Raw genomic sequence first — 284,468 nt, 5'->3', positions numbered from 1 at the left:
CTGGATTTCTGGGATCCTCCCCTGCCTGGAGCTCCCTTCCACACCAGACACACCCCTCACAAGGGAGGAGGGATGACAGGGGCCTCCATCAGTGAAAGCCACAGGAAACCATGCCCCCTCCCCCCAATCTAGGCAAGAGACACTCACTCTGAAAAATGGAAAACGCTAAAAACTGATTACGAAACTTCTGATAAATTAATCCGTTAGGCCTGCAGAGAAGTGGGGAAAAGCAAAGGTGAGGCATGCTGTGAAATCAGACATTCATCCTTGTCCCTCTCTGTTCCAACTAAGAGAGAAAAGCTTTTAAGATTAAACGGAGGTCCCTGATTTCTGCCCTTCTTCAGCACCAGTGTCTCTCAGGCTGGACCAGATTACTTCCATCATTGCTTTAAGCCCGTTCTACAACCTGGGGACACATATCATCATTCTGAAGCCTAAGTTCTTATTGATTCCCACTCCCTCCATCTGTCTCCTTTGGAGCCTCATCCGTGTGCTCTATCTGTCGCTCCCTGTTACCTCTGCCTCAGCCAGCAGGCCATTGGGACCTCCCCAGAAACCTCCCAGTGGGCCTGGGGGATCCCTGCGGCCTGGCTATAAGCTCATGCTTTCCTTCTTGGCCCAAAAGTCAGCCCAGGCCAGGAGCCCCAAAGGTGCCCCCTTGCCTACCGCCAGCTCCCCCCATTCATGGACCCCCATGAGACTCACCAGGTCAGCATCACTCCAGAGAGGAATGTGGACACGTAGTGGTGAGACACCCACCAGCCTTTAATTCTTGGAGAGAGGAGAAGGAAAAGGAGCTCAGGTGGGGAAGGAAACACAGGTGGCTCTTGTTCTGACTTTGGCGGGGGGGTGCTACTCTGCGGCCCAGAAACAGCCATGAAATAGACCCAAGCCATGACTCTGTGCTTTTCTCCTACAGAAATGCACAATCACACATAAACCACTCACAGATTGGCCATGAGACCCACAGAAGGACTCGGGCCCCCAGTGGCTTCCACTACCCTAAGAACACATCCCTAATCACACCCCAGCTTCAAGCCCTGTCTCCCTGTCCTCTCCTTGAACCTGCCAAGCCCATTGCTACCTCAGGTCCTGTTAGAGGCTGAATTGTGTCTCTCAAATTCCTATGTCGCAGCCCTAACCCCCAGTACCTTAGAATGTGACTGGTTTTGGAGACAGGAACTTTATTTATTTTAAGTAATCTCCATACCCAACATGGGGCTCAAATTCACGACCCAGGTATCAAGAGTCACACGCTCCACTGACTGAGCCAGCCAAGGACCCCTGGAAGTAGGAACTTTAAAGAGTTAATTAAGGTTTAAAAAAAGGTGATGGGGGAGTGCCTGGGTGGCACAGTCAGTTAAACACCCGATTCTTGGGGCACCTGGGTGGCTCAGTTGGTTAAGCGTCCGACTTCAGCTCGGGTCATGATCTCACAGTCTGTGAGTTCGAGCCTCGCGTCGGGCTCTGTGCTGACAGCTCGGAGCCTGGAGCCTACTTCAGATTCTGTGTCTCCCTCTCTCTCTGCCTCTCCTCTGCTCATGCTCTGTCTCAAAAATAAAAATATTTAAAAAAATTAAAAATCAAACAACACCCGATTCTTGATCTCAGGTCAGGTCGTGATCTCAATTTGTGGGTTTGAGCCCCACATCAGGTTCTGTGCTGATGACACAAAGCCTGCTTGGGATTCTGTCCCTCCTTTTCTCTGCCCCTCTCCCACTTGTGCATTCGGTCTTTCTCTCAAAATAAATAAATAAACTTAAAATAAAATTTTAAAAAAGGGCACCTGGGTGGCTCATTTGGTTAAGTGTCAGACTCTTGACCTCAGAGCTCAGAGTTCAAGCCCCCAAAGGCCACATGAAGCCATGGTGACCATCTGTAAGCCAGGGACAGGCCTTAGGGGAAACCAATCCTGCTGGCACCTCACCTTGATTTTGGACTTCGAGCCTCCAGAACTACAAGAAAATAGATTTCTGTTGTTTAAACCACCCAGCCTGTGGTATTTTGTCTAACAGGGACTTTGGGGGCGCCTGGGTGGCTAGTCGGTTAAGCGTCTGACTTCAGCTCAGGTCACGATCTCATGGTTCGTGAGTTCGAGCCCCGCGTCGGGCTCTGTGCTGATGGCTCGGAGCCTGGAGCCTGTTTCGGATTCTGCGTCTCCCTCTCTCTGCCCCTTCCCTGTTCACACTCTGTCTCTGTCTCTCCCAAAAATAAATAAACATTAAAAAAATTAAAAAAAAAAAATAACAGGGACTTTGTACTTGCTGTTCTCTCTGCTCCAAGAACTTGGCCTGCCTGGCTCCTGATCCAAATTCAAGTTTTGGACCAACTGTCACCTCCCCCAAAAGGCCTCCGGCTACCTTATCTAAAACAGCCAGGCAGCCCCACTTTACATGACATCACCCTGTTTCATTTTCTTCACGGTGCTTACCACTATCTGAAATTACTCATTTTTTCCCCTTGTTTGTTCTCTGAACCCTCTTCCCCAAATGTAAACATGAGAAAAGCAGCAATTTTGTCTGTCTTCTTCATGGATGTATCTGTGACACCTGGCTCAGAGCAGGTGCTCAGTGTGTTGAATAAACACAGCGCACGCACGCACACACACTTACAGAGAGCTGGAGCCACCTATGTTATCCCACGCAGACACAGAGAAATGACAGACTGTCCACACAGCATCTCACATCGTCCCAGACAGTTTCTCCCTGGGAGCCCATGCCCTGGGCTCATCTGCTCCTCCATCTACAGCAGGGCCTTGACCAGCCCTGGACTTCCTGTGTCCAGTCCAGAAGCTGTGGGAACCCTGTTTTCAGAACCCAGTGCTCCCCCAACTGAGGGCTCTCACTCCACAGGACGGGAGGGAGCCTGTCAATCCCTCCTCAGCGTCACTGTTCCAGCCTAGGATGAAAGCTGGACCCTCAAACCTTTTAACCTTCGAAGTCCTTGAGTCTTGTCTCTGGCCTCTGATCTTCTCCAGCCTCTAAGAGCTCAGTTACCTGAACACAATGTGGCAATGATTTGCTTTGCCAAATGCAGCCTGGGAGCAGCTGGGCTCCTTCCTCCCAAGGACTGGCCAGTAGAAATTTGGTTCCCCAAACCCTCACCAATGCTGGATTCCAAGTTTTAAAATTTCTTATTAGGTGAAAATTACTGTGTCATTGAGGTTTTAACTTGCATTGTCTTAGTAAGTGGGTTTGAGTTGTCTTAAAACCTTCTAATCAGATGCAGACATCCTACAAGCAGGGACTGGATCTTACTCATCTTTCCTCTTTGCAATCCCACAATAGACCTGGACATAAATTAGGGGCTCAGGCATGGCCTGTGGATGACTCAAGGGTTATGGTTAGGAACAAGGTCTTAGGTGACTCTTTATGCCTAGCACTAATAGCACCTGGTAAACAGTAGGCACTCAATAGATGCTGAAACGAATGAAGTGATGTCCAGGAGGTATGGCCGATGAAGCAGCAGCTGGTCTAGACGCCACCAGCATGCAGGTGCAGGACGAGACATCCACCCACTTCTTTGTGCCCAGACTCCCCCTCCCAATGTCCCTGTATTGCCTGTCAGAGTCTACAAGGACCCCTGGCTCTAATTTTCTGATAGAAAAGGCAGTTAGCCCCATCCGCAGACTTTCAGCTTGCAGAGCACCCAAGAAGCCTCTCCGGAACCACTTCTCCCCAAGTTCTCTGCAGAGCCACACACACAAGCCCTTGAGGCTTGGCAAACCCAGTGCCCCTTTGTCTTCCTCCCCAACCCACCCCCCCCCACCCCGAGAATGCCCCCTCCCGGTGTGGGAGCAGCCAGAGACGCAGGATGTATGCAGCAAGCCTGGCTGGGCAGCAGCTCTCAGTCCACAGCTCACAGTGCCCAAAGCCCAGCTCTGACAGGTGCCCCCAATAAGTAAGCACCGCTCAGATGCACTAGGAAAGGCTAGAAACTGCTTCTTCCCTGGCATGGCGTTCACGAGCCCCCTCATCTATCTGCACTCTCCAGGGTGCTGGGCTGGTTTTGTGCCCTGTGTGTGTGTGTGCAACTGCTTTATTGTGATTCAATTCAGATTATCATACACGTCATCCACTTAGTGGATCCACAAGTCAGTGGTTTTCAGGACATTCACACAGCTGCACAACCGTGGCTACAATCAGTTTTAGGACATTTTTATCACCCCAAAAGAAACCTGCACCCGTTACTCACTCTTTGGGCCTGTTTTGCCACAGAAATAAAGTTTGTAGGGGTTAATGGGCTTTTTTAATGTACAGACAGTAGATACCCAAAGAAGAGTGGTATACACATAGCCACAATGTAGGAATAGCGTGGCCCAGTGTCTGGGGATGGTGCCCGAGGAGACCACAGTCCTCTCTTTAGGACCACCTCAGCCATATTTACATGTGTGCACAATCTACAGGCACCAGCAATTATTCAATCACAGGCTGTTTCTGGCTTTGAGCTTGGGTCATGTGGCAGTCAGGGGAAATAGCTAGCTTCCACTCTGAGGATCCCTCCCTCCTGGCCACCTCTAGTCTTTATCCTAGGAAAGGCCCCTACAACAGCCAGTTGGAACCAAGCACCCATGGGCCGGCTGGCCAAGAAAGCTAACACGATCCCTGATTCATTACTTATTCTGGCCCAGAACTAACTATAGAGGACATCTGCTGTTTTGCCTCTCTGTCAATCACCACCTCCCAACCCCCTGCACACCCCCATCCTCCCTGCATGCTGGCTTCACGCCAGGCCCTTCCTTTGGTGAACCACCTCATCCCCACACTCCATCTGGGTGGTTGAAAGGGAGCTGAGGGATATAACTGGGCACATGACTCACAGCCAGGCAATCGGGGGCTCTACATCCCTTCAGCCACAGTGATTGGCTCAGGGATGAGCATATGACCTCAGCCCAGCCAATCAGAAATCAGTCTCAAAATTACAACTGGATCTTCCGAGGAAAGGATCTTCCAAGGAAAGAGCTCTTTCCTATGAGACTGTTGATTTGTTGTGATGCTGGCCAGTGCAGCAGCAGAACAGAATGGGGAGAAGGACTGTTAACACTGAGCCAGTTTTAACGCCTTGAACTATTAATACACAGGCATACTTCAGAGAGATTGTGGGTACACTTTCAGGCCACTGCAACAAAGCAAATGTCACAATAAAGCAAGTCAAGTGAAGTTTTTGGTTTCCCAGTACCTATAGAAGTTATGTTTACACTGTATTGTAGTCTAGTTAAGTGTGCAATAGCAGGTCTAAAAAAACAATGCACAGGGGCTCCCGGGTGGCTCAGACAGTTGGTCAAGCACCCAACTCTTGATTTCGCTCAGGTCACAATCTCAGGGTTGTTGAGATCGAGCCCTGTGTCAGGCTATGTGCTGCCTGTGAAGCTGCTTAAGATTCTCTGTCTCCCTCTGCCCCTCTCCCCTGCTCACACTCTAAAATTAAAAAAATTTTAAATAAAACCCCAAAAACAATGTATATACCCTCATTTAAAAATATATTGTGGGGCTCCTGGGTGGCTCAGTCGGTTAAACGTCCGGCTTCAGCTCAGGTCATGATCTCACAGCTTGAGTTTGAGCCTCACATTGGGCTCTGTGCTCACAGCTTGGAGCCTGGAGCTTGCTTCCGATTCTGTGTCTCCCTCTCTCTCTGCCCCTCCCCCGTTCATGCTTTGTCTCTCTCTGTCTCAAAAATAAATAAATGTTAAAAAAAAAAAAATTAAAAAAATAAAAAATAAAAATAAAAAAAAAAATTAGGGGCGCCTGGGTGGCTCAGTTAAGCATCTGGCTTCGGCTCAGGTCATGATCTCACAGTTCGTGGGTTCAAGCCCCATGTCGGGCTCTGTGCTGATAGCCCAGAGCCTGGAGCCTGCTTTGGATTCTGTGTCTCCCTCTCTCTCTGCCCCTCCCCTGCTCTCACTCTGTCCCTGTGTCTCTCAAAAATAAATAAACATTAAAAAAATTTTTTTTAATAAAAAATTAATTTAAAAAATATATATTGCTAAAAAAATACTAACCATCATCTGAGCTTTCAGCAAATTTTAATTACTGATCACAGATCACTATAACAAATATAATAATAATGAAAAAAGTTTTAAATACTGAAAGAATTAGCAAAATGTGACAGAGACACCAAATGAGCGAATGCTGTTGGAAAAATGATGCCGATAGACCTGCTCGGCACAAGGTTGTCACAAATCTTCAATTTATAAAAAACACTTTGTTTGCGAAGTGCAATTAGACAAGGTATGCTTATATATGTTCCCCCCTCAGGTTTACTCCTATCTGGTGGTTTTCCCTCATTTGCAGGATTTGCAAAGGAACTTGATTTGCTTATTGCACTAACTGAGCTAATGAACCACAGCTCCAAAGTCATTCCAGAAGATAAAGCACCAAACCCACCCCACCCATTCCAGATCCCAGCCCCCACCACATCCAAACCCCTGCCCCAGGCCACAGCAGAAGACAGGCCCAGAAGAACAGTCCCATTACAACTTGAGATACCTGCTGAAGTGTTAGGCGAATGAGGCTTGGCTTTGGAACCCCACTTGTACTCCCCTGTGTCCCCCTCCCCGCTTTCCTGGTGTGACCCACACTTGCAGGGACCTCCACTCAATCCTGTTCCTTTCTCTCTGGTAACGCCTCTCCCCCGCCCCATCCACAGCTTGTCACACTAGATAAAAAGGTGACCAGAGTAACTCTTACTAAAGTGTTAGTGACTGTTAGAGATGTAGCATGCCTCTGAAGACTCTTAGAGTCCATCAGAAGGATAAAACTGTAAGACTGACAGCAAGCCCATGACAACAGAAAGAGAATTCATGACCAAGAAGACTTTGCCACTTGCCCCGGCCCCCTTTCCCCACTATCTACCACCCTGGCTCCCCTCCAATGACACCCAAAAGCAGAAAGATACTATTCACTACAATTAAGGAAGACTATGAGTGTTATTTATTTGGTGAGATTTTTCACTTCAGTGTTTCCCAAAGCTTGGGGCGTGTATATCAAGTTTTAGATGACACCTGAGTGTCGCACTAGATGCTACTGAACTGTGTGGGGAAAGGGCATCTCTTTAGTTCTCTTTGTTCTCCTGAGTAAGTCTGGGAGAGTCTCTTTAATGCCTCTCAGGTCCAAAAATCTCCCTTTTCACACTCATGTACAAACACGAAGAGAGAGATGGCAGGCCTCAGGCTCAGAGCCTTCCGGAAGCAAAAATAATTGACTTCAATAACTTATACAAGGAAAACAAAAGGATATTTTTACACTACTTCCTCCTTCCTGCGACTGATGCTGGTTTTCCATGTATGGTGATGAAATAAAATTTCCTTCTAAAATAAACTAATATTTATTGAAGTTTAAAAAAAAAGGAGAGGTTGATTTAAAATGTGAACATTATCAACCAGATGATACATGGAAAAGGCAAAAATGGAGAGGGTGGGTAAAAAACAAGTGTAGTTTGAGAAACACTGATCTTTTTTTCTAAAGGGCTACATGCTGCAGGGCTGTATACCTAAAACTCGCTGTTCCCCTGCTCCTTACCTCTGGGCTCTACATGCAGGCTAAGGCCCGGCAGGGCAGGGATCTGCCGTAAGAGACCACTGGGCAGAAAGTGAAAAGGTGGCAAATTATTTAGGAGTTTGCAGACACCCCCCCCCCCCTCAATCTGAAATACACAGTTCATGACAGTTCCTTAGTAGTGTCCAGAGGGGAAGAAGCAGGGAGGGGTTGGGCGGTTGTTACTTCCTGTTTCAGGGGAAAATAGGGGCAAGCATGGCACACAGAGATGAAAACGGCCATCCCAAAAAGGAATCAGACCTGTGGAAAATGGGTCCTGCAGGTGGCAAGTCGTGGTCTCAGCTCAGAGACAGGTGGGGGTAGGAAGGAGAATGAGAAAATAGCAGGGCTCCTGGCATAGGAGGCCCTCAGTGATGGGGAGCCCCAAGTGTCTTGATTCACTCAGCAACCCTGAGACACACTCCCCCAGGGGGCTGTGAAATAGCCCAGAGAGTGGACATCAGTTGCCCAGGGTCACAGAGCTGCTCAGGAATAGCACTGGGACTAGAACTCTGGAACCCTCACTCCCAGCCTGACTGTCTTCCTCCTCAGCACCAGCTGGGTAACAAAGCAGGTTTGAACCAAGGCCGTTACCACATGTTCTCCATCCTCCCTATCTCCCTGTGGGGGGGGGGGGGGGAACCAGTCACTCCTGTCACCAGAATCCATTCATCCTCATGGTGACAGTATCCCAATTTTCCTCTGGGGAACCACTCCCCTCCTGACACTCAGCTCCTAAGCTGTAGGGGCAGGCATGAGGCTCAAGCCTGGCCAATCACAGCCATGCATTCTCTGGCCACAGTGATTGGTGCAGAGACAGGCACATGATTCAGCAAGTGCCAATGGGACCCAGTGAGGCTCTTGGAAAAAAAGTGATGTGCCCTATTTTTCTGAGAATGCTAGAAACAAAGACTTGAGCCTGGAGCTCCCAGGTGCTTCTACATGGAGACTGAGAATGAAGACATCATACTAGAAGGCAGAGGTGAAGGGTGGAGAGAAAGTGGGTCCTGATAACATTGTCTAAGTACCTGGATTAAGCCTGACCTGAAGTCAGTCCCAACAGACCTGTTCCTTGATACGAGAAAATAAACTTCTTGTTGTGTTAAACCCATTTGAGTTAGTTTTTTGTAAGCAAGAGACTGACCATGGCGAGTGACGCTGCACCAGCAGACATGTTTTCCCTCCTCCCTGGATCTGAACAGTCACGGACAACCCCCCGCCCCCTCTGAGGAGGAAGGGTATACAGGCTGGGGCTGACAGCCCTCCCCTGCATCCATTCCAGATCTCCCTTTGGCTCCCCCTACGCCCCCCCCCCCCACAAAGCCAGGTCCCCTGTTACCTCGAGCCATTGCTGATAAGAATGCTCTCCCGGATTGTCAGGGTGCAGTAATACCACACCAGCAGGAAGTTAAAAACTTCGTCAGTCACCCTGGTGGAAAGAAAACAACCCCGGAGAGGAGAGCAGGCATGAGAACCGGGCACAGATCTCCCACCCGTGCTGCAACAGAACAAGCACACCAGGATGAGCGCTGCCTACCAGGAAACTCGTGCCGATCCTGGGCAAGGCAGAGGAAGCCTGGCCTCCACCTGGAGTGCCTGTCTCCCTCACCTTTCTACCGAAATCCAACCCACCTTTAGGGCTCTAGCTGGTTTCCTCTCCCTCCCTGAGCACTCAGCCTAGGGCACCCTCTCTCCCTTCTAAATTCTCACTGTCTGATGTGAAATTTTTGGTGGAATGGCAACAGGACTCTAAGTAGAAAACCTAATAGTTTATTAAAAAAATTTTTTTTACATTTATTTATTTATTTTTGAGAGACAGAGCACAAGCGGGGGATGGGCAGAGAGAGGAGGAGACACAGAATCTGAAGCAGGCTCCAGGCTCTGAGCCGTCAGCACAGAGCCCGACGCGGGGCTCGAACTCACAAACCGTGAGATCATGACCTGAGTCGAAGTCGGACGCTCAACCGACTGAGCCACCCAGGCGCCCCTCTAATATTTTATTTTTAGACTGTCTACAGCCTCAAAATGTAAATTCCCTCTGTCCCCTTAAACCATCTTTAAACTTCGTTGCACTTACAAAACAGTTCTTACGGCCTGAATCTCGTCTGTAAGATGAACTTAAGAACTCCCCACCTCCTCTGTGGTACCAGAGCTGGGCGGAGCAAGTCTTCAAGGTGGACAGAACAGAGCGGCTGGAGCCGCTGCTGTGCCCTGGTCAGGGTGGAGAGCTTGCAGACATGCTGTGTGTGACCCTGTCAGAGACCTGCCCGGCCTCAGCTCTGCTGTCTGTAAAATGCAAAGGCCGACCCCCTACCCGAACATTCCTGGATGAAGGGTCCTGGGACAGAGCCGGCAACAGACAGCCCCTTGGAGGGCTCCCCTGCCCCTGATGCTAATGAAGGCTTTACCTTCCACCCCAAAGGGAAGCGCCTCGGTAGCTGCCAGTGCCCTCCACATCCATTCAGCGTGGGAACAGAAGTGACTGTACGGGGCGCCATCCATCTGCACATGGGAGGGAGAACACTTCCAATCTCCTCCATTCCTGTCTCTGACAACTATGGGGACAACTATGATAACCCCAGGAGGGAAATGGAAGAGTGTGACTCCAACAATAAGTAGAAGTTGGAAGGTGTCTTTCAAGCTATGTGACCCTGTTTTGTGGTCACAGATGACAGACTTTCCACCCCAAGCCCTCCTGAACCATCGTCTGCAGAGGCAGTCTCAGGAGGGCCAGGAGCACACTCTGGAAACTCAGGGCCTGAGTTCAAATCTCAGCTCTGCCTCTTTCCCGCTGTGGGACCAGGGGCACATTGGTAATCCCCCCCACCGTGCCATCACTGCCCCTCCTGGAGCGGGGAGAGTACCAGCAGCTCCCGTGTAGGCTGCTATGAGCATCGGCTGAGTTTCACACATGCAGGGTGTAGAACAGTGCCTGAGGCATAGGAAGGGCTACATACGTTCCCGGTTATAATTTTGGAAGTATCACAGAGTACCCAAAGGCTGAGAAATGAGTCTCAGATGCTTAACTCCGAGGAAATCAAAGGCTTACTCGAACAGGGTGTTGGGGTGGGGTCGGCCTCCCCAGTGCAGAGTCACTTAGATACTGACTTCTGAGCTCGCCTCCAAACAAGAGGCAGGCCCAGGAGTGAGTCCGGGCTACCAGGATATTTTCCATTGGTCCTTTCCTATATCTTGTCAGTAAAGAGAAGAATGGAGTAAAGTTTTATGGCCCCACCACGTTAGGGACATGCTTGAGGTGCTGGCCTCGGCCTGCTCTGACAAAATGTATGAGCTTCCTGTTGCTGCTGTAACAAATGACCACAAACCTAGTGGCTTAAAGCAACATACATTTATTTCCTTATAGTTCTGGAGGTCAGAAGTCTGCAATGGGTCAGCAGGGCTGGGCTCCTTCTGGAGGCTGTAGGGGAGGATCCATTTCCTTACTTTTTCCAGCTTCTTGAGGCACCTGCATTCCTTGTTTTGTGGCACTGCATCACTGACCTCCGCTTCTGACTCGGACCCTCCTATCTCCCTCTTCTAAGGACTCTTGTACTTACATTGGGGCCACTGAATAATCCAGGATAATCTCTTCTCAAGATCCTTAGCTTAACCTATATGCAAAGACGTTTTGCCATGTAAGGTAATATATTTGCAGATTCTGAGGATTAGAACGTGCACGCCTTCAGGCTGCCACACCAGGCCAGCACTAATTACTGGGAACTTGCAATGGGGCAGGCACTTGACATGGATGACCTGTCTGTGTCTTCGAACAGCCCTACGGGACTGCTTCTTGTGCAGGTGCATTTACTGCGTCTGTGCCCGTCTATAGAACTCCCAACAGCCAGAACCTGCAACTCCTGGCATGCCTGGGCTCAGAGCTCACTCTGCCGATGCGAGAGGCAGATCAGGAGGGAAGGGGACTTATTACCCTCTGGAAGCAGTCCTCAACTCCCCTGACCAAGAGCAGCAGGAAGAACAATACCCTTGCTCCTTCGCCCCTCAAGTGGGATAACTGAGGCATGTTCCATGCTGTCCCCAGTTCTCCAGCAGCACTGGAGTCCAGATGCCCACAGGTAGCCCCTCCTGTCTCACTTCCCATTCCCCTACCAATGTTTCCTGGGATCACCTCCCAAATAAACTGCTGGCACTCAAATGCTTGAGTGCTTGGGTTACTTCTGGGGGACCACAAACTAAAATGGTACAACTTCCCATTTTATAGATGAGGAAACTGAGATTGAGAGAGAGGAAATGAACTGCCCAGGAGTGAAATCCAAACCCAAGCCCAACCAACCCAAGCTTAATCCCAACCACCTCTTTCCTACCAGCTTCAAAACCCAATCCTGATAGAGGACAATTCTAACTAGACACAGCCTCTTGGCCTGAAGGCGGAAGAAGGAGACATCACACTCTCCAGCAGCCTCACCAAAGCCTCCCAAAGGCCCGGCAACATGGGCAGATATCCTCTGGTCATGGGGAAGACGAGGAAGCACACACAGAGAGATCAAGGGCTCTACTCAAGGTCACACGATCTGTGAGTGGCAGAGCTGGACCTAGAACCCATGGTTCTGAGGGACGTTAGCCATGCCCAGCTCCAGACTTAGAGGTACCACGGAAGGGCCTTTGGGTGGGGCACCCAGCAAGGAAACCACCTCAAGGGGGCAAGAGTAAGGAAAGAAAATCCTGCTCTTTGGGCACTGGATATTAAGCTGTGATCTCCTCCAGCACAAAAGATGGCAGCAATCACAACTGCTCACACTTAGGCAGCACTTATGTGCCAGGCACTAAACACTGCAGATATAACCTATCCAGTCCTCTCAACCATTCTACCATGTAGCTCTCACTATCTTCATTTTCTGTGTGGCGAGAGGTTAGGTCATTTGCCCAAGGTTAAACAGCAGGGCAAGCTTCCCTGAGGGCAAAAGAAGAGAGATAAGCTGCCTGCCCAGCCCCCCTCCCTGGTCCTATTTGTAACCCAAAGAAGGTATACTAGGTTGAATAGAGTTCCCTCAAAATTCACATCCACCCAGGACCTCAGAATATGACCTTATTTGGAAATAGGGGTCTTTGCAAATGTAATTAATTAAGATAAGGTCGGTCATACTGGGTTAGGGTGGACCCTGACTGCAGAGACGGGCGTCCTCATAAGAAGGCCATAAGAGAAACACAGGGACATACAGGGAAGGAGGCTACAGGACAAGGTTGAGGCACATGAAGCTGAGAATGGAAGGGAACAGCTTTCTTTAAGTCAGGAACGCCAAGGAAGCAGGCACCACCAGAAACTGGAAGAGTCAAGGCAGGATTCTCCCCTAGAGCCTTCAGAGTGAGCATGGTTCTGCCCACACCTTGATTTCAGACTTCTGGCCTCTAGAACTGTGAGAAAATAGATTTCTGTTGTTCTAAGCTATCCTGTTCGAGGCACTGTTACTACAGCCCCAGGAAATGCACACAGAAAGGGATGGGGAGAAGACTGAATTTTAGAACTTGACAACATACGACTGGTGTGCCCTTTTGAGGGCCCTAGATGTCCCAGTGCAAGGGAATCTGGTTGCACATCAAGTACTTGTATCCTTTCCAGAATGGCATGTGAGCAGGCAGTACTGATGTGTGCAGCCTCTACCCTCCGGGGAACCTGGCCAGCCCCGAGGCGGCAGGCAGGCACGGGCCCAGGACCTCAAAGGGCCTTTGTTTGGACATTCAAGTGGCCAGACCAGCAACCGGACTCCCAGCCAAGCGCTTGCCAGGAAATAAACCCCTGACACGGGGCCAAATGCCCAAGTTGTGCTTGGCTACCTCCCCTCGGGGCAGAAAAGCCAGGGCAGGGGAGGGGGGAATGAAACCCCATGAGGCAGTGCAGCCTGAGCCGCCAGGCCGCAGCCTCTCAGAGCAGCATGGCTTCCACCTGCTCCAAAAGCAGCAGCTGACACTCTCACCGGCATCGCTGGTGCCAGGCACTGGGCAGAGCCCTCCACACGCAGCTCGCACAGCCTGGTGTCCCTCCCCCCCCCCCCCATTTTACAGATGGGGAGACTGAGGCTCCCAGAGGGAACGTGCTCACGGTAACGGCCAGTTAGTCCCAAAGCCAGGATTCAAACCCAGGCAGTCTGTGATATTTTCCTTTTTCTTTCCTTTCTTCCCTTCTTTCCTGTTTTCTCCTTCTGTTCATAATTGATATATAATTCACATACCATAAAATTCACCCTTCCGAAGTATACAGTTCATTAGGTTTTAGTATATTCAGAGGGTTGCACATTCATGACTTCCATCTAATTCTGGAACCTTCTCATCACTCCAAGAGAAACCCTATACCCATCAACAGTACCCTCCCCCATTTCCCCTCCGCCCTGCTCCTGACCACTGATCTGCTTTCTGCCTCTCTAGATGTGCCTGTTCTAGACATTTCATATAAATGGAATCATACAATATGTCGCCTTTTCTAACTTCACTGAGCATAACGTTTTCAAGGGTCATCCATGTCGAAGCACGTGTCAGTACTTCATTCCTATTTATGGCCAAATAACATTCTACAATGTCAGTGTGCCACTGGGCTCTTTCCTATCTACTAGGTATAAGGCCTCTTCCAGTAGCTGTTCAGTAGATATTTGTTGAATGGATGTAGGGTGGACATGGCTGCCATTTCCCATGAGAAACAGCTCTTCTCTACCTACAATCTACCAAACGTTGCAGATGCAGGAGAGACGCCCCACCAACTCCATGCCTACACACACCACCACCTTCCCGTTACCTGTAGTGAAGGACAAATCGACACGCCACAGCACCTAGGAGCAGGATGATGGTCAGGTAGAGCTTGAACTTCTCGTACTCATCCTTGTAAGCAAATCTGCATTGATAGACACCCCCACAAAAGGTCACACAACTATTACTATAGTTATAGTAATATAACTGTATCCCATCTGGGGGCAGAATCCTCAGCCCCATCAGATCCTTCACCTACCACTACCCACAGCCCACAAGGACCTTCTGATCCCACCAAAGGAAAGCTCTGGTCTTGAATTAATAGTGATGATCAATTACAGAAAGGGGGCCAATGCGCAAAGCTCCCATGTTGCTAGACTCTCAGGTAGGTCTCTGGGCCTGTGATAGGGATGGGCAGGGGGTGGACACAGGTTCCTTCCCAACCAGCTTCCGCAAGAGAAACACCACGGCTGCACTGCCCCTGGGACTGACTGATTTCAGGTGACAGTACTGCCTGCTTCCCAGGAGAACTGTGTGTGATAAGGAGTGGAATGGGGCAGGGGCCATTTCTCATGGGGAAGTGGCACTTCTGTTCACCCAGTGTATTGACTGCGTGAAAAGAGGGAAAGAACCTTCCCAGGATGGTCCCCCAACGAGGAAGAGAGTGTCAGAAAGACCAAGAGCCAGAGCCCCAACTATTAATATTTCTTAATTTACGCAAAAATATTAATATTAATATCCCCCAACTATTAATATTTCTTTATTTACGCAAAAATTCTAGCTTCGTTCATTTCTCCTGAGTTGAAAGAACAAAATGCCTGGCTTCCCTAATGCCAGCTGGGAATCTGAGATACTTACTTAGCCTGGTTGCTGAGAAGGGTCACATTCACATTGCCAAGGACCAGGTTTAAGTAGAGCCTGGAAGGAAAATACCTGTGAGGGCCACTGTGTTCCTTAACAGCCCTGGGAGGGGGCCCCAACCAAAACCATTCAAACTCAATAAGCACACATGGAGCACTGGTGGTAGAAAACAGGGTGCTAAGCTCATTGGTAAAATTTTCACGTGGAATGGGAATGATGATCACCTAAAGAATGTGAAAACTGTGACACACAACAGTCATGACAAACTCATTGTCCCCCCATTTTAGCTGGCTGACAGACCACATTTCCCAGGCTCCCTTGCAGCCAATGTGAGCATATGACTAAGTTCCAGCCAATATGGTGAAGGCATGTATACAATCTCTAGGTCAATTTAAAAAGGGCTCTTTTTAAAACTGAGGTATAACCTTCAGTATATTTATGCCTGGTTTCTTTCCCTCCATATTATGTCTGTGAGATTCATCCATGTTGTCTATACATAGTATTCCAGTGACTGGAGATACCACAACTTATTTATTCATTCTGCTACTGACGAACACTCAGGTTGTTTTCAGTTTTTGGCTAATAGAAATACAGCTGCTCTGAACATTCTTTTTTTTTTTTTTTTAATTGAGATGTAATTCACATACCATAACATCACCCTTTTTTTGTTAAGGTTTTATGTATTTAAGTGATCTCTACCCCCTCCACGTGGGGCTCAAACTCACAACCCTGAGATCATAAGTCACAAGGTCTTCTGACTTAGCCAGGCAGGCACCCCCATTACATCACCCTTTTACAGTTTTTTTTTTTTTTAAAGTAATCTTTACACTTCACGTGGGGCTCGAACTCACAACCCCAGGATCAAGAGTCATATGCTCCTCTGACTGAGCCAGTCAGGCACCCCAATAACATCCTCCTTTTAAAGTACACAATTTAATGATTTACAGTATATTCCCAACATTGTACGACCATCACTATTACCTAATTCTAGAACATGTTCATCATCCCCAAAGAAAGCCCGGACCCATCAGCAGTCACTCCCTTTCCTCCCTCCCCTGCCAGCATGTGGCAACCACTAACCTACTTTACATCTATGGATTTGCCTGTTCTGGACATTTCATATAAAAAGACTCGTGTGGGGGCGCCTGGGTGGCTCAGTTGGTTAAGCGTTCAACTTCAGCTCAGGTCATGATCTCACCGTTCATGAATCCGAGCCCCACGTCGGGCTCTGTGCTCACAGCTCAGAGCCTGGAGCCTGCTTCAGATTCTCTCTCTCTCTCTCTCTCTCTCTCTCTCTCTGCCCCTCCCCTGATCGTGCTCTGTATCTCTGTCTCTCTCAAAAATAAATAAACACTAAAAAAAAAAAAAAGATTTCTAAAAAGACTTGTGTAATATGTAGCCTTTGTGTCTGGCATCTTTGTTGTCAACACTCTTATACGTGTCTTTTGGAGGACAGAAGTGCTCACTTCCATTGGCTATGCAGACAGGAGCGGAATTTCTGGGTTACTGAATATCTATGTTTTTGGCTCCACTGGGAAATGGCAAATATTGTTTGTTTTGTTTTGTTTTTTGTATAAAGTTATCTGCTTGCCCTCTACTCCCTGACTCTTCCCCACTTCCTGAGGATGTGATGGTGCGAGCCAGCTCTGCTCATGCAGATGAGGACAACTCTCTGAAGGGTGGTGAAGCAGTGAGTTGGTGCTGGAAAGACCCTGAGTCCCTAGATGACCCCACGAGCCCACCACTCTTGGCCCACTCACCTCTGGACTGTTATGTTTGAGACAGAAACCTCCAGCTTGTTTGAGCTCTTGTATCATTGGGCTTTTGTTACAAAATAGCCTGCACTCTAATGCACCAATAAAAGTGTAAATAAAAGGTTATGTATGAAATCTCATAAGGGTTAATTCCGCAGAGGGAGAGGGGGTTTTAGAAAGGCTTCACTGAGGTGATTAACATCTGAACTGGGCTTTGAAGGATGAGTAGAAGGCTGAGAGGAGAAAAGAGGAGTCTTCTTTCTAGCTATGAGTAAGTGCTAGGGGGCATTTCCAGTCTGGTGTAACTGAAGCAGAGATGTGAAAAGAACATCTGTTGTTTTTTGCCTAGCAATATAGTCCCTACTTCCTGAAAGAGAGTCTCTTTTCCTCCCAGACCCTAAGGTAAGGCACATGAGCCAGGCTTAGCCGATCAAAGCAGTGCATCCCCGATTGGGTCAATAATGGTCATGGGACACACTGGTCACAGGCCAATAAGACTCGGTCCTGGGATTTTTCCCAGAACTACTAAGAAACAAAGATGCTTTCTTTACTAGGATTGCTAAGCAGGCAGAATGCAAACCCAGAGCAACCCCGGCCAGCTAAACACACTGGCAGAGAGAGTAAAATGAAAGCTCACTGAGAGAGAGAGAGAGAGAGAGAGAGAGCCTAACAGTATCATTTGAGCAGCAGGATCTGGCCAGACCCACAGCAACATCTGGACCTTTTAGTTACATGAGCCAATAAACCCTCTATTTTTTCTTAAGCACTTTGAGTTGGGTTTTCGGACATTTGTAATCCAAAGATTGCCAACTGGTGTAAAATGCACGGAGGACTGAGGAGACTGGAGCTTGGAAAGACGATCTGAGCCACATTGTAAAAGAGGGTCATGCTGTTTAATTCTATGGAAAATTATCACCATCCAACTTAGGGAGATTTTCACCAAATTTGGCACCAAAAAAAGAAAAAAAAAAAAGCCAAGAAGAATGACTTCAAATGTGAAAGGGCTAGTAGTCTCCTCACAGGGGCTCTGACTTTGTGTTAGGCCAAATCAGGAAAAAGGGCAGAGGGAAGTGATGGGAGCACACTTGGGAGCCCGCATCAGGTTTTGATACAACGCTGTTCGATCTCGCTCGCTCTGGAACAGGTGGGAGTGATGTCACTTGAGGGAGGAGATGGGACTTCTCCGAAGGAGGAAGACAGAAAGAACACAAGCTCTGGAGTCAGGGTATTCACATCCAAACCTGGGCTGCGCCACCTGAGCAAAACACCCACTATGTCTCTGAACCTTGTAGAATTCAGATATCTGGGTCCGACTCACCAAGCTGTAGACAATTCAAGAGCCCCCAGCACAATGCCAGGCATACAGCAGGCACTCAATAAATGTTTGTTCTCAAAGGAAAAAAGAGAGAGAGAGAGAGAGAGAGAGAGAGAGAGAGAGAGAAACCAAGAAACAGACTCTTAACTACAGAGAAAAAAAACTAATGGTTACCAGAGGGGGGGTGGGGAATAGGTAAGGGGATTAAGGGCGCACTTGTGGTGATGAGCACTGGGTGATGTATGGAATTAAATCACTATACCGTATACCTGAAACGAATACAAGGCTGTCTGTTAACTATACTGAAATTTAAAATAAAAATAAATAAATAAATGTTTGTTTTTTGGGAGAAAACTTTCCTCTGGACCTTGGGTGGCCCCAGGCATGCGGCCAGTGCTAGAAACGAGATCTTACATCTAGTTCCTTGCCAAAGCCCTCCCAGGAAGTTCACTCTGACATCCCTGCCCGTTCCATGGAGGAACACATAAGGAAGCTTCCTTTTCTTTGTTGCCCTGCAGGGGTGGGATATGTTTCCAGTTCCTACCCATTCTTCTTGGGCAGGTAGGCCTCCATGTCGAAGAAGACATTCTGCCGCTCCTTGATGTTGGCACTCATCTGCTGGATGAGCTCTGCCTCCTCCCGACTCGCATGGTGCTTGTACCTGTTTGGTCAGAAGTGTGGGCATAGGAGAAGCAGCCGTGTTACTCAGACTGGAGGAAGAATCCGGGAGCTCTGGGCACTACCCTCCCATCTTTCTACCTCAATGCTTCTTGTAACCTCAATTCTCCCTCTGCACCCTGTGGGTTTGACACTGGGTCCCTGCTAGTCTTGTGACCTTGGGAAAGTTCTTTAACCTCCCTGCCTTATTTTCCATACCTGAAAATCAGGAGTAGCATCAGGCCTACCTCATGGACAATACTGTTGTGAGGATTAAGTGAGCACAAGCAAAGCAACACATTTAGAATGGCCCTTGATACTCAAGCATGAGCTCGATGCACCTCTACAGGCAATACCATACTTCTTACTATTCTAGAAGAATAGCCTGGTTATGAGAAGGGTAGACAGGAAAGTGCTTTAAATGTAAAAGCAGCTAAATGATCATTGTTATTCTTTGGTGATATTTAACTCATAAAACTAGAAAAACAAGTCAGTGGACACACTCTCAGAATAGTAGGCACCCTCATGGCTCAACCTTCTAACCCAATGGTTCTCATGGGTCCCATGGGTTCTCTAACCCAATGGAAACACTTGGCAATGTCTAGGAATATTTTGTTTGTCAAACAGGGAGAGAGGCCAGGGATGCTGCTAAACATCCCTTAATGCACAGGACAGACCCTGCAGCAGAACTGTCAACAGTGCCAAGGTTGAAAAATCCTAGCCTGATGAAGACTATTGAATCTTACCATCAGTAAGATGTGTTTTTCCAAGAGTGGTGATATCATTACATGGAACCATCCATACTCTACTCCATGACTAATGGGCCTCCATTTCCAAAATGGTCAGCCAAGGCTAGAGATATAACCAGCAACCTTTGCAAAAACTGTCCACAAGGGAAGGGAAAAATGGACCAGGAGTTACACACTATGATATGGAGTCCCAGCTAAGTATACTGGGATAAGCCACTCAGAGCCTCAGTCTCCCTGCCTGCCTGGGGATCACAGCATTCACTGGGCTCCTTCACCTATGAGGGATGAGAGCAATTTCCAAACCATGAGGACGTGAGGATCAATCGGAAAGTGGACATATGATCCTGGCCTCAAGAACTGAACTAAATCATGAGCTTAAGTATGTCCCCCCAGGGATACCAGATTTCCCACCACCTACACCAGAGACCTATAACAACTTTCCTCTAGGGAACTCTCTCTCATCCTCTTTCCCCTTCCATATAGTTCAAGTAAGGCTGTCCCATTCCCCAGGTCCATAAACTAAGCCTATGACCTAGTCTTGCCTAACCAGAGTCTCAGTGATTAGTTCACAAATGGGCACATGACCAATTCCAGCTAATGAGGATCACATCCAGAACTCTTGCTGGAAAAGCAAGTTATTCTGCTGGGGTAACCAAACCAATAGGAAGTATGGCTGGAAGACACAAGTCTGGCACTGCTGGTGGCCATCTCGGTGACCATAACGGGACAGTCGGCCTGAGAGTGAAGCCAATCTAGAGGAAGGCAGAATTCAGAGGGGGAAAAAATCCTAAAAACATCTTTTGACCCATGGATCCAGTGATGTCTGAAATTACTCCTGGAATTTTTCCACTAAAATTTCCATTCTCTGCTCAAGACAGCTGAGTTGGGTTTTTAGCCCTTAAAACCAGGGGCACTGCAGCCTCACCTACCTCTGGAGTGTGTGCTTCAAGTCCTTTAGTCGCGTCTTCTGCTTGTTGATAGAGCCACTACATAAAGTCTGAAGTGAAGTCAGCTCCTCCAGCTTCTGCCTGTAGATCCTGTGGGTTTCCTGAGGGATAGAGACCCCAAGCAGGGTGTATGGGAGAACAGGAATGGGACGTTTTTCATAGTTTGTATCATAGGACATGACTACGGAAGTCAGTTTGGCAGCTGAGATGATACAACTACCACTATCAGAGATGTGGATTACAAAACTGGGGCTGGTATTAGGAAAGGCAGCATGGCACAGCACTTGTGTAAGGAACCAATGTTTGTTTGTTTGTTTGTTTTTTCCCTAGACAGGTTCTATCCTTCCTAATGGTAAAGGCAACCAAATAATGCCTTTGAGAGGCCACCTCTTGTCAATTCTTGGTCCAGTTGGTTTGACTAGAGCTAAGAGTCTCCATGCCAGGAGCAGTCATGTGACCTAGGTCTGGCCAATCAGTATCCTCCAATCCCCTGGCCACTGACTGGCTCAGAGGCAGACACGTGGCTTATTTGGGCCAATGAGGTCAGTCTGGGGACTGTGGCTCTAAGTATTGGTTTAGAAATGCCCTCCTTCTGGGTTTGCTAATCTGGTAGAAAGTACACCTGGGGCTGCAGAGCAAATGAAGCCAAACACAAATATAATTGCAACAGGGTACAAGACAGCATTCTCACAGCATCATTTCAGCCCTTAGATTTAACCAGGTCTGAATGTAATGCTCTTCATTATATGAATTAATAAATTCCTTTTCACTTAGGCCAATCTGAGTTGGGTTTCTGATCCTAGCAATGAAGAGAGTTCTTGCTAAGTCAACTAAAAGGACATACCTCTTCCCGTAAAGCTAGCCCTCCCTACCCCAGGAACAGTCACTCCAATAAAGCCAGTATCTGGAAATAAACATTCAGGGCCATAAGGCCAGGGGAAATACAAGAGACTTCCCAGTGCAGGGAGAATGAACACAGTAACTTCTCCATCACTCTGCCACAGGGCACCTCCCCCAACATTACACCCCAACATATGCAGAGAAACAACTTTTTCCCTCTAGAGTTCTGATAATCTAAGACAAACACCAACAATTTGGAGGAAACTATTAGGGACAGGGGCCATGACACTAAAAAAACAATAACCCAATGAACATATTTAAAGCATCTGTTTTCTTGGGTGGTGGTGAAATGTATTTAGCAGAGGGAGAGAAAAAGGGGACAGTTAAAGGATGAGGCCAGAGCCCAAACTCTCACATCTGCCAAGTGGGGTCTCTAGACATGACAGTTAAGCCAGAAAATAAGGAAGAAGTGAAGGCAGTGAAGTGAACAAATAACAGTGAGGAACAGCTTCAAAGAACACTATGAGCAAGTCTCCCTTGGCCCTGAGATAAGAGGGTTTGTTCCCCCGAATTTACACAGTATCCTCAACCTCTCCTTCCTGGGCCCCCCAGGGAGGAAAATCATGCTGTTTATTTAACTTTTTATTTTATTTTAAACATTTTCTTGTTTTTAATTTATTTTTTTGAGAGAGAGAGAGCACTCAAGCAGGAGAAGGGTGAAGAAAGAGAGGATTCCAAGCAGGCTCCACACTGACAGTACAGAACCCGACATGGGGCCCGAATCCACAAACTATGAGATCATGACCTGAGCTGAAACCAAGAGTCGGGCACTCAACGACTGAGTCACCCAGGTGCCCCTAACTTTTTACTTTAAAATAATTCCAAACTTGCTAAAGAACTGTAAGAAGAATAAAAAGAACTCCCCTGTACCCTTCACCCAGATTTACGGTTAGCATTATGCCATACGTATTTGCTTTATCGTGTGTGTGTGCGTTCTTCTTCTATTTCAGGCATCAGTGAACTACAACCCACAGGCCGAATCCAGCCACCAGATTTTGTATGGGCAGTAAGCTAGAATGATTTTTGCCTGGCTGAAAAAACTCAAAAGAAGAATGCTTCATGACACGTGAAAAGTATATGAAATTGAAATTTCACTATCCATAAATAAACTTTATTGGAGCACAGCCACACCCGTTCATTTACATATTGTCGTGGCTACTCTGGCGCTACATCAGCAGAGCGAGTTGTTGTGACACAGACCATATGGCCCGCCACAGCCTAGAATCCTCATTACCTAGCCTTTCTGCCAAAAAAGTTTGCCTACTCCTTTCTAAACCGTTTGGGAGTTGACTGTAGACAACATGCTTCTTTACTATTAAATACTTCAGTGCATATTTCCTAAGAACACGACATTCTCTTACACATTCACAGTACAATGATCAAATCATTGTATCTCATTAGACTCCTTCAGTCTACAACAGCTCCTCAACTTTCCTTTGTCTTTCATGACATGGACATTTTAAAAGGGTTCAGTCCAGTTGTTTTGAAGAATGTCCCCCCATCTGAGCTTGTCAGGTATTTCCTCATGAATGGATTTTGGTTATGCATTTGGGACAGAAGTGCCATTAGAGTGACTCTGTGTCCTCAGTGTCTCCTATCAGGAGGGACACAGTGTCTGTGATGTTAACTTTGATTGCCTGGGAAAGTCTCTGTCCACTGCTTTCTCCACTTACAGTGACCAGCTTCCTATCTGTAATGAACAAGTAATCTGTACAGAAGGAGGCTGTAATTTATTCACTTTTGAATTCCTCAGTGCCCAAACAGCCCTCTATGTTCAACTAATCTGCTAGTAACAAAGGAAACCCTCTAGAACTGGACAGGAAGGATGGGGGCAGAAATACCCCAAATAGAGTACACAGACTTTGAGAATGTTGGGCCTCTGAACCAAAAGTCCCCTGAAACACCAGCTGAGTCTCCTGGGAGATTAAGGGCCATGCTACCTCCTGGCTCTCTTTGGTGCTGGGTCCCACTATGGAAAGATAAGACCAAGACTGCAACATCAGCAGCCAGATGCTCACCAGGCCCTCCTGGGCTTAAATTAATATTTAATTTCAAAGTAAACATGAAGACATTATCCTCGTTAAAAATTAAAACACTACAGCTACAGCTACAGTCAGCTATGACTATCCCCCATCCTGTCTTCTCCCCCTTCTCCAGAGGTAACTACTGTTACTAGTTTCTTCTAGACCTTTTTCTATGTATTCTTTCAGACTGCAGTCTATTTATCTATGTATTTCTGTATTCTACATAGGCCTATTTCTATACATATGCACACAAATATATATACATATTTATGAAAAATACACGCTGTTGCAAAAATTAATTGTTCCTAATACTCATTCTCCTTCACTTCCTTTAGTAACAGGACCACACTGAGTTGTAGCTGGGCACGTAGCTGCTCAGTAACAGACATTTCCCAGCCTCCCTTGTGGCTGTGTGTAGCAGCAGGACTAAGAGTTAGCCAAAGGGATGCAGGTAGAAGTGACGTATACAAGTTCTGAACCACCTTTTTATAAGGAGATGCTTGCCCTCCACTGTCCCTTTCCCTGGCTGGGATATGACGACAACAGGTGCAGTTACCTTGAAACCAGAAATGGAAGCCAAATGTCAATGGCAAAGTCCAATGTCCCTTCCCCAGCCAAACCAACCTTGGGTGACCTCATGTGACAGAGCTTCTCACCTGTGATGGTTTTAAAACAGAATGCCCACCCCTTGGCACTCCTCACATAAAGAGGTGGGATCTCTGTTCCCTCCTCTTAAATACAAACAGGCTTGTGGCTGGTTTGACCGATAAAATATGGCAGGGGCAACATGACAGTTTCTGAGAATACGTATGGAAGGCCATGTGGCTTCTGCCTTTTTTGCTGGAACATCTGCTTTTAGAGCAAACAGTTCAACTACTCTGAGGCCACCATGTTGTATGGAAATCCTAACCACATAGAGAAGTCGCATGTAGGCACTCTGAGCAATAGTCCCAATTAAGACAAAGGTTCTTGTCATTCCAGCTCAGGCATTTAGATGCACGGGTAAAGAAACCTCCAGATGATTCTAGCCACAGCCGTGTAAGTTACTCCCAGCCATTCAAGTCTTCCCAGCTAAAGCCTCTGACATCATAGAGCACAGTCAAGCCACTCCATGGCCCTGTCTAAACTCCTGAGCCACAGAATCCATAAGCAAAATGTAATCACTGCTGTTTCATATAGCAACACAAAACTGAACACCACTTACCCTGGACCACACTCCCTTTGGACTGTTAGGTGAGAAAGAAGCTACCTCATTTAAGCCTTTTTTTTTTTCTTCTTCTAAATTTGGGGATCTCTTTGTTACAGCAGCATAGCTTAGACCCTAACACACATACTTTTGATTTTTAAAAATATAATAAAAGTATCAGAATATAGATACAATTCCACAACTTTCTTTTCTCACTCCACAATATGTCTTGAAGCTCTACCAACATAAGAATATATGAATACACATACTTCATTCTTTTTAGTGCTATGCTATGGACATGCTACAGTTTATTGAGCCACTCTCCTATCGCTGGATATGTAGGTCATTTCTAGTCTCTGCCTATAACCAACAATGCAACACTGAATAACATCTTTGCGCTGCCTCCCTGGCCATACACACAAGCATCTCTCTAGGGCAGAGAAGAGGATTGCTGGATCAGAGTGTACAGCCTTGGTTTTAGTTTTAATAGATCTTGGCAAACTGCCCACAGAGTGGCTCTACCAATTTACACTCCCATCCACAGTGTATGACAGTTGTCCACACCTCAACAACACTCAATGACATCTACTTTTCTACAGGCACTTGTCTAAAGCTCTGCTGGTGATATTTTCTGCTCAGTGCTATGGCATCGGACTGGGTAGGGATAGAAAGTCGGCGAGCCTTCCCACAATTTTGTCCCCAGGCATATGGAGTCACTCCTGCTCCCCTCTGGTTCTCTCTCTCTCTCTGCCATCAGCTAGAACCACTTCCCAGGGGAGATCCTATACTGGAGACCATACATCTGGTCTACTCTTGTCTCCAGCTCCAGGCTCAGGATTTGCCAGCTACGAGGAGGACAACAGGGGGTGGGGGGAAGGGGAGGAGGGAGTCAGAAACAAGGCCCTTAGTGTGACATATGCTCCACTCCCAGGGCATTCCTCACCCATGCTCAGACTCTGCTGATTCTACCCTCATGCCAGTCCCACAAGCAGTAGGAACATTTACCAATTCATCTCTTGGATCCTAATTTTCCTCCAGAAACCTGCCTCTTTCTCTCTTTAACTGCGGTAGAATATATATAACATAAAATTTACCACTTTAACCATTAAGATTTTTAAAAATTTTTCTGATTTATATAAGACACATCTTAAAAATTACCCTCTTAATTATTTTAAGTGTAGGGGCGCCTGGGTGGTTCAGTCGGTTAAGCTTCGGACTTCAGCTCAGGTCCGAAGTCGGGCTCACATCTCACAGTTTGTGGGTTTAAGCCCCATGTCAGGTTTTGTACTGACAGCTCAGAGCCTGGAGCCTGCTTTGGATTCTGTGTCTCCCTCTCTCTCCCCTTTCCCCGCTCATGCTCTCTCCCAAAAATAAATAAAAATATTAAAATTTTTTTTTAATTAAAAAAAACTATTAATCATTTTAAGTGTACAATTTGGTGGCGTTAGATATGTTCACATCATTGGGCAGCCATCCCCACCATCCATCCCCAGAACTTTTTCATCATCCCCACTGAAACTCCAAACCCATAAAACAATAACTCCATTTTCTATTTCCCCAGACCCTGGCAACCACCATCCTACTTTCTCTATAAATCTGACTCCCCCAGGGGCACCTGGGTGGCTCAGTCGGTTGGGCGACCGACTTCGGCTCAGATCATGATCTCACAGTTCATGAGTTCGAGCCCCGCGTCGGGCTCTGTGCTGACAGCTCAGAGCCTGGAGCCCGTTTCAGATTCTATGTCTCCCTCTCTCTCTGCCCTTCCTCTGTTCATGCTCTGTCTCTCTCTGTCTCAAAAATAACTAAACGTTAAAAAAAATTTTTTTTTAATTAAAAAAAAATAAATTTTACTCTCCCAGATACCTTAGATAAGTAGAACCATATACTGTCCTTAAAAAACAAACAAACAAACAAACAAACAAACAAACAAACAAACAAACGGGCACCTGGATGGTTCAGTCAGTTGAGCGGCTGACTTCAGCTCAGGTCATGATCTCGCAGTTCGTGGGTTCAAGCCCCGCGTCAGGCTCTGTGCTGACGGCTCAGAGCCTGGAGCCTGCTTTGGATTCTGCGTCTACCTCTCGCTCTGCCCCTAACCCACTCGCATTTTGTCTCTGTCTCTCTCAAAAATAAATAAACATTAAAAAAAATTAAAAAAAAAAAAAAGAACCGGATGAGTTTAACTGAATCATACATGTGGACCCTTCTAGTTCTTCATAATTTAGGTCTGACGTCTCAGAAACACTTTGGGGGAAAAAATGCAGGGTTTTTTGGGGGATGGGGGAATACATGATTACATTTTTAAAAATTCCAGTTACTTAATATACAGTATTCTATTAGTTTCAGGTGTACAATATAGTGATCCAACAATTCCATACATCACCCAGTGCCATCACAAGCGCAGTACTTAATCCCCATCACCTATTTAACCCATCCCCCCCACTCCCTTCCCCTCTGGCAACCATCAGTTTGTTCTCTAATAATTAAGAGTTTGTTTCTTGATTTCTCTTTTTTTCCCTTTGCTCATTAGTTTTGTTTCTTAAATTCTACATGAGTGAAAGCATATGGTATATTTCTTTGACAGACCTATTTCACTTAGCATTATACTCTCTAGCTCCATCCACATTGGTGCAAATGGCAACATTTCATTCTTTTATGGCTGAGTAATATTCCATTGTGTGTGTGTGTGTGTGCGCGCGCGCACGTGAGAGAGAGAGAGAGAGAGAGGGAGGGAGAAGGTATATATATATATATATATTATATATATATAATGTTACTATGAACATGGGTATATAAGCATCTGTTTTGAGTCCCTGTTTTCAATTCTTTTGGGTATACACCCAGAAGTGGGTTTGCTAGACCAAATAGTAATTTATTTAATATATTTTTTAGGAATTACCATACCATTTTCCACAGCAGCTACACCATTTTCCACAGCAGCTACACCATTTCCTAACAGCTGTCTCTTGATGCATTGTCCACAGAGTGGTTCTGGGAGGTCAGATGGTGGGATGTAACTCTTGTCCTCCCTTGGAATCCCTGGCTGTCCTCTGCACCTGTCTCCAGAAGACCCTCGATTAAACCTGTGCTTTCAGATGTTTTTTCCAGGAGCAAGATGAACCACAATGCAGCAATCCAATCTCCAAACCTGCCTTTCATCCAGTCAACCCTGAACCTGTGGCCTCAAATAGAACTGGTCACCATATGGAAGCTTTCTGTTGTTTTTGCCAACTACGCAGCTATTCCCCTTCTGGTTAATGTCTCCACAGTTTCTTTGGAGATCTATCCCTCCCCCACACTCAGTTATTGAAATGTGACTAGGAATGAGGTTGAACCTGTCCCAGGTTTCAGGGCGTATGACCCAGGCTGGCCAATCAGAACATTAGCCTCCTGACCCAAGCAGGCTGATTCAGAGACAGGCATTCAAAACCAGCAAAACTCAGTTGGGGGGGGTGGGGAGGGGGGATTTCATCAGAACTGCTGAACAAGAGTTCTTCCTCCACTAGTTTGAAGGAAGAAGAGCTAATTTGAGCCCAGAGCGAATGGGGCCATCTTGCTTCAGCACGGATCCAACTGATGGGAAAACAGGGCAGAGAGGTAGAAGAAAGCTGAGCCCCAAGGGTTCATTTATTTGAGCCCCTAGATGGTCAGTTTACCTTTGACCTCCCAATTATATATGCAAACAAATGGTGTTTTAGTCTGTTTAGCTTTGCCAGTTTGAATTGAATGTCTTCATTTCAGAAGCAAATGTCAGAATCTAGATTAAAATGCCTAAGAACAGGGGCATCTGGGTGGTTCAGTCCGTTAAGTATACGACTCTTGATTTCGGCTCAGGTTGTGATCTCACAAGGTTTGGGAGTTCGAGCCGTGCACTGGGCTCTGTGCTGATGGCACAGAGCCTGCTTGGGATTCTCTCCTTTTCCCTCTCTCTCTGCCCCTCCCCTGCTCGTCTGCTCATGTTCTCTCTCTCTCAATCTCTCTCTCTCTCTCTCTCTCTCTCTCTCCCTCCCTCCCTCCCTCCCTCTCTCTCTCTCTCTCTCTCACACACACACACACACACACACACACACACACACACACACACTAAACAAACACTCTCTCACGCACACACACACAAAATAAGTAAACAAACAAAAATGCATAAGAACAGAGTTTTCCTTCTGGGCAAAGTTAACCATACAAGGTAAGAAGAGAAGCCACAAATTTCTGGACTCATGATTACCAGCCTCTTGCCCTGGGCACTATCATCATCCTAAAGATGCTAAAAACAAGACCTGGAGCCTCATTGAATGAATCCTTCATCAAGCCAGTAACTAAATGGGCACCTAAAAATGCAGATCTCTGAACAGTCAAATTGCGTGTTTTTCTACCAAACCAAGAATTTGGTAGAAATAGATAAACCATCCTTTTTTAACAACTTTACTGAAGTATGATTCACATATCATAAAACTCACTCATTTTACATGTACAATTCAGTGATTTTTATACATTTACCAAGTTATGCAACTATCATCACATCCAGCTTAAGGACATTTGCACCACCCAGTAAGATCCCTCATGTCTATGACAGCAGTCACTCCCCACTGGCAACCACTAACCCACCTTCTGTCCCTACAGATTTGTCTCTTCTGGATATTTCATATAAATGGAATCATACAATATGTGGTCTTGTGTCTGGCTTTTACTCAGCATCACGTTTTTGAGGTTTATTTACATTGTAGCACACACAAGTATCTCTGTCTCATTACGTTACTGCTTTTATGAAAGACCTCTGTTAGTAAAGTAATGGCTTTTTTTTTTTTTCTTCCATAAAAGTGAAATTCCTCCTCGGATTTCTTTTGGTTAGCGAAAACAGGTACTAATGGAGGTCTGTCATAAAAGCAAAGTGGTGTAACTCAAACTTTCAGAAAACAAGGGCTACTCTCTGCTTTATGCCAGTTTGGCTTATGAAAGGTTTCGCAGGATGGTTGTACTTATGGACAGTAGGCAGAAGCACGTATTACTTTGTTTCTATTGCTACTTAACAATAAAAATTTGGTACAGATGCACCACATTTTGTTTATCCATTCACCTGTCATTGGACATTTTGGTTATTTCCACTCTTTTGCCATTATAAATAATACTTCCATGAATATGTACAAATCTTTCTGCAAAGATAGATTTTCATTTCTCTTGGGTAGATACCCAGGAATGGAATTGCTGGTCATATGGTAAATGTATGTTTAACTTCTAAAGAAAATGACAAACTGCCAAATCACTATTTTTGTTTCTAAACTTGGCTGCAGTGGATTGGAACATGGGAAACACCAAACACTGTGAGTCCGCTCTCAGCATAGGGTGCAGGGAGTACCAGCTTATTAAATGTGATTGACTCCCACATCAAGTTGCAAACTCTAAAAATAACCCAGAATGCTGGGGGCACCAAAGCAGACAAGCAGCTGCAGAAGAAAGTACTCCATTTGGGAGTACAAAGCAAACCCCCACCCACTAACTGTCTAGTTCAAGGCCAAAGAAAAGAAACACATTTGACAGACTATCTAAGGATGGAGCTTTAAAGGAGAAAAAAGAGAATAATTATAAGCAAACATTGCCAGTAAAGAATCAAATGCTAACTATATAAATTTAATCAAAATATCTATTAGCAATAATCGCGCCTCGGATAAACCTCATTGGCTACGATACTGCCACTGCGCAAAGCTGAAATTTAATCAAAATATCTAAAAGAGAAAATACAAGCATAGTACAATAATCGATTCAGCAGGAAATAATATTTGCATGGTCATGATCATGTAAGTGACTGACAGTGAACCTATAGAGCTGTTTTTCCCTTTTTTTTTTTTTTTAAGTTTTATTTATTTAATCTCTACACCCAACGTGGGGCTTGAACTCACAGCCCTGATATCAAAAATTGTATGCTCTTCTGAATGAGTCAGTCAGCCACCCCAGAGCTGCTTTTCTTTATAAGCCTTTTGGTACTGTTGGGTTACTTTTTGGTCTCCTGCTTATTTACTATGAAATATTTCAGGCATACAAAAAAAGAAAGAAAATCATATAATTAGTAGAAAATAAACATGAACACCCATATTCTCACCCTCAGTTTAAGAAATAATAGTTGGGGGAGGGGCACCTGGGTGGCTCAGTTGGTTAAGCAGCCGACTTCACCTCAGGTCATGATTTCATGGTTTTTGGGTTCAAGCCCCACATTGGGCTCTGTGCTGACAGCTCTAAGCCTGCTTCAGATCCCATGTCTCTCACTCTCTCTCTTCCCTCCCCCCACTCACACACTCTTTCTGTCAAAAATAAATGAATAGGGGTGCCTGGGTGGCATAGTTAAGCATCTGACTTCGGCTCAGGTCATGATCTCATAGCCTGTGTGTGAGTCCAAGCCCCACATCGGGTTCTGTGCTGACAGCTCGGAGCCTGGAACCTGCTTCAGATTCTGTCTCCCTCTTAATCTGCCCCTCCCCTGCTCATGCTCGCTCGCTCTCTCTCTCTCTCTCTCTCTCTCAAAAATAAATAAACATTAAAAAAATTTTTAATAAATGAATAAACATTAAAAAGAAAAAAAAAGACAGAAATAATAGTTGGGGCACCCGGGTGACTCAGTTGGTTAAGCATCTGATTTTGGTTCAGATCATGATCTCACCATGGCTTGTGAGTTTGATTGCCTTGTCAGGCTCTCTGCTGTCAGATCCCCTGTCCCCCTCTCTCTGCCCCTCCCTCCCTCAAAAATAAACATTACCAAAAGGAAATAATAGTGCAAGAGAGTTAAAAGCACCTATGTATACTTTCTATATAGTATCCCTATCCTCTGCCCCCAAAGAGGGGGACCCCTCTGCTGGTTATTTCTGCCCCCATGCCCACCCCAGATCAATCCTGTCTTTCTCTGTGCCCTACGAGGCTGACCCCTGTGGACTGCATCTCCCAGACTCCCTTGCCCTGCCTCCTACTTGGGTTTAGCCAATGGATGCACAGTGGGAGGAGAGAGAAACTGGGGTATTTATTCCTTCTGCCTCCTTTCTGCTTTACTGCAGCCTTCAACCATCACAGCTCCTGTCCTGCAGCATCTCTTCCCCAGCAACAGACTTTGGCCAAGCTCTGGTGATGGTCCCCCCTTCCCTCTGCCCCTTTAGGAACAGGACTGGCCCCAGCTCTAGGGGCCTCACTCTTAAACCACCACACCTCTGTAAACAGCCCCTTCCTTAAACTTCTTTCAGTGACACCCTTCAGGGAGAGTCATTTGCTTCTCACCAGCCTCCCTCCCCCAATCTCCACCCTACTGAATCGGGCCCATATCACTCCCTTGTACTATATATATGTATCAGCAAGCAATACATGGTATTGTTCTGAATGCTTTTTAACTTTATCATACACGTCATACTATATGTACGTCTCTGCAACTTTCCATTCAATGTTGCTCTTCTTTTAAAAACATTTATCCCTGTTTATTCAGTCTGCTCATTGCACCTTACTCTATGGATATTCAGTGGAATAATCCATTCTGAAGAACATTTAGGTTTCCAGCGTTTAGCTGTTCTAAACAAGTTTTCTGAGAATTCTTGTACATCTCTATTTGAATGTTTAACTTGGTGGATATGTATTGCTTCTAAACATGTAGAATGGATTAAAAGAGAGAGAGAGAAGCACTAACATTGGCTCTATGAGCTGGAATGCCTATACCTTCTTTCCTACACAGTAATTACCATCCTTTTATACCACATATAGGAGACAAACAAGCGAGTTTCCATTGGAGGCGTAGGCAATCTGCTGCCTTTCCTGTTCTCTGAGGCCCCAAGCTCTGCCCCAGTGGGAAGATGAGGTTAATGACTCCAAGTCCCAGCATGGTTGTGAAACATCTGGAAATGCCTGATTAACACAGCGTGGCTGAATCGTAAGATCCAGAACTGGGAAGTCACAACCCAAGCCAGCATTTATTGCAAGAATTGCCAGCAATGGAACCTCATGGCATTTTCAGATAGAGCTCCGGCCCAGGAGCATTGTGAGTTGGTGGGCAACCCAGTACATTGCAACAGAGCCACGGCCACCACCAAAATGTGGTGCCTGATAGCTGTGCTTCTCTCTAGTGGTAAGCTTTTGAGAGATTACCTTCATATGGTTTTCTTTCCAAGGAATCCAGTTCAAATAAAGATTTCTGGATGCTGAGTATACCTACCTAAGACTCATCACCATGAAAACACTAAGGATGGCAAGATGACTTCACCTACACTGCATCAATTCTATACTGGAAAATATTCCAAGTCACATGCCAGGATGTCACATGCCAGGATTAATTAGTGATGTCTGATATAGGAGCAGTAAGTGAGAGTGTGTGTGTCAGACGTTTGGGAGTCCGGAGAGCCTAACTCTTCATATCCAGAGTCTGCCACTTCTTAGCTAAGTTATGTAATCTCTTTGTACCTCAGTTTCCTCAGCTGTGAAAGGGTTAGGAGATGAGATATATGTGGGGTGCCCAGGTGGCTCGGTCAGCTAAGTGTCCAACTTTGGCTCAGGTCATGATCTAATGGTTTGTGAGTTTGAGCCCCACATTGGGCTCTACAATAACAGTGCAGAGCCTACTTGGGATTCTCTCTCCCTCTCTCTTTGCCCCTCCCCCATTTGTGCTCTCTAAATAAATAAACTTTAAAAAAAAAAAAGCAGGTATATGTAACAGGCCATGTACTGTTTTTTTAAAATCAGTTTTATTGAGGTATAATTTACATATCACGTCATCAATTTTCAGTTATACAACTCAATGAATTCTGGCAAATATATACAATTGTGTAAACACCACCACAATCTGGACATAAATCAAAGGTTCACAAACTTTGCTGGTTCACCACACTCTTGATGTCTCAGTAAACTTTTCACAGTCCTCAGGCCAAATAATTGAAAAGTATTTATGCCCTAACAACTTAGTAGCCTTTTGGGGAAAAAAAAAGAATACTCAGAAACTGACAAATCTTTTTTATTTCATTCTGAAATAACCAAAATTATTTGCTAATGGAATGTGTGTGCCTATTGGGCTCTGCACAAATTCTCAACCTTTGGAATTGGATTGGACACTCTCACCCTCATTTTGTGTTCCACGTTGATTTTCACATAATACTTGATTTTAATCACAGACCGCTAAAAACCTAACTACACAAAGATATGACATCATTAATAAGAATGTAGCATGGGGCACCTGGGTGGCTCAGTCAGTTGAGCATCTGACTTCGGCTCATGACTTCATGATCTCACAGTTTGTGAGTTCAAGCCCCGTGTCGGGCTCTGGGCTGACAGCTCGGAGCCTAGAGCCTGCTTCAGATTCTGTGTCTCCCTCTCTCTCTGCCCCTCCCCAGCTTGCACTCTGTCTCTCTCTCTCTCTCTCTCAAAAATAAATAAACATTAAAAAAATTAAAAAATAAGAATGTAGTGTGATTTAACGTGCAGGTGTGAACTATCCCAAGTTAGTTTAAGCGGTATATGACAGATGTCACTGTGTTTCCCTTAAAGATTTAAATTATCTTGGGGGGACTGGGTGGCTCAGTCGATTAAACCTCTGACTTCGGCTCAGGGCATGATCGCACAGTTTGTGAGTTCAAGCCCCTCATTGGGCTCTATGCTGACAGCTCAGAGCCTGGAGCCTACTTTGGATTCTCTGTCTCCCTCTTTCTCTGCCCCTTCCCTGCTTATGCTCTCTCTCTCAAAAATAACAACAACAACAGTTAAAAAAAAAAAAAAAGAGTATAGACTCTGATATTCAGCAGCCTGGGTTTGAATCCTGACTCCAGTACTTATAAGACATGTGACTTTGGGTATATGATTTTCCCTCTGTAAAATGGGATAAAAGGATCTACTTCATAGGGCTTTGATAAAATAATACTGGCCTTTTTGCATCTATCCTGTCTCTCTCATGTCTATTCTATACACAGCAGCCAGAGGGATGCCCATTTCATTGGTAGAAAAAAAACAAAAATCTTTACAGTGGCCTACCAGGCCCCTGTATTTCTGTGAGGTCAGGTTTAGGGAGAGGCCTCTTCAGGCTACCTCCTTCCTGGACGGGGAAGGATGGGGTCAGGTTTCCAGTGATGCAAGGCAGGAAATGCTTATTAAATCACCTGCCATGGTGTCTGTAAGTGACCTTCTGTGGTCACACCACAGGCCACAGGGCCAAACGAGTTGGTCTCAGACCAATGCTCAATTCACCAGCACAGCTGAAACCCTAACGAGCCAAACCAAAAACAAAGTCCCCATAACCACTTGACCTTGCCCCTGAGTCTAGTGAGGCCCTGGCAGAGGCAAATCACAGTCAAAAGAAAACAGATCCTTTCCTCTAGAAAGTCCCAGAGATGATAACTTTTTTTTTTAGTGGGGGAGGGGGAATTCCAAAGACCTTTCAAATCCTCTGGGGTCTGACAATTAGGTTTCCTCTTTCCTGCCTTCATCTGAAAAAGGTAAGGAGAGGTGAAACACAGAAACTTTAGCTATGACCCCAAGAAAGACAGAATCAAAGAGACACAAACATGAAACCCCAAAATCCCAGATTCTAAGGCAAATATAGGAAAATTAAGATAGAAAGGAATTTTCTAGTAAAAAAAAAATCTATATATCCATATATCTCCTTCCTTTCTAGTTCCAATCTGTCCACCTGACTACCTGTTGTGACCTCCTTTTTCCCCAATAAATGTCTCATATCTGAGGGTCTGTCCAGCATATACACAATGACAATATACACCCTACTTACTTTTTTAAAAATGCGTTCTCCTTTATTATTTTTTTAATGTTTATTTATTTTTGAGAGAGAGAGAGAGAGAGAGAGCGCAAGCAGGGGCAGAGAGAGAGGCAGACACTGAATCCGAAGCAGGCTTCAGGTTCCAAGCTGTCAGCACAGAGCCCAACGCAGGGCTCGAAACCACGAACTGCGATAAAGTGACCTGAACCGAAGCTGGATGCCCAACCGACTGAGCCACCCAGGCGCCCCTATACCCTACTTACTATCCTCAAATCCCATTGACTTCCAGCTCAGGAGTTCAAAGCTCTTGCATTCATTATGAGGGATGTGGAGGTGAGGAGAGAGAGAGGGACTCCCAGCACACTGATAGACATCGGAACTAAGCATTTAAAGCACTAAGTTCTAGTGTCAGCTTTACCACTAAAAGAGCTGTGTGACCTCAGTTGAGTCCATTAGCATTCCCAAGCTTCAGCTTCCTCATCTATGAACTGAAGTTATAGACAGTGCTTTTGCTCTATGACCTTGACCCATGCTGCTGGGGACTCGGTGGCTTTCCATCCATCACTGACCTCTGACCCAGCAGTGGTCCACCAAAGCCTGAAGCCAGCAAGGTCCCTCTTCCCCAAAGGCTCCGTCGATTCCAATTCCTCCACTGCTGAAGAACTGAGTAGGTGACATCACAGCTTCCCCTTATACAACCCTTGCTGTGCACCACGGGACAAAATCCAGAATCCCCAACTCCTCTCTGTCTCTCACACAACTGAACCCCAACGATACCAAGTAAGAACACAACAACAAATCAAATGTCTCCTTTGCAAGCTCTGCCTGCCAAGACTAGTTATCTAATTGCTGTTGATTGCATTAATTGCATGGCTCTGAAGTGTTGAGACAACTCCGTGTAGTGTAAGGCAGGGCAAGGGAAAGGAATTCATGAACAAAACGGTACAGTAAAACTCTTCTCCTACTCCAGACCCTAACGCCCCTTCCATGGCTCCAAGGCTGAATGTGACTTGAGAGCCCAGTAGGACAAAGTATTAAGAAGCAGCTGAATCTTCTCGATGGGACAGGAGCTAGAAGGATCCACTGGGAACTGGGTGGGCCCCAAGCCCTGGACTTAAGGGGAGGGCACCACCCCACACATGATGCACAGGCCACGAACAGCATACTGGTTCTGGATACCGTATCCTCTGCTCATGCCTGAAACGGAGCCCCCCACCCCCACCCCTCACCTTCCTGCTCAGTCTCTTCAGGACCCTCCTCTTTAAACATTGGGGCCTACTGCCACATGTCTAGAAGACCCATCACAGACAATCTCCTCTTCCCTCCTCTAGACACTATAAGAGGCCAACCAACTGCAGACAAGAGCTACATGGACAGGGAAAATGTCATTGCTCCAGAATAGGAAGAAGTGGGGTGGGGCTGTGCAATGATTTCAGGCAAACAGAGCCCAACTCCAGAGAAGTAAGTACCTGGAGAGGAAAAAGCCCCATCTCCAAAAATGATCCAGGAGTCCCTCTCGGCCAACCCCAAGGTTTCAAAGGAGGTGTCTCTAGTCACCTCAGTAGGTAGCTGAGACCTCTCTGAACCTCCTTTGGATTAACTCCTCCGGCCAGGCTCCCACAGGGGAATACCATTCTCTCAAGAGGCCTTGCTTACATCTGCCCTCACCCCACCCCGGGTAAGGTTCTGGGCCAGATAGGGGAGGGCGGGGAGCAGCCTCTATCACCGAGGGAGGCAACCCAGCTGTCAGAACTGACAGATGTCATCCAGAACGCCAAACTCAGCCTGCAGCAGCGGCAGAGAGGAGGGCACAGACACCAGAGCCCCAAAGACGCAGAACAAGGGTCCCCAATCCCTGAGCAAAGCCTAAGGGTTCAAGGTGAACGGCTCCCAAGCACATCTCTTAAAATGTAGTTGCAGAAGAGAGGGCTGCCCCACCAGAATAGGAGTTGAGCTGCCGAGAGTGGGGTTAGGAGAGACCCCTGCGGAGGTGGGGGCTGGGCTGTTCTCTGAATCCCAGCACATATCTGTGCCCACAGGCTTCCCTTACATGACACACCTGGAACTTCCCCTCAGAGACCACAGACCAACTTTCTGCAGAGGAGGAGGTGCGCGGGAGCAAAGAGCCGGTGCGAAGGCGGGATAATGGGGGGCTACGACAGGGCGCCCCAAGTGGGTGAAGAATTGAAGTGCTGGAAGATAGGAGGATGCTGGCCCACGCGGACGACCAACTCCCAGGGCCTAGCCAGGGGCACCCCCCACCCCCACCCCGACCCTGACGGGCCCCACCGCCCCGGCTGGGGAAGCAGGAAGGGAAAGGCACTGCACCGCAGGTAGCAGAGCTGCCCAACCAGGTGGCCCGGCCCTACCTGCAGTTCCTGAAATTCTCCCTCCAGCTCATGCCACTCGCGCTCGCAACGCTCCAGCTGGCCGGACATGGTGCGGCGGTGCGAGGCGGCGGCGGCGGCTCCCGCAGCGTGGCGCGACTGGCCGCCAGCACCACAGCCCGTCCACTCGCCGGCCGCCTTCGGAGACACCAGCTGTTCCTGCGCAGCCGGAGCCACGCGCGCACCTGACGTCACAGCTCCCGCCCCGGCGGCCGCCCCACCCCCTCGCCGGGGAGGCAGGCCCCGCGCATGCGCACGCACTTCCCCCCGGCTCCGCCCCCGCGCGCCGGCTGGGGGACCGCTGTAGTTCTGCAGGTCTTGGCGGGTCTGTTGCTGCCCCCTTGAGAGTGCTTATGCTTTTCCAGAATCTCTCCTAGTTGGGCTAGGGGCTAGGGAACTTGTCCTAAAACTGCATTTGCCGAACTTATTTTACTTAGATTGTGTTTATTTGGGGTGTCTGAGTCGGGAGGGAGGAAGATTTTGAGGAGGTGAAAGCTCACCACCTCTTGGCATTGCCTGACCGGAGCCAAAGCCAACGGCCCAGAATGCAACATTGACCATCCAACAAGGTCGCCAGGCAAGGCCGAGGAGGGCCCCGTCGTCTCACGGTGTCGTTATTTACTGCAACTAATTCATCCTAGATTCCTGCCCTCTAAGACTCTAGGTGACTCTTTTGACAGCTGTTTCTGTCGCTCAAATGACACAATTGCATCCCCTCCCCTTCATGGTCCTACAAGATCTATCCCTGCCTAACTTCCCAGTCACATCTCCTATCTCACCTCCCTGGATCAGTACTTCCCAGCCAGTTTCTTCTCTTCCTGCCCTTGCATGGAACATTCCCTCTAAATCTTCACATGGTTGCCTTTTTCTCATCATTCAAGCCTTAATTCAATGACACCTGTATTAATTTCCTAGGGCTGCGGCAGCACGTGGCTGACTCAATCCATACAGCATGCAACTCTTGATCTCAGGGTTATGAGTTCAAGCCCCACATTGATCACCCAGCCTACTTAAATTACAAAAGAAAAAAGAAAAAAAAATTCAGGGCACCTGGGTAGCTTAGCCTGTTAAGCGTTGGACTCTGAATTTCAGCTCGGGTCATGATCTCATGGTTCATGGTATCTAGCCCGTAGACAGGCTCCCTGCTGTCAGTGCAGAGCCTGCTTGGGATTCTCTCTCCCTCCCTTTCTGCCCCTCCCCACTCGCCCTCACTCTCAAAATAAATAAACATTTTTTAAAAATTCCTAGGGCTGCCTTTTACCATAAATTGCACTGTTTAGATACCACAAACTGAGTGGCTTAAACAATAGAAATCTATTCTCTCACAGTTCTGGAGGCTAGAAGTATGAAATCAAGGTGTCAGCAAAGACATGCTCCAACCCTGTGTAAAATCTTTCCTTGCTTCTTCCTGGCTTGTGGTGGCACTCAGTCCTTAGCATTCCTTGCCTTGTAGTTCATCCCTCCATTCTCTGCCTCTGTCGTTACATGACCTTCCCTGCGTGTCCTCTCCTAAGGACACCATTTTTTAAAAATACGTATTTTTGAGAGACAGCATGCCAGTGGGGGAGGGACAGAGAGAGAGGGAGAGGGAGAATCCCAAGCTCTGCTGATAGCTCAGGGCCGGACACGGGGCTCAACCTCACAAATCGTGAGATCATGACCTGAACCCAAATCACGAGTCAGATGCTCAATGAACTGAGCTACCCAGGTGCCCCTCTAAAGGACACCAATCTTATTAGGTTCAAGGGTCCATCCCACTCCGGAATGACTTCATCTAAGCTTAACTAATTACATCTGCAAAGACCATTTCCAAATAAGATCACATTCTGAGGTAGTGGGTATTAGAACTTCAGCATATCTTTCTGGAGGATACAATTTAAACTGTAACAACACCTCTGAAAAAAAGACCTTTCCTGAATATCCAGAGCTTCATGCCTCCTCCCAGTGATTCATATGTCACCTGTCTTATATCCTTCATAAAAGTGTTTGTCTCCATGTTGGTTGTATGCATCCCTCCGTGGGTATATAATCTGCACGAGATCTCAGGGATCGTGTCTTTGTCTTGGTCATCATCGTATTCCCAGAGCTTGGCACATAGTAGGCCCTTAATAAATATCCGCTGAAGGAACAAACATGAAAGATGCAAAGCCTCTCAACTTTTGGGGCTCAGAGACCACTCTAAGAACTCCGAATGGGAAATATACACATAAACACATAGAGAAATATTTGGAATTCTTTTTTTTAATGTGTATTTATTTTTTAGAGAGACAGAATGCAAGCAGAAGAGGAGCAGAGAGAGGAGACACAGAATCCAAAGCAGGCTCCAGGCTCTGAGCTGTCAGCACAGAGCCCCACACGGGGCTCAAACTTACGAACCAGGAAATCGTGACCTGAGCCAAAGTCAGACGCTTAGCCCACTGAGCTACCCAGGTGCCTCCAAATGTTTGGAATTCTTAACTAAGGCCTGAAGAAGAGTGTGACTTAAGATTCCCAGATAATTAGTGATGGACTTTGAATTATATTCTCATCCTTGAGGGTTGGAACTTCAATATATCTTTGGGAGCCACAATTCAATTCATAACAACGCCTCTCAATAAAGGTGAAACAAGTCTTGTTCGTGTGCCTGGTTATTATTGATTGGACTGATTATGAATAAAACCACTATAAACATTTATGTAATTTTTTTAATTAAGAAAAAGATGATTTTACATTAAAATCAAAACTTTTAAATTTAATTTAATCTTTTAGAGTAATCTCTACACCCAACATGGGGCTCAAATTTACAACCCCAAGATCGAGAGTCGCAGACTCTACTGACTGAACCAGTCAAGCACCCCTAAAATCCTAACTTTTATTTTGAAAAATGGGAAAATCTGGCCATTCCAGATGGCTCACATTCCTGCATGGTAATGGGCTGGAACAGAATAAAGATATCCCCTTCACAATGGGCTGGCCAGTGGCCACAGTCCTCACCATGCTCAACTACATTGCCCCGACTACTTCACGTATTTTTGTAAACTGTAGTCCTCAGACATTTGAATTTGAGACTCCCGATATAATATGTCATGAGGATTGCAAAACCATATAAATCACTTAAATGGTGAAAAAAAAACGGAAAAAGGTTTATTTAATTGGGATTAGTGGAATCAAAAAGGAAACATAGGGCCTTGAAGGATGAGTAAAGTGTCACCAAGCAGAGAATTGGGGAAGATGCCCTTTCACTTCGGCTTGCAGTGACTCAATCCAAGCAGGTCCACCTGCCCCAGGCTGCCTGTGGCCAGGAGAGGCTGGCTCTGCCCGCCAGGGAATCTGGGCAGGTGCACCTTATCTGCAGGCTGGCCAGCGGTCAGGCTGCAAATCTAAGTGACTGTTTTCTCTGTGGGGTCAGGACTCAGAATGCATTATTCACGAGCCCTTTTGTAGATGGCAGGGACTGGCCACCCCAATCGGTGTAGCCAGTGGGTGCCAGAAGTATCAGATCTTACCCGACTGCCACTCTGTCCTGGTTCCTACCCAAAGTGCTTTCAGATTCACTTGTCAGCTCCTTGGAATTGGATCTGGCTCTACTTATGGACTTTGATATGAGGGGTGAGAAAGTGTATTATCCTCCTTATCCCTGCCCACGCCACCAAGGGGAAATCTCTATTTGTTCTCTTTAAGACACTCTACTTAGGAACCTGTCAGTCTGAGACGTTGGACAACCAGCTGGGAAGAGTCATAAAAGTAGCAAACACAGGGGCACCTGGGTGGCTCAGTCGGTTAAGCGTCTGACTATGGCTCGGGTCATGATCTCGCAGTTTGTGAGTTCGAGCCCCGCATCGGGCTCTGTGCTGACAGCTCGGAGCCTGGAGCCTGCTTTGGATTCTGTGCCTCCCCCTCTCTCTGCCCCTCCCCTGCTCATGCTCTGTCTCTCAATAATAAATAAATGTTAAAAAAAAAAAAAAAAGAAGAGGAAGTGTTTATTTTTTTTAAATTTTTAAAAATGTTTTATTTATTTTTGAGACAGAGAGAGACAGAGCATGAACAGGGGAGGGGCAGAGAGAAAGGGAGACACAGAATCCGAGGCAGGCTCCAGGCTCTGAGCCGTCAGCACAGAGCCCGATGAGGGGCTCGAACTCACGAACCGTGAGATCATGACCTGAGCCTAAGTCGGGCGCTTAACCGACTGAGCCACCCAGGCGCCCCGAAGAGGAAGTGTTTAAAAAAAAAAAGTAGCAAACGCATAGAAAGCACTATGTGTCTAGTGCTCTTGTATACATTTTATGTATATGCCTTAATGCATTAAGTCTTCACAACAGCTTGAGGAAGGACCTCTATTCTGTTTTACAGGTGAATATTCTAAGGCATAGTTTCTCCAACTTAAAAAAAAAAGTTATTTATTTTGAGAGAGAGAGAGAATTCATGAGTGGGGGAAGGAGAGAGAGAGAGAGAGAGAGAGAGAATCCCAAGCAGTCTCCATGCTGTCCGCATACAGCCAATTCAGGGCTTGATCTCAGAAACCATGAGATCATGACCTGAGCCGAAACCAAGAGTCAGATGTTTAACTGACTGAGACACACAGGCACCCCAGTTTCTTCAACTTTTGATATGACCCAGAACTACAGATTGCAGATTCTGATTCAGTAGGCTCTAGGAAGGGCCAGAGGTCCTGTAATTCTACGAGCTCCCAGCCAATATCACTGGTCCAAGGACATTTTAAATAGCAAGTGTCCAAGTTGCAGAGAGGTGAAGGAACTTACCCAAGATCATCCAGCTACTGGTAGCTGTGTTATGTACACATTACAAGACGCCAAGAGCTAATTCTAAAAAAAGTCCAAGGAGAACTGAAAATTCCAGGGACTTTTCCTTCATCTGCTTCCCATAAATGCCCTTGCTCAAAATAGTCCCAAAGATTTTAACAAGCAACTTGTGCAAAGATGTTTATAGCAGCACTTTTTAGATCAGCCACGCACTGGAAACATCCCAGATGCCCCACAACAGAGAAACGGTGAAGTAAGCTATAGTCTAGTTCATGCAATAATATATAGCTATTGAGATGATCGCTATGGGACTAAACGAATGCCTATAAACAAGTATATTAAATCGTGATAAGTAAAAATGTATATCCCAGGGGCGCCTGGGTGGCTCAGTCAGTTAAGTGTCCAACTTCGGCTCAGATCTCATGGTTTGTGAGTTTGAGACCCTCATCGGGCTCTGTGCTGACAGCTCAGAGCCTGGAGCCCACTTTGGATTCTGTGTCTCCCTCTCTCTCTCTGCCCCTCCCTAGCTTGTGCTCTCTCTCTCTCTCTCTCAAAAACAAACCTTAAAAAAAAAAAAAAAAGTAGAGCCCAAAATAATGTGTATATACTGATTAAAGGCACATGGTCATTTGTGCACCCTAAAAAAGACTGGGTGAATTTAGTGTAAGAGACAGTTGATCACATAAATTGATGGAATTTTTTTTTTCTGAAATGTTTTTCAGCTGTTTGATAAATTTTAAGCCCCTATCTTTCTGTTCACAGGTTTATAATGAAACAGCAAACATGAGTATTAAATTACATTTATTTAATATTTACTCTTCAGGTATCAAAATACCCTTTCTGTCCTTATTCAGTTATTTGCATTACTGGACCTACCTAGGGCTAAAAGTCCTGGGGCTTGATGGGGGTGTGATTTATTTGGCCCAGCCAGACAAACATGAGTTCAAATCCCAGCTCTCGCATTTGCCAGATGCATGACCCTGAGTCCATAATTCATTTTCTCTATGAACTGGGGGTTGCTCTCTTAGGACTGTTGTGAGGATTAATGCATTGACATAAATAAAGTGCCCAACACTATGTAAGTACCAGAAATTACTGACTATAGATTTGGGTTTTTTAAAAAATTAAACATTAAAAAATAAATAAAAAATAAATTTAAAAGTAAGCATTTTATTTTGGTATAATCTTAGATTTGCAAAGCTGCAAAGATAGTACAGAGTTCCTATGTACTCTTCACTCAGTTTTCCCTCTTGCTGACAATTTACATAACCATGGCAGCTTTATCAAAACCAAGAAATTAACACAGGCAATTATTATAAACTAAATCCCAGACTTTGTTCAGATTTTTCCAGTTTTTCCACTGATGTCCTTTTCCTGTTCCAGAATTCAACCTGACGTTGAATTTAGGCATCGTGTCTCCAGAGTCTCCTCTCCTCTGTGATAGTAACTCGGTGCTTCCTTGGTTTTCATGACCTTGACAGTTTTGAATAGTATATATTGTTGTTCTTGTTGTTTTTAAGTAATCTCTACACCCAGCGTGGGACTCAAATTCACAACCCCAAGATCAAGAGTCACATGCTCCACCAACTGAGCAAGCCAGGTGCCCCTATATATTGTTTTAACAATAGCTTTATTGAGATATTGTGATGGTTAATTTCATATGTCAACTTGACTAGGCCACACTTTAAAGTTTTTTTGAGAGAGAGGGAGACAGAGCGGGAGCGAGTACATGCAGGGGAGGGGCAGAGAGAGAGAGGGAGAGAGAGACTCCCAAGCACTGACAGCGTGGAGCCCGACTCAGGGCTGGAACTCATGAACCATGAGATCATGACCTGATCCGAAGTCAGATGCTTAACCGACAGAGCCACCCAGGCGCCCCATGTCTTGTCTTTTCTCTTGGTATCACCAAGGAGTGGAATTGCTGAGTCAGATGGTAACTGTTTTTAACATTTTGAAGCACTGCCAAACCTTTTTCCAAAGGTGCCCCACCATTTCACACCCTCACTGGCAATGCACAAAGACTCCAATTTCTCTAAATCCTTGTCAACACTTGTTATTGACTGTCATTTTAGTCATCCTTGCAGTTTTGTGTGAAGTGTATCTCACTGTGGCTTTGATTTTGTGTTTTCCTAATCACTAAAAGTGTTGAGTGTCTTTTCATGTGTTTGTGGACCACTAGTATATCTTCTTTTGGAGAAATGTCTGTTCTAATCTTTTGCTCATTTTAAATTTTTTTTTTTCAACGTTTATTTATTTTTGCGACAGAGAGAGACAGAGCATGAACGGGGGAGGGGCAGAGAGAGAGGGAGACACAGAATCAGAAACAGGCTCCAGGCTCTGAGCCATTAGCCCAGAGCCCGACGCGGGGCTCGAACTCACGGACCGCGAGATCGTGACCTGGCTGAAGTCGGACGCTTAACCGACTGCGCCACCCAGGCGCCCCTCTTTTGCTCATTTTAAAATGGGATTATTTCCCTTTTTATTGTTGACTTGTAAGGGTTCTTTATATATTCTGGATACAAGTCCCTTATATACACAATTGCAAATATTTTCTCCCTTTCTGTGAGTTGATTATACTTCTATATAAAAATGTTTTAACTTATTCAACAATCTCAAACTTAAAGAAAAGCTGCAAGTACAGTACAAAGAACTTTTTTTCCAGGCCCATTTTAGATTGATCTGCTTTGCTGCTTTGCTTTGCCCCATCACTCCTGAATACGTTAGTGAGCATTTCCCATAATCGAGAACATTCTCCTCAGGGCACCTGGGTGGCTCAGTCAGTTAAGTGTCCAACTTCAGCTCAGGTCATGATCTCGCAGTTTGTGAGTTCAAGCCCCACGTTGGGCTGTGCTGACAGCCCAGAGCCTGGAGCCTGCCCGGGATTCTGTGTCTCCCTCTCTCTGCCCCTCCCCTGCTCATGCTCTGTCTCTCTCTGTCTCAAAAATAAGTAAGTGTTAAAAAAAATTTTTTTAGGGGCGCCTGGGTGGCTCGGTTGGTTAAGCATCCGACTTCGGCTTAGGTCATGATCTCACGGTCCGTGAGTTCGAGCCCTGCGTCAGGCTCCGTGCTGTCCGCTCAGAGCCTGGAGCCTGTTTCAGATTCTGTGTCTCCCTCTCTCTCTGCCCCTCCCCTGTTCATGCTCTGTCTCAAAAATAAATAAATGTTAAAATTAAAAAAAAAAAATTTTTTTAATTTTAATGTTTACTTATTTTTGAGAGAGACAGAGTGTGAGCAGGGGGAGGGGCAGAGAGAGAGGGAGACACAGAATCTGAGGCAGGCTCCAGGCTCTGAGCTGTCAGCACAGAGCCCGATGCGGGGCTTGAACTCACAAACTGCAAGATCATGACCTGAGCTGAAGTCAGCCACTTAACCAACTGAGCCACCCAGGCGCCCTAAAAAATGTATCCTGATGAAAGGTTTGATGACCAAGGTGATCCCTTTTTTGGCTTAGTCTCCAGATTAAAATGTGTTTTTTCTCTTTATACTTTCTATTACTAATTTTCTAGTGAAATTTTCCCCAACCTCCAATGGCTGTTATCAACCAGAGATGAGTGGAAAGAAGTGCTTGATAAAGGTTTAGAAACTGAACACTTCCTAATTCACCTCGAAAGCCGAAAGCCACCTAAGAATATTTGAGGAATGTATTTATTACTATTATTTTTTGCAGACACAAAAGCCCTATATGAGTCCCAGCCGATCCTATTATTTTGAAGACCCTCAGTAGAAACAAAAGATAGAAATCACTCAGTGTCTATGTTGTTCTCTTTGTTCAAAGCATTTGAAGAATCAGGTCTGACAGTTCCCCAGTGAAATCGTAAGTATCAGATTCTTTTGTATGATGGCAGATACTGGAGGAAGATTGTAGATAGTAGGAAATTCACACACAAAAAAAATGTTTTCCAGTGACCAAGTGGAGTGTTGGCTGCTTTTCATGTTTTTGTTTTGGTTTGCTTTTTAGGCTGTAACTCTTGTTTCATTGCACCACCTGCTGGTGACTTCTCAGAATTTGTTTCTTCCAACAAAAGGCAAAAAGTTGGTTTAACCAAGATTTAACAGATATTCCTTTTCCTCCCACCTAAAAAACTATCATTCCCAAAGCTAACGTGGTAGAAATATTTCAGTGCTCTTCATCTTTAATAAAACAAAATACTTGACTCCAAATTTTCAACACTGAGAACATTTTTTTATTGTGACATATATTCAGAAAAGTACATATATATTTTTGTATATAGTTTAAATAATAATTATAAATATAATCTGTGCAACTAAGACCGACATCAAGAATAAGATTGCCATCACCTGGATAACCCCATGTTCCTCTTCCCTGATCATAACTTTCTCCCTCCCTCCCCACAAAGGTAACCACTATTTCGATAGTCATTTCAGCATTCAAGTACTAATTTTAAAAACCAGTGTAAAAATTTGATGCAGCTACTTAAACTGGAAATTTCCATGATTATCCCTGCATTTAACAAATATCTACTGAGTTCAACATTATTACAGTCATTATGAATAAAAGTCAAATGATGAGATACCATTTAACACCCACTAGGATGGCTAAAGTCAAAAAGACAGACAATACCAGGAGCTGGCTCAGTCAAGGGAGTGTGTGACTCAATCTCAGGTTTGTGAGTTTGAGCCCCACTTTGCATGTGGAGTTACCTGAAAAAAATTTTTTTAATTTTTAAAATTTATTTTAAACAAACAAATAAACAAGGGCACCTGGCTGGCTCAGTCAGCAAAGCATGCGACTCTTGATCTCAGGGACGAGAGTTCCAGCCCCATGTTGGGCGTGGAGCCTACTAAAAAAAAAAAAAATTAGTCACCATCTGTCCCTATACAACATTATTACAATATTATTGACTATTCATAATTCTTTGTTAAGCTATACATGTTTTTTGCATTTTCCTATATGCAGATTTCACAAGTAAAAACTTTCCCTCCTTCCTTTGTTCTCTCTTTTGAAATTTCCCAAAATAAAATAAAAAGCAGAAAAAAATCAAACATCTTTGTAACGTGATGCTTTCATCTTTTCCATTCTATACTCAAGGGCTCTCTTCCCTTGTTAGTTACCCTCACGGTACGGTGTAGGGGGCAGGCATCACCTTTACTTCCTTTCATTGAGAAAGGAGATTTGAAGCCTTGTTTCGTCACAACAACAATGCTACAAGGCAGAAAAACTGAGAAGTGTTGTGTTACGAATCAGGACTGCCCTCCCTTTGAAGATCTTCCAAGATCTTTTGTGTGATGCAGTATTTAACGTGACATACACTACATGTAAGTAGGAGCTCTGTCTAGCTTTGCTCATTTTTGCAATCCCAGCGCCAGGCACAGTGCTTGGCACACAGCAGGCAAAAACATGTATTATTTATAACAAGTTTTAAGATGTGAGTCACTTACCATAAAATTCACTCTTTAAAGTGCACAATTCAGGGGGCGCCTGGGTGGTTCAGTCAGTTGACTTTGGCTCAGGTCATGATCTCAAGGTTCTGGGTTCAAGCCCCGCATCGGGCTTGCTGCGGTCACAGCACAGAAATTGCTTTGGACCCACTGTCTCCCCTTCTCTCTCTGACCCTCCCCCACTCATGCTCGCTCTCTCCCAAAAATAAATACACATTTTTTAAAAACCAATGCACAATTCAGTGGTTTTTAGTATACTCAAAGACTCGTGCAGCCATCAGTACTAATTCCAGAACATTTTCATCACCCCAAAAAGAAACCTCACATCTTTAGCAGCCAGTCTTTTCCCCTTCATCCCCATTCTCTGACCATCACTTATGTACTTTTTGTTTCTATGGATTTGCCTATTCGGGACATTTTTAAAAATTTATTTATTACCTATTTTATTTTTTTGAGAGAGGAGGAGAGAGCGTGAGCCAGGGAAGAGGGGGAGAGGCGCCCCAATGGTAACTACATTTATCACGGTGAGCATTGAGTAATGAATAGAAGCACTGACTCGATATGTTGTACACCTGTAATATAACATGGTATGTCAATTGTACTTCAATACATTTTTTAACTAAAAAAAAAGAAAGAATATATTCGCCTAAGGCAAGGTTACTCATACTTTCAGTTTCACCAGATCATACCAAAGTGTCTTCCAAAGTGGTTCATACTCCCTAAGAGTTCAAACCTTCTGCCTTTTTGAAGTACCTTTGAAAAGTGTGTTGATGGTTTACAAAAAATCTAAGTGGGTTTTCATGAAAGCTGCTTTTGGGCTATTTGAAATGGGGAGATAGTGCCACCTGCCAGAAAAAGCACTTTAAAAAATTTACCAACTGCTCAGCACCTCCCAGCTGTCTACTTGGGTTGACGACAGGGCAAACATCCCCATGTATACATTTTCCAGCAGCGCCTGGCTGGCTCAGTCAGAAGACCGTGCAATTCTTGATCTCAGGGTCATCGGTTCGAGTCCCACTTTGGGTTGTAAGATTACTTAAAAAAATAAAACTTGGGGCGCCTGGGTGGCTCAGTCGGTCGAGCGTCCGACTTCGGCTCAGGTCGTGATCTTGCGGTCTGTAAGTTCAAGCCCCACGTCGGGCTCTGTGCTGACAGGTCAGAGCCTGGAGCCTGCTTCCAATTCTGTGTCTTCCTCTCTCTGTCGCTGCCCCCCCCCCCCGCCCTGCTCATGCTCTGTCTCTCTCTCTCTGTCAAAAATAAAAATTAAGAAAAAAATTAAAAAAAATAAAACTTAAAAAAATACATTTTCCACACACCTTCGATGTGGACAGGTGTTAACTGTTTACAATGCACTTTCACAAACATTTTCATTTAATCATCATAACAATCCTGAGAGGTAAATGTTTTTATTGTGTATTTTATGGATGAGGAAACTGAGATTCAGAGAGTGAAAGATGTCCAGGGGCGCCTGGGTGGCTCAGTTGGTTAAGCATCTGACTTCAGCTCAGGTCATGATCTCACAGTTCTTGAGTTTGAGCCCCATGTCGTCTGCACTGACAGCTTGGAGACTGGGGCCTGCTTCAGGTTCTGTATCTCCCTCTTTCTCTGCCCCTTTCTCGCTTGCTTGCATGCTCTCAATCTCTCTCTCTCTCTTGAAAATAAATAAAACAATGAGAAAAAAAAAAAAGGAAAGAAAGCTGTCCAGATTATCCAGTAAATTACAGTGCAGGGGCTTGTCCCAGGTTTCTTTTTGTTTTTGTTTTTCATCACACCATTGCTACGAATCTGACAAAGTAGCTTGTATAGAAAATTTTGTTGTAAAGGACTCATTGTAACCAGATCAACAGAGCACTCACTCCACACTCCCTAGGCAGAGTGTACTTCCTATACTTCATTTGAGATTTGGTCATGTAGCTTGTTTTGTCCGTTACCAAAGATTTAAAAAGCATTTGAACGAATAGGCTTGCTCTCTCACACTCCTGCCATTGCAGTTAAAGTATTTCTGAGCTGCCCATTGATCCCAGAGGGACAATGAGAGACACTTGGTGCAGAACTGCCTTAACCAAGGCCAGCCTGGACCAGCAAAACTGAATAAGCTACAGAAATGTTCTTTGCTGGATGCCACTGAGAAACAGGTTGCTGTTTGTTTTACCACAAAAACTAACAGATAACTATCTGGGATACAGGAATAGATTTGCAATACCGAACTCTTCCTTGGAAAGGTACCTAAGATCAGGAGATTTTCTTTTTGTATTTTAAATTTTTTTAAGTCTATTTATTTATTTTTGAGAGAGACAGAGACAGCATGAACAGGGGAGGGGCAGAGAGGGAGAGAGAAAGAGAATCCCAAGCAGGATCCACACGGTCAGCGCAGGCCTGAAGCGGGGCTTGAACCCACGAAACCATGAGACCATGACCTGAGCTGAAACTGAGTCGGATGCATCATCAACTGAGCCACCCAGGCACCCCATGAGATTTTCTTATTAATAATTTATATTTAGGGCCTGCTATGGCCTAAATGCTTGTGTCCCCCCAAATTCACATGTTGGAACTCCAATGCCCAATATGCTGGTATTAGGAAGTGGGGCCTTTGGGAGGTGATTAGGCCATGAGAGTGGAGCCTCACTAATGGGCTTAGTGTCCTTATAAAAGAGATCCCACAGAGCTCCCTAGCCCCTTCTACCATGTGAGGAAACAAGTCTGTAATCTGGAAGAGGGCATTTACCTGACCAGGCTGGACTTCCAGCCTCTAGACTGTGAGATATAAAATTCTGTTGTTTATAAGCCACTCAGCCTATGGTATTTTGTCACAGAAGCCTGAATGAACTAAAGCAGAGCCTAACGTTTTGAGTTTTGAATGAGGTCCATATCACTTATAACACAATCTCAATTTCATTCAACATTTTAGAAATATAGTTATATATTGTTGCCTTTAAACATCTGACCTTTAAAGCCAAAAAATATTTACTATCTTTACAGAAAAGACTTGCTCAATGATAATTTACCCCCTGGCTCTGGGAGGTGGGGGTCACCCTCCCTGAACAAGAGGGAAGCTCATACATTTGGAGATCTGCCATCAAGAAGGAAAGGGGATCAAATTTCAGTAGCAACCAATAGGGTCTACTGCAGGGAACCACAGCCACCCACTCTACCCGCCCATATTATCACAGTCCAGGACATGTGTGAGACACAGGACAAAGTCAGTATCAAACGCAGTGATTATAAAATGGGAGAAAATGAAGTAGGTTGTGGAAAGGACCAGTTTTTCAACCATTCACTGGAGTTAAAAGGATAGTGAGGTGCCTGGCTGGCTCAGTCAGTAGAGCACGAGACTCTTGATCTCAGGATCATGAATTTAAGCCCCACAATGGCCATGGAGACTGCTTTAAAAAAAAGAAAAAAAGGGGAGTTATTATCTTGATAGGTTTGTCATCTTTTAAAGAGCCAGAGACAATACAATTATACTTTATTCATCAATCCATTTATTCATCAAGTAGTTTTTTAAGGACCTATGGGAAACTATTCACTTCCTAGGGCTGTTGCAACACAGTTCCACAAACTAGGGGCCTTTAACAACAGAAATGTCTGGTCTCTGGGGCACCCAGATGGCTCAGTTGGTTGAGTGTCCAACTTCAGCTCAGGTCATGATCTCACAGTTCGTGGGTTCATGTCCCATGTCGGGCTTTGCGCTGACAGCAAGAAGCCTGCTTCGGATTCTCTCTCTCCCTCTCTCTCTCTCTCTCTGCTCCTCCCAGGCTCACTCATGCTCTCTCTCAAAATAAATAAAATAAATATTTAAAAATTTTTAAAAGAAATTAAGAATTTCAAAATGGTGACAGCAAAGCATTAAGCCAAACACAAAGCCCTTCTTAGCATGAGGCCTGTGTGAATCCTCTAAGGGGAAAATGGTACTAATGGGTATATTTTGAGTCAATTTAAGGTTTGTTTGCTTTTCCACTATTTTTCTGTGTTCCTTGCAAGGCATTTATGAAGCAGTTCATTCTTTCTACAGCAGGTGCATTCTTGGGTTAGGACCCTTCTTTTTTTTTTTTTTTTTAATGTTTTATTTATTTTTGAGAGAAAGAGAGAGACAAGAGAGAGCGTGCACGCGCGGGGGAGGGGCAGGGAGATTCAGAGACAATCTGAGGCAGGTTCCAGGCTCTGAGCTGTCAGCACAGAGCCCAACAAAGGGTTTGAACCCATGAGCCGAAGCCAGATGCTTAACCAACTGAGCCACCCAGGAGCCCTGACTTAGGACCCTTCTAAGATCCAATCTTTCAAGGAGGAGATAGTTTAAGGAGATGGTAGCTATCCAAAAGGGAAAATCTTTTCTCCCCAGCTCCATAGAATGTCTGAGTAACTTCATCAGAATACCCAAGAATCACTTTTCCTTTCCCTTCAGTTTTTGGGTCCTTGATTAGGATTTATAACTCTTGGCATGGAGGTTTCTCTGCTAACCAGCTTGAGACGTTCTTAGCGTTTTCCAGCTTCTCCCTGTTTAACCGGGTCACTGTGGTCCAAAAGTCACCTTCTGCCTCATCCCCTGTATCAAAGGAAGTTCAAGAAAACACACAGGTTCCTGACCACTGGCGTCTAATCTCCTCTCCCCCCAGGCTACCCCACTTTGTTCATAGGACACCATCTGCCATCTTGAGGTCAAGACAGTCTTCAGAGTCACTTTGCACTATCATACCCACTTTCAAGACCTTGCCCAGGGGGAGTCCTATCCCTGAGCCCCACAGTGTGAACTCTTCAAGGATAGAGGTTGAATTGTTATATACATCTTTGAAACTCTAGTATCCAGTAAGGTGCACACGTATGAAACATAATATGCTTTCCACAAATGGTTATGGAATAAAGTTGATGAACTGACACAAGGGACCTTCAAAACATTTACAATTTTAACGACACAAAATCACTTACCTTGATGCAGATTTCTTTCTTTTCCGGCTCTTAATGTATCTTCCTAATGGTTTCCTGACTAGGGACGAACGTTTCTGTGGTTGAAAACATACGCTGTTTTTTTGTTTTTGTTTTTAGCCAGAATACTTGTTCTCCAACTGGGCATATAGGCATTCAAATATCTCTTTGACTCCTGAAGTCTTCTAGAAATGTAAGAATTCGGGGGGGGGGGGGGGGGGGGGGGGAGGAAATTTAGGGGAAATCCTCCCTTTCCTTAAAATCTTCATTTAACACACATGTAAACAGAATAATCTTGTAAAACCTTTTTAAAATCGAAAAGTAAGTTCTCTCTGACCATATTCTGGTCTTTACATTTCTAGGCTCAGTAGTTCTGCAGCAGGGCACCTGAGACAGTGTCCGGATTCAGCGTTCCATTCAGCAACACAGATCTTTGCCGCGCTTTCTCCCTCCGCCCTTTAGGCTTTGGAACACGATCCGCCCACTTCCGGCAGGGAGGTCTATAGCGCAGGCGCAACTCCACAGCCTCGCAACAACCCATGGGTCTAGTACTGATGTACGCGCATGTGCAAAAGGGGGCGGGCTGGTTAATAGCGCGGGAGAATCCGGCTCACCGAACTCACGCGACTGTCTCCGCCCACCTAAGTAGGCGGGCGGAGCCGACACCCCCCGCCCCACACACCCAGGTTCAGGCAGCGCACGCGCACTTGAGTGAAGGAACGTGGCGAGGGAAGAAGAGTTTTAACGCATGCTCATTTAAATGTGGCATGAAGCTTTTTACGTCAGCTTCGTACACCTCCTCCTTTGCTGTCTTAACCCGCTTCTGACTTTTTAAAGGGCCAGAGCACTTTAAAAAAAAAATTTTTTTTTTCCTTAATGTTTTTATTTTTGAGACAGAGAGAGATAGAGCATGAGCAGGGAAGGAGCAGAGAGAGAGGGAGACACAGAATCGGAAGCAGGCTCCAGGCTCTGAGCCATCAGCACAGAGCCCGACGCGGAACTCGAACTCACAGACTGTGAGATCATGACCTGAGCCAAAGTCGGACGCTCAACCGACTGAGCCACCCAGGTGCCCCAGGGCCAGAGCGCTTTTTCACCCAATCGCTTTTTTTTAAAAAAATTAAGCATTTATGGAGAGCCTAGTATGTGCTGGGCCCAACTTACATTGTCTCCTGTATGCATTTTCCAGTTTTTCCTTTTGCAATAATTACATTAGTTAGTATTTACATGTTTGAGTAAATTTCTTCCTTTGTCCCAGTTGTGCTATTCCCTTGGAGGCAATTCTTCGAAATGAGAGGCAATGTGATGTTCTGGACAGGCCTTCCTAGGTCAAGAGGTCTGAGATTGAATCCTGGCTCAGCCACTTCCTTGGTCTTTTAACTCTGGATAGGTATCTAACTTGTGAACCTGAAGTTGACTTTTTTAAGTGAAGATAAGAATTCCTACCTGTCTTAGAGGATTGTTGTGAAACGTACTTTCTTTTTTTAAAGAATGTAACAAGTTCTATGCCTCACACCAGCTACCTGTTACATAAATAATGGTCATTAAGTGGAATCAGAAAATAGTTTTATAGTTTCTGTAAGATAATTCCAAATGGTTTTTCAAGAGCATTTACCTAATTGCCTGGATGGCTAGCAGTATGTAATGGTGCCTCTTTCCCCACAGTGCTGCCAATATCACAGTCTATCATTTTTACACATTTTTCCTAGTCTAGACAGTATGTAATGGTATGGCAGGATTATTTTAACTTTCATTTCTTTAATTGCTGGTGAGACTGTGCATTTTTCTCTGAGATGATTTATTAGCTGTGTTTGTTTGCTGAACAACTGTTTTCAAACCCTGTATTTTCCACTGGCTTACCCCTGCAGACATTATGTTAGGTTCTGACAGAGAATTTTGCTGATAGATTAAAAAGAAAAAAAAAAAAAAAAGGATTTGGCAGAGAGAGAGAAATGAAACTTTCCAAGGAAGGGTTAGAGGCAAGAGATGAGCTCATCCCAAAAGCAGCACTTTCCAGTAGAACTTTCTATGATAAAGGAAATGTTCTGTATCTTCAATGTCCCATATAGTAGCCAGTTGCCACACATGCCTACTAAATACTTGGAATATGACTAGTGGGACTGAGGAATTGTTATTTTTATTTAACTTAAATTTCCATATAAATAGCCACCTCGTTGATAGAGTGACCCTAGAGATTAGGAAAAAAGGAGAGAAAGGAGGGAGAAAGAGTCCCTACAGAGTCACTCCTCAGAAGTGGCCTCATGTTTATGGAGGGACTCAAATTTGGACTTTAGGCACTGTTCCCCAGAAGACAGTTCCAGAGACTGCCAGTCTGACAAGAAGGCTATGTTCAGTTTAAAAAACTGCTTGCTTGATAGCAAGCTATACATTGATGATATTTCCACTTTTCTATATATATTTTACACTTCAACAAAAAGTTAAACAACATGTGCTGCACTTTGTATTACCCTCTGTAGGCATTTCTCTCTCTGATTTTTTTAAAAAATTTTTTTTCAACGTTTTTATTTATTTTTGGGACAGAGAGAGACAGAGCATGAACGGGGGAGGGGCAGAGAGAGAGGGAGACAGAATCGGAAACAGGCTCCAGGCTCTGAGCCATCAGCCCAGAGCCCGACGCGGGGCTCGAACTCACGGACCGCGAGATCGTGACCTGGCTGAAGTCGGACGCTCAACCGACTGCGCCACCCAGGCGCCCCTCTCTCTCTGATTTTTAATTTAACAGAATTTAAACTGAAAAGTGGCCTGTGACTCACTCTGGTCATCTGAAAACCCCTAGAGGGCGCTCATCCTGCATCAGAGACTTTGTGAAAAAACTATTGAGAGAATTCAGGAATCCTACAACTCACCCATTTAAAGAGTACCATTCAATGGTTTTCGGTATGTTCACAGAGTTGTGCAGCCATCATCCCAGTCAGTTTTAGAATATTTTCATTACCCCTGAAAGAAAGCTCAAGCCCTTAACTATCACCTTCCTAACTTCTCATCTTCCCTTCTAAGTAACCACTAATTTACTTTCTGTCTCTGTAGATTTGCTTATTCTGACATTTCCATTCACATGACCTTTTGTGTCTGGCTTCTTTCACTTACCAAAATGTTTTCGAGGTTCATCCATGCTTCAGCATGTATCCGTGTTTCATTCCTTTTTATGGCCGAATAATATTCCATTAGATGGACAGATGACATTTTGTTTATCCATTCATATTTTAAAAAAATTTTTTTAAGTTTATCTATTTTGAGAGAGAGAACACAAGCGGGGGAGGAACAGAGATAAGGAGAGAGAATCCCAAACAGGCCCTGTATTAATGCAGCTCTCAAACTCATAAACCATGAGATCATGATGTGAGCCAAAATCAAGAATTGGAAGCTCAACCAACTGAGCCACCCAGGCACCCCTATCCATTCATCTTTTAATAGACATTTGAGTTCTCTCCATCTTTTGTCTATTATGTACACCAGAGAGTTTTGCTGGTCCTCACAGGTGGGTCCTTCCTGCCACTTCTGGGAAGCCTGAGACCCAAGTTACTCAGCATCAGAAGGCCCCTTCTCATTTTATGCAGATGGTTCTCTCAGGAGTGGATTTCAGTGTGAATGGACCCCCTAGGATTGACAACTCAGCAACTATTGGATGAAATCTGCAAGGATTTCTGGAGAGGACAGAGCCTCCAGGCTTTCAGCCAAAGCTTTGTGCTCAGGAAAGCATAAGTAGGAGCATGTCTCCTCAAGGGGATGTTTATCTGTGGGTGTATAGAGGAGCCCCTCTGACCCCAGACCACACAGGAGAGCTCTCTTCACCCCAGGCTTTACAAAAGATCCTTGGGAGGAGCCCAGCTAAATTCTAGCTCCTCAAGTCTGGCAAGTAATTATCAGAAGGGTCTTTGGAACGAAGCCCTCTTGGCACTTCAGTATTGGGAAGTGGCCAGTCCGTAGAGCCTACTTAGGAGTTTGAGAATAATGCTACCAGATTCTGACCCCATAGGAAGAATGATGTCATAGATTTGTAACCTGCCTGTCCAGCTGGCCTGTGGATGCAGGTAAACGTTAACCTGCTCCACATTCTTCTCCAGGGGACAGTTCTAGCTTCCCTGAGCCAGGACCTTTATTAGAGGCCATCAAAGGGCTCCTTGCAGTGGTGGGACTGTGACTCAGGCCTTGGGAGAGGGAGAGAGGAGATTCTAGACCATGAGGCACCACTCAGTGGGTGGCAGGGTGGTTCTGGATAAAGTCACAAGCCAAGGACAGTTTGTACTAGGGTAAAGCCTGCTGGACCTGTGGGCCAGGCATCTGAGGAGGAGAGGAGAATGTCGTGAGAAGAACCACAGCATTAGTAGTATGACTGGCCAGGGGCAGACTCCAGACCCTACCTGGGCCACTCATGAATTTGGGATTGGAATTCAAAAAGAGCCAATTCATTGTGAGTGGTTATATAACCAAGGTATATAAAAGGCAGCTCTTTTCCACCACAAGCATGAGAAAGCTGAGTGAAGGAGACACACAGAGAGATGGAGAGACCAAGTGAGACAAAGAGGATGGCTTTGCTGTTAACAGCTTTCCAACACTCTTGTATCATTAATAAATTTCCTTTATGAGGTAGTACGAGATGGTGTCTCTACTTGCAACCAAAGGGAACCTTGGATGAGGCAACAGAGCAGTTACCCTCTGCTGAGAGGCAGACACACACCCAACACATTAACTATAAGTGATGCAGTGAGTGTGGAAATCAGAGCAAAAGTCCCATTCCAAAATAAACCAAAAAACCAAAACCAAAGCAAACAAGCAAACAAAAAAGTTCCATTCCAATTGGAATGAAGAACAAAGCCATGAAGGAGAGTCTACTGATGATCAGAGAAAAGGCCATCAAAACAAGATTTTGGGGGGCACCTGGGTGGCCCAGTTGGTTAAGCATCTGACTTTGGCTCAGGTCATGATCTCACAGTTGGTGGGTTTGAGCTCCCCACCAGGCTTTCTGTTGTCAGCACAGAGCTCTCTTCAGATCCTCAGTTCCTCTCTTTCTCTGCCCCTTCCCTGCTTATGCACGTGCCCCCCCCCCCCCCGGCTCTGTCAAAAACAAAAACAAAAATACCTGAAGGAGAGGAAGGAATGATGAATGATCTAGGCTGATATCTGTAGGAACAGATATCCTGGCAGAAGGCACAGAAGAGGCAAAGCCCCTGAGGCAGGAACATGCCCAGCATTTTCCAGGAACAGCAGGGGAGCACGTGTGTGGCTGGAGCAGAGTGAGACTGGGTGCCAGAAGTAGGGGACAGGTTCAGAGAGGAAAGGGGAGGTGGGTGCGCAGATGACAGGGAACTTTGGAGGGACTGTGGCTTTTACTGAGTGACCAGGGAGCCACTTCAAGGATGTGAACTGAGGAGGGAGAAGTGACTGGGGCTGACTTGTGTCCGTGTAAAATACACACATATTCAAGGGGTGGAGGGTCTGTACAGCTTCCATCAGATTCTTTTTTTTTTTTTTTTAACGTTTATTTTTTGAGAGACAGAGCACCAGCAGGGAAGGGGCGGGGGGGGGGGGAGGGGGAGACACAGAATCTGAAGCAGGCCCCAAGCTCTGAGCTGTCAGCACAGAGCCCACGCGGGGCTCCAACCCAGGAACCCTGAGATCATGACCTGAGCGGAATTCAGAAGTCAGATGCTTAACCGACTGAGCCACCCAGGCGCCCCAGCTTCCCTCAGATTCTTCAAGGTGTCTAGTAGACCCCTGATGAGACTCAGAACAGGTGTGATGTTGGTTTTCCCTTCAAATTTTGCCTCTTTGTCTTCGAAACGTGGCACAAAAGGCTTTCATCTTTTTCTGTCTGCTTAGGGTTTTGTATTTGCCCGGAGGACCCCAGATGGGAGAGGGGCGCCGCATGGCAAGGGCAGTAGCCTCCCGGGACACACTGGGGCCCACGCTCCGCGGTTATCGGCTGTGGGGTCTTCGGGCTCGCCCACCAGCCTTTGGCCACCAGGCCTATGTACCAGCGGCCCTCGACCTCCACAGGCCCTAAAACATCCTTCCCCACGCCTGCGGATCTGCACCCTTCCGGCTGCTCAGCGAGCGCAGTCTCCGCAGGAAGGGGCGGGCACTGCCGGTGGCTTTGCTGGGGCCCCGCGTTGCCATAGCGACCCCAGCCGGGCCAGGGACTCCTAGGCGCGAGCTGCACTCGGCGACTGAAGCAGGAGGCTGAGACCCCACCGCTCTCGCCCCCGGGGCTGAGGATCCAGGTTCCGCCTCGCAGGTGAGCTGGCGCAGGTGAGTGGGGTGGGGGCTCGGGACGGACCCTCAGCCATCTGGGCCCCGCCCCTCCACCTTCCGTTGTGGTTTATTGCGATTTAGTATACAAACTACGGGGCAGAGTCCGCGCACCGCCTCAGAAGGCTTCCTTTCCCTGTCAGTGGCTCACATATTAAGACCGCAACCTCCTCTTGAGTTGAACCTGTGTTCCCGGGAAAGTGTGGGACAGAGGATGATTTTATACTACACTGATGAGGCATTAAGTAACACCCAGTGACATCGTAAAAAAGTTATTAGGTTCTAGGTTCTCTTACACTTCTGAGTAAGCCAAGGAGAAAGTGTCAGTTTGGGGGTAATATGACACTACCAACTTTCTGAACATTTGCTAAACTCAACTTCAGTAAGCCACAATATCTAGCTAAGACTTAAGTTGGTTTCTTTATAGTATTTCAATTTTTACAGTACCTTCCCCTTAGGGTATCTGACGCTCCTTTTCCATTTATAGTAATGACATGTGAAGTCTCTTTCTTCACATGATAAATATATTGATTTTTAAAAGTGAATTAATTTACATATAAAAATCCATCATCATACAGGTGGTACTAGGAAATGGGAGGGGAAAAACACATTAAATTTAAGGCCTGAGACTGTTTACTCCCTCCCAGCTTTTGCCCTTGCTGTTTTCTTTACCAGGAGGGACTTACCCTGTTCCTAGGCACGATTGTCAAAATAAATGCGAGCCTGTGTGCTTGGTCAGCCTGGTCAGACTCCTGGAGACCCTGCTGTAGCCCAACAGAAGGAACTTCTTGATGTGTGGGCCCAGCGCAAAATAGAAAAGGGGGCCCTCACCCACAAAATATTAAGAATTAAAAAACAGTGGGGCACCTGGGTGACTCAGTCGGTTGGGTAATCGACTTCGGCTCAGGTCATGATCTCACAGTTTGTGAGTTCGAGCCCCGCGTCAGGCTCTGTGCTGATGGCTCGGAGCCTGGAGCCTGCTTCAGATTCTATGTCTCCCCCTCTCTCTACCTCTCCCCTGCTCACACTCTGTGTCTCTCTGTATCTCAATAATAAATAAACGTTTAAAAAAATTTTTTTAATAGAATTAAAAAACAGTGACATCAAAGGAATAAACCAAGCACAGGCCCTTCTAAGGGTGGGCCCTGTTCGACTGCACAGGTTGCATACCCACAGGTTGCTGGCTCTGGGTGGTTGGATGCTTGAGATACCATGACCTCCTGAAACCTGCTCAGCCCAGAGGTCATTCTAATTGGTCAGTACCTATCAGGATATTGGTTAAATATTTCACTCTAGCCCCTTCTGCCAGCTCCACTGGCACGTGTGAGTATTGCCCAAACCCATGGAGCAGGATAGATAGTATTTGCTGAGGGGAAACAGATCCCCTGATTGGGAGGAGACCATCTTTATCACCTTGCACAAGCTGCGCCAAGACGCACAGATAGACATGAATGTCCTCACTGGAGATCTTGAGGACATGAAGAGCACAGGTGGTGGGGTCCCAGACTACAGAGAGACCTTAGACCACCCAAAGATTCCCTGCAACCCCATCAGGCGTGGCAGGAGGGAGAGCCCTGGTCTGATGGGAAAACCTAAGCAGGTAATAAGGCAGACAAGTAGAATATCCGGGCAGAGGGCAGAGGTCATAGATAAAAGGATGACCATCCATCCTGGTGTGCCTGGGATCAGCCCAGTTTTGGCACTGAAATCCAAATTCCTAGGAAACCCCGCAATCCTAGGCAAACCCGGACAGTTGGTCACCCGAGATGTAGTATCCTTAGTTGGTGGGCTTTCCTGACCACTTCAAAAGCCAGGCCCTGAGCCTTTCCAGTACCCGCTAACAGATAAGGCAGGACCAAAAGAACTACAGTATTGGGTGCTGGGTGCAGAGAAGGTGTCCCTGTGGGCTCTGCTACAGCAGCTGTCCGCCAGCCCAGAGTGGCCTGGCTAGCTCTTCTCCCCCCAACTCTCCCTGAGTGAATCCCACTGCTCACCACTGGGGGCTCCAGGCCAGGCTCTAGACTTAGGACCAGCATCCACTCTGACTGGTCATATTGGTTATTAAATATGTGACTTTCAACCATCGGTGGGGGACAGCTTTGTCATCACAAACCCCCCTGCTCTACTGGTTTCCCTGGGTTCCCAAGCAATTGTGCCATCAGACCCACCTCAGGGAGGCCCTAGAGATGCAAAGGAGATGACAGACACAGGCCAGTCTAGTGCAGAAGGATCCCCCCCAAATGGCTGCTCATCTGCCCGGGGACTCCAAACACACATGACTCACACCATTTGGGCTCAGACAAGTGCCTCCCCAGGAAGCCCCGGGATCCTGGCATTACTAGGGACACACTGAGCCCCTGATGTCCCTAACCCTTTGCCAGCACCTCTGGTACCGCAGAAGCAGCCAACATGCCTAACTCCAAGTGCCTGCAAAAGTCGGAGCCCCTGTGGAAGGAGTGGGACCAGAAGGCCCAAAAGAATGGGCTGAGGCACCAGGTGAACGCTGTCAATGGTAACTGCTATGTGGGCCAATGGAAGGACAACATGAAACATGGTGAGTGGGGGATCTTCAGGGGCTTGGGAGTATGGAGTCTGGGCCATGGTGGGTGATGGGGGCCAAGGAAGTAGCTGGCAGAGCTTGTCAGGGACGTACGATATCATAAGATAATGTCACCAAGGCTCCCCCAGGGGGTAAATGCTGCTGACCTGGACCAGCTGGGGGCCTCCACAGCCTGGGGCTCTGGAACCAAACTCAACCCTGACTTTAGATGACCAGGGACCAGCACGGGACAAAGTGGTCTTGAGATACCAACCATAACCACGGCCAGGGTTCTAAGGACTCCAGCATAGTCCTTACCCTCTGAGACCTGGGCTAAGTTGGGCCTGGTTAGCAGGAGGAAAAGGAGCCCCCCAAACCACTTGCAGTGGTGATTCAAAGAGCTCTGATGTGGGGGTCTGACCAGTAATGAGTGAGAGAGGACACACACACACAAGCACATACACACACAACTAGCTGGGGCTTCAAATTTAACTGTAGCTTTAACCAGCAAACAGCATGGGGGTCCTTGTGGTACAAAATCAGCCCTGAAGAAAATCAAGTGTTTTTAAGTTTTATTTATTTAGGGGCACCTAGATGGTTCAGTTGGTAGAGCATGTGACTCTTTTTTTTTTTTTTTAAGTTTATTTATTTATTTTGAGAGAGAGATAAAGCGAGCAGGGGAGGGGCAGAGAGAGAGGGAGAGAATCCCAAGCAGGCTCCATACTGTCAGTGTGAAGCCTGATGCGGGGCTTGAACTCACGAACCATGAGATCATGACCTGAGCTGAAACCAAGAGTTGGACACTTAACCGACTGACCCACCCAGGTGCCCCAAGCATGTGACTCTTGATCTTGGGGTCATGAGTTCAAACTCTTGTAATCTCTACACCCAACATGAAGTTCAAACTCATGGCCTCAAGGTCAAGAGTCACATGCTCTTCTGACAGAGCCAGCCAGGCACCCCCCAAAAAACAAATTTTTATTCTAAACAGATGGTATGGCTTCTCACTCAGGACTTGAAATCCAGATGCTGTGTTCTTAACCACTTTTCTGTCCTGCCTTCCTGAGCTAAGCACTTTGGAGTCCATAAAGCTGGGTCAGAATCTCAGCTTCACCAACTCTGGCCTTGAGGAACTAATTACGCCACTCTGGGCCTCAGTGTTCCAATCTGTAAAGTGGGAAAATACTTATCAGTAAAGATAAAAGATGACGTCTATCAAGTGTGTAGCCCAGGGTCTGTACAGAAGGGGAACTTCTTGAGTGTTCTTTGAGGGCTGAGCGTGGCAGGGATCACCACTCCTGAGAACTTTCCTTGTCCGGAAGCACTCCAAAGCTCACCCCACCCAATGTGCGACACAACACCACCACTCAGCACTGACTTAAAGGCCAGACTTTATGCAGCTACTCCGGGCTTTGTGTGCAGTTAAAGATGCCTGTTTGTGTGCTTTAGTCCCTGTGGGCAGCAGGTGAGGTGGACAAGGCCCTAAACTAGGAATCAGGATCCCGAAGTTCCGACCCTGGCTCTACCACTGAACAGCTGTGTGATTTCGGGTAAGCCATCTCCCATTCTCTGGATCTCAGCTGTCCCACCTGTGATATGAACTCATGGGTTGACAAGGGCCTCTGAGCCCTTCTTCTGTGTGAGTCCTGCCTCCCCTAGGACCCTGGAGGCATAGAGCTGATTGGGCTGGGGCTCCAGAAAATGGACCTGTCAGAGAATCCAGACCCAGCCTCCCCTCTCTTCAAGACGTGCCTTTGACCACGCTGACAGGGGATTGCTGTGGTGTAAGCAGCCTGGAAGCAGTCAGAAGTCATCATCATTCAGGGCAAGGATTGGAGTGGCTAGTGCTTCCCCAGCCTGTTCATTCGTTCACTCTGCTAACACCCATTGCACTCCTAGTCCATGCCAGGCCCTGTACTGGGCATCTGCTTAATGCCAGCCCCCAGGGAGCTCCAGACTCACAGAGAAGCCACACAGTAAGTAATATCCCATTTTAGAGAAGAGGAAATTGGGACTCGGAGAGAAGAAATTATTTACTGAGGGTCACATACCTATGTGCTAAATGACCTGGAGGCAGAAGCCAGCCTCCCAGAAAAAAAAAGGAAACATGCTGTCTCGAAAACTCAGTGACTATGTATGCTACATGGTGGAGAACCATGGGGATGACTATAAAGCTATGGCCTAAGATGAGGAGGATTACTGTCAAGATATCCCAAAACAGATTCAGAATAAGACCAATGTCTATAAGCATTTTTACCCAGCAGAGTGGCAATCCTTCCTCGATTCTTTGCAGAAGAATAAGATAGAAGTTGAGTGATTGAGGGGCGCCTGGGTGGCTCAGTTGGTTAACCATCTGATTCTTGATTTCAGCTCAGGTCATGATCTCATGGTTTGTGAGTTCAAGCTCCTCATTGGACTCTGTGCTGACAGCACAGAGCCTGCTTGGGATTCTCCCTCTCCTTCTCTCTTTGCCCCTGCCCTGCTCATGCTCTCTCTCTCTCAAAATAAATAAATAACTTAAAAAAAAAAAAAAGAAGTTGAGTGATTGGCTTATGCCTGCCCCAGGCTGAGACCTCCTCCTGGACCAGAGAAGCTGGAGCCAAAGTGTAAGATTTTAGGCAAGGAGAAGCATGTGGCTAGATCTCTCTCTCTCTCTCTCTCTCTCTCTCTCTCACACACACACACACACACATACACACACACACACACACACTCCTCTCTGGGGAAGGAACTGTCTCCCAGACGCTTCTGAGGGCCCTGGGAAAAGCCAGAACCAGAACCTACTGTTTTCAGAGTGGGTGATTTGTTTATATATAGTCTGTACATAATAAAACAAGGTTATTTTGCATCAAAAAAATAAAAATAAAAGTGTGGCATCAGGATGTGAAGAGTGCCAGGGAGGAGACACAGAGGCAGCCATGAGAACACAGAGAGGTGATGTTTGAACTGAGTGCAAAAGGATAAGGATTCACTTGGTAGAAGAGCATATCTTCTAGATGGTGGAATCAGAATGGAAGGCTTTGGGCTGTATTAAGTCTTGTTCAGTCTTGTTTTTGGAACTGACTGGAAGCCCATGTGCCCAGAGCAGAGAGAGCCAGGGGAAAGGGCAGGCAGGGCAAGGGTTCCAACCACAAAGGACCTTATTGGGGCACATGGGGGGCTCAGTTCATTGAGCATCTGCTCTTGGTTTCCGCTAGGGTCATGATCTCTCATGGTTTGTGGGTTTGAGCCCCGCCTAGGGCTCCACACTGCCAGTACAGAGCCTGCCTGGAATTCTCTCTCTCTCCCTCTCTCTCTGCCACTCCTGCACTCTCTCTCGCTCAAAATAAGTAAATAAACTAAAAAAAAAAAAAAAAAAGGACCTTTGAGGAGGTGGTAAATTTGCCGTCATCCCAGAGGCAAACAGTCTCATTAGACCAACTTGAATCACATGCCCTTCATTGAACCAATCACAGTGGCCTGGGCTGATTGGCTAGCCTTGCCAGGGGGAGGAGTCTGATCCATACAAACCTTAGGGATTGAGAGTTTGGGAGGTGCTGGTTCCCCAAAAGGAATAAAATTAGAAGGAGGACAGGTATAGACAACCCAGTGAGAGCTCTACCTCAAGGGCAAAAATAATTGGTAACATCTTTCCTATTTGCAGGCACTGTTCTAAGTGCTTTCCATACGGTAATGAATTTAGTGATAGAACAACCCCATGAGATTCTCTCATCTCCCTTTTACCGATGAGGAGCTTAATAACATTGAGGCACTTAATAACATTAAGTTATTTGTGCAAGATCAGAAAGCTCACAGGGACAATGTTGGATGTGTTCCTGAGCTACCAAGGACCAAGACATGAATTGGCCCATGTAGGTACTCCACAAATATTTTATTCATCCTTTTGTTCAACAAATGTTTTTGTTCAGCATGTATTTGTCTCCTGCAACTTGCCAGGCACTGTTCCTCAGTGCTGGGAATAGAGCGGTGAGCAGAACGGACCAAAGTCTGTGTCCTCAGAGAGTGCACATTCTCCTCATGGAGAGCTAGACAATAGACAATAAATGACAAGTGAGTGAATTGTCTGTTAGGTTAGGAGTTGATAAGGGATATGGAAAGAAACAGAGCAGGGTAAGAGAGGAAGATAGGCTTGTGATTTTACAGGGGTTGGTCAGGGTAAGCCTCGCTGAGAAAGATTTGAACAGAGACTTGCAGGAGGTAGGGAGTGAGTGAATATTTGGAGAAGAGCGTTCTAGGCCAAAGGATAAGCAGGTATAAAGGCCCTGAGGCAGAAGCATATCTGGCGGGATCCAGGAACAGCAGGGAGGCCATAGTGGTTGGAGAGCAGTCTGGAAGGCGGGAATGGAAGACACAGACGAAGCAGGAGTGGTAGGAGAGGGTCCCCATGTGTGTTCTGGAGAACTGAAGAAATATGCAGAATATTTTCTAGAAATTCTGGCCATCTGGCATAATCATTCAGTATTATTAAGAGATAAAGCTAGGGGCACCTGGGTGGCTCAGTCGGTTAAGTGTCTGACTTCGGTTCACGTCATGATTTCATGGTTCATGAGTTCGAGCCCCGAGTCGGGCTCTGTGCTGACAGCTCCGAAGCCTGGAGCCTGCTTCGGATTCTGTGTCTCCCTCTCTCTCTCTGCCCCTCCCCCGCTCACACTCTGTCTCTGTCTCTCTCAAAAATAAATCAACACTAAAAATATTAGAATAGAAAAAAGAGACAAAGCTTATTAAGAGAAAAAGAAGTGGCAGATTTCTACTTGGGATTTGTTAGAGCAATCTGGTTTCAGAGCAAAGGACTGGAGAACTGCTATTTGTAGAAATGGAACTTTCTTGGTGTTTTCCCTACTGGTGGGTGTCTAGGGGCACAGACCCTGGCCCAGCCCTTGAGAACACCAAGGCAGCCCCTGAGGCCAAGGCAGACACAGCATCTGCCCCTCCAGCCCCATGGCTGCCGTGTCTGCAATCTTGGCCCATCTCTGTGTCATCAGGAAAAGGAACACAGATCTGGAAGAAAAAAGGAGCCATCTATGAGGGAGACTGGAAGTTTGGGAAGCGAGATGGCTATGGCACCCTCAGCAATCCTGACCAAGAGAAGGGAAAGTATAGGAAAGTATACTCTGGCTGGTGGAAAGATGATAAAAAATCGGTGAGTGGTTCCCATCATGCTCTGGGGTGTGGGCCGGGCTGAAAGCAGGCTGTGTGTGTGTGTGTGTGTGTGTGTGTGTGTGTGTAGGGGGAGCAGTCAGAGAGGCCTGGGAGAAAAGGGGGGGAAGGGTTGAGGGAAGGAGGACACGGGCACTGTGTGCGTGGGAGAAGGAAGGGGTGGGGAATCATCAAGGGTTCTCAGAACAAAACCCAGGAAACAGGAAGCAAGAGGAGAGGGCCCAGGGAGGAGCCCATGAAACCCTGTGGCTACAAAAAGCCAGCCAGGCTGTGTGGGGGCCAAGTCTCCTCCCCCATCTCCCCCACTCATTTCCTGGCTTTCTTTTCCCTGGGCATTCCTTTCTAAGAATCCCCCTTCTGTTGGGCCTGAACAAGAAGGGGGTAGGAAAAGTGGGAGCAAGAAAGCAGAGGCCACACCCTTGGCCACAGAACAAGAAAGGAAGGTCCTGGAGGTAGAAGCCAGCCAGAGGCATATCCTCAACCCATAAGTGCCTGACCCCTCACCATAGGCCATAGAGACAGATAATAACAGTGCTATTGAACAACTGCTATTGCGATGCCAGAGTCACAGCATATGATGCTTCAGCTAACTCACAATATCGTCATCATCATCATCACTCATTTTATTCATAAGGAAACAAGCTCAGAGAGGTGAAGTGCCTTGCCTGGGGTCACACACTGCTGGCAAGTGGTAGAGCTCAGGATTTCATGATCTCTGCTCTGAAACTGTTTACTGACCAGTAGGGAGAGAGATCCCAAAATAAACAATTCACATTTAATATGGTGTTAGGATAGAGGTTTTCACAGGGAGCCCACAGGAATTGAGAATTCAGGGCAGGCTTCCTGCAGGAGGTGATGCCAAAAGGTACAAAGACTTAAACAGGGAGGGAAAAAAGGAGAAGAGGAAGTAGCAAAGTGGAAGGAGCAAAGAATGTGTCAAACAGCAAGGTGTGTGTGCCCACAGGTAGGAGTGAGGGGGGAGGGGTAGGTGGGGGCCTTGAAGGCTATGTGGAGAATCAGGATTTTGAGGGGTAGATGGGCTGCTTAACCCAACTTCCTTAGGTGTGATCTGCGGGGAGTAGATGATTCTCTGTAGTTGTGGTGTTCATTTTTCTGGGGAGAAAGTCCATAACTGATCGGATTCTCTCAGAAGCATCTGTGACTTTTAATAGGGTCAAATCAAAACTGAGGAGAGGGGGCAAACATGATCAGATGTGCGATGTAAAGATCCATCTAGCTGCTTACTGGGGGATGCATGAGGAGGGGAGAATGGGAGAGTTGGAGGAAGGGGACCCGTGGGGAGCAGAGACGAGATACTGGGCTGCATGAAGGTGACAGCATAGGGGTGGAGGGCAATGGGACAACCCGGGGAGCTTTTTCAATTCACGACCATGAGCTTGGGATGTAGGGCTGAGGGAGGAAACAGGGAAGTAGCCAGGGTGTGGCTTGGGTGCCAGGGAAGATGCGGGTGACTTTCCTGGTGTTGGGGACGCCATGAACAGGGACACCTTCATGCTTTCAGGGCTATGGGATTCAGTTTTTCGGACCCAAGGAGTATTACGAGGGTGAGTGGTGTGGCGACCAGCGCAGCGGGTGGGGCCGCATGTACTACAGTAACGGCGACATCTACGAGGGCCAGTGGTTGAAGGACAAGCCGAATGGGGAGGGCATGTTGCGCCTGAGTAAGTGCCCCGCCCCAATAGCCTGCTGGCCACGCCCCACCCACAACCCTTTCTCCAGCTCCAGCTAAGATGAAGGACAGGACCAGATCCCTGCCCTTAAATAATTTATATTCCTTTTTTCTTTTTTTAAGTTTATTTATTTATTTTGAGACAGAGTGGGGGAGGGGCAGAGAGAGAGAGGGAGAGAGAGAATCACAAATGGTCTCCAAGCTGACAGCACAGAGCCTGACCCAGCCTCAATCTCACCAATGGTGAGATCATGACCTGAGCTAAAATCAAGAATCTGACTCTCAACCGACTGAGCCACCCAGGTGCCCTCCTGGGAGCTTATATTCGAAAGGGGGAGCCTAACAATAAACATCAACAATTAAGACATTTTCTTATGGTCCTAATAATCATAGTCTATGCTTACACAGCACTGAGCTCACTTAATCCTGGCTATGGTCCTATAAGATAGATACTCTTAGCCCGATTTTGCAGATGAACTGAGGTACAGAGAGGTTAAGTGACTTGCTCAAGGTCAATGCAGTCTGTTAGTCGTTAGATCCAAAGTGCTAAGGAATATCCCTTGAAAATAGAAAGGTGTGTTGGATGACAAAGGAGTTGTGGACAGGAGCGATTTAGATTGACTTATGGTCAGGGAATGTCTCCCTCAAGAGGTGACATTTGAACAGAAGACTTGAAGGAAGAGAAGGAACCTGATAGGCATTGAGCTGGGAAAGAACAGAGGAAAGAGTAATCAGTCAAGTAAACTGCCTTAGCGTCAGGACTTAACCCATTCCCTACATAGCAACCAGCATGAATTTTTTACAGATTGGACCTGGTGGCTGCCCTGCGTTCAACCATCTGTAGGCAGCACCATCTGGCCCTCCTCACCTAATTGTGCTTCCCACGTCTTCCTCTGGGAATCCCTTCATTTCAGCCAGACTCATGTTCTTCCAGTTCCTCCCACGCTTTCTGCCTCAGGGCCCTTGCACTGCAGTTCTCTCTTCCCCGCAATAGAAAGAAGATCCTCCAGGTCTTTGCACTGTCTCCTCCTCAGAGAGGCCTTCCCTGTTCACTCCACTAAAGCACATTCTCCTCAGCACCTGCTTGCTTCCTTTCCTTTTTAGCGCTAGGTGTATAACCTTGGGCAAGTTTCTTTCTGTCGGTGCCTCAGTTACCTCACCTGTAAAATGGGAGTGATAGTAGTACCCACTTTGTAGGTGCTACGAACACGTCTGGCACATAGTAGGCTATCTATAAAGCTAGTGCCATTGTCTCTCCAGACTGTGAGCTGGATAAGGACCTGGACTGCGTATTTATTTTGTTCCCCACTGTTTCCCCAATGCCTGGCACATAGTAAGTGCTCTTAGTGAGGACACAGACCAGAGCTCAGTCTCCTGAAAACTCAAGATTCCAACTTCCAGTGAGATTTGGCCAAACTGAGGCATTGGGGCCATTGAGGAGGGTTTAATCCAGTCACTTCTGTCTGTCGTCCTCAATCCCCCGGGCACCCAGTGCTGTGCCTGCTTTCAGTGAGCATCTGATAGCCTGCATTTAGTGAGCACCTGCTGCGGCCACACATAGTGTAAGGGTTCTAAGTGCATCATTTCTAGTGGCCCAGACTCTGGAGACAGCTTGCCTGGGTTCAAATCCCACTGCAAGCTCTTACTACCTACGTGACCTCGGGCAATTTGCTTAAACTCTCGCGCTTTGGTTTTCTCATCTGTAAAGTAAGGATAAGAATAAAACTTAAGTAGGGTATTGTGAAGGTTCACTGAGGTTCGTGGAGTGCTTAGCATGGTGCCTGACACGTAATAGTAAGTGTTCAACAATATTATAGCTCATACTTGGAGGTAGCAGGTGTCAGCAAATTACATTCCTTGAACCAAATCCAAATCCAGCTCCGCATACGTTTTGGTAAGTAAAGTTTTATTGGCACACTGACTTGCTCATACATTTACACATTGTGCACGCTGCTTTCATGATTCGATGGCAGAGTTGAGTGGCTGTGACAGAGAACAGGTGACACACAAAGCAGAAAATACCGTCTGTCTCTTCACAGAAAAAGTCTGCTGACCTCTGACCTAGAGTTTATCCAGTATCCTTCTAAGCCCTTTCTGTGTTTTGACTTATTTAATCTCCACCGCAATTCTGTGAGGTAGGTGTTACTGTTATTCCCATTTTACAAATGAGGAAATGAGACAGAATGGTCGAGTGATTTGCCCGAGACCACATGGCTGCGAGCGTCTCAGCGGAGAAGTGCTAGCTTTATTATTACTCCTTTTGCAGCACCACCACCATCCGTTGAGCAGGAGAGTTAATTCATGATTAAGAGCATGGTCTCCTGGGATGAACAGCCCTTGGCTTCAAATCTTGTCTCTGACACTTCCTAGCTCTGTGACCTTGAGCACGTCAGTCAAACTCCCTGAGCTTTCAAGCTCCATCTGTAAAAATGGAGTCCGTTATCCTTCATAGAACTGTTTTTGTGAGGAGCGCGTGAGGTCAGAAACATAGCAAAGAACCATGGGCAGAATGAGTGCCGGAAAAACATTGCCTCTTCGTGTCAGTAGCTACATTTTGTATAAATAGGAAACGATGTTGCTCATCCAAATTCAGGCAAGTAGTGGAGGCAAGACTTGGACCGGCTCTGATTCCGGAAGCCATTGACACCCCTAGGCTCTGATGTTTATAGTTCGGGCCTCCCAGACTCCAGGCAGCCCAGCCCAGGGCACTCTCAACGTCTTGGTCTCCTTCTGGCTTCCCTGTGGGCACAGTGGCATGCGGAGGGGCCAACGTGGTAGTGGGGCCTGGTTAGGTGTGTCCAGCACCCAAGTGACCCTGTCCTTTCCCCCAGAGAACGGGAACCGCTACGAGGGCTACTGGCAGAGAGGCATGAAGAATGGGTCGGGCCGTTTCTTCCACCTGGACCACGGTCAGCTGTTTGAAGGCTTCTGGGTGGACGACGTGGCCAAGTGTGGCACAATGATTGACTTTGGCCGCGATGAGGCCCCTGAGCCCACCCAGTTCCCCATTCCTAAGGTGGGCAGCACCCACCAGGGCCCTGTGGCCACACCCAGAGAGACAGAAAACAGTACCTCCCCCCAACCGCCCACACACACCCAGGCACATCCAGCCTGGCCAGGCCTAGCCCAGCCCAGCCCAGCCAGGGAACAGACCAGATTTTGTTTTCAGTCGGGGCATCCCCACGGAGACTGGCAGCGCCCAAGGCAGATAGCACTTCCAGAGTCGGCAGCACCCCACAAGGTGGGCAGCACCCCACAGGATGGCGGCCTGGGCCTTCCATGCTCCCCAATCCAACCCCTTACTGCTTCCCTCCAGATCGAAATTCTAGACCCTAATGGTGTGCTGGAGGAAGCCTTGGCCATGTTCAAGAAGACAGAGGAAGATGAAGATTGATGCCAGGTGAGGGATGGGTATACTTTCCCCCCTCGGATGTGGCTGAGAAAGCTCCTGGGGTCTCCTTTGGCCAAGGGGCTCAGGGGCAGGACCAGAGGGTGGGTTTCTTTCCTCCTGCAATCCAGCTGGTTCTTTTTGGTTCCTCCCCTTCAGAACTCATTTCCTCAAAGACCAGGTCCCTCCTGAAAGCCCTTGAGTAAGGTAGTTTGCCCCAGGCCTGCACTTGCGCATCTGTCCTAGCCCCTCCTCGTGTGGGTGTTAAGTGGGGTTCCAGGAGAGGGTGATGATACAGCATCTTAGGGTCACCAGCTGCCACCAGCCCCTTGCCCCTGCAGAGAACACACCAGAGCTTCTGGAGAAATTCAAGCCCGTCGCCCAACTGCTCAAACCGGTGCGGCTTCTGCAGAAGTGAGTGGTGACTCGGGCACACCCTTGGCACCCTCAGAGGGCACCTCACTCCTCCCAGCACTGGATCATCCTCTCCCCAGCTGGCTTTGGGGATCCTCTTGTTACAGCTTTCATTCTGGGCCCCCATTCCTGAGCACGGGAGTATAAAGAACCTGGTGGCTTCAGCCCAGGGCTTGCGGTGTGTGATTGTGGGTGGGGTGGAGAGGGTGGAGTTCTGGGAAGGACTTTAGGTGAGGAAGACAGACGTCCCCACAGGCTGCATGGATTTACCCAGGGGGAGAAAGAAGAAGTGTCTCTAGGTCTCTGACCTTTGAGATACTCCAGGGAGAAGAGCCGGTGTCTGGTCACATTGGCCACTAAGATTTGGGGTTGAGACAGAACCTGGCTTCTCAACCTAACACAGGAACACTCAACCTTAGGATCCTGCAGGAGCTTTAAAAGCTACAGACACCCAGGTTTTGTGACTTACTGGTTTTGTGACCCTAAGTGACCTCAGCTGCCCCATTTGTAAAATGGCACTTAGGAGATCTCACAGGGGTGTTTTTGAGGATTTGCTAACAGATGTAATAATAACAAATAAGTTGTATTGAGGTTAATTGTGAAGCTGAGATCCAGGAAGAGCTTTGCAGAATTCTAGACAACATTCTGCAAGATATAAGGGACCCTTACATAATGGGTAGGAACATGAGCTCAGCAGTCAGACTGCCTGGATGTGAATCCCAACAGTGATTTATGAGCAGTGTGTTCTTGGACATGGCACCCAACCTCTCTGTTCTCTAGGTTCCCTCCCCTCAGACCCGGACAATAACAGTCCTTACCACCCAGGTTACCGTGGTTAATATGAGGATGAAATAAGGTGTGGTTCTAATCTGAGGGTGCTGTTGTCTCCCTTCCCTGCTGGGGGACACTTGGCAATGTCTGGAGGCATTTTTGGTTGTCACAACTGGCAGGGAAAGATATTACTGGCAACTAGTGGCTAGAGGTTGAGGATCCTGCTAAACACACTATAATATACTCTAGGGGCTCCCGACTTCAGCTCAGGTCATGATCTCAGGGTTTGTGGGTTCGAGCCCCACATCGAGCTCTGTGCTGACAGCTCAGAGCCTGGAGCCTGCTTCAGATTCTGTGTCTCCCTCGCTCTCTACCCCTCCCCTGCTTACACTCTTTCAAAAATAAACATTAAAAAAATAAACAAATAAACATTCTACAATAGTTTTCCAGCCCAATGTCGGAAGTATAACCCTGTAACCCCATGTTCATAAAGCCCTCAGTAAGTGCCAGATATAAAGATTCAATAAGCAGGGACACTATTGATGTTCTTTCTGCCCTCTAAATCATAAGCAGGGTGGCCTGACCCTCGGTATGGTTCTCACACCAGGAAGCTGAGCCTGGCCCACTTGGGACACAGAACATTCACTCGGTGCCAGGCCCTGTGCTGATATGTGTCTCCTCCCATGACCCCTCAACAACCTATGAGGTGTCCTGCTATTATTAGTACCTTCTCAGAGGAGGAAACAGGTTAAGGGATGTTCACCAGTCACAAAGCTAGAAAGGAACTGTACTTAAACTTAGATCTGGGGGCGCCTGGGTGGCGCAGTCGGTTAAGCGTCCGACTTCAGCCAGGTCACGATCTCGCGGTCCGTGAGTTCGAGCCCCGCGTCGGGCTCTGGGCTGATGGCTCAGAGCCTGGAGCCTGTTTCCGATTCTGTGTCTCCCTCTCTCTCTGCCCCTCCCCCGTTCATGCTCTGTCTCTCTGTCCCAAAAATAAATAAACGTTGAAAAAAAAAATTAAAAAAAAAATAATAAAATGAACATTTTTTTTGAAGAAAAAAAAAAAAAACTTAGATCTGTCTGCTCTGAAGGCACAGAACAGTGGCAGAGCATATATAAGGCCAACTTTTTTTTTTTTCCACCAGAAAAAGTAGGGTGTGTTCTAGTTTATGTATAAAAATCTCTCTAGATAGGAACACAATAAATACACTGGCGACAATGGATGTCTCTGGAGAGAACTGGGAACCAGGGAGGAAGGGCAACTTTTCACTGTTGTATTTGGAACTTGTGAATGTATTATGTATCCAAAATATAAATAAAACTGAAATTAAAGACTGTTCTTTAACTACCAGTGTTTTCCTGAGTTGCCTGGGTTTGAGCACCTGGGGTGCTTGTTAAAAATACAGATTCTAGATCTACACAGACCAACTTGAATTGGAACCTCTAGGGGAAAAGCTTGGAAAGCTACATTTTACAAGCCAATCTGGTGATTTTTTGACTTAGGAAAGAAAATAAACCTAAGGGGCGCCTGGCTGGCTCAGTCGCTGGAGCGTGTGAGTCTTGACCTCGGGGTTGTGGGTTTCAGCCCCACATTGGGTGTGGAGATTACTTAAACATAAAACTGAAAGAAAGGAAAGAAAGGAAAGAAAGGAAAGAAAGGAAAGAAAGAAAGAAAGAAAGAAAGAAAGAAAGAAAGAAAGAAAGAAAGAAAGAAAGAAAGAAAGAAAACAAAGAGGGGAGGGGAAAGGTGAGGAGGGAAGGGAAGACCTAAGACTGGAGTCGTAGCCCAGAAGTTAGTGCAGCCAGCTCCCAAGTCTTTGCAGAAGCAAAGAGGTGGCCAGGTGACGGGGCTGCATGGAAGATGGCCAGGTCTTCTCTGGGGAGCAACGGAGAGCTTCACACAGGGGGCCCTGCTCCCCACTATTCAGTCCCAGTCAGAAGGCCGTCCAAGGACAGGGGAGAGAGTAGGTCCTGGTGCGTGAGATGCAGGAGAGAGGCAAGAAGCTGCAATAGGAAAAAGGAGCGCCCCTGCCCCACTCAGCCCACAAAACTGCTCTTATCGCATCTGTTTGCACAGAAGGACAAGAACCTGAAGCCACGCTTTGCCCCAACGAACTCTGACTTCACTCAGAGGACTTTGTTTTTATAAAATCCCATATTGTATTGTGTTTCTGGGACCCACAGAGGTCTCAAACTCAAAGGCCCATGGTGGGGAGCCAGGCAAGTAACATAAACGAGGCTGGCCTGGTGTGAGACAAGAAGGAGAGGTGGGGTCTGTGGCAAACACATCTCCTGGGGAAGAAGGCGGCTGCAACTCAGTTCCTTCTCACTGATGCTCTGCAAGAAGGTGGGACCAGTCCTCCTGCTGCTGCTGGATCTTCCAATTTCTTAAGCAAAGCCAGAATCCACACATATGACTTTTGTGAGAGGCTGGGCTCTGAGCCAGACTTTCTAGGTTCGAATTCTAGCCAATTACACTTAACCTCTTTGGGCATCAACTTTTGTCATCTGCAAAATGGAGATCAACATTCCTGCCAAAACATCACGTTGGGGAAGCCAGGCTGAGGTGGCATTCTACAAAACCACAGGCCCAGACTCCAAAAATGTCGATGTCATAAAGGACAAGAAAAGGCTGTTCCAAATTTAAGAGCAACTAAAGAGACGTGACAGCTCAGTGCAACACCCGGGTAAAATCACTGCTAGAAAGGACGTGATGAGGACACGTGGAGAAGTCAACATACATGTCGTTATTAAACAGTACTGCGTCAATATCAAATTTCCTGAATTTGATCACTGAATTGAGGTTATGTAGGAGAAATGTCCTTGGTTTTAGAAGGAAGTATCTAAGCATGAAGGGTGGTATCTGCAACCAATGCACATGGCTCAGGGGAGAAACACACAGTTCACCCCCATCATTCAGTTTCAGCATCTGGGCACCTGCCTCCTTGCTGAGGTCAAACGGCACTGTTCTGTCTTCTTGTTTCAGCTTTCCTAAACGAGTGTTCTTTTCATGTCGTCTATTTAGTGCCACGTTGTTCACATTCGGTGCTTTTCGTCGGCGATTTTGCTACTAATAAACTGTTAAGAATTTTTTAATTTTTATTTTAAGTAGGCTTTGTGCCAATGTGGGGCTTGAACTCACAACCCCAAGATCAAGAGCTGCACGCTCCACCAATGGAGGCAGCCAGGTGCCCCGGTGATTTTGCTATTTAAAAAGAAGGCAGTAGGGTGCCTGGCTGGCTCCATCAGTGAAGCACGCAATTCTTGATCTCGGGGTTGTGAATTCGAGCCCCATGTTGGGTGTAGAGATTGTTTAAAAATAAAAATCTTTAAACAAACAAACAACCCAGAAACACATAAAACAAGGTTTAACCTATTGAACGGCTGACAAAATATTGTGACCAGAGCCTCATAGGAACCACAGGAGCAATGGTTCAATACTAATTCAGTGTTCATGATGACTTTGTAGAACACAACTGCTATGAATGACAAGAATTGACTGTATATGTATTTCAGTTGCTATTCTCGCAACTTTTTTGTAGGTTTTTAAATTTTCAAAATAAAATGTTAACAAAATTTCTCACTTAGAGGCTCACCTGACTGGGGTGCCAGAATTCATACCAGGCAGTCCAGACCCAACAAAGACAGACACAAGAGGTGTCCCTTATGAGTATATTTATGTGTATACAGACACAGACACACACACACACACACACACACACACACACGACACTGAATGGGGAGGGGGATCAAGACAGAAAAAACAAGAAGCATCCAAGTGGCACTGGCACAGGGGAGGAGGAGGGACAAAGGGAGCATTTGTCCCCACTGTGGCTCCCACCGGCGGCCTCCTAACAGGAGGTAAACCCAAAGCTGGAAGAACAGGAAGTGCTTATTCTCTTAGAGGAAAGTTTCAAAGTGCAGTCATTTCTCTTAAAAAAAAAAAAAAATAAAGAAGAAGAAGCCTCTTCCCTCCACTCTCTGCCCCCCTGAAAAAAGCCCAATCCCTGGAGCTGGCTGTCCTTAAGGCTGGGGCAGGACGAGGTCGTGGGGAGCGGCGTAAGGCCAAAGATCTGAAGTGCCCAGGCCCAGAAGGGCTTATGCATAGTGGCTGCCGGGCGTCAGGGGGTGATCCCCTCTGTGGTCCAGCTGGTCCTGCAAGCGGGCGAACTCGGCCAGCTCGTTGAGCTCCTGGAACTGTCGGTCCGTCTTATGGCTGACCAATGAACGGTAGAAGTGGACGGCAAAGACGATGAAGACCAGGCCAAAAGGGACCATGATGGTGGTGGAGGCGATGGCGGCGGCTTGGCCCGGAGTGATGCCACCAGTGCTGCTGACGTTGGCGACTGCATCGCTGGCCGGGGGCTTGCTGGTGGGCCGCAGCTGCCCGGGCTGCTTCTTGAGAGGCAAGAACTTGACCCAGCAGAGCAGCACCACTTCAGCCAGGAAGAGCAGCGTGCCGATGACCGTGGAAAAGGCCCAGGCCAGCTCGATGTGGCGGTGCATGCGCTCATGGGGTGACTCCTTGACCGAGTTGAGGTTATGCACGTTACTCACCGCCTCGATGTTGGGCAGGATGCAGGTGCTGATCATAAGTGCAAACAGGTGCACGGCCACCAGCACCGTGGTGCATGCACTAAAGGCGATGAGCAGCCCAGGAGGGTAGTCATGGTCGGCATCTAGCTGTACCTCCACCATCGCCACCTAGGGGCAGGGGAGAGGCAGGCTGAGTGCCAGGATTGTCATGGCCCACAGAACCACACTCAAATCCTGGCTCCCCTCCCATCAAGCTCTCGGACCCTGGGCAAATCAACCTGGCCTCTCCAAGCCTCGGTTTCCTGATCTATATAACGGGGGTAAGAGCACCCCCTCACTTAGGGTTGAGAAAGTACTAGTGAAGATAGCAGGTTTGGAGCCCAGGCTGCCTGGATGTGAATCTCAGTTCTGCTCTTCGCGGGCCACATGTCCTTGGGAAAGCCACTGAGCCTCAACGTCTTTATTTGTGAAACAGAGATATCACAGTTCACAGGATTATTTTAACAATGAAGTCAGAGGGATGCCTGGGTGGCTCAGTCGGTTGAGCATCCGGCTTCGGCTCAGGTCATGATCTCACGGTTTATGAGTTCAAGCCCCGCGTCGGGCTCTGCGCTGACAGCTCAAAGCCTGGAGCCTGTTTCAGATTTTGTGTCTCCCTCTCTCTCTGCTCCTCCCCTGCTCATGCTCTCTCTCTCAAAAATAAGTAAACATTAAAAAAAAAATTAAAAAAAAAAAATGAAACCAGAGTCCCTGGTACATGGTAAACATCTCCCAAATAGTATCCACTGCTCCTACCAACCAGCTAGGTATTAAAAGCCAAACCACAAACGGTTAAGATGGTAAGTTTGAGGGGCGCCTGCCTGGGTGGCTCAGTTAAGCGTCTGACTTTGGTTCAGGTCATGATCTTGTGGTTTGTGAGTTCGAGCCCTGCATCTGGCTCTCTGCTGTCAGCGCAGAGCGCTTTGGATTCTGTGATTCCAGAGCTCTCTGCCCCTCCCCCGCTCATGCTCTGCTTCTCAAAAAATAAACAAACTTAAAAAAAAAAGATGGTATGTTTGATGTATATTTTACTATGATACAGTTTGCATTAAAAAAAAAAAGCACAACCACCAAACCACCAGCGGCCCTCTCTGTTGGCCTAACATATGTTCCCAAGCACAGGCCTCTCCTTTACTCCCTGCTCCAGGGAGAAGGAGAGGGGCGGGGTAGAGAGATGAAGGCCCTCCCAGGCCAGGGCCAGCCCTTTCTAAGGACACAGTGCACCAACCAACTGAGGAACGTGAAGCTTCCTCAAAGAGACTGAGCCAGGCGCTGTTGCAGTGTGATTGGCAAGCCCTGGAGCCATCTCCTGCCCTCGCCCCAGCTCTGGGCCCCACGGCTGACGCACTAGCTGCTCCCCAGTTCCTGGAGACCTGTGGACCCAGGGTCACCAGGGGCACGTTCTGGGCCTGCCACCTGCTGCTTCTCACTTGGGCCTTGCAAATCACCCCCATGTGAAGATGCCAGCTCATCAGATCTGGACCAGGAACAGCGAGCAGTGGGCACACTGCCAGGGTCTGCCTGCCAGGCTGAAGGGACTGGGGCAGCAAACGCCAATGGCAATACCATTAAGGATAGTGAGTGGCCTTTCATAAAATGTTTGCTATGTGGGTACCAGGCTCAGAGAGGGGAGGTGCAATGCTGAAATGTATCCACTAGCCCCATACCAGGCGACCCTGACCCCTCCTTACCCCGGAGGCGGGGGGGTGGGGCTCTTTCTTTCCCCACTAGCTCTCCTGCCTGTTTGCCTGGCCCTGCTTGCTTTCATTTCTCATCTCTCTCTCTACCCTTCCTTTGACCAGGAAAGGCAGTGTGGGGCATTGGTCAGGATCACGGGCTCTAGAGCCAGGCTGCCTGGCTTTAAACCCTGACTCCTCTGCCCTTTATTCAGCTGTGATTCTAGCAAGCTCCTTCAACTTTCTGGGCCTCAGTTTCCTTATCTGTAAAATGGGAATAATAGCACATGACTCAGAGCATTGTCGTGAGGACCGAGTTAATCCCATGTAAAATACTTAGTGCCTGGCAGAAAGTAAACACTCAATAAAAGTGAGCTTTATTATCATTTTTTCAGTTTAGAAACCTTCATCCCCAAACCCACTATCTCTATATGGAATTGTCTGGAGTTTCTACTCTCCACTGGAAGGGTATACCTGGACTGAAAGAACACCAAGGCCAAAGTGAGGGGCCTGAGTCTGGCTCCAGAACCACCTTCCTTATTTGACCTTGGTCAAAACTTTCCCCTCTTGTCTGTAAAAGGAGGGAACATGGCGAGATTAAGGTCACAGGCTAAAGCTAATCTGGGGTCTGACACCTTGAGAATCTGATGAAAATAATGGATATCCTCCTTCGAACATCCAGGCATATATATTCACAGGGCTTTTCAGACAATTTCAACGAGATTCACAGACTTGCCCCAGACTTGCCCCAGTTGATGACTGTATGAACTGTTCAGCCCAGGAGTTTACAAAATGTTTCAAACTCATATAAATCTGGGGCAGTGCCATCAGGATTTCAACTGTTTTTTAAGATCACTGGTGGCCTAATGCCAATCCTGAGAATTCTTAGTACACACGGGTGAGGGCAGGCCATCAGGGCACAGTGAGTTAAGGGACACAGTTAAGGGACACATCCCAGGGACCCCTGTTCTCAGCCACCAAGCCTGCCCACGCTGGAAAGGGAGAGGGACACCCTCCAGCAATGCATGCCTTCTGCCACCACCTCCCCACCCCCAGCACTTCCTCTTCCTGTTTTTGGCCTGTTGCCCCGGAACCTGAAACTGGAGAAGGGACAAGCAGGAGAGCCCGCTGGCTGCTTGGCTGCCTCAGGTCCACTGGCTATTTATTCACTCACTGGAAATATCCAGACCCATGAGGTACATCAGGCTGAACTGAATGCTGGGGTATATTCCAGGGGGACATATACAGGTAACTAATCTGTTCCCTTACCTGGTGTCTCCCCTTCTATGTAGCCATTAAGGATGAACTGGCTTCTCCACTTACAAAGCTGGTGACCTTGGACAAGTATTTCAACCTCTCTGTGTCACATCAATAAAACAGGGGCCCACTTCTTATGGTTGTTATGACCATTTAATGAGCTAATGAATATAAAGCCCTTGGAACAGGAGCTGGCATACAGTAAGCTTAACAAAGTATCAACGATTATGAGCAACATCATTATTCTTTTACAAATGAGGAAAAATGGGCTCAGAGAGGCGAGGTCAGACTGCTTCTAAGTGGGAGCTCTGAACTCAGATCCATGTGGCTTTAAAGCCCATGTGCAAAGTGGATAATAGAAGCTCTTTCTCATCTGGGTGCCCCTACAGACTGAATGCTTCTGTTCCCTCTAAATTCTCACCTTGAAACCCTAATCCCCAGTGTAACAGTAGTAGGAGGTGGGGCCTTTGGGAGATGATTAGGTCAGGAGGGTGGAGCCCTCGCAACGGGTTAGTGTCCCTACAAAAGAGAGCCCGGGGGCACCTGGGTGGCTCAGTGGGTTAAGCATCCACTCTTGACATCGGGTCAGGTCATGATCTCACTGTTGCTGAGATGGAGCCCTGCGGAGCCTGCCTGGGATTCTCTCTCCCTCTCTCTCTGCCCCTCCCCTGCTTGTGCTCTCTCTCTCAAAATAAATATATAAAAAAAAAAAGGGGGGGGTGTATGTGTTTATGCATGGAACCTGCTTAGGATTCCCTCTCTCTCTCTCTCTCTCTCTCTCTCTGTCGTTCTCCCCCGATCACACTCTCTAAAAGAAAAAGAACAAAAAGAGTGAGAGAGCCCAGAGAGCCCCTTGCCACTCCAGCCATGGGAGGGCAGAGTGAGTAGACAGCAGCTTTGAATCAGGAAGCCAGCCCCTCCACAGATTCCGAATCTGCTGACACCTTGATCTTGGACGTCCAGTCTCCAGAACTGTGAGGAAATAAATGTCTGTTGTTTATAAGCCACCCAGTTTGTTATTCTGGTACAGCGGCCCAGATGGACTAAGACAGTTGCTGAGGAGACTAAATAAGGTCTTGACATGTAAGCATTTACCACAGGGCCAGGCTACAGGAGGTGCACAATAAATTTTAGTTAAAAAGAAAAACATGGGGCTTGAAGCAGAAGAGAAATAGCCCAGGGGTGCCTGGTTGGCTCCGTGGGTAGAGTATGCGGCTCTTGATCTTGGGGTCATGAGTTCGAGCCTCATGTTGGGTGTTGAGATTGCTTAAATATAAACTTTAACAGAGAGAGAGAGAGAGAGAGAGAGAGAGAGACAGAGAGAGAGAGAGAGACAGAGAGAGAGAGAGAGAAAGAAATAGCCCCTGGACACCCTCAGCTGATCCCATGAGAGAACTGACCCCATGAGCCAAGGTTCTACCCCCTGGGGTGGGTGAGAGGGTCAGATCCCCACTCTGGGCCTCATCTGCCCAAGTTCCAAACCTGGGGCATAAGGGGAAAGTGTGCCCCAAACCACACGGTGCCAGATGGCTACCTCAGCAGGACAGAGACCATGCTTTCCACACCATTTGTCATACTCACAGGATCCAGGACCAGAAATCACAGCTGTTGGAACGGACTTGACCTGGGGACACCAGAACTGGCCAGCTCTCCCAGAGGTCTTGAGCTGGGGAGAGGCTGGCAGCAAAGCCTGAAACGCTGGGCACTTTGAGGAAGAGGAAAAGCCCTGCTCCCAAGCTCTGGAAGAAACCCCATTACCCTCACCAGCCCCTATAATTCCTGGGGCTTTGACCATGCAGGCTGGCCGTATGTACTGTTCCCACACTAGGGGCAGAGTTCAGTGCCGTGGGGCTGCGGAAAGAATAATGTGGACTGAGAAGGAACGGATGGCACGCGTCTTGGATCCTGATGAAAACCATTCACAGGAATACAAGCCACTGTTTTTTCCAGAACGCTTCCCGCTTGGGAAATCTTCCCACAGATAGCAAGAGTAAAGTCAAGGGGGCCTCGCGGAATCTGGCAGGCGACTCCCAGGGCCCCAGCTCAGTCCCAGAGAGATCAGATCAGATCAGATTGCAAGCAACTTCACAAGGTAAATATAGCCAGAGTGCTGGGCCTGTTAACCCAAAATAAACAGCTCCCAGCCAGCCAAGGGCCTGCTTGAACCTGGCCACATGGGGCCTAAAGGGATAGGAAGGACGAGAGACTGCCAGCCCCACCTCACACTGGTCCGTGGATCCCGCACAGTGAACACTGGGATGCCAATTTTCAAGTATGAGACAAGAAGATGACCATAGGACTCTACAAAGGGTGGGGCCTGGCTGGCTTTGCCAGGCATGTGCCCGCTATGCCCGAATGCCAACCATCATTCCTCGCCCCTGCTGGGCTCCATGGAGACCCCTGCCACCTGGTGACTCGAGGTCCAGGCCCTTCTGAGACAGTCCTCCCATGCCTGGCCCGACCCCAGCACCCACAGTTGGGAGAGCCAACTGTCCTTTTCTAAGCCGAAGCTTCACTGTTCACTCCTTAAGGAGGGTGGGTGGCTGGGCCTGGAACAGGAGGGCCACCAAGCATAGCCACCCAGGTCATCCAGAGTTGTCTGAGCCTGCCGCACTACCTCAAATGCAAACCATTTATTAAGAAAGAATTGAGGCCTTGTCTAGTGGTTTATAAACTCTTTTGACCACTTCAGTCTAGTACTCCAAATGTTTCCATAAAGAGAAACACATTTGTAACAGAAACAAAAGTTTCCCCAAACAATACTTCTTTTTTTTTTTTTTAATTTTTTTTTTAACGTTTATTCATCTTTGAGAGACAGAGAGAGACAGAGCATGAGTGGGGAAGGGGCAGAGAGAGAGGGAGACACAGAATCCGAAGCAGGCTCTGGGCTCTGAGCTGTCAGCACAGAGCCCGGCGTGGAGCTCGAACTCATGAACTGTGAGATCATGACCTGAGCCGAAGTCGGACGCTCAACCAACTGAGCCACCCAGGTGCCCCACAATACTTCTTCTTAAAGGAAGGTAATATAGCCTATCCTTACAACACCCAATGCATGCTATTTCATTCCATTCTTATTTCATTTGAAAACAACAACAACAACAACAACAACAACAACAAAACAAAAAACAAAAACCTGGTGGTGATTCACTAAATATAGGTCATAAGCTAAATTTGTTGAACTTGCTGGTTGGGGGAAGGACAGGCCTAGGCTCTTTCTTTCTTTCTTTCTTTTTAAAATTTTTAAAAAAATATTTATTTGGGGGGAGGGGCAGAGGGAGAGAGAGACACAGAATCCAAAGCAGGCTCCAGGCTCTGAGCTGTCAGCCCAGAGCCTGATGGAGGGCTTGAACTCATGAACCCTGAGATCATAACCCGAGCCAAAGTTAGAAGCTCAACCAACTGAGCCACCTAGGCACCCCTGGGCTTTCTCTTGATCTAGCTAATTCCAATTCCTTGGTTTTACCTTCCAAGTCACCCCTGTTCTGTGGCCTCTCAGGTGAGGATGAGACCATTCACCTACTTATGGGAAATATGTATTGAGAGCTTACTATGTGCCTGGAGGACCTTGTGGCTCCGAGAAAGTGCAGGAACTAGGACAGCAAAATCTCTGCCCCAGCGAGCATGGCAGGCACTGAATATTTAGGCAAAATAAGTATTTTCAGATTGTGGTAAATGTCCTTCAATCCACACTCTCCTGCTACTACACTTATCGAACATGTCCTAAAGACGTAACTATATGACTTGCTTCCTCCACTATACTCTTATTTCCTGTTTCCCCAGGATCCAGCACTGTTCCTCTTCCCTCTAGGGGCCACGGTAAAACACTGTCGAAGAAATAAATCAGGGACACCTGGGTGGCTCAGTTGGTTAAGCGTCCAACTTCAGCTCAGTTTGTGATCTCGCAGTTCATGAGTTCAAGCCCCGTGTCAGGCTCTGTGCTGACAGCTCAGAGCCTGGAGCCTGCTTCGGATTCTGTGTCTCCCTCTCTCTCTGCCCCTCCCTCACTTGCACTCTGTCTCTCTCTGTCTCTCAAAAATAAATAAACATTAAAAAAAAAAAAAAAAGCTACCCAGAAGTCCCATTAGAGAGAAACCTGCTGGCTTTTACTTAAACTTTCTCAGCTTTACTTCTCCAAGGGACCCCACCCCAGCCCCAAACATTGATTACTATCATCTTAAGAAACCCTAGAGTTCTCTCCTTCACCAGACCTGGACCCAACAACTGGCAGAACTCAATACAAATCCCAGCTGAAAATTCCAGAAATGCAGGACAGACACTTGTGAAGTTTTACAAAAGGCTTCTCTGCGAGGCAGGGAGCACCCTCCCCTTGGGGCATTAGACAAATTTCCATTTATAAACAGCCTGGAGTGCAGAACCCCACATCTGGAAGGATTCAAAGGCCCAGCTATCAACCAGCTACAGCAGCCAGAGGGCAGTTAAGCAGAAATGGCTCCAAGTCAGACCTACCAGTCCATGAATTTTACTAGCTGGGTATCTTAACTTCTATGTTTCTAAGAGCCTTAGTTTTTCTATCTATAGTAAGTATCTTTTAGAGTTGGTCTGAGGAGGAGGGCCTGGGTGGCTCAGTTGGGTTAAGTGTCTGACTCTTGATTTTGGTTCTGGTCATGATCTCATGGTTCATGGCTAGGGAGTTTGACACCAGCACTGATAGCTAGAGATTCTCTCTCTGCCCCTCCCCCACTCGAGCTCTTTCTCTCTCTCTCTCTCTCTCTCTCAAAAATAAATAAACTTAAAAAAAAAAAAAAAGAGTTGATCTGAGGATAAAATAAGAATGAAAGAAAAGGGTCCAGGGCCATTCATATCTAGTGGTTAGTAAATAGTAGTAACATCATCAAGATTATTCTAGAATTCATCGCACAACTCCTCTCCTCCAAAACCTTAATGCCTCCCACTGCCTACACAAGAATTCAGATTTCCAAAACAGCCAGTCAAAGCCAAGCAACACCTTACCTGACTAGATTCACCTTTCTCAACTACTCCCTACACACCCTCAACTCCAGCCACACCTGCCCCGCCACCTTTCCCTGAGACCCTAAATTTCCCATTTTGTAACTTTGCTCCCAACACTTCCTCTGATAGGAGGGTTCTTCCCGAGCTCTGACTCTATCACCTCTGGAATCACACTCTTTGGAATCAGTTCACCCCTGGGGCGCCTGGCTGGCTGGCTCAGTGGGTAGAGCGTTCAACTCTTGATGGTGGGGTTGTAAGTTCAAGCCCCACGTTGGGTATAGAGATAACTTAAAAAAAAAAAAAAAAGAACAAGAAATCAGTTAACCCTTACCAAAGTAGTCCCATGGGAACAAGGGTGAGCGAGATTCCTGAAAACCTGGGCCAGGTATGTTCTAAGTGCTTTGCAAGTACTAACGCAATGAACCCTCACACCAACTCTGTGAGGCAGGTACTGCCATTATCCTCATTTTACAGGTAAGGAAGCGAAGGCCCCGAGACATTACGTGACTTCCCCAGGACCTCACAGTTGTAAGCGGTAAAGCCGGGATTTAAACCCAAGTTGTCTGGCTCCAGAGTCCTTGTTCTTTCTTTGCTCTGCCGTATTCAGGCCTCGAGCTCTGTCCTCCTACCACTCCCGGTGTTTCCCCCTAGCGATGCGGCCACCCCAGGGTCACAGGGCTCTGCAGCTCACCAGCCAAGCAATCCCAGCCAAATTATCCACCTGAGACAAAGCACCTGCCTTCGCCTGCCCTCCACAGATCGTGTGAAGATCACAAGAGATGGTGCAAATAAAACACTTAGCACAACGCCTGGCCTACTGCAAGAGCCCAATCAACAAAAGCAATGATTACTATTTAGTAATTAGCACTATGAGTAGTAACAGTTATTTCTTACTCGTCTCCATGCCCCCCTGAACTCTGAACGTATCCCAGAGGCTCAATGTCTTATGATTTCAGCCTTTCCTTCCAACTCATTTTCACAGACATTCCAAGCAACTTCTGAACCCGTTCTGGGACCCGGGAACAAAAGGGTGCTGGCGGGCAGAGAACTTGAGGAGGCAGATAATCCAAAAATAATTGATCCCAGGTTGTGGAAAGCATTTTGTTTACGGCAGCAAGCTGACCTTCCCAATTATCTTCTGCTTAGGCTAACGTTACAGCCTGCCCTCCGCAGCAAACCAAGATTGCCAGTGTGCTTGCCATGGTCCCGCAAGGCACAGGGTCAGGCCGAGGGGGCTGCCTCTCACTTAGATAAACTGAGGCACAGGTGACTTGAGTCATACCCGCATCTCCAGGAGCTCCTGCGGGATGCTGATCATGTGCTATGTATCCAGGGCCCCTGGTTTAGGGAGTCCGGATGCTGAGCCTAGCAAAGGCATGCTGTTTCTAGAAACGCTGTCAGGAGTAGGATTCTTGTTTGCAGACGAGAGAGGGTCCAGCTACGGTGTGTACAATCAGATTCTGACGATTCCTCAACCTCTGGTGGGCTCAGTGAGGACTCATAACGAATCCTCATGCAAGACGAGAGCAGGATAGGTACCCGTTTTGTCCACATGAGGAAACTGGCTTCAAAGAATATAAGCCGCTTATCTGAGATCCTGCAGCCTATCTCCCCAGCACATCAGGGCACCTGGCCAGGCCCTTCCGCCCACAAGGGGGGAGTCTCTCAATCCCCTCCGGGCTCTTCAGAGACCCTCCCTCAATCTCACCTGCTGAGCAGGTGAGCCTGGTAGCCTTGCCAACTCTCCTACCTTTGGAGACGGGAGGTCACATCAGTGCCTCTGGTTTTCCATGTCTCTAGGAAGGAAGCCCTCTGGGGGCAGGAAGTTGGTTGTGCTGACTCACGGGCCAAGGGAGAGTAGTCCAGGAAACGTGCCACTGTTTCCATGGTGCCGGGCTGTGTGGCACCCCTTCCTCTCAGAGGCTCACTCACAAGGCTGGGTGTCTGTTGTGGGGAGTGGAGCAAGGTAGACCTGCCTGCCTCTTCGATCTGTCTGTCCAGGCCAACTCCATTTCTCCCATAGATTTACAGACTCACAACAGTTGCCCCCTTGTAACCACTTTCCCAGAACGCAGGCTGTGATGGGGCTGGCCCCTCCCTGTCAGAAGAACTTTGGGGAGTTCATCTGTGGAGCCAGGAAGCCTTCTCCACCCTGACCAGGGAAAATATAAAGATTTTTCTTTTGTAGGTTTTTTTTTTTTTTTTTAAGTAATCTTTACACTTAACATGGGGCTCGAACTCACAACCCCGAGATCAAGAGTGGCATGCTCTTCCAACTGAGCCAGCCAGGCACCCCCTGACCAGGGAACTACAGGTCCCCAAGATAGAGTCTGGATGAGCCAAGGCCCACCCAATGCCACTGGCTGCCCTGCTTCCTGACTTCCTGCACCATATTCTTAGCAGGAGGAAGAGGAAGGTGCCATCTGATTGAGAGGCTAGCTTCTCCAGGCTTAACAGGACTCCAGAGGGCAGGAAAGTGCTACCCATTAGATCCTCAGTTCTCCCGAAGTGGGAAGGGGGCTGGGCAGTTATGAATTTATGACCCCAAGAAAAAGGGGAACAGGTATGCCACCATCTTAAATCCAGTGCACAGCTATGAGAAGCTAATGGTGTCACGCCCTGCCCCGAAACCGTAACGTTTTTATTTTGCTTAGAAGAAACTTTCCTGCTCTATTTCCCATCTCCCAGGAGTCCTGGTCGAACATGTCCCTGGCTGGACGTTGGTCAGAACTCCACATACCCACAAAAGGCAGAAGTGCCCAAGACAGTTCTGAGCCTGCAGACTCAGGTTCAAATCCTGCTCTAGTAGAGTACCGTATCGCCTTGGGAAAGTTCCGTGGCAAAACCACCTGAAAGGGTAGTTGAGGAATTAGTGTGGAACTTTGGGAACCTACAGGATGCCTAGTACAGGGTGAGTGACTGGTAAATGTCAGCTAGTCTTAAAGATTCTTCAGGCAAAAGGCTCAGACTTGTCTCCAAGGATCTGGGAATGACAGAACAGAATTCCATCATATGACCTAAACTAAACACTAGGGTGCCACTCCCTCACACAAACACACACATTCTCTCATCTCCTCTCAAGGGCTTCCTCGATTTAATTCTTTTTTTTTTTTTAATTTTTAAAAATGTTTATTCATTATAAACACAAACAGAGCACAAGTGGGGGAGGGGCAGAGAGAGAGGGAGACACAGAATCTGAAGCAGGTTCCAGGCTCTGAGCTGTCAGCACAGAGGGCGACAAGGGGCTGCGACTCGTGAGCGGAGCCGTGAGATATGACCTGAGCTGAAGTCCGACGCCCAACCGACTGAGCCACCCAGGCACCCCTAATTCTTAGAGATACTTCTAAATAGCAGCCTTCATTTACTGATTCAGAAATCAAGATCCAGAGAGAAATGTGTCTCAGGTCACCCAGGCAGTGGCAGACCTAGGGAGAGCTCTTCCCCACCGGACCACCTGGCTTTTCCACTGAGGCCCCGTGTGCTCTGGGCTTGCTCAGGGCTTCTAAAAAGTTCAGGCTCCATTGCGTCGGCCCACTTGTTTGTAGAACACAGGGAGAGTACCAGACACACTCCCAAGAAAACACGAGGGTGCAGCCACTCCCTCCCTCAAGGCCAAGAGCTTAGCTCATTCACTGGGGAGGCGGGAGTGCTCTGGGCTAGGGACCTTGTGGGGGGGGGGGGGAGACCCCACTCACATAGGTTGATGTCACACAGTGATAATCATGAATTGTTCTGTAGGCCCCGCCCTGGGAGACTCCAGGCCTGAAGGCATCCTCAGGGCCACTTCTTGGTCCAACCTGCAGCCTCACCTACACCGGCTCTCAGAGGCTTCTCACTGCAGCCCAGCCTGGCATGGGAAGAGGAAACTATGCCTGACCCCCCAGATCAGCTGAAAGCCCATTCATGGGGAATATGTCCCACTGGCCTCCCCACACCCAGTGACTCAGTGGCAAGTTTCTGAAGAGTAGACTGAGGGTGGAGAGCGGTTGTCAAAACCCCAGGCTGAGGCTCTCGGAAAATGCAGTGGGAGAAAGGTTGTCAGGAAATCCCCTCCACTAGGTGATAAAAGGGCATGGCCAATACCTTTTGGCCTCAAGTATGAGGTCATGTGAGAGACAGCTCGAGGGTCCCTCTCCACTTCTTGACACCTGCTCCCAAGGAGATCACACCCTTTCCGTCCTTCCTTTCCCCCTGAACATATGTGAGACTGTCTTCTTACAGATTCACTTCTAAGATACTGCTCTTTCCTCCCTACTTGCTGCATCAAACTTGCCCATTTGAAGGCACCTGAGCCCCCCAACCCTGGACAATTTCTATGACACCCAATCTCCCACACCAGGTGTCACTTGTCGCCCACTTTTCCTCACGTCCAGCACTCTGGACTTCCCACCCCCCAGCGTTCACAACACCTTTCTCCCAGATCTTTCCCGCATCCCCTGCCCTCCCGGCCCGCCCAGCTTGCTCCCTGTGGGCACCGTCGGGGCTGCGGGCGGGAGCGGCCAGGACAGGAGAGGGGGCAGGGCAGGGCGGCCCGAGCTCACCATGGCGAAGCCGGAGAGCAGAGCAGAGGTCCGGCTAGAGGCTTTGAGCTTGGCACGGCTCAAGTAAAGCTTGCGCCAGGACAGCGCCTGCATCGAGTGCTCGTTGAGGCTCATCACCTCGGAGTAACTCTGGCCGATCCAGTCCGGGTAGGTGACGGCGGCTGGCGGCGGCGACGACCCCGGGGTCTCCCCGTCCCCGCTGCGGCGGCGGCTCCGGCGGCTGCCGCTGGTGGTGCTGCCGCCGCTGAGGGGAAGCTCGGGGCTGTTGTTGTTCGGGGGCGGGGCGGGCTCCGGATGCATGGAGCACCGTGCAAAGGCGCGGGCCGGCCCGGGCGCCTGCGAAGGCAGCGGCCCCCACCCTCCGCCGCACCTCCGCCTCCGCCTGAGGCAGCCGCCGCCTGCCCCCCGCGCGGGCCGGGCCTGACCCAGACGGCCGCCAAGCACGAGAGGCAGGTCGAGGAAGCTGCTGCAGCCCCAACTCGCAGGCCCGCCGCGCCGCTTGCAAAAGCCCGGGGCGGCCCCGACGCGAGCCTGCGCGCTAGCCGGCGTCCAAGATCCTTGGTCCGGACCCTCGGCGCGCGCCGCGATTGGCCGCCCCCTTGGGCTCATTAGCATGGCCCCCGCCCATTCCTGACACCCCGCCCACGAGGAGGTGGGAGGTACCGGCGCAAGTCATGTGACTCGTGCCCTCCGACGGCACCGCCCACCGTCTCCGGCGCGGGCTACGAGCGTTTGCTCCTCTTTCTGGCAGCTCTCCAGGCCCTCAGGGCCGTGTCGAGCTCTCGCTGCCCGCGCCTCCCGTCTCAGCTGCTCCGATGGCCCCTCGCCCAGAGCTCGGACTCCTGGGTCGGGCCACCTGAGGTCACCTCTCGGCACCTCCTGAGGCCCGTTCCCCCTTGGAACTAAGTGGCTCAAGGTCTGTAGGAAAAAGCTGGCTGAGGTCTAGAGTTCATTCGGTCTTTACTTACTGAGCACCTACCAGGTGCCAACTTGTTTAGTCGCTCAGGGGTGAACAACATGGACAAAATCCCCTGCCTTCGTGGCGCTTATATTCTAGAGGGAAGACACACAAACACCAGGGAGTAAAATTATGATAGTTTAGAGGGTGATAAATATATCCGGGAAAAAAAAAAAAGGCAGGGTAAAGGAGATGAGTAGTGCCCGGGTTGCAATTTTTATTTAAGAATGCTGTGGTCGGGGAGTTTTGGTCTGTTTTGTTCAATCCGTTCACTTGACGGGTCACCAGCGTCTGATGTGTAGTAGGTTGGCTGGCACCCGATAAATATTTTTTGAATGAATGAATGCTCAAACCCATTCAGAAACTGTTTACTGAGCGCCTAGTAAGTGCGAGACTGAGGGATTCCAGGAAAATGGTAACCTTACTGGAATCATATTTTAGTGGGGACAACAGGCAATAAATTAATAAGTTTACACTTTTCTGACTTGGTCACATTTGAAATGAGACCTGAGCCAGCGATGCAAAAAGCCAGGAGCCTATATTCAGGGGACAATAGCAAGTGCAAAGACCCTGAAGTGGAGGCAGAGGTGAGGTGGGGTTAGAGGTCTAGGCTCTGGCAGGACAGGGACATTTACTGTCCGGTTCACAAGTGTACCCCAGTATCTAGAATAGCACTAGGCACGTAGGTGGCGCTCAGTAAGTATCTGTTGAATGAATAGATGTGGGAGAGACAGTGATGAGTGAAGCTCATAATTAGCCCAGTCAAATCACAGGCATGTGGCATTCCAGGTCAGCGATGATGAAATTTAACTATTGTCACCACTAGAGGGCGCTCCTCCACACCCCCCACATTATGGGATAAACCTTAAGGCCCCTTCCTCCCCAAAGTCTCTGGGATTCCTCAGAGGCCTTTCTGGGCGTTTTCTTGAAGACTAGGCAAGTTGGAATTTGAAATCTCACCTCACCGGGCTTGTTTCTTTGATGGCTTTTGTACTTGTTACTCCTTCTCCTTACCATCTGTGTTCAAATGCCACCTCCCAAGACAGACCTTTCCTTTCTGTCTAAAGTAGCCCCTATCTCATATTCCATCATCTCACCCTACTTTATTTCTTTTGGAATTCTGATTACTACAGTATCTGAAATCACCTAGTTTATTTATGTATTGACCTGTTTGTCCTTGTCCCCACCCCAGCCAATGAGCACCCTGAGAGCAAAGTTGGTGTCTGTTTAAGTCACTTTGTCAACACCCCAGGGACTCTCACGGGATTAGGTGCACAGGAAACTCCTATTTGAAGCATGTTTAATGAATAAGATGTTTTGGGTCTGAAGAATCCTTGCTCAGACAGCATTGGGTACACACAACATTTGGAAGCTGGTGGGGCCTGAGGGAGGCCACGTCTGAAAGGGGAAGAGGCTGGAAGCTGGAAGGAGAGATTTGCTGATTTAGAAGGAACAATGGGATCTGGGAGTGGCAGTTTAGCAGGGGGCTTTGGAGTTGGGATGAGGCCACGTTTCCTTCCTCCAACTCCTCCATCATGCCCCTCCCCCCCTCCTTCTAATTCTCTGCAGTTTGAATCCTACCACATGCACAGAGCAGAAAAAATAAAAATATTATCCAGACTTGGAGGGGAGGCATCTGGGCAATCCCTGCTTCCGGCCCTAGGTCCTATAGCCCTGAAGGGCCTGTGGTTAGTAACTTTTCCCCACCAGCCGGGACCTGAGATGCACCAACTCCATCCCAGACTAACCATTAGAGAGAGAATCCTGTTTGAAACCCAAGCTGCCCAGCCCGGCGGTGCTTCCAAACTCCACGCGTAGCTCCCCCTAGTGGCCAGGGACGTGTGCTCTCAGCCTTTGGGAGTTTATATCCAAAAAAAATCCAAATAGAATTTTTTCAGTCAACTCTGTGCGTGAGCCTATAGAGCTCCAACTGAAAATGTTGCTGCACCCTGCCGCTGTGGCTGTGGGCACAGCCCAGGGCTGACCAAAGATGGCCCAAGCTGCCCTTGGAGATCGGGTAGCAAGCTCCTGGTAAGATGGAGTGAAAAAAAGCTAATGCTTAAGTAGTGCTTACTAATGACAAGTGCTATTTTAAACCCTTTATTATTAAGTAATTTATATATTGTAAATAAGTACATAATATACAAATATAACACGTATGATTTAATATATATTACATATAATTGATATATTTTATTAAAATTGTTATATACGTTATATATTTAAGTTTTTTATTTTATTTTTTAAGATTCTTTAAAAATTTATTTACTTTTTAAATTTAATTTTCTTTTTTTTTTTTAATGTTTATTTATTTTTGAGAGAGAGAGAGATAGAACATGAGCTGCGGAGGGGCAGAGAGAGAGGGAATCACAGAATCCGAAGCAGGCTATAGGCTGTCAGCACAGAGCCTGACACGGGGATCAAATACACAGACTGCGAAATACTGACCTGAGCCAAAATCCAGTGCTTAACTGGTGGAGTCACATAGGCACCCCTATTTTATTTTTTTTTAATATTTCTTATTTTTAATTTGAGAGAAAGAGATTAAAACCGGGGAGAGGGACAGAGGGAGAGATAGAGAATCTCAAGCAGGCTCCATGCTCAGCGTGGAACCCAATGTGGGGCTCCATCCCATGACCCTGGGATCATGACCTGAGCCGAAATCAAGAGTCCAACGCTTAACCAACTGAGCCACCCAGGTGCTCCTAAATATTGTTTTAAGTAGGCTCCATGGCCATCATGGGGATTGAACTCATGACCCTGAGATTAAGAGTCATATGCTCTACTGACTGAGCCAGCCAGGCGCCCCTTAAAATTTTATTTTTAAGTAATCTCTATACTCAACATGGGGCCTAAACCCACAACCCAAGATCAAGAGTTGCATGCTCCACAGACTGAATCAGCCAGGGCCCCCCATATTATAGGTTATATTAAATACGTGAAATGATTTCATTGTTTATTATTTTATTATATTGAATATATTGTATTCAACTCAAGAGTTTTTTACAACTCATGCTATTAATATCACCATTTTCCAGATGGAAAATCAGAAAACTAATGAGTATAGTAAGTACTACAGGACATTAAACCTTAGAGTGGGACTCTAGGATCTGGGGCTTCACCACCATCAAACTCACACCTGCCTGCATCTCCAGAGGTGTTTTGTTAACGTGTAAGTTACTAAAAACCACCCAAGCAGTTTAGTTTTAGCTTGTTCTTAGGGCAAAGTTTGAGAACCACTGAACTAGATGGGCTTTAGTTTTTAAGTACTTTCAGTCTTTTACAATGGTTGGGGTTGGCTGTTCCCTTGTCTACTCAGTTGCAATGTGACCTTGGGCAAATTACTTAACCTCTCTGAGCCCCCAGTCCTCTTAGCAAAAATGGAGGTATTAGAAATATCTATTCATGGACCCTGAGTGTGGACACCTAGTCACCTCTCTCAGGCAGATTAATAGGAGAGGTATATTTGATGCCCAGCTGAAGAGGAACCTTCTTGCCACTTCCTGTTCAATAAAAGCTCAAAGAATTTTCCACTTTTAAAAAGAGAGTACTTTGGGGCACCTGGGGTGGCTCATTCAGTTGAGCTTCCGACTTTGGCTCAGGTCATGACCTCACTGTTTGTGGGTTCAAGGCCTGCATCGGGCTCACTGCTGTCAGGGAGGAGCCCGTTTTGGATCCTCTGTCCCCTCTCTCTCTGCCCCTCCCCTGCTCTTGCTCTCTTTCTCAGAAATAAGTAAAACATTTAAATAAAGAAAGAAAGAAAGAAAGAGAGAGAGAGAGAGAGAGAGTACTTTGTCGGAGCCCATCGTAATCTGATCCCTTGCTTCTGTTTACTTCCTTCTCCCATCTATGCCTCCCCCTCTGCTCTGAGGTTTAAAACCCCTAAATTAGGAGTGCCTAACTGGCTCAGTCTGAAGAACCTATGACTCAAGAGTCATCTAGGTGTCATGAGTTTGAGCCTTGTGTTGGGTATACAGATTACTAAAAATAAATAAATGTTTAAAAAACACCCTAAATTAATAATCATAAAAACAACCACCATTTCTTGAACTCATGCCTCTACAGAACAGGGCTTGTATACCTCTGGTAATAGGAAGCTCACTCCTTCCAGAAGCCATGCATTTCCGTAATGGTTATTTTTTTTTTTTTTAAATTTTTTTTTTTCAACGTTTATTTATTTTTGGGACAGAGAGAGACAGAGCATGAACGGGCGAGGGGCAGAGAGAGAGGGAGACACAGAATCGGAAACAGGCTCCAGGCTCTGAGCCATCAGCCCAGAGCCTGATGCGGGGCTCGAACTCACGGACCGCGAGATCGTGACCTGGCTGAAGTCGGACGCTTAACCGACTGCGCCACCCAGGCGCCCCGTAATGGTTATTTTTAACAGTTCACAAGTTTTCCTTGTATGGAATTGGTATAGGCCTCCCTGTGACTCCCACTGTGTGCCACACAGAATGTGTGAAATCCCTCTGCTGCCCGGCCCTGATGCCAACTCCACAAGACATCTGGAAGGCAGCTTTAGTGAATGATCCAGAAGTCTTTCAGAATGGAAGAAGTGGGTAAAGAAAGCTGGAAACAAAGTTAGGTAACTGTCAGGGGAGAGGTTGTAAAATTCAGAATTAGGATTTGTGGACTTCACTGTTGATCTCCAAATCATTCTCTGGGCCTGGAGCTCAGAGAGCATGTTGGGGAGTCCCTGCTCTTCCTCCCTGGTCTCCACTTCCTGGGCTTGTGGGGCTCACTCTTCCCCCCTGGTCAGGAGCCATTGCTGGGTCCATGGCTTTTATGGGCCTATGCCTTTTATGGGTAGTGTTTTTTCTGTCCTGGCTAAGAAACCGTTGCCAACCCCAAGGTCATGAAGATATTCACCTGTTTTAAAACTTTAAAACATGGGGGCGCCTGGGTGGCGCAGTCGGTTAAGCGTCCGACTTCAGCCAGGTCACGATCTCGCGGTCCGTGAGTTCGAGCCCCGCGTCGGGCTCTGGGCTGATGGCTCGGAGCCTGGAGCCTGTTTCCGATTCTGTGTCTCCCTCTCTCTCTGCCCCTCCCCCGTTCATGCTCTGTCTCTCTCTGTCCCAAAAATAAATAAACGTTGAAAAAAAAAAAAAAAACAAACTTTAAAACATGGATTAAAAAAAAAAAGATCTAGAGGTATTGTTGTATGTTTAGGCATATGATCCATCTCAAACTGATTTTTTTTTTTTAACTTTTAATTATAAGTAATCTCTATACCCACGTGGGGCTTGAACTCACAACCCTGAGATCGAGTCATATGCTCCACTGACTGAGCCAGCCAGGTCACCTTCAAACTGATTTTTGAGTGAAGTAAGGTTTCTCTGTTAAAATGTGAGGACGGTTTTGTCAAAAACCAAGTCCCTGCATATGTGAGGGTCTGTTTCTGGCCCCCCCACCTCTATTTCATTGCTCACTTTGTCTATCCTTTTGTCAGTATATCCTGTCTTGATTAGTCTAGCTTTATTTATTTATTTTTTAAAGACATTTGAGTCGTTTCCAGTTTTGTTTTGTTTTGTTTTGTTTTTTGTAATTATAGGCAATGTTGGTATGAATGTTGTTTTTTTTTTTAACATTTATTTATTTTTGGGACAGAGAGAGACAGAGCATGAACGGGGGAGGGGCAGAGAGAGAGGGAGACACAGAATCTGAAACAGGCTCCAGGCTCTGAGTTGTCAGCACAGAGCCCGATGGGGGGCTCAAAGTCACGGACTGCGAGATTATGACCTGAGCCAAAGTCGGACGCTTAACTGACTGAGCCACCCAGGTGCCCCGATTAGTCTAGCTTTAAAGTAAGTCTTGGGGTACCTGAGTGGCTCAGTCAGTTAAGTGTCTGACTCTTGACTTCAGCTCAGGTCATGATCTCAATAGGGATTGAGCCCTGTGCCAGGCTCTGTGCTGACAGCCTGGAGCCTGCTTAGGATTCTCTCTCTGCCCCTCTCCAGCTCATTCTCTCTCTCTTTCAATAAATAAATAAACATTTAAAAAAAATAAGTCTTAGGGGCGCCTGGGTGGCGCAGTCGGTTAAGCGTCCGACTTCAGCCAGGTTACGATCTCGCGGTCCGTGAGTTCGAGCCCCGCGTCGGGCTCTGGGCTGATGGCTCAGAGCCTGGAGCCTGTTTCCGATTCTGTGTCTCCCTCTCTCTCTGCCCCTCCCCCGTTCATGCTCTGTCTCTCTCTGTCCCAAAAATAAATAAACGTTGAAAAAAAAAAAAAAAGTCTTGAAGTCGGGGCACCTGGGTGGCTTAGCTGGTTAAGCATCTGACCATTGATTGCAGCTCAGGTGATGACCTCACGGTTTGTGAGTCTGAGCCCCATGTCAGGCTCTGCACTGATGGTGTGGAACCTGCTTGGGATTCTCTGTCTCCCTCTCTCTGTCTCCCTCCTCCCCCCCCCCCCCGTCTCTCCCCCTCTCTAAATAAGTAAGTAAACGTTAAAAAAAAATAAGTCTTGAAGTCAACTAAATTAAGCCTTCCAACTTTGTTCTCCTTTTTCAAAATTGGTGTGGCCACACAAGGTGCTTTACATCTCTCTCTATATTTTGGAGTAAAATGGGATAAATGTTGTCAATGCATACATGATTTGGGACTCAATGCATCTCTTCAAGGGGCAGGGTGTCAGAGAATTAAACATCTTCCTGGATGATCTAACATCTTCCCTGGCAAAACAGGACCAACTAGGCCACACTCTAGAGACTCAGCACCAGAGATCAGGGAGGACTGTATGGGCTGAATTGTGTCCTTGCAAAAGGATACCTTGTAATCCTAACTCCTAGTGCCACAGAACATGATCTTATTTGGAGATAGAATCTTTATAGAGGTAATCAAGTGAAATGAAGTCATTAGGGTAGGTCCTAATCCTATATGAGTAGTGTCCTTATAAAATGGGGAAATTAGAACACACACAGACGTACCCAGAGGGAAGATGATTTGAAGAGACTCAGGGAGACGATGGCCATCCACAAGTCAAGGAATGCCTGATGCTACCAGAAGCTAGCAGAGAGGCCTGGACCAGATCTTTCTATAGAGACTTCAGAAATACACCTCGATTTCCAATTTCTGGCCATCAGAGCTGTGAGACAATACATTTCTGTTGTTCTCACTCATCTTGGCTGTGGTACTTTGCTGCAGCTGTCTAGGAACCGAATATAAGCACCCCAGAGTGAGCTGAGGTGGGGTCTTCCAGTCAGCCAGGGGAGTTGAGCTCGTCAGAGGGCTGCAAGTGGATTCAAGATGTCAACAGAGATTAGAAAAAGATACAGACTTCGGAGCTAGGTACACCTGGATTTGAATCCCAGCTTTGTCAGTTTGTAACTGTGTCCCTTTGGGCAAGCAACCCAACCTCCCTGAGTCCCATCTGTCAAATGGGAATAGCAGTGGGTCTTGGCAGAAAGGTTTGTTATGAGTGTTCCACGAAAGAACATTTGTCTGGCAATTAGCACAATGCTCAGTAAACTGTGGTTACTATTTTCCCTCTTGTGGGATGTGCTGTTCTCGATGAAAGGGGATTGTCTCATTCCAAATCTAATGAATTGGATAATCTGTGAGTATCTACTAAAGGCAGAATATCAGTGAGAATCCAATGGGAAAAACCAGACACCAGAGGAGGGGAATGGCTTTGTAGGCAGTGGGAGAGCTACGGAAGAAGACAGACAGGGGAGGGGGAAGCAAGCGCAGATTAGCAACAGTAGGAGGGCCTTGATCACCTCTGGGGTTGAAGCCACTGGGGGAGGAGCTGGGGTTTCTGGGATGCAGGAGGGACTGGAGTCACCAGGTAGTAGCTGGACCCACAGAAGGCCTGCCTGGTGGGAGGTGGAGACACAGGAAATGTGGCTGCTGCTGGAGATAACTGCCTGAGGCAGATAGAAAGGGAGAACCATGCTGGCTTCTCCCTTCCTCCCACCCACCTGGTTCCTATCACTGCCTCCCACTGGCCAATCTGGCGGAAGCCAGCCGATCTGGCAGCTTGCTGGTGTTGGCCTGCCTGTGCTACAGAGCAAAGCAGAGTGAGGGCAAAGCATGGAGTTGAAGGCAGATAGGCCCAGGCTCAGCATAAGGGAGCGGGGGTCACGTTTCAACTCCATGAGCCGGATTCCCTTTCTAGAAAATGGGGATAACAGTAGTATGGTAGTCTCTCCGCATAGAATAGTTGAGTGCGTACAGTAAGATAACACGAGTTAACAGTTTAACCCAGTTCCTGGCACACAGTAGGAAGTACTCTATAAATGTGAAGAACGATCTAGTTAGCCATTTTCTGCTCAGAGGATGGAAGGAGGGAGGAGGACAGAGCCCTGGGTATAAATTCACGGCACAGGAACGGGCTTGGTGCTGGTGATATTTTTATCTCAGACACGTGCCCATCTGTCCCCTCTCCATTCTAAGCTGGTGACTCTGTCAGTCTCCTTTTAGAAACCCTGAGTCAGGGCTGACCGCACTGAGTTCAGGGGAATTGGGAGTTTGGTCTCCATGCTCCTTCAAAAGGATTTCAAATCCTCTTGACTTTTAGCTGGTGTCTCTGCCTCCCACTGGTGCCAAAGCCTCCTGGCTTCCCCCAGCCTGGGGCTGAGCCACCTCCAGTCTCTCTCTTTGTATAATTAAGAAGAAAAATAGAACAGCCGATGTTGCCAAACGTGTATTTAACGTGACACCCTGGGTTCAGGGAGTGAAAAATGAAAATGTTAAGGTTTAGAGTAAAAGTCTCCATGCTCAGCTGTCTTCTGACCCTGGGATTTCTCCTCAGCCTGACTGCCTTTAATCCTCTGCCCTGGCTTGTAAAAACCTTTCAGGCTGAAGGCATGTATTTCCCAGAGAAGTGTTCCAGCCTAATCATGCAAAAATGCCCAGCATCCCAGGAATAGCCTGTCAAGTGTGATGTGGTTCCGTGAGGCCCCGGGGAGGGTGGGGACGTTGGGGGTGGTGGTGGTGATGAGTTCTTGCTTTCCTTCACCGAGCCCTTCCCCTACAACATCCAATCCATCAGAAAACCCAGTTGACTGTATCTGAGCTCTCCCATCCGGCATCATCTCTCCCATTTTATCCAGACCACCACCATTGCTCGCTCAGAAGTTTGCAGTAACCTCCCTGGTGTCTCTGCTTCTACTTTTAATCCTCCTAAAGCCATTCTGTAACAGCAAACAGAAAAATCTTTCTAAAACAAGTTTGATCCTGTTCCTTGTCCAGTTGATTAGCTTTATTATTATTTTAATGTTTATTTATTTATTTTTGAGAGAGAGGGATAGAAACCGAGCAGGGGAGGGGCAGAGAGAGAGAGAGAGAGAGAGGGAGATAGAATCCCAAGCAGGCTCTGCACTGTCAGCATAGAGCCCAATGTGGGGCTGGAACTCACGAACTGTGAGATCACGACCTGAGCCGAAACCAGGATTCGGGTGCTCAACCGACTGAGCCACCCAGGTGCCCTTCATTATTATTATTTACTTATTTTGAGAGCAATAGAAAGCATGAATGGGGGAAGGGCAGAGAGAGAGGGAGAAAGAGAGAGAATCCCAAGCAAGCTCCACACTGTCAGCGCAGAGCTGATGCAGGGCTTGAACCCATGAAACATGAGATCGTGACCTGAGCCAAAGTTGGATTCTTAACTGACTGAGCCACCCAGGTGCCCTCTTTTTTATTATTACTCAAAATTTTATTTTGAGTAATGTCTACACCCAATGTGGGACTCAAATTCACGACCTTAGGGTCAAGAGTCACATGCTCCACCTTCGAAGCCAGCCAGGCGCCCTTGGTTGATTAGTTTCCTGTTGCTGCTGCAAGAAGTTACCACAAATTTAGTGGCTTAAAATCATACCAATTTATTCTCTTACAGTTCTGGAGGCCAGAAGTCCAAAATGAATTATGAGAGGCTAAGATTAAGGTGCTGGCAGGGCTGGTTCCTTCTGGAAGCTCTGAGAAATGCATTTCTCTGCTTTTTCCAGCGTCTAGTGGAAGCCCATATTCCTTGGCTTGTGGCTCCTTCCTCCTTCTTCAAAGCACATTTATCCAATCTCTTCTGTTGCCACATCTCCGGTTCTTTTTGACCCTCCTTTCTATCTCTGATAAGGACCCTTGTGTTTACATTCAGTCAATCTGGATAATCTGGAATAATCTCCCCATCTCCAGATCCTGGACTTGGTCAGATCTGCAAAGCCCCTTCTGCCATATGCAGTAATATACTCACAGGTTCAAGGAATAAGAATGTGGACATCTTTGGAGGTTCGTTGTTCAGGCTACCCCACAGTGCTTAAAGCCCTCCAATGGCTTTGCATCTGAGTTAGAATAAAACCCAAGCTCCTTACCGTTAATGGGAATGCCTTCTGTGATCTAACCCATTCCTATCTGTCCCGCCCTCCCCTTGGCTCAGTTGCATAGGAACCTACTTGCTTCTCACTGTTCTTTCCACAGTCCGACTCCGTTTTGGCCTCAAAGCCTCTGCATATGCTGTTCCGTCTGCCTAAACGCTCTTTCCCCAGATCTTCATATGGCTGGCTGGCTGTTTCTTCCTTTTCAGACTTCTCCAACGTCCGCTTCTCAGAGAGGTCTTTCCCTGATTAATCTCTCTCACCCGCTCCTCTCACCTCCCTGCAGTCCTTCACATCACTTGGGTTTACTTAATGTCACCGGGGTTTACTTACTGTTACTTTTTTTTTTTTTAATTATTAACTTATTTACTGTCTTTCTCCTCCATCAGAATGTGAGCAAATGAGAGAAAAACACTTGCTTGTTCACTGCTATATCCCCAGGGACTGGCAAACAGTAGATCCTTGATAAATGCTTGTTAAATGGATGAATGGATAGATGATGATCAGCACATCCAATATGGTCTTTGGGCTTCCATGTCCAGGATTCAGGCTCAGGACAGAGGTAGGTCAGACAGGCAGGAGGGTGCGACATTTAATGAGTACTTCCAGTGTGCTATTCCTTCCTTCATGCAATTCAACATTTACTGAATACCTGCTGTATGCCGGGCCTTGTGCAAATTATTTATTCATGCATTGTTTATTCAATTCAAAGAGCATTTATTGAATGCCTACTGAATGCTAGGCAATGTACATTTATCAAACATTTATTGTATACCAGCTGTCTCAAATCAGTGCCTAGGTACACAGTACTATTCAATAAATACCTGAATCAATGAATGTCCTCAAGGAGCCCCCAGTCTTCCTGCTAAAATGGCCTGTAAATAAATAACTCTAACATACAAAGATAAGGCAGTAATGTGGGTGTGTTCAGACTGCAGAGGGGCCCCTTATCAACTTGTACTGGCAGGTACCTTTCTGAGTCTTATCTTCTTACCTGGGAACCAGCTCTTTGAAGGTCAGATAGACTCTCCTCTCATTCACTTGCATATCCATCCCCTGGGCACCCAGGAAGGACCTGGCCTGTAGCACACGCTCAGTCAGTGCCTGTTATCTGGTTACTGCTGCTTCCCCTATGGACAGTTGTTCATTCATACACCAGGCAAGAGGGCAATAGCTGGGTCCTCACCCTGGTGCTGCTGGCCGGGAGCCGGGAGCCTCTGACAGGCTGCCCAACCTCCGTTTGGCTTGATTCTTCCAGCAATAAATGAGGGATTAAGTCCTCCTCCTTTGGTGCAACCCCTTGACTGGACTTCTATGTAATGTATTCTTGTAAAAACTGAGGCAATGCACAGAAATTGTTAAAGACTTGGGGCACCTGGGTGGCTCAGTTGGTTAAGCTTCCCACTCTTGATTTTGGCTCAGGTCATGATCTCATGGTTCGTGAGTTTAAGCCTCAAGTAGGCATCTGTGCTGACAGCGTGGAGCCTGCTTGATTCTCTCTCTCTCTCTCTCTCTCTCTCTCTCCCACTTCCCTCTGGGTGTGTGCTGTCTCTCAAAATAAATAAATAAACATTAAAAAAATAAAAAGAAATTGTTGAGACTCAAATATTCACTGCAGTCATCAGGTTTTGCCTGATCTGACACTTTCCTTCCTTCCTTCTTTCCCTTCTTTTTTAATTGTGGTAAAATACATACAACATAAAATTACCATTTTAACTATTTCATTTTATTTATTTATTTTTAAACGTTTCTTTCTTTCTTTATTTATTTTGAGAGAGAAAGAGTGTGTGCAAGCAGGGGGAGGGACAGAGAGAGAGGGGGACAGAGGATCTGAAGTGGGTTCCGTGCTGAGAGCGGCGAGCCCAAAACGGGGCTTAAACTCATGAACCGTGAGGTCATAACCTGAGCTGGAGTCTGATGCTCAACTGACTGAACCACCCCCTTTCCTTTAAGTTATCTCTACCCCCAACATGGGGCTCAATCTCATGACCCCGAGATCAAGAGTTGCGTGCTCCACTGACTGAGCCAGCCAGGTGCTCCCTTTTATTTTTAATTAATAAAAAAATTAACTCATTTATTTGTTACCTTTTACTGGGGTCTTCTATTTAATGATCAGGTTGTTTAGAACATTTACAAAGATAACTTTAATAATATACCAATTATTTTGATAAGAAATGGCAAATACTGAGTTTGTCATAGTAAAACCGAGTCATTAAATTACTTTTTGGAGGTACTTACTGTCATGCAAAATAATGAAGACAGTGCCACTGTGGACCAGTTTAGTAATAAAGAATCATATTATGCAGTTCTAAACTTTAAAAATAGGAAATAAACATACATGTGGCTTAAAAATAATTATATATTTGGGGCGCCTGGGTGGCTCAGTTGGTTAGGCGTCCGACTTCAGCTCAGGTCATGATCTCACAGTCTGTGAGTTCGAGCCCCGCGTCAGGCTCTGTGCTGACAGCTCAGAGCCTGGAGCCTGCTTCAGATTCTGTGTCTCCCTCTCTCTCTGCCCCTCCCCCGCTCATGCTCTGTTTCTCTCTGTCTCAAAAATAAATAAAAACATTTCAAAAATTAAAAAAAAATTATATATTATTATCATGATCAACTTAAGAAACAAAAATTCACCACTTTTATAGCAGCATTATTCACAATAGCCAAAAGGTAGAAACAACTCAAATGTCAATCAGCAGATGAATGGGAAAACAAAATGTGCTATATACATACTATGGATTATTATGTAGCCTTAAAAAGGAAGGAAATTCTTTTTTTTTTTATGGTTATTTATTTATTTAGAGAGAACGAGCAGGGGAGGGGCAGAGAGAGAGAATCCCAAGCAGGCTCCATGCTGTCAGCGCAGAGTCTGACTTGGGGCTCAATCCCACGAACCATGAGATCATGACTTGAGCTGAAGTCAAGAGTTGGTTGCTTAATGACTGAGCCAGCCAGGTGCCCCCAAAAAGGAGGAAATTCTAACACACGCTACAATATGAATGAACACTGAAGACATTACGCGAAATGAAACAGACCAGATACTAAAGGACAAATATGGTATTATTCCTCTTATAGGAAGTCCCTAGAGTAGACAAATTCATGGAGACAGAAAATAGAATAGTGGATGCCAGGCGCTGCCTGGAGAGGGAATTTTGGGGAGTTAGTTATTCAGTAGGTGTAGAGTTTCTGTTTGGGATTGTTATAGGCTGATATTCCTAAAACTCATATGTTGAAACCCTGACCCCCAGCGTAATGGTGTTTGGAGGTGGAACCTTTGGGAGATGATTGCATTTTAGAGGTCAGGAGAGAGGGGCCCTCTTGATGGGATTAGTGCCCTTATAAGAGGAAGAGAGAGAAATCTCTCTCCACACACGCTCCAAGGAAAGGCATGTGAGCACACAGGGAAAAAGCGGCTGGCTACAAACCAAGAAGTGGGCTTTCACCCTTATGATTGGGATTAATGCCCTTATAAAAGAAACTGTAGAGTGCCCCCTTCCCTCATGTGAGGTTACAGTGAGGAGACCATCTGTGAGGAAGATGGCCCCCATTGGACACCAAATCTGCTGGCAACTTGACCTTGAACTTCCCAGCCTCCAGAGCTGTAATAAAGAAATGACTGTTGTTTAAGCCACCCTGTGGATGCATTTTGTTAGAGTAGCCCAAGCTATCCAAGAGTGGGATGAAGGAAAGATTCTAGAGTTGGATGGTAGTGATGGTTGCACAACGTGAATGTGAATATACTTAATGCCACTGAACTGTACCCTTAAAAATTAGTTAAATGAAGGGGTGCCTGGCTGGCTCGGTGGGTGGAGCAGGCGACTCTTGATCTCGGGGTTGTGGGTTTGAGCCCCACGGTGGGTGTAGAGATTACTTAAAAATATAATCTTTTGGGTGCCTTGGTGGCTCAGTCGATTGAGCAGCCGACTGAGGCTCAGGTCATGATTTCATGGTTTGTGAGTTCGAGCCCCATGTGGGGCTTTGCACTGACAGTGTTGAGCCTGCTTTGGATTCTGTGACTCCCTCTCTCTGCCACCCCCGCGCTCATGTGCACATGCGCGCGCACTCTCTCTCTCAAAAATAAATAAGTGTTTTAAAAACATTATGAGATTGACATGCTGCCCGTTGTGCTAAGAGGTCTGTAAACATTTAAAAAATTAAAAATAAATAAAAATAAAAATATAATCTTTAAAAAAATGACTTAGAGATGCAGAGGTGGCTCAGTTGGTTAAGCATCCGACCCTTGATCTCAGCTCAAGTCTTAATTTCAGGGTCTTGAGTTCAAGCCCTGCATTGAGCTCCAACCTGGGTGTGAAGCCTACTTAAAAAAAATTTTTTTTTTTTAAATTTTTTTTTCAACATTTTTTTTTTTTATTATTTTTGGGACAGAGAGAGACAGAGCATGAACGGGGGAGGGCCAGAGAGAGAGAGGGAGACACAGAATCAGAAACAGGCTCCAGGCTCTGAGCCATCAGCCCAGAGCCTGACGCGGGGCTCGAACTCACGGACCGTGAGATCGTGACCTGGCTGAAGTCGGATGCTCAACCGACTGCGCCACCCAGGCGCCCCCAAAAATTTTTTTTTTAATTAAAGATTTAAATGATAAACCCTGTGTGGTATTTGCTGCAATTAAAAAACCCTCCTCACTTCATCAGGGTATATACTAAAATTGGGACAATTCAGAGAAGATTAGCATGGTTCGTGCATAATGATGACACATGTAAACGTGTGAAGTGTTCCATATTGAAAATAACAACAACAGAGAGGTGGCTCAGTCGGTTAAGTGTCTGACTTTGGCTCAGGTGATGATCTCACAGTTCATGGGTTCAAACCCCCATGTTGGGCTCTGTGCTGACAGCTCAGAGCCTGGAGCCTACTTCAGATTCTGTGTCCCCCTCTCTCTCTGCCTCTCCCCGGCTCGTGCTCTGCCTCTCTCTCTTTCTCTCTCTCTCTCAAAAATAAATAAACATTAAAAAAAAAAATGACAACAACAAAAACACAGTAGCAACAACAAAACCCCCAACATCACCAGCATTTTCTCTGGAATTCTCCATGGCCTCATAACAATTTCCTCCTAACTCCCCAGAAGCAACTAGTAGCCTCAATTTTGGATTTATCTGTTATTATTCCACTGCTTTTTTATACATGTTGTCTACACTGGCTTCTTTTTGAACTTTATATAAATAAACTTTACCTTGTACCTTCTTCTGCAACTTGCCTTTCAACTCAACATTGTTTGGCTAGTCTTCATGTGCACGTACGCAGCTATACGTCTCTTTCACTGCTGTATACTATTTGGTATTACATCACATACGTCACAGGCCTCCTCAGCTCTTCTCAGCCTGCCTTCTCAGACAATCTCCCTTGGTGACCTGTTCCATCCTGACCCTTACACGGTGACCGATTCTGTGTGGGCTCTGGCCAACTAGATTCCATCTCGGGCTTCTCCTTGTGGCAGACATGTGCAGCACTAAGGGGCGTCCAAGGTGCTTACACATGGGTAATCTCCAAGTAGGGGGTGGTTTACACCCCATGGGGCAAACGTTGGACCAGGAGCCAGCAGATAATTCTCTTCCCTTCTTCCGACCCCCAGAACTGTCCAAGATGCTGTGGTAAATATGGCCACTCCTTGGTACCCTCATACTGACTCACCCTCTTTCCCTGTCTCACTGCCCCTTTTCCTCTCTCTTGCTTCCTCAGGACTGCATTCTCCGATAAAGGAGTACTACACTAACTTTTGGTGCAGACTGCTTTCTGAGGAACCCAAGGAAAACATTCTGCAATTTGTCCATTCTCCTGTTGATGAACATTTGGGTTGTTTCACTGTTTTTTTGAGACTGCATACAATGCGGCTAGGGCTAACTTCCTTGTTCATGCTTCCCAGTGCACTCGTGGCTGTTTCTCTAGAATGTTCCTAGAGTTGGAATTGCTGGATCATAGGTTGTACACTCTTTCAGCTTTACCACACATTGCCCAATTAATTTCCAAAGTGCCGACTTCTATTTCCAGTTTATTTCACCCCTGTCCCTTGCCATCGGCTCACTACATTGGGATCATCCAGGCTTTCTTTCAGTTCCTTTAGTACATGGACTCCCCCATCATAAGGCCTCTCTACCTCTGCTATTTTTTCTGCTGAGAACACTTCCCCTACCCTCAGCCTAGCCAAGACCTCTTCTTTCCACGGGGCTCAGCTCTATGCTGAGAGAAGCTCCTTGACTTCCTCCTCAACCCAAGACCAGGTCAACCCCATCCTCTCCATGCCCACATTCTATATGTCAGAGCCTCCTATACCTCCTTGTCATGATACACTTAGTTGCAATGTTCCATCTGTCTGTGCAATTATTGGAACAAAGTCTCTCAACTCTGCTAAGTTTCACTAGCCTGAAAGTCATAGCCACAATGTTTGTTTGAGCTCATTGCCTTATCTCCAGCAACCAACATTGTGCCTGGTGCATAGTAGGACGTTGGTATTCTTATTATTCTAGTAGCTCTTCCATGTTCTCACTGATATTTGAGTCCAGAATGTAATTTTTCCAGCATGTCTTCATATATCTACTGTAGGCCAAGATCATGACAATGTAAACACAATCTCTTTCCTTGAGGAGCTCACAGATCGAGGTCAATAAACATTAATTAAGCCTGCTAGACCCTGACATATTTGAGTGCTTAGCAATGGTTTAATTGACTTAGACATCACCTCTCATCTGAGTATTACTATAATGAATAATGATGATCACTGTTTATTGAGCACTTACTATATACCAGACACTCTACTAAATGCTTTACATTACCATCTTATCCTATCTTCACATCCTACCAGGGAGGTGCTATTATTACCTCCATTTTACAGATGAGAAAACTGAGCCTTACTTAGGAAAGCAAAGTCACTTGTACCAGATTACACAGCTAGTAAATGATGCACACAGGATTTCTCAGCTTGAGTGCCAACATCCTATCGTGATGCTAAATTTCTCCTGCCTCAATTATTCCGCTTTCAGTTAGATTCCAGAGACTGAGTGCTTAATCACAATGGTAAACTAGCGATCATTATGGGGCACTTACCAAGTGCTAATCACTTTGCATCCATCCATTCATTTATTCAACAAATATTTATTGAGAATCTCATGGGTTCAGTTCTATTTGACAGGTGTGGGGGTACAGAGGTGGACAGAAAAGATTAAAATTGCCGCTTTGTGGAGTTGACATCCTAGTGGGAGGAGAAAAACAACAAATAAATAAAAGATCTGATAGATGGTGATCAGTGCTAGAGAAAATGAAAGCAGAAAAGGGAACTAGGTCGTGTGATGACTGGGGTTTCTGTGGTTTCATTTCATTCTCCCAAACATCTATTATTTTCCCATTGTAGAAATGATAATGAGATTACGAGGGGTGAAGTCACTTACCCACAGGCACACAACTTACAGGCTAAGAAATTGGGCCTTTGAAGGACTGAGGATTCTACTCTTTGCTGTGCCTCTATTGAGTGCCTAGGATTGTGGTGTAAAGAAAAGGAGCATCAAACTTTCTTCTAAGAGTTTATAATCGGAGGTGGGTAAGTTGACCCAGGTGAGTGGAGGACTCACAGAACTCTGCTGAAGCGTCCTTGCCACGCCCAGGGCAGACATTAAGCATGATCCCCTGTGGGAGATGCGGACGCAGGGGCTGAAGTCAAGGCTCAGGCAGATGAATGGATTCCAGAGATCAGGAGCAGAGGTCTAAGGCCCACTAGGTCATTCTGGGGCTGCTGTTGACCCAGAGGCACTACCAGTCCCAGCCCTGCCCCCACAGCAGGCTCTGTGCCACTCTCCCTTCCGCCCAGGGTCTCCAGACTCCAGGCCATCAAGCCGGGAGACCAAGTGGCTAGTGACCAGTGATAAAACCCCTGCATCGCCCTGGGGAAGCCATGCTCACATGCAAAGAGCGGCTTCCCCTCTCCCCACCCAGCATCAGCAACTCCAGGGGCCTCTCAGACCAGGGGGTTTGCAGGCCTCAGCTGCCTGCGATGACAGCTGGTTCCCTGCCCCCTGTCTCCCCTCCCCTCACCCCTTGGCCCTGCGACTCAATTTCTGCCCAGGAGATCTCATGAGATGGCCAGGCAGTCTGGGATGGAGTGGAGGAGAGCCTGGGCTTTGGAGCTAGAAAGGGGTACCACCTCCCCAGGCACACCACCTTGTCTGTTGCACTTTCAGAGAACCTCTTAGAACTTTGCATCTTCAAAGAGGTACAGTTTAAGATTTAGTGAAGCTGAAAATAGAGATTTTATGAACCAAGCCCTAGGGACTGAGGATAAGTAGTGAACTAAGACCAAGGTCAGTCTCCTCAGAGTCTTCTATCTATGTGTCTGTCTATCTATGTATCTACCTACCTATCTTAACATTTATTATTTTTGAGAGAGAGAGAGAGAGACAAGAGCATGAGCAGGGGAGGGGCAGAGAAAGGAGACACAGAATACAAAGCAGGCTCCAGGCTCTGAGCTGTCAGCACAGAGCCAGCCCCATGCGGGCTTGAACTCACCAACGAACTTTGAGATCATAGATCATGACCCGAGCCAAAGTTGGAAGCTTAACCGACTGAGCCATCCAGGAGCCCCGGGACATTTCCTTTAAAAGAGAGAGCCAGACAATAGACTGTTCACACATGAGTATTTTATTATAATTATGACAAGTATTCTGAATGGAAAGAGCTTTGTGCTAGGGTAAGCTGGGCAAACTTACCTGCTCTCAATTTGCAAGGGGTGGTCTCAGAGATCCCTCTCTTTGGGTTGGGGTAAGAGCCAACTGCCCATTCCATTTCAGAGCATCCTGGCCTCACCAGGGTGAAAGGCCCGCTCTGTGCCATGAATAGGTGCTATAGGGTGAAGAGCAGGCTTTCCTACAAAGGCTGCTCTGTGTAGGAATCTAGGAGGCACCCAATAAGTAATTGGTGAATTAATGAAGTGCATTTCAAGGCGAGTTAAAAAGCCACTGACTCCATTTGCAAAGGATGTTGTAATATGGCTAACCAGGACAAGAGAAAAATCTCAGTACTGTTACTCCTAGATTTCTGGAAGGGTGAGAAATTTGGGGACTAAGGGAGGCACAGTAGGGGTGCTGGACTTCCATTAGACGGGTACTTTTTTTTTCTTTTTTTTAAGTAGGCTCCACACCCAACATAGGGCTTGAACTCACCACCCCAAGACCAAGAGTTGCATGCTCTACTGACTGAGCCAGCCCAGGTACGCTTAGATATGTACTTTCAGAGTAGGTGTTGGCACTGTGCTAGGCAGGAGATACGTCCATGCATGCGGCAGACAGGGGCCCTACAGCCCCAGGGTTCCCAGTGTGCTGACAGCATAGGCAACACTAAGAAAATGTGGTAAGTATTATGAGGGGGACAGGAAAGAGAAGATATCAAAGCTGGTTCCAAGAGGATAAGTAAGAGCTATGGAGAGGACGGCTGGCAGGAGAGACAACTCCTGGTGCACAGATCAGCAAATGCAAAGGTCTGGAGGAGAGAAAGCAGCTCTATTCAAAGAACCCAAAACAGTTGAGTGCGATCAGACTTTGAAGGCTTGTTGGGGAGAGAAGGTCGACTTCATTTTAATGAAGACACACACCATGACCACCACCCTGTTACAGAACACTGGTTCATTCAATCCTCCTGTAGCTCTTATATGTTTGATATTATGACCCCCATTTTACAGATGGGATAACTGAGGCTCAGTTTGGGCACCTTGTGTGAAGTCATAGAGCTCACTGGATTTGGGAATTTAGAATGTTCCTTTATGTAAATGCTCTTGTTCTAGCAGTTCCTTTTTATCCGAGGTAATGCGTGTAAAAGGTTTTTTCTGTAACAGACCCGTGTCCACATGAGGCTTTTTAGTCCTCTTGCAGGGCTTCTGGCTCCATCCAGTTCAGCCTGCAGCATTCAGGGAGCCCAGGAAGGGGCAGTAATGAAAGCCAAAAGGCCCAATGGCCTCTCTTAAAATTCCCCTGTGTCTATTCTGGTTCCCTCTCTGGGGGCACCTCCAGATATTATCTTCTGCTAAATAGAGAGTTTGATTCTCAGAAGTTCCAAGACGTGGGAGGTTTAAAAAAAAAAAAAAACTGGCAAAATCAACAACTACAAAAACCCCTGCAGCAGCCTGAGCACAAAGAGTTTGAGTTTTGAACAAAGGGCAGGGTGAGACCCGAAAGTAAATGCTGACACATCCTCTCTCCAGCTGTGAACTGGGGGGTCTGAGGGCTGCTGCAAAGGTCATCGGTCTCTACATCTTTGGGGCAGGAAATGCAATTCAATCCTCTCAGTGACTGATTGCTCTGCAAGATTAATGGAATTGGCTCCAACACTGGTCGCTGTTCTGACAGCACAAAAAGTGAATCAGACTTCTCCCTTCCCCTCTCCTCCCACTAAGCAAGGTCAGCTGATTCCCAATTTTAAAAGTTCAAAACTTTTCTCCAGGAAATTTGTCCCAGGGTGTTCCTTTGTGGGGCGAAACTCTACCTGCTGGGCTGAGATCCAAAACGGACACTTGAAGTTCCGGGGAATCTTTCTAGGCTTTTCACCCATCCCTACTTCATCTTTCAAAATAAAATTGATGTTAAGGGCAAGATCGTCCCTGAAAGGGTTAACTGCCAGCCGGGCTGTCAGGCCCTCAGGGATTGGCAACCAACGACAATTTAGCATGATGAAGTAATGCTTGGAGTTTGATTTCCATTGGTTAATACACTTGTCCATCAATCCAAAGATGCAAGTTTTGAAAGTATCTTTGAACTTTTAGGACTCGCCTCCTGGAGTTAACCCCTTAATTAACTCACCTGTTATTTCCAAGTTTCCTTCAGATCCTCGCTCAGAGAGATGTAGAACTCTCGCAAAGTCTTCCCCAAATGCCCGAAACCAGACGCTCAGGCTGTATGTAAGCTGCCCTGATACTTCATGGTTTGGGGGAGGGGGGGGGTGGGGAAGAAAAAAGAAAAAAGAGAAAAGGTCTTTGGGAACTCCACTCACTTGATCAGAAAAAGTACAGTATGCTGTTCCCCAAAGTATTTTTTAAATTGCAAAAGCAATACAAAATATGACAAAAATCCAGGATTTGGCAAAGTAGGAGGTGGATACGCAAGTCCTTGTTATATTTGGTATATTTATCTTCTATGCCTTTTTGTTTAAAATGTTTGATAAATTTACAAGGGCAAATAATATATGAGATAGTCCCTATATCACTCCCTCAAAGTTTTCTCCCCCCTTGGAAGCGATCAAACGTAATGGCTTGTTGCTCCATTCAAGCTCTTTCTTCTTCTTTTTTAACTTAAAAGGGATCATAGCATATATGATATCCTGACTTTTTTATTTCTTTTTTATTTTTTTTTTTTAAATTTTTTTTTTTCAACGTTTATTTATTTTTGGGACAGAGAGAGACAGAGCATGAACGGGCGAGGGGCAGAGAGAGAGGGAGACACAGAATCAGAAACAGGCTCCAGGCTCTGAGCCATCAGCCCAGAGCCCGACGCGGGGCTCGAACTCACGGACCGCGAGATCGTGACCTGGCTGAAGTCGGACGCTTAACCGACTGCGCCACCCAGGCGCCCCTCTGACTTTTTTATTTCTTAACCAATCTTGAACTGTTTCTGAATCACGACATTCAGATTTACTTCATCCTTAGCTAATATTTTAGAATGATGCAGTTCTCCAGACAATATATGGAAAGATCTCCAGACCATATTAAATGCAAAAGGAAAGAGGACAATGGGTAATATTTATGTGACATAATAATAATAATAATAACAACAACAGAAAAAGTATATAGAAGTGTGTAAATGCATAAACTATTTCTGCTAGGATACCCAAGAGACATGCTAACAAGTTTTCTGGGGATGGGAGTATGGACAGGAGAAACTGGGTAGATGGGTGGGGATGGGGGAGAAAGACTTAAAGCCATTTAAAAAAATTATTTTATTTTTAAGTAATCTCTACACCCAACATGGGGCTCGAATTCATAACCCTGAGATCAAGAGTCACATGCTCCACCCCCCAGAGCCAGCCAGGTACCCTTAGACTTGAAGCAATTTTAAAACAGTTGTTATTAAAAAAATTTTTTTGAATGTTTATTTTTGAGAGAAAGAGAAAGAAACAGAGCGTGAGTGGGTGAGGGGTGGAGAGAGGGGGAGACACAGAATCTGAAGCAGGCTCCAGGCTCTGAGCTGTCAGCACAGAGCCCAACGTGGGGCTCAAACCCACGATCTGCAAGATCCTGACCTGAGCTGAAGTCAGATGCTTAACTGAATGAGCCACCCAGGTGCCCCCAAACAATTTTTAGATTGTGGAATATTTCATAAGTACAATCATATTTGTAAAATTTTAAAGAATACACTCAGGTGTTCACCATCCATATTAAGAAACAGGAAATCACCAGCACTTCTCCCTGTTCAGAGTTGAGTCTCTTCCTGCATTTTGTGTTAATCACTCATTTGCTTTTATTTATGCCTTACTGCTTATGTATATATGCCTAAACAATATTTATTTGGCTTAGATTTGCCAGATTTAGAACTTTATTGTCTTAAAAGATGAACAAAATGAAACTCCTGGGGCACCTGGGGGGCTCAGTCCAACTCTTGATTTCGGCTCGGGTCATGATCTCATGGTTTGTGGGACTGAGCCCCATGTCGGGCTCTGCCCTGACAGTGTGGAACCTGCTTGGGATTTTCTCTCTCCTTTTCCCTCAAAATAAATAAATAAACTTAAAAAAAAATAAAATGAAAGTCCTGCCTGAGTAGGTATTATGGATACTACAACACAGAAAGTGAAATTGAATCTGTAAGATCTCAAATCAGGCAACTCTAATGCATACATGTGGTAAAAATGAAACGCTGTACCAAAGAATACATTTTCTTCTCTTTTCCAGGTTCTTTCCCCCATTTTTTGATTATATTTATTTCCAAAGAAAATCCTGTACATACGAAAGAATAAATGTAGATATAGATTTGTTCCCTTTGGTTGACATAGTGGTCAGCACAATTTGGTCAGCACAATTTGGTATTCCACATCTCATTGTTTCATGTTTAGGATGTCATGAAATCCTCCCACATCAGTATATGTAGAACTACTTTGTTCTTCTTAATGTTTTGATAACATTTCATTGCACAGAAAAATGGTCCAAGGATTATTTAATCAGCTCCCTTAGATCATAGTCAGTCTTTTTCTTTTTAAAAAATTTTAATGTTTATTTTTGAGAGAGAGAGAACGCACGAGTGAGAGTGCAGTGGGGGAGGGGCAGAGAGAGACACACACTCAGAATCCCAAGCAGGCTCCAGGCTCTGAGCTGCCAGCACAGAGCCCAACGTGGGGCTCGAACTCAGGAGCTGTGAGATCATGACCTAAGCTGAAGTCGGAAGCTTAACCAACTGAGCCACCCAGGCGCTCCATATTCACTCCTTTTCTGTTGCAAACAGGGTTACAATGGATTGCATCTTTGTGTTCCTATCAGCATGATACATATCAGGAAGTGGTTACCCATTTCTAAGGCTTCCTGCCCCATCACCAATTATCTGTCCTTGAGAAGTTTATTTGTCAGATCTGGGCAGGTGGGACAATCTTCTACCCAACTGGCATCCCCAGGCAGGCACGCAGAGTGACTGGTTGAAGGGCTAACACTCCAAACATTCACAATGTACCAGATGGCCCCTTCTAGGAAACCTTTGCAGACATCCCTTGTCCTCTTCCCCCACCTCATCATTCCAATAGTTCATTTTCTCAGGGTCCCTTCGTTCATTCCACAAATATTTCCAGAAGGTTATTATGGAGACCCAGTGCCAAATCAGACTGTGAGGCAGCTTGGTAGGTGAGTTAAGACAAATTCTGGAAAACACTAAGATTGCACAGTCCAATAATGGTAGACACAGCTACATACATACAGCTATTTATATTTTAATTAAAATTAAAAAATAATTTAACATTCACTTCCTCAATCTCACTACCTACATTTCAAGTGCTCAGTAGCCACATGCGGCTAGAGGCTGCTGTATTGGACAGCGCAGACATAGAATATTTCCATGACCATGTCCTAAGGGACAGCCCTGCAGAGAGGTATAGTAAATGGTAAAGGCTGTGAGCTCCGGATTCCTATAAGCCCTGGATGCAAATCTTGTCTCTGTTATTTTACAGCTGTAAAATTTGGGCAAGTAACCATAAAGGTGGCAAATTCTAGACTCTCCCTCATTAGGGTTTAGCTGAGGATTCAAAGAAATAGCAACTGTGAGTACCTTTGCTTAAAGACATAGTAAGCATTCAAAAATCAGGAGTTCTTATAAAATCATGTATGAGTGTGAAAACAGCTTCAGTTTCTAACAGTTTGAAAATCTAAATTCTGGGGATTCCTAACTCCCTTTGGAGCTGTCTGTCCACTCCCTGTGCAGCCTGGAGTATGTCTACAATCAGAGCTGGTTCTTCTGTATCCCCTCTGTCTTGAAGCACAGAGCTGCTCAATCAACCTTTGATGAATGAAGAAATGAATGAATGAGGCCAACACAGCCAGGATTTGACTGGGCCCTTTGTAAGAATGAGAAGGAGGGTCCGGGAAGTCATTATTACTAAGTTTCAAATAAAACTGGCCTGCTCTTTTTTTCCTGCAAGAAAAAGTACTTCTCTTGGAGAAGCACCTTAATCTTCCCTTCCCTCTCTCACCTACCTCCGGCTCCTCTGGGACAATTAGCCAACACCAGGAGCTCAAGGGTCTTGGCCCTTCCCCCTTTGGCCCAAAATAACCTCCTCCCCCACTTTGAGCAAATGCCTGGAATTCTTTCAAGGGGAGGACAAAGCCTTTCATCTGCCAATTACTGATAAAGGGAAAATGCAAATATGCTGGGGAAGGTGATCCATCAAGGACCCAACATTTATTGAGTGACCACTTAGGACCAGGCGGTAGGGTAGGCTTTCTGGGGGAGTCCAAGGGGAACAAACCCAGGCTGGCCCATTCTTCTTTCTGGTCTGTAGTTTCCTTATGGTTTGTAAAGGGAAGGGATTAAATTAGGTGACTACTCAACCCCTTTCCATTCTGACACGCGAGGACCTCCCCTTTGGGGTGATATATGGACTTAACTGTTTTTGCAGTGAGGTGCCTACCATCGGATCTTTTCCTGACACCAGACTTTGGGGACACCATGAGGCCACATGGGGAGAGAGAGAAGGGTCTATGGGAGGAAAGGAGAATCAGGATCAAGCATTCTATTTCGCTTTTACCTTATTGCACTTAACTTCCTTTTCTTGACCCTCCAGCCCAGACACCCTCCTTTGAACATGTTCATTTCATTATGTGGGAGCAAGGAAGGTGGTCAATATCCAAAAAAACCATCAGATGGCAGAACCAGGCTCTGGTTTGAGCCCCGCCAACTACATTTACAAGCTTGTGAGCTTGGGTGAGTGGTTTTGCCTTTCTGAGACTCAGTTTTTCTTTGTAATGTGAGGAATAACCAGACTATTACCCTTCAAGGGGTCTTGTGTGAAAGAGAAGCAGATTAATTGGTTCCTGGTTCTTGACAGGGGCTGAAGGCTAACCCCTTCTCACTCACACTGAGCTAACCTGGGCGATTTCAGTCTGGAAACAAATTTTGATATTTGCCATCTAGTGGACTGGGATTAAAACAAACTTCAAAGAGCAGTTTTTGGGGGTGGGTAGAAAAGAATATAGAAAGCTAGGACAGGAAACTTTAAGGTGAGTGAGGGGGAAACTATCTCTTAGCGTGACCAATCCAGGGCTGATAGTTCACATCCGATCTCTGATGGGGAAGCCACTTTCTCTCCACACCTGTCTGAATGGAGTGTTGACTGGGGACCATATGGGGGCAGAGGAAATCATTCAGATTGATAATTTCTCTGAGCCTCAGTTTTTCAAAATTACTTGCTCCAACTATCCTACAGGGGCTAATGGCAGAAATAAAAAATATGGGAAGTTTTTTTTTTGTTTTTTTTTTTTTTTTGCAAAGCCTGCTATGAGCATCTGTAATGTTCCTTTATTGTAGCCCTGGTGCTATGTGGTTACCCCAAAGATCAGGCCTAGTTGGGCTAGAGAAATGTTTAGGGCCAGCTTTTCTCATCATCAAAGTCTAACTGACTATTACTGTTCATAATGGAATTACAGGACAGCACATTTAGGATTACAGTTTTGGGGGTGGCCATGGCCAACCAGGTATATTGACAGAAAGCAGGAGAGTGCCAGTATCTCTGCCAAGAATCCCTACAGGATTAATCGAGGGGCTCCCCAAGTTCCCCACGCCCCATCCCATAGCTTTCCACCGACTTTTCTCTTATAATCGGCCAATGAGGGCTTACCCTTCGCCTGCTTGCCAGCTGCGTTAGGAGGCGCCAGATCCGATTCTCTCGGTATTTCACTCCTGAGCATCTATTTCCTTCTCTTGGCGAGCGCAGGGACCTTTAAAAACTGTCCAACTTGTGTTCCAGGGCTCGTCGCCTAGTAAAGGACTCCACAGACGCGGGCAGGATGAATGAATGAAATGCAACGTCTTCCGGTCAGCTCGGGTCTGAAAAGGCTCTGGTCTGGCTGTTATTTCCTGTACCTGCGTGTGTGTGGGTCCGTATCTTTGAGTCCGGGAGTTTAAAAGTTATGCAGTCCGTACAGGTATGGAGCTGCGCTAATTTCTTCCTGAGCCCCCAAATGCCTCCTCCACATGGCAGGTCCGCATATGGGGGTCTGGAGAGGATCGCCACCCCCAGCACCCCCCCCCCCCAAAAAAAAACAAGATATGCAGCAGAAAAAACAATTATATATACAAAGCTCTTTGAATTTGGGTCGGCCACGTAGGTAATGGGGTGGGGTGGATGAAGGAAGAGGAAGAGGGGTGGCCCGTGGGGGCCGTGGGCAATGGGGGCAGGAATTGAGGTGGGGGGTCGTTTTGGGGGGTGCCAGGCCTCGGGGGCTTCCTAGCCAGCAAGCTCGGCTTGCATTTCCGCGCCTCCCGCTGAGGCCAGCCGTGCAAATCTGCACCTCCCTCCCCACCCCCTCCTCCTTCCCTCCCTCCCTGCCCCGCCATCTCCGGGATGCGCCCGCCGCCTGCAACTCAGCCCTCCAAAAGTCAGCTCTGCACACAACTCCCGGGCGGCGGCGGCGCCTGCGTGCAAGGCGCACTCGTGACCCAACAACAAAACAGCGATGCCAGGGCGCTAACGGCGCCCGGTGCCTCCCGGGCGCCCTCCCCGCCCCTCACCTCCTCGGGCAGCCGCCCCCGCCCCCCCCATCCCGGGCCGACTGCCCCCTCCACTAGCCCGGCCGCGGGCTCAGAGCGCGATCGGCAACAATGTTTACGTTCCGGGGATTATGACGTCGACGCCTCCCCCCCCACAACTGCTGAAAATGGTTTCCTAGGACTTTGCAAACGGATCTGCTTAAGTGTTGGTGCAAAACTTTGTAGATCTCGGCTCTGGCTTGCTTTATTTATTTATTTTTTGGTTTGTTTTCTTTGGTCTTCCCTCCTTCCCCCCTCCGCCAAAATGCAGGGGGCAGGAGTGTTGACAATTAATTGGTGAACTCTCCTAAAAAAATGGAGGCAGAGAAAGACTCTGGAAGAAGATTGGTGTGTAGCTTTTTTTTTTTTTTTTCCAAATCTGTATCTGGTAATGATAGATCTATTTTTTTTTTGTTGTTGTTGTTTCTTGCTGCCTTTTCTTTCCTTTTCTGTATTTTGCAAGAGGACCGGAAAAAAATATAATAAATTGCATGCAAAAGGAAGCAAGCAGCTTACTCCTCCAGTCCCTTGTGAGGCTCAGAGTCTCAGACACTTAAGTGGGGAGGTGGTAGAGGGGAAAGGCGTGGAGAGGGACTGAGCGGGCTCGGGGTTCGCCCGGAATCTGGGGGGCTGCAGGGCCCGGCGCTGGGCGGTCGAGGGAGGAGGCAGGGGATGCGGGGAGTGGTGGGGGAGTCTCCTTAGGAAGTGAGTGTGCGCGCGCGCTTGTGGGGAGATGAGGCAGCTGCTGGTGCGTTTTGGGGTCTACGATGGGAGCTTTGTGGCGGGCCGTCTGCCTCTCCCCCTCCCAAGCCCCGACCTCCCCCTCCACCTCTTCTTCTAGCATTGGCGGGCGGTCGGCGGGGGTGGCTGGGGTCTCAGCCCTTCCATTTCAGCTTTCCAGCTTCCCGAGTAGCTCGGGGGCGGCTCCAGTTTTAGAAATGCCGCCGGCCCCCGGTTCCGGCTTCCCGGCTCTGCCGCCGCGGCCGCCCGGGCTGCTGTTAGCGCCGAGCGGGGCGCTGCGGCGGCTCCTCCCGGGGCCTACAAATGCCCCGCCAGCCCGTGCGCGGAGCCCCCTTCGCGGGTTACATAACCAGGCTCCCGGCCGAGTGGGCAAAACTCAACACCTATCGGGGGTGGGGGGGGCCAAGGGAGAGCCCCCCAGATGTCCTTTCCATGGCCTCCAAAGATGCAGGAGGGGAGTGCCCTGTACAGGGCACAGCCGGTCCCCGGGGGTGCGGGCCCCTCTCGTTATCCCGATTTTCAGCATCTTTGGCATTTGCGCAAAGTTGCTCGGGTCGCAATGGTGGGGTGCGGGGGGCGCGCGACTCCTGCACCTGCTTGAGCTGGGCCTAGGGTAAGAGACGACCCCCAGTCCCCCCAATAATGCCTCGGGCTCTCTGGTTTGGGTCCCTGCAGCGCCCGATTGACCGCCAGAGATACGACGAGAACGAGGACTTGTCGGACGTGGAGGAGATCGTCAGCGTCCGCGGCTTCAGCCTGGAGGAGAAGCTGCGCAGTCAGCTGTACCAGGGGGACTTCGTGCACGCCATGGAGGGCAAAGGTGAGGCGCCCCCTCCTCGGGCCGCGCTCCGCGCCGCGGGCCGAGCGCACGTGGGGAGGGAGCTGCCGGTGGCTGGGTTCGTATTTCGCGCCCGCGTCCCCCATTCCAGGGGATCCGGTGACGAAACGAGGCCGAGCACTGGGGGGGGTGGGGTGGGGTGGCGAAGGAGGAGGGCAGGCGGGAACGGGAGCCGGGCGTGGGCCTAGACCCGGCCCGCGCCCACAGTGGGCCCCAGGGTGGGCAGAGCCAGGGGACTGGTGGTCAGAGGGACCTGGGGACTGACGGGTGGGCCGAGGGAGGGCGGGTGCGCGGCATTCTACCCCTCCCAGAGCCAGCTCAGCTCCTTGTAGCTGCGTGAGGTGCGGCTGCCTGTCTGGGAGAGGGGCTGGGGTGTCCCAGGGACATTGTGATGAGAGTCCCCCTAGGCCCGAAGCCTCCCAAACCCCGTCCTATTTCGGGCCGTGCCGGTTAGGAGCTGGTGCTGGGGATGCTCTGGTTGCTGAATGATGCCTCCTCAGCCCCTGGGATCTGCAGAACCCCATAACCTTCTGGTCTCTGCCAGATTTGAGCAGAGGCTGGGTCAGTTCAGAGCTGTTGTCTGGAGCCCCCAGTTATGTTTGAGGCCTCTGGCCCTTCAGCCTTGACAGTTTGAAGTGGGGACTGGGGGTAAGAGAGTTCTACCCCCTCAGGCTTCAGGCTGAGATCCCTGACCACCGGAGTTTGAAGTGAAAACTTGGAGTAGCCCTCTGGGGAACCAAGTCTCTTCTCAGACTGAGACTTCGAGAGTTCTGTCCCTTGTAGGCCCTGCCAGTCTAGAGGAGAAGTTGGGGAAGCCTCTGGGGTTTTGGGGTGCCACCCTGAGATCTTCACGGCCTGAGTTTCTCCCTGGCTCTAGTATTAGAAAGGTGTCTGTGGTGTCCCGCCAAGGTTGGGGTGATGCTCTAGCTTGGTCTGAGACTTCCAGAGGCCCTGTGTGACCTCTGGCTCTGCCTGTGGGGTTGGGGCTTTGGAGATACCCCTGCCTACCTAGGTATTTCCCTATGCTCTCTGGGGTTTCTAAGTTTGGTTTTTCCTCTCAGATACTCAAGTTTCCTTTATAATACACCATTTCCATTTTGTTGCCCCCCCCCCCCAATCCACCTTGGAAAACCCTTCCATCCCTCAGTGAGCTGATAACAGGGGAAGGGCCTCCCCCTCCAGGTTCTGGTTGAGTGGCTGGGGCTGTAGGTTAGCCCCCAGATGAGACAGTCCTGGCTTTGCATTTTTGAAGTTTCTCCTTTGTGCCCACTGCTTCCTGGGGTTCAGTGGTAGGGGGTAGTTGTTGGGGGAGGAAAGAAGAACTTTCTTCCAGCCTGCCAAGTCTTAAGAGCATTGCATATGCAGGCAGACAGTCTGGGGGGGGGGGCGGGGGGGTGGAGAACTAGTCTCAACTACATTTAAATTTCCTTAGCACAAATGGGATTTTAATTCCTCTCGTTTCCTTCTCATTTTGAGTTTGGTGAATCCTATGAGAAAACGACATGCAAACTCTTCCTAGTTATTTGTGAAGAATTCTCAGCCCCAAATCTGAGTGTTTTCTCAAGCTCTTTTGAGGAAGTTGAAGCTGAGGAGGGGGGGGTGGTTGGAGCTGGGTTTTGGGTGTGGGCGTGTAGGGGGTGGATTCCAGCTAGGGAGAGTCCTTAAATCTGCTGTCCAGGCTCTTTTCAAAGGAGAAGGTCCTTGCGTTTTGGTAGTTAATTCAGATCTGGCCCCAAAATTCGAGGGAGGAGCTGAGAAACAGAAGGAGCCCTTAGCCTGGATTCAAAGTAGAAGCTTCTTAAACTTCTCTGCCTTTAAATCCTTAGGAATCCCCATTCACTGTGAGCCCCTGGGGATCTGAGCTGCTAAGGTCAGGGCTTTCCCCAGCTCTGGTTTTGTTCTCTCCCTCTGCTCTGAGCAGGGTTGCCTTGGCCTCCTCCCCCACCAAGCTGCCCTGGTGAACTGTTTGCCTGGGGCAGGGGCTTCAGTGGCCTGTGATCTCTCTTCTGACTGGCCAGGGAGGGCTTGTGCCCTTGTGGAGTGCCTTGGTTCACCTGAGGCTTTGGGGATGTGATGGTTTATCTCCGCTTCCCTCAACTCCCTATTTAGGGATAGGGAAGGTTGGGTCAGATCCCCTGGTTTTGGAACTCGAAGAACATAGAAACTAAGGCCTCCTTCATTCTCCAGGGCTTTCGTAAAGGGTTTTGGGGTCTACGCTAGACAAACCCGGGACAGAAAACTACCTTGTGAATTTTCTTTGGGCCTCAGTGTGCCCTCTTCACACAGCCTTCACCTGGGGAGCATTCTGCTCTGTTACCCAGTTGAAGCAAGTATTGTGATAGCTGCAGCAGAATTTCACTATTAAGACAACAAAGCTGTGCCCAGTTCTCTAGTTATTTTGGCACCAAATACACAGTTTCCAGGGAAACCAGCTTCCCCCCCCCCCTCCCCTTCACTATGCAGGATATTACAATAAGATCTTCCCTGATGCTCAGCTACAATGAGAACTCTCCTCCCAGCCTCCTCTCTGGGGCTTCAGATCCTCCCAGGTGGTATTCTTCAATTTTGCACTGCCTTTACTTTCTGAGCTCAGCTTGGGGTGCGTTTCTCTGTCCCTCTTTCTCAGCGATCTGGGGCCTTTTTCTGTGCGGGGCTCTTTCATGAGTCTCCCTCCCCACCCTCCCTGGCCTTGGGCTGCTCATTGACAAGTTCTGACCCGTGGGGCATGCAGGGAATGACTGAGTAGGCAGAGGAGCTGATAGTTGGCCTGGCTTCTCCTGGGCTGTGCCTGCTCCATTTCCTCGTCATTTTACGGGGAGCTTTGCCCAAGAGCTGGTGCCTGCATCAAATATAACCATGTTCTTTCCTCTGACCAACTGATCGTGGTTCGTTTGCTCCCTCATGACTTAACCAACCTGTTTTAATTCCAATATCCAAACAGATTTCAACTATGAGTACGTGCAGAGAGAAGCTCTCAGGGTTCCCCTGATATTTCGAGAAAAGGATGGACTGGGGATTAAGTAAGTTGCTGAAACTAATTGCTTCTTCCCATGTCTCACTCCCTTACAGTTTATAGTTTGGGATGGATTTCCTGCGCCCTTCTCCCCACCTCTCATCACAGAGAAGGATCTTTCTTCACTACCTGGGGATAGAATCTCTTTGTTCAAGGCCTGACAAAGGGGAAAAACTCTTCAAAGACTGATCTTTTTCAGGGAATTTGGGCAGAGACGACAGAGGGTACTTAAACAGTGTTCACTTCTTTCCCTGACCCATCACAGTTAACGTCCAGCGACTTTCTAAAGAGAACATAGTACTCCCCAAATTAGGAAACTGAGGCAGGGCCTGAGCTGTGAAGGGATTGGCCAGTCTCTAACTCCAGAGGCAGGGTACCTAGATACGTATTTTTCTACTCTGGACTCCCACTACGTGGGAAATTGGTCCTTTTCTGTGGAGGGCATGTTTCCTAGGTTGCCAGGCTCCTTGCCTCCTCTTTCTCTGCCCCAGCACCTGCCTCCCCAACTGTGTGTTGTTTGGTTTCCATTCTCTTTGAGATCTGTCAGAGCTCCAGGTGGGGTGGGGGAGACATCCATCCAGGAGGAAGGCTGGAAGAACAGGTTTCCGCCCCTTGGGCTGGGGTGGAGAGGAGGCTGTGGGTGGCATCCCAGCTTGCCTCCCTCTCCAGCATCTACTGCCAGGCTCGCTCAAGAGTCTCATTCCCAGGGTAGAAATCAAACCTCTGGCGTCACTGTGAATTAATAGCGAATGTCGGCACAGTCATTATGGCCTATGTTACCAAATGCCCGGAATTGGAATGATGTGTGTCTTTTTTTTTCCCCTTTGAACTTAAAAGGATCCCTCCAGCCCTCCATAGAGCTCCTTTTTATGGAGATTGTTTGCTAGGGGAAGAGACAAAGAGAGGGCTGCTGACCCTAAAAGAAAGCAGGTGTTTGAATGCCTAGCTCTAGGACTTACCTTTGACACCACAATTCAGTCTTCCCCTGAAAAGTGGGGTGGACAGTGGATGTCTCATCCACTTTTCTGTGGCAGTGCTGAATTCCTACTGGGGAGAGTGAGGGGGTTTGGTTTGCCTACTGGAGTGAGGAAAGGGCTCAATGGTTGGAGAGTGACACTCTCTGGGGGCACTCACTGGTCTGTCCCCCTCCCTCTGGATTATCTCATTTTGGGTTCCCCAACTGAAGAGCCAGGAAACCCTCTTGGAAAAATGGTTTCCCCCTGCCCCAGAGTTGGGTCTAACTCTGTTGTTTCTGGCTTCTCAGCAAATATCTGTGCTTCTCTTTTTCCAGGATGCCTGACCCTGATTTCACAGTCCGAGATGTCAAACTCCTAGTGGGTAAGTTGCTCACTGTGTGTGCAGCTCAGAGATGCCGAAGTTGGGGGGGGGGGGGAAGGGACAAGAGGCAGAGGTCTTCGCCACCCTCCTGTTTAGATTTTTAACTGCCTCTGACAAGAAAGTCCCCGTGGGAGGAGGCAGGAGCAGGTGTGAGCTGCAACCGTCTCATTCCGGAGAACAGGTCAGATTGCAAAGTCGTAAGAAGCTGTGTGAGAGGGTGTTGGCCAGTGCATAGTTTTATGAGGGCTGATTTGGACCCTAGCCTCCATCACAACACAATCTTAGATTTCTCCTTTGCATTGTTTGGGGCTTGCTGGGTAAACACTGGGTGCTTTGTGACCCCTGAAAGACTTTCAGACTTTGGAGGGGAGGGATCCTGCTTCCTGCTTCCTCAGGGTTCTAGACAGGTCTAGGGTGGGGTTTGCCACTGAGTACCCAGCATATGCTTATTAACTCCCCGAGCACCTGCTGAGTGTGCTCTGCAGAGTGATCACTTAGTGCTCCAGACTCCTGACCTGGCATTTCAGATGTTACAGGACGTCCTTCAATAAATCCGTTCTTTCCAGAAGTGTTTCTCAAGTAGCTCCTTCATGGCAGGCAAGTTCAGAGCTGTGAACATGACAGACAAGATCCCTGTCCTCTTGGTTGGAGCGATAGGCAACAGACAAGTAAATAGTTCTTAAAAATCGATACCTTTTTGGAAGATGATAAGGCCTATGAAGAAACAAGGCAGGGTAATGGGCTGTGTCTTAGATGGGCTGGTCAGAGAGGGCCTGGGGTGTGTGTGTGTGTGTACATATGGACAGAAGCCTGATTGACGAGAAGCCAGCTGTGGGAAAGAACATTTCAGATTGAGGATAGGCCAGGTCAAAGGCCAGGAGGTGGGGGACGAGTGGAGTGAGTAAGGGGGAAAGGAGAAAAGGGGAGAGGTCACAGGGCCAGAGCCAAGTAGGGCATTACAGGCCCTGGTGGGGAGTTTGGGTTTGGCTCCCAGTGTGGTGGGAAGCCCTGGGGAGTTTTAAAGTGGGGTGAAGGGGGTAGACATGCAATCTGATCACTCTCTTTGGGAGAGGTTTAAAAACACTTTTTTAATTGACATAAAATTCATAGGCCGTAAAATTCACTATTTAACCACTTTGGAGTGTACAACTCAGTGCTTTTAGTACGTTCACAAGGTTGTGCAGCCATCGCCAAGATATGATTTCAGAATCCTATCACCTCTAAAGTCAGCCCTGTACCTCCCAGTTCTCTGCTTTCAACTCCCAACAACCAGGGATGTGCTTTTTGCCTCCGTGGGTTTGTCTGTTCTGGACATTTTGTGGAAGTGGAATCATATAATAGGTGGCCTTTTGTGATTGGCTTCTTTCACTTAGCATCGTGTGTTTGAGGTTCATCCATGTTGTAGCAGGTGTCAGTGCTTCATTCCTTTTTTTTTTTTTATTTATTTTTGAGAGAGAGAGAGGGAGAGAGAATGAGTGGGGGAGGGGCAGACAAAGGGGGACAGAGGATCTGAAGTGGGCTCTCTGCTGTCAGCACAGCAGACATGGGGCTCCAACCCACAAACCCACAAACCTGGAGATCATGATCTAAGCTGAACTTGGACACTTAACTGACTGAGCCACCCAGGCGCCCCAGGGCTTGGTTCCTTTTTATGGCTGAATATGATTCCAGTGGACGTGTGTGCATAGACCACATTTTGTTTATCCATTCATCAGTCAGTGGACATTTTGCTTGTTTCTCTCTCTGTTATAGATAATGCTGCCATGAATATTTGTGTACAAGTTTTTGTGTGAACACATGTTTTCATTTCTGTTGGGTCTACACCTAGTTAATTGGGTCATATGTTAACTTTATTTAACGCGAGGAACTGCCAGACTTTTTCAAAGCAGTTGCACCACTTTACATTCCCATTAGGAATGCAGGAGGGCTCCAATTTCTCCACATCCTCGCCAAACCTTGTTATTGCCTGTCCTTTTTTTTTTTTCTGTTTTAATCTTTTTTTTTTTTTTTTAGTTTAAGTAGGCTCTATGCCCAACATGGAGCCCAACATGGGGCTCAAACTCAAGACTCTGAGATCGAGACCTGAGCTGAGCTTAAGAATCGAACATTTGGGGCACCTGAGTGGCTCAAGTTGTTTAAGTGTCCGACTTGAGTTCGGGTCATGATTTTATGGTTCGTGGGTTCCCACATTGGCCTGCTTCAGTTTCTGTGTCTCCCTCTCTCTCTGCCCCTCTCCTGCTCATACTCCATTTCTCTCTGTGTCTCAAAAATAAACAAACATTAAAAAAAAAAAAAAAGAGTCGGATGCTTAATAGACTGAGCAACCCAGGCATCCCTGCCTGTCTTTTTTTTTTTTTTTTTTTTTAATGTTCATTCATTTTTGAGAGACAGAGCGGAGGCAGGGGTGGGGCAGAGAGAGAGAGAGAGGGAGACACAGAATCCAAAGCAGACTCCAGGCTCTGAGCAGTCAGCATAGAGCCTGACGTGGGGCTCGAACCCACAAACCGCAAGATCATGACCTGAGCCGGAGTTGGACGCTTAACCAACTGAGCCACCCAGGCACCCTAGGACATTATTTTTTTTAAAGCTGGATTCTAGAAATGCTGAAGGAAGTGAACATCACAGCAGAAGCAGCAGACTTTCTGACCCTGTGCGGAAGATGGCATGACGGACCCCCAAAATTAAGTCTTGGCACATATGACTCATTCTGGGGCTGCAACCCCACCCTACCCTTTGCTGCCGGACAACCTTAGTTTGAGGCCCACCTCTGCCAGTTGACTGATTTGGGGCATGCTGCTTAATCTACCTAAGCCTCTGTTCCCTCATCTGCAAAATAGATCTAGTAGCAGAATCTGCCTCAGTGGAGGATTCTAGAAGAGAGTGAATGAATGCTTGGCATTTTGTTGGCAGACGAGTGCTTGATAAATGGTCCCTGTTATTATTTATTATAAAGGAAGGCCATGGATGTGATAAAATTCTCTTTTTTATTTTATTTTATTTTTTGAGAGAGAGAGAGAGAGCAGGGGAGGGGCAGAGAGAGAGGGAGAGCAAGAATCCCAAGCAGGCTCCGCACTGTCAGCGCAGAGCCCGATGTGGGCTCTAACTCATGAACCATGAGATCATGACCTGAGCCGAAATCAAGAATTGGATGCTTAACTGAATGAGCCACCTAGGAGCCCCGATAAAATTCTCTTTATGAGCAAGGATGAAAGCTAGATTCTCAAGTCTGAGGTTCAGGCGACATCAGAGTCTTAGTAATGTTGCTCTTGGCCCTTTTGAGGAACTTAAAAGCCCTTTGCAGTTTTATTTTGCTCTAGTCATTTCCAGGCTTCTACTGCTTTCTTTGCACCTCATTTGTCTGGTTGTTGAAGCAAGAGGACTCAATTAGATGGTCCTCATGTCCTTGCCAGCTCTCAAAAAGTCTGGGATGGCAAAGAAGGCAGGAATAGTGATACCTACACCCTATCTCTCTTGGCATTTCTGTGATGATCAAATGGATTGATGGGTATTGAAGTGCTTTGTGAAGATATAGTGTGTTCCATGCAGTTAGCATGGGGTATTATGCCCATTTTAATCTCTGAGAGTGCACGCAGGCTTCCGGGGAGCAGCAAAAGGGCACATACTTCACAGTGACATAAATGACAAATGTAACTCAAGCTGGCCTAAGCAAAACAAAATTCACTGGCTTACATAATAGGTTTAGAGTGTGACCTTCAGGCACGTCTACATCTAGGTGTTCCAAGAAGATCTTGAGAGGTTGACTCTTATTTTTCCTTTCTGCTTCCCTCTTTGGCTTCCTCTTTCTGCTTCATTCTTGGGCAAGCTTCTCCCCATGTGGTGGCAAAGATGGTGAGCCAGCAGCTCCGGCTTTATCCTGCCAGCTCAGGTTCTCCTTCCCGACCCGCCAGTCGTTCTATCAAATGTCTCTGGATTGGCTCTGATGGCTTTTAGCAGCACCCCACCCCTGGAACTGGCGGCTGGGGTCAGCTGCAGCACAAGCAAGTGATCTGGGAGTGGGGAAGGGGTGATTATCCAGGGTTGCTGGGCGACATTCACATGTCCCAAACGTAAATAGGAGTTCTGCCTTGGAAGGTAGGGTATGGGGAAGGCTGCGCCAACCCTGTCAGTGTGGGATCTCACCCTCTGTCTTCTAGACTCTTGCCCCCTCCCCAGGCCTCGTACCTTGGGAGGCAACTGTTCTAGAAGGGGCCAGCTATTGAGGCACCGGTTGCAGCCACAGATTCTTCTCTAATGCCGTAAATCAGGCTTTGATCTATCAGCCCCATTTATATGCCTTCTGGGAATTCAGATACCTGGTCTCCATTCCTAACTCCTCGCCTTTAAAAACAAAAAAGGCACTTTGCATTTTTAGGACACGGTACACTTAAAAAAAAAAAAGGCTTTTTATTGAAGTATAATGTACATATAGAAAAGTGCACGTATGATAACCATACATCTTGATTAATTTTGACAAATTGAACGTACTATGGTCACTGGCACTCCAGAATCAACCCCTGTGTCCCTATCCAGTCACTGCCCTCCATTGTCATCCTGACTTCTAGCAGCGTGGATGAATTTCGCCTGTGTTCATCATACTTTATGACAGTGGAATCAGGCAGGCGTCCACTTTTACTTTCAACTTCTTTTGCTCAGCTTGGTGTTTATAAGACTCATCGATACTGTTGTGTATAGTTGTAGGTGGTTTATTTTCATTGCCGTAGTTTTCTGTTGTGTGACTATTTCCCTATGTATGTATTCATCCTATTATTATTATTGTTGTTTATTTTTTGTAAGTAGGCTTCACGCCCAGCACAGAGCCCAATGCGGGGCTTGAACTCATGACTCTGAGTTCATGACCTGAGTTGAGATCCAGAGTCAGATGCTTCACTCACTGAGCCACTCAGGTGCCTCTATTCATTCTCTTATTAATGGGCACTCTGATAGCTGCCAGTTTAAGGCTGCTGTGAACACCCCGGGACATGACTTTTGGTGAACAGATGGATGCATTTCAGTCGGGCATATACCTATGAGTGGAACTGTTTGGGTCACAGGGTATGAGCATGTGTTTAGTTTTAGTAGACACTGTCAGTAACCGTCCACAGGGCTTGGTCTGCTTCTCATTGCTCTGCATCCTCACCAAGAGTTCATGTTTCCATCCTTTTTTTTTTTTTTAAAGTAGGCTCCACACCCATCACGGAGTCCAATTCGGGACTTGTACTCACAACCCTGAGATCAAGACCTACCTGAAATCAAGAGTCAGACAGTTAACCAACTGAGCAACCTAGGCTCCCCTTTCCATCCTTTTCATTTTTTTTTTTTTTTTGAGAGACAGAGAGCGCAAGTGAGCAAGGAGAAGAGAGAAAGAGAGAGAGAGAGTCCCACGAGGGGAGAGAGAGAGAAAGAGAAGCGGGGCTCACCCTGGGCTTGTGTTTTACCCGAAGCAGGGCTCCAGCTTACCCGATGTGGGACTTGAACTCACGAACCGTGAGATCATGACCTGAGCCGAAGTCAGATGCTTAAGGACTGAGCCACCCAGGTGCCCCATCCTTTTAATTTTAGTCACACTTCTGTGCTGGAGGGAGTATAGTTTTATCACATGGTGGTTTTAGTTTGCATTTCTTTAATAACTAATGAAATTGCACTCTGTTTCATATGTTTATGTGAGCTGTCTGATCAAGTCTTTTCTCCATTATTTTGAAGGGTTGTCTCTTGTTGATTGTAAGAAGTATTAGTTTGCAAGGGCCGCCATGACGAAGTACCATAGACTGGATGATTTAAATAACAGAACATTTTTTTTAAGTTTTTAGATGTTTATTTACTTATTTTGAGAGAGAGAGAGAGAGAGAGAGAGAGGGAGCAAGCATGAACAGGGGAGGGGCAGAGAGGGAGGGAGAGCTAGAATCCCCAGCAGGCTCCGTGCTGTCAACACAGAGCCCAACACAGGGCTCAAACCATGAGCTGTGAGATTGTGACTTGAGCCAAGATTAAGAGTCTCACGCTTAGCTGACTGAGCCACCCAGGCACCCTGCAGAAATTTATTTTCTCACAGTTATGGAGCTAGAAGTCCAAGATGGAAGTGTTTGTTGTGGGGCTGGTTTCTCTGAAGACCTCTCTCCTTGGTTTGTAGATGACTGTCTTCTCCCTGTGTCTTCATTTGGTCTTCCCTCTGTTTCTGTAACCTAATCTCTTCTTATATCAGTCTTGGGGCGCCTGTGGGGCTCAGTTGGTTAAGCGTCTGATTCTTGATTTCAGCTCAGGTCATGATCTCAACAGTTCATGAGATCGATCCCCACATTGGGCTGTGCGCTGACAGCACAGAGCCTTCTTGGGATTCTCTCTCTCCATCTTTCTCTGCCCCTCCCTCACTCATGCGCAGGCTCTCTCTCTCTCTCAAAATAAATAAATAAGCTTAAAACAAAGGGGGACATCAGTCTTGTTGAATTAGGGCCCACCCTAAAGGTCTTATTTTAACTTAATTACCTCTTTAAAGACTGTTCTCAAACATGATTACATTTTGAGATCCTGGGGGTTAGGAGCTCAACACATAAATGTTAGGGGACACAATTCAGCCCACAACATAAAATTTCTTGATCTATTCTGGATATGATTATACATTCCAAAATCTCTTACTTTGTGGGTTGTGTTGCCTTTTCACACCCCTAAAGGTGTCTTTGAATGAACAGACAGACGTTCTTTATTTTAACATAGACCGTTTAGCGCTTCTTGGTCTATTACTTATTTTGTGTTTTGTTTCAGAAATATTTGCATACTGCAGGGTTGGAAGATCTTCATATGTTTTTCTCAAAAAAAAAAAAAAAAGCTTTATCGTTCAGACTTTCACATTTAGGTTTGTAGTTTATGTGGAATTGATTCTTGTGTTTGGTGCACAATAAGGGTCACGATCCCTTTTCTCCTGTGTGTATATCCAGTTAATCCAGTACCGTGATTGAAAAAGCATCCTCGGGGCGCCTGGGTGGCGCAGTCGGTTAAGCGTCCGACTTCAGCCAGGTCACGATCTCGCGGTCCGTGAGTTCGAGCCCCACGTCGGGCTCTGGGCTGATGGCTCGGAGCCTGGAGCCTGTTTCCGATTCTGTGTCTCCCTCTCTCTCTGCCCCTCCCCCGTTCATGCTCTGTCTCTTTCTGTCCCAAAAATAAATAAACGTTGAAAAAAAAAATTAAAAAAAAAAAAAAAGAAAAGAAAAAGCATCCTCCCCTCGTGGCAATGAAGTATTGTCTTTGTCGTAAATCAGGTGACTGCTTTTGCATGCGTCTGTTTGTCCCCTGAGCAGCTCCCCGCATCCTGCAAATAACGGGCTCAATCCCAGATAATCCATTTAAGAAGAATGGGATATTTTCACACTTGTGGGTTGGGATTTGGGGGGATAGGGAGACTGGGAAGGAATTCTAGTTGCCTCTGAAGATGCTTTAAACTTTCTGAGAAAATATATCCATAAAGTGCTGGGTCCCCACTCACTCTCTACCAATTGTGTCACTGATTGTGTCCTGCATATTATCTTACTGTATTTCTCTCTAAAGAGGATATCCTAGCTCACTGATGTTTTCTTTGATCCCTTTTCTTGAAAAATATTCATGACAAATCACCTCATTCAGTATTTATTTATCCAATTATAGAAATAATCTCCTGTCTTTTACTGTCTGTTTACCAAATGACCTCATTTTGTCCTCACCAATAATCATATAAATTGTTACCGTTCACTCTCCCGATGGGGATCCGAGGCTCAGGGGGAACAACCCACATGGCCCGTGGATGGGCGATCTACATGGGACCTGAACTCAGCTCTGGGTGCTTCTCACACTTTTGCTTCATGACTTTCTCCTCCATTCATTCTTCCTTCGTAGTGTTACTGGTGTCTGCATTGTGTCTGGTGAAGGAGACTCACCAGACTTGGATGTGCCCTTGACAGGTTGTGCTTAGTAAATTCTCACACTTTAGAAATCAAAGATAGCTGGGGCGCCTGGGTGGCTCAGTCAGTTGAGCATCCAACTTCAGCTCAGGTCATGATCTTGAGGTTTGTGAGTTCAAGCCCCGCGTTGGGCTCTCTGCTGTCAGAGCGGAGCGTAGAGCCTGCTTTGGATCCTCTGTCCCTCCCTCTCTCTGCCCCTTTCCCACTTGTGCTCTCTGAAAAATGAATAAATACAAAAAAAAAAAAAAAAAAAAGTCAAAGATAGCTGACTTGCCTTTAGACTTTTCTTTTTTTTTTTTTTTAAGTTGGTTTAAAATCATAGACACTTTACATTTGAAACTCTGGAAGAGTTTGTTTTTGTTTTTGTTTTAATGTTTATTTTTGAGAGAGAGAGAGAGAGAGAGAGAGAGAGAGAGAGAGATCATGACTTGAGCCGAAGTCAGACGCTTCACCGACTGAACCACCCAGGTGCCCCTCTGGAAGAGCTCTTAGAATTCCTCTAGTCTTGCTTTCCCCTTACACAGGTGGGAAAAACTGAGGCCTGGAGACAAGTGACTTGCAAGTTGCCCAGACAGCAGATGGCATATGAGATTCAAACATGGGTTTGAATTTCAGTGATTGGGAGAAGATGATGCTTGTAATGGAAACCCAGAGGAAAAGTAGACTTGTGTGGGGGGTGTGGATGGGCTCAGTTCTGGCCACGTTGAATGGAGCTCGGGAGAGAAATCCAGGGTGGACAGATGGCACGGGAGGCATCCACCTGGCAGAACAGATAGAAACTCAAGCAGAGGAAGGTGCATGAAGTCAGGAAGCCTGAGACTCCTGAGTGCCAAGGAAGGAGAGTTTCAGAGGAGTTCGGTTATAGTTATTTTTTTTTCCTTTTTGTTTTTTTGTTAAATAAGTTTTAAAAATTAATTTATTTTTTTAATTTTAATTTTATTTTTAAAATATTTATTTTTGGGAGAGTGCAAGCGGGAGAGGGGCAGGGAGAGGACAGAGGATTTTGAAGTGGGCTCTATGCTCTCAGGCTGACAGCAGTGAGCCCCATGTGGGGCTCAAACTCATGAACCTCAAGATCATAACTTGAGCCAAAGTCAGACGCTCAGCCAACTGAGCCACCCAGGTGCCCCTATTTCTTTCTTTCTTTCTTTTCTTTAATGTTTATTTTTGAGAAAGAGAGAGACAGAGTGTGAGCTGGGGAGGGGCAGAGAGAGAGGGAGACACAGAATCCGAAGCAGGCTCCAGGCTCCGAGCTGTCAGCCCAGAGCCCGACATGGGGCTCGAACTCAAGAACTGTGAGCTCGTGACCTGAGCCAGAGTCAGATGCTTAACTGACTGAGCCACCCAGGCACCCCTTTTTTTTCTTTAAGATGAGCCCCAGCTCACTGGTTTGTCCTATTTCCCTTTCCTTGGAATGCCAGTGTTCTGAAATCAAAATCTTGACTGTACCTGGGCTTTGGGGAGCTAAACTTGCTTCTGCCCACTGTTTACCTAATAGAAATCACTCCCCTGTGGGTAGCTCCTTAGACTGGAACTACTCGCATTAGCTGTTGCTTCCTGAGATCTTAGAAGCCAGGAACCTCTGCTGTATTTTTTCGTCTGATCCACATAAAACTGTATTTGCCACTATCCCCATTCCATAGATGTCAAATTGAGGCTCAGAGTGATTTGTCCACAAATAGCTAGTGTGTGGAGTTGCTGATTTGTGCCCATATCCATTTGACTAAGGAGCTGTTCTCTTAACTTCTGCACAGTACTGTGGCTGGCTCTTGGTGTCCCATAATCCAGAGCTCTGTAGTATTTTTGGCTTGAGTGTCTGTTTGGATTTTCTTGGCTGATTGGGTTTCACCCTGATTTGTTAGCCTGGGTTTGTATCTTCTTCCGGTTTTTGTTTTTTTTTAAGTTTATTTATTTTTGAGAGTGTGCAGAGAGAGAGGGGACAGAGGATCCCAAGCAGGCTCTGTGCTGACAGCGGTGAGCCCGACGTGGGGCTCGAACTCATGAACTGTGAGATCATGACCTGAGCCGAAGTCAGATGCTCAACCAGCCGAGCCACCCAGGCGCCCCTGGTTTGTATCTTACGCTCATCTGTCTGTGAGGGTCGGGATCTTGCACCCGGGGCACAGAGGACATCCTGGTATTGATTGGATCTGTGCTGGAGATAATTTTGTTTATTTATTTATTTATTTATTTATTTATTTATTTATTTATTTAATACATTTTTTTAATAATGTTTTTATTTATTTTTGAGACAGAGAGAGACAGAGCATGAATGGGGGAGGGTCAGAGAGAGAGGGAGACACGGAATCTGAAACAGGCTCCAGGCTCTGAGCTGTCAGCCCAGAGCCCGACGCGGGGCTCGAACTCACGGACCGTGAGATCATGACCTGAGCCGAAGTCGGCTGCTTAACCGACTGAGCCACCCAGGCGCCCCTGGAGATAATTTTTAAAGGTGCAGAGGTGAGGAGCCAGAAGATATCAGTGCTTAGGGAGAACTTAAGGACCTTTGTAAGCACCTTATTTCACAGTGAAGACACTGAAGCCTAGACCCTACAATAGATCTGTCCCAGGTGGTGCAGGTAGTGTCTGCTCTGGGCCCTCCCCTTTCCCTCATACTTTCGGTTTGGGAGAGTGTCCTCAAAAGGACTCCTGCCTTTAAGTTTACAAAGTGCTTTCAGTAATCGTGTCAGAAGGTCCTATTCTCTTCACTTTACAGATGAAGAAACAGAGACCCAGAGAACTTCAGGGATATACATACCAAAGGCTTCACCGCTAGGAAAGAGTGAGATTTGAACTGTGGCCAGTGCTCTTGCTAATAAACACTACCTCTGTGAAATGGATGAGGAGACACTTTCAAGGAGCAGAATAAAAAACCATTTGAGAAACTTGAGGAAGATAGAGAGGGTTCCAGAACGACGATGGAGGACAGTAGTGGGCACTCTCAGGAGGAGTTTGGGGTCAGTGCCTGTGTATACTTTATATTAGTGTTCAAGGTGACTTTCAGCAGCCTCTTCCCGGCTCTGAGCCCGTGGCTCTTGGAGCTGACTGATGGGGCCTTCAAAGCAAGGGCCATGGGGCTACGGATTAATTTCTGCAGCTGGAATTTGTTGGATGTGTGTGTAGCCTGTGAGCCCAGAGAACCAATGAGAATGGGGGGGCGGGGAGGAGAGAGAAAAGGAGGGGGGTTGAGCTGCTGGCCTACTTAGGGACGCCAGACACTGCTCAACGTGGAAAATTTTCCCTGTAACCCGTTGACTTCAGAAGCCGGAGAGTTCCATTGCTCTGGGTCCCTTGCAGGATCCAAAGGGCAGCTTGTCCCTGTCACCCGCTCCAGAGGTGGCTGCTCCCAACGCTGGGAGGGCCACATTCCATTGTTAGCACTGATCTGTCCCTTCTTCTGTCCCTTGGGGGCACACGCCTCTTCCCCCGGTACTGAGCTTCCTGCTCAGAGACCTGGCATTTACAGCCAGCTCTCCTTTGCCATCAGCAGCAGACCAGACTGGGAACCTGAGAAGATGGAGGGCTGATTCTTAATCTCCCAGCTCAGACTGAAGAGGACAGGCAGGCCCCACAGGCCCCAGTGTCCCCAGTGACCCCTGGGGCAAGCCTGTGGGTCTCATCCCCCACATGCTTCTCTCCAGTTCATGTTTAAGGGATCTGATCTATTTAAGAAGTAGGCTAAAAATCAGTGTGTTGGTCCTAGAAGAGGACCTGAAAAGACCTAACCCAGTGGTTTTCAAAGGGAAATCCCCAGAATCTGGGTCTGAGTTCTCAGCGCAACCCCCACCCCCCCCTTCCTGCTTTAACCTGAGCTGCTTGTTTTTATTTATGCCTTTGGCTCTTGTCAGAGCTTCTGTTTGAAGAAGGAGTTCTATGGCGGTAAAAACAGAAGTGTAAAGGTCATTCTTCCTGCCTTTGCACATGAGGCAACTGAGGCCTGGAGCAGGGTCAGTTAGGGTTGCTGGGACTGGAACTCAGCCCAGGGCTCTTGACACTGTTCCAGGTGCCCTGGAGGCATCTACCGCTCTTTGCGTGGCCTCCTGTGGGAGGAGCCAACAAACCAGGCACCCTTGCTTCCAGTGTGGTTCTTCATGTGAGAATAAAAGAGCCTGTTACGGGGCTGTGTCTTCAGGGTTAAAATCGCGGGGCCTAAGAAGACCACATATGAGGCAGGGGCATGAGCTCCCTTTCCCCCATCTGTCTGATTGGGACACCTCCTCATTTCCTATTCAAAACGTCAGGGCCCAGACCAGCTCTGTGGCTAGTGGCTAAGTGCGTTGCACACCCTACCATGTGCCAGACATTGTGTTAGGTTCTCTTACATCAACGGGCCCCTTTTACAAATGAACACCCTTCCAATTCTAGAAAGGGTAAATGAGTCCCCTGAAACCACAGAGCTAGGAACAGAGCTGGGATTTGCTGGAGAGAATTTAAAAAAGTAATGAGGAGAGGGGTGCCTGTGTGGCTCAGTCAGTTAAGTGTGAGACTCTTGATTTCAGCTCAGGTCATGATCTCATGGTTCATGAGTTTGAGCCCCACCTCAGGCTTCGTGCTCACAGGGCAGAGCCTGCTTGGGATTCTCTCTCTCTCTCTCTTTTTCCATCTCTCCCCTGCTCTCTCTCCCTCTCAAAATAAGTAAATAAGCTTTGAAAAATAAAATAAATAAAACCTTAGTCATAATAGCATTATCACACCTAATCTTTTAAAAACAACAATTCCTGGGATGCTTGGGTGGCTCAGTTAAGTGTCCGACTTTGGCTCAGGTGATGATCTCGCAGTTCGTGAGTTCAAGCCCTGCGTCGGGCTCTGTGCTGACAGTTTGGAGCCTGGAACCTGCTTTGGATTCTTGTCTCCCTCTCTCTCTGCCCCTCCCCCACTCACACTCTGTCTCTTTCTCTCCCTCTCTCTCAAGAAATAAACATTAAAAAAACTAAAAATGAATAAAAATAAAAAAATAAAAACAATAATTCCTTAAAATGAGTAAATATCAGAGGTACCTGGCTGGCCCAGTCAGTAGAGTGTGCACCTCTTGATCTTGGGGTTGTGAGTTCAAGCCCCACATTGGGCATAGAGCTTACTTAAAAAAATAAAATAATTAATTTAAAAAATAAATAAAATATGTAAATATCTATATTTATTGTTCAAACTCCCAGTTTCATGTGACCATACATATCACTTCTTTGTTTTGTTTTGTTTTGTTTTGCCAGTTCTATGAGTCAGAAGGTAAATAATGTCCTTATATTGTGATTGGTTGTGATGCCTTTTAAGTCTCTTATTTATAATCTCTAGGCCCTCCTACCATCTCACACCAGTCTGAAGAAGTTGGATTGTTTGACCTGTAGAGTTTTCATGGTCTGGATTTTGCCAATAGCATTCCCTTGGAATAGCTTGTGTTCTTTCTTGTGTAGTTTCTGTAAATTGGCAGTTGGGTGTAGACTCCTGATCAGGTTCAGGTTCATTTCTGTCTCTCCGCACAGAAATGTACTCATTCATTCATTCATTCATTCATATTTTCTGGCAACACTACTTCACAGATGATGTTCTGTTCTTCCATCAGGAGGCACATAATGTCAGGTCATCTCTCTCTCTCTCTCTCCCTCTCTTTCTCTGTCTGATGTTGGAAGGCATTGATGTTTAATGTCTAGCTTCATTATCGTGTTGGGGCTACAAGGTTGGTGACGGTCTAGTTTGATAATCCTTTGTCATTTGTTGACTGGAAGACACCTGGAGAGACACTTCCCCTATTCTGCTGTTTGTTTCAGCCTAGTCCTTATCTTAGACTCAAGCCCGTGGTCACTTCTCCCCACCTCTTTCTGCCTCCCTTGAAAGTGTGCTATCATTTCTGCACTTCTCCCTACCCTCTGGGGGCCGGAACCCAGCAGAGTTGAATTTTCTAGGTCCTCGCGTTTCCCTGGGGGTTTATGTTTATGGAGCCCAGGCACCTAAAAGAACTGACTTCCCTCCTCCCTTTCTTCCTGCTTCAAGCCCTCCCACAGACTGTGGTTTCCAGGACACCTGGGGAGCTGGATGGAGCTCCCCTGCACACCAAGGAAACTATTCTTAGAACCAGTGTCTCGACCTTCCGCTCCAGACCCAGTCACTCAGCCTCTCACACCCTCGGGCCTCTTTCCTGCATACCCTTACTCCCCCGTCAGCCCCAACTGCTCCTCACTGCTCCCATCCCTTCAGGTCCTGACTTCCCTTTTCATCAGAGGGTGGGGGGCCGGCTGAGGTGGGGTCAACTGGGACCTGCACCTGGCTAAGAGCAGAGGGAAGTGAGGATGCGTTGAGAGCCCTGGGGATTGTGATGAGGGTGATGGGAGCCTGGTGTGTGTTCAAAAAAGAAAAAACGGGCCTCTCCCACCCACATCCTTCTGTGTTCAGGGACAGTTGTTGCACTGGTGGGGCTCCTGGTTGCTCACGATTTCCAGATGTTTTTCAGGTTGGGGGGCTTCATCTCTAGCGTGGAGAGGGTTACACATACCCACCTTGAGGCACCCCCAGGCCATTTCTCAGTTTGACTGTTACTTATATGTGAGATCATATGTCATATGCTGGGCAGAACATATAACTGGAAAACACCAACATTATTTATTCATTCCACAAGTATTTTTACTGAGTTCTTGTTATGGGCCAGGCTCTCTGTTCTAGATGTGTGGGATAGAGTAGTGAGCAAGACAGACAAGACTCCTGCCCTCATGTTGTTTACAGAGTAGTAGGAGAGAGAGACAAGAAACAAGCTGACAAAGAATTAGCATCTAGGATTAAGTGGTAGGATGTCATTGGTGGATGACATTTTCTCTTTTCGAAGCTTCTAGTCAACTACGTTTAGTTACAGGGTATGTCTGTCCTGTAACGCCTAGGACAGTGGTGGGGGTGGGGGGGATGCGGTGGGGGAGGCCAGGGGGGCAGAATAGCCCTTCTCTGCCTTCGGGGATATTTATGGAACCCTGTGGGGTTACCCTGTCATTCTCTCGCCCTGCTTTTGGTTTGCTGAGGCTCCCATGGCACCACACCCTACGTGCTTAAAACCACAGAAGTGTATTCCCCCACAGTTCTGGAGACCAAAAGTCTGAAATCAAGGTGTTGGCAGGGCCAGGCTTCCTGGGAAGTCTCTAGGCGAGAATTCTCCAGAGATTCCTCCAGCTTCTGGCAGTTGCTGGCTTCTTTGGTGTTCACACATTGGCTTGTGTCTGCATGATTTCAGTGTCTTTCTCCATCTTTATGTCGCTGTGTCCCCTCTGTGTGTGTCCAAATTTTCCGTGTCTTATAAGGACATTGGTATTGGCTAAGGGCCCACTCTCATCCGCTCTGACCTCATTTTAGCTTGATCACAAATGCAAAGACCCCATTTCCAAATAGGGTCCATTTACAGGTGTCCAGGGTTAGGACTTGAACATCTCTTTTTGGGGACACAATTCAACCATAGGAGCCCGCAGGGTAAGCTGGTTAGTGGGATAGAGGACACTAAGGTTAGGCCCAGGAGAGGAGGGAGCCAACACCGGGCTGTGCCTTTCATACCTCCAGCATTTTGTATGGGCCACCTCAGTTGACTCCACACTTTCTTTTTTTTAAGTTTATTTATTTATTTTGAAAGAGAGAGAGAGAACTAGCAGGCGAGGGGTGGAGAAAGGGAGAGAGAGAATCCCAAGTAGGCTCTGAGATACCAGTGCAGAGCCCAATGTGGGGCTTGATGTCACAAACTGTGAGATTGTGACCTGAGCCAAAATCAAGAGTCGGACACTTATCCAACTGAGCCACCCAGGTGCCCCTAGTTTTGTTATTTTTTAAAATACCTTGGGGCACCTGGGTGCCTCAGTCAGTTGAGTGTCTGACTTTGGCTCAAGTCACGATCTCGAGGTTTGTGAGCTCGAAGCCTGGAGCTTGCTTTGGATTCTGTCTCCCTCTCTGCCTCTCTCTCTCTCTCTCTCTCTCTCTCAAAAAATGAATAAACATTAAAAAGTAAATAAATAAAATACCTTGACGTATGCAGGGAAATAACATTTTTAGGGGGTCATGGTACAGTTTTGGAAATTATTGCACCCTTGTAAGTAAATGATACTATTGAACTAGATTACTTTAAAGCTGCAAAAGTCATAGTTTATAGGTTAATATATGTGTGTCTGTTGCGGGGGTTCTGTATACATGGAAATAAACAGGAGTTGTAAGTGTTGCATAAAATATCTTACAAAAGGCAAGTGTCATGGTGTATGCAAGGCACATACATATTTGAAAACACACTTGTGCCCACAATTTACTCACAGTTACATATGGATATGAATGTCCTGTAAGGAAGGTGTTACGTGTTTTAAAAAAACCACTAATTTTGGGGCACCTGGGTGGCTTAGTCGGTTAAGCGTCCGACTTCGGCTCAGGTCATGATCTCATGGTTTGTGAGTTCGAGCCCCGTGTCGGGCTCTGCTGACAGCTCGGAGTCTGGAGACTGCTTCGGATTCTGTGTCTCCCTCTCTCACTGCCCCTTTCTCTTCCCCGCTCTGTTTTTCTGTCTCTCTCGAAAATGAACATAAAAAAAAAATTACCACTAATTTCAAGAGGTGAAGGGGAGTGGAAGGTACAGGTTTCTACTTCTGGAATGAATAAGTCATGGGGACGAAAGGCACAACATAGGGAGTACAGGCAGGAGTTGTCCCAGTGTCATGTGGTTTCAGGTGGTAGCTCCAATTAGTGCTGAGCATAACATGACACAGAGACTTGTCAAATCACTGTTGTACACTTGAAACTGATGTAACATTGTGTGGCAGATGAACTGCAATGAAATATATATATGTGTATCAGCAACTTGTACATTACGATGTACATACCATGAATAACTGAATATACAACATCTAATTTATTTTAGAGTTTTTCTAATGTAAATATGTGTGTACATTATGATACATGTACATGTTAATGTATATCTATATTATTGTTTACATATATGACATATTTATACACACATGCCTATTACATGCATTATGTGTATATCATATGTGTGTACATATAATATGTGCTCACAAAAACGGATAAATTTACCCAGTTTTAAGAGGATTTTTTTTAGAACCAGATTTGGGCTGTTATGTTTTTTGACATCTTTTTATTATAGTCTTTGATTTTCGTTGTATATAAGTTGGCATCATACATAATACTGACTTGATAGTATAGTATTGATATGATGACCTACTATTTTAGAGTTGTCAAAATTGTACATTTATTGTGCAAGTTTGGGACTCAGGTTAATGAGTCAGAAGTATTCTGAAAGAGAAGGGGTTGATATGTACATTCTTGTCATTTTATTTTATTTTATTAATTTAATTTAATTTAATTTATTTTAATTATTTTGAGAGAGAGAGTGTGCATGCGTGTGTGAGTAGTGGTGGGGGGTGAGGAGCAGAGGGAGAGTGAGAGAGAGAATCTTAAGCAGGCTCCACGCTCAGCTCTCAAACCGTGAGGTTGTGACCTGAGCCGAAATTGAGAGTCAGATGCTTAACTGAGCCACCCAGGTGCCCTGACAATCTTGTCATTTTAGATTGGCAGGGACAGGAAGCTGTGAGTTGCATATACAAATCTTTAGTTTTTTTTTTTTTTTTTAATGTTTATTTTTATTTGAGAGTGCAAGCCCTCCGGAGAGGGGCAGAGAAAGGGGGACAGAGGATCTGAGGCAGGCTCTGCACTGACAACATAGAGCCCAATGCAGGGCTTGAACTCACAAACCGAGAGATCACGACCCGAGCTGAAGTCAGACTTTCATCTGACTGAGTCGCCCAGGTGCCCCCAAATCTTTAGCTTGTATGCAGTGAGATGCCATAGCACATTTGGTACCTTTAAGAGCCTTTCATTTGCCTCCAGCATTAATTGTCTGAATGTGAAAGAAAAATTTTTTAATTAAAAAAATGAAATTTTAAATTACATCTAATTAATTAAATTTTTAATTAAAAATGTTTTTTTCACAACTGTTTTTTGAGGTAGATGGTCTTATCTCTGTTGTAGATGAGGACATTGGGGTACTTTGTTTAAAGATCTTATGCTCTGAGGAAAGACAGGAACCTGAAACATGAGTCCTTTGGTCCATTTTTGCATGTGGAATATATTATATATGCTGAAAAGTTAAAAAGAAAATTCTAAAACAAACGCCTGCCACCCAGGTTAGGAAGGATTGTAATTCCTTACATGTTCCTGTGAGACCCTCCCGCCCCAGAGGTGCCTGTTGTCTTGTGTTCTGGGGCTGCCATAACAAAGTACCACAAACCGAGTGGGTTAAAACCACAGAAATTTATTCTCTCAGTTTTAGAAGCCAAAGTCCAAAATCGAGGTGTTGACTGCATTGGTTCCTTCTAGAGTTTCTGAAGGAAACTCCTACTTTGCCTTTTCCTGCTTTTGGTAACTCCAGGCATTGCTTGGCTTATAGATACATTATTTCACACTCTCCTCCATCTTTCACTTGACCTTGACCTTCTTCTAAAGACACTAGTTATGGGATTTAGGACCCACTCTCAGTCCAGGACAATCTCCTCTTGAGATCCTTACACTAATTACCTCTAAAAGACCCTTTTTCCAAACAAGGTCCTATTCAAAAGTTCTGGGTAAATCTTTTGGAGGGTCACCATTCCACTACCATCTTGAATTTTGTTTATCATTTCCTGGTCTCAATTTAGGGTTTCCCACCTCTGCCTGCATCCCTAAGCCCTGTTAAGTTGTGAAGAACTGAGCCCATGCATACACCTAGTGCCTCCCTAGGGGAGGGAAGGGCATTGTGGGCGGTTTGTGAAGCCTCTGCAGAGAGAGAAGCTGAAATAGTGCATGGCTCAAGCTCTTGGTCCATGATGAAGGGAGACTCACAAGAAACAATTAGGTAAAAGGAGAGAGAGAGAGAGAGAGAGAGAGAGAGAGAGAGAGAGGAAGAAATGAAGTTCTTGTTCTTGTCAGGTTAGAGGAAGTATATGAGATTTAAATTCATATCTTACATTGCTTTGAAAAATAATTTATTGTGGGTGCTTGGGTGGCTCTGTTGGTTAAGTGTCTGACTTCGGCTCATGGTTTGTGAGTTCGAGCCCTGTGTCGGGCTCCGTAATGACAGCGCAGAGCCTGCTTGGGATCCTCTCACTCTGTGCCCCTCCCCCACTCGCGCTTTCTCTCTCTCTCTCTCTCTCTCTCTCTCTCTCAAAATAAATAAAACCTAAAAAAAAAAAAATTTATTGAGGTGAAATTCACATAACATAAAATTAACCATTTTAAGGTACACAATTCAATGGCATTTGTTACATTCACAATGTTGTGCAACCATTACTTCTCTGTTGGTTCCAAAACATTTTCATCACCCTGAAAGGAAACGCATAGCCATTAACACTCATTCCTCATTCCTATCCCCCAGCCCCTGGCACCCACTAACCTACTTCTAGTCTCTGTGGACTTACCTTTTCTGTACATGTTATATAAATGGCTTCATGAAATATGTGACCACTGGTGGGGCGCCTGGGTGGCTCAGTCGGTTAAGCGTCTCACTTCGGCTCATGATCTCATGGTTTGTGGGTTCGAGCTCTGCGTCGGGCTCTCTGCTGACAGCTCAGAGCCTGGAGCCTGACTCCCATTCTGTGTCTCATTCTCTTTCTGCCCCTCCCCCGCTTGTGCTCTGTCTCTCAAAAATAAATAAATGTAAAAAAAAAAAAATGTGACCATTGGTGTCTGGCTTCTTTCACTGAGTATCATGTTTTTGTTTTTTTTTTCCAAGTTTATTTATTTATTTTGAGAGAGAGCGAGCAAGCAGGTGAAGTGCAGAGAGAGGGGCCAGGGGAGAGAATCCCAAGCAGGCTCTGAGCTGTCAATGCAGAGCCCGATGTGGGGCTCTATCTCACGAACCGTGAGATGGTGACCTCAGCTGAAATCGAGAGTTGGATGTTCAACCTGCTGAGCCATGCAGGTGACCTGTTGCGAGACTTTTGAAAGAAAAAAGTTACTTTTAGAATAACCAACTTTGTTGGTCATTTAGTGCCTGAGTTGTTTTGTTTAATAACATTTTTATTGAGGTATCATTCACATGCCCTACAATTCAACTATTTAAAGTGCCCAATTCAGTGGCTTTTCATCTGTCCACAGAGCTGTGCAAACATCGCCACAGTCAGTTTTAGGACATTGTTATCACCCGCCATAAAAACCTCACACCTGTTAGTCATCCCTGTTGTGTTTTAGGATCTGAAGTAGTCAGTCCATTGGACTGGCTGGCAGAGATTTAAGTGGCTCTGACTTTCTACTGCTTAATTTTCTCCACCTGTAATTATAGATGAACTTGGCCAATTAGGTAACAATACCTATCTTTAGGCACTTTATGGAAGTGTTTCATGTGCATTATCTCCCTTAAGGCTCAGATCAACCTGTGGGCAAGCTGCCATTTTTGTCCCCATGTTACAGATGGGGAAACTGATAGAGAAACTAAGAGGCCCAACGTCCAGCTGGTTTTTGATCCATGAAGTCTTTCCTTAATTTGTTGTGCTGATAGAGGCGACTGAGCTCCAGTCTTCAGTGCTGACTTGCATGAGCCTCTAGGTCTGTGATTGTTATCTACCTGCCCAGCAGTCCTTCCACAGCGGGCTTCGCAGACATGACCTTGTGCAAAGTTCGGAAGGAGAGGCTGCAGGAGGTGGGAGGCTGGCCAGAGACGGGGGAGGGTTTGGGTGCCTGTTCTTCTTTCAACTCCCCTGCTGTAATAGCAGCCTCTCTGCCAAGTGCGCTTCCCAGAAAAGCTGAGCAGAGCCTACCTGCTCCAGGAGCCCCGGGTAAGGTAGGAGCCAGCACTGTCCAGAGCAGGCCAGAATTTCCAGCAAAGTTCAGGGATGCCCCCTGGTGGATCTGCACTCCTGAAGCAAAGACAAAGCTGTTCTCCGAGTCTTCCCAGGATCTGTGGGGTCAGGAGCCAGTCCCTGAAGGCAGAGATCATTTTTCAACCATAGCATGTGATCTGGATTCAGTATTGCATAGGACAGGAACAGGAGTCGGGGGACAGGAGCCTGGGCACCGGATTAGATTGAATTGGCATCACGTTGCAGTTCTGCTGCTCATTAACTGGGCATTTTGGGTCTAGTTAGTTGTCTGAGCCTCGGTTTCTCATCTATCAAATGGGTATAAGTGAAGGTCTACCTCACAGAACCATAATAAACTTAAGATAACCTGTGGAGAGAGTTTACCTGTGCTCAGTAAATATTGACTATTCTAATTGGTAGAGTATGTTCTGGACAACGAGCCGATCCCATCGTCTGTAGACATTAGCTTCCTCATTTATTTATTATTATTCTTATTATTTTTTAATTTATTAATGTTTATTTTTGAGAGAGAGACAGAGCGTAAGCAGGGGAGGGGCAGAGAGAGAGAGAGAGAGAGAGAGAGAGAGAGATGCAGAATCTAAAGCAGGTTCCAGGCTCTGAGCTGTGAGCACAGAGCCCAGTATGGGGCTCAAACTCACAGACCATGAGATCATGACCTAAGCCGAAGTCAGATGCTAAACCAACTGAGCCACCCAGGCACCCCTAGTTTCCTCATTTATAAGACAAGGACAGTCCTACCTAGCATCTGGGGTGGTTATGAAAAATTAGATATTGAACCCAAAAGATAGTAACACCCAAGTTCTCATATGTGCCTATGGAATTATTTTTATTATTCAGTTCCTACTATGTGAAATGCACTGTGTATTAATTTAGCAAATACTGAACTTGGGCCTCTTATAAGGCAGGCTCTGTGCACAGAGCTGGGTATATAGCACTGAACCAGATGGGAATAGTAGTCACATCAGCATGTAAGTTCCGTGAGGGTTTTCTCTAGTTCAAGGGTTGGCAAGCTTTCTCTGTAAAGATCTAGAGCGTCAGTGTTTTGGGCTTTGCCGGCCATTTAGTCTGTGTCAGCTACTTAGCTTATCCCTTGCAGTATGGACACAGCCAGAGACATTGTGTGAACCAGAGTGTGGCTGTATGCTAATAAAACTTTATATATGGACCCAGAAATTTGAGTTTTGTAGTATTTTCATATCCCAAAATATTCTTCTGGAGGGGCACCTGGGTGGCTCAGTTGGTTAAGTGACTTCAGCTCAGGTCATGAACTCACGGTTCATGGGTTCGAGCCACTTGGGCTCTGTGCTATCAGTGCGGAGCCTGCTTGGGATTCTCTTTCTCTCTCTCCCTCCCAGATAAATAAATTTAAAAAATATTCTTCTTTTGATTTTTCCCCCCTCCCTCATCACTTAAAAATGTAAAAACTGTTCATAGCCCGTGGGCCAGGTTTGCCCACGGGTTGTCATTTGCTGCTTTCTTTGCTCTTCTGTCTTGGAGTGGCTTTGAACAAGGTGATCTCCTGCTTCTTGTTCTTTTCTTTCTTTCTTAATTCCTCTGGCTTATACATTTCTAAGTTCCCATGGACCATGTATTTGTCACTGAGCTAATGGGGAATTGAGGTCTTTCCTTAACAGATGGTGGGCTCCTCATTCCAGTCCTGATGCTTGTTTTGTGTCCTGACAGATAGGAGGGGCCAGCTTTCATCCTCAATCACCATGAATTTGGCAATCTGCCGTGTGTCTGTTTTCTCACCGCTCACAGCGCTTACTTTGGTTGTTCCTTCTATGTTGACTGAAGGTCTGGAGCCATTATTATTCCCATCTTACAGATGGGGAAGTAGAGTCCCCGGAAGGGTTGTGGTTTCCTTGAAGCTCTGTTCGTTGCTATTGGTCCCAGCGCTAGTGCTGACTGCTCCTGTCTCCCAGTCCTGAGCTTGTTCCTTTTTCTCTGGGAAGCAGCGGGAGGTGGCTCAGCTCACTCCTGAGATAAGAAGTGGGGCTTTCCTGAGGAGGGGCGCCCCTCATTCCTTTCAGTTCAGCGGTGGTTCCTATGAGAAGTCGTACGTCCCATGTTCCATGGGACAGCCAATATTCCTCACTTATTTGTTCCATAAATATGTACTGAGCTCCCGCCATGTGCCAGGCTCTGTTCTAGATACTTGGGGTAAAGTAGTGAGCAAGACAGACAGGACTTCTGTCCTGGCAACGATTACAGAACAGTAGGGAAGAAAGACAACAAAGCCAACAAAACATATTTAGGAATTGTGATTAGTCCCAGGGAATAAGGGGGAGACCCATGCATTTCAGTACCAGGTACTGTGCCTAGTAGTTCTGTGAGCATCATCTGATTTAATCCTCACAGTTAGCCTATGAAAAGAGATGGCAGGGCCACCCGAGTGGCTCAGTTGGTTACGCGTCTGACTTTGGCTCAGGTCATGATCTCACGGTTTGTGAGTTTGAGCCCCACATCAGGCTCTGTGACGACAGTTCAGAGCCTGGAGCCTGCTTCGGATTCTGTGTCTCCCTCTCTCTCTGCCCCTCCCCCCTCCCCAACAAAAAACATTAAAAAAGATTAAAAAAATAAGAGATGGCAGGATGAAGATACAGAGGTTCAGAGAAGTCAAGTAACTCCTGGCTTCACAGACCAGGGAGGGAGACTACCAAACAGCTAATTTTCTATAGAAATAAGTACTATCTGGGGCGCCTGGGTGGCTCAGTCGGTTGAGCGTCCGACTTTGGCTCAGGTCATGATCTTGCGGTTTGTGGGTTCGAGCCCCGTGTCAGGCTCTGTGCTTGACAGCAGAGCCTGGAGTCTGTTTCAGATTCTGTGTCTCCCTCTCTCTCTGCCCCGCCCCACCCCCCCACTCTGTCTCTTTCTCCTTCAAAAATAAATAAACATTTAAAAAAAAAAAAAGAAAGAAGTACTATCCTAGTGCTGTGAATAAACAGAAAGGCCTTGAGTGCCATGCTAAGAGATTCTTTAGTAGGCAGTGTGGAGCATTGAAGGTTTTGAGCAGAGAGAGGAGTGTCCATGGTCAGGTCTCTGTTTTAGAAAGCTCACGCCAGCAGCACTGTAGAGGATGGACAGGAGGGGGTAGTTTGGAGACCTTTTAGGATGTTCTGGACGGGAGAGGGGAGTCCGGAGACTGCTTAGGATGTTCTGGACGGGAGGAGGGCGTCTGGAGACCGCTCCGGAGGTTGTCTTGCAGACTAGTAAGGGTGGACTGGACCAGTGTGGAGGCCATGCCGGTGCAGGGAAGCAGTGGAGAGAGATTCAGTGAGGAAAACCAAGTGGATGAGGTGACAGAGCAGACATGGCATATGGAAGAGGCAGGTTTTGTTCATGGGGACCCCAGGTGGGATCCGGGCCCCAAGCTGTCAGGAGCCGCCAGCACGTGCACTCTGCCCCCAGGCGGCCGTCGGCTGGTGGACGTGATGGATGTGAACACGCAGAAGGGCGCGGAAATGAGCATGTCCCAGTTTGTGCGGTACTACGAGACTCCTGAGGCTCAGCGGGACAAGCTGTACAATGTCATCAGCCTTGAGTTCAGCCACACCAAGCTGGAGCACCTGGTCAAGCGTCCGACTGTGGTAGGTCCCCGGCCGCCGTCCCTCCCGCCTCCTCTCCTTGCCCAGCCTCACTTGCTTCAGGCTTGAGGCCAGCCAGTGTCAGCCCCAGGGAAGGACAGGAGGGGCGTGGGGAGCACGGGGAAGGGTGGAGGTGGTGAGGAAGCCCGGTGGAAGGGCACCCCAAGACAGGAAGTGCTGACAGCGATCTGGCTTTCAGGTAGACCTGGTGGACTGGGTGGACAACATGTGGCCCCAGCATCTGAAGGAGAAGCAGACAGAAGCCACGAACGCCATTGCAGAGATGAAATACCCGAAAGTGAAGAAGTAAGACTGCCTGGCTAGTGGCGGGAGCTGGGGGTGGGGGTGTCTCCTAGCCCAACAGGGTGCTGGTGGGATGTAAGGGATGGGGGTCCTTGGCGTGAGCAGGTTGGCGCCTTGGAACACGGGGGCTCTGCCTTCCCCATCCAGATGGTCCTTCTTGGCCTCCTTGCCAGCTCTCCCTCGGGGCCTGTGATCTGAGTGGAGGGGAGGAATACTGGGGACCGTCTCTCTGTACTTGTGTGCTTGCCAGACCTTTATCTACTCCTGCCAAGTGACTGCAAGCCCTGGGAGTGGGCAGACCGTGGACACTTTGCTTTTGCCAAGGGCTGGGAAGGGATCTGGTGTTCTTTTGCTGCTTGCTGTTGAGATGCAGGGCCTCTGATCCAGAACTTTTCCCGATCGAAGCCCAAGGGCTACTTACTCACTAAACACTCCTTAGCTGGTGTCTCGAAGCGGCAGGTCGGCTCAGGGCCGGGAAGATGGCCACGTCTAATTGCAGGGACATCACTACATATGGACCAGTAAGTCCTGAGACCAGTCGTTAAACATGGGCAGAGGCACCTATGATCCCTCCCACATTCTAGAATTTCGGTAACAGACCCTGGGGACCCTTGGGGCTATCGGGGCTCTCTCCACCTCAGACCGTCTGTGTTTCCATCTCCAAAACGGGAAGGAGATGCTGGCCGTCCCAGGCATGACCGCTGCTCTGGGCTTCCTAGAAGAGTTGGCTCTGGCAGCTCTGCATCCATTAATATCTTTCTGCTCAGCCCTGCTGCCAGGAGTGCCCCCAGGAGCGTGAAGGCTGTGAGCTGTTCATTCACTCCACCCTGAATGAAGGGTAGAGTGAATGTAGATTCGGTGCCAGCTTTGTAAGAGAGGCCAGCACGCTGGCCCTAGCTTCTCAAGGCTTTGCTTTCAAGCTCTCTCTTTCTTTAATTATTTCTCAGGCATTTTTCCTCCCCTTGAAGCTGAAGCTCTTTACACCCCTTAGATTTGGGCTGCGTCAAACACAAAGAACGAGCTCAAGGTGGGGAGGGAAGAAGGGTTTCAGTTCTGTTCCTGTCCCGTTCGATCACAGCAAAATTTCTGGAGCCCCTCGGGTGGGGAAGTAAGATGAATGAAACTAAGAGCCCCTACCCTCTGGAGAATGTGTCGTATAACGCATGGGGTAAGGTACCATCTCATCCTAGGTAGAGTGAAACCAGTTCTGGGACGGGACAGGGATTGGAGGAATCCTTTTTGGCTGGTGGCAGTGGGAAGTCCTCTCAGAGGGCACACTGCACCTAGGCTTTAAAGGAAGAGGAGATGGGAGGGACTTGGAGGGGGGTGGTGGAGGAAGGGAAGTGCCAGGGGCCTTGATGGAATCATGAGGGTAGAGCTGGAGGAAAGAGTGTGGGGCTCAGAGACTAGTTAGGGGTGGATCACAGCTCTGATCGATTGATTGGGTGATTCAGTCAGCATATGTATTAAACATCTGATTGGTGCTGGGCACTGAGAATGCGGAGAGGAGAAAACCAGGTGAGCTCCCTGCCCTCACGGAGCTTGTAGTCTATCCGGAGACAGACGTTCATCCAACAATCAGAGAAACAAATGGAAATTTGCAGCTCTGTCGAGACCATAAGGCAGAGATCCACAGTGCTCCAGGATTGTGTACCAGGGCACTGTCGGTCACGGAGGGCAGGGCCGTCGTCCCCAGGGTGGGGTCTCGGGGAAGTGGGGTTACTTAGGTGAAGAGGTCTGGGAAGAGCTTTCCTGGCTGTGTGCAGAGAGCCTGGTGGGATGGCTAGGAAGGTCAGGAAGACAGGGGCAGGTGGACCTGTGGAAGGAAGGTTAGTGAGGCTGGAGCAAAGTGAGGGAAGTGGGTGGGGGGGTGCGGGACGGTGGGGGGGCCAGGCTGCTCAGGGCCTGATGCGCCAGGATGAAGGGTCTGTGTTTCTCCTAAGAGCAGTCAGAAGCCTCTCTGAGATCTTAAGCAGAGAGGGATGTGTGCAGATACGCGTGCCACAAGTTGTGCTGCCGCTGTGTGGATTGAAGGAAGTGGGGGTGGAGTGAGAGCGGAAAGCAGTGCATCGCCTCCATAGGGCAAATGCTGGGCCAGGAGGGAGCAGGGACTTGGATGGGACATGTGTCTAGGAAGGGAAGATAGCACTGGGGGACCTAGATTTCAATTGCCTTGCCCCCTTTAGATGCTTGGTATATTCACCTGATAGAAAAATTCCTCTGAATAGTAAGTTCTAGTAATACCTTGAGAATCCTATCGAATTACCAAAAAGAGCCCCATGCACTATTTTCTAGAACCATGTGTCTTTGACTCATTGGTTGGATTGTGTGGCAAATACATTTACAAACTCTGTCAGTGGCCTTGGGAACTTGTTACAGGATTTGAACCTTGTTAGGAAGGAAGTTGTCACTTTGGGAATCTTCCATTGGTTTGGCTGTAAAGAATGCTGATTTCAGTTAATCAGCAAGGTAAAAATCCCGCAATGATGAAGTCCTCTGGGACCACAGAATGGTTCTGTGGAATTTAATTAAAATGACACTGTTTCTAGAAGTCAGAGCTCCCATGCTGACAGGTCACCTGATATAAGGTTTGCAGGAGGGAAGAGAGAAGTGTTACAGACCCATCATTGCTTTCTCCCCGGCTCTAGGGTTTGTGCAGTTTGATCGTGGAGGGGGGGATTTCAGAATTTTAATGAGTTCTGGTTGAGATACTTAAGGCTAGGGGTACTGGCGGTTGTCAAGGGGGTGGCTGTAACTTTGTGGGAGACAAAAGATGTAAAGGATATGTTAGTGTATCAGTTATCTATTGCTGTGTTAACTGACTGCCCATAAATGCAAGACTCTAGTCTAAGTAATTGGTAGGCTACAGTGAATAAAGCAAAGTTCCTGTACTCGGGGGGCTTATATTCAGGTGGTGAAAAGAGATGGGCAAGTAAACAAGTGAATAATATAATTCAGGAGGTGATAAGTGTTGGGAGGAAACCTAAAGCAAGGTAAAGGGAGGCTCCTTGCTGGCTGAGTTGGTAGAGCATGCGACTTGATCTCAGGGTCATGAGTTTGAGCCCCACATTGGGCGTAAAGATTACTATAGAAAAAAAAAAAGCAAGATAAAAGGAAAAAGAGGATGACAGGGCAGGCTGAAGGAACATCAGCTGCCCCATGCACATCCGCCATTGCCTGCCCTCCATCTCTACCCTGCAGGGATGTTTTGGCCATCCAGAATTATTTGTCTTGGAAAATTCCTCATAATCAGATAAACTGACAACTATTTGGGAGTACCCCTTGTATTAGTTGTTTGTTGATGCATAACATTTTCCTAAAACCTTGTAGCGTAAAAAAGACATCTTAGCAGCTTAGAACAACATTACCTCACACTTTCTGTGGGTCAGGAATCTGAGAGTGGCTCATAGTTGCTCTTGGGCTTGTCTTGACTGGGGCTAGAGCGCCCACTTCCACGATGGTGCACTCACATCGCTGTTGGCAAGAGGCCTGAGTTCTTCACCTTGTGGGCCTCTCCATAGGGCTGCTCAAGAGTCCCTGTGACATGGCAGCTGGTACTCCCCCACCCCAAATAGTGGGGGAAGAGAGAGCAAGGAAGAAGCCACAGTGCCTATTATGCCCAATTTTGAAAAATCACATGCTGTTTACTTCTATCATATTCTATTAATTAAAAGTGAGGTACTACGTCTAGCCCACACACCAAGGGGAGGGGAATTTGGCTCTATCTCTGAAAAAGGGAGTCTCAAGGACTAGTGGGCATGTTTTAAAGCCTCCACAATCTCCTAGGTCTCTGGCATGGGCGTACCTTTCTCACTTAGGACCACTGGGTATTATAATGCCTTCCAGAGGGAAATTAACAAATCTTTTCTCTCCTCACATGCTGCTTGCAGAAATGAGGTTTGCGGCTTAATGGAGACAGGCTGTGAACTGACAAGCAGTGAAAGGAAGGGGGACCCCACATAAAGCATATATTCGGCTCCCAAATAATTGGGAGTGAACCGCATTTCCTCCCTGCACCTTATGGGGGTGGCAGGAAGAACTGGGGAAAAAATTGGATGTGAAGCTGAAACCCAGACAGGGTGCAGCTGGGTGCTGGGATGAGCAAGGTTCAAGGGCTGCCCCTGGCAGTTTCTGGTGGCTGCAGGAAGTCTTTCATCTCCTCTTAGGGACTCAGTTTCCCCTTCTACAAAGTGGGGATCCTGTCATCCCTGCCCCACCTCCCAACCATGCTACAGGGAAGATGGAGCCTACAGTGGATGTGACATGTGGGTAGGACAAGATGTTTGTCTTTGTGGCCTCGTGTAGATACAAGTCTCCAACTGCCATCGGAATCCTTGGCTTTTCGATCTATTCTCTCACAGTTGCACTGGGCTTTTATCTCGGCAATGCTCATTTACTTTCAGCTCTCCTCAACCACGTTTGCTGGTATTAGAAGCGGTCATCCCTGTGTAATATATCACACAGGGAATCTGACCTAGAGAGGCTGTTGACGTCACACAGGCATAGAACTGTGTGGGCCACACACCCACATCCCAGGCTTCTGGATTTCTGGCTTTTCCTCTCTACATCCACACCTTTTTAAGAGGAACAAAGAAGTCCAGCCTTTCTGTGCTGCCATGTATAGATGCAGACACTGTGTTAAACACTTAGCATGTACATCTTAATGGTACTGGAAGCAGGTGTTACTCTCCTCATTTTACAGACAAGGAAATTGAAGTTCATATGCTTCAGTGCAGGTAACAGGTGCAGCAGCTGAGTGTAAGACAGTAGGGGCTGGTGTGGATGTGGATAACTTCAAAAATTCATTCATTCATTCATTCATTCATTCATTTTGAGAGAGAAAGAGAGAGAGGGAGGGAGGGAGGGAATCCCATGCAGGCTCTGTGATGTCAGCACACAGCCCAACGCGGGGCTTGAACTCACGGACCATGAGATTATGACCTGAGCCAAAATCAAGAGCTGGACGCTTAGCCGGCTGAGCCACCCAGGTTCCCCTCAAAATTCTTCTTAAGAAACAAGACAAAAAAACAAAACAGAGCTGGCCAAACCAAGCACATCGACGGTCTGGTTTGACCCATGAGGGCCACCAGTTAGAGGCCCCTGATCAGTTAAACAAATGGGAATGCTGAGTTCCAGGAGGGGGAAACATTTAGTCCAATGTCACACAGTTGGTTAGAATAATTATAGGGCTGTATTGGTGGGTGCTATACTTAACACAGATGAATCTGATGTGATCCCTGCTGGGGCTTAAGCTGAGGCATTTGTGACTAAAAAAGTAATAATAATTTTCCCGTGGGGACAGCCTGGTCCAGCTGTAGGGCCTTCTCTCAGCTCATTTAACTCCATCTATATTTTGTGTGTGTCAAAGACCTTGCTCAAGAACACCCACTCAATGACTGGTGCTCAGATCCAAGGTGAGAGATATTTCTTGTCATACAATTTTTTCTTTTAAATAGACAGAACATACATATGGTGAAAAAATCAGCCAGTTGCAAAAAAGTTCGCAGTATAAGCTCGTAGCAGGCCATTGGAGAGGTACTAATAGGCGGGCCATCCTGTAAATGACACCGGGGAGCAAAACCCTGGCCCAGGGAGTTGACCACCTTGAAATGGCTTCACTGCTCACTTCCCTAAAATGGGGATTATAGGGCTGTCTTATTTATTTATTTATTTATTTATTTATTTATTTATATTTTATTTATTATTTTTTGAAGATTTTATATTTTTAAGTAATCTCTACACCCGATGTGGGACTTGAATTTACAATCCTGAGGTCAAGAGTCGCGTGCTCCGCTGACTGAGCCAGCTGGGGGCCCCATGGTTGTTTTAAAGGTGTAATGATACCATGCATATAAGTAGCTGTTGGTATTAGCACTTGATAATTAGAGTCTATTAATTAACATTGGTGGAGAGCCCCAGGAGATGGGGTTTGGCCAAAGACTTAAGAAGCTTGATTTCTGACCCTGCAGAGGTGTCCTGCCCCCTTGGGGTTTAGGGGAAGGGTGTGGGGACAGAATGGGAGGAGGGCTGTGGCCCCGGTGAGCATGCCCTGGAGGGTAGGACTTCTGATTTGAGCTGGACCATCTCCTGCAGCCGGAAGTCAGTGGTTGAGTTTGACTGTAACCTGCAGACACTGCTTCTTTGAGAGTCTTGGGATTTGCCAGGTTAGACTGGGAGGAGGCCTGAGAAACTCTGAGACAGGCTGCCTGGGTAAGCATCATCACTGACTACGATAGAGACCTGGGTGGGCGAGCCTCTGCTTTCTCATCTGTAAAATGGGGACAATCTTGGGAATGACCTCAGACGGTTGTGAAAATTGATTTAATAACCAAAGTATCATAGTGCCAGGTACTGTGTTAACATGTATATATCTCAGTGAATTCCTACAGTGATTCTATGATGCACGGTTACACAGCTACTAAGAGGGCAGGTAAGGGACATCTTAGAATGGAGAGTTGAACTTCAGGTCACCTCCCTGCCATTAGGATGAGAAAACCTGCTCAGGGAGGGAAAGTAAGTTGCCCAAGGTCACAGAGATAATCTGTTTTAGGGCCAGAGCAGCATAACCTGGTCTCCGAGCTGCCTGCCAGACCTGGGATCTGACACTCCCTCCAACCCCTAGCCGTGCCCCAATGGACACATGTAAGGAAGGTGGCTTTGCTGGGTGGTCACCTCCAGTAGCAGGACGGCGTCCACACTCCCTGAAAACGGGGGTACAGGGGTTCCTGAGCGCCCGCCTGCAGAGCTACCCTCGTGCCCCCACCCAGCCGAGGCGAGGGGGCGGCCGTGGGCGGCGGCGGCCTCCCCTGGCGCTGGCCGACTAGCTTCCCTGTCGCCGCCGCGGCCTCCCTCCTCCTTCCTGGCGGCCGCCGCGCCGCGCGGGTGTTCAGTTTCAGCGCGGGGATGAGCGCAGGCTGCGCCCAGCTCCCCGAGGAAGGAAGGAAGAGAGAGAGGGCTGCACAGTCCTCGGCCGGGCCCTGGCAGCGCCGTGGAGGGGGCTCGGCTCCGGTCTCCGGGGCTGGGCGCGCGTCCATCCTGCGCTGCCGAAGGGGACGCCCGGGAGCCGCGCTGCCGCCGCCGCCGCCGCCGCCGCCGAGGGTAACCGCGGACGCGCCGGGCGGGGCCGGGCGGGCGTCCCTGCGCTGCGCCCCGCGGGCCCGGGGCTACCCCGGGAGCCACCGCTCCTATGGGGCGCGCCGGGGCGGGGTGTGGGTCGCCTCCAGCCCGCGGGCTGCGCGGCCGGCGTCGCGGAGCAGCTCTTTGTGTCTCCCGGGGCTGCGTGTAAGTGTGTAGTGTGTGTGCGCGCGCGATCGGCGCCTCCAGCCCCGTCACCCGGTGCCAGCTTTTCCCAGGTTTCCCCCGCCAAGACCTTTGCCCGAAGGGATGCCGCCTGAGCCGCTCGGGGAGTTTCGCTAAGTTGGAGGGAAAAGGGCGGGGTGGGGTCGCCCGGCTTCCCCGGATCCCAGGCAGTGCCCCAAAGTTGGTGCTGCAGGTGCAGCGCCCCCTCCCATCACGCTCCTCCCCAGCCTGCGCGGGCCTTGGGAGGCGGGAACCCCCCAGAGGCTTAGCTCGGGGGCTCCTGATTCTCATCCCCCAACTTGGAGGGTGCGCTCCTGCACAGAAGCCACCGGGGCGGTGGGGGGTGGGGGGTGTTAAGGGGCGCGGCTTTCCGGGCAAGGGGCAGCCGAGGCGGAAGCCAGGCTGGCTGGCCGGCGGGGAGAGCTTAGCGGCCGTGGCACAGAGCCGGGGTGCCCATGTGACTGCGGTGTGCTTTGGAAGAGGAAGCTGTAGAGGTCAGTGCAAAGGCGTCACGCCAGAGCGAGCGGGAGCAGGAGTGAGGGGGGAGACCCGGAATGAGCGCGGGGCAGCTGGGAGGGCGGGGGTGGCGGCTGCAGGGGCCCCCTGGACAAAGCCGCCCTGTCACAGCCACCCTGGCCGCTCCAACGCATGCAATTGCCCGGCGGGAGGGGCGGCCCGGCCTAGCGGCCAGGAAATGAGGGACGTGGGAGGAGGGGCCTCTCTAGGAGAGGCTGGTCCTGGAAGTGGCGCCCCCAAGCTCCGAAGGGCCCCAGAGGATGCTGAAGGGTGACTGGGAGGGCAAATCAGACCCGAGCACAACTTGGAGAACTTTCCTCGCACATAGCTGCCGCAGCTCGTAGTGATTCTGTCCACGCGTGCTGGGGACGTTGGGGCCGGGGTGGGGGGGGCGGGCGGGGGCGGTGCGGGAGGTTGGGGGGTGGTGATCGGTGTGGCCAGGCTAGCCTGGGGCCTGGTGCCCAAGAGACACGCTCCTCTCCTCTCCTCACGGGCACCTGGGTTGCTATCCAGCTGCAACTGAAGGAAGCACATCTCCCACAAACACTTAAATTGTTTTCACGAGGCTGTTTTCTGTTGAGGCCCCGAGGGGGTGGAAACCAAGGTTAGATTAAAAAAAGAAAAGAAGAAAAGCCAGACATAGAGGTGGTTTTAGGAAAATGAGGACTAATATTTTGAGGTGGTTTTTGGAGGGCAGGCCGGTGTGTCCGTGGGGGTGGGGTGGGTTAGGGCTTCACCCCCACTCCCCACCCCCATTTCCTTGGAGAGTAGAGGATCACTGGGGTCTTCAGAGTGGAGACCTGGCCGGGCGGTGCTGGGCGGAGGTGGGAGGGTGCGGAGCCCCAGCCGAGCTGGGACTTTAACAACCCCAGCGCCAGCCCCGCAGCCCGCGCCTGTCTTCGTGACAGGGCTGCGTCCTGTGCTGTCAACTACACCCCTCCGATGGGGTTGCTAGGCAGCAGGGCTCTGATGTGCGGGAAGGCCTTCTGATTTGTCAGCCTCCTGCAGACACATGGTTAAGGCTCCTTCCAGCCTATCCGGAGGAGGGACGCGGGGCACGCTGCCTGCATACTGCTGAGCCCCGGGTCCACCTGAATGTGAGGTGCAAAAGGCAGCTAGAGGGAGGGGGGCACCTGGAGCCCACCAGCCTCCTAACCAGCTCAGCCCCTAACCGCCCCCACCCCCATTATCTCCACTGGGGCTTGCTGCTGGCTCCTCCCTGCCAGTCCCTGCCCCATTCCTCCCCTCTTCCCCAAACCATGGAAAAGCAAAGTGCAGCGGGGAAAAGAGGTCAGTGGGGTAAGCATGTGTGTGTGGGCCTCCGGAGATGCCAAGGTGCATGAGCATGGGCCGTGGGGAGGCTGCCCCATCCGTGCTGCCGGTGGCTCTTGTGGGAAGGGGTGGGAGGGGAAGAGGGGGCCCTGGCATCACTGACTGCCAGGCCTGGACTTGGAAGCCTGCTCTGCCCCCCCCCCCCCACTTAAGCTCTGCCCTCCCCCAGGAGGGCAGCATGGCAAGGGAGGAGGGAGGAGACTGGTGAGTTCCTGTAAGGAAGGGTGGGCTATCTGGCTGCTGCTGGAGCTCAGAGGAGGAGCTGCTGGCAGGTTCCTTCTTCCGAATTCACTTCCTTCACCCAAGTCTCTGAAGCCCAGGTTCTCCCCTCTGCCTGTCCACCACCTAACCCCAACATCTGTTAATCTCTTCCCCCACCTTTTTTTTAGCAGCTATATGGAGATATAATTCATGTACGATTCATCCATTTAAAGTGTACAATTCAGTGGTTCTTATGTTTACAGAGTTGTGCATTCACAGTCCATTTTGGGACGTTTTTATCACCCTAAAGTGAAACCCTGTACCCATTAGCAGTCACTCTCCATCCCTGCTCCTCCCCCCCGCCCCCCCCCCCCCCCAGGCCCTGGCCACTAATCTACTCTCTCTGTAGATTTGCCTACTCTGTCCATTTCATATATGTGGAATCCTACACTGTGATCTTTTCGTGGCTGGTACCACGTACTTTGAGCTGCATTGCTCACTTTTCAGTCCCCTGCAGTTTGTCTTGCGATTTAACTTTTCCTGTGCAGTGCTCCATTAAGAGTGTCCCGTCCTGAAGGGCAGGTGTCTTAGGCATTCTTATGCCTTTCTCTAAGTGCCATGCCTAGGTCTGGGCTGGGCCGTGGGTTGGCTCTCAGTGATTATTGAACGAATGAGGAGATGAATGGGGACTGGTAATTGGCAAGCCACAGGGGTGGTTTACAATGGAATTCCAGGGGGTCCAGCTGCTGCAAAGGGGACTGGCAGCTCAGGAGAGCTGCAGGTACAGGAAGGAGCTGGTAGGAGCAGAAAGGAAGCCTCTCACTGGGGTAGGAGTGGGGGCGGGGCCAGAGTAGAACTGTCTGTCAGGAAGGAACCAAGTGGCCTGTGGGTTGTCAGCTCTCTCCTGGGAACCTGAAAACAAAAATGCCTCCCCCAGCCCTGGGGGCAGGTGGCCAATGCTTGAGATTCATCATCTGATCACAGGGGCTTCCCCCATGGGGAACTCCGATTAGAACTGGGTTTAAAAAGAAAAGAAAAGAAAAAAAAATCCCCCAGTGTTAGCATTTGCAAAAGGGCAGCAGGTCAAGCATCTCTGAAGCTGTTCACTCACCTCCTGTGATTCAGGCGTTGAACTGTTTTTCTGCTCCCCTGCTTCTGTGCTGCAGATACTGTCTGATGAGCGTCAAAGGTTGTTTCACTGACTTCCACATCGACTTTGGAGGCACTTCTGTTTGGTACCATGTTTTCCGGGGTGGGAAGGTGAGTCGAACTGAGTTTCTTCAACTTCTGTATGTTCCTGACTGTTTCTTCCTGGAGGGGCTCGCTCCCCTCACCCACGCCCAGCCAGCCCTTGTCCTGTGACTGCTTTCAGGGCCACCTCCTCACTCTCTGTCTTCTCCTGGGGAGAAGGATCAAGGGTCAACTCTTCTGCATCACGTCTAGTGACCTGTTCACACCTGCCCACCCAGTCCAGTGTTCTAAGCATCTCAGGCCAGATTAGAACTCCAGCTTTGGGTCCCAAGATTTGCCAGCATTCATTTTGCCCACTGTAGTTTTTAGCTCCAGTACTGAGAACATTTAACGTAAAAAGTCTAGTTGCCAGCACCACCTGCGTTCACGAACATTTTACATGAGGGACAGGCGTCACCCAGAGAGAGGAGGTGGGGCGTGCATTCGGGATGCTCCCGCTGTGCTCGGCTCTGCATGTACCCTGCGCGGGTGTGGGTGCCTGAGAGTATGTGTGCCGTCCTGCTCGTCTGGGGCTGTGTGTAGGTTCGTTTTAACCAAACACGTTGGAAGAAATTCTGGGTAGGAAGTCATCCTGCCCGGTTCCAGATGTTTTCCTCCTTCTCCAGAGTGAACACAAGCTGGGTTTATTTATTGGGCCATTTGATCAGACAACTTAGGAAATTCCCTTCCTCTCCTTTCCTTACCTCCTCAACAAGCCTGTGGCTTAGGAGAAAGAATGTTCCTCTCAGTCCAGGAAGCCTACCCACCCTGGTTTTGCAGTGGGAACGGAGATTTCCTAAAGGCAGGCCAAGGGTGTCCCAGGACGGTGGCACAGCCCCCCTGCCACCTCAGAGACCCTTAGGGGCCCGGTCCTGGAGGCGGTGCCCTGTCTTCCCCCCACTCCCAGGCAGGTGGGGCTGTCTCTTTGGGTTGTGGCACAGCCTGGAAGGAATCCAGGACTTTGGCCCGGATCTTCAGCTGATTGCCTCCTTTTCCTCCCAAGATCTTTTGGCTGATTCCTCCAACCCTACACAATTTGGCACTGTACGAGGAGTGGGTGCTATCAGGCAAACAGAGTGACATCTTCCTGGGAGACCGCGTGGAGCGATGCCAAAGAATTGAGCTGAAACAGGGCTACACGTTTTTCATCCCTTCCGGTAGGTTCCGGCCAAGGCTGGCGCTGGGCTCTCCCTCGGCGCCTGGCTCTCCCAGCACTGGGAGAAGGCTCCCGCATCCCTGGGGCCTCAGCCAGGGTTTCGGGCCAAGGAACGGGGTTCTGTGGGCCTCGTGGCATTTGGCAGTCCCTGACAGGAGTAGGCCTCAGGCTGTAGGGAAAAACAGCCCCCTTTCTCTCTCACATCTAACCTGTGTCTCCCCGCCTGTGGGCTAGAATTCACTCCTGGGAAAAAGCATAGGGCCCTCCCTCAGGGGAAGTGTGAATGGTTTCCCTAGGACTTCCTGTGGAAATTTCCGTGTGAGGGGATGACAGTGGCACTGTGGGGAGGGGGTAGGTTCACCCCCTTGAAGGAGGAATTGGGTTGTTTATCCAAGGAAGCAAAGTATGGAGGTTGCAGTCCAAGGCAGGTTCTGGGAAAGGGCAGACCCCAGGGCCGGGAGCTTTACGGGGGTGCCTGAAAGCCTAGGGAATGGACAGAGGGCAATGTGGCATTGGGGAAGGACCTGGTGTGGCAGCCTCCTTCCAGCAGAAGTAGGTGAAATGTAATTGAGGTCAGTGTCAGCTCTTGTACTTGGACTCCCCCTGCCTCAAAAGAAAAATTAAGAAGAAAAAAGAAAAAGAAATTAACACTGCAAGTATAGTAGAGGGCAGTAATTAAGAGCACTGGCCCTGGAGTCAGACTGCACGGCCTTAGTTTAATTTTCAGATGTACTGCTTTTAAGTTGTGGCTTTATGGAAGTGACTTAATCTCTCTGAGCCTTGGTGTTCCTGTCTGTAAAATGGGAGTGAGACTTCCCAGGGTGGTAGTGAGGACTGGAGTGAGCTAAGACCTACATGCCTACAGCTCTTTGGAGAGCCTATAGTTCTTGGACAGTTAAGGGTGAGTCACCAGTGAGTATGACAGATGCCCTAGGGGTCAGGGAGTGCAGTCTTTGGCTGCATTGATGGAAACATTTTACCCAGGATGAGGGAGGTGACAGTCCCACTGTATAGAGTAAGGGAGTCAGGTCACATATAGGAGGTAAGTCGACCTAAAGAGTCTGGATACCATACCAGGTGAGATGAATTTGCCTTTTTTTTTTAAGTGTATTTATTTATTTTGTAAGAGAGTGAGAGAGACAGAAAGAGAGAGAGAGCATGACTGGGGAGGGGCAGAGAGAGAGACACACACAGATTCTGAAGCGGACTCTAGACTCCAAGCTGTAAGCACAGAGCCCAATACAGGGCTCTAACTCACAAACCATGAGATCATGACTTGAGCCGAAATCAAGAGTTGAATGCTTAACCAACTGAGCCACCCAGGGGCCCCCAGGTGAGATAAATTTGAAGGAGGAATTGTGTGGTTTTACCCAGGGGAGTAAAGGTGTAAGGGAACAGCAGTCAGCTAGTTGTTGTCTTCTGCAAGAAGAGGTATAGCCAAGTAGTGTTGGAATGACTTGCTCAGCTAGGTAGTGAGCTCCCTGTCACTGGATGTATACGAGTAGAAGCTCTATATATGGCTGTGCCAAGGAGGCTGCAGGAAATTTGCCACTGAGTGGAGGCTTGAACCTTAGGAGTATTCTTTGAAGCGCTTAAGATCCATTGGAGGGAGAAGCTGGTCACACTTAAGTTTCTGAAAGTTGGGTTGGAAGCTGGTCTTGGGTCTGGACATCAAGTGCTAGTGGCAAGTGAGGAGGGGGCCGTTATGGTAGCAGCTCCCACTGAGGGGATAGGGCCTGCACACTTGGGCTCTTCTAGAAAGTTGGGCAGAAAGTAAAGATTTCACTATTAGGGAAATTGGGGATTTGGAAATGGTAGGGTTTAGTGGGGATGACTTTGTTACCATGGACCCAGGTCCATCCTCAGACTTGGGGGAGGGGAGGGACCCCTGTTTGGGACAGGAATGGGTTGCAGTTGGTGGGCAGCATTTATGGTACATACCCTGGCAGATGTGGCATGGAGAATCGGGAAGGAAGCGGTACCCTTCTAAGATGTGTTCAAGCCACTTGTAGGTATTGGAGGATAAGCTGTGATGATTCAAGGGAACCCAAAGGAACTTTGGGCTGGTCTCTGCCCCTGTCTGCGCCTCAACTGTCCAATCTCTTCAATGGGAGTCAGTGGGCTAAACTGTGAAACCCTCAAGGTCCTTCCCAACCCAGCCCCCCTGAGTGCAGGCCTCCTAATCTCTCTGGGAAGACTGGCCTTCTTTCCTCAGGGCCGTTGGCAGAGTTGGGAGGTGGTTCATTGGTTTCCCTCAGTCTGGGATGGGAAGGGTGTGCGTTTTGGGGGCTTAGCGAGTTGGAAAAGGTCTTGAGAAGCAGAGGTGTGAGTGTTTGTTGACGGCAAGAGCGGGATTTGAAGTACAGTTAGCAGATGTTGAGTTAGATCCCAGCCAAGGCTCCTGGGCACTGAAGGTTGTGAGTGAGACATCAGGATGTTTGGGAAGGAAAAAAGGGACAGTTAGAATTTGTCACTTTCTCAGAGGCTGGGGGTACACGTGGTTCCCAAGCATTGATTTCAGTGACCGTTAGGAGGGGGAGGAGTTGGGAGCTTATAGTTACAAACTTGTAGTTTTCCTAAAGATGGATGTTAATGAAAAAAAAAAACAAAAAACCAAGGGTGCCTGGGTGAATCAGTTAGTTAAGCGTCCGCCTTTAGCTCAGGTCATGATCTCACAGTCCGTGAGTTTGAGCCCCACATTAGGCTCTGTACTGACAGCTCACAGCCTGGAGTCAGCTTTGGATTCTGTGTCTTCCTCTCTCTCTGCCCCTTCCCTGCTCATGTTCTGTCTCTCTCTGTCTCAAAAATAAATAAAAACATTAAAAAAATTTTTTTCTTTTTAAAAAGTACCAAAACACCCAGGGGGCACCTGGGTGATTCAGTCGGTTAAGCATCTGACTCTCGGTTTCAGCTCAGGTCATGATCTCATAGTTTCATGTGTTCAAGCCCTGCATTGGGCTCTGCACTGACAGCAAGGAGCCTGCTTGGGATTCTCTCTCTGCCCCTCCCCCATTCATGCTGTCTCTGTCTCTCTCAAAAATAAATAAATAAACATAAAAAAAATAAAAAACAGGGGCACCTGGGTGGCTCAGTAGGTTAAGTGTCCCGACTTTGGCTCAGGTCACGCTCTCACAGTTCATGGGTTCGAGCCCCGTGTTGGGCTCTGTGCTGACAGCTCAGAGCCTGGAGCCTGCTTCAGATTCTGTGTCTCCTTCTCTCTCTGCCCCTTCCCTGCTCTCTCTCTTTCTCTCTCAAAAATAAATAAATGTTAAAAAAAAATTTAAAAAAAAAGAACAAAAACCAAACACCTGGCATCTACTAGTGCTGATTTTCATGAATGGGAGATGATTCTGACACTAAAAATTCGGAAGTACGTAATTTCAGAATAATGGCCAGTACTTTAAATTTGATAGTTTTGAGTTTATGAAAATGTATACCATCTTCATTTTCCTCATTGTGTTGCCAGCCAGTGAAAATTGAAGGACCAGAGTTTTGTGGTCACTGAGGTAGACGGCCACCTGGGGATTCTTCCCAGCACCCACGCCCCCTGAGCTGTGTGCAGACACACATCTGAGAGTTAGGGTGGTTGGGGTGTGGCTTTGGGTGGAGAGTTGGAGAGACAGCCGTGGGCAACACAGCCCCCTGCATGTGGGTTTTCTGTATCGGGAGTAGAAAATCTAATTCTGGCATTTCTCACCTCTGACGTGGGTTTTTGTCCCCACAGAGTGACTTTAGACACGTGACCTCTTACCTGATGCTGGCTTCACGTCTGCCCATGGGTCGTTCAGCAAGTCTTCAACTCAACGCTAATGGGAGGCTACTGGCATGGGAGGGTTTTAAATGTTACAGTCTTTGTGAGACGTGCTTTCACTCTTTTCTTCTTGTGTCTGGAGTGAAGAGGTTGTGTATTGGCTGTGCTGTGGGTGTGGGTGGTTCTCAGGCCTCATTCCTGGGTGGTCCAGGAAAGCTGCCTGGAAGAGGCAGACCTGAAGGTGGCTGAAGAGTGAGATGATCTCAAGAAAGGGGCCTGGGTTTGTCCTGTTGATGAGGCAGAGGCAGTGGGAATACAGTTGCCTCCCCAAGGTACACAGTCAGGGTCAGAGTGGCCAGCGAGTTACCCAGATTCAGCCTAATCATTAGGTGGAAGGAAAGCTTGAGGTGGAAATCATCCCCAAGGAGCAGGAAGTCAGAGAGACCCGGTGACCTCTTTTTCCTTTGTGTGAGGGGACCTGTGGCCAATGCCTTGACCACGTTGCTGGGCTCAGCCTCATTCCTCTGGCTGCACCAGCTTAATGAACTGGTAATGAACTGGTTAATGGTAATAGTAACTCACATTACTGAGCAGCATTTTACATTTATTACTTACCTTTTTGTGAGCATGTAGGGAGCAACTTATTTTCCCTCTGCCTTTTAAGTAACGAAGGCTCCTGGGGCCCAGAGAGGTGAATAGACTGGTCCAAGCTCACACAGTTAATAAGCAACAGACCAGGGCAAGAGCCCAAGTGTGTCTAGTTTCAGAGCCGACCTCGTCCTCCTTTAGCCTGGGAGTCAGCAGACTTGGGATCTGGTCTTCCTTCTCGGCCATGAGACTTTGGGAAAATTATTTGCTCATTTAACAACTTTCTTAAGGGCCCACTGGCAGTGTGGAAGGTGGTAGGGAAGCTGTAAGATAGATTCTGTCTGTCCTAAATGTATGTCCTGCCAGGTAGCAGCCAGAATGGTGGAGCCCAAGTATAGGGACCTGGGAAGGGCCCTGGGGTCAGTGGCTTGGACTGACCTGAAAGTATTTCCCATCTTTGCTTTGTAGTAAGAATCACCCATGATCCAGAATTCACAGGCAGCCCTAGGTATTTCTTAGACTTGGGCCAGTCTGAGAAAAAGTAACCCGAAGCTACTTAATAGCGTAATGTAGCTTGGGCCTCAGATGACCCACCTATAAAATGGGTACAGAGCAGGGAGAGAGGGTGGAAGTGAAGAAGTCTGGATGTGAGATAGAGGGTGGTTGTGCTCAGGGAAATGAGATAACTGCTGCTCACCTCCAGCCAGTTAAAGATGAGAGTGGCCTGTGGGGCCATCTTCCTATTTTTCTAGAGAAGGAAACAATTCAGCTTGTCTTGAGAAATTTCCCCATTACTTTTTTTTTTTTTAATTTTTAACGTTTATTTATTATTGAGAGACAGAAAGCGTGAGCAGGGGAGGGGCAGAGACAGGGGGAGACACAGAATCCGAAGCAGGCTCCAGGCTCTGAGCTGTCAGCACAGAGCCCAATGCGGGGCTCGAACTCACAAGCCGTGAGACCATGACCTGAGCCGAAGTTGGACACTCAACCTACTGAGCCACCCAGGTGCCCCTGGAAATTTCCCCATTTCTGTAACACATGTGGGTCAAACTAAGCACGCTCCTGAGTCTGCTGCAGCCTGTGACCTGCCAGTTTGGGACCCTGGTACCAACTATGAGGTCCTAGAAAGGAAAGGGCATTCTTGCTTCATCTTGGCAGCTGCACTGCCCAGCCTGGGACCTGGCCTAGCTCAGCGAAGGAAGCAGGTCATGGCCCTCTGTGAGATGCCCCCAAGTTCTGTGATTTTTGGGTTTACCCCTACGGCAGCCACAAAGAGAGACAAGTGTGGATGGGGCGGGTGGGCTTTGGTTTCTGAATCCCGAGTGTTTGGGTTGTGGGCAAGACTCCATGTGTCCCACTGTCCCTCAGGTCCCAGGGAACCACCCGTCGGTAGGTTTTATGGGTCGCCTGCTTTTCTTCCACGATTGATCTGTCCCTTGTCGCTTGGCCTGAATAGTCTCCATTATTGCCTTCATGTTGTTGGTGACTCTGGCCTGGAAGCAAGAGACAGATGCCAGCCTCCACAGCCCCGTCACCAGCTTGGGACACCTGCTCTCTCATGCTTCCTGGGATGCAGCCAAGGAGATGCCATCGGGAGAGTGGGGATGGATGGGGCCTATGAATACTGTTATTCCTCCTTGGTTCTTCCTGAGGGGAGTATGAAAGTCATGGAGTAGATTTGAGGAAGGCTGGGGGAGGCAGTGCCTAATCCATTTGAGGCTGCCTGACCCACCTGTGAGGCCCTGGCTTGGGGACAAGAGGAGAGTTGGTAGAAGCTTCTAAAAGCCCTTGAAATTCCCTGCCGCTCCACTTGAAACAGAACCTCTCTTCTGTTTCCCTCTTTTGCTCACATGGCAGGGTAGCAGGTGTACATCAGGTGTGTCTGCATTTCCACCTGATAAGATGGAAGGGAGACTCCAGGGCTGATAAATGCAGATATACGTGGGCATCACTGTTTGCAAAGCCCTGGAGATGGATGAGACTACCATGAATATCAGTGGCAGTTGCTTCCATGGACTGAGCTCTTGCTCACCAGATTCCCTGCAAGGGAGGCAATGATCTCCCTCATTTAACGTGGGCAGGTGAAGGCCAGGAGAGGGGTGGTCAAGAGTCCGACATCACATGGTGAGTTGGCCATGGGACAGTTTCCAGCCGAGGTCCCGGGACTTGGGCTTTCTGTAGGGTGCTGGGTGGGTGTGTGAAGAGCATAGGAACAAGACCCAGGAATCTTTGCCCCATTCAGGCTTCACCCCACCCTGTGCATTTACCTGACCCTGGCGGTCCTAGGTCCCAGTGTTAGGAAGTGATGCTTAAATAACATTGATGGTGGTAACAGGAACAATAATAGCGTAGTGCTGCTCGACAAAGATACAAAAATGGACAGCTGAGAAAATCAGCTGGTACCCAGCTGAGGTCGAGAGGCTGAAGTAGATGTGGAAACTGAGGCTTTAAAGGCAGCAGCTGTACTTGTCCTGCACAGAGGTGTGAAGGTGGTGGGGAAGATGTCCACAAGGGCCGGAGATGTGGGGAGCTCACAGCAGCACCGGGTTTCAGAGAGCCTTCGTTCTCATGCTCTTGGCTGTCGGTTTTCTCTGCCCACCTCGGGGACCGCCAGCTCATCCCACCCTCTGCCCAGCAAGGGAGGACCAGCACCCCGAGTGTCCTACAGATGGCAGCAGTGGCCTCCCAGCTCTCTTCCCAGGTGGCACCTTTGCTTCTGGCAGCCGTGGCCACCGGTGGCTGCCTGTGACTCAGGGCTGGCGTGTTTTGGGTGCATGGTAGGGGAGGTCTCTGTAATTTTCCTCCGAGCAAACAAATTATGCATATAGGTCGGAGAAGAGGGGTCAGAGAAGAGGAGATGTGGGCACCTGGACTTGGGAATCTCAGGGCTTGGGCTGCTCTTTCTGTCCTCTTTCCCCTCTGCTGATCCCGTCTTTCACTGGGAGTCTGTCTACCTCTATCTGTCCTTGTCTCACCTCTGTCTCTCTTGTTTCTCTCTGCGTGTTTTTTTGCCTTCCCAGAATGTTTGCAGGCCCCGTCTCCTGGGGCCTGCACGCCTGGTGCTAAGCCTGTGATAGAGAGATGGTGCATCGCGGTTAAGAACGGAGGTGCTAGCTCTTGCCAGCTGTGACTTCATTCAGCAAGTGACTTACCTTCTCTTAGCCTTGGTTTCAGCATCTGTAAATGGGAGTGGAATACTTCCTGTCCCCTAGCCTCACACTGTTACAGTAGGCTAGAGGTGCATGTGGGTCTGTTGAGCACCTGAAACGTGTGTTAGTTACTTGGGGAGGGAATTGTGGGGTTTGATTTGTCTGGCCTTCAAGGACCAAGTGAGGCTGACTCCCTGGGTTCCAAACCTTATAGGTGACTTCACTTCTCTGTGCCTCAGTCTTCTTTTCTGTAAGTTGGGGGTGAATGTAGTATATATCTCTTAAGGATTTTGTGAGCATTAAGTGAGATAAGTTCTGTAAAGGCTTTAGCCCAATGCCTGGCACAGGGGCAGCCTTCAGTTTTATCCCCAGGATTACTAGGCCAGGCTTGCTTGGAGCTCAGGGGGACGAAAAAGCCGTGTCCCAGGCCATTAAAAGGGCTACGTTCGGCAGGAGAAAGACTTGTCTGCAGCTGTAGGGCAGAGCAGAAGCAGAATTGATGTGGGGGCACAGGTGTCGTGTGGCTAAGATGACCACCTGGAAACGGGCCTTGGGGGATTTTAGTGGCAGGAGGTGGCCTCAGGCAGGAAAGTGTCTGGGTTCTGCAGTTTTTGCAAGGTGTCATTCCTGCATTGTGGCCCCAAGCAATCCTTTGTGACTCCCCCCGAGATGAGTGGTCACTGGGATGCTGAGGAAGAGGCTCAGGAGCTATGAGCAGCCTTGAATAAGGGGTGTCCCGCTCTCTGGAAGGGGCACAGGGCCTGCCTCTTTTGGCTGCTGCGGCCCGGTCCGCCACAACACGGCGAAGCCTTTGTCAAGGCCCTCAAGCTGCCAGCCACCCGTCTTGAGCCGACCAGGAGTTACTACCTGCAGAAGTCCATCGGGGCTGTGTATGTGAGTCCTCTCAGCCAGCCAGGAACCTTGCCTTCCACATCAGGCAGCCCGAGCATCCCCGATTCTAGCCCTGGGTGCTCCCCTGGGCCTCCTGTGATCTTCTGCATGCTTCCATAGGGTGACCCTCCCCGGTGGTCCAGGAGCCAGTGGCTGACCCTCTCTGTGCCCTCCTCACCCCAGGTTGGATCCACGCAGTCTACACTCCTGTAGACTCTCTGGTATTTGGTGGAAACATCCTGCACAGCTTTAACGTGCCCATGCAGCTGCGGATCTACGAGATTGAGGACAGAACACGGGTAAGGCGGCTTCCTTCTCTCCTCGTGGGATTGCCCAGCTCCTGAGCTCTGCCTGGCGCTTGGGGTGTGTGGGACGAGTCGTTCCACAGTCCTCCGTGGTTCCCCCTTCCCTGCTGCTCCCTGCCTCAAGTGGGGGCCTTGGTCCTTGCTGGGGGCTGTCTGCAAGAGCCCCACCCAGAGCCCCTGGAGTTTCTGTTCACCTCCAGGCCAGTGGCAGCCAAAACCCCCTTGTCAAAGAGGAAGTATCTGTTGAGAAAGCACCGTGAGATATCGGGAACGTTGCTTCTTCTTCTCACGTGTAGAGAGGGATGCAAGGGCGTTGGGAGGGATTTTATGGTTGTTCCTGCTGTGGTTTGGAGGGGGCTGGGACCTTGGAAAAGTCAGCTCTTGACCTTGTGTCTCCTCTACCCATGGACCCCAAATGTGATGTAGTGCCCCAAGGAAGCCAGTATCTGTGGGTCTCCCGGGTATTGTCTCTAAGCTCTGCCTCTGTTTGCTTACAGAGTTGGCGGGGCGGGGGGGGGGGGGTTCATTTTCTTCTTGAGAGTAACGGTTTCTCAGACATAGGGAATCCCCGCCCCCCACCCCCCAGGACCAGGGGCTGAGGCTTAAACACCTGACATGTGCCCTCTGCTCTGCTCAATGAGTTTCCTCTGGAAAGCACTGGCTGCTTGCATGCACCCTCTCTCCCATTGTGGAACTCGGCCAAGAGTCCCAAGGCATCTGAGACAGGTCTGAGGTTGGGCAACTGGGACCAAGAGGACCCATTCCTTCTTCTTTCCTCTTATAGTTGTTCAAATATTCATTTCTTTTCTCTATTGAGATTCATTCCACGTACCATAAAACTCACCAGTTATGGTGCACAATTCAGTGGCATTTAGCGTATTCACCATGTTGTGCGGCTACCATCTCTAATTCAAGGACATTTTCATCACCCCAGAAAGAAAACCGCTACTCATTAGCAGTCACCTTCCATCATCTCCCCCGCCCGGCCTGTGGCAACCAACAGCCTGCTTTCTGTCTCTACAGATTTGCCTGTTTTGGACGTTTCATAGACGTGGAATCCTATATCGTGTCCTTGTGTGATTGGCTCCTTTCACTTTGCATGATGTTTTAGGGTTCATCCACGTCGAAGCAGATGTCGGTGCTATGTTCCTTTTTTATGGCTGACTCATATTCCGTTGTATGGCTTGACCACACCATTTCTTCTTGGGCTTTGCCTCAGAGGTGACTTTTTTGCCCCAGAGAGGTAATGTCATGTCTGGACACTAAAGAAGCATCAACTTGAGGCAGATGCTCTGAGCCTGGGGTCTCTGCCTTTCTTGGTCTTGATTTTAGGCCCTGGTCTGCACGGAATCATGTAAGTGAGCCAAAATCTTAGCTACTGTGTGTGTATTTGGCCTCTCTAACAGTCCCGACATTGAGGGACCCTTGTCCAGGGCTTTCCTGGGAGTAGCATTGAGCTCTATGCAGTGGTCAGGTGTGCCTCATCTCCAGATTGGCGGGTTTGCTGCTGGGAGGCCTGGGTCTGCAGAATTTGGGTCTTGTTTTGTGGATTTTCATGCCTCTTTTCTCTGTCGTCTGCCCACCATCCCTTTCCCGGTCTGGTGGATGCTGCCCCGTGGCATTCTGGAAAAAGGCACCATTTGGGTGTGAGTGGTGATCTCGTAGTCTGGGTCAAGTGCTGTCTGGGGCTTCGGCCAACTGTTCTTTGGCCAGCCCTGAAGAATGGGCCAGTTTGTGTGTTAGCTGACTAGGGAGGCGTGGAATAGAAAAGGAGAAATCTAGAAGTGAGGCCCACGACTTTCCAGCCAATTCCTGAAAGCCAGAGTCAGGCTGGGATTTCTAAAGGCTTTGGCAACTTGCTTGGCAGCTGTCCTCTCCCCCAGGGAATCCGAATTGCACATCTCAGTGGATTTGAGCCCCATCATTCCATTAGGAGCCCAGCTCTTCTCCCCTGCTGGGTGGGAGGCTGGAGGGAGGGTAATAGTGCGGAACCCCCAGCGTCACGCCAAGTTCCTGTAGAATATCATGCCCACATTGAGATGAGTGTGGCGGGGTCTCCTCCCCTAAGGCCCACTGTCCCTGTCGTCTGAGTGGGCACCCCATCTGGTTTCCCTGAAGCAGGTTGATGGGCGGGGGGCTGGCGGGCAGTCTGGGCTGGAAGCAGCGGCAGGCTGTTTAATCTGCTTTGATTTCTGGTCTTTGGAGAGGGCTTGGCTACAAGGCCCAATTGTTTATGTCTTAGGAGCCAAAGCAGACAAAAGATGCTGGGGAGAGAGCACGGGAATCCAGATAAAATGCCAGGGCTCCTTGTCAGCTCGCTACAGCTTAATTCTTTACATCCCTGTGAGCTTTCTTAAGAAGGTTATGGTCATTTAAAAATAGTTTTTCAAGAGCCCCTAAAAGAGGGCTTTGCTTGGAAACCAAAGGCAGGGGGTGGGACAGGAAACTGTCAATCTTTAAGCCCCATGATGTGGATTTGTCTAAGAAAAAGAATTTGCCTTTGTGGCCCAACGTGGGGAAACCCCCTCCCATCCAGACCAGGGGAACCCCAAGGTTCTCCTATGTCTAGGAAGCCATGTCTCGCTCGCTAGGATTTTAATTTGGGGAGAGGGGTTCATAGGTGGCTTGACCCTGCTGCCCATGAGGCCTTACCCTGCAAGGGCCTGGCGGTCTGCATGTGTAGAAACCCACATGCATGCCCCCCCCACCCCCCGTGTGGATTAAATCCTCTTGTTCTAAAGATGCAGGGAGTCAAAGAACTACAAAGAACGGGTGTGTTGCATGTTTATTATTTGAAGATAACGTCTCAGCAACTATCACTACGTATTTTTAACTCCAGTTAGGTTCATAAGGGACAGGGATGGTCCAGTTGGTCATTCATTAAACTGCCGTCTCTCTTATGTTTATCTTTTTTTTTCCCCCCCCTAATGGCTCTAGTGAAAGCAGCTTTCTCAGGAAAGGTAACACCACACACTCCATTCCCTCTCAGCCAGTGAATCTATTTGGAAATTGCAAATAATTTTCCCTTCCTCTCCTCTTTCCTCTACCATTGGATTTTTTTTTCCCATTTACTTTTTTTTTTTTCCAGGAGAAAAACAAATTTTAAGACACTTCCACCCACCCTCATATTTTAGTTTTTCAAGTCCCTTGAAACCCGGGAGTTCTGGATGCACCGAAACACCTTTGGTTCTGATCTCCTGAGGTCACTCAGCTCTAAGAGGAAGGGCTAAGGCCGAGTGCTACTCGCATGGGCCTTTGGGAACTCAAAGCTACCCCTTGAGATCCGCTGATAGATTGATTACCCCCCAGGCTAGGAGCGCTGCATGCTTTCTGACTGCCTTGCCTTTCGGTGAACAACTCAATTTGGTGAGGCTCGGAATTTGTCAACAAGTAATGTTGAGCAATCGTGTGTTTAATGTTCCCAGGCATGTGGCTGAAACCTTTTGAAGGCGAAGGGTGGAAGGCGACAACCCGTTTGTAAGTCAATTCTTTGCAAATTTTGTTTCCTGCGGTGCTCTCTTGGAAAAAAAAAATAAAAATAAAATGAAAAAATTTGAATTCCTTCATCAGCATTTATTTGTTTTCACCCAGCCGGTTTCCCTTGGGTTCAGCAACAATGAGGGGAGACTTCTCTTCCTCTCCTGAAATACAGCCAAAAAATAGATTTTTTTTTTTCCCTGAACTAGAAAGATTCTCAGGTGCCATGGTGCCCTTCAATGCAGAGCGGCTCGGCTCGGATGGTTTCCCAAAATTTGAAAGGTCAATTGCAACTTCAGAGTTTTACCAATCAAACCTGAAGTCGGGAGATGTGAGTGGGGGTCTGAGAAGAGGTGAGCCTGCCTGTCCTCAGCCTGCTCCGTAGGTACTGGCAATTGGTTTCAAAGTCTCTTGGTCCTCCCTCTGGAGCAGGGGTGGGGTTGAGGCTCCCAGACCCTTCTTTACAGGAGGAAGTCAGGGTCTGTCTCAGTCTGAAGTGCCCCTCTCCTTTTTAAACTCCGAAGGGCACTGATCCAGTGACAGTGAAAAAGGATTAATACTATCCCAGCATTAAAACCAGGGTTCTTGGGAAAGTAGCTGGAGCCAAGGAAACCGCTAGATGATGTTCCCAACTCCATGCATCCCCTGGAGGAGCTCAAAAGCATGCGGCGGCCAGGATCTCATTCCAACATACCATCCACCAGAGGTGGGGAGGTCAAATGGACCCACTAAGCAGATGGGAGAAGTGAGGCCCCCAACATGGGAAGAGGGCCTCGCTGTTGAACACTGAGTCAGCGGGGCCTGGGGTGGCCGGGGGACTGAGCTGGGACTCTCAGGGCAGAGCTGAGGCCTTTTGCAGGTGGGCACTGTGAGAGAGGCAGCAAAATGGTATTTTAGGGCAAACGGAGGAGCTAAGTGTGCTTGTCTTTGCCTTCATCTCACATGTAGAATGTTGCCTGTACACTATTGCAGAAAAAGGTGGGAGCGTGTTCTTGCTTAACATCCAACTCCCTGAGTTTCTGGAAGATAGTAGAGGTGAAGAGGGGTCTGGTCCCTTGAGGCAGACACACTGTTGGTGAGAGGGCAAGAGAGAAGGCTGGGAGTGAGCCTGGACATACAGGATCTACGTGTAGCCTTGGAAGAGAGGGCTCAGCCCCCTGGGGTGGGGGTGGGAGGGAGCCAGGGACCACCTTCTCACCACCCTCATTCCTCACTAACCCTCTCAGGATGAAGTTTCCAGAAGGTTCATCTGTGCAAGGCCATCAGTGGTATTGCTTCCTTCCCATCTTCCTCTGCCATCTCGTCCATATAGACCCATCAGAATCCTCCTGGAGCCCAGGCCTTTTCATAATTCTGATACACAAAGCTGTCTGCACCTACACTTCCTCCCCTATAAGAAACTGCCAAAAGGGAATCTCCATCTGGTCTCCTGCACCAGACCCTGGTGTTAGAGTGGTCCCAGGTCACCGTGGGGACTTGGGTCTAGGGAGTCCTTCTGGAATAAGGGCTGGACAGTGCCAGGTGGTTGTCGGGGAGGAGCAGGAGGTGGGCCCCTCTGAGTCCCCGCCCCTGGCGGTAGGAGAGGCCACACCCCCTCCCTCCTCATTGGTCCGCCTCGTGTTGCCTCCTTCCCAGAGTGCAGGAGATGCTTGATAGCCCGTCTGCAAATGGGTAAGGTTTGGGGGTCGATTTCTGCCTTTCAAGGGGCAGGGAGGGATAGCAGAGTCTGTGTAAGAATTTTTTGAGAACAAGGAGGAGCCTGTGTTTGTTGTAGCTGGAATCAGGATCACATCCGCAGGTACCCGCACCCTCCGTCAGTAGGTCAGGGGACAACTCTTGTTTCTCTGCATCTCACAGAAGCACAAAGCGGACCCCATCCGCCTTTCCCTGGCGGCATGCAGCTCAGGGAGCTTTGAAATGATGCTGTCACATAGGCCTCTTTCTCCCCTCTTCCTCCTCATTTGTGCATGCTACTGGTATCTTGCCCCTTCCAGCGCCTCTCTCCTGCCTTCCGGCCCGCCTCCCCCATTTTTCCCCTCACACCATTTGTGCTCTTGCTTAAGATGGTGAAAATAACTCCCACCTGCAGAAACCCCCTCCTCCCAGTTTCCTCCCTGTTTCTCCTTTGCCCTCCAGAAACTGACTTCTACTCCTGGGTCTTTGCTTTCAGGTGCAGCCCAAATTCCGTTACCCCTTCTACTATGAGATGTGCTGGTATGTCTTGGAGAGATACGTATACTGTGTGACCCAGCGGTCCTACCTCACTCAGGAATACCAGAGAGAATCCATGCTTATTGGTGAGTGAAATAAGGACTGGCCGCCTCCACTGCTCAGCTGGGCAGGAAGAATTTTTTCAGTGTGGCCCCTGAGAGTCCCTGGGTTTCTGGAATTCTTTTGAACCAAAGTGTCGGATAGATTCCTAGAGACCCCTTAGGAAGGGGAAGCCATCCTTGTTGACCTTCCATTTGGAATACAGGGTCCAAGAAAATGAAATTGTGACACCCCCCCCCCCCAAAGAGTCCCACTGGTGGCCTCCAGGTCTCGCTGGTGACCGTTTAGGTGTGAGGAGAATCCAGTCCAGGCATGGTTGCTGAGACAGGACCCCCACGGAGCAAATAATCCTGGTTGTTTTATTTCTCCGTGGCCACCAGCTGATCCCCCTATCCTCACCCCTCTGCTGCACCTAGGGGTTGGTTTTTGTCTATATGGGAGCAGGCCCGCGAGGTGCAGCCAGTCCTCAAAATCTGAGGCCAGCTTTGAGCCAGCGGGAGGGGTGACCAGGGCTGGAGACACAAGCTTGCCAGAGCAGTGGGTGGTTCTGACAGAGGCTGGGAGAGAGCGTTTATAGCCACAGCTGCGGAGCCCTGCCTTACTTCCTTTATTTAAAGGGACATCACCCCCCAAATGGCTCAGTCCTTGAATCTTGACTCATAGGTGCCCGCCTGAAGTTGCCTCTAGCTGTGACAGTGAGCCCCCAGGAGCAATCTGGAGGAACACCCATCTTCCCTCTGTCCCTGCCTCTGAGCTGTTACTGCTGAGGGGTTTCCTGGATGCAAAGTCTGCTGAGCCTCATTCATGGTTTCTGTCTCATCACAGGATAGAAAAATACGATCGGTCTGTCTCCTTTAGGGTTTGCACTGTTTCTTTCTCTTGCAATCGCCAGGATTTTTAGATTCCCTATTTTTTTTTTTTTTTTCTCACTGCAAAAAGCCTTCTTCCCTCCTTCCCTTGACTTTCATCCTCGGTGACTTCTGGGGGTTTCACGCTGGGCATATGATGGGGAACAAATGTTTCTGCTGGGGTCTTTATTGGGAAGTGCTTCTTTACCTCCTAGAGGTTCAGTTTTGTCTGGGGAGTCTGTTGTGAGTCTCAAACATGTCAGATGATGTAATATTCAGGTGTGGAAAAGTCTGAGACCCCACAGCCTGCTCTTTGGAAGCTCCCAGCTTGGTAGGAATTAGGAAATGATTCTGAAATAATGAGATAACCCCTGTGGTTGTAGTAGCTCCACGTCCCTGTGGGGACCGGACGCTTGATTTTGTGGCAGTCCTCAGGACCAGCAAACAGGAGGTCACATCTCTCATTTGTGTATTTAGGGCCATAGGAGAACATCCCCGATTCCATTTGCAGGCATGAGACAAAATCTTGAGGCGGCATTTGGGTCATTGGTGCCTGATTTTTTCTTAAAATTTCTTGTCTTTGTTTCTCATTGTCTCAGCACTCCTCCCACAAAAGAAAAGGGGAGATGTTAGGCAGTTGCCTCATTTATCAAATGCTGGTTGTGCACCAGGACCCATGCTTAGTGATGCCTTACTGAATCCTCACCATAAGTGTTCAGAGGAAGCATTTTGTGCCATATATATATATATATATATATATATATATATATATATTTAAGTTTATTTATTTATTTTGAGATAGAGAAAGTGTGAGTTGGGGAGAGGCAGAGAGAGAGAGAGAGAGAGAGAGAGAGGGAGACTGAGAGGATCTGAAGCAGGCTTTACACTGTCAGTGCAGAGCCTGAGGCAAGGCTTGAACTCATGAGCTGTGAGATCATGACCTGAGACGGTCAGATGCTTAACTGACTGGGCCACCCAGGTACCGCGTGTGCCTTACATTTTTAAAAACATGTAGTTCACATATCCTACAAGTTAATGTGTACAACTCAGTGGTTTTTAGTATATTCCCAGAGCTGTGCAATCATCACCAGTCAATTTTGGGGTTGGTTTCTTTACCCCAGAAGGAAACCTGTACCCTTGAGTTATCTCCTTATCTCCCCCTACCCCAGCCTAGGCAGTCACTAATCTACTTTCTGTCTCCATAGATTTCCCCCTGTTCTGGATATTTCATATGAATCATTATATGTATTTTTTTGGTCTCATTTTTATATGTTGAAAAATAAAATGCCAGGTGTATTCAGAGAGGTAAAGCAACCTGAATGGGAACACACAGCTAGGAAGAAACAGAGAGCTGGGATTTGAACCAACGTCTGACTGACCCCTACCTTTCTAAAGGCTGAGGGAGGCATAGACCATTAGAACTGTCAAAAGAAGCGGGGCACCTGGGTGGCTCGGTCAGTTAAGCGTCCGACTTCGGCTCAGGTCACGATCTCACAGCTTGTGAATTCGAGCCCTGTGTTGGGCTCTGTGCTGACAGCTCAGAGCCTGGAGCCTGCTTCTGATTCTGTGTCTCCCTCTCTTTCTACCCCTGCTCCGCTCATGCTCTGTCTCTGTCTGTCTCAAAAATAAACATTAAAAAAATAAAAATAAAAAAAAGAAGCCCGGTCTCCTGAGTAAAGGGGAGGCATAGTGAGTGGAGGCTCCAGGGACTTCCAGCAGGGAGTTTGGGCCATTCATCTCAGTCTTCTGCTGACCCTCCTGCTCCCTGTAGATGCCCCAAGAAAACCCAGCATAGACGGCTTCTCATCTGATTCCTGGCTGGAGATGGAGGAGGAGTCCTGTGAGCAGCAGCCTCAGGAGGAGGAGAAGGAGGAGGAGGAGGAAGAGGAGGAGGAGGAGGGTGCAGATAAGGTGCCCAAACTTGCGGCTGATGGTCCTGCCTCGCCCACCAGCACCCCTTCAGAGGACCAGGAGGCCCCCGGGAAGAAGCCCAAAGCACCTGCCATGCGGTTCCTCCAAAGGACTTTGTCTAACGAGTCGGAGGAGAGTGTGAAGTCCACGACGGTGCCCACAGACTACCCCAAGACGCCCACTGGCTCTCCAGCCACGGGGGTCTCTGCCAAGTGGACCCACCTCACCGAGTTTGAGCTGAAGGGCCTGAAAGCGCTGGTGGAGAAACTGGAATCTCTCCCAGAGAACAAGAAGTGTGTCCCCGAGGGCATCGAGGACCCCCAGGCACTCCTGGAGGGTGTGAAGGTGGGCAGGGGGTCGCATCTGGACCTGGGCGGCTGAGAAGGGCCTGGCAGTTCCCAGGGGCAGCTCAGCACAGGGTGGCTTGGTGCAGACTGTCCTGGGGGTATGTCTATGCATGGAAAGGGGCTTCTGGTCCAAGCAAGCCCTTGTAGGGCCCCTGAGCTGAGGCCACCATTGAGCTATATAGGGGGAGCGGCCTCTGTGGTTGGCAAGGACTTATTCTCAGCACTTATTGAAAATCTGGCAGGCTTTGCTGGCATTAGACATCATGGGTGTGCCCACAGTGCTGTTGTTAGGTTTGGGGACAGACCCCTCCATCCTGTTCAGCAAGACTCTGGGCTGGCTTCTCTCAGAGCATGCATCTGTTTCATATGACCAGTTGTACCTCCTGGTGGTCCTCTAGGTGGCCTGCTGAGGTAGCCACCTGGGGTTCAGAGGTCTTTAAGCAGAGCCTAATTATTGAGCAAATATTCATTAAGCACCATCTGGGCTAACCACTGGGGAAACAGAAAGCAGGAAGGCATTGGTAGCTTACCTATTAGCAGGGAAGTAGAGAGGAGAAAAAGTCAGGCCATAGGGAATTAAGTCGCCTGTGGCATGCTGTGTGTACCCAGGGCATAGAAGTGAGGTGAAGGACACTCATCAGCCACACCAGGTGCCAGGGCTCTGAGACAGTTACGCAGAGGGCATTTGGCTTGGGCCTTAGAGGTTGCATAGGAGTTCTCTGGAAGGGGAAGGCTGTTACAGGCACAGTGCACACAGGTGGTGTGTGTATTTCCTAGGACATACCCTGAGAGGCCTTGCCCTGTAGTAATCATCATCATACCATTTGTGGAAAACTGGCTACCTGTCAGGTACCAGTGCCAGGCAAGCTACCTCAACTATCTGCACTTACCAGATACGGAAGTAGGTTCAGAGAGGGTAAAGGATGTGCCTGAGGTGACAGAGCAGGTAAATGAGGGGAGCTGGGATGAGGACCTGGGAGTGGCTTAAGAGCTCTCGAGTGTATACCACTATGCAGAACCACGTCTTTTTTCAACATCGGTCAGGCTTTTTGCTGTGAGGCCTCAGAGGCATTTAGGCTTCCTCTTCCAGTGTCTGACTTCCAGTGAGTCCAGCTGCCTGCTGCTGGGGTTGGAAGCAATTTAAGTCTCTTTTTTTTTTTTTTTTTAATTTTTTTTTCAACGTTTATTTATTTTTGGGACAGAGAGAGACAGAGCATGAACGGGGGAGGGGCAGAGAGAGAGGGAGACACAGAATCGGAAACAGGCTCCAGGCTCCGAGCCATCAGCCCAGAGCCTGACGCGGGGCTCGAACTCCCGGACCGCGAGATCGTGACCTGGCTGAAGTCGGACGCTTAACCGACTGCGCCACCCAGGCGCCCCTTAAGTCTCTTTTTTGATGGCTGGAGACGATACCCAGGTCTTGTAAACTAGTTCATGCGTTCACTGATTCATTTAGGAAACAGGTGTCAGGGCCTGCAATACAGAAATATTAAGAAGGTCCTGTCCTCAAGATGCTCAGTGATCTGGGGCTGAACTCTTATTGGAGTGAGACCCCAGGGCAGGCGGAGGAGGGGCATCGGGCAGCCTGATGGGCACCACCAGCAAAGGGAGAGGGTGTTCAAAATCATTAATCCAGATATATTTCACTTCATATAGAAGGTGTGTTCCTCCAGGTGCCATGAAATGAAAATCTTATAAACTGGGGGAAATTGCCTGGTAAAAGAACTCTGTGGTGACCATCCCTATAAAGCAAATCTTTACTTGCTTTGGGTCTTTTTTATTGACTCTTGACTTTTTTATAGGCTGCTGACCTCACCTGAGGGTTTTATATAAATTTGCTTATACACACAAAATTTTGCATGCCAGGTCAGGGGACTCCTAACCTGTTGGATTCCTGAGCCTGTTCCTGGACCCTGGGTTAAGAATCCTTAATCTCTCGGTATGGAGTTTTATCTATTGGGTTTCCCAAAGAAACCTTAGCATTCTTTCATGAGGCTCTTTTTTTTCTTCTGAGGTCCTTTAAAGTAAAAAAAAAAAAAACAACAAGGAATTTTCATCAGTCATAAGACCATTAATAGTATTGGGGCCCCTACATATTGTGAGTTAAAAACACATTCATCTTATAAGGAAATGTTGTTCTGTGCTTGTGGAAAGCCCTTTTTTTACTTTAGATTTTTTTTATTTTTGAGAGAGAAACAGAGCATGAGAGGAGGAGGGGCAGAGAGAGAGAGAGGGAGACACAGAATCCAAAGCAAGCTCCAGGTTCTAAACTGTCAGCACAGAGCCCGATGTGGGGCTCGAACCCACAAACTGGGAGATCATGACCTGAGCCGAAGTTGGACACTTAACCGACTGAGCCATCCAGGCACCCCTCCGTTTTTTACTTGAAATGCATCTTTGTGTCTCTGATCTGTTTGTGTAGTGTTCCTGGTTCCTCAGTTGGTCAGATTTCTTTCTCGGGGTGAGACTTGGCCCCTCCTGTCTCTCACGTGTACCCACCTGATGGGCATCTGAGACTGGATTCAGCCTAGGCTGGTCGATGGTGTGGAGGAGGCCTGGGGGAGGGGTTTAGGTAAATTTTAAGGAGCCCAGCCTCCTCCCTCCTATCCCCACCATGGGGTTCAATGGCAGGTTGTGATAATGTGTGATAATGCATCTCAATTGCAATGTGCTCTTATAGGTGTTTTCCATATATAAACTCATTTAAACCTCCCAACAACCCTCAGTAGTATTTTTACTAGCCTCATTTTGCAGATGAGAAAATTGAGGTACTGATAGGTTAAGTGATTTGCCCAAGACCACAATGGGGGAATCCTTGTGTTTACCCCCTACACCATACTGCTTTGTAGAGAAATTCTCTCCCCTCTCAGAGGCCATTCTGCATTTAGGGAGAAGGTGGTAAGGGGACTGCTTGGGCTTTCTTTACAGAAGCAGTGGGTCAGGCCCTGGAACAGGTTATAAATCAGCAGTCCCTGGCCAAATCCAGCCTCTTGGCATTATGTTTGGCCTGCACAGTATGAAATATATTTTTGTAATTACTTGCCAACATTAAAATATCAGAAGAGTCATAAAAAAATATCCTAGCTCTCCTGGCCTGTGTTCCAGACTGGCTACCATTAGTAGGAAGTGAGTAGCAGCACCCTACTCCCCACCACTCCCTACTGCCTCCCTGAGTGTGTATTTATTATTAGGCTCTCACATCTTTTTTTCATATAGTCTAGTCACTTAGCTCACTTATTGAACTTGCCTCTCTCTCTCTCTCTCTCTCTCTCTCTTTTTTTTTTTACTAAAACAGCAGAAGAGATGATTGATTGTATACATGTTCCAAATGAAAACAGAATTAGTCCCGAAAGTCACAGGTCCAGGGCAAAGGACCAAAAGGGAGTGTTTTTTGGTCTGAACAAGCTATGTCTCTCAAAGGTGGTCATTGTGATCAGATGGTGCTGGATGTTTTAGATCCACTGAATCAAGTTCTAGAAAGTAGCTGTGCAGTTCAGGAACTCGTACCCGTGTCCCTGGCCTCTGGCTTTCCTTATTTCTGCTCCTGTGGCTTCCGTGGGTGCATAAGCTAGTGGTTTACTTGGACCTGTGTCCCATCTTTCCTCTTTTCCTCCTTAGCCTGTGCTTTTGCTTCTTCCTCCACTTGGCTCTCATGGCGCAGAGGTTTCCAGGAAGATGGCAACTGAGGCCGAGAGGGCTTGAATTGCCTATCTTTGGAGATATTTATGTTCTTGAGCCTTGTCTGGGGAGGCCTTTTGCAGCTTGAAGAGCTCGTAAATTGGGTAGACAGGTCTCCTTAGAGCCTCAGGAAAACTGGAGCAGCTGCTGGCGTCTAAGTGCTGTGTGGCCGGGAGTCTGTCCAGGGAAGTGGGCCAAACATCTCTTCCAGAACAGGGGAGTTCTTGGCTGTCCAGCCAGGCCATCAGCCCCTCACGGTCCCTGGAGACCCAGAAAAGATGTGGCATCCAAGAGTGACCTTCAGAGCGAGAGTGTTGTTACGGACACTGGCTGCACACACTTCGGTGCCTTTGTTCTCTGTCCTCAGATATTGAGCTTTCGTTTGTGCTGGCTGAGAAATCAAACACAGGTCAGGAATGTGGGTCCCGTGCCTATGGGTATCCCTACCATTGAGTGATTCGTGTCTCTGGCCAATGGTGGTTCCCCCTTGGTGACTGACCAGTTATGATCTTTGGCTGTGTTGCAAAAAGACAACATTTTTCCTTCTGTCCTTTTCTCCGGGGCCTCAGAGATTGCTGCTGATGGTGGTTCATGGTGACCAGAGGCCCCTGGGATTGGAGACGGTCCCAAAACAACTCAGTCTCCAGATGGCTAGGTTTTGGCTTTTATCAAAAACCCATTTTTGGGGGGCGCCTGGGTGGCTCAGTCGATTAAACATCCGACTTTGGCCCAGGTCATGATCTCACAGTTTGTGAGTTCAAGCCCCACATTGGGCTCTGTGCTGACAGCTCGGAGCCTAGAGCCTGCTTCAGATTCTGTCTCCCTCTCTCTCTGCCCCTCCCCTGCTTGCACTCTGTCTCTCTCTCTCAAAAATAAATAGACATTTAAAAAATTTAAAAAAAAAACGTTTTTTTCATTAAAAAATTAAAAAAAAATTTTTTTTAATTTTAATGTTTATTTATTTTTGAGAGAGAGCAAGAGGGAGCATGCATGCACAAACGGGGAGGGGCAGAGAGAGGGATACAGAGGATCTGAAGGAGGCTCCACGCTAACAGCAGAGTCCGAGGTGGAGCTCAAACCCACGAACCGCGAGATCATGACCTGAGCTGAAGTCAGATGCTTAACAAACTGAGCCACCCAGGCGCCCCCCCACCCCCGCCAATTTTTTATTTAAATTCTAGTTAGTTAACATACAGTGCAGTATTGGGAAAACTCATTTTTTTCTTTCATTTGTAATGTATTTATTAATTTTTTTTTTTAATTATTGAGAGACAGACACAGAGTGTGAGCAGGGGAGGGGAAGAGAGAGGGGAAGACACAGAATCTGAAGCAGGCTCCAGGCTCTGAGCTGTCAGCACAGAGCCCGACGCGGGGCTCGAACTCACAAACCACCAGATCATGACCTGAGCCAAAGTTACTCAGGCACCCCTGTAATGTGTTTTTTTTTAATTGTGGTAAAATACACATGACACTATTTTGTCTTAAAATGTTTTCTTTTTTGGGGTGTCTCAGTGGCTCAGTCAGTTGAGCATCCGACTTTGGCTCAGGTCATGATCTTGAGGGTTGTGGTTTCGAACTCCATGTCAGATTCTGTGCTGACAGCTTGGAACCTGGAGCCTGCTTTGGATTCTGTGTCTCCCTCTCTCCCTGCCCCTCCCCCACTTGCACTCTGTCTCTCTCTCAAAAATAAATAAACATTAAATTTTTTTTCTTTTTTACTTACTAGATCACTACTTTAGAATCTTCCAAAATGTTCAAGAATTGGGGCGCCTGGGTGGCTCAGTCGGTTGAGCATCCCACTCTTGATTTTGACTTAGGTCGTGATCCCAGGGTCATGGGATCGAGCCCTATGTCAGGCTCTGTGCTGAATGTGGAGCCTGCTTGAGATTCTTTCTCTCTCTCTCTCTCCCCCTCTCTCCCCCGCTGCCCCTTTCTCCTGCTCCTGTTCTCTCTCCAAAAAAAAAAAGAATAATGGAATACTAAAAAAATCTTCAAGAATTTACCATCTTAACCATTTTATTTTATTAAAATACTTATTTTAATTTTTAAATTTATTTTATTATTATTATTTTAATATTTATTTATTTATTTTTTGAGAGAGAGAGAGAGAGAGAGAGAGAGAGAGAGAGAGAGAGACAGAGTGTGAACTGGGGAGGAGCAAAGAGAGAGGGAGACACAGAATCTGAAGTAGTCTCCAGGTTGGAGCGCCTGGGTAGCTCAGTTGGTTGGGCGTCCAGCTTCGGCTTTGGTCATAATCTCTTGGTTCGTGGGTTCCAGCCCCATGTCCGGCTCTGTGCTGACGGCTCAGAGCCTGGAGCCTGCTTCAGATTGTGTCTCCCTTACTCTTTCCCCCTCCTCCACTCAGGCCCTCTCTCTCTCTCTCAAAAATAAATAAACATTAAAAGAAACTAAAAACAAAAAATGAAGTAGGTTCCAGGCTCTGAGCTGTCAGCACAGAGCCCAACGCAGCACAGAGCCGACGCGGGGCTCAAATTCATGAAACGTGAGATCATGACCTGAGCTGAAGTTGGATGCTTAACTGATTGAGCCACCCAGGCGCCCCAATATTGTTTTAATTTTTTTATTTTTAAGTAATCTCTACACCCAATGTGGGGCTCAAACTCACGGCCCCCAGATCGAGTCACATGCTCCACTGACTGAACCAGCCAGGCGCCCAATCTTAACCATTTTCAAGTGTATAGTTTAGTGACTTTGAGTACATTCACAATGTTGTGCAACCACCACCTGTGTGTAGTTCAGAACATTTTTAACATCCCAGACAGAATCCTGTCCCCACTAGCAGTCAATCCCCATTTCCCCCCTCCCCTTGTCTGCTTTCTGTCTTTATGGGTTTACCTATTCTGGATATCTCTTTTCTGTAAAAGTTTCAAGTGTTCCATGATCAATGTAAGAAAAATTAAACATTGTAGGCTGGAGGCTAGAAAAAAATGTCCTCCTCCTCAGCTTTCCCAATTGGAGGTAACCCCCTATTACTCATCTGCTAAATATATTTCTGGGACTTTCCCGTCGTCCCCATGTATACATCATTTTTAAAAAGTTGGATTGCAAGTTGCAAAAGCAACTTGCTTTTGTCCCTTAAAGAAGCTTTTTGTGTGTTTATCTTCCTGTAAGTCTAGCTTATACTCTTTTGGGGGGCAGCACTTTCAAAAGTTGAGTTTGTCCTTGCTGTGACCCTGTGGTTTCAGTAGTTCCCAGTGAGCTCATTTGTACCTTGAAAACTTGCCTTGAGAGGGTCTGGATTTAGATGCAAACCAAAATGACCACCCTGACTTCATTTATATTGTGAAAAAAAAGATTCAAGCGTCTTGTAAAAATCGAACTGAGAAAGCCATTTCCTTTCCCTGTGTTTGTGAAATCCTTGGGGTTTGGCACTGAGATACCTTTAGCAACTTCCTTCTTTCAGAGCACTTCTGCTGGAGGAGTGTAGGATATTGGCCTGTACCTAATGGGGAGAATAGGAAATCAGGACACGAGACCCTTGAGTTCTATTTCCGTTTGTTCTTTGCCGCGTGCTGTGTGGTCAAGTCATTCCACCCATCTGTTCACCTGCACGTAAAACAAGAGTTTGGGACTAGCTGTGCTTTGTCTTGGTGGGGACCAGATTCTGTAGGTCCTTGGCTGTTCTGAAGGGCTTCACCAGTTGAAACCTGAGTGTCTTCACTGTAAAACGGGGCTAACAACAGGGACCTATGTCCCTGAAGTATTTTGAGTGACAATGAGGTAAGGAATGCCTAGCGCTCCTAGTTAAACCTGTGGAGAATAATTACATATTCATAGGTGACAGTCCAGGGAGAGCCAGCCTGGCCTTGGCCAGCTCCCCACCCTTCCCCAGCTCTGTCCCATCTCTTAGCTTCCCCCACATCCATCTTCCAGGTTAATGATTGCCATCTGGGTGAGTTTCCTAGGGCCTGCCATAACAAAGAACCACAGACTGTCTTAAGACAACAGAAACTTATTCTCTCACAGTTCTGGAGGCTGGAAGTCTGAAATCAAAGCCGTGCTTTTGCTCTGAAGACTCGGGGGAGGAAGGAACCTTCCTTGTCTTTTCCAGTTTCTTGTGATTGCCAGCAATCTTTGGCATTCCTTGGCTTGTCCCTAGATCACTTCAATCTCTGCCTCCGTCTTCGCATGGTTGTTTGTCTTTTCCATGTGTCTTCTTCTCTTCTGAGGACATCAGTCATTGGATTAGGTCCCACCCTCATCCACTATGACCTCATCTTAACATGATTACATCTACAAAGACCCCATAACTTAGTAAGGTCACATTCTGAGGTTTTGCACATGAATTTTGAGGCCACGCTATTCAACCCACTGCATCATCTTTTTTCTCTTCCATCTTGGATTTCCAACAGTAAGATGGGAGTTGCCCTGGATGCTGTTCCTTCTAGAAGAATCTGTACTTTCAACTAGAACTCAGGGAGAGAGAGATCTGCTTCCTGTCGGGAGGAAAGGGAGGCATGGTGCTGTTTTGGGGGCAGGTCTACTCAAATTGACTGTAAATGACTTGAAAATTACCAGTGCATTGCAAGGTTGTGAGGGTTTGGGTCTAAGTGGGTGGTGACCAGTGAGGTTGGAGATGGGAGGATCTTTGTCAATTACCCCATTGCAAGGTTATTCTGCAGCTGTTTTTGTTAGTTAAAGTAATACCAGACTCCCCTGGCTGCCAGACTGTCAACTTGGATGACAAAGGCCAGCTCACCACAGACAACCACCTTTCTTGTTGCTTGGAATTGTGGGGTTGCATGGAATTACGGGGCTGGAAGAGCCAGCGAGGGGCCATTGTTTTCAGGTGTTCTTTATGTATATATATATTTTTTTCAACATAAAAGAAAGAAATCAATTCTATTGTTCTTTCATTGAAACCCAAATATCATAGGAAAGAAAATGATTGTAAATTAAGAGTACATTATCCAAACATGTATTATCTTTTAAGACCAAAGTTTCTGGAGTCAGGCTGAATCCCATGTGCCATCCATTAACCAGCTGAATGCTCTTGGGGAACGTGATAAAATTCAGTGAGGCAACATGCATAAAGCTTTACTTAGCACAGGGCCTTTAAGTGCTCAGTAACCTGGAGCTGTTTTATTATCATTGCTATTATTGTTATTATTATTATTACTATTATTATTTCAGACACCGTGGAATGAAAACAGGCCCATTTAGGGATGAGTGTGAGAGTTTGTGAAACCCATGACCGTGGAACATTTATACAGCTTTTCTCTCAGGGGGTCATCAGTCCTCACCTCGGAACACCCCTGCTTGTTTAAGCCCCTCCCCCGCCTTGGTGTTGTGCAAAATAGTAAGGTGTAGAGCCCAGACCTCTGGAACTATTGGCTTTTTAATTTATCACCACCACCACCACACCTGCTTCAGAAGAGCCAAAAAGCAGGAAGCCAGTGGGAGGTCTGCAGCCCAGCTCCCTCCCGCCCCGGAGGATGGCCCAGAGCATAGAGAAGGTACCCCACAGATTGAGTGGGGCTGGGGGTCTGGCCTCCAGTAGTTGCTCAGGCTCTCCTGTTGGGGGCTGGATGTAATATTGAGCCGTGTGTTTTGTATTTTTGTTGGGCAGGGAGGGGATAGAGGGTTGACACAAAGGTGAGTGAGACAGGCCTAACCATCTACTATGACGACAAACCATGCATACTCCGAGTTCTCTGCCTGCACCACCTCAGGGGAACGGAGGAGGACCGCAAAGGGCCAGAGATCTGAGTTCCAGACATCTGGGCAAACCCTAGACCTGAAAAATGGATAGGTTGTCCATGTCAGCTGGAGCTTTTTTTTTTAGCCTAAAATTAACTTGTGGGCGTTATTCTCTCTCCTAGTTAGGCAGCTCAGTAAGCTTTTAGACTGCCCTTCCAACTAAATAAACTTTTACATTTCCCTGTGCTTAGAACTTGTGAAGTAGTGGAATTCTGCAGACAGAGGACAGGGACAGTGTATTCCAGCAGGAAATATGACATAAGCCACAAGAGATCGGCCAAAAGTTGTTGAACATTTACTGTGTACCTGGTACCTTCCATGCATTGTGATCCTTGCCACAACCTGGCGAGGTGGAGACTATTATCATCCCATTTCTTAGATGGAGAAACTGAGACTCAGAGAGATGTAGCGACTTGCCCAAATCATGCAGCTAAGAGGCTTTTAGCCACAGTATGTTACGGCAAGTTTGTGCTAGTTGCCTGTCACTGCCATAACAAATTAATTACAAACTTGGTGACTTTTTTAAATTGTTTGTTTGTTTGTTTTTTAGAGAAAGAGAGAGAGCATGAATAGGGGCAGGGCAGAGAGAGGGAGACAGACAATCCTAAGCAGGCTCTGCGCTGTCAGCACAGAGCTCAGTGTGGGGCTCGAACTCCTGAACCGTGAGATCATGACCTGAGCCAAAATCAAGAGTCGGACATCTAACCGACTGAGCCACCCAGGAGCCCCAAACTTGGTGGCTTAGGACAACAGAAATTTCTTCTCTCACGGTCTGGTCTGCATCCTGAGAAGGCTCTAGGGGGGCATTCTTGGCTCTTCCAGCTTCTAGTTGTTCCTGATGTTGCTTGGCTTGTGGCTGCATCCCTGCAGTCCCTGCCTCTGTCTTCCCACAGCCTTCTTCCTTGTGTCTCTGTTCACATCCCCCTCGTCTTTCTCTTATGAAGACACCAGTCATAGGATTTAGGATGCACCCTAAATCTAGGATTATTTCATCTGGATAGCCTTAAACAATTACATGTGCAAAGAACCTGTTTCCAAGTAAGGTCACATTCACAGGTACCAGGGATTAGGATTTGAACATACCTATCTGGGAGATATGGTGCACCCCAGTACAGATGGGTTTTTACAGGCAGGCACATGGTGGTTGGGCTGGGGCAGAGGCAGAGAACTTGAGAGGCCCAAGGTGCATTGAAACCCAGTTCCTGTGGCAAGCAGAGGACCCCTTAGTCTGCTAGGTTCCTCAGAGCAGCATCGGAGCTGCTCCAGGCCTTGTGACCTTGTTACCTTCCTTTTTACCCACTGATTCTTTCCTGATGCCTGCCTCTGCTTTATTATCATTATTATTAACACCCCACCCTAGGGAATGGTGGGGCCTGAATCTATTGTTAACCAATTAAACTCTCTGAGAGAGTTAGAGTAACAGGGAACAGAGGCCCAGCACATCCGTTGTCTGTGGTCATCTTGTTGGGTCAAAAGCAGGGCAGTTTCCAGCAGAAACAGCCTCTAGTGTCCTGAATCTCTCTCTGTCTCTCTCTCTTTTTTTCTCAAATTTTTAAATGTTTATTTTTGAGAGACAGAGAGAGACAGAGTATGAGCAGGAGAGGGGCAGAGAGAGAGACACACAGAATCCAAAGTAGCCTCCAGGCTCTGAGCTGTCAGCACAGAGCCCGGGCTCTGAGCTGTCAGCACAGAGCCCGATGCGGGGCTCGAACCCATGGACATGGAGATCATAACCTGAGCTGAAGTTGGACGCTCAACTGACTGAGCCACCCAGGAGCCTCAATCTTTCTCTCATTTATTTATTTATTTATTTATTTATTTATTTATTTATTTATAGCATGCACAGATGCACAAGTAGGGGGGGAGAGAGAGAGAGGGAGAGAGAGTCCCAAGCAGGCTCCACGCTTAGCACAGAGCCTGATGCAGGGCTCAGTCCCACAACCCTGGGATCATGACTTGAGCCGAAATCAAGAGTTGGGTGCTCAACTGACTGAGCCACCCAGGCACCCCCCCAATCTTTCTCTTTTAGAAAGTCTGCCCGAGGCTTTCTAATTGGGAAGGTTTATAGGATGTAACCCAAAGGCCCCTGGGCTGGTATTACCTAGTCTCTGCTTCCTAGAGCCCCAAGGAGTGTATAAATTCTGCAGAGCCCAGGGAAGCCAGTGACAGGAGTTTCTTCAGCACAATTTATTTCTCAGAGAATCTCCAATTTGAATAATCTCCTTTTTCTGTACCCTGTCACATACTAATGAAAATACTTCTCTGCGGGACAGAACCCCGAGCGCCCCCTGGTGGCCAGTGAGGTCCATGGGGGAACTGCTTCCTACAGTGAGTGTGTGTGAGGTGCCCCACTCTAGGGTACTTGGGGAGGTCTCTATTAATTTTTAATTATTATTTATTGTTACTAACGTATTTTTAGTTATTAATAATACTTACACCTCCAGTAATAGCTTTTTGTAACCACACAGTCCTCTAAAGCGGCCTCACCTTGCTTGTGAGTGATGGACTCCAGCTTGATACTGAAATGATAGGAAATCTTGAGACAGTTCAGAAAGAAACTCCAAGAAAACCAAGGTGAATGGACTTTATTTTCAATCTTACACAGAGTAGCATTTGTATGCTGGTGGCCCTTGGGCTTAACTGGCCCACAGATCTTGTTGGGCTCACAATTGTTTTTGTTTTATTATTATTTTTTTTAAATTTTTAATCAGTTGTCAGCATTTAAGTGATTTCAGATAAAACTATGGATCTTTGATTTCTTCTGGAAAATCAAAGATCTGGTGGGGCTTTCATGTCCACAAGAGGTTAGTATGTTGGAACTGAGTAGCATTTGCCCTCTTTAAACTGGGCCTGTGCCTTCTAGTTTGCATAGACCACACCGCTGTCTAGTGCTCTCATTTGTTGATATCTTGCATTTTATCTGCTTGATTCCTGGAAGCATTTGAGTTTGTCATCCCAGCCTGGAGTTTGCGATAGGGTAAGGGGGCAGGAAGTTCTGTGGAAGTAATGGGCCCCCTGCTGCAACCATATGGTAAGATAGGTTTATATATATATGATTCCCTATATATATTGGAATATAATATATATCCACACATATATCGAAAGGTTTTGCCTAAACACAGAGCATCTTACTTGACAATTTTTTTTTTTTTTACTTTTTTTTGGGGGGGTAGGGAAATATTCTTAAAAAACCCCACAGAACTCTGATGTATGGTGTAGCAGGTTGTGAAATTCCTAGGATTATTATTTTTCTTTAAGTTTATTTCTTTATTTTGAGGGAGACAGTATGCATGTGTGAGGGAGTGGCAGAGGGAGAGAATCCCAGGAAGGCTTACTTGTTGTCAGTGCGGAGCCCAGTGTGGAGCCTGACCCCACAAACCATGAGATCATGACCTGAGCCGAAATCAAGAGTCAGAGGTTCAACTGACTCAGCCACCCAGGAGCCCCTCATAGGATTATTAAGAACCATGAAATGTCAGCGAAACTTTGTGCTTATGCGGACCCATGTTGGGCCTTGTGCCTCTTCTGTGACTGGGGCAAAGTTTGAAAAATGCTTTGTAGAGGGGTTAGTGGCTGAATTAGTTCTTGGTCTTAACTTGCAAGGAATAGGCAAGGATAACTCACTTCTGTATTTGTTAATCGAATGGTAAATATGAGCCCAGATTGTCTCCTAGGCGTCACATTTTTCAATAATGAGGTATAGGTCAGCTGTAGAGGTTGCTGGAATGGTCTCCGGAGTCTTTATCACCACTATTAATGCCTGGGCTTGTAGTTAGATGGGCCTGGTCAGTGTCAGGTTCTATCACCTCCCAACTGTGTGACCTTGGGCAAGTCACTTGACTTCTCTGAACTTAAGTTTCTGCTTTCGTGAAATGGGCAAGATCGGCCCTATCCCCCAGAGAAGATTAGTCTGGAGCAAGCACTTAACAAATGCTCCTAGAAATGGTAGCAAAATCACATCTAGCTTCATGGCATAAAATCAACGTTAGATATCACTGTTCTAAGCTGTGGCTTCCTCAAGGTCACACAGTCCGATGTTGTAGAACTTGAACCCAGATCTTCTGACTCTAGAACCAGTGTTGTTGCAGGCATAATAGCAACAGCTTAACTAGCAAAATATTAGGTCCCCTATGTGTACTTTCTAGAACCTCCGAATCCATTCCTTAGGGAGGGACTGCTTTGTCCCATTCTCTCCTCCCCTTTTAAAAAAATTGTGGGGCACCTGGGTGGCTCAGTCAGTTAAGTGCCCAACTTCGGCTCAGGTCATAGTCTCACACTTTATGGGTTCAAGCCCCACATTCAATAGCATGGAGCCTGCTTTGAATCCTCCATCACCTGCTCTCTCTCTCTTAAAAATGAATAGACACTTAGAAAAAAATAATTAAGACATTTTTAGAAATAAATCAATAATTTTGGTAGGGGCGCCTGGCTGGCTTAGTTGGAAGAGTGGGCAACTCTTGATCTTAAGGTTGTGAGTTCGAGCTCCATGTTGGGTGTAGAGATTAGTTAAATAAAAACAAGACATTGCAAAAAGTTTTAAATTGTGGTAAATTATACATAATGTAAAATATACCATTTTAATCATTTTTCAAAGTGTCCAGTTCAGTGGCATTAAGTCCATTCACACTGCTGTAGAGCCGTCACAACTATGCATTAAGCAACACCCTGCTTCTCCCTCCCTCAGCCCCTGGCAACCACCGCTCTGTTTTATGCTTGTATGAATTTGACTACTTTAGGCACCTCATGGAAGTAGAATTATGCACTATTTGGCTTTTTGTGTCTGGCTTATTTCACTCAGCAGAATATTGTGGCATGTGTCGCAATTTCCTTCCTTTTTTTCAGGCTGAATAATATTCCATGGTGTGGATAGACCACATATCATTTATTCATCCATCCCTTGATGGACACTTGGGTTGTTTCCAAGTGTCCTTTGGCTGTTATGAGTAATGCTGCTAGGTTCGTGGCCCCCCTCTTTTGTTTAAGGATAGGTTGAGTAATACCGTGGTTAGAGCACAGGTTGTAAAGTGGAGGGGTCTCCACCTCTTACTGGTTGAGTGGTCTTGGGCCGTTCCTTCACCCCTTACACCCTGGTATTCTCATCTGCAAATGATGGTGGTCTGTCTCCCAGTGCGGTCAAGCAGTTGGATGACCGAGTGGATATGGCATGTTTATTACAGTGCCCAACACAGAGCAAACACTCAATACATCTTATTCTCGTACATCCATTCAGCAAAATATGTGGTACCTGCCTTTTGATGTTTCCATTTTACCCCTCACCTAGCCAGTCCCACCTACCCCGAGCAGTGGGTCAAGGCAGAGAAGGGGCAGCGGGAATGACCCACTAGGGTCCATGTAGTAAAGGGTGCAGTGTCTGCAGTCTATTTAATTAAAAACCAAAACTGATCAAAAATTGGTCTGCTTTTTATCATCATTGGGAACTGGCGATTCTAAACAACATCACTGATGAAATGCTCCTCCCCCCAGGCACGGATCGTTCCCACTGCCCCCAACCTTCCATAGCCTCTTTCATGCCCCTTGTGAGGTCCACATGTGTGTTGAATAATGCTGTGTTCTTGGTTCCCTTCTGTTCTATTTCTTTTTTCTTTTTAATGTTTATTGATTTTTGAAACGGAGAGAGAGACGGAGCACAAGCGGGGAGGGGCAGAGAGACACCCACACAGAATCCGAAGCAAGCTCCAGGCTTTGAGCTGTCAGCACAGAGCCCAACGCGGAGCTTGAATCCACAAACTGCAAGATCATGACCTAAGCCGAAGCCAGATGCTTAACTGACCGAGCCACTCAGGCACCCCTTCTTCTTCTTTTTTTAAATTTTTTTAATGTTTATTTATTTTTGAGAGAGAAAGAGAGACAGAGCCAGAGTGCAGGAGGGGCAGAGGGAGAGGGAGACGCAGAACCTGAAGGAGGCTCCAGGTTCTGAAGAGTCAGCACAGAGTCCAACGCGGGGCTTGAACTCGCAGACCAAGATATCATGACCTGAGCCAAAGTCAGATACTTAACTGACTGAGCCATGCAGGCGCCCTGTATTTTTTTTTTTTTTTTTAAGATTTTATTTTTAAGTAATCCCTACACCCAGCATGGTGCTCGAACTTACAACCCCAAGATCAAGAGTTTCACACTCTGCTGGCAGCCAGCCAGGTGTCCCTGTTGTATTTCTTTTTAAATACTCTGCATACATGTTAGAAAGCTTGGCAGCCTAATTATCCTGTTTTCCTTTACGGTAGCTGTTACTACTGTCTGGCATTTTAAAGATTGCTTTTTATGATAGGACTTTGTGTTTCAGAATGGCGTCAGATTGACAGAAAAACTCAGCAGGTAGTATAGAGAGTTTCCGTTTACTAGACCCCCCCCCCACCATCCCATCCAGTTTCCTCTGTTATTAACATGGTATGTCTGCAGAGTACATTGGTTACAATTAAAACCAGTATCTGTACATTATTCCTAACTAAAGTCTATAGTTTATTCACATTTCCTCAATTTTTACCAAATGTCCTTTATTTCAGGATCCCACCCAGGATACCTCTATCTTTGTAACTGTCATGTCTCAGGCTCCTCTCAGCTGTGACGGTTTCTCAGATTTTGGGGGGCTTTTTTTTTGTTGACCTTGACAGATGTGAGGAGTGCTGGTCAGGGATTGAGTAGAAAGTCCCTTTTTGGGGATTTGTAGCCTCATTTATTTATTTTTTAAGTTATTTACTGGAGGGTTACTGTAAGTCATTGTGCAAGGCTAGGGATATAACAGTGAAACAAAACATTTATAAACAGCATTTATAGGGGCGCCTGGGTGGCTCAGTAGGTTAAGTGTTTGACTTCAGCTCAGGTCATGATCTCACGGTTCGTGGGTTTGAGCCCTGCATCAGGCTCTGTGCTGACAGCTCAGAGCCTGGAGCCTGCTTTGGATTCTGTGTCTCCCTCGCTCTCTGCCCCTCCCCCACCCGCACTCTGTCTCTGTCTCTCAAAAAAATGAATAAACATTAAAAAATTAAAAAAAAAACCCAGCATTTATAAATCAGTGACATTGACGCTGGGCTTGGAGAAGGCTGCAGGGGCTGAGAATTGAACCCAGGCAGCCCCGAGTCTGACCCTTGATCACTGTCCTGTTTGCCACCTCCCATGGGCAGAGGAGGTGGATTTGGGATGTTAGGTAAATTTTGAAAAATCTGGCAACCAAAGGCACACGAGGAAAACTAAGACAGTAGATGGAATAAATTACAAGTGAGTTGGATTCATTTCCAGTGGGTAGATGAGGAAAGTGAGTTAAAATACTCTCCCTACATTTCTCTTTGGAGCTCTTCTGTTCTTCTTAAGTTCTCCTGTGCAACTTTCTCTGCTTTTAAATGTCCCTGCAGGAATGCTTTTGCACAACACAAAAATTAATGGTCAAGGTCGGAAGAGGCCAGTGACAGATCTGTGTCTGTCCCTAAAGGCTAATGGTGCATTGCGGATGCAACTAAAAAACCCATGTGTGGAGTGGTCTTGGGCCGGGAAGTCTGGAGCCAGAAAGTGAGTTCAGGGGCTCTGCCCTCCTGGTCTGGGGCAGCGTCCGAGGCCTTTGAATCTTTCTGAGCCTTGATTGCTGTGCCTATAAGTTAGGGATAATTCAGTGGAGTAGCATCTTGCACCTGGATGAGGTTCTCAAATCAGTCACCACCTAAGGCCGAAATCTGGTAGAGTCAGAATTACCTTTGAAAAGCCTTCAGATGACATACAAAGATGTGAACACAGCGTGCCATGTGGGAGACCCTTGCCCAGCCTGGATGTATGTCTGTCACAGCCCACTTTTCTGCTGGCATTTGCGGCCATATGACTCCATCCTTGGTCAAACCAGATTAAGTATCTACCAGTGTTTATGAAGCCCATGTTGTAATAAACAGTGACATGTCTTTACACACGGGGAATAGAATACGCATGACTTACTGGCTGAGTCAGGTCTCACAGGTGTCAAGACCTCGTGGTTAGTGTTGTTTTTTTGTTTCTCTGCATCCATAGTTGAGTTTTTGTACATTGGAGTATTTTAGTGCACTGCCCAGCCCGCTCCCGGGGTACTTGGTAAGGATTGAATGAGGTTGTGTGTGAGTCCCTGGTGCTGGAGATAAATATTTGGCACATTATAAATATGATCAGTGAGTGATACTTTCATGGAAGTCATAGGGAGGTGAGTGATTTACTCTTTAAACATTTTTTGGAAAGGAGGATGTTGTGTCTTGTGGTCTCTGACGGACCCTGGTGACTTGGTTTCTACTGAGTGTGTGGGTGGTGGGTGACTGCAGAGGCCTATCAGTCTTTCACTGGGTTAGGTCCAGTCTTAGCCCCCTTTAGAGACCTTCCCTCTACTCTGGGCTAATATGGCTCCTTTGTTTGGCCACAGAATGTCCTGAAGGAGCATGCAGACGACGACCCCAGTCTGGCCGTCACTGGGGTCCCTGTAGTCACTTGGCCAAAGAAGACTCCAAAGGTAAGACGCAGATTGCCCGCAGCTGAGGGACCATTTCCGCTGCCTTTCACATCTCCTGTAAGATGAGTGTGGGCAACTTTTCAGTGGGGACTCCCGGCCTGGGGCACCCCAGTTAAGATGAATGTTTTTGGTGATTTGTCTATTGCAAATTTTTGTTTCTTGAAAGGAATCATTTTCCCTAGCTGTGGAAACTGCAGGCAGTGGTGGCCACCTGGTGGCCACTCAGAAAACTGTGGGGAAATGATGGCTCACTTATCCCCTTCTTTAGGTGACTTCTTTCCCTTTCTCCCTCCCTCCCTCTGTTCCTTCCTTCCTTCCTTCCTTCCTTCCTTCCTTCCTTCCTTCCTTCCTTCCTTCCTTCCTTCCTCCAGTTGCTTCAAGGACTCTTTCCTCTCTTTTGAAAGTAACTTTTTTTTTCTCTTTGTAAACCTGATTGATGCTCACCATGAAACAGTCTATTCAAATAGGAAAGGACCAAGACCCTAGGGAGAATGACAGTAATGTCACTGAGGGCTTACTAGGAGCAGGTTGCTTTGCCTCATCCCCTGCATCCCTTATCTTCTTTAGATTCCCAGCAGCCCTGTGGGGCAGACACTTGTGACTCTCATTTTACAGATGAGGAAACTGAGGTTTAGAAAGGTAAGGTCACTTGTGAGGGCACCTGGCAGAGCCGAGGGCAAGGCGATCGGTCTGACAGCAGAGACTAGACTGTTAACCAGTGTCTACCTCAAAGTCCATTCTCCAGAGAAAACCAGTAACATTTTGGTGTGTCTTCTTCCAAAGTCTGTGCTGGGGTAGGACACGTATGTATCAGCCCATCTGCCGACACTCAGCTCACCACTTTCTTGAGCAGGTTATAGATGCTCCCTGGGCCCTTACTTTCCTCATCTGTAAAAAAGGGTTATACCAGCACCTACTCAAATGGTTGTTGTGACGACTAGATGAGATAATGCATTGTTGAATTTGTTTCTGGTTAACTATTAAAAAAAAAAAAAAAAAGGAATAATGTATGCAAAGTTCTTAGGACAAGGAGTGACCAGTGGTTAGTGCTCTTTAAATGTCAGTTGTGACTTCAGCAGCCTCTTTGTTGATGTGTATTTTGCCAATTTCTGGGGTTTTTTTTTTTTTTTTTTGCTCTTATAAGAAACATTTAGAGGAATATTCTAGATCTGTGTTGTCCAAAATGGTAGCTGCTAGCTGTATGGCTATCGAACACTTGAAATATGACAAGCTCAAATTGAGATGTGTCAGAAGTATAAAATACACAACAGATTTCAAAGACTTAGTGCAAAAAAGAACACTGTAAAATTACTCATTAATTTGTTTTTTATATTGATTGCATGTTGAAATTAGGGTTGCCAGATTTTAGAAAGGATCCTCATTTAAATTTGAATTTCAGGTAAACAACAAATAAAACTTTAAGTGTAAATATAGCCCACATATCACATATACTTACACTAAAAAAGATTATTCATTGTTCATCTGAAATTTAACTGGGTGTACTGTATTTTTATTTGTTAAATCTGGCAACTCTAGTTGAAATGATAATATTTTGAATATATGGATTATTTTAAATTTTTTTTTTCAACGTTTATTTATTTTTGGGACAGAGAGAGACAGAGCATGAATGGGGGAGGGGCAGAGAGAGAGGGAGACACAGAACCGGAAACAGGCTCCAGGCTCTGAGCCATCAGCCCAGAGCCCGACGCCGGGCTCGAACTCACGGACCGCGAGATCGTGACCTGGCTGAAGTCCGACGCTTAACCGACTGCGCCACCCAGGCGCCCCTTGAATATATGGATTATTAATGTTAATTTCACCTTTTTCTTTTTGCCTCTTTAAATGTGGTTACGAAAAGTATATAAAAGTATATGTGTGGCTCACTTTACATTTCTATTGGATAGTGATGTTCTTAGGTCATTCTTTCCACTTTTGTTTGATTATCTCCTTAGGGTATATTCCTAAATGTAGAATTGCTGGGGAAGATGGCCCCTATTACTTGTAGGTATTGAATTCTAATTCTCTTTGAAGCTTAGTGGGAATTTAGGTGGCAGTAGAAATGAAAAAGGATTCACTTTCATAGCTTCTGCCATTAGTTTCCCGATCCATGGAAGTGAGTAGGGTTTTAATGTTCACTTTCCCCTACATGGGCAATAAACACAACCACCATTGCTCAGACCGCAAACTGTACCTGCAAACATAGCGCCTTGCAACAACCTAGCCGGGCCCCACGGCTGCTCTGAACTTGAAGAGGAAATGGTGGCTTTGCCTCACTGCCTGCTCCCCTCCCAGCTAAGGAATTGCTTTGGGGGAGGGATTGGGGTTTACAGAACATGGGCTTTGAAAAAACAAACTTGCCAGGACCCATTGTAATCTCAGAATTAATGGAGGGGTCCAAACGAACTTCTCTGGGGGAAAGCACTTCAGGATTACTGATGTGTCCTGTCCTTTGTGCCTCAGACCCTCAGTTTACTCCTGAGAGGCTTATAGGCATTAAAAAAAAAAAAAAAAAAAAAAAAAAAACAACCCTCTGCCCTTTTGCTCCAAAGGGCTTGAAACAGGAAGCAGGCTTCTGGGGGGAGTAGCCCTTATCTAAGATTTTTGTGGAGGATTGGTGTATAAGCACGGGTCTATACACAAGGTCACGTGGCTAATATCAAATCTGGGGGTGGGGGAGAGACTGAAGCCCTTCGGCTGGTTAGAGAGTGAAGAGAGAACATTCGAGATTTAACAATACTAAACCAAACAATACTTTGGGGGTACCAGTCTTTTTTTTTTTTAAACACCTTATAATGAAACAGATACAACTTGCTTACCATACAGTTCTCCCGCTAAAAGTGTACAACTCACATTTTAGTATAATTGGGATATTCAGAGAGTTGGACAGCTATCTCCACAGTCTAATTTTAGAACATTTTCATGCCCTCTGAAAGAAAGCCCATCAGCAGCCAGTCCCCAACCCCTAAATCTTCCCCTCCCACAGCCCCTGACAACCACTAATCTGCTTTCTGTCTCTATGCATTTGCCCGTTCTGGACATGTAAATGGAATTATCCAATACTTGACCTTTTGTGACTAGCTTTTTCACTTAGTATCATATTTTTAAGCTTCACCCACATAGTGGCATCTGTCAGTATTTCATTCCTTTTTATGGCTGAATAATATTCCATTGTGTTTGTAGACCATACTTTGTTCATCCCTTGTCCAGTTGCTGGACCTTTGGGCTGTCCCTATCTTTTGGCTATTGTGAATAATGATGCCCTGAACATTCGTGCACAAGTTTTTGTGTGGATACATGTTTTCATATCTCTTGGGTAGATGCCTAGGAGTGGAGTTGACTGGTCACATGGTAACTCTGTGTTTAACTTTTTGAAGAATGGCTAGACTGTTTTCCAGAGTGGCTACACCCTTTTACACTCCCACTGGCAATGTATGAGAGTTTCAATTTAACCCACATCTTCGCCAACACTTATGATCCATCTTTTATATTTTTAAAAAAATTTTTTTAATGTTTATTTTTGAGATAGAGAGAGACAGACTGCGAGCGGGGGGAGGGGCAGAGAGAGAGAGAGAGAGAGACACAGAATCAAGCAGGCTCCAGGCTCCGAGCTGTCTCCACAGAGCCCAACACAGAACTCAAACCCACGAACCTCGAGATCATGACCTGAGCGGAAGTTGGACGCTCAACAGACTGAGCCACCCAGGCGCCCTTATCCATCTTTTTGATTAGAGCCATACTAGTACTGTCTCTTTCGTTTTCATTCAGCTTATGGTTTCTACAACTCATTTGAGGTTTATTGTGTGAGTTTGCAAGGGCTGCAGAAACTGTGTGCGTGGCTTAGAGGACAGACGTTCATTTTCTCACAGTTCTGGAGGCCAGAAGTCAGTTGGCAGGACGCATTTCTTCTGGGGACTCTCTCCTGGGCTTGTCGATAGCTGTTGTCTCTCTTTGTTATCACGTGGTCTGCCCTCTGTGTGTGCCTGTGTCTTAATCTCTTCTTATAAGGACCTCAGTCTTGCTGAATTGGGACCCACCCGAATGACCCCATTTTAACTTAGTTACTTCCTGAAAGACTTTATCTCCAGGTAGTCACATTCTGAGGCACTGGGGTTAGGGCTTCAACATAAGAATTTGGGGGGCAGGGGGGACACAATTCAATCTGTAGCATTTATCATACATTATTTCAGAGCAACAAAAAAAGATGTAAGTAATATAATAATGAACTCCATGGCCCCCACTCAGCTCTAGAAATAAATTATTGCCAGTACAGCCCCAACCCCCTGTAGTTTCCTACACAATGTATGGACCAATCTTTAGAGGTCTTTTTTACATCTTGTTTAATCCTTACAACGAGGCTGGGAGGTGTGGATAGTGTTATCTCTGTGCGTGCAGTTGAAACCGGGGTCTCAGAGAGGGATGCCGGTATGCCTTGGGCCACACAGCTTGTGAATGGAGAGGCGTTAGTGCCCAGATCTGAGGAACTCGTGCAGTGTGGTGGAGAAGCCGGGGGCGGGGAAGCCCGCTGCCCTGTGTATGCATTTCCTGGCTGGTGGGGTTAAAAAGTTCACAGGAAAAGGAGAAGTAACTGAACGACTGACTGCCTGGGCCGCCCGGGGTCTGTCCGTTCCCAGGTTTGCAGTCCGCTTGCTCCCAATTTGATGCAGGTTGGGTTGAAAGATCAAGGGTGTTCGTTGAGGCTGTCAGGATGCGAGGTAGGGAGCGGTATTGGGTCTGGGTCAGGTTACTTAACAAGTAATTAATGCTAAATGATGATTAGCAAGAAATGCTTTGATCTCCCACCTTGTCTCCTGGAGAACAAAGTCCCTTTCTGGAACTGATTAGGTGCTGTGAGGTCATTTCTGATGTCGTGTCTTTCAAATCAAAGATGCTACTGAATCACCATCCGTCACCATTCCCCCGATTGGCCGTTCCCACCAGCGGTGATGGATTTGTTTTGATCCGTCTACACTCTGGCTGCTCCCTTTTATGACCAGGTGGCAGGATTTTGGGGGCCTGTCTGTGACCTTGGAACCAAGCCAGGAGAACTGAGCTTCTTTGAGGCTTGACCTCCGACCTCAGTCTTATTAGCAAGTTGACCTTCGGCTCACCAGCCAGACACTTCTACCCAGCTAGCTTGCCGGTGCTTTCACACGGAGGGAAACTGAGGAAGGAGGGGAGACTGAGCCACAGCTGTCTGCATCTTAACCCATCAGCTTGAGTGGCCAAACTGGGCTGCCACATGAATTTCAATTATTGACAGTTTTTCTGGAGTTAGGAGCAGACAGGCTGGAGTGTGTATGCACAAGTACCCTGACAGGGGACGTGGGACAGCCCTTTTCAGTTATTGGATTGGCTTCCTTATGGGGACGTTACAGGGCCACGCAGGAACCACGGCAGGAAGTGACACACACACACACCTGATGTCTGTGTTACTCTTGGTTCCCCTTTGTTTCTCTTCCCCTTCCTCTGCAGTTGGTCATTTAGATCTGGGAGGCTTGATAAGTGTGGGGTCCCTCTGGTGTGACACATAGCCCTTACCTGAAAGAGAGGCACATAATTCAATAAAAAGAGGCCCCGTGTACTTCCTGTTCTTTTTTTGCTCTGCTGTCGATTCCTGTCACCCCCGGAGTAATTAAATTGATGACGAGGAGGAGGAGGATGACGATAATGCCTGCCTTTTATTGTTGCCTACTCGGGGCCAGGTAGTTTCCGAGAAAGGCATTGCGGTCTAATGAGAGCCAGTCTTCAGGCTGCTGGCATCAGCTTTACCTGGGGAACTTGTAAAAAAAAAAAAAAAAAAATACAGCTTCCTGGGCCTGGTCTGGGACATTGAGATTTAGTAGGTTTGCGGTGGAGCCTGGGAGGTCTACACTTTCTTGACACTTTGTAGGCAATTCTCATGCGTGACTAGGGTGGGCTCTGGGGTCAGATGCATCTGGGAATTGAACCCAGGCTTTGCCACCAACTGTGTGGTTGTAGGCAAGACTGAGCCTCAGTTTACTCATCTGTTATAAGGGCTAATAGTGCCTTTCCTGTAGAGTTGCTGTGAGATGCCGTCTGTAAAGTACCTCGACAGTAGGCTATCAGTCAGTGATAGTTAATGTGATTTTTTGCAATTATGGCTTCTAAGTAATTGACAACCCTGAATTTGCCTTCCAGAAGGCTGGTGATGGTCTCTATGGAAATAGCGGATATGGAAGGAATGGCATGGAGCAGGGGAAGGGGGTGAAGAGTTTAGAGACATTTCCCATCCTTCAGTTACTATTGGCTGGGGCAAACACTTAATCTCAAGCAAAGACCCTAGTGACTTCATTCTCCCCTAAGTAGTCATGGCTTTTCTGAAATGGCCGGCATACCCTTACGGGGGAGCTGGTTTAAAAAAGTGGTTCTCCTCCTTTATCCCTTCCTCACTCCCCCGAAAGGAGAAGTCCCGGGTGCTGTGGGTGACTGTTGCCTTAGACTGTGCCCCTGAGGGTTTGAGGCTGTTGAGGCCACAGGCTTTGCTTTTGGGTCAGGGTAGGAGGCGAGCATGCCCAGTCTTTCCAGCTTCCTGAGAGCAGACTCCAAGAGCCGGTGGGTGTAATGCTCACGGGCCTGGAGGAAGCCGGCAGTGAAAGAGCCCTGGCACCAGGAGAGCAGAGAAAGGCAAGGGAAACCAGTGGATGGTGGGTAGGCTGCAGCGAGGGGAAGCAAATGGAAAACGATCTGGGGCCCCTCGTCTGGAATCCCCAGGGTTTTCCTCAGTGACAGCTAAGTCATCTGTGAAGTCCAGCAGGTTCCCAGGAGTGCAGCAGAAACCTGTGATGAAGGAATACCCACAAAAATAGCCTGCTTATTCTGGAGAGTGTTGCACACAACATCAACAAGTAGAAAAATCCAGTTGGAAGAAAATCATCGGTGGTGAACGGAGAAGCTGGGGCTCAGGTCTCTGGACCAGTTTTTGTGAGCTCCGATTCCAAATCGGTTTGTGGCTGAACTCACATGGTTTTGCGAGCCGGATGACAGGGATTTCATCAGAACCCTCCCTTTTTGGTGGAGTGAACCGAAGCCGGAGGGTAGAAGCTTCTAGAGCACACCACATGAGACCTAGGCAGGACAGAACTGTGGCTTTGCCTGCTGACTTTTTGTAGGTAAGCGTCCTGTCTTCTCCCTGTGTCTTCACATTGTCCCCCCTCTGTACGTGTCTGTGTCCAAATTTCCTCCTTCTATAAGGACACCAGTCATACTGAATTAGGGCCCTAATAGCTTGATTTTAACTAAATCACCTCTGTAAAGACTCAGTGTCATATTCTGACACATTACGGTGGGTAAGACTTCACTATATGAATTTTGGGGCAGGTAAGATTCAGCCTATAGGGGCACCTGGGTGGCTCAGTCGGTTAAGCACCAGACTTTGACTCAGGTCATGATCTCACAGTTTGTGGGTTCAAGCCCCAGGTCAGGCTCTGTGCTGACAACTCAGAGCCTGGAGCCTGCTTCAGTTTCTGTGTCTCCCTCTCTTTCTCTGCCCCTCCCTGCTCACACGCTGTCTTTCTCTCTCAACAATAAATAAACATTAAAAAAAAAAAAAAGATTCAGCCTATAAACTTGTCAAGCCTTCCATCTTTAAATCATCTCCCAAATCCTTGACCCGGTCCCAAGTGCCCAAGTCTTCACTTGTGTTTCTGCCATGGAATCTCATGATTTTCTCTCATCTCCTCAACATTGTAGGGGAACTGAATTACTCCATATTTTCCATTTAGTTGCCTTGGTCTTTGCTCACACTATTCCCCTTCTGGAAATGCCCTTCTTATTTCCCCATGTACAAAATTTCCACCTCTAAGCCCAGCCAAACTTCTTCGCCAGGAAGCTTCCTGGGCTGGATGTTTTCTATTTGTACCTTCAGAGCCCCTCTCCAGCCTTCTCCCACCTGCTCCAAAAGTGGGCTCCGTCAAAGGGCTTTCTTGCCTTCTCTGGCTTCTGGTTGGGCTCAGCCAATGGGTAGTACCAGCATGAGATGGAAATGTGGGAGGAGAAAGAGGCTGGGGTATTTATTCCCCCAGCTTCCTCCCCATGGGATCATTGAAGGTTGGCTGTTTCCTTCTTTTGAAGGCCACGATTCCTGTTTTGTGGCCTTCTCCAACTTTTTTCTCTGCATTTCCAGTCCAGTAACTGTTCCCTCTCATAGCCCATCAGCCAAAGGGAGGTAATGTCTCATGGCCGTTGCTAGGCTTGAGGTGTAACACTGTGCCTTGTAGATTTCCCTAACCCTACTTACCCTCTCTGCAAACCGAGTCTCTGTTAAACTCTCCCACATGACCTGGTATGAGGGTGCCAGGGTACCATCCATTTCCTGCCAAGATCCTGACGGCTGTACTTCCCAGTCTCTCTTTCCACTGGACGTCTATATTCTACTCTGCATTTTATGGCCTTCACCAGCTTCCTGAGACTGGAGCTCATCTTATTAATTTTTTCCTTCTCCATTTTTATCCTGTCATGCACGATTTCTCCCAGATAGCAAGGACCCAGGAAATGTCTGTTGAGTGAATGAACTCGATCACAGGTTTTCGCAGCATTTCTAAAAGATGAAATCGGACTCCATCCGTTTCAGGCTCTTGGCTGTCTTTCTTCTACCTATGTCTCTTTGGTGAGAATGTGGATCTCTCCTTACTGCAACTTTTATGTCCCAGCCCCAGCCAACTGTGAAAGAATGCTAAATGGAATGTTCATTGCTCATGGGTACTTTTGGACCCTTTTTTTGTCCCTCAGATTTAAACAACCTTCTTTATCCCACTGGACTTAGAAATCACCTGGAATTTCTCAGCCATCGTCTGTGTCATTTTAGAACTGCTTTATTGAACTTTAAGTCAGCGTTCAGCTAAAATAACCTGTAATTAAAGTCTGCAGCCGAGGATTTCTTTCTTAGTCTGATAACCTGCTCAGCTGTCTGTGTTAATAACGCCAAAGACAAATTCTTGGAAAGCAATTGAAATATTGCGGGCTCCTGCCTTTGGTGGGGTAATTAGAAAGCCAGGCAGGCACTGTAAGTGATTGCCTGCCATTATCCTTGTTTTATTTCTGGAACAATGGCCTATCCTTCAGACTTTTCTTTTTTCTTTTTTTTTTTAATTAAAAAATTTTTTTTAACATTTATTTGTTCTTGAGAGACAGAGAGACAGTGCGAGCAGGGGAGGGGCAGAAAGAGAGGGAGACACGGAACCCGAAGCAGGCTCCAGGCTCCAAGCTGTCAGCAGAAGCCCGACACGGGGCTCGAACTCACGAACCATGAGATCATGACCTGAGCCAAAGTCAGCCATCCAATCGACTGAGCCATCCAGGTGCCCCTCCTCGGACTTTTCTTATTGTCAAATGTCATCATAGATTTCCCGTGTTAAAGGAGGACACTTGATCATTGACATGGGGAATAAGTTATCATGTTCTTCTGCGCCACCCCCCCATCATTTGGCTTTTTAATATTGATTGATTGATTCATTGATTCATTGAGGAGGAGGGCAGAGAGAGAGGGAAACACAGAATCTGAAGCAGGCTCCAGGCTCTGAGCTGTCGGCACAGAGCCTGACATGGGGCTTGATCTCACGGACTGTGAGATCATGACCTGAGCTGAAGTCAGATGCTTAACCAACTGAGCCACCCAGGCGCCGTTCATTTGGCTTTTTTAGAAGGATGGATACGTGTGTGATCGCATGATGTTGCCAGGTAATGTGTTCTCCAAATTTAGGTGATCTAGAGAAAAAAAAGGCACGAGTAGATGAACACAGGTGAGGTATTTACATCGTTTAACTTTGCTTTTTTGTTATAAAGGTGACAAGGGCAAGTGTATTTGTTGAGATGAGGGAAACTTTAATCACACATGAAGAAAGCAGGTGAGAAGGGACAGCTGGAGTAACACCTACTCTGAGCCACTGGAGTTTTCCACCAGTGTGTGTAAATAACTAAGCAGCAAAACACTCTGAAGGAGTTGAGACATTTAGATTCATGTCTCCCTTGGTTAATGTTTATGGGACAGGATGGTTCCGTGGAGCAAGGCTTATTGGTTTGAGCATTCCCTATTGATATATTCATTCTCCTGAGGGAGGGTATTTCTTTTATTTCCTTTTCTTTGATTCTTATCATATTTTTTTTAATTGTGGGAAAATAGATATAATGTAAAATTGATTGTTTTAATAACCATTTTATTTATTTGTTTCTTTATTTAAAATATTATCCTCTGGTCCTGTCTGTGAATGGGGGACCTGCCTTCTTCTTTTTTTTCTTCTTAAGGTTTTTTTTTTTTTTTTTTTTTTTTTTCGAGAGAAAACACCAGTGGGGGAGGCACAGAGAGAGAGAGGGAGAGAGAGAGTCCCAAGCAGGCTACACACTGTCAGCACAGAGCCTGACCCAGGACTCTATCTCACAAACTGTGAGATCATGACCTGAGCTGAAATTAAGAATCAGATGCTTAATCAACTGAGCCACCCAAGCACCCCTTCAACTTGCTTTATTTTTTATGCTGAAGTATTCTTTAGAAAGTTACAGACATCATGTCATTCTACTCCTAAATACTTAGCGCTTAGTTTACATCTCTGAAAAAGAAAAATATTTTTCTACACAGCTAAAATCATGTGGGTTACACCTACCAGAATTTATAATTCCTTAATACCACTTAGTGCCTGGTTATAGTGAGATTTCCCAAATTATCCTTTGCAGATGCTTTATCTAAACCAGGCTCCAATCCAGGACGGTACATTGAATCTATTTTCATTCTATTTCAATCTAGACCTTTCTCAGGACATTGATTTGTAAAGAAGATGGAACCATGTGTCCTCCAGAGGATCCCTTCACTATGTGAATTTTTCTGATTGCTTCCCTGTGGTGTCACAGAACTTTCCCCCTAGCTCTTGTAATTTCTGTAAACTGGAAATGAGATCTAAAGGCTTGGTTAAAGTTAAATATCATAGATGGTGGATTAAGGTGATGGTGGTCTGTTACCCCATTATTCAGTTATGGTTGTCCCTCTTTCTTCCAGAGAACAATCTGGAAGGGGATCCATTGGCCCCCTGGTTCCCTGCTTCCCTCCATCATTCACTCATGGTGTTAGTACCAGTTGTTCATTCTTTCCTGTGTCAATAATTGTATCAAAAGATGAAAATGGAACTTTAGTTTATCATGCTCTCCCTTGTGAATTAGCTGGCATACCCTCCCCCAAATTTTATTGAGAAATAAATCACTGATATAAATTGTTGAGAATTACATCACTGACTTGGCTTTTTTCCCTACAGTTTTCCCTCATCAATTAGGGCCACCCTTAAATATAGTTCCTCCTGAAAAGAGCATATACATGCTCAATTTTCCCCTTTTAAATTCCAATTTTCAAAATAAGGAGTTGGTTTAATGGCCATTTCAAATGGTGACAGATGAGTTTGTCAGGCTTTTTCTATGTTGAGTGTCGTGATAAACTCATGGAATTTCATAGATCCAGGGGGCTTTTCAAGGCAAATTGGCCTGCTGGAGATGAGCCATTTTTAAAGAAAAGCAAGAATGGTAAATGAAGAGAGGGCTATGGCTGCAGCCAAAGTGTGTGTGTGTGTGTGTGTGTGTGTGTGTGTGTGTGTGTGTGAGAGAGAGAGAGAGAGAGGGAGTGTTCCCCCATCCCTACTCCCAGCCACACCAACCACTGTACGTTTGCATTTGTCAGGCTTCCCTAAAGTCTTTAAAGCACCATCAGAGCCCAACAGACCACCACAGTGCCTGTTAGCAGCTCATTTAAGAGGCGATTCAACTATCTCTTTGGTTTGGTTAGTTTCAACATGCCCCAGGGTTTAGGGCCTACATTTCCTAACCAGGTTACCTTTCAGGAATAGGAATTAAGATCACTCTCAATGATGGTGGGTAAAAAAATATATGTATTACATTGCATGGATATGCCACATTTTGGCTATTGTAAACAGCTGCTAATCAGTGATGAACTTAATTTTACTCCTGTTTTGCGTCTTGTCTATGTTATCATCCCATCTTAAGTAATCTACTTTGAAAATGCAGAACTTTTTATTCTGATTCTGTAAGGTGTTTCTCTGGAGGATGGGGAGATACATAATGGGATGGGTGTCCATTAGGAAAGCAATGAAGGGGGGAGATTTGGTCTTGTTAAGAAGAAATATTTTTAAAGTACAGAAGTCTTGGTTGTAGGCCAGAATTATGCTGGCATTTTAGTATTTTTAGCCCCTCCTATTTTCCGGAGCCCCAGGGGAGAGGGGTTTGTAAAGTGAACTCATTTATTTCGTCCAAATTGAGTGTTCAGCCTTAGCCTGGATTTTTGTAGGGCAATGAGTAGAGAAGGGAAGTAACTTCCTAAGGTCATCGAATGAACTGGAAATGGGGTGGATGGCGGGAAAACATTTCTCAGATCAATGCCAGTCACCTGTTAAATTAGTTAATCTTTAAAAAATCCTGTGCCCGGTCACAAATCTTCCAGTGAATGTAAATATTTGTTGGTTGATTTTGGTAACGTAAGGAGACATTATTAGGAGAGGAACCCCATTTAAAAGAAAGCTCAGTCTGTTTAAAGGACCCATATGACAAATATACATGGTTTTTAAATGCTTGTGGAATGAATGACTCTCCAGGGGGAAAATAGAAAGCAATTAAATAACATTATTATTTCCTCGGCAGAAATCACTGCAGCCCTTGGCTGGTCATACAGACACTCTTTGAACTGTAGTTTCATCCAGGCAACCCTGGAATCAGTCCTAAGTTGCTATGTGACACAATGTAAAAAATCCTCTGATTTACATTTTATTAGAAAAATAACTCTCCAAGAGACCGCCTTTTGCTGTTAAGGGGGAAAAAAACCTATTGAAAAACAGAGACAAAGGGTAAAATATAGTAAAATAACTGAAGCACGCATTCCCTGGTGCTTGTTAAGTATAAATTATTACTTGTGCTGGGAAGCTACCCCTTCGTGTGCCTGTTCTGTCATTTCTGTTCCCTCCTTAGGGGCATGTTTACAAATGGGGTCCATTGGTTTAGGACTGTGCCAGCCCGTTACTGGTCTGGACAGAGAATCCATTCTCTTTCCCTGCCTTGATCCTCTGGAAAATAATGTTCCCAAGCTTTAGCCATGCGCTTTGTGACATGGGCACAAGGAAAGGGGCCACACATAGGAGAAACCCTTGTCCTAGGGAAGTCCAGAGTCCAGCGGGCAACTTGTCCCTGTTCCTGGAAATGGGGATAGAGAAGATGGCTCCCCTCCTTTAACCTAATAAGCTCAGGGCTTGTGCCTGCACTGGGGACAGCCTGCAGTGTCCTTAGGTGGCTAATTCTGGGCACAATCTCTCAGCATATAGGGGTCATTCCTGGTATCTCATGATCTGATAGGCAGACCAGAAAATTAAATGACAGAGAGAAAACAGGGAAGTGGGTGCCGACTGTGACCAAGGCTGATTCGGCTCCCATCTGTTTTTTGTTTATTTCTTCCCTGCTTGGTGGAAGTTCTGGATCCTCCTGGCTCAGGGCAAGCACCAACTGCTCGGGTGGCATCAGCTTTGGGAAGCTCTTTCTAAGAATATAAGCCTTGGCTAAGTGGAGCTGGGAGAGCATTCAGCTCTGAGGGTCAAAGATGAGGGAAAGATGAGGGAGAAAGGATAAGCCTAGAAGCACAATGTAAACACTAAATTTTCAGGTGGCAATTCTGCTGGTCCCGGGCTAGCATAATGTATTTCTGAATACATTTTTTCTTAAAAATTTTTTTAAAAATTTTTTTTTCAATGTTTATTTATTTTTGGGACAGAGAGAGACAGAGCATGAATGGGGGGGGGGGGCAGAGAGAGAGGGAGACACAGAATCGGAAACAGGCTCCAGGCTCTGAGCCATCAGCCCAGAGCCTGACGTGGGGCTCGAACTCACGGACCGCGAGATCGTGACCTGGCTGAAGTCCGACGCTTAACCGACTGCGCCACCCAGGCGCCCCAAAATTTTTAATGTTTATTTATTTTTAAGAGCAAGAGACAGAGTGAGAGCAGGGGAGGGGCAGAGAGAGAGAGAGAGAGATACAGATTCTGAAGCAGACTGTAGACTCCAAGCTGTCAGCACAGAGCCCGATGCGGGGCTCGAACTCATAAACTGCGAGATCATGACCTGAGCCGAAGTTGGATGCTTAACCGACTGAGCTACCCAAGCACCCCTTAATCGTTTTTAAAGTTTATTTTTTTTTATTTTGAGAGAGAGATAGCAAGGGGGTAGGGGCAGAGAGAGAGGGAGACAGATCCCAAGCAGGCTCTGCACTGTCAGTGCAGAGCCCGATGCAGGGCTCAAACTCATGAACCATGAGATCATAACTTGAGCCGAAGTCATGAATTGGATGCTTAACTGACTGATCCACCAAGGTGCCCCTAGCATAATGTATTTTATATACAGCCCAGCACACTTTTAATACAAAACAAATGTTGGATAATTGTGTGTGCCAATTAGCTAAAGGAAACTTGACCGAGGGGAGGAGTAAGAAGTTCTTTGCAAGTGTCAAAAGAGGAATTAGAAAAAAATTTTTTTAATGTTTTATTTATTTATGAGAGAGAGAGAGAGAGAGAGACAGAGTGTGAGCGGGGGAAGGGCAGAGAGAGAGGGACACACAGAATCGGAAGCTCCAGGCTCCGAGCTGACAGCACAGAGCCCGACGTGCGGCTCGGGCTCACAAACCGTGAGATCGTGACCTGAACCAAAGTTGACGCTTAACCGACTGAGCCACCCAGGCACCCCTCAAAAGAGGAATTTTGAAGAGGTGTTAGGATAGTGGCTGGCAGGAGCCTTCTTACTGTTTGGAGAGGATCCACTGCATTATCATGTCTCACTCCTGATTTCCAACTTCCAGACCTGGCCCCTGACAGATGATTGATCAGACAGCAGTTTGGTTACCAAAACCATACCTATCTGCCTTGAAATTGAATTTGAACGGAGAATACAGAATTTGCAAAATTTAATAAGGGATAGTTGATTTAATTCTACAGAAGTCTGAGTTTTTCACTTGGATGCTTGTATCGATCTCATTTGGCATCCTCTTTTGGCTCTGGCGTGAGGGATCGGAGCGGTGTGATTAACAGCCCAAGCCCCAGGCTCTCGGCTCTAGGCTCCAGCTGCCTGCGGAGTCAGATCCAGGTGCTTTCATTTCCTAGCAGCAATATGCCTCAGTTTCCTCATCTATAAAATGGGTGAACAATGGTACATACCTGATAGGGCTGTTTAATGGGATAAATAAGGGCCTCAGTCAGTTAAGTGTCCGGACTCTTAATTTCGGTTCAGTTCATGATCTCACGGTCTGCATTGACAGCAAGGAGCCTGCTTGGGATTCTTTCTCTCCTTCTCTCTCTGCCTCTCCCCCAGTTATGCATTCTGTCTCTCTGAAAGAAAATGAACAAACAAACAAAAAGGCATAGGACATCTGGGTGGCTCTATCTAAGCGTCCAATTCTTGATTTCAGCTCAGGTCATGATCTCGAGGTCACTGAGTTTAAGCCCCACATCTGGCTCCGTACTGACAGTGCAGAGCCTGCTTGGGATTCTCTCTCTCCCTCTCTGTCTCTGCCCCTCCCCCACTTGTGTGCATGTGCTCTCTCTCAAAATAAATAAATAAACTTAAAAAATAAATAAAGGTAGGGGCATCTGGGTGGCTCAGTCAGTTAAGCATCTGACTTTGGCTCCGGTCATGATTTCATGGTTGATGAATTTGAGCCCTGCATTGGGGGAGCTCAAACCCCGCTTCGGGTGAGCCCCGCTTCTCTCTCCCTCCCTCTCTCTCTCTCTCTGCCCCTTGTGGGATTCTCTCTCTTCTCTCTTTCCCTCTCTCTCTCTGCCCCTTCTACTCTTGCCTCACTCACTTGCACCCTCTCTTTCAAAAAAAGTATACGGAATAATGAGATAATGTCTATAAGACACTTACCACTGGCTCTAGCCCTGCAATCATGCTTTAGTAAATATTAGCTGCTGTTATTGTCTGGACCCCTGAAGGATGGGGGTCTCTGGGTGGTGTTATTATATAAGGGACCCTGGGCTTGAGAGTATTTCCTAATTTTCTTTGGGTCTCCATTTCCTCATTTGTGAAGTGAGGGGGTCTGGTGAGGCCCCTTTCTAGTTCAGAAATAATATGGTGGAAGGAAGTTTGTGTTAGCTACAGCTTCTGTTTATCAACATTTTCCCTTTCTCTTCTTTGTGCCATGATAAATGGGAACCATGTCTTTTTACTTCCTTAAATACAGAAAAGAGCTTTTGAGAGTTCAAAAGAAATCGCCTGAAGACAAGTCTAGGTGATCTTGCATTCCTGATAAGCAATGGGAGAGACCTTCAAGAAAAAGTCCCACTTCCGTACCTTTGCAGTTCTGACCACAATGAATGACAATGAAGTAAAAGCATGATTAGCATATTATCAGCCCCTCCCCTTTATTTTAAGGGGCTTCCTAATGGGTAGAATGGCCCCTAAGAGGTCATCAGATACAGACTTAGGTCCATCACTGTAGCTTTTTAAAAGCTGAGATCTTTGGGGATGGAGTAAGGTAGAGGAGGGGGATATTCTTTTGCATTTTGTTTTTGCTAACCTTGAGTGGCTTGTGGAAACTATAAAGAAACTATAAGGAAGAAGGCAGGAAGGAAACGCAGAATAAATATGTTTCAGTAAAGAGCAAGTCTGTTGGGATTTTTCCCCCATAGTGTCAGTGGGTGTATAAATTTCCTACAGACTTCAGAATCCACTCAGTAAAACTGACATTCCTGCTTACCCACTCCTGCTGACTCCCTGCTGGAAGCTCCTGAGTTTTACTTACAAGGTCTCTGCCACATACATTCTGCCTTCCTTGAAAGTCCAGGCCGTGACCTGCCTGTGGGTCCCTTCTGTTCTCACAGTGGATTTCATGGCCAGTGGCCTGGGCATGAATAACAGTTGGACAACACTGCAGAGTTGATTACGAGATTTCACAGCTAATAAGCTTTTTCTTGGGAAAGGCTTTGATCTCTGCAGAAGGTTGCTCATCCCTGGGTTGGGCATACCTTCCCATTTTACAGATGAAGAAACTGAGCACACACAGGTAGGCATGTTTAGCGTCATATTGGACGTTCCTAGTTAGACGATAAGTATGCCAGCTGCCCAGCTAAGTCATCTGCGCCTTGTCTTGAGTTTAACTGTGGTTTTGATGCTTATAACAAACAGCACTGATTACTCTAGCTAATGGTCAGAGCTCCTCTTCGGAATAAGGGCAGGGGGAGGAAAGTGTCCCATAGACATTTTTTAATTTTTTTAATGAATCTCAATCTGGATTTCCAGTAACAATTTTCTGCAGGACTGGGCTGCTTTTGGATTACACATTAAGAGTTACAGTTTAAATTCTTTACAGTTTAAGAATTTAGAACCCATTCCTTCTGGGCCAGGCTCAGACACTGCCAATCTCATAGGAGAACTGGGTTCTGGCCTGCAAGTGCCCTGCCCCTTCTGAGATCGCTTCCAGGGCATATCACCTCCAGGGTACCACCGGAAGGAGGGTTTCTGTCCAAGACGGTGGGGCACCCAACTCGGGGCAGAGTGCATTCGGGGCGTTCTCTCTGGGAGCGTCCAACTCCGGCATCTCTGTGGGAACTCCCGCCTGCACCACAGTACGTTTCACGTGGACTCCCTCTTGATCTGGAAAGGCAAACCTGAGAGCAGAGAGGGCAGCGTCAGGGTACCTGCCCAACCCAACTGCCCGCTTCCGGGGGAACTGAGCCCCCACACCATATGCAAGCCAGTGGGCCTAAAAGCTCCGGGTACGGGACTCCCGTATTCGCGGGCATCAGGTCCTGGTCCCAAAGCATGTGCAAACCTGGGAGCCTGTGTGCCCGCTGCCGGGGGCACAGGGAGTCTTGCTTGGCGTCGCGTGCAGGGCCGCCCCCCGTGGCCGGTGCGCCCCGGGGCTCCTGCCAGACGCCCCGCAGGACCACACAAAAGACCCCACCCCAGGTCGGGCGTGCATTTCCTGTTAGAGCGGCGGCGGCGTGCAGCCACCCATGTGCATCCCGCGGCGCGCGGGCCGGGCGGGCCGCGGGGCACGCCCCCACGCAGTCCCAGTCCCCGCGCGCCGGCCGCGAGGGGCCGCCCTCGGCGGGCCCGCCCCCATGTCACCGCAGGCCGGGCTCCCTTTGTGTGCGGCCCGAGCGCCGCGGCCGCGCCATTGGCCCGCCGGCCCGGGGGGCCAGCCCCTTCCTGGCTCGCTTCATGCATATGCATGAGCGCCCCGGCCCTCCCCGCGCCGGCCCCTCCCCGCCCCCTCCCGCGCGGGCGTGCGAGGCGCGCGGCGCGGCTCCCTCCTCGCGGCAGCAGGCGCCCGAGCCCGAGCCCGAGCCCGAGCCCGAGCCAGGGCGAGCCGAGCCTGCTCCGGGCGGGCGGCGGCGGCGGCGCCGCTCCAGCCATGTCAGCGCGCGCGAGCCTGGGCCCACCATGAGCCATGGCCATGTCCGTGAGCGCCGAGGACGACGACTATGAATCGGAGCCGGACCAGGTCGGCGGCCCGGGGTGGGGCTGAGGGAGGGACCCGCCGCCCGCCCGCCCGCCGATCTCCCGACCGACCGACTGACGCGCCCCGGGCGGCAGCGACGCCGCGGCCGCCGCGATGAGGAGAAAGTTTTGCAGCCGCCGCCGGCGGGGCCGCCAGGGCCGGGCCCGAGCGGGGCGTGGAGGAGCTCGGCAGGCCGGTGGCCGCCGGGGCGCCGCGGGCCCCGCAGCCGGCCCGGGCAGGGGGCGTGTGCGAGCGGCTGTGCGCGAGGGTGGCCGGCAGTGCCGCGGGGACAATGTGGGCCTCGCCGTCGGGCGGGCCCTGCCGGGCGCGGGCCACGGCCCGCGGGCAAGTTGCGGGCGCCGGCGCTGGCGGCCAGGGCGCGCCTCGCCCTCCCCTCGAGCCCTCGCCCGCGGCCCACGCGCGTGCCGGCCGCCCTGGGCGCACCCGGACCTGCGGCCGCTTGCGCCTCCCTCTTTTCTGTTTGCAAAGTTGCACCGGGACCCTCGGCCTCTGGGCTGGAGGACGCCGCGGCCCGGGGCCCGTGGGCCCGACGGCCGGAGCTTTTGTCTGGGCGCCGCGCGCCCGCCGCCCGCCGTGGGCAGACGGAGACAGGAAGGGGTGCGAGCCGAGGGCCGGCGCGGGGAATCCGGAACCCGGCGAGTGCGCTCCGCCACGGCGGGGCGGAGGAAGCCGTGACCCCAGATGGCAGTATTTGGCCTGGGTTGGATTTAGAAGGGAAAGCAACCTCTCTTGGGACGAGGGGGGAGAACTCTGTGTATAAAACAAAGCCCTGGGTGTGTTTACGGCGTGAATTTGCTCCGGGAACATTCGTGTTTAGGAAGCGGGGGGAGAAAGTTGAGGTTTTACGGAGTGCAGTCTGCACAATATTTGAAACAGGACACAGGCTAGGTGGACTTGTGCGAGGAATTAAGCATGGGGTGGGTTAAGTTATCATGTGGGCATAGGACCAGGTGAATAAGATGCTTATTTATAATCCTGGGTGCATTTCCTCAGTGGAATGAAGATGTTTTGGAATGTTCAGGCCGAGATGTAGGAACGTCTTTCTCGTCCGTTGGGGGCGATTGAGGAAGCGCTGTATATGCTGCGCTTAAATTGTATCAGACACATCATTAAGTGGTTTTATCTAACAGACGAAGTTAAATCTTATTGTTTAGTTGCATTTTACTGTTTTCTGAGTTTTGCTGGGATATTTTTCAGGCACATGCACCTTATGAGGCGTTCCTGAATCTCGCTGGTCTTAGGCATTGGGTTAACCCAGAGACAACCCAAGTGGTTTTTGTCTTGGAACTTTTATCAAGTCAGCAGCACAGTGTGCGAATGGTTCTCACTTCTTGCTTCTTGGTTCACACCAAATCTTGGTTTGAAAAATTTTCAGTTCAGTTTGGGTCTGCTTAATTCCTGCCAGCAGGTTACTCTAAATGCATCTGCTTATTCACAAGAAGACACTGGTAGCCAGCCTGGACTGTGCTTTGGTGTTTCTGGATTGAGGTTCCTGTTACTTGCTTTTGTTTTGGTTTTTTAATTTGGCCACACCCTGTGGCCTATGGTAGATGCAATCTTTGACAAGGTATGAAACAAGATTTCATGTGTCTCTGGGCTAAAAACCACGGTTTTCAGGTCTGCCACTCCTGAGAGAGCCTTCCTTCAGGAGAGGACCTGTGCTCCCAGTAGCCAGACTGCTTTCCCCCTCCTGAGGACAGTCAGCCCTGTGTGGCCCTTCTGGAGCTGTCAGCAACAGAAGTTCTTGAGCTTCACTTTAAGGCGGTCTGTTTCACTCAGGTGTTTTGAGCTGACCCCTAAGCCAGGTCAGTGGGCAGCAGGTTTTTCGCATATTCCCGGCAGAGAAGAAGATTGTCCGTGAAGGACCGCACGCCTGCGGAAGCTCCAGGCTGTAACTCCCTGCTGTTGGCCTCCTCTAGCCCTTCCTCACTAGGTTTTTCAGCCTTTCTCTGCCTCAGGATTTCTTGGGCCTGAGAACAGTGGCTTCCTCTACAGATCTCAAAAGCATTTGCATCTTTCCACCGGAGAGTGAGTCTCTGAGCTCTAGACCCCACTCTTCTGTAAAGTGTCCTCCAGGGAGGAGTGGGCACGCAGGTACACTCACGAAGAGCCCGGCGGAGGCCCTGTCGGGAATTGCTCTTGCCCAGTTACCCCCAGCAGCTGCACCTGGCCCCTCCCACACCCACCCCGCATCAGAATCTTGCCTGTTCCACTTTAAAAGTCCGTGCCCATCTCTAGTGCCCACCTGAGGCTGGTGTCCGGTCCTGGGCGGCATCAGGCTTCCTTAGGTGTGTCTGCCCTTTGGCTTCCCCCAGCAGCCTGGGTTTCCCCCCCTGCTCCCAGTGTGGGGTGGGGGCGAGGTGGTGATGGTGGGCAGGAGGAGACCCCTTGCCTGCTCTTTGCCAGTGCTCACTCTTGGCTGGGCCTTCTCCCCTGGACTTGATTTGCTTCTCCAGTGCAGAATGTGTCAGAAAATTCTTTAGCTGTGTTCAGTTTGAGGAGATGCCCCCCAAAAAAGGGCTGTTAATGAGAATATGTGTTCCATCTTTTTTTTTAACCCCTGAAGTGAAAATAGCTTTGTTCCTTTTCTTAAACTAAAAGTGATTGTTGTTTTAAAAAAGTAAAAATAATAGAAAATTATGAAGAGGAAAATCTCTCAGAAGTTTATGCAGCCATAACTACTGTATTACTCATTGTAGCTTCTTATGAAATTTTAAGACAGGGGTCCCTGAACCTTTCTGAAATAATATCAAAGGTTTGTGACTTTGTGTGCATTTTTCTGGGAAAAGGTCCTTAGCTTTCCTCAGATTCTCCAGAGGTCCTCGCATCCCCTGGGTTTCCGGTAGCTCTCGTGTTTTTATTCTCTTGCTCCTTACCCTCAGTATATAAACAAACCAAAGCCCTCCCTGGAGTCTACAGGTGTGTGTTAAGGGGCCCCACACTGCTGCTAACATCCAGCTTTTCCTGGGATGTCCATTATGCATGAAGATTTGGGAACAGACATATGTTGAGGTGAATCTATGTTATGCAGAATACAGCATTAGCATGACAGATGTGGGGGGGCCATCACTACCCCTCGTGGGGCTGAGTGTCAGTGTGCTGCTGTTGGGGGTAGCTTGCTGGGAAATATACAACGGTCTTCACTGTAAAACCACACAGCCACATTTCACTGTTTTTCTCACTGACTCCTCTGGACAGTCGTCCCTTCTTGAAACTCTTCCCTGGCTCAGGGATGACCCAACCGCCTGCTGCTTTGCCTGCCTTTCTGGCCGTTCCTCCGCGGGCTGGTCTTTCTCACTGGCCCTTGAATGTCCGTAGTCTTGGAGGTAGTGTCCAGGACCCTCTTTTCACTCCGCCCGTCCTCCCTGGGCAGCCTCGTGGACTTAACTAGTTTAACACTATGTGATGCTGACTCCCGGCTGTGGATCCACTCTGGTCCCTCCCGCTGCCGGCCAGCTTCCTTGAATGTCCTGTGGCTCCTCAGATTCTGTGTGTCCACGGTGGAGTCACTGATCTTTCCTTCCTCTCCTAGGCCCCTTGTTCTCCTGTTGCTCAATCTATAAACCTCAGAGCTTTCCAGGGCTCTTCCTGCTTGTATGCCCCATGTTCAGGCAGCCTCCGGGGTCTTCTAAAACCAGGTCTGCTTCTAAAACATGTCCTGAATCATCCCCTCCCTGTCAACGCTTCTGTGGCTTCTGCTCATGCCTTCATCATCTTCAGCCTGGACTGCTGTCGTCGTACCCTTCTCAACTCCTCTCCCCGCCTGTCATCTTGCTCACTGTCCAGAAAGTCACTCCTCACACTTGTGCATGTTGCTCCTGAGCGTAAAGTCCTTTCACTGCTCTTACAGGGGACACCGTATTTCTGTGTCCTATGAGGCCCTACAAGATTGGGCTTCTGACATCTCAAGTAGTTGTGTCAGGCTATTGAACATGTCATGTCACTTCATGTCTCTGTCTTATTACTCTTCTTTCTGCCTAGAGTATCTGCTCCCTACCCCCACCCCTACCCTCGGCCTGAAGATGCGGCTTGTTCTCCCTTAAGACCCACCTTAGTCGCCACCTCCTCTGTCTGTGACCCTTTTCCCAATATCCCTTCCCAGTGAGATGAGGCATTTCTTCTGGGTCCGCATGCCAGGGGCCATGCTTTAGAGTCACTGCTGAGGCTCACATCTCAGCTTCTCATTCATTGGCAGTATGACATTAGGTAGATGACTTAACTCTGCTGTGCCTCGGTTTCCTCACTTTTTTTTTTCTTTCAGTTTCCTCCTGAATGGAGATCATAATTCCTGTCTCATAGGTTACTGATGCAAATATTGAAAGGAATGATTACTTCAGACAGCGTTACTTGTAATATCATTATCATCACCATCACATTGCATTGCATTTACGTGGTTGTTTGTTTTTCTCACCCTAGACTCTAATGCCTTTGAGAGTATGGGATGCATCTTATTCATCTCTGTATTCCCAGCACCTACTATTGAATCTGGTACAGAATTCTCAGCCAGAAAACACTTGAGTAGGCAGGTGGGTGAACCTGTGACTCATTAATGAATGAGTCTCCAGTGCAGATTACATACTCTTGTTGGCTAGTAATGTTAAGCATCTTTCCATGTGCTTGTTCCCCATTTGTATGTTTTTGAAAATATACCTATTTAAATCCTTTGTCTACTTTTTAATTAAAAAAATTTTTTTTTAATGTTTATCTTTGTTTTTGAGACAGAGAGAGACAGAGCATGAGTGGGGGAGAGGCAGAGAGAGAGGGAGACACAGAATCTGAAGCAGGCTCCAAGTTCTGAGCTGTCAGCACAGAGCCCGATGTGGGGCTGGAACTTGTCAACCGCAAGATTGTGACCTGAGCTGAAGTCAGACGCTCAACCGACTGAGCCACCCAGGCGCCCCTAAATCCTTTGTCCATTTTAAAATTGGGATGTTTGTCTTTTTATTGTTGAGTCATTAGAGTTCTTTATATATTTTAGATACTAGTCCCTTACCAAATGTATTATTTGCAATATGTTCTCCCACTCTCTGGGCTTTTTCACCTGATTGTGCCCCTTTTGAGCACAAAAATTTTCAGTTTTGAAGTTTAGTCCATCTCTTTTCTTTTGTTGCCTCTGCTTTTGGTGTCCTATCCAAGAAATCATTGCCTAATCCAGGGTCATGAAGGCTTACCCTTTTGTTTTCTTCTAAGAGTTTTATAGTTTTAGCTCTTACATTTAGGTAAGAGGTAATTTGAGGTAATATTTTACAAATAGTGTGAGGTAGGGGATCAACTTCATTGTTTTTGCATGTCCCTGCATCATGTGTTGAAAAGACTATTCTCTTCCCCGACTAAATCATCTTGACACACTTGCCGAAAATCACTTGGTCTCAAAATTCATTTTGTCGTAAATATTGTGAGGGTTTATTTCTGGATTCTCAATTCCGTTGATGAATATGTCTGTCCTTATGCCAGCATCACATAGTCTTGTTTACTGGAGCTTTGTAGTAAGTATTGAAATCAAGAAGTATTTATCCTCTAACTTTGCTCTTCATTTTCAAGATTGTTTTGGCCTTTCCAGGTCCCTGGCATTTCCACATGAATTTTAAGGTCAGCTTGTCGATTTCTGCAAAAAAAAAAAAAAAAAGAAAAAAAAAAAAAAACAGCTGGGACTTTCACAGGGATTGCATAGAATTTATAGATCACTTTGGGGAGTATTGCCATCATGACAATATTAAGTCTCTCAATCCATGAACATGGGATGTCTTTTCATTAATTTAGGTTAATCCAAGTAATTTTAATCCCAGTATTTTAGACGTGAGGGATTGAAGAGGTTCTGCCCAAGAATATTCAGGAGAAGAGGATCTGATGGATAGGATGCACTGTTAATACTTGTGGAATGAATGAACAAGTGAATGAAAGAACTACCAAAATACTATTGCTGTTAAGGAAAATGCTTAGGAGTAACTGATGGAGAAGAGGTGTCAGAATACTATGTTTTGTGTGGGGGACAGTTATGGACTCTAGATGTCCTTAACAGGTGGAGCTGGGCTGATAAAATCAACAAGTCGCCTTGGGGTTGAGGAGGCCAGTTTGTAAAGTGAAAGTCAGTGGATACCATCACTCCATTTGCTGAGAATAGTTCATGCTGAAATTAACAAAGATGCATTCTGGGTTACTTGAACAAATAGAGGCAAAGGTAGGATAGAGTGGAATTTAGAATTGGTTTTGAACTTTTAAGTGTTTTTAAATTTAGTTTTGAGAGAGACAGGGTGCAAGGTGGGGGAGGGGCAGAGAGTGAGGGAGACACAGAATCTGAAGCAGGTTCCAGTCTGTGAGCTGTCAGCAGAGCCAGACGTGGGGCTTGAACTCACAAACCGCAAGTTCACGACCTGAGTCAAAGTCGGACACTTAACTGACTGAGCCACCCAGGCACCCTGAGTTTTGAACCTTTAGGTATCACACAGAAGAGATTAGGACAGAAGTTTCATGCCAGAATGACAGGGCTTTGATGTGTTCACCTTCCTTAATAGAGACCCTCCACCGTCTTTTTCACCTGTTGATTTTCTGGGTGGTCTTTCTTAGGTGCCTGCATTTCAAGTGCTGCTCAGCTGACTCCTGACAAGCCAGCTGGTGTCCACTGCCTGCAAAAACTGGCCATGAGGCTGTAGGTGGCAGCAGCTTTTCTAGCTTGACTTGGCAGCTGGCTAGAGAGGGCCTGAGTCAAGGTCTTCAGAAACAGAGCCTCCTCACACCTCTTCTTCCAGGACATCGTCTCTCGTTTGCCCTGTCATTTTCCAGGATGTCTCAGCTGCCATTGGGATCCTGAAGAATTTGGGTTTTTTTCATGGGTTGGAAAAGTGCCTCTCTGGAGAGGAATGTACTTTGGAAAGCACTGGAAGGTAGACTTGTTTCACAGTCACTTACGAGCTCTGTGACCCTGGCTGGATTGGCCTAACTTTTGACTTCAGAGGGACACTGTCCCCATGGCCAGTAAGGACAGAGGTGCCCAGCAGCTATTTATACCTGACGCTCCTGAGTGGAAGAAGAGAACCGTGTTTGGACCCCAGGAATGTTTTCAGTCCTTCACCAAAGCGGCTAGTCCTTAGAATCTCCTGCTGTGGGAGTCAAAGTTTGAGCCCTTCCCCTCTGGTTTGTCCTTGGAGGTTGGACTGTGTGCACTGCCCTCACATCTGTACCTGACTTGAGGCTCGGCACTGTCTGCCTCATTGCCAGGGTTTGAGGACTGAGTCACTTAGAGGACATGTGCTCTTTATAGGGGTAGAATCTTACTCGCATTGGCTGTGACGGGAGGGAGAAACCTTCCTGGTTTCCACTTCTCTGGCAGTGAATGTGCTTCTGTGTACTTTCTTTTGGCACCTGTCCTACTATGGGCGTGAAGGCACTGACCAGGGGCCTCTTCCAAGGGTGTGTGCTCACCTCCAGTGGACTCCCGCCCTGCTGTGCCTGCCCGTGTGCTGTAATTCGTAGTGCTCAGAGCACAGTCTGGGTGTGTGCTCATCCTCTACTGGCTCTGTCACCTTGGGCAAGCCACTTATCCTCCCTCTCCAGTCCCCTCATCTGAGAAATGGCATCTCTCATAGGGTCATTATTGGAAAAATAAAGTAATATCATATGCAAAAAGATGATCACAGTAGCAAGCATTCGGCAAATATCCACCATCACTGCTGTCACCGTCCTTGTCATCAGCTACTTCTGCCTGGCACACTTGCTGCTCTCTGGTCAGCTGCTTAGTGTTCAGGTCCGTGGCTCCTTATGTACCATTCTCATCTCCAAAGCCTCTGAGAACTCATCTTCTTTTTTTTTTTTCCCCTTTACTACTCATCTGGCAGCAATACCTGACATGAATGTACATGTATGACGTGTGGGCCGATTTATCCCTCTTCTGGTGTTAGGGCTGCCAAGCTTCTCCTGTGTGTGACAAGGGGCACTCGAGACCTCATTGGGGTGCAGTGTAAGGACTGGTGGGAGGGGGCCGCGAGACCTTCGCTAGGGGAAGGCAGAGTAGCTTGTGTGGGAGCAGCCCCTTCCCCGAGGCAGCTGGTGGTGACAGGCCCATCTGTGGGTCTCCCTGGTGACAGGGCCACTGTCCGAGCCACCTCACAGCTCAGGGTGGCCGTGACTGAGTGAGCGTGGAGTGGCTCTGTGGCAGCGGCAGGGTCAGGATGGGGTTGATGAGGACCAATGGGCCACCAGAGCCAGGTCTGGTATCTCCCTTTCCCCTTTGGAGCTCAGGGCAAGCTGCGGGGGATAAAGATCAGGGGAGCAGCACTTCCAAGGTGAGCACCTCAGCCGTCAGACGGCTTTGCAGTTCCCTTGAATGTTGCAGGCTGCTAGGAAGATGAATTGGAGGGAAGGGTACACTTAGGTGTCAGTACTGAAGTGGGGTGCGTGTGTGAGATCTTCATTCTGCGCAGGGACCACTGCACTGGAGAAGAGACGGATGAAAGGTGGACGGTGTTTCCTTCTGATGTGGCTGTTTCTAGATAGCCCCTGTGGTCTTGGGGGAAGGTGGTCCCTGGAAGGAGGACCCTTTGCACTGTTGTGATACATAGTAACCACACTTCTGGGCCCCCAGAACTGACTAGAGGAGCTAATTTTCTTAGGGATCCGGGTGTGGCAAGCGAGTGAAATTAAAAGGCTGGGACTGGACTGGAGATTAATTGGCCGCAAAGGGCGTTAAGCATTTGAGGCCAATTCGATCCGATGGTTTGGGGTAAGGAGTGTCTCCCTGACAGATGAACCATTTTTCAGCAAACTCTCCTGCTACTTGGAAATGTGCTTCAGACAACGCAGGCTACATCCTGGTCCCTCCCACTTTTAGTCCCAGGTGCACAGGGCCCCTCAGCAGACTCTGTCCTCCAGCGGTTGGCCCAGGAACTCCACCACGGATCCTGGTTTGCAAGAGGCTCTGAGACTGCTGGCTGGGATATAAGGACCCCTGAACAGGACCTGTGGCTGGCTGGTTCACTCTTTCACATTTTTGCACTGCTTTCTGTTCATTTCCCTTCTGTTCTTCCTCTGAGTCACAGGGAAAGAAGCGTTTGGAGCCCATTTAGAGAAGATCTTGAAGTCGGGGTTCCTTAGGGTTACTGTCTCATTCCACCTGGGTTTGTTTGGTTTATTGAGCACATCTGGTGTGCCAGGCCATCTTGTAAAAGGACAGTGGTGACAAGACTTTTGATAACCGCTTTCCTGAGTCTGCCTCATGGGGGAAGGCGCCCTGAACACAGGACAGGGAGGCTGCCAGAAGAAAGCAGTTGTAAACTGGGGCCTGCAGAAGAGTAGGCATTAGCCAAGCGGAGTGGGGAAGGGAGTCTGTGTTCCTGGCAGAGGGGACAGAGGCCTCCCGTGCGGCCGTGTACGGCCTCTCTCGGGAAGCACAAGTAGTGGGACCTGGCCTGAGGCGGGCAGGGGCCTCTGCCGAGGCGTGGGAGCCCAGAAGGGTCTTGAGCCAGGACATGCTCTCAGAAGCAGGGTGTCCTCCTTTTACTTTCAGGGGCTGCCATAATAAACTACCCAAAACTGGGACACTTAACAGAAACTTACTCTCTCACAGTTCTGAAGGCCAGAAGTCTCAAATCAAGGTGTTAACAGGACCATGCTTGCTCTGAAGGCTCTAAGGGAGGATCCTGCCTTGTCTATTCCAACTTTTGGTGGAGCCTTTGGTGGCCACAGACTTCCTTGGCTTATAGACCCATTACTCCAGTCACATGGCCATCTTCCTGTGTCTCCACATGTGTTCCCTCTGTGCCTGTGTCCAGACTTCCCCTTTCATAAGGATGCCAGTTGTACTGGATTAGGGCCCACCCTAATGACCTTATTTTAATTGGATCGCCTCTGTACAGGCCCTGTTTCTAAATAAGGTCGGAGCCTGAGGTCCTGGGGTTGGGACCTGAACACATCAGCCTCAGAGGCCCTGCGGCCCATCTCACCGGCCCTGTGTGCTCTCCCGCAGAACCGGGCGGTAGGTCGGCCCAAGGGGAAGCTGGGCCCGGCCTCCGCCGTGAAGTTGGCCGCCAACCGGACGACGGCGGGAGCTCGCCGGCGCCGGACGCGATGCCGCAAGTGCGAGGCCTGTCTGCGGACCGAGTGCGGAGAGTGTCACTTCTGCAAGGACATGAAGAAGTTCGGGGGCCCCGGGCGGATGAAGCAGAGCTGTATCATGCGGCAGTGCATCGCGGTGAGTGCGGCGCCTGCGGCCACGCGGGGAGGCCCCTGGGGGCCTCTCCCCACACGCCCAGAGCAGAGCAGAGGTGGTGGCCCTGGCCCTCCTCTGAATCCAGACCCCACCTTCCTGGCTTGTTCTTCTGCTTGTTGGTCTGCCTCTTTTCTCCCTTAAAAGAGAATGTTGCAGCTGCAGAAACCCCTAGCAGGGGCTCCCTCGTGGGAAGAAAGGGGGCTCTGACCAGTGCCGTTTCAGATTCCACATCGCAGGACTTGGGGGCAGACTTACCTTGCTGGGCCCCTTTTTCTTCACAGGCTGATGGCCTTAGAACTGCTTCCTTCCCTAGATGACCGAGTACTTTGAAGTGTCTGCCATTAAAGATGTCAGCCTGTCCTGTCTGTGACCCCATTGCCAACATTTATGGTCCAGTTCATGACGGTTCTGGGCCCTCCCTTCCTTCCTGTCCTGCCTTCAAAGTCAGAGGTCCAGGTGGAAGGTCAGTGCCCCGCCTGAGGGGACTGCCCCAGATAAAGACGGCTGATTTATGGTGCCCAGGAGCCGGGCTGCTGCAGAGCCTGGCCGGCCCCTCCACACTGCCTCACCCGCCCCAGCCTTGCTCCAGGGCGGGCCAGTGGCACAGACCCTGGCAAAACATGGTCTGGGGGTCTGTCCCTGGATCCCTACAGCACACACCCCACCTTCTGCAGGGTGCTGCTCCCAGGTCCTCGGGGTCCTCCCTGTGGGAACGGTGATCTCTCTGCTCCTGTGGGAAAGCAGGCTCGGCAGGAGGGACAGGATTCCTGGGAGAGCTGCTCTGAAGGCCCAGCCTGGCATTGGGTGCACCTTTCTCTCCGGCTGCTGCTGCCCCTCTGAGCCCAGGGACTCCTTCCCCTTCTCCCTCCACACATACTGCCTGCGTTTTTGTTTTTGTTTTAGTTTAGTGTTTTGTTTTTATTTTTTGTTTTCTTTCTTATGGTCAAAAACACAGAACAGAATTTACCATCTTAACCGTTTTTAGGTGTCCAGTATAGTCATAATACCTACATACTCGTTGTGCAAGCTGATCTCTAGAACCTTTTCATCTTGCCAAATGGAAACCCTATATCCATCCAACAACTCCATTTCCCCTCCCCCAGCCCCTGGCAACCATCTTTCTACTGTCTAAGTGTGCCTGCTTTAGATCCCTCATATAAATGGTATTTCTCCTTCGGTGACTGGCTCATTTCACTGAACATCATGTTCTCAAGGTTCATCTACGTAGTGGCATGGGTCAGGATCTTTCTTTCTTTCTTTCTTTCTTTCTTTCTTTCTTTCTTTCTTCCCTTTCTTCCCTTTCTTCCCTTTCTTCCCTTTCTTCCCTTTCTTCCCTTTCTTCCCTTTCTTTTCTTTCTTTCATAAATTCTGTGCCCAACGTGAGGCTTGAACTCACAACCCCGACATCAACTCTACCAACTGAGCCAGACAGGCACGCCAGGATTTCCTTCTTTTTAAAGACTGAATAGTATTCCATCATTTGTATGTGCTGTGTTTTCTTTATCTGTTCCTCTGTTGATAGACATTTAAGTTGCTTCTGCATCTCTTGGCTCTTGGGCACCGTGGGGGTGTCCAGTACCTTTCTGAGATCCTGTTTTGAATTCCCTTGGGTATATACCTGGAAGTAGGATTGCTGGATCATACGGTAGCTCTACTTTTATTGGTTTCAGGGACCGCCATACTGTTTTCCATAGAGGCTGCTCCATCGTACATTCCCACCAATGGTGTACAAGGGTTCCATTTTCTCCACATCCTTGCCAGCACTTGAGATTTACTGTTGTTTTGATAAGCAGTTGCCTGGATGGAAGTGAGGTGGTACTTCGTGGTGGTTTTGATCTGCATTTCCCTGATGATTGGTGACGTTGAGCATCTTTTCATATTTTGTTGGCCGTAGCTTCTTTGGAGAAATGTTTGTTTAAGTCCTTTGGCCATTTTTAAATTGGATTGTCTGTGTTTTTGTTGTTGAATTGGAGTTCTTCATGTGCCCTAGATACTAACTCATCATCACATACATTTGTGGGTTGCCTTTTCACTCTGTTGGTTGTTTTTCCTTTTGCTGTGCAGTTTTTGTTGGGTTACTTGTGTTTTTAATTGTTACTTCTACCCAGGTCATTTCCGTGGATTTCAGGAATGTTAGGAGTCCCCTTGAAATTAAATACAGGTTTTTGTCTGTGTGCCTACCTCTAGGTACATTTTTCTGGAGTGAGGGTCCATGTGACCCATCGCATGCTGTCAGGATTTACGATTTTGAGAATAGTGTCCCCTAAACACGGCATGTTGGCAGTGATCCAGCACTGTCTCTTCCTCTTCAGCCCTCCCCCGTCCCTGCCCTGTGTCCCAGGGCCAGTTATGGGACCTGTCTCTGATGTTACCTATGCTTCGCAGCCATGGTGCCTGCCACTGTGAGTGTTGGTTGAAGGAAACCTCAATTTTGTGTGTGTCTCTCCAACCTGATGTGGCTTTCGGAACTAATAGCAAGTGTCGTCTTGGCCTGACCATTAGGGTCCTCTTTACTCTTCTTCCAACTTTTCCACGTTGCTGGGGCTCTTCCTGCCATGGTTTACCTGCCTCTGACACATGCAGGCCACCTCTCCTCCCTTTCTAGGCTCTTCTTTCTTGATGTGCTGCTGTCTCTCTCCTCCCTGTGAGGCTCCATCCCTTTGCACCGTCCAGCACCATCTCCCTGCTGGCTCGGGCCTGGGTTCCCCTTGTCAGTCTCTGCGGTAGCTTTGCCTGTGGTTCTGCCTGCCAGTTTCAGACTCAGTCCCCTACCCTCACCCATCCCATCACAGACCGTCTTCTGGCCACCAGGTGCTCCTCACCCAGCACCCCAGCTTTGGGCTGTCCACACTCCCCTGCCCCCGGTGGCCTGGCCTGCTCCCAGTGGCTGAGCGCGTCTGGCTCTTGCTTCTCTGTCCTCTTTCACGTGGGTTGGTGGTCCCTTTTCCTTTTCCTGCTCCTCACTTCTCTGCGCCTGCAGGAGCCCACATTCTCTGTCCTGGGAGTCCTCCGGAAATCAGCCTCTTGCTGCTCCCATAGCACTTGCACATGACTTTCCCATGTCGTCCTAGGATTTCAGCATGTTCTGTCTTCATCTTCCCAAACAGCTCGGGGGAGCAGCTGCCTTCCTCATCACTGTTCCCCTTTTGGTTGCTTGCTTCAGGCTTCAGCAGATGTTTATTAAGTATTTGTTGAACAAATGATGGCTCTTTTGCCTTCAGTGTTCTATTTATTTGAACTCAAATGTTTGTGCCATTTTATAGACTTTCCACTTAGTAGTGGAGCCTATATCGCCTTTTTGAAGCTCTGTTAATTCAGTGTGATAAAAATTGACTGTGTGCTTCGTCTGGATCCCAGGTACAGGGAGGGTGGGTGTGTAAAGGGGGGAGAGTGTAAGTGGCTCGACTCTGTCTGCAAAGGGTTTATGGTTTAGCACATCAGTTCTCAAACGTTGTGGTTTTGGGAATTCTGTACCCTCTTAAAAACTATGAGACCCCCTCCCCCCCCCCACCGCAAAAGCTTTATTTATGTGGGTTATTTATTATTATTCAAAATTAAAATGGAGAAGTTTTAAAAATACTTGGAATTCATTTAAAAAGAACAAACTTGGGGCACCTGGCTGGCTCAGTTGGAAGAGTGTGCTACTCTCGATCCCATGGTCATGAGTTTGAGCCCCATGTTGAGTGTAGAGATTACTTAAATAAATAAAACTTTAAATAAAAAATAAAAAGAACAAACCCACTACATGTTAACATAAATGACATTTTTATGAGAACTGGCTACGTTTTCCAAAACAAAAGTGATTAATAGGAAGGATGGCATTGTTTTATGTTTGTGTAAATCTTTTCTTTTATGTTTGGTTCATTAGACAAGATTTGCATTTTCATATATATGTCTGTCTTCATCCTGTCGCAATACATTGTTTTGGAGCAACTATGTGAGGAAAATGTGGCCTGGTACAGATCCCTAGTTGGAAAGGGGAGGAGTATTTTAGCAGTCTTCCCAGTAGGGGTGGAAATCTCTGGTACTCCACCAGATCGCAACAGGTGGCAGTTTCTTAAAGGTTAGTTGCATTGTGGAATCTGAAACTGTATCAATGCACTTGTCATGCTGTTACATTAAAATTCATTAGTCTTTCCTTGCCCCCGGAAAAGCTCATTTGCTCATGCATGATGTTACAACATCACACGTGGGGTCATTTGGAAAAACTGGCTCACTGAGTTATACAGATTTTCCAAATAGGGGCAAACAGTGTTATACTATGTAAAAAAAAAAACAAAAAAAAAAAAACAAAAAAAACCCCACACATTTGTTGACACGCCGCCAGTCTCCTCTGAAGAGTCTTTAAGTGTGATTAGGAAGCTGCCCAGTTCATGGTGGCTAGTGTAGGTTTTCCAAAATTCTAATTTTTGTTTTTAAAGTTTGAATTTTATCATTTGCAACGGATGCTGTAAGTTTGTTTTTCTGGACATGACCGGCTCATTTCATCTTGAGAAACTTGCCAATACTTTTTTTTTTTTTTTTTTTAATTCAGTTGCTCTGTCAAGTAGAATGATGTTCTATGCAGAAAATGACCAAGTCAGGTCACAACTTAGTCACGAGTGCTTTTCCTTTAGATAACCATCGTCCTTTGGTATGCAGCAGGGGCACCTGATGCACACTTCCTATTTTGTCGTACAGAATATTAAAAGGTTATGTTTTCAAGGGTCAAAGATTTCATAAAATTAGTAATTTTTTACTGCTTCATCAAAGACCTTCTTCAGTGAAGCCGGTGGTGTTTGTAATAAGCGTGTGGCAGGGACAAACTCAGTACTGCCCCGACGAGGACCGGCAATGTCCCTTACCAGTGCAAATGTCAGCATAGTTGAAAAAGGCAGATAGCATCTTAGTGTTACCCTGAAGATAGTTTTGACCCTGCGGACCTCCCTGTAAAGGTTGTGGGGACCCTGGAGTCCTTGGACGTGCTTTGATGGCCGCCGGTGGTGCACAGCCTCAGTCCCCCACAGGCTTGGGCTCAGTTCACACCCCACCTCCTCCTTCGGGTCTTGACTCGCATGGGACGCTGTCCCTGACCTCCATGTTCCGAATGAGCCCCTTCCACCCCTCACCTGGCCCTCCTTGCTGTATGTTTCTCCGTGTCCCTTGTCATAGCATATCCTGTTGGTTTTCATTTGTCTGCCCCCCTCCATGAAAATGTAAGCTCGGAATGGCAGAGATATTTATTTGTCTTGTCCAGTGCCATTCCCAGCATTTAGTATCTGGCACAAAGAGATAGTAGCCTGATGAGTATTTGAACGAACGAACGAATCAACGAATGAATGACAGGCAGTGGCTGAGCCAGTTCTCTGCTGCCTCCTGGCCTTGGACCTGCTCCCCACGGTTCTGGCCCCTGCTGACTTCGCTGTGCTCTCTCCGGCTCTTCAGCCAGTGCTGCCCCACACCGCCGTGTGCCTGGTGTGTGGCGAGGCAGGGAAAGAAGACACAGTGGAAGAGGAAGAAGGAAAGTTTAACCTCATGCTAATGGAGTGCTCTATCTGCAACGAAATCATCCACCCCGGATGCCTTAAGGTGAGCGGTCCCGGGGGGGTCTGGCTGTGCTGCTCGGCACCCCCATTGAGCACCTCTGGTGGTGCTGATGCTGGGGGACAGTGAGCTTCCTTCCCCAGAGGACCTCTGAGTCTGGGGGGGTTCTGAGTGTCAGATAACAAGCCGAGGGCAAGAAGGGTCTGCAGTAGCTCAGACCTCCCACCTGTGGCTTTGAGGGAATGAACACATACCTCCCCCCACCCCCCACCCCCCAATAAGACAAAACCAGAGAGAGTTCCCAGAGTCTTGCACTGAGACCAGAGGGAGAGACTGGTGGTTGTGCTGCTCGCTGGAATCCTGGCTCCAGGCTTCTGGGAGAACGAAGCCTGGGCCTGGGTGGGCGGACCCTGTGATGACAGGTGGTTGCACCAGTGTCCCTTTGTGCCGAGAACCTGCTCCCTTGGTGTGCCCAGGGCAGGGCTGCCTTCTTGTGGGGACCACTGTGCTGTGCCTGCCTGTCTCAGGCAACAGGTTCTACCTCTGCAAGGAGGAGACTGCTCTGGGCTTGTCCCCAGAGAATGTTGTCAGCCCTCTCAGCCCAGGTGTCAGCCTCAATGTATCTGTGTGTGTGTGTTTTTTAATGTTTGTTTATTTATTTTGAGAAAGAGAGAATGTGAGCAAGGGGGGAGGGGAGAGAGAGAGGGAGAATCCCAAGCAAGCTTCCCGCTCCGCACAGAGCTGGACGTGGGGCTCAATCTCACAACCAGGAGATCATGACCTGAGCCGAAATTAAAAGTCGGACGCTTAACTGACTGAGCCGCTTAGGTGCCCCTATGTGTGTGTTTTAGAAAGATTGAGGTGGGCTTGCCCCGAATACTGCCTCAGCTCTGAAATGTCTCTTTTCTTCGGTGGCAGTAGTGGGGGCTTGTTGCAAGGCTCATCCTCCTGCACACACCTCACAGTCTGAAGGGGGCACTGTGATTGTTCCCTGGCTTTGGAAGTCAGACTTGATGTTTTAGTTGCCTGGTTACTTCTGTGTCCCAGATCAGAAGCTCCTCAAGGGCAGGGACAGCACCTCTGTGTTGCTCACACCTAGCACCCAGTGCTACTAAATGAACAGGCCCTGGGCCCATTGCTTTCCCTAGGTTATCTTACTGAATTGTTGCAGAACAGTGGTGAGACAGGTACATTCCATTCCATGATGGAGGGCGCTGGCCCACAGAGATGGAGTGATTTGCCCGGGATCACTGAGCTAGTAAGAGGCAAAGTTAGGATTTGACCCCTGGCCTGGATCCAGAGCCAGCTGTCTTAACCACCTTTGTTTTGTCGTGGTCAAGGATGGGATAGAAGTGACATCTGGGAGGGGGCTGTTGGTGTTCCTGGCAGGTGTGGCATCTTCTGCCCCCTCCCTGCTTGCTGACTGGCGTGTGCCCTTCGCAGATTAAGGAGTCAGAGGGCGTGGTCAACGATGAGCTTCCAAACTGCTGGGAGTGTCCAAAGTGTAACCACGCCGGCAAGACCGGGAAAGTGAGTGCCGGGCTCCAAGTCCCAGGGGTCAGCCCGGGAGGGGCAGACCTTGGCCTTGTCAGATGCGCCTGTCGGTGCGCTGTGGGCCAGCGGGGTGCCGCGGGTTCCTGGAGGGGGGCAAGTCCAAAGATATACAGTTTGTTTGTTCCTTCTCTCTTTTTGGCCTACAAGCAAAAGCGTGGCCCTGGCTTTAAGTATGCCTCCAACCTGCCCGGCTCCCTGCTCAAGGAGCAGAAGATGAACCGGGACAACAAGGAAGGGCAGGAGCCTGCCAAGCGGAGGAGTGAGTGCGAGGAGGCGCCTCGGCGCAGGTCAGATGAGCACCCCAAGAAGGTGCCCCCGGATGGCATCCTGCGCCGAAAGTCAGACGACGTGCACCTGAGGAGGAAGCGGAAATACGAGAAGCCCCAAGAGCTGAGTGGACGCAAGCGAGTACGGAGCGGGAGGAGCGGGCAGCGAGGGGTGGCCTGGCCGGTCCCGGGTGCAGGGCGCACAGGCGGGGGCGGGGACGGGCAGCGGGGAGAACTCGGGGTCCTGGCCTCTGGCTGCCCTGAGCAGGTCACATAAGTCCCGAGAGCCCGGCCCAAAAGAAAGGAGGGGAAAACCAGCGAGTCACTCCTCTTCCCACCCCTTTAGGCCTCGACGCTTCAAACGTCCCCCGGTTCCTCCTCTCACCTCTCGCCGAGGCCCCCTCTAGGCAGCAGCCTCAACCCCTGGTGGAGATCCAGTCTCACTTACTTCCAGCAGCAGGTGCTCCCACGTCGCCCCGCCCTCCTGAGGCCCTGGGGACTTGCGAGCCCCGGGCCGCCCCCGCCCCCCCCCCTCCCCGCCCCTGCGGTCTTCCAGCCCATTGCCGCAGCCGCTCCGAGGCATCTGTGCGCCGCAGCTTCCCGGGCCCCAGTCCCGGATCACTGGCTGGTGGTTCTGGCGTGGGGCCTGAGAAGCTGAAGCTGCCGCGGGGAAGCCCTGTGGATCTGGAAACCTCGGAGGATCCTGGCAGCCCCGCTTCGCCCAGCGGCTCTTCCCGCTTCGGCCACGAGGTGGCGCCTGGTTGTCGTTTCCCAGCTCCAGCCATTAAGGCTCCGCTGGGAACCCTGCAGGCCCCGCCTCCAGGACCGGCTCCCAGAGCCAAGTCCAACCTCAGTGGGCGAGTGCACACCTCAGGGTCTGGCCGAGGGTGGGAGGTCAGTTGGGTGGGAAGAGTTGGACCACACTTCTCCCCTTCCAACGTCTAAAAGCAGCAGGCAGGGACCACCGTGTTTCAGCCTCAGTGGAGGAGATGGGATTTGTGGGAAAGGTGGCCCTCCAGCCCCTACTCCAGAGACTGTGGACTTGTGGTGGGGCAGAGTGTAGAGGGGACCGAATCCCACGAACCCTGGGAGCAAGCTCTGCATGCTTTCTTTCCTGTGACAGCTAAAACCTGGCAAAGAAGATAAGCTTTTCAGGAAAAAGGTACCGTCTCCCCCCCCCCCCCACGCCTGCTCCTGGGTCATTGGGTCCCTGTGGGAGGGTGGGGAGGCAGCCCCGAGTCGAGGGGCTGAGCTGCCCTCGCTCCCCCCTCCTCCCTCAGCGGCGGTCCTGGAAGAACGCCGAGGACCGGATGGCCCTTGCCAACAAGCCTCTCCGGCGCTTCAAGCAGGAGCCAGAGGATGACCTGCCCGAGGCGCCCCCCACCGCCCGGGAAAGCGACCACTCCCGTTCAAGCTCCCCTACCGCCGGGCCCAGCACCGAGGGGGCAGAGGGCCCTGAGGAGAAGAAGAAGGTGAAGATGCGCCGGAAAAGGCGGCTTCCCACCAAGGAGCTGAGCAAGGAGCTGAGCAAGGAGCTGAACCAAGAGATCCAGAAGACCGAGAACAGCCTGGCCAACGAGAACCACCAGCCCATCAAGTCAGAGCCCGAGAGCGAGAGCGAGGAGCCCAAGCGGCCCCTGGGCCTCTGCGAGCGCCCCCACCGTTTCAGCAAGGGGCTCACCGGCCCCCCCCGGGAGTTGCGGCACCAGCTGGGGCCCGGCCTGCGGAGCCCACCCCGTGTCATCTCCCGGCCCCCTCCCTCCGTGTCCCCGCCCAAGTGCATCCAGATGGAGCGACATGTGATCCGGCCGCCCCCCATCAGCCCCCCGCCTGACTCACTGCCCCTGGATGATGGGGCGGCCCACGTCATGCACAGGGAGGTGTGGATGGCCGTCTTCAGCTACCTCAGCCACCAAGACTTGTGTGTCTGCATGCGGGTCTGCAGGACCTGGAACCGCTGGTGAGGGGCCGAGCTTGGACGGGGAGGCGGCCAGGGACCGGCGCCGTGTTGGGCTCCAGGCTAAGGCTTAGACTAGACCAGGAATGGCACATGCGTGGTATGTGTCTCCACAAGTCACTCATGGTCGTCTTTCCTTCCTTCTAAGCTCAGTCCAGCTTAATTATTCTTCTCAAAGAGTTCCAGGTGGCTACAGCAATCTGGTCACGCTGGCCTTGTCAGAAGAGGTGAACCCTATTTGATTGCTTGATTCGGCCCTTGGAAGATGAACTGGGGACCAGGTGGAGTCCTTGTCCTTAAAGAGGTAGTCCAGGTTAAAAGCAAGTGTTCCAGTTACTGATCTTAATTTCAGCTTCGATGTTTCCTAGCTCTCTGGCCTTTGCCAGGTGACTTACCTTTATCTGTAAAAGGGCATGAATACGGTGTCTGCCTGGAGCGTTCTTGTGAGAAGTGGTGTGTGGGGGGTGTGGTGGAGGCCCCAGTAAATACTTAATGAAGAGCAGGTACTGGCACCTTCCATGGGGGCCTGGGGCCATCAGAGCAAAGGTGCCCAGGTGTGGGCAGGACAGGAGTGAAACGGAGAAGGATCCAAAGGGCGGAGTTAAGGAGCTCCCCCCTCCTCCGAACGTGGCAGTGGGGTGAGCTGCCACGGCAGTGCAGGGGGCCAGCTTCAAGTCTGATGACACCCCCTCTGCTGGACCTGGCCCCCAGGTGCTGCGATAAGCGGTTATGGACCCGCATCGATCTGAACCACTGCAAGTCCATCACGCCCCTGATGCTGAGTGGCATCATCCGGCGGCAGCCTGTCTCCCTGGACCTCAGCTGGACCAATATCTCCAAGAAACAGCTGAGCTGGCTCATCAACCGGTTGCCTGGTGAGCACTGGGCCAGGGACCCTGGAGGTGCAGTGGTGGGGGCTGGGTGCATCGCCTGACCTGCCAGCCCTCCCCTGTCCCCCAGGGCTCCGAGACTTGGTGCTGTCGGGCTGCTCGTGGATCGCCGTCTCAGCTCTCTGTAGCTCCAGCTGTCCTTTGCTCCGGACCTTGGATGTCCAGTGGGTGGAAGGACTAAAGGATGCCCAGATGCGGGATCTCCTGTCCCCGCCCACAGATAACAGGCCAGGTGAGTGGCCGGGCCCAAGGGGGTCGACGCGGAGGCAGTCTGACCAGGCTCTGCCGTCGGATCTGGTTTTCACTACAGGCCCCACCCGGTGCACGGGTTCTCAAGCCTTCTCTGGTCCCAGCCCTTTCCGGAGGATGCTGTTATGTTCTCACTCAGCTTCAGGCAGAGAAGGGACCACTGAGAGCAGAGGCTTCTTTGCACACCCAGGACTTCACTGTGGGGGCTTTGCATGCGTCTGATTACTTCTCTGTTAATTTGTCCTTCGTTGGCTTCAAGCTTCCGTGAGCACGGGGGTCAGTGTAGTTGGAGATGAGCTCACAAGATGGAACCTTCCTGGCTTGGGTTGTGAGGGTCATTGCTCCCTGCCTGTAGCTCAAATGAGGAAACCCTGGTGATCAGAGATGCTGTGCAGTCTCTGCTCTAGTTGGCTGAGGACTGCCAGGTAGAATGTGGGCTGTGTTTCTAGACGTTCTGATTTTTCAGGAATCCAGAAGTGGGAGAGTTGATGTGGAACCCTTATATTTTTAAACGTGGGAACCAGTTTGGGGAAACAATGGCTAAGTGAAACTGAAGTGTGACATGTGGCCAGTAGGCCCTCTAGAGTGTTAGGTCATTGTGACCACATCTCCCCGGTCAGGTTGACATGCTGCCTCTCTCCTTCCTGCCCCTCAGGTCAGATGGACAATCGGAGCAAGCTCCGGAACATTGTGGAACTGCGTCTAGCAGGCCTGGACATCACAGATGCCTCCCTGCGGCTCATCATACGCCACATGCCCCTGCTGTCCAAGCTCCACCTCAGTTACTGTAACCACGTTACCGACCAGTCCATCAACCTGCTCACCGCTGTGGGCACCACCACCCGAGACTCCTTAACCGAAATCAACCTATCAGGTCAGTCAGAGGCACCCAGCAGGCTCTGCCTGGGACCCTGGGGGACAGGCTGGAAATTTCACCTTTGCGGGGAAATCCGCTGTGTGCCTGCTGTTACAGGGTCACAGGGTCAGGGCCGGGATGTACCTGAAAACAAGACAGACAGCCTGGGCTGGTGGAGAAGCCTTGAGCACAGGAGTTATCACTGGATTGGTAATGAGTGCTGCCAAAAGATTAGTGCTGGTGGCAGCGAGAGCACGCGCCAGTGGTTCCTGACCCACAATACGGGCTGGAGGAACTGCTCCCCGGTGGTGCACACAAGCCGGCTCCCGCAGCAGAGAGGAGAGCAGGGGAGCCGCGGGCTGTGAGGCCAGGCAGGCTTTGATCCCTGAGGTAGCTCAGCGTCTGCTGGGGTTGTCCTCGCTTATGTGACCCTGCTAGCAAGGGGCCCGTCGGAGAGAAGGAAGCCGTACAGCTGGTGTCGCTGCGGTCCTGTGTCTGCAGAGCCCGCGCTCCCTCTACTCGCCCGTGGGGCCGGAGTCGGGTTTTAAGGCCCTGGGGGTGACTGACAGTAATGGGTCAGGCGGTGGATGTAAGATTTACACAAACCCTCAAAAAATGCCTTTTTCTCCAGAAATTAGCAACTAATAAAGGCCACCTTCACCTCACGCTTAGTAGCTCAACAGCTTCCTGTCAGCTGTGCCACATTTGAGGAGGAATGGGGAAGTTGGTGGTACGAGAGAATTCTGTACCGAGGAAGCCATCCCTGCTCCTCCTCGGGGAGTCGCGGCAAGGGCCGTCCCGCCCCCGTGTTGGCAGAGAGGAGAGAGCCAGGCAGGGCTGACCATCCCGACTCCAGGCTCCACTCGAGGTCTTACACGGATGCCGCGGCTGTCCTGCGGACGAGGGCCTGGGTGCGTGCGCCTTGGTGTTACGGCGACTCTGTTTACTGTCGGTTGCCCTGCGTGTGGAGCGGAGATTCCCCTGCAGTGCTGTCGCGTGCAAACGCGCTTCTGTGTTTTTCCACGAAGCTCACCCCTTGGCCTCAGTACATAGAGGTGTCTCGAGTTCCTGTTCAGAGCCATGCCGGACGGGAAGGCAAACCTTGAGACCCAGTCTCTTTTAGGTTCATTGCTTTTTAAAAAGTTTTCCCTTGCCATCAGGATAACTAGTTAATGGTAAAAAGTCTGGCACAACAAAGAGGACAGTTGACCTGTTTCAGGACCTATGAACGTGAAGCATATGGTCTAGAGACAAAGTCAAGTCACAGTTGTCTAGCTTTCATTATTAGGCTGCGTGTTCCTCTAGATTACTTATTTGGGTGCTCACCACCCCCCCCCACCCCCCCCGCCCGGCCAGGCAACCACCTTAAATTCTTTCTCCCAGTGTCTGTCTCTGTACTTGCACACCTTGATTTTTTTTTCCATTCAGGCATTCTGTACTTACTGGCTTGCTGTGTAGAACACAGGATTGCTGCTCTTACATCGTCTCTCCCCTTATCTTTCGATTCGTGGTTAAGTCTCTTTCTGTGGCCGCATAAGTATCGTCCACTGTTGAACTAAATAGTGCATTATGAGTACATTTCCCTTGTATAAATTTTCTTTTTCCTAGAGTTAATAATTGCATCTTTTTTTGTTTGCTTAGTCTCTAAGCAGACCCTACAACAGACCTGAATACCGTTCTTCCCTCACACACAAACTCCTCTCTGTGGCCCCAGCCAGTTGTGGGTTTTTGGTTTTTGTTTTTTAATGTCTATTTTTGAGAGAGCGTGCGGGCAGGGGAGGGGTAGGGAGAGAAAGGTAGAGGACCCAAAGCTGGTTCTGTGCTGACTCGTGGGGCTCGAACTCAGGAACCTCGAGATCATGACCAGAGCCAAAGTCACTTAACTGGCTGAGCCCCCCAGGCACCCCGGGCCCTGACCAGTGTTTGGCGGGAGCCCTTTCTCCTGGACTCCCTTCCTGTCTGTTTTCTCCTCCTAGACTTCTACCTGCTGCCCAGCTGCCAGCCTAGAAATTTTCTTGGTCTCTGTCTTGTGTAGGGTCCCTATTTTCCTTGACCCCATGTTTCTTCTTGTCTCTCTGATTTCGCGGAGGACATCTAGACTTGGTACGTCCGAAAATGGTTTTTATTATCCCTCACATTGAACTGATAGCTGGATCTGGCAACTGTGATGTTTCAGAAAGTGGGCGCTTCCTTCTCTGCATTCAGAGTCCAAATCCAAAACCATTTGATTCTTCTCCCTTCAGTGAATATTTTCTCTAATCAAAAGTTTGTTTGTTTCTAGTTTTCTGTAATTGTTGAGTCTTGCTTTGAATCTGTTTTCATCCACCACACTCATGAGCCCTTTCGATTTTTCAACCTAGAAACAAATGTCCTTCAGTTCTAGGAAACTTCATTGAATTATTTCTCAATTTCCTTTTCTGTTTTCCACCTGTAAGTCTTCTCATTTTTCTGAGAGTTTCTACTTTATCACACAATTCATATACCGAGTTTTTTACTGTTGTTTATGTAGGTCAAACACAGTGAAAACATGGGCAGTTTCATATGGTTCAACTGATAATTTTAAAAAGTTTTTTTTTTTTTTTAATTTTTTTTCAACGTTTTTATTTATTTTTGGGACAGAGAGAGACAGAGCATGAACGGGGGAGGGGCAGAGAGAGAGGGAGACACAGAATCGGAAACAGGCTCCAGGCTCCGAGCCATCAGCCCAGAGCCTGATGCGGGGCTCGAACTCACGGACCGCGAGATCGTGACCTGGCTGAAGTCGGACGCTTAACCGACTGCGCCACCCAGGCGCCCCAAAAGTTTTTTTAATGTGTATTTTTTAGAGACCGCACACAAGCAGCGGTGGGGCAGAGAGGGAGACACAGAATCTAGAGCAGGTTCCAGGCTCCGAGCTGTCAGCACAGAGCCTTATGCAGGGCTCGAACTCAAGAACTGCGAGATCATGACCTGAGCTGAAGTCAGATACTTAACTGACTGAGCCACCCCTCAACTGATATTTTTTAATATTACAGCTGTATCTTACTCTCTGAACTCCCCCCCCCGCCGCCACCACCACCATCCTACTATCCTCTCCCCTTTCTGTTATCTGAGCTTTTTTTTTTTTTTAAGACTTTATTTTTAAGTACTCTCTACACCCAATGCGGGGGTCAAACTCACAACCCCCACCGACTAGGCCAGCCACGTGCTCCCCTTCTCTGAACCTCGGTAGAGTAGCCTGAGGATATTGACAGCTTTATTTTCTTCTCCAGGCTTACATGGTTTCCTTCAAACATAGTCAGTGGCCCTCATAAGAGATCTTCCTTGGATTTAGTGTCAACACGGGGTTGTCCACACTAAGGTGATCAGAGGCTGGCGACACACGTTGGAGCAGTCAGTCACTGTGTGGTCAGTATAGGTGGTTTCTTTGGGGAAACCAAGACATGAGATCTTTGAGAGGTTTCTCTTGAGCTGGTCAGGGTTGCCAAAAGGATTCTCCTTGACCTCCCAACTGGAGGGTGCAAGCCAGACTGCCCAGTGTCCTGGGGCCTGGCAGGGGAAGGAAGCTGGGGATGTCAACAGCAGGTAAGTTTCCCCCCTAGACCCTGATTTTGAATGGGTGCCCCAGCCTGGTGCTCAGACCAGAGACTTTCTCTCTCTTATATCAACATCTAGGGAGGGAATCAAACAGCCACCAATCTAGCCCATTCATTAGCTCCACTTCCAGTGTGCCTGTTTTTTTTGTCTGTTTGTTTGCTTGCTTGCTTTACATTTTATGTATTTTTGAGAGACAGAGACAGAGCATGAGCTGGGGAGGGGCAGAGAGAGAGGGAGACACAGAATCCGAAGCAGGCTCCAGGCTCCGAGCTGCCAGCACAGAGCCCGACATGGGGCTCGAACCCACAGACTGCGAGATTGTGACCTGAGCTGAAGTCAGCCGCCCAGCCGACTGAGCCACCCAGGTGCCCCTCAAGTGTACCTGTTCTTTCTCCTACCTGGACCTTTGGGGGTGTTTTACAGAATGAATCTGCTTCTCTGCTTTCCCTTCAGCCTATTTAGGTTAAGCTTTCTCAAATCTATGTTATCTCTTCTCCAACTTACAGAATTAAAAAAATTATGGTAAGATACATAAAATTTACTGTTTAAGTATACAGTTCACTAGCATATAAGTTCATTTACGTTGTGTGCAAACTGCCCCCCCACCCCTCTCCAGAAATTTCTCTTCACCCCATCAGAAACTCTATATCCACAAACTAACTCCCCATTCCTCTTTCCCCCAGCCCCTGACAATCTCCATGCCGTCTCTGTGAACTTGACTTTTTTAGGGACCTTATGTAAGTGGAATTATATAACAGTGTTTTTGTGTGTGTGACTGGCTTGTTTTAATTAGCATAATGTCCTCAAGGTTCATCCGTGTTATATCAGGTGTCAGAATTTCCTGCCTTTTTAAAGTTGAATAGTATTCCATTGTACGTATAGACTCAGTTTTATTTATTTGTCCATCTGGACAGTTGGGTGGCTTCCACCTTTTGGCTGTTATGAATAATGCTGCTGGGAACACGGATGTACAAATATTTGTTCGAGTCCCTGCTTGCAGTTCTTTTTGGTATATACCCAGACATGGCCTAGCAGAATCACATGGTAATTCTAGGTTTAATTTTTTGAGGAACCACCATATTGTTTGCTGTAGCAGCTGCACAGTTTTACATTCCTAATGTAATAGGACACAAAGGTCTCATTTTTCTCCACATCTTTGCTAAACTTTATTTTTTATAGCCATTCTAGTGGTATGAAGTGATATCTCAATGCAGTTTTAAAATACTTTTTTTTTTTTAAAGTAATCTCTACACCCAACATTGGGCTCAAACTCACAACCCCAAGATCAACAGTCACATGCTCTACCAACTGAGCCAGCCAGGTGCCCCTCAACGTAGTTTTGTCTTGGGGAGTTAGCATTTTCCTCGTGATTAGTGGTGTTGAGCATCTTTTTGTTGATGGTGTATCATCTTTGGGAAATGTCTATTCATGTCCTTTTCCTGTTTTTTAATCAGGTTGTTTGTGGATTTTTTTGTTGTTGAATTGTAGGAGTTCTTCATATATTCTGGGTAGTAGTAATCCCTTGCCAGGATCCATGATTTGCAAATATTTTCACCTATTCTGCGTGTCTTTTCACCATCTTGATAATATCCTTTGCACAAATGTTTTTAACTTTGTGCTTTTGGTGTCATCTTTAAGAAACCATTGACAAATTCCAAGATTTTCCTATTTCCTTCTAAGAGTTTGGTAGTTTCAGCCCCTATATTTAGGTCTAAAGAATTTTGAGTTAAATTTGTATATGGTGTGAGGTAGAAGGTTCAGCTTCATTTGTTTGCATATGGATATCTAATTTTCCCAGCAGCATTTGTTGGAAAATTTTGTCTTTTTCCCTCTAAGTGGTTGTAGCACCTTGTCAAAAATCATTTGAACATTCAAGGGTTTAAATTCTAGGCTGTCAGTTATAGTCTGTTGGTTAGTCTGTATGTCGTCCTTAATGCATTAACACTATTCTGTGGCTTTGTAGCAAGTTTTGAAATCCAGAAGTGTGAGTCCTCCAATTTTGTGTTCAAGACTACTTTGGCAATTCAGGATCTCTTATACTTCTGCATTAATTTTAGGATGATTTTTCTATTTTTGTAGAAAACACTGTTGGTATTTTATAGCAACTTCATTGAATCTGTAGATTGCTTTGAGTTGTGTGGCCATTTTAACAATATTAAGTGTTCCCATGAGCCAGGGAAATCTCTCCATTTATATCTTTAATTTCTTATAGCAGTGTTCTTAAGTATTCAGTGTACAAGTCTTTCACTTCCTTGGTTACCTTTATTCGTAAGTATTTTACTCTGTTTTACTCTGTTTGATGCTATTGTAAATGGAATTGCTCATTTTCTTTCAGATTGTTCATTGCTAGTGTATAAAAATGCAACTGATTTTTGTGTGTTGATTTTGTGTCCTGCAACTTGGCTGAACTTTTTTACTTCTTTATGCCACCTCTAAACCTGGGACTTCAGTACCACAGCGCTAGCACAGGGCTCCTGATTGTATTTGCAGTTTGCCTTTACTGTTTTCATTCCTACTTAATGGAAAAATGCAAATGCAGAACTAGTGATGACAGGCCTCGAGATGAAGGCCACTCAGATGAAGGAAATCATCAGGCCAGAGGGGGATCTCTGAGCCTCAGTTGGATGCTCACTGGCATCGAAGCCAGAGAACTGTGGATTCAGTTCTCACACAAAAGAGGGTGATAAAAGCAACGTACCAATCAATAGAATGTGGGGTAGAGAAGTGTGTCTATAGTGGAGGGGGTGATGACGGATTCTGAATTCTGGTTTGCTCACTGTAGACCGCATCTCGTCAGCCCTTGTAGCACTTTGGGGTTTTCTGCACTTAGTAAGGGGGCTCCCAAGCATGCTGTACCTCGCTTCAAAGCACTGGTGCCCACACGAGGGAAAAGGATCCTCAGACGACCACAGAGATGGTCCAGAACATATCTGAAGGGAATAAGCAGATAAGCGCACAGTAATGGAGACGGGGAGGTGTTTTTCAACAGTAGATGGGAAAGGCAAGCTGTTTGATATATAGTGTGGCGCTATCTTTATTAAACAACATAGACAGGGGACCTATTTATGTGAGAACATATACATGTAAAGAAGCAATGGTAAGATTCTAAGTGATTCCACTTGAAACGGTCTGAACGCTTTTCAGGCCTATACTAACCTTTACAATTTGGTAGATGGAACCTTTCCCCATTTAAAGAGAGCTTTCAAGCAAGTGCAGTTTTCCCCAGGGCACGAGGGGCTGGAATACGCTCACGGGCCCTGTCCCGTTTCTTCATTGCTGAGGGGGGTGGTGGTGGGGGGCTCTGGGCCTCTGCGATTCCTCCACCTCACGTGTCCCCTCTTCTTTGCAGACTGCAATAAGGTGACTGACCAGTGCCTGTCCTTCTTCAAACGCTGTGGAAATATCTGTCATATTGACCTGAGGTACTGCAAGCAGGTCACCAAGGAGGGCTGTGAGCAGTTCATAGCTGAAATGTCTGTGAGTGTCCAGTTTGGGCAAGTGGAAGAAAAACTCCTACAGAAACTGAGTTAGTCCGAGGACAAGTATGTAAATAAGGGATGGGTGGGGAGAGGGGACACGGCCGAGGAGGGAAAAGACTTTAAAAAAAAAAAAAAAAAAGGAGGGCTTTGATTTTCAATTTGGAACTTGGACAACAGACCACAGAACGTTCCATCTGCAAGTCTTGCCGAGGGAGAAGCTGTTCTGCCGCCTGTTCTGGGGCTGAATGAGCCGGACCCTTTCCTTTGGTCTGAATTCTAGCCGCACTGCTTTCTGGACCATTTCTAAGGCGGCCTTTACCAAGAAGACATTCCCGCCGGAGGAGGATGGACTCTGGAGAAATTCTCTTGCTGAAGAGCGAGCTTAGGAGTTTTTGCTGGTGGTGGTGTTTTGTCTTGGACGCCTCAGTCCTCGCAACCCCGGGGCTGGTGTCGACACACAGTGGGCCACACACCGCCTCTGCTGCCATCTTGACATTTTGTTTGGTTGGTTTTGTTACATCTTACATTATGCAGAACTATTTTTGTACAAATTGTTTAAAAGTTATTTATGCAAGGTTTGAATGCATACCTGTGTTTTTATTGTTTGAAGATTGCCAACTTTCCTGGTTTCCCTGAGGTAGGAGAGAACTTGACCTGTACTTCATCAACACAGATGCCCCATCTACACACGTGCCCAGATCTGGCAGAGCAGGCCAAGACCTTCCCGTTAAAAGCATGTTTAACTGGAAGTTGAGAGCCCGCTTTGGACGTCAAGAATTACCTAAGCATGTGGATCTATGTTAATTCTAGTCGAAGTAAGACACTCTGTACAGAATTCACCTATTTCTCAAAATTTTAAAATTCAGACTTCAGCCTTTGCACTCAGGAGGGTTTTGCGGCCAACGCATGAGCTGTTGTACCTACACAGATTAATTTATACAGTGAGTCAAGTAGAATAAATGATCCAACATAGCCTTTCTTTTCCTTTTTTCTCTCCTTTGAGGTGAGTTGAGTTCTCGTTCAAGGTTTATAACATGGCTATTTCCTAGTTGTAAAGTTATGCCTCCATAAGTGCCATTCTTGTAAGGTGTTGTTTTCCTAGACCTTCCCCAAAGCGGTTTTACCTTTGTTGAATTTGTATAAACAATTGTACAAAAAAAGCACCCTTGGACTTCGAGAGTTTCTGTTCTAGGAGTGGACTAGAAATTCGATTAAAAGATCCAGAGGCAGTAGTCTCGACATTGGCATAACACAAGCTGTAATTTCGTATTCCCCAGAGAAAAGCTGTGGCCCCCTGGTCCATGTTTTTCCCGGCTTCAGAGAGAACTGGTTTAGGACTCCTGAAGGCAGGGGGAGGAATTCGGTACAAACTGCCATAGGGGCGAGGCGGCTTACCTGTTTGGGTGGCGCTGACCCCTTCTGTGGCCGCAGGGGAGCAGGCGGGGGACATCCACCTCCTCAGCCTCTCCCTAGAGGCAGCTCATGGAGGCCACACACTGCTCGGTGGCTTAAGGCACAAGGGTACGAGGTGACTATCCCAGCTAGCAGACACAAACCAGTAGGAAGTAATTTTAGATCATAGAAAAAAAATTTTTTTTTTTAAACAGGGCCCTGCAAGTTCATACTTCATAGAAAAATGCTCTAGTGAATCTGAAAATGGAGAAAATAACCCAACTTCCTTCCTTGGTAGTTTATTGCTCCCCTTATCTGTTTTTTTTTTTTTTTTTTTTTGGCCACAGCAAAATGGTTTTAGATCCCATCTGGTCTCCTGCCTTCTGTTAGTTAAAACCTAGAGATCCTTTGACTCAAACTGGTGTACCCCAGAATTTAACTCAGGAGATGCACTTTACAGAGGTAAGATTAGCTTAACACTACAGTTTATTTATAAAAACGCGGCTTACCTTTGCAAGCCTGTTCATTCATCACAGAACACCTGCACAGGAGGCCAAGTTTCCATTTTCTGGGAGCCGAGTTCTCTGAACTTCGGAATACGTGTTACCCTGATGTCCAGTGAAGGCATCTTCTTCCTTGGGAATTGCTTTAAGGGTAACAGTGTTCTCCAGGTGAACAGTCCCTGGGGTTAGAGGGCCCTGTTTCTCCTATGTTTCCGGGAGGATGCAGGCCTGCCGAGCGGAGAAGGGGCCTGCCGGCGCTGGGGAGCCACGGCTACCATAGGGACACCTCAGAACCAAGACAGCAGTCTCCGTAGGCTTGAGGCAGACTACAGTCCTGTGATGGTTGCTCAGGGGCTCTCCCAAGTGTAGAGAACTGGTTAAGGTTATAGCCCAGGACAGTTTCTCTACAGACCTGTTATTTTTAAAAATGAGCTTTAGATGAGGCCAGCCTGAGTTAAAAGCTTGTAAATTGCTGCTCTGAATCCGTAGACCATAACGGATGAAGCGGACAGGACCATAAGCCAGAGGCAGTGCTTTGTGGATTAGGTCACAGCTTCCTATCCTAGAAAATAGGCTCTATCTCCCCTCCTTCCAGGGAACCTGAGGTTTACAAAGGATAATACCATGGCATGTCCAAAGCATCGAATGTTCTCCTTCCGTATTGTGAGGATAGGGGCCAAGAGACATCCTTGTATTCTGTAGACCTTCAGACTTTTATGCATACGTTACCTGTTCAAAAAAATTAGAGGCAGCACATGCCAGCTAGAAAATGGACATTGCAGAGAGAAATATTTACCCTCTGCCTAACAAGTCTGTACCTAACAAGGTGTGGTTATTTCAGTTGTCAAGCTTGCTAGACTAAATATTTCTGTTGGCTAGTCACTAAACCAAGATTACTTCACACTACCTTTTAATTTTTAAAAAATTTTTATTTTTGTTGGGGGGGGGGGGCAGAGAGAGGAAGACACAGAATCCGAAACAGGCTCCAGGCTGTCAGCACAGAGCCCCATGCAAGGCTCAAACTCACGAACCATGAGATCACGACCTGAGCCAAAATTGGGACACTCAACCGAGCCACCCAGGTGCCCCTCAAAACACTACTTTAAAAAAAATCCATTAAGACTTTTTATTCTCTTGCTAAAAATAAGTACCCAAGACAACTTCTATAAGTCCAAGAGGAAACATCAAACAAGCTGTTTGAAGCTGAGATCATATGCAAATAAATCTCAGTTTTCTAATTTAAGACAAACCATCCGCTGCTTAGTTTCTATCTGTGTGTTTACTATCACCTGCCAGCCTGTATTTGAAGACTTCTTTCAACGAAATTAGGGATTTGTGGACGAGGTTGAATTTCTGGAGTTCATGGTCTGATGAAAGGTACAGGGTAAGTGCTCCTACAGCTTCAGCAGGGGTTGGGCTTTCACTGGTTCTGTGGTGTGGTAATGATCTGCTCAGGCTGCTTACTGTGAATTATGGTTAACACCAACCCTGGGCTCTGTAGGCCAACAGGAGAGAAGGGTGTCTGAAATATCCACGAGGCTTTGGTTTGTATGCTTTGACCCTAAAATCCAGAAAAGGGGGGAAGGTAGGTTTTTCTTCACAACTAGGCCAACTTTCTTCTCTATCTGCCCCCACTTGTGGATCCTGAGCACTTAAAGGCAGGTGTGCTACCCACTGCAGAATCAAAAAATAAAACCCAACAGGACTCAGCTGAGAAGTCAGGCATTTCTTACAAACACACCTGCCCACTACCAGTGGGAATGAGTCCACAGCTGGTCTCAACACCACCCTGGTTAGAGTTAGACATAAAAGAAAAGCAATTTCAGATCATTCGTGTCCCAGGAACCTTTCTGCATAAGCTCGGGTCAGGTTTCTCATTTGCTGGGGGGTAGTAGAAGAGTTTAAGATCAGACCTAGTTCAAATTCTGACATTAGCCACTTCCTTTTTTTTTTTTTTTCAAGTATCAAATATTTTATTATCACTTTTTTGGTAACAGCTCTATTAAGAGACATTCACATCCCAAATAATTCACCCACTTTTTAAGTAAGCTCTACTCCCAACATGGAGCTTGAACTCATGACCCCAAGATCTAGAGTCCCATGCTCTTCTAACTGAGCCAGCCAGGCGTCCTGGCTACTTTTTAAGATCTTAGACAAGTTCTTTAACTTCTCAGTTTCTCCATTTGCAAAGCAAGGCAACATCTATTTCAGAATGCTAGAGAACACTAGAAAGCACTCGGCACAATACCTGGTCATAGTCAACAGCAAATCTGTAGTTAACCTTACTGGGGAGTCAGCAGCAAAGGTAGATCACTGCAAGGCTTTGAAGGTGCTCCTGTCCCCATGTGAAGAAAGGTACTACACCAGGCGCAGACACCCATTCATGCTGTACCCAAGTGAATTAGAAACTGGCTAGGACAATGTAAGCAAAAGCATTTTTTAAAATCTAATTTTATTCCTAAAGTTCAAATTAGCTAGCAGTAGCACTGAAAATACACTTTCACTATACAAAACAGTGTAAACTGATTACACGTGAATAAAGATTTTAACACACACACTTCTCTAATGAACGAAGCTAGAGGCAGCCCTTACTCTAAAAAGCTGTACCTGAACAGAAATGGACATACTGAGTCTAAGGCCCTGGCAGTTGACTATAGAATGTCCTTTGTTCCCAATTACGTTTAAACGCAGAAATAGCAACAATGTGGAAACTTACATTCATCAAAGAGTAGCATTTAAAATATACATGACTAATAAAGTGAACATTAGAGAGGCCACTGCTCAGCGTGTGCCGTGTTGGCCACTTGTGGACAGTGATCTCATCCAAAGAACAGAAGTTTCAAACATCTGAGTAGTGTAAGTTAAAAATAGGATGAAGGAGAAATAAGAGAACAGGATAAGTGTTCTCCAAAGGGAGCAGTAGCTGACACTGTAAGCAGTCTGACTTCGTCAGCAATTAGTGATCATGGACATGGGATGAAACCCAGCAAAACCTGGGAAACGGCTTGTCCACAGGCTGATAGGTGCATGGCATGGACCAATGTTGCCACAACTTAGGATCGAATCTTTCTGTCCCCAGTTAGTAGTGAAAATAATCTTTAAAAATAGTCTCAGCCTCTGAACAGTAAGTTTCCAGTCCCTTCTGTGCATTGAAATGTCTGGGATCAAGCTTGGGGCGAGCGTCCTGTCGGGAAGAACCTGGGCTTCAGGACTTGAACACATGCACGGCGCGCACCACGTACTGCCGGCAGATGGGACACTCGCTCATGCGCTTGCCACACTTGGTGCAGGTGACCATGTGCCCACACTCGAGCAGGACACAGTCGATGACGGCGTCCATGCAGATACGGCACAGGCTGTCATCTTCCTCATCCTGCAGCTGCAGCCGCTCACCATCTGAAAGGCAACAGACAGCTGGGGCTGCAGGCACCGCGCTGCCCGACGGGCGCTCAGCAGGCATCTGGGGTGACCGCAGCGGCCGTCGAATGAGCCCAGGGTTGTAACTTCTCTGCACCTCAGTTCCCTCTGCTGGAAATGGCAGTGATAATAATGTCTGTACCTCATATTGTGGAGAATAAGTGAGAAATGCTTAAGGCCAGGTATGAAATGCCCAACAAATGTTACCTACTGATTTCTGTTTTTTATCTGTATGTAACTCCAAGTGTTTGCGATAAGGATAAATTACTTCTGTAAGTGAAAATGAGGAGACCCAATGTTGTCCTACTAATGGGCCTCAGAGAGCACGACTGGAATTTCCAACCCAACTGTGTGGCCTTGGGAAAAGTCAGTGTCCAGAGCTTCATCTCAGTAGGACCTTTATTTCCACACTGATAGAAAAGTTATGAAGTACATCAAGCAGCCTGTACTTGGGGGAAAGTTTAGAAGTACCTCAAAAACCAACTGTATTCCTGGCCACCCAGGTACATTTGGAGTCTCTCTAACTTGAAATGGATAAGCCATCCTTGCTGTGTGGCCCAGGTTGGGTTCTGAGAAAATCCAACCTGGGTTAAGAAAAGTGCTGAATGAATTTTAAAAAGTGCACCTCAGCCTGAGATTTGTCCATGGAGCTATGGACACTGAGGCTTCCCTTTCTACAGCTTGTAGAGGGGATCAATATATCACGAATACAGTTAGAAAAGAAGAGGAATTCAACCTTCAAGGGCCACTAGTCTCTGGATTTAAGAGAAATAACAATGCCACAATCAGGAGATTCTTGTAAACCAGGGGCTGGGGACAAAGGATGCATGGGATGAGACAATGGATGAGCCAATGGAGAAGACACTAGAGGGCTACTGAATAAATCAGAGTCTAGGCTTTGGTCCCCTCTCCTACATGGAAGTTTCTTTCCAACTCTTACAAGTTCTGAGCATAAAGCAGAGGAGCCAGGGTCTGTCAAGGGTATTAGGTAAGACTGTCGGGGTGAGTCTCAACCTAAGTGGCTTCAGCCAGTCAAACTAGGGAAGATTCCAGCTGTGCTCAAAACAAAATGAGTATTCCACAAACCTGGAGATTGGGCCAGGGAAAGGGTAAGCAGTGAATCAACTGAAAAAGGCACTTTGGCAAACGTGCACGTCACGGCTTCCTCTACCATAAACTCCTGGGGGGGTAGGGGTGAGGATGGCTACGCATGACCACTGTTCACCGTACGCAGCTGGCACTTACACTTGCTAAGTAAACGGGCTTCTCCCCTCACTGCGAGGATTCCATTTCCCAGCCAAGGCCTGGGACCTCTGGAGGCTCTGAGGATTAAGATCTGTGTATCTGCCACTGTGGCATCACCTTAGCAATAGGGATGCCATAACACTTACTGTGTATTCTGGGCATAAACCTGTTTATCAATAATTGCTGTATTATAAGCAGATTTAAAGACAAAAAACTCAAGATGGAAAAGTTAGTGATGGGAGGGCTGTTTAGATAGAAATAGTATTTGCCGGTCTAAACACCACTAAAATCTTTTCTCTTGCCTATAAACGCTCCATGGCTTGGCCCTGTTACTGGCTGAGAATTTCTGCTCCACGCTTCATCAGTCAATAGTTGAAGAATTCTTAACCTCAGCTTTTCACAACTTACACAGAAACCTGATGCTTGATGCTAAGAACTACTTAACATCTTGGCTGTAGAGAATTTCTTTTTCCCAGTTAGGATTTAAAAGCTACCGAGCTAACCGAAGTACTGGCCTGCCAGAGGGGTCAGTGAGAAAACACGCATTTTTAGAGACAACAAATTTCATCAGACTTCTCACAAATTATGGCGAAGAAAACGAGACTGACAAACGATTCCCTAACTCACCTGCCATTAGTGATCTCAGAGCCAACATCACATAATAAACTTACTACTTAACAGATCAACAAACAGGTTCCTACATCTAATTCGCTCAATAAAAGGGTAGTTTTCGCCAAAAACGTGCCTTCACTGTGGCAGAAACAGCCAGTTTTTAAAAGCCAAAAGAAGGCTACCAGAGAGGCAAAAAAGAAAAAAAGAAACCTACATGACTTTTGGTTTTCTTCATTCTCTTTGTATAACCGGTTTACTTTCTCTACCAGCTCCCATTTCTCACAACAGCCAGAATAGTTGACAAAATTCCGAGCCAGGATCTCCTTCAGCTGCCGCACGCTCATCCCTTCCACCTCGTCAAGGCTCGACAGGTCAGAGAGCGAAGCTCTCACTCGCTTCTTGGAGAGGCCGGGCATCTGCAATCACAGAGGGCTTCCTGAGCTCCATTCCTGCAAGCACAGACCTCTCACAGCCAGGCGACTGCACGCGCCCCTCAACCCGCAGCCCCACTGCCCCCCCACCCCCGGCCCTGGTGTTCTTCCCAGACGTCGCGTCAGTTCTTGAAGTGTCTTCTAGATGATGCTACATTCAAACCAGAAGAAACATCCTGGGCTAATGTGGCACATGGCCGCATGGGCACTCTACCTGCCTGCCAGGTTCCCCTGTTAAGGAAACCAAATTTGACGGGAGCTCTCACCCGCTCCTCCAAGTTTTCTTCATCATCATCATCCTCATCATCTTCGTCATCTTCTTCTTCTTCTTCTTCTTCTTCTTCTTCTTCTTCTTCTTCTTCTTCTTCTTCTGTGTTTGCTGAAGCTATTTCACTTTGTACCTACACACATAATCAATCTCATCAGGTTAGGAATCCTATTATCCTAACGGCATCCACCCTGTTTGTCAATATTTATCACTGGAGAAAACCTTTCCCACAGATCCTCCCCGAGAATGACCCCAACACCTGGCATACTCCACAGTGACCTTGGGCTCCAAAGAGTTGGGCCCTACATAACTTCATAAACAACTTACCTTCCATAAAGTTATCTCAAAACCCATATTCCTTTGTGTGTGTGAATTTGTAAAACCTCACCAGAGTATTAACTCCCTGAGAAAGGTCCTGTCACGAAATGCCAAAGCCATAAGTATATGTAACTGCACCACACTGTTCTCAAAGGACCTGCCAAGGCTGGTCTGAGACACAGAGACAAACTAAAGTTCCAGGTCCAGCCCAAGCGGCAGGGCCAATTGATTTGAAAGACTTCAATCCCACTACATCAAACTTAGACATTTTGACTCCAAAGAATGGTTTTTAGACTTCCTCACCGATGGCTGTTGCTGGTTCTAGTTTTCAGAAATGCCTCCACAATCAGAGGTACTCTTCTTCAGGAAGAGCACAGAGACCTTCAGCATGGGTTACGTGCCATCTTTCCTATCTTTCTCTTCAGACTTGATTTTGGCCATAGCTCTACAATACTCTAGGTCAGTTCCCAGCTTCAAACATTCCACCCCACTCACTGGTTCACACGCACCATGTCACAGCACCCAAAGACCCACACCTCCCAAGTGGGGTCCTATAACCAAAAATGGCACAAAAGTCAGAGGTGTCGTATGTTTGCATCATTATTATGCCAGCTCTCATTTGGAAAATAAAATTCCTAGCTTGAACTTCTCTACTTTATGACTATTTAGAGGTAGGTAGGCCCGATTTCCCTCTGCTTTTAACTGCTTTCTTCAGAGAAGAAAATTAAATGTGGAGAGAAGTGTTGAAAACAATCCATTCAATATTTTGGAGTCATTCATACGTGCAAACTGAATATTAATTACAAGCCCTTGCAGGTTATTCAAGCAGAATGCCCAAGGACCCCACTGGGACAATATTCTACCATGGCATTTCTCTGAAATTAGTAAATAATCACATCCTTTGACTAATTCAGATGGCTTTTTCCCATTATCTAAATTAGAATTAGAGCAATTTTACTGTCGCAAGGCAACGGGGCATTAGGTTAACTTACTGTATCGTGTATGTGGTCCCTGACAAATGAGCCTACAAACATTTATGCACTACTTTTCAGTCATTAGTTTAACAGCATTTCACGTCTTGGGAAACTGAAGCAACTAGAGTCAAGAGACTGCTGAGCTTCAGACAGCTGACTCTGGGGCTCCCTGCCACCGAGGCTCTGTGCCCCCCAGGAGAGCCTGCGTGCACAGGAGTCAGAGGTGTGTGCAATCTCTGCTCCCGCAGGGGCTCATGAAGCCGTAAAGACCCCCACCACATACGGCCGGGCAGACACGCCAGGCCCTTGGGGGGATCCCAGCCTCGTACCTGTGCCAGCGCTCCAGATGCCAAGGTCCGGTCTCCACCCATAAGCTCTCCCTGAAACGAAGACACGGTAGCAGAAGGGGCTGTGTAGTTTGAAAAAAATGAATGTGTGAAAAAGCTAGAAGTCTGGGACTGTGAGGAATTCAGACTGCTCGTGTCCAAGTCATCCTCAGAGCCCAGCCCGCGGTGGCAGAGAACGAGATCTACCAAGTCTTCCTTCTCTCGACAGGTGTCAATGGGGATGTTTCGAAGAATGAGATACTGCCGGAGATCCTTGACTTTTAGTCGCATTAACTGTGGGCGCTGAAAGGCCGTCTCTTGTAGTAAGTGACAAGTGGAACATCTACGGAGATTGTCTTGTAGGACTGAACAGACGGAGCAAAAATCCTTCTTGCAGTCACAGCACACATGCTGGAGAAACAGAGACAAGAAGCAGTCAATGACAGCCACCTACAGGCCCCTGGGAAAGCACTAGTTTTCTTCCCGCCTTCTATAGAATTCAATTTTAGTTCTTCTAGAGTCTCCCATGGCACCTGGCTACTCTCATAGCCACTTCCGTGTTCCGAGGCCATGAAAATCGAAACACTCCCTGCTCAGGCAGTTTGGATTCACAGAAGTTCAAAAACAGCCCTTTAAGAAAAACACATACTTTTGTGTTAATGAATTAAAACCTTTCCACCCCTTGGTGCAAACATGTAATTAGCAGAACAGAGCTGACTCGAACCACGTGGAGCAGAAAGCACCACCACAAACTCTTCCTGCTCTTTTCCTATGTGAAATTCCCCATTTAAAGACAAGGTGGGCAGGGGACCCAACACAGGGAAAGGGAAAGAGAAAGACAAATGATCTCTCAAGGTTGTTCCAAGCAAACAGGGGATCTCACTATTCTAGTCACCTGTACCCTGCCGAGGCCTAATCACACTCAAAGCCACTGCACAAGCAAAGCTTAGGAACGACATGAAGATGTGACCCTTTCTACTTGCTGCACTGTTCCCACCAGCTAACACCTTGTTCCCAAAGTGTTTCAGAGGACTGAACTGACGATCAAAGACTGAGATGGCCTCACAATATGATGGTGCTCAGAAAAAAGGACTTTCCGTCCTAGAGAAAATAAGTGTTGTAGCCCAACTGTTTCATGTTGAACCTCCACACAGTAGTTACCTTACACTTATTTCTTCACTTGAGTGAAGAATGTGGATAGGGATACATTTTTTGGAACACGAGGTCAGTTACAGTAAATCACCTCTGAACAAAACTGCAGACTAATGAAATCCCTTGCTCCAGAACATAAGCATCATCAGGAGGAATAAAGTTTACAGAGCTCAGAAGATGCCTGAGTAACGTGAGAACAATACCTTGTCAGGACACTTGAGCAGTAATACAGTCCATTCAACTGAGCACTTTAAAAAAAAATTTTTTTTTAATGTTTTATTTATTTTTGAGACAGAGAGAGACAGAGCATGAGCAGGGGAGGGCCAGAAGACACAGAATCTGAAGCAGGCTCCAGGCTCTGAGCTCTGTCAGCACAAAGCCTGACGTGGGGCTTGAACTCACAAACTGCACGATCGTGACGTGAGCAGAAGTCAGACGCTCAACCGACTGAGCCACCCAGGCGCCCCTGAGCACTTTTTTTAAAGAGAGAGCGAGAGCACACTCCTGAGAGTAGGGGAGAGGGGCAGAGAGAGAGAGAGAGAGAGAGAGAGAGAGAGAGAGAGAGAGAAGGAGCATCTTAAGCAGGCTCCATCCTCAGCACAGAGCCCAACACAAGGCTCGATCCCACGACCCTGGGATCATGACCTGAGCTGAAACTGAGTCAGAGGCTCAACCGAGTTACCCAGGCACCCCTCAGGTTAATAAGAATTTTTTATATTTTTAGGGTGCCTGGGTGGCTCAGTCAGTTAAGCGTCTGACTCTTGGTTTTGGCTCAGATCATAATCTCATGGTTGTGAGTTCGAGCCTCACACCAGGCTCTGCACTGACAGCATGGAGCCTGCTTGGCATTCTCTCTCTCCCTCTTCTCTGCCCCTCCCCATCTCATGCTCTCTCTCAAAATAAATTAAAAAAAAAATTTTTTTTAAAGGTGGGAATGCTTTACATAAGGTAATAGTAAAAAAAAGTTTTCATATTTTTCACAAAAAGATTCACTAGTATTCAAAATAACATACAATCAAGAATTGTGATGTTTCTATAGATAACATTTCATCCAACTCACCTTCTTTCTAAAGACTGAAAATGAAAGTCCACAGGCTTTGCAAACTATATTAGGCCCTTCCGTAGGTGCTGGTGGGTAAGTGGAAAAATCAGAGTTTGGTGCAAATCTGAATGGACCGGTGCCTCCTGCAAATCCTGACTGCTGGCCCCGGACAGCTCCAGTTCCCATGACTTCATTCAGCAGCCCACAGCATGAAGCCCACATAGACGTGGCACCCGCCTGGAAAGGGACACAAGTAGAGACCACAGTTGAAAGCTGAGTGGAACCTGGGCTCTCTAGGAACTTCCGGGAATGCCATTCTGGAGAGGCTCATTTGCCCTGAGTAACTTCGAGATTATTCTTTTAATTGAGGCAAAATTGGTATATAATGAATTTTGGATGTACACAATTTAATACCTGGATGCACTAGAAAGCAATCACAAGTCCGGTTACCATCCATCACCATACAACTGAGCTGCTTCACCCATTTCGCCCATCCTCTTACCACCCCCCCCACCCCCGCCGCCAGTAACCAGCAGTCTGTTCTCTGTGTATCTGTGAGTGTGTCCATTTGTTTTGTTTTTTAAATTCCACATGTAAGTAGAATCATACAGTATTTGTCTTTCTCTGCCTGACTTATTTCCCTTAGCATAATTCCCTCAAGGTCCAACTGTGTTGTTACAAATGGAAAGATTTCCTTCTTTTTTACAGCTGAGTAGTATTCCATTGTATGCATTAACCACATAATATCCATCATTCACCAATGGACACTTAGGTGTTTTCCTATGTTGGTTATTGTGATAATGCTGCAGTGAACATAGGGGTTGCACAGATCTTTTTGAATTAGTGTTTTCATATTCTCCAAATCAATACCCAGAAGTGGAATAGCTGGATTATGGTATTTCTAATTTTTCAAGGACTCTCCACACTGTTTTCCATAATGGCTGCACTAATTTACATTCCCACCAACAGTGTACTAAGGTTTCCTTTCCTTCACATGCTCTCCAACACATATTTCTTGTCTTTTTGATAATAGCAATTCTAGTAAGTGGGAGGCAAGATCTCACTGTGGTTTTGAAAGATTATTCTTTTAAGCATGACAAATTTAAGCTCTTTGGAAAGAAATCATTTTTTGGTGTTTTCAAAGAATACTCGGCAATGGGTAAAATAATGACACATCATTAAACAAAAGGAAAAGATACAACATATACCCAATTTTGTAAAAAAAAAAAAAAAAAAAAAAAAAAACCAAAAAACTCCACACACACTGAAACAGATACACGTGCATGCACACACATGAATGACTGAACAGAAGTACAGGCTGTGTGACACGTGGGATATGCTTACACCAAAATAACTGCTTGTTGCTTATCTGAAATTCAAACTTAACTGAGCATCCTGTCTTCCATCTGGCAACCTTCAACTGGTGACCACTGCACTAGATAACACAGCAGAACGGCTAAACGTCCAACTTCGGCTCAGGTCATGACCCTGCAGTTTGCGAGTTTGAGCCCCACATTGGGCTCTCTGCTGTCAGCGCAGAGCTCACTTCAGATCCTCTGTCCCCCTCTCTGTCCCTCCCCCACTTGCATGCATGCTCTCTTTCTCTCAAACATAAACATTTTTTTAAATATATAAATTCAAATTAATTTCATTAAACTTCTGTTCTCACTCACAGCCATGCCTAATAAACTATGGCATATAAAATTTTTTAATTTTTTTTAAATGACTGGGAAAAACATCAAAATGCCAACTGAAGCTCTGGGTTTTTTTTTTTAATTTTTTTTTTTTAACGTTTATTTATTTTTGGGACAGAGAGAGACAGCGCATGAATGGGGGAGGGGCAGAGAGAGAGGGAGACACAGAATCAGAAACAGGCTCCAGGCTCTGAGCCATCAGCCCAGAGCCTGACGCGGGGCTCGAACTCATGGACCGTGAGATCGTGACCTGGCTGAAGTCGGATGCTTAACTGACTGCGCCACCCAGACGCCCCTGAAGCTCTGGTTTTTAATGTAATTTGTATACATTTATTTTCTCCAGTTTTTCTCTACTTTCCAAACTCTAAAAAGAATACATTGCTTTGACACTAAAAATATATTTTTATGGGGCGCCTGGGTGGCTCAGTCGGTTAAGCGTCCGACTTCAGCTCAGGTCACGATCTCACGGTCCATGAGTTCGAGCCCCGCGTCGGGCTCTGGGCTGATGGCTCAGGGCCTGGAGCCTGCTTCCGATTCTGTGTCTCCCTCTCTCTCTGCCCCTCCCCCGTTCATGCTGTGTCTCTCTCTGTCTCAAAAATAAATAAACGTTAAAAATAAAAAAAATAATAAATTTGTAAAAAAATATATTTTTATAAAAGCAGTGATCCTATCTTTTCAAACGGAAAATACTAAACACAATTTCTGATGACTGGATAACCATCATGACCTTCCACGGTGTAAGATTATTTGTCACTCCATTGAATGTCCTGATATTAACGTATTGCCTTTTGGGTTTTTCTCTAGTCTCTTCCCTTTCTGAGAGGCACCACTGCTAACATTATACTCACCTCCAGCAACCCCCTTTATTACTGCAGACTCACAAAGCTGATAGCCAAGCATGTCAGAAGTATATATGAAAATATATTTTCAGTGAGGGCTCAAGGTACTTTCCCAAACAAAAGTATAAAAGCTGTAGTGTTTGGAACCAATGAACTTTGAGCCCCTTGTCCTAATTCTTAAGCATATTCTAGACTCTAGATAATGTGATAGGTAATGGAAGTCCAGGTGGATGAGATCTGATTAGTTAAAATGGCCACATAGTTCCATATTTTATTATCTAACTCTATCAAACATTTGTTATTTGTCCAACAAGCTCTTAAAAATGTTTTTTCTAAACAACCTCAAAAGGCTATTTAGAATGCTACAGAAGGATCATGCTATTCTTGCTACTTCCCACAAGTAATGCTACATTAAATATAGGGAAAGGAGAAGGTAAAGCAATAGGAAACCACAATACAGGGTTCAAACAGTCTCAAGTAGCAGGGTCACTGACGTGAGTATTATATGGCTTCACACCCTATAATTCTAGAGAAACAGTGATGCCTTTAAAAGTCAGGTTAATGGGGCGCCTGGGTGGCTCAGTCAGTTAAGCATCCGACTTCAGCTCAGGTCATGATCTTGCGGTCCGTGAGTTCGAGCCCCGCATCGGGCTCTGTGCTGACAGCTCAGAGCCTAGGGCCTGTTTCGGATTCTGTGTCTCCCTCTCTCTCTGACCCTCCCCCATTCATGCTCTGTCTGTCTCATAAATAAATGTTAAAAAAAAATAAAAAAATAAATAAAAGTCAGGTTAAATTATAATTAATAGTTCATACCTTTAAACAAATATATACCTCAGGCTTGAGAGCCACAGTATGTTTAAACATAAAAATATGAAAATCCAGGGGCGCCTGGGTGGCTCAGTAGGTTAAGCCTCCGACTTCAGCTTAGGTCACGATCTCGCGGTCCGTGAGTTAGAGCCCCGCGTCGGGCTCTGGGCTGATGGCTCAGAGCCTGGAGCCTGCTTCCGATTTTGTGTCTCCCTCTCTCTCTGCCCCTCCCCCGTTCATGCTCTGTCTTTCTCTGTCTCAAAAATAAATAAACGTTAAAAAAAATGAAAAAAAAATGAAAATCCGGATTTATTAAGTTCACTGAAAGTGAGTGTTCTTTTCTGTGGGGAGCACAGCACAGTGTATAGAGGTGACAAGTCCATCTAGTTACCGTGCTACAAACCTGAACCTAATGTAACATTGCAGGTCAGTATCAATAAAATTGTAAAAACACATTTTATTTTTTTTATTAAAATTTTTTTTTCAACGTTTATTTATTTTTGGGACAGAGAGAGACAGAGCATGAACGGGGGAGGAGCAGAGAGAGAGGGAGACACAGAATCGGAAACAGGCTCCAGGCTCTGAGCCATCAGCCCAGAGCCTGACGCGGGGCTCGAACTCCCGGACCGCGAGATCGTGACCTGGCTGAAGTCGGACGCTTAACCGACTGCGCCACCCAGGCGCCCCTGTAAAAACACATTTTAAATGAAGCATTCTTTTAGCAAAAGATTTATCCTCAGTGCTTTAAACAACGAGCTCTTGGGGTACCTGGCTAACTCACTTGGAAGAGGATAGGACTCTTGATCTCCAGGTTGTGAGTTTGAGCCCTACATTGGGCATAGAGATTACTTAGAACACACACACACACACACACACACACACACACACACACACACGAGTTCTAAAAACTGAAAATGTTTTTAAAAATTCAATTTGCAGTATGCCTGAAACTAATATAATACTGTGTTAATTATAATGAAATTAAAAATACATAAAATAATGGTTTTCAAGTTTACCACTGGGGGGATAAATATAATTTGCACGTAACATTTTTGGGAAGGAAATACCTCAATTGCAGAAAGCACCACTGGGATAAACTCTTCTTCATTCCAGGAGTTTAAAGAAATAAAGTTCTCAGTAAGCTTCTGCTTCCTGCTGACCTAGCTACAATAGTTAAACAGCTGTGTTGGCTTTTATCCATAACCCTTCTGATTCCTGGTGATGTGCCTCCGCAAACAACTGCAAGTTCCTTGTGGACATGACTCCCTCCTTGCACAACATCTACTCCACCACGACTGAGAAGAAAATAACCGTGTAGAAGGTTTCTTCATATTACCTCTTTAAAGGCAATGTAATATTACATTTTGCATGCTACCCAGAAAGATCCAATTGCATCTTTTTGAGAAAGTATTAAAGGTAAGAAGGACTCTAACCTAGCAGGCACGAAATCTCAGATGTGAGCTCAATAAAAAGCAGCACTGTCACATTTTGTTCCTTCTACCAGAAAGCAGTTTTACAAGAGTTAAGGAAGGATACACACTTTCAAACCATATAAATGAGTAGAATCATCACAATTCTAGGCTGCAAATATTCACAGCTCTTATGAATAGAAGGATTTATTTTGGGAAAACAGGTAGAATCCCTATACGTATATCACTATTGGGAGTAATAACTTTCTCCTACTCCTCATTTCTATAAAGGGGAGGGAATTTCCTCTTCATTCCCCAGAAGGGAAAAGAATGAAAAGAACACTCCTATCTTCTTTTGGTCATCACACTACAAAATAAAAAAGCTCAAGCCAACCCCCAAAGTGTTGTCCCAGGCAAAAATATGTTGCTACAACCTGCTATTTAGTATAATTCAGCCACAGACCATAGGAGAGGGAAAGAAGAAACACCAAAAAGAACTAGGTCTCAGCCTCATCAGCACTGAGAACTTAGACAAAATTTCCCAATAATACTCACACTTCAGGGTGACCCTACCTACTTAGACTATTATCTTCTGACAATAGCATTTGCAATACTCTAGCCTTCTTCAAAGTTCAGAGATTTGCTTCGTGGAAGCCCCAGGCACTAATTTTACTTGAAGGACCTTTCTTTCCCATCCAGCGTATTTTTAAAAATTAACTTCCGGGGCGCCTGGGTGGCGCAGTCGGTTAGGCGTCCGACTTCAGCCAGGTCACGATCTCGCGGTCCATGAGTTCGAGCCCCGCGTCAGGCTCTGGGCTGATGGCTCAGAGCCTGGAGCCTGTTTCCGATTCTGTGTCTCCCTCTCTCTCTGCCCCTCCCCCGTTCATGCTCTGTCTCTCTCTGTCCCAAAAATAAATAAACGTTGAAAAAAAAAAAAATTTAAAAATTAACTTCCATTTCCCCCTTAAGCCCCACGTTTTCTGGCACCCCAGTGCTGAAGTGCAGATGATCTCTCTTCAGTGATTCGATCTCCCCAACTTCTTGGGAGCGGGGATTTTTAGTTCTGTTCCAGGGGGCTGCTGCCTTGGTCTCCTGCTAGGAAACTGCACAGGCCTATGACATGGCCCTGAAAACAGTGCTTGGACTCAACAGGGGAACCTTAAAAAAATACCGATGCCTGGGTCCCAGCCCAAGATTCTTAACTGGTCTGGGTATAGCCTGACGCATCAGAATTTTTTTAAAGATTTATTATTATTTTTTAAGTAATTTCTACCCCCAACTTACGGCTTGAACTCACAACCCGGAAACTAAGAGTCACATGCTCCCCTGAGCCAGCCAGCCAGCCCCCACTCCCCCCTACCAGAATTTTTTTAAGTTCCCCACTTGATTCAAATTACAGCAAAGGTTACAAGGTTAACACCTGCTCGGTTTAGGCCATTTCTGTTTCCTGTCTACAGGGTTTCAGCTGGAAAACCGCTCTCAGCAGAGTGCTGACGAAAAGAGGCTGTGGTTACTTCCAAAGCCTGTACCTCTCCAGTTCCAGGACCAAGACCTCAGCCAAATGCTCCTCATAATCTGTGGATAATTTTTCCCTGCAGGAGTAGGACATGCCTCCCCTGTTTCCTCTCCCTCTATGGTCTCCCCTAGTCCCTTCACAAAGGATCGGCTGAGTTTTTAACAATTTTATCTAATTGTTATATTAGTTCCTTTCCACATATTGGCCTGGAACTTTTGTTGAAATTTGGTGCCTTCTTTCATTTTTAATTTATTCCGTCATTTTATTTACTCTTTGCTTTTTGGCCCCAACTTTTTATTTCCCAAAGTACTCCTCTCCATATTTTCTTGTGTGAAATCCCCAACACTGGGAGAAAGAAAATGATTTCTGGGTCAAAAGCAGCCCTTGTTCAAACTATTTTTGTCCTTCACCTGCAAGTTGAAGAATCCATCCAGAAGGTGGATCCCCCCCCCAGGCTTGTTGAACTCCATTTCCTTGCCCCCTTTAGTATGCTTCATCTTCCAGCACTTTCCCTTAACATCCCAATTTCCTCAATATTTTCTGCACGTCCCCTCAGGGCACAGGCATTCCTACCTCACAACTGACACCTTGACGTTCACCTAATAATGCTTGAAGTGTCCTGCACCAATTTTTCCCCTCTCAAATCTGTCCAGATTTTGTTACTACTTGGGGTAACAGTCCCAATTTTTGAGTGACAGAATCTATAAAAGCAATTAGGAAAGTATTTCAGAGAGCACTTTCCCAAGTTTACTGAATGTGGGCTCTTGAAGGGGGGTGTGTGGAGAGGGAACATGCCAATTGATCCTCTGAGCTCTTGACTCTGCCTCTATGTCCCTGGAGCCCAGTTCCCGTGTCTCATAAGATATCAGCCAAAGAGCTTCCCTCTTTTTGCATCTTCCCTTTAAAAGCTTTAGATTTAGAGACCCAGGCTCATGTTCTTTCCCACGGTCTTCCCTATCCTTTAAGATCTGCCACCAGTTTAAGCAGCCTGCATTCCCTTATTTTTCCTTTATTCATTCTCTGTTCACCTTTCGGTAGTAAGACTGAAGCATATTTTCCAAACTATTCCACTTCCTCCTAGATTTTCTGAGCAAACCTAATTCCTAGACAGCATACAAGGCACAGCCCTTTGGCTTTTAAATTTGCATTAAATTCACTGAGTTGTTACTCTGCCCCCATTCCAAAAAGGTGTGATATTTACACCTTTTTTATGCCATTCATCTTTTGCTTATTAAAACAATATTTAATATTTAATATTTACGCCATTCATCTTTTGCTTATTAAAACAAAAAGCTACCCTTCCGTGAGTGAAGCCAAAGTCTGGATTTCTGAAAACTACAGCTATGATCTGGGCTTATGTGACTAACAATTCTAAATCCTACTTGGGACCATGGCTGAGAGCAAGACTCTACAGGCTAAACTACATGAATCCGAGAGGTTGGAAGGAACAATCTGTAAAGATGGCAACATTTCTTCCCTGGACCATAAATGTAGTTCAGAAATGGAGACTAACTGAACAAAACAACTATCTACCTATGCCTGGCACAAAACTTACTCAGGGAATTTAACTGTGTTTGCAGTTTATTTTCTACTCCTCAATGACTAGCGAAAATAAATGATTTTCATGATAATCTAAGCCCTTTCCTACATACCCCCTTAGGCCAAAATTGCTCCTGAATAGAATACTCATGGGACATGGCCTGCCTGGCTTGTATTAGCTAAGAACTAGGTATCATACTAAAAACTTACATGCTCCGTGGTAAAAAAAAAAAAAAAAAAAAAAAAAAAATCAAATTCTAAAGCCTCCTCTGAACTGGCCCAGACACCTAGATCTCATGTTATTCTGGTATCCAATGCCAGTTTTTGTGTTTTTTCCAAAGCCAGTACACCAAGATTTGGGGGTGAAGGGGGGCAATAATGACTTTTTTCACTCCCAATTTGGAACTAATTAAGAAATAATACAAACAGAAATTTAAACATTTGCTTTACTTACACCAATTTGAAAGCATGACTTTAGCTCTGTCGCCTATTGGTCTTGTTAACAGGCCAGTCACCAGCACAGCAGACCAACAGTTGCTTGTCGTCTAGTTGACCACAACGCCACCACCCCATAGGAAGACAGATCTGAGAAAGTTCCAGAAAGTACCGTTTGGTTCCTGTGCTAAAACTTACCTACATAAAAGTTCTCTTCTTTCTCTGATAGCATAAATGCTGAAAGTGTTTGCCTTATATTGTTCCTTCCTAGAGGATGAGTTAGAAAGTATCTTCCCTCTGTAGGAGTACAGAGGAGGGGAGTGTATCCACAAATCTAAACAATTTGCATGCAAGTGGGACTGAGTTTCCAGTGCTCTGACATTTATTTCCATGAGACACACCAATTTTATAAGCACTCTCTCAGATTCCTCAGATTCACACAATATAAGCCCACTCTGAATCATTTCAGTCAACAAAAGCAAGAGGAAACATGCTGTATCTTTGCAAAACCAAAAGCCCAGCCTTTTTTCTGGCAGAGTGCCAGAGTTTTCAAATGGCTTCAAGGTTCAACCATCTTTGAGAGAGAGAGAGAGAGACAGAAAGAGAAAGAGAGAGAGAGAGAGATCTAATGTGCTTTTAGAATCCCTGCGGAGGTAAAATAATTCCAAAATGCTCAATTAAAAAATGTTTGCTGCAAATTTTGAATCCTATTCTAAACCACATCAGGATGTGATCCCTTTTAATGATTCCACCAAATATAATAGTAACTAGGCAAACTAGAATGAAGAATTTAAAAAGCCATGCTGGTTTCCATGAAGACTAAATGACAGCCAATGAGAGAGAAAGTTGATGGATTTGAAAATAGCAGAAAACTAACGATCATAGTCTAAATCATTTTTTTAAATAAGCTCTATGCCCATCATGGGGCTTGAACTCACGACCCTAAGAGTTGCATGTTCCACCAACTAAACCAGCCAGGCACCCCTTTATCATTTGCTCTTGATTAAAATAGGTAAAGAGCAATAATAATGCCATCTCCTAGGAGTTGCTTGCCATAACTCTCAATTAAACACATTATACAGTTACCTCCAGGTTTCAGACTGAAGAATATTACTTTTCTTGGATGTTGTATGAAGCTAACTAGGACCAAGCAGGAATTCAATTCTTCCACCAAGGAAAGTTTCGTCAGAGAATTCACTCACCATATGTGTTGTTTTCAACTCCCAACAATTTTGTTTGCTAAAACTCAACGTCCTTGTGTTAAACAACATGAAAAGATATTTCAAACCTCACCACTAGTGATGTAAAATAAGTTTTACAGTTTCCTATAGAACTTAGGACTACCAGAAGAAACAAAGCAAAGCAGAAGAAACAGTTGAGATAATTATCAAAAATCTTTAACCTATTTAGAGCCACATGAGAAGAACATGCTCCTTAAAATGTGGGAAGATTTCTTATGGAAACCGCAACTGAAATAAAATTTGCAGAAATTCTGCCTTTTTAATTATCAACTAATCAGACCATACACCACAAAGGAGGAAATTCTACATCCTAAATTCTGATAGTCTAAATAGACTGGTGTCTATTTAGGTCTCCATTTTGCTTCAAAAAATATCTATCTTTGCTACATTTTTACCTGCCACCAAACCTTGTTTCTAAAATTTCGATTCAGCAGTATCTTCCACTTCAATTGATTTTAAAGAACTTGATTAAAAAGTTCAATACTGGACCTGTCCCTACTTCTTTTCCTTCCACATCTAGTTCACTGATGGGCCACAAATTTAATACTTCTCAAGATACCGACATTCTTTGAGAATATCTACACACACACACACACACACCCCTATTTTGTTTCTGAATCTTAACAGAGCAAGATGATAATTTTCAGGGAAGATAGCTAGTTTTAGGTATTTTAATAGGCATTCTAAGTTAAAATATTTTATAACTATACCAGGAAGTTAAAAATAAGGTGTTAGGGACACCTGGGTGGCTCAGTCGGTTGGGCATCCAACTCCTGATTTCAGCTCAGGTCATGATCTCACGATTTGTGGGTTTGGGCAGTGAGGAGTCTGCTTGGGATTCGCTTTCTCCCTCGCGCTGCCCCTTCCCTGCTCATGCTCTCTCTCCCTCTCAAATCAAATAAATTAAAACAAAAATGTGAATAAAAAAGGTCTTACAATATCTTCATACTTTCACACACTGTTCGCAAAGTTATCTATTTCTGGGCACCTGGGTGGCTCAGCCGGTTAAGCATCTGACTTCGGCTCAGGTCATGATCTCGTGGTTAGAGAGTTTGAGCCCCCTCGTTGGGCTCTGTGCTGACAGCTCGGAGCCTGGAGCCTGCTTCGGATTCTGTGTCTCCCTCTCTCTCTGTCCCTCCCTGCTCACTCTTTCTCTCTCTCCCTCTCAAAAATAAACATTAAAAAAAAAAGTTATCTATTTCCAAAAATCTTCCTTATTTCCTGAGGCCAGAAACATCCTTTCCTGCTCCAGAGCATTTAGGGTTTGATACCTTCCATCATACTCTGCTTTGTAATGTGGTTGAGAAGGTCTTTTCTCTCTAGATTGGCAAACTCCTCAAAGGTGGACTGCATTTTCAATTACTTCAACTCAGCAAGTGTCCCTCGTACCAACACACAATATTTGCTGAAATTTCTCTAGCCGCCTGACACTCCCTATCAATCTCCCACGGTCCATCTTTGAGGTTTTTTTTGTGAAGGTTCTGTTTGAAGCCAGCAGTTCCCGGTTATTTTCCTTACCCACAACGAGCACACCTCTTCACTGGGATTAATGAAATCGTCTAGGTCTGAAACAGGATCACCTTACCCCACTTGGTCGGAGTTCAGCTAACGAATCAATACCTGGATTGACTGTCGTACACAGAGCTCTGTAGAACTCTCGGCGCTCAAGTTGAGAAAATCAGCTCCCAAAAGTAGGCCAGAGTCTCCCCGCTTCCCCTTTTCCTTAAACTTCTCACTCACTGATGTTCCCACGCTCTCACACCCACCTTGAAGAACTCAAGCTGTCAAATTACTTGCTGCGTACCTAGTGGCGAAGCAGACACATCCAGTTTGCTAGCGCTCTAGGTCACGGCCCCAAAGATAAGCCTGAAATCCCTCGGAAGGGCGCCCCGAGGCGTTTCTAACCTGTTGGCCTGGCCCCAGCCTCACGACTCCCCACACTAACTCCTTTTCCCTTCGTCCTGCAGTTCGCATCCTGCGACGGTCCCGTCGTGTTCCCGACATCTGGGTTAGTTCAAGGACTCGGGACGGGAGAGGGCACGCTGTGGGCAAAAGCATGGAGGGCTGAGGCGGGAACTAGGGGGTCTGCCTCAGGCCCCCGAGGGAGAGGACAGGGCCAGGAGCAAAGACGGGCCCACCAGGCTTGAGCGCGGGGGCCTCCCGGCCTCTCCCCCCTCCTCAGGCTCGCTGCAGGGAGGCGCTGTGGGAGCCGGAGAGGTCCCAGAGCCCAGGATCTCCGCTCCGGGCCGGGCAGGGCCCGGACGCCGGCCCGGGACGCCCCTCAGCGGAGCTCTCCGAGGTGCCGGCGGGGTTCACCTCTGAGGCTAAAGGAAGGCACTTCAGGCGTCCCGGCCAGTTAGGAGAGGCGAGGAGGAACTGCCCGGCCCCACCGGCCTCTCACCTTCATGGCCGCGACCGCCGCGTCTCGGTCGGCTCTGCCGGGGAACTAAGCACCATAGCAGCTCCTCGCACAGCCGCCCTCCTTCCTTCTGGGCGGCGATTACGGCGCCTCCCGCGGCGACCTAGCGTCCCGACGTCAGGGGCGTAGTCGCGCCCGCCTCACGCCCCCAGGAAGAGCGCCGAGCGGCGGCGGAGTCGGCCAATCCGGAGCCAGTCCTCGGGGGGCCGGTCACCAGAGCCAATGAAGTGGCGGGAGCGGGGCGGGGCCTCTGGCCTGCCGGGTAGGCGGAGAAAGACTCCATTCCGCCCGGAGCTGAGCTGGGCGGGTCTGGGCGTTGGCGGGCGGTACCCGCCGGGGCGGATTTCTTGGTTGGGTCGTTGAAATAGGAGTCAGCGTCCCCTGAGGAACCTGTGTAAGCGGAGATTTAGCTTTGGGGCTCGGTGATGAAGTCTCCAGGGCTGAGAAGGCAGGAAGGGGCGTGGTAAATTTGAAAGTAGGTTTGAAGGCTTTTTTTTTTTTTTTTTTAAATAGCAGTCGGAGCAGCACCTCTGGATTTCCTCCCGGGACGTTGAATCCTCTCACACTCGGTAATGACCTTAGGTCTCGGGAGGGTCTGGTGAGCAGAGCGGCAAGCCGCGCCAAGACGCGGCTTTAAAAGCAAGGTTTTATTGAAAACACTTGAACCAACGGTTCTCAAATCCCAGCTGCTCTTTTAGAGCGACGTTCAAAATAACCAAATCCGAACACAATGAGAGAATTCAGACGAGCCCTTGGAGTTGACTTTATTTAGAGAAAATTGAGGTTGTAAAATAAAGTATCGGTTTCTTCAGTCCGATTTGGTGACATTCCGTTGGTTTTCCCACACTTCCTCTCCCCTCGAACTCCACCGTATTTAAAGAAAAATACAGGATGATGTCAATTCACTCACCTCTCAAGAGGACCAAAACTGTTGTATTTCTTTTAAACAGATTTGCTTATATGCACCAGGTGGGATTTAACACAAAGGCACGCCACTTCCTCAGGCTGCAAGAATACTTACTTTTTAGCTTCTATTTTAGCGTCCTTCTTTTTCTTCAAGCACTGCTGAGATAATGTCATTTAACTTCTTACGCAGTTCTGTCCCGAGTTTTCTTCTTTGGGAAAAAATGCAAAGAAAGCCTTTCGTTCACCACGTTGGAGCAGCAGCCGAGCTTCGCTGGAAAAGAGAGTATTAATTTATTCTTCTAATGATCTAGGCACAAAGAAACTCAATAAAAACTCACTGGTAGTACAGCCATAATTCTCCCTCATAAGAAGGAAATCTGGCAGGCCTGCCTCAAAGTTAACGAAGAAGCACATGAAAAGATACTCAATGTCATTAGCCATTAGGGAAATGCAAATCAAAACCACAATGAGATTCCACCTCACACCCATTAGGATGGCTAAAATCAAACAGATGATTAGTGTTGTAAGGATGTGGAGAAATCGGAGCCTTAGTATATTGCTGTTGGGACTGTAAAATGGTGCAGCTGCTTTGGAAAACAATCTGGCAGTTCCTCAAAATGTTAAACGTCGAGTTACCATATGACCCAGCAATTCCAGTCCTATGCATAAACCCGGGAGAGATAAAAACATATGTCTGTAAACAAACAAAAAACACCACCTCTTGCACATGAATGTTTACAGCAGTACAATCATCAGAGCCCAAAAGCGGGCAAATGTAAAATGTCCACTATTTGATGAATGGATTAAAAATGTCATCCATATAGCAGAATATTATTTAGCCAAAATAGGAATGAAGTAGTGACACATGCAACAACATGGATGAACTTTGAAAAAACAAAAATGATGCTAAGTGAAAGAAGGCAGTCACACAAGGTCACATATTGTTTGATTCCACTGGTATGAAATGTCCCTATTAGGCAAATTTATAGAGACAGGAAGTAGAGTAGTAGTTGCCAGAGGTTGAGGGGGTTAGAGAGGAATGGAGTGACAGCTAGTGGGCAGTTTCTTTTGGGGCAATGAAAATATTTTAAAAGTTAACTGTGGTGGGGGCACTTGGCTGGCTCAGTTGGTGGAGATGTGACTCTTGATCTCTGGGTCATGAGTTGAAGTACCACAAAGGGCATAGAGTTTACATTTAAAATAATAAATTAAGTAAAATTAACTGCGGTGATAGTTGCACAACTGAGTAAATACACTAAAAACTATTAAATTTTACTATTTAAATGAGTAAATTGTATGGTATGTGAGTTAAATCTCAATAAAGCTTTGATAATAATAGAGATGTTGGGGGTGCATGGGTGGCTCAGTTGGTTTAGCATCCAACTTCAGCTCAGGTCATGATCTCACAGCTCATGAGCTCGAATCCCTGACCCGCATCAAGCTCTCTGCTGTCAGCGCAGAGCCTGCTTTAGATCCTTTGTTGCCCTCTCTCTATCTCTCTCAAAAATGAATAAACATTTAAATAATAACAACAATAATAATAAAGATGTGGAGTAAAAACACACCAAAAAAGAGTTTATAAAACTGGAGAGTAGCCAGAGGAAGGTAATGAAAACAGCCAAGGGTACACCTGAAATGAATACTATGTTAACTATACTGGAATTAAAATAAAAACAAATAAATGAAACAACAACAACCACGGGTAGAGAACATTTTTTTTTAATGCTTATTTTTCAGAGAGAGGGAGTACAAACAGGGAGGAGGAGCAGAGAGAAAGGAAGACACAAAATTCAAAGCAGGCTCCAGGCTCTGAGCTGTCAGTAGAGCTCAAACTCACGAACCCACGAGATCATGACATGAGCCGAAGTCCGACACTTAACTGACTTAGCTGCCCAGGTGCTCCAAGTATTGGAGAACATTTTAAAACTATAACTCTTGAGGCAAACTTATTTTGTGCCTAGCAAAAAGTAAGCTCCCAACAAACGTTTGAGTGAATTCTTTCTTCTGTAAGACTAAGAAGGAATAGGATATTGACAAAACAAAAACAAAAACAAAACCCAAAAAAACCAAAAAACAAAAAACCTCACCCATTAGGGAGTAAATAAGGTACACACTTTCTAAATAAGTTCACTCTCTCATAAGTTCACACTTTCTAAATACTTTAAGTTGGGACCTCCTGAAGCTTGAGAAGCATTTTCTGGTTAAACATCATACTTTTTCAATAAATGAGATAAATTATGTGATTAATTTTTTTCTTTGTTTCAAACTTTATATGACACCTTTCTTTCAATTGTGTACTAATTGTACCAATTGTGGTTCAGGAAAATGTGGTCTGATTGCTAAGGTAATCATAACAGCCTAATACTTTGTATTTCAGAGTCAAAAAGTATTACCCAGGCACGTGAGATATTTATTGCAGTTCAATTACTTGCTTAGGATGTCATTAGAATGTTATCTGAGTTGGGTTTTTTTAATTCCCCCCCAAAATTTTATTGAATTCAAAATGGGCTATGTCAAATAATTTCAAAACTTGTCTTAAATTCAAGAAGTAGCAAATGTTTTGTTGTCTACATTTTTTATTTTTATTTTTTTATATATTTTTTTCAACGTTTATTTTTATTTTTGGGACAGAGAGAGACAGAGCATGAACGGGGGAGGGGCAGAGAGAGAGGGAGACACAGAATCGGAAACAGGCTCCAGGCTCCGAGCCATCAGCCCAGAGCCTGACGCGGGGCTCGAACTCACGGACCGCGAGATCGTGACCTGGCTGAAGTCGGACGCTTAACCGACTGCGCCACCCAGGCGCCCTACATTTTTTAAAAACCTACTGACTAATCTATTTCTTTCAACATCATGTGTATTCATAAGACAATAGGGTAGAAAGCTAGCTATTTTTATTCTAGCAATGGATTCTCTCAAAGATAAAAAGTCATAGAAGACCATATGAGCCTTTTTGCAAAGTTGGTTAGCAACTTGCTATACTAAGCTATTTCCTATTTTGGAAATTTTCAAACATATAGGAAGTAAAGAGAAGTGAGTGATGAACTCCTTGTATCCATCACCCACTTTTCACAATTCTCTACCTTCTACCACTGTCTCATATCCAGCATTTGTATCTCTGCCCCCACTCCCCACCCATCCCCCATCAGAGTTATGTCACATCATTAGATTAGTGCATGACTGGTTGCCTGGATGAAGGTATCTGAAAATTGGGTCTGATTTGCTTGTTGGGTCACCTTCACAAATGTAACTATTTTACCCAATGTAATTCATCTTCTTTGTGGCTGTTGCTTAAATTTCATGACTTAGAAGACTGAAGGGTTCTCTAACGATCCTCAATTAACCTGTGTTTGCAAATACCAAAGCTGTAGATAGGGCATAAAATCTACTCACCAGTAGAATGAAAAATCATCTCTTCATTGGATTGCTTGAGCCAGGTCTTATCTGAATCCCAGATGTCTGATTGACTTCTGCTATGGTAAAAATAGTTTCAACAATACTTACTGCATTTTATAGAACTGTCTATGCAGCTGGAGAACAGATGGTTCCACAGAATCATTTTGTCCGGGACTCGGAATCTTTCTGGAATTCTGCTGGTGAATTATTTTGCCAACCTGAACATATAACCCTCTTCTACCTTAAGTATCTCCATCTGTAAAATGGAGATAATGATTATTAACTAGCAGCTTATGTCTTACACTTTGCTGAATGGTTGAAGAATCTGGATGCTATACGTGAAACAGAACTTTAAACTGTTTACTACAGAGTAAAACAAACAATGTGGGGCCATTTTATAATTCTCTAAAGTAAAGTTGGAGCATTTTACAGGCTTTCCTCCTCCCCCTTGATCCCCATGAGTAGGCAGAAAGGGGACAGGGTTTTCTTTTCAAGCCTTGGGAAACTGAGCCACAGAAGGGAGCCTTGGTGCCTGCGGCAAAGTGAGGCAGCAATGAAAACGAGACTAGCTGCCAAATCTTCTACATCCAGCCCAGTATTATGCTCGCCTATATTACTACTCTTCTAACAAAGGCGCAGACCTTGTAAAACTAGTTACCTCTTGTCCATTAGATCCACATTCACATATAGACTCTATGGATATTATATACAGCATTGGGGAGACAATTCGTCTACCCCTGAAATGTGGAGTCAGTACAATTTCCGCCTCGTATTGATATATCATTCGAGTGTATTAAGCACCCACTATGTGATGCCAAGCACCAAAAAAGAGGGCACATCACCTCTCCTCATGGAGCTTAAATGGCCAGAATAAAAGAAAATGTCAGAAGTGGTACATTGGTTTCCTGCGGCTGCCATAATCAAGTAACCACGAACTTGATGGCTTAAAACAACAGGACTTATTCTCTCACAGCTTTGGAGACCAGAAGTCCTAAGTGAAGGTGTTGGCAGGATTGGGCTTCCACCAAAGCTTCTAAGGTAGTCCTTCTTTGCCTCTTCTAGCTTCAGGAAGAAGCCTCTACAGACGGTTCCTTGGTTGTGGTAGAATCCCTCCAGTCTCTGCCTCCCCGTCTTCATACAGCCTCCTGTTTATGTATTCTTTCTCCCCCCCTCCCCAGTTTTACTGAGATGTAACTGATACATAACATTGTATTAGTTTTATGTGTACAATATCTCTTCTTATGAGGACACTGGTTATTGGGGTGGGGGATGGATGAAATGGGTGAAGGTGGCCAAAAGGTACAAACTTCCAGTTATAAAATAAATAAGTCCCGGGGGAAAAAATAAGTAAGTAAGTAAGTAAGTAAATAAATAAATAAATAAATAAATAAATAAGTGAGTCATGGGGATATAATATACAGCATGACAACTATAGTTAAAAGTACTGTATTGAGGGGTGCCTGAGTGGCTGAGTGAGTTAAGCGTCTGCCTTTGGCTAAGGTCATGATCTGACGGTTTGTGAGATTGAGCCCTGCACCAGACGGCACTGACATCATGGAGCCTGCTTGGGATTCTCTCTCTCCCAGCCCCTCAGCCCCTCGCCCCCGATAAATGAATAAATAAATAAACAAACAAATAAACATTTTAAAAAATTAACATCACAAGAAAAAAAGATCTGTAACTGTATGTGGTGACAGATGTTGGCTAGCCTTACTGTGATGATCATTTTGCAATATATACAAATATCAAATCATGTTGTATACCTGAAAGAAACATGTCGTATGTCAATTATACTTCAATTAAAAAAAAAAAGGCAGAGCAGTCATTGGATTTACGGCCCACCCATATAATCCAGGACGATTTCATCTTGAGATCCCTAACTTAATTGTAATGACCTTTTTCCCAAGTAAGGTCACATTTGCAGATTCTGGGTGGACATGTCCTTCCGAGGGCCACCATTCCACCTACTACAAGTGGCAAGACTGCTAAAGAAAGATAAATGTATATTCAGTATTCTACCTTCTCATTCCCCAGTTTTAGGACAAAATTCTACCAAATTGAAGTAATTTTATTCATCATGCCTATGTTAAAATACACTTGAGTGGCTGAGGTAGTTGAGCATCTGACTTTGGCTCAGGTCATGATCTCATGGTTCATGAGTTCAAGCCCCACATCAGGCTCTGTGCTGTCAGCGTGGAGCCCCCCTTCAGATCCTCTGTCTTTCTCTCTGCCCCTTCCCCACTGGCGCTCTCTATCTCAAAAATAAATAAACATTAAAAAAAATACACTCCTTTCTCTCTCTCTCAAAAATAAACATTAAAAAATTTTTACAAATACATTCATGGGGAGCCTGGGTGGTGTCTGACTCTTGATTTTGGCTCAGGTCATGATTTTGCGGTTCCTGAGTTCAAGCCCCACCAATGGGCTCTGTGGTGACAGTGCAGAGCCTGCTTGAGATTCTCTTTCTCCCTCTCTCTCTGCCCCTACCCCCTCACATACTCTCTCTCTCTCAAAATAAATAAATAAATAAAAATACACTCATATATATTTATCTTTTTTTATTGAGATATATTTGATCTACAACATTGTATAAGTTTAAGGTGTACAACATATTGATTTGATACATTTACATCGTAATGATTGTTATTGTAGCATTAGCTAACAACTCTGTCTGTCAAATACTTATCATTTCTTCTAGTCTTGCAAACAATTAAGACCTAGCCTCTTACCAAGTTTAATGTTTATAATACTGTCATTGTCTATAATCATTGTGTTGTGTTTTGGTTCTCTTGGACTTATTTATCTGCTAGTTGCCAGTATATACATTTAAATAACATTTCAGGGCAACTGGGTGGCTCAGTTGGTTGGCGTCGAACTTTGACTCAGGTCATGATCTCATGGTTCATGAGTTCGAGCCCCATGTCCAGCTTTGCACTGGCAGTGCTGATCCTGCTTGGGATTCTCTCTTTCTCCCTCTCTCTCTGCCTGTCACCTGTCCTCTCTCTCTCAAAAATAAATAAACATTAAAAAAAAATTTTAATAAATAAAGAACATTTCTCCCATTCCCCTACCTCCATCCCTGGTAAACATCATTTGACTCTCTGCTCTTATGATTATTTTTAATTCCACATATGAGAGGTATCATACAGTATTTGTCTTTCTTTCTCTGACTTATCTCACTTAGCATAATGTCCTCAAGGTCCATCCATGTTGTTACAAACGTCTTTTCTAGTTAAAAAAAAAAAATCTCCATCTCTGTACTCCAAAATCAGCCTCCAGAAACAACCTCTCTTTTTCATCACTGTGACCTAGGGAGGTGAATCCACTACCACAGTTAGAGACTTCAACACCCCTCTCTCAGAAATGGACAGATCCAGCAGGCAGAAAATCAGTATATACAGAAAATCAGTATCAGACATGGTTGAACTCAACAACATCATTAACTAACTGGATATAATTGACATCTATAGACTACTTTTCCGACAACAGCAGAATATACATTTTTTCTTAAGCTCACATGGAACATTCACCAACACAAACAACATTCTGGGCCATAAAACACACCTTAACAAATTTAAAGAATAGCAATCATACAGTGTCAGTGGAATTAAACTAGAAACCAGTTAAAAAATATATATATAACAAACCTCCAGCTTTTCTGGTGACCAGCTCCATCACTAGGCAATCTAGGGCCCCTCCTAAGTCATTCGTTAATATAAACTCAGATGTGCTCAGAAGGGGCCCCTTAAAAATAACAAAATACAGGGGCACCTGGGTGGCTCAGTGGGTTAAGCATCCAACTTCCGCTCAGGTCATAATCTCATGGCTCATGAGGTCAAGCCCTGTGTTGAGCTCTGTGCTAACAACTCAGAGCCTGAAGCCCGCTTTGGATTCTGTGTCTCCCTCTTTCTCTGCCCTTCTCCTGCTCATGTTCTGTCTCTCTCTTCAAAAATAAATAAACATTAAAAAAATTTTTTTAAATAACAAAATACATTCCTATCAGGAAATTCCACTGGTTTGGCTCTGTGCTGGGAACCAGGGACAAAGACCAAGTATATTGCTTATTGTACCACACACACATTTACCAGTAGACATTAGCAATAGGCCTCAGCTATCTCACTCTGCATATGCTCCTAGGCTAACAATATATGAAAAGTAGATCAAGTCAACTTTTCCCATCCTTTTGAGAACTGATGGCAGGTACTAAGCCTCTTTCCAAAGGTCAGAATAAATGCCTTTATTAAATCCCTCATTGTGTGTGGTGTTATGCCATGCTAACTGATTTCAGAGAAAATTAGCTAAACCTTGTCTCTTCTCTAACAGTTTACAATCCAGGGCAGACAGGCTGAAGCTCATTCACACTTACAGACAAACTGGACAGACACAATGGAATACACACATTAAGTCAACTCATGAATGAACAAGATAAACATTTAGAGATGGAGATATCCAGATGGTTGAGATAAAAATAGTTGTCTTGAAATATTCCAATTTCAGGCTATGCAACATAAAAAGTTTTCTGTCTTCTCCATCACCACATTCATGTATCATATAAGAATATATGTGCTGGGGGTGCCTGGGTTAGTCAGTTAAGCGACTGACTCCTGATTTAAGCTCAGGTCCTGATCTCATGGTTTGTGGGTTTGAGCCCTGTGTCAGGCTCTGCACTGATAGCGCAGAGCTTTCTTGGGATTCTCTCTCTCCCTCTCTCTCTCTCTGCCACTCCCCCTGCTCACAACATTGTGAATGTACTAAGTGCCACTGAACTGGTCACTTTAAAATGTTTTTAAGTGAGCTGTATGCCCAATGTGGGGCTTGAACTCATGATCCCAAGATCAAGAGTCACATGTTCTACCAACTGAGCAGATCAGCGGCTCCTTCAACTCAATTTTTTAAAAAATAAAATAAACAGGGGCGCCTGAGTGGCTCAGTCAGTTAAGCGTCCGACTTCGGCTCAGGTCACGATCTCGTGGTCCGTGAGTCTAAGCCCCACGTTGGGCTCTCTGCTGACAGCTCAGAGCCTGGAGCCTGTTTCGGATTCTGTGTCTCCCTCTCTCTGACCCTCCCCCGTTCATGCTCTGTCTCTCTCTGTCTCAAAAACAAATAAATGTTAAAAAAAAAAAAGTGTTAGATAGGTATATATTTTTTTTTAATTTTTTTTTTCAACGTTTATTTATTTTTGGGACAGAGAGAGACAGAGCATGAATGGGGGAGGGGCAGAGAGAGAGGGAGACACAGAATCGGAAGCAGGCTCCAGGCTCTGAGCCATCAGCCCAGAGCCCGACGCGGGGCTCGAACTCACGGACCGCGAGATCGTGACCTGGCTGAAGTCGGACGCTTAACCGACTGCGCCACCCAGGCGCCCCTAGATAGGTATATTAAAAAATAATAATAAAATAAAATAAAATAAAATAAAATAAAATAAAATAAAATAAAATAAAAAAAAAAAGGCTTTCCTTTCATTCTGGCCTTGTCTAAAGTTTGGTAAGCTCTTCATTACAGTATTATAGTATTATAGGATAGTATACATCCAAACTGTTTGCTTTTCCCTAATATATTTCTACTCTCAATGCTTATCTACATGTAGAAAATTATTAGCATAATGTTTCCAATTTAATTTCCTCCTTAATGCTTTCTCTGGAAAAAAAAAAGTGAACTGTAATTTATGTTCTTAGGATAATTTGTACTTGGAAAGTAAGAATCAGATCTAGAAGCTTACCATTTTTTTCCTTATTACCTTAGAGTGGCTGTAGTGAAGAGGTTAGTTGAAAATTTACATTCCAAATGGACTCATTATCAAGAGGGGAAAAAATGAGATGTTCAATTTTCTCTCCAAGACTTGTGCTTGGCACCTGTTTGCCAATAGTATTTTTCTGTTTTAATATTTATACTGAGATTTTTGGAGGGGGAAGGAAAGGCAGGAGTGTTTTTCATTTGTGCAAAAGATATTAAGAATCAGGTATATAGTTTTGAAGGTAATCCTAAATCTATGGGGGGAAAGCCCCTAGGTTTTGGAGTTAGTCTCCACTTTCTCCTTGTCTGCCTACCCTCCCCACTCCTTGCCCATTCCTCAAATCTGGTCTATTCCCTTTTCCACCTGAATGATCCCAGACAAAGAGCATTCAGGAAATATGTTGGAATGAATGAATGAATGAATGAATGAGTGAATGTAGATGTGCCAAATGAGTGTTGAAGACTGTTGCTCCATCAATTCTGGGGAGGAAAAAATCATTCCAACTGGGGAGGTCAGGCAAAGCTTCAACTCCAGTATGTCTAGGCTTTGGACCTTGATTTAACCTGACCCATGTGCTTGTCATTTTAGTTGTCCTCGTGGCTTCTCCTGCAACACTGAGACAAAGTCACACTTCAGGTAAAACCAGAGAAACTAACCGCCTTCCAAACTAATATCAGACCCCTAGGCTTAAGTATGGGAGTTATTTAACATTCTTCTTGATCAACACTAACTCTTTTGTAATATCTTCCTTCAAAATATCTTCAGGAGATCCCTCTTTCTTTCCATTTCTGTCTTTTAAAGATGATTGATATAAATACTGACTGCTGTTTGTACAAATTTGGAAAACACACACAAATATATATATATATGTGCTATAGACTGAATGTGCCCCCCCCCATTCATATATTGAGGTCCTTAAGCCTCAATGTGACTGTATTTGGGATAGGGCTTTTAGGGAGTAATTAAGGTTAAATGAAGTCATAAGGGTGAGGCCCTAATCTGATATGAATGATGGCAGAAGAAGAAGAAGAAGAAGAAGAAGAAGAAGAAGAAGAAGAAGAAGAAGAAGAAGAAGAAGAAGAAGAAGAAGAAAGGGGAGGAGGAGGAAGAGGGGGAGGAGGAAGAGGAGAGATACCCCCATCCCCATCCCGGGCCATGTGAGGAAAGCAAGAAGGCAGCTAGCTGCAAAGCAGGAAGAGTGCTTTCACCAGAGACTCAGTCAGCTAGCACCTTGATCTTGGACTTGCCAGTGTCCAGAACTGTGAGAAAATAAATTCCTATTGTTTAAGCCACTGAGTTTATGGTATTTTGTTATGGCAGCCAGAGCTAATACAACATGTAAGAAGATCTGTATTATTCCAGAATCTTCTTTTTTAAATATTTGTTTATTCTTGAGAGAGAGAGAGAGAATGCGTGGGGGAGGAGCACAGAGAGAGGGGGACACAGAATCCAAAGAAGGCTCCAAGCTCTGCACTGACAGCAATGAGCCTGATGCAGGGCTCGAACTCATGAGCCCTGAGATCATGACCTGAGTCAAAGTCAGACCCTTAACCAACTGAGCCACCCAGGAGCCCCTTATTCCAGAATCTTTTAACCCAAAGGATAACTGGTAACACCATTTCTTTCCAGTTTTTCTTTTCCTTTCTCACCCAACGGCTACCTTTGTAGTCTTGTATATTTGCCGGCTCATGCTCTCCCTTTCTTCCCAAATTACAGCTCTTTTATTGGACTTAAAATGTTTTCATTGATCAAATTCACCCAACTCTGCCTATACTCAAGGTCTTTCCCGTCTGGATTCCTTTAGCACGAGGTCAGAAATCTTCTTGTTCAGATCCCTGCAAGAGCATAAATCCACACCAGTAAATTTTGATATAAAATAAAGTTGCAACAATTTGTGTTGATTAGGAAAATGCCTAAATTAGTGAAAAGTCTGAATTATGATAATTTGAAAGAGATGTGATTTCAGCACATTCCAGTTTGTGCAATAGTTCTGAATAAGTCAAAATTCAGGAAAAGGGGAAATTCGTGGAAATTTGCTTTTATGAGTAGGTAAATATGATTTCCCTTGGATTCAATAAAAAGTTTATGTTTGGACAGTGCTTTAGTGTTTCAAAAATGCTTTGCCTTTATTATTTATTTTGATATTCAGTCTCAGAAGTAGGGGAGGCATGTATTATATTTTCCATTGTAGAGGTAATAAGAAAGCTAGTGACTGACTTGGAAAGTGTCAAAAGTCACCCAGCTTATCAGTTTTTTTTTAATTTTTATTGTATTTTAATTTTTTAATTTTAATTTTTTAAGTTTATTTATTTATTGAGAGAGAGAGAGAGAGAGAGAGAGAGAGAGAGAGAGAGAGAGAGAGAATGCATACTCATGTAGGGGAGAGGCAAAGAATCCTGATACAGAGCCTGACGTGGGGCTCGAACTCACAAACCATGAGACCATAACCAGAGCTGAAATCAAGAATCAGACACTTAACCAACTGAGCCACCCAGTCACCCTATTAAATGCAGTAATAATAACAGCTAATATTTATTATGGTTTACTAAGTCCTAGGCACTATTCTAGGCACTGTATATGTGTCTTATAATAACCCCTGTGGTTTGTACTGTTTTTATTCCCATTTTATGGACAAGAAAATGGAGGCACAGAGGATTAAGTGACTCACCCAAAGCCCCATGATATTAAGTAGTGGGGTCGGCTTCCAACCTAGGCCATCTGAGTACAGAGCCCACATTTATAACCAGTTCTGAAATGTGGTAGGCTCACCACAGATATTTCAGAAGGGCAGAGATGTTTGTTATACTTCACATAGATTAGGAGGAACCTATTATGGCCTGGTTTGCATGGTTCATTTACCTAGAATTGCATCCCATGTAGGAAGAGAAGAATCCTCAGAACTGATTGTCCAAATAAATGCAGGATCTACGTATTCTTTGTTACTGATGTTTGGCTGTACTCCATTTGTACTTACTCTGCATTTCTGATAGCCCACTTGCACTCATGTGACAATTTTGTTTTCCCAGTTAGATTGCAAGCATCGAGGTGCAGATCTTTTTTTAAATTTTTTAAAAGTTTATTCATTTTTGAGAGACAGCATGTGAGTGGGGGAGGGGTAGAGAGAGAGAGGGAGACCCAGAATCCGAAGCAGGCTCCAGGCTCTGAGCTGTCAGCACAGAGCGCAATGCAGGGCTCGAACTGTGAGATCATGACCTGAGCCAAAGTCGGACGCTTAACCAACTGAGTCACCTGGGCACCCTGAGGTGCAGATCTTAATGTCTGGTTTCTTGCCATCCAATACATTGCTGTGTTTAAAATTGTTTTTTTACCCTATTGGTTGAGAGCAAACAAGGTAGGAATTAGGAAATCAAGAATGTGGGCTGTATTCTGCCACCAAATAGCTGAGTGACCTCCAGGCCTTGGTTTCAGCATCCTCTAGGTCTCAAGTTAATTTTGAGAAGATCATCAGCAAGTAGCTTTTGTTAGAAAATGCAGAGCCCATACACTTTTTTTATTGTGGTAAAATTCACATAAGGTTCACTTTTTTTAAAAGCCATTTTAAAATGCACAATTCAGTGACATTTAGTATATTCACAGTATTGGGCAGCCATCACCACTGTCTAGGTCCAGAACATTTTTTTTTCTTTTGTTTTTTTTTTTTTTAGGTTTATTTAAGTAATCTCTATGCCCAACGTGGGGCTCTAACTCACAACTCTGAGATCAAGAGTCACATGCTTTTTCTTTAAAAAAAAAAAAAAAGTTTGGCTTTTTTTAAGTTTCTTTACTTTGAGAGAGAGAGAGAGAGAGCCCAATCAGGGGAGGGCCAGAGAGAGAGAGAGAGAATGCCAAGCAGGTGCAATGCTGTCAGCACAGAGCCCACCTCAGGGCTCGCTCCATCCCACAAACCGTGAGATCATGACTTGAGCTGAAATCAAGAGTTGGACACTTAACCTACTGAGCCACCCAGGTGCCCCTGGAGTCACATGCCTTTCTGACTGAGCCAGGCAGGCACCCTTGTCCAGAACATTTTCACCTGGATTTGGAACATCCAGAAAGTAGATTCGTGGTTGGCAGGGATGTGCAAGAGGGGGGAATGAGGAGTGACTAATTAATGAGCGTAAGATTTCCTTTTGGGGTGATGAAAATGTCATTGAACTACACACTTAAAATGGTTAATTCCAGGGGTGTCTGGGTGGCTCAATCTGTTGAGTGTCTGACTCTTGATTTCAGCTCAAGTCATGATCCCAGAATCATGGGATTGAGCCCCCGTGTTGGGGTCTGCACTGAACATGGAGCCTGCTTAAGATTCTCTCTCTCTCTCTCTCTCTCTCTCTCTCTCTCTCTCTCTCTCTCTCTCCCCCTCTGCCCCTCTCCCCCACTCACATGCACTCTCTCTTTCAAATAAAAAGAAGTGGTTAATTTCATGTGATACGAATCTCACCTCAATTTTTTTAAAGGAGAGAAATTAAATGTAGCCTTATCCGATCAGTGGCAAAGCACTTCAAATGTAGACAGAGATGATTTAGATCAGTTAATGCGACAGACTCTATATGAGACACAGCCTGATGCCCCTGTTAGATTTACCACACTGTAGCCTGAGTTTTTAATAGCGGAGACCAGTCAGGCCATTCATCAGCTTTGTGTGATGGGACCTTACTTCTCAAAGTGTGGTCAGAGGACCACCAGTCTTAGCATCACGTGGGAGTTTGTGTGTCTTTCAGAATCCTGGATTGCTTCCAACCACCTGAATCAGAATCTGTTTTTTACTGAGATTTTCAGGTCATTTGGATGCACCTTAACGTTTCAGAAGCACTGCTATTGGAACACTGGGGTGGTTCAAACTATCCTACTTTTGGCAACTCAATAGATACAATTTGACTTTTCTTCTGAAGACGCATTGAGGCATGATTATTTGCTGAACGAGTTCTCAGCAGTCTTTCTTTTTTTTTTTTTTTCTTTTCTTTTTTTTTTCAACGTTTATTTATTTTTGGGACAGAGAGAGACAGAGCATGAACGGGGGAGGGGCAGAGAGAGAGGGAGACACAGAATCGGAAACAGGCTCCAGGCTCCGAGCCATCAGCCCAGAGCCCGACGCGGGGCTCGAACTCACAGACCGTGAGATCGTGACCTGGCTGAAGTCGGACGCTTAACCGACTGCGCCACCCAGGCGCCCCTCTCAGCAGTCTTTCATTAGCGTTCTCCCCTTAAGGCATTGGAAAATTTATTCGCCATCAAAAGACTTACCCATTACTTTTGATGAACTTAGCTTTGGGAAAGAATAAGTCTTGACATTCCAAATCACCTACCAGGGGCTAGAAAAAGTTAGTGTAGCTTCCAAATCAGCAAGGGAGATTGCCTTTGTATGTGAGATGTGGCTGAGTATATTCAAGGAGTGACATGTTTTGGAGTCCCACTTCTTTTTTTTTATTATTATTACATTTATTTATTTTTGAGAGACAGAGAGAGACAGAGCACAAGTTGGGGAGGGGCAGAGAGAGAAGGAGACACAGAATCCGAAGCAGGCTCCAGGCTCTGAGCTGTCAGCACAGGGCCTGACTCGGGGCTCAAACCCACAAACTGCGAGATCATGACCTGAGCTGAAGTTGGACGCTCAGCCAACTGAGCCATCTAGGTGCCCCTAGAGTCCCACTCCTGGAGTGGATTCTAATTGGGTGGTTTTAAAGGTGCTGTTCCTTGGCCTGACGTACCCTGTTTCTCCTCTGTGATTTGGATCTGTCTGTAGCATTTGCTCAGTATTCTACACTTGAAAATCAAAAGATACAAAGTCAACACAATGACAACCATATTCTTCTCTTTTTTTAAATGTTTATTTATTTTTGAGAGAGACACAGAGAGAGAGAGAGAGAGACAGAGAGAGACAGAGTGTGAGCAGGGGAGGGGCAGAGAGAGAGAGGGAGACCCAGAATCCAAAGCAGGCTCCAGGCTCTGAGCTGTCAGCACAGAGCCCGATGCGGGGCTCGAACTCACGAACCGTGAGGTCATGACCTGAGCCGAAGTCCGATGCTCAACCGACTGAGCCACCCAGGCACCTCACAGCCATATTCTTCTGACTAATTTTATGGAAAAATTTGCTTGATTTAACTTTCTGTCAACAAAGACCCAATCATTAACATATTTGACAAATATTTATCATATGCCAATTACATATATATGCATATAATTCTGTATATGTATAAAGTGTGTGTGTGTGTGTGTGTGTATATATATGTATATATATATATATATATACATATATATATATATCTCAGATGCTGCTATGCAGCCATGACCAAAATAAGGGAAATATGCCCAAGTGACATAGAAGTTATCACTGGGTTGTGAAATGATAGCCAATTTTATTTCTTCTGTTTTGTCCTTCTTATGTTTTTCAAGTTTTCTACAATCATGTATTATTTTTATAATCTGAAAAAAATATATAGTTATGTAAACTTAAAAAAAATAAACCCAGGGTCATGTCAATTCAATATCAGTTCAATTTTGAAGGCGGGATAGTGATGTTTAAAGCTGTTAAACTATTATGCTTTTGTTAAAGTTTTTTTATTGCAAAAACTACTTCAGTACTATATATCCTGATCAGGCTAACAAGGTGAGGTATAAATACTACCTGACAAGACAATTAAAAGTGGAGATTGACCCAGGGTGCCTGGGTGGCTTAGTTGGTTAAGCGTCTGACTCTTGGTTTCAGCTCAGGTCATGATCTCATGTTCGTGGGCTGGAGCCCCACGTGGGATTGAACTCTGTGCTGACAGCTGGTAGCCTCCTTGGGATTCTCTCTCCCTCTTCCTCGGCCTCTCCCCTGTTCAGGGGTGCTCTCTAAATTAATAAATAAATGAATAAACATGTTGAAAAAATTGGAAATTGATCTTATGGCTCTTCCCTGTGTGTGCAACACGGAACTAGGGACAGATTTTTCATGTGTGCCTTATGGAACCCAGCCCACTTAATTTGCAATAACAATACACCTGTATAAATACACAGATATGCAGTCAAAATGATTGCAAAATTAAATAAGATACACTTCTGAAAAATTAAACACGAATGATTTTAAAAATCTTTTAGGGACGCCTGGGTGGCTCAATTGGTTGAGTATGTGACTTCGGCTCAGGTCATGATCTTACAGTTTGTGAGTTCAAGCCCCACCTCGGGCTCTGTGCTGGTAGCTTGGATCCTGGAGCTTGCTTTGGATTCTGTGTCTCCCTCTCTCTCTGCCCCTCTCCTGCTCATGCTCTGTCTCTCTCTCCAAAATAAGTAAACATTAAAAATTTTTTTGATTAAAAAAAAAGAACAGATAGCCACTGTTCTTTATTTCTAGTCCTCCTAGACATCTCCTTTGGTATCCATCAGTTTTTGCCAGGACTGGTCAGAAGCATCAGTAAACATAATGCGCCTGATAAAAAGGATGATGTTAAAAGTGTTAAAATTCCCAAATCCAGTTTTCATTTCCTTATACTAATGTGAATACCAGTTTAGGGAGAATTCTAAGTTTTCTTCTGCTGATTGAAGACTTATCAATAATGCTGTTGTCTATGAGATATTGATTGGGTTGAACAACAGCTTTCCTGAATGCCTGTCCCAAGGGC

At 47.1% G+C, this 284,468-nt stretch overlaps 5 protein-coding genes, 2 long non-coding RNA genes, 1 other non-coding gene and 1 pseudogene across 26 annotated transcripts in view; 3 read left to right on the top strand and 6 right to left on the bottom strand.

The window, feature by feature from the left end:
- The window catches only part of TMEM120B (transmembrane protein 120B), a 41,773-nt gene extending 3,918 nt beyond the window's left edge, over positions 1–37,855 (bottom strand). Inside the window, exons 1-8 of one of the 3 annotated variants that reach the window (XM_030335982.1) lie at positions 37,702–37,855; positions 20,491–20,609; positions 18,700–18,816; positions 15,084–15,143; positions 14,275–14,406; positions 8,872–8,961; positions 706–771; positions 148–209 (exon numbers count right to left, since the gene is read on the bottom strand). In XM_030335982.1, the coding sequence (XP_030191842.1) occupies positions 148–209; positions 706–771; positions 8,872–8,961; positions 14,275–14,406; positions 15,084–15,143; positions 18,700–18,816; positions 20,491–20,609; positions 37,702–37,770 (715 nt within the window). In that variant the 5' untranslated portion in view covers positions 37,771–37,855. The remainder of the gene's footprint in view (positions 1–147; positions 210–705; positions 772–8,871; positions 8,962–14,274; positions 14,407–15,083; positions 15,144–18,699; positions 18,817–20,490; positions 20,610–37,701) is intronic. The other 2 variants (XM_030335983.1, XM_030335984.1) reach the window with 2 other exon arrangements.
- LOC115498895 lies at positions 30,168–30,317 on the bottom strand (annotated as a pseudogene).
- Positions 37,856–49,475: 11,620 nt separating the features above from the next.
- On the bottom strand, positions 49,476–53,253 carry LOC115498613. 2 transcript variants are annotated; one of them, XR_003963881.1, is made up of 3 exons: positions 52,782–53,253; positions 52,317–52,401; positions 49,476–49,509 (listed from the first exon to the last, which is right to left on the bottom strand). It is a non-coding gene; the product is annotated as an uncharacterized LOC115498613 (long non-coding RNA). The 2 variants fall into 2 exon arrangements; XR_003963880.1 differs by lacking the exon at positions 49,476–49,509 and adding an exon at positions 50,295–51,241.
- Positions 53,254–58,937: 5,684 nt separating this feature from the next.
- Positions 58,938–72,400, top strand: MORN3 (MORN repeat containing 3). Of its 7 annotated transcripts, XM_030336231.1 has the most exons (6): positions 58,938–59,034; positions 61,430–61,602; positions 66,570–66,727; positions 68,267–68,426; positions 71,266–71,450; positions 71,751–72,400. In XM_030336231.1, the coding sequence occupies exons 2-6, from the start codon at positions 61,458–61,460 to the stop codon at positions 71,826–71,828; spliced, it is 726 nt and encodes a 241-aa protein (XP_030192091.1). In that variant the 5' UTR covers positions 58,938–59,034; positions 61,430–61,457; the 3' UTR covers positions 71,829–72,400. The 7 variants fall into 7 exon arrangements, with proteins under 7 accessions (XP_030192091.1, XP_030192088.1, XP_030192089.1 ...); XM_030336228.1 differs by having other exon boundaries at positions 71,266–72,400; XM_030336229.1 differs by having other exon boundaries at positions 58,938–59,048; positions 71,266–72,400.
- A 3,960-nt stretch (positions 72,401–76,360) lies between these two features.
- On the bottom strand, positions 76,361–90,554 carry ORAI1 (ORAI calcium release-activated calcium modulator 1). The gene is made up of 2 exons (XM_030336501.1): positions 90,028–90,554; positions 76,361–77,711 (listed from the first exon to the last, which is right to left on the bottom strand). The coding sequence occupies exons 1-2, from the start codon at positions 90,325–90,327 to the stop codon at positions 77,106–77,108; spliced, it is 906 nt and encodes a 301-aa protein (XP_030192361.1). The 5' UTR covers positions 90,328–90,554; the 3' UTR covers positions 76,361–77,105.
- Positions 90,555–105,921: 15,367 nt separating this feature from the next.
- On the top strand, positions 105,922–106,033 carry LOC115498918. Its single transcript, XR_003964024.1, has one exon. It is a non-coding gene; the product is annotated as a U6 spliceosomal RNA (small nuclear RNA).
- A 3,817-nt stretch (positions 106,034–109,850) lies between these two features.
- Positions 109,851–118,260, bottom strand: LOC115527944. Its single transcript, XR_003973114.1, has 3 exons — positions 117,585–118,260; positions 112,082–112,195; positions 109,851–109,885 (listed from the first exon to the last, which is right to left on the bottom strand). It is a non-coding gene; the product is annotated as an uncharacterized LOC115527944 (long non-coding RNA).
- KDM2B (lysine demethylase 2B) lies at positions 117,862–244,415 on the top strand. 6 transcript variants are annotated; one of them, XM_030335724.1, is made up of 23 exons: positions 117,862–117,891; positions 119,912–120,056; positions 123,016–123,094; positions 124,379–124,425; positions 148,574–148,752; positions 148,949–149,055; positions 159,567–159,660; positions 160,634–160,787; positions 169,349–169,464; positions 175,118–175,244; positions 177,838–178,322; positions 196,110–196,196; positions 224,660–224,884; positions 230,327–230,470; positions 231,869–231,955; positions 232,118–232,387; positions 232,592–232,705; positions 233,369–233,407; positions 233,526–234,205; positions 234,914–235,077; positions 235,163–235,324; positions 235,997–236,215; positions 243,123–244,415. In XM_030335724.1, the coding sequence occupies exons 1-23, from the start codon at positions 117,877–117,879 to the stop codon at positions 243,302–243,304; spliced, it is 3,921 nt and encodes a 1,306-aa protein (XP_030191584.1). In that variant the 5' UTR covers positions 117,862–117,876; the 3' UTR covers positions 243,305–244,415. The 6 variants fall into 6 exon arrangements, with proteins under 6 accessions (XP_030191584.1, XP_030191587.1, XP_030191583.1 ...); XM_030335727.1 differs by lacking the exon at positions 117,862–117,891 and adding an exon at positions 118,413–118,661; XM_030335723.1 differs by lacking the exon at positions 117,862–117,891 and adding an exon at positions 118,427–118,843 and having other exon boundaries at positions 232,127–232,387.
- A 2,703-nt stretch (positions 244,416–247,118) lies between these two features.
- On the bottom strand, positions 247,119–266,914 carry RNF34 (ring finger protein 34). Of its 5 annotated transcripts, none has more exons than XM_030336346.2 (7): positions 266,814–266,914; positions 263,191–263,321; positions 254,951–255,169; positions 252,742–253,149; positions 251,119–251,253; positions 250,636–250,837; positions 247,119–248,543 (listed from the first exon to the last, which is right to left on the bottom strand). In XM_030336346.2, the coding sequence occupies exons 3-7, from the start codon at positions 255,152–255,154 to the stop codon at positions 248,353–248,355; spliced, it is 1,140 nt and encodes a 379-aa protein (XP_030192206.1). In that variant the 5' UTR covers positions 255,155–255,169; positions 263,191–263,321; positions 266,814–266,914; the 3' UTR covers positions 247,119–248,352. The 5 variants fall into 5 exon arrangements, with proteins under 5 accessions (XP_030192206.1, XP_030192203.1, XP_030192205.1 ...); XM_030336343.1 differs by lacking the exon at positions 263,191–263,321 and adding an exon at positions 266,318–266,454 and having other exon boundaries at positions 266,814–266,907; XM_030336345.2 differs by lacking the exon at positions 263,191–263,321.
- Positions 266,915–284,468: the final 17,554 nt, after the last annotated feature.

This window comes from Lynx canadensis, chromosome D3, assembly GCF_007474595.2.
Source record: "Lynx canadensis isolate LIC74 chromosome D3, mLynCan4.pri.v2, whole genome shotgun sequence".
NCBI classification, from domain to species: Eukaryota; Metazoa; Chordata; class Mammalia; order Carnivora; family Felidae; genus Lynx; species Lynx canadensis.
The sequence above is the reverse complement of the archived record's forward strand: the minus strand, read 5'-3'. Positions and strand labels throughout refer to the sequence as shown.

What these genes read in the sequence shown, in the direction of transcription:
- MORN3 (XM_030336227.1), top strand. Translation starts at nt 66,401, where the DNA reads ATGGAACTTTCTTGGTGTTTTCCCTACTGGTGGGTGTCTAGGGGCACA. An exon ending in GGAAAGATGATAAAAAATCG is followed by an intron (nt 66,728 to 68,266) that starts GTGAGTGGTTCC and finishes TCATGCTTTCAG; the next exon opens with GGCTATGGGATTCAGTTTTT. An exon ending in GGAGGGCATGTTGCGCCTGA is followed by an intron (nt 68,427 to 71,265) that starts GTAAGTGCCCCG and finishes CCTTTCCCCCAG; the next exon opens with AGAACGGGAACCGCTACGAG.
- ORAI1 (XM_030336501.1), bottom strand. Translation starts at nt 90,327, where the DNA reads ATGCATCCGGAGCCCGCCCCGCCCCCGAACAACAACAGCCCCGAGCTT. An exon ending in TGCTCTCCGGCTTCGCCATG is followed by an intron (nt 77,712 to 90,027) that starts GTGAGCTCGGGC and finishes CCCTGCCCCTAG; the next exon opens with GTGGCGATGGTGGAGGTACA.
- KDM2B (XM_030335722.1), top strand. Translation starts at nt 118,811, where the DNA reads ATGGAGGCAGAGAAAGACTCTGGAAGAAGATTG. An exon ending in TGGTCAAGCGTCCGACTGTG is followed by an intron (nt 148,753 to 148,948) that starts GTAGGTCCCCGG and finishes TCTGGCTTTCAG; the next exon opens with GTAGACCTGGTGGACTGGGT. An exon ending in TCCACCCCGGATGCCTTAAG is followed by an intron (nt 230,471 to 231,868) that starts GTGAGCGGTCCC and finishes TGCCCTTCGCAG; the next exon opens with ATTAAGGAGTCAGAGGGCGT.
- RNF34 (XM_032595359.1), bottom strand. An exon ending in TTTCAGTCTTTAGAAAGAAG is followed by an intron (nt 253,150 to 254,950) that starts GTGAGTTGGATG and finishes CTGTTTCTCCAG; the next exon opens with CATGTGTGCTGTGACTGCAA. An exon ending in AAGAAAACTTGGAGGAGCGG is followed by an intron (nt 250,838 to 251,118) that starts GTGAGAGCTCCC and finishes CTGTGATTGCAG; the next exon opens with ATGCCCGGCCTCTCCAAGAA.